Raw genomic sequence first — 288,358 nt, forward strand, 5'->3', positions numbered from 1 at the left:
CTTTTCCATCACCTGAAAGCCAGCAAAGTAGCTTGGGCTCCCGATAAGGTTCAGTTAGCATAAATTCTGAGAAAAGGAGATTTAAAGACAGAGCGGGAGAAAAAGTGGCTGCTTTTCTTTTCCTTGGGCCCCAGCCTCAGACCTGCTTTACTGTGTCAGGTTCTTCCCGAAGGGGGTCCCTTGAAAGCTTTAAAAGCTGCCAGCACGCCCTGGGAGCGTCTTATGCTTCTGAAAGAGGGACATCCGAGTACTTCCCTCCCCTGAGCTGTGGCTGGGACCCAAGTCCACCGGTCTGTCCGGAGCTTGAGCCGATTTTCAGTTCCTGGGAGAAGCGGACGGTGACCACAGGGCTGAGAGCGGTGGGCACCCTGTTGGAGCCGTGCTGGGTGCCGGGCTCTGGGCCACGACCCCCTGACACACGGCGACCCCACGTTACCCACCAGGAAGCCAGGGAGGCTCTGGCCAGTGCGGCTGCCCCAGTGAAGGAGCCAGCGGACAGGTCTCGGTGCTGTGCCCGGTGACCAGCTAAGAACCACACTTGTTGGGCGGGCACAGCTGCCCGCTGGGTACCTTCACCATCACTGTTCATCCCACAGAAGTGACCTAAGGAGGGAGGAGAGTGGGGCAGGGGCAGTGCTCTGGGTGAATCCCAAAGTGGCTGATGGACGGCGCTCCCTCCCCGGCCCGGGCCTGGGCACCCAAGAGAGAGCTTCTCGGGGACGTGGACATTGGGAGGGCGCCGTTGTGACTGGCTCCTGCCTCCTCAGAGAGGCAGTGCTGCAGGCCTGATGGCCGCGCCCGAAGGGGGAGCGCAGGCCCCAAGGGGGGGGTCACTTCAGCTTCCTTTTCACGGTGGTGAGGGAAGTCTGTAACGGCACCCGCCGCACTCACCTGTTATAAAGATCCGACGTGGTCAGGGCCCTGCGTGCGGTAAGTTCGGTAAGAGGCCCCCACTCCCCAGGAGGCGGTGTCCTCACTGTGCCCTGTGCCCTGTGCCCTGCGCCCAGGCCGGGCAGGGGCCCCACCTGGACCAGCTGTCCTCCCGGTCCACGGGGAGGGCCACGGCTGGAGGAGGGAGAACGGGAGTGGCTGTCCCAGGAGGGTGGCTCCTGGCATACCTCCCGTCTGCTCAGCGTAAATGACTTCGTGATCGGTCTTGGGCCAGCTTCCCGGCCTCCCTGCGGCTCGGCCTTCTCATCTGTAAAGTGGCGCAGTAATACCTCCCTGGCTGGTGTGCCTGTGACAACCAGGGGCCCTGTCTTGTAACGAGCCCTCCACAAACCGTGGTCCTCCGCGCTCAGCCCCCCTCCGCGCCCCCGCAGACTTGAAAGGAGCCTTTACTAGAACAACAGAGCACTTCCCCTCGTGGGCCACGCCCACGGCTAGTGAACCTTAGCTGCCTTCCTCCCGCCCATCCTGGGCCTGCTGTCCCAGGCACGCCACCGGGTCACCGCCCAACCCTCTCAACAGGATCTTCCCCTTGCTTCCTGTTTTCAGGCGTGGGAATCGCAATAAAGTTGTCGCTGTTAAGACGGTTTTGGGGGCGCCTGGGTGGCGCAGTCGGTTAAGCGTCCGACTTCAGCCGGGTCACGATCTCGCTGTCCGTGAGTTCGAGCCCCGCGTCGGGCTCTGGGCTGATGGCTCAGAGCCTGGAGCCTGTTTCCGATTCTGTGTCTCCCTCTCTCTCTGCCCCTGCCCCGTTCATGCTCTGTCTCTCTCTGTCCCAAAAATAAACGTTGAAAAAAAAAAAAAAATTAAAAAAAAAAAAAAAAAAAAAAAAGACAGTTTGGTTCTCCCGCGTCAGAGAGGAGTACAGCCAGCACACGCTTCGAGGGCGATCACTCGTGCTCACGCCGTGTCCCCGCACACACGTCGTCTCCACCTTTCCCTTCCTGGGACGGGGGCTTGCTCCTTTCCAGACTGGGCGCTGGGGAGAGCAGTCCGGATGTCAGGGCGGGCTGTGCAAGCTGGACGTGCCGGGCCACCCCTGCCCCGAGGCTTGGGCGGAGGGCTGCGGCCACCCTGGGCGCTGGACGAGGCCCCCGCGGCGTTCCCTGGATTGCGTTCCCGCTGTCCCTGTGGCCGGGAGCCGTGCAGGGTGACAGGCCACGAGGCAGAGCCTCCCGGGTCTCCCCCACGTGGCCAAGTCCTATCTGCTCCCGTTAAGCTCCTGGGTGCCCAGGAGTGTCTTCGTGTGCTGAACTTGACCCCTCGGACGCCACGTGATGCCCGCACGTTCCTCCTTCCCAGCTGGCCGAGTGCTAGGCTTGTGCGAGCTGGTCGATACATTTTGTCGGGAGTTTGCTAATCTGCCGTCCGTGCACGGCCCTTACTAAAACTGCTTATGTGAGCTTACAACTAAATAAATTATATTCAAAACAAAGGTGACGTATAGTCACAACTCCCCACCTCCTGATTATTTCAGTACGTTTTCCTGTTACCTGTGCTCCTGAGGGCGCGACTGTGGTGCCCACACGGAAATGTTACTCGGCAGGGACAGGACGCCTCACCCTATTCAGGGCCGCTGGTGCCTCGCGACGGGCCGTGGCAGGAGCGTTTGCGACACAGACATTGGCAAGGCTGCGGATCACGTCCCCTCCTCCCCCCCTACACCCCTCGCGCTCGCCCTCAGACGTTTACTAGCACGGGGCCCACGTCTGCCCACAGACGGTAAGTCCGGCTCCAGGACACCCGACGGGGACGCGGGGGCCCTGAGCACCGGAACCCAGTGTCCAAGACCCTCAGGGCCGGACCTGCACCCTCCCCAGCATTGGCACCAGTGGCCGTCACTCCATGTGCTTTGTGTCCCCGAGAGATGACAGGAAAGGAGGCTTTTCACTGGCGTGTCACGAGGGCCTGGGCTTGGGCGTGACATAAGTGGAATCCTCTGCTGAGCGCAAACATGGTTTTGTGCTTGGACCCTGACCCCACACCCTTGAGTTCCCTTGGGGACCGCTGTCCTGTGAGGGGGGCGTCCCTTCCCAGGGGCTCCCACGTCCTCCCACAGCTGGACCCACGCATCTTAGGTGGGTGCTGGGGTGAGGACCGACCGTACTCGGCCACATTATCCACCCCGCGGGCGGTCTCACGAGGGGCCCCAGGTGTCTCGGGGGCTCGGCTGAGCTTTGCACACAGAATCGGCTCGGTGAGCACAGCTCCTTCCTTGCCGGGCAATGCAGCCTGTGGAGCGCGGGCGTCCTGCCGTTCCGGCACGCACCTGTCCCCCGGGAAAGCCAGGCTCCTCCCTGGACCTGGCACCCCAGGGGCAAACACACAGCTTTTGGTTTAGAGATGCACCAGCACCAGGAGGCTGTTTGGCTCCTAGAGGGTGACTTACATACCACCACGGCATTTCCGTCCCAGACGCCGTGATGGGGCTCTGAGCGGCAAACCCTGTCTCTTTCAGAGACACCTGGTACCTCAGAGAAACAGCACCACCTTCCCCGTAGGAATATATTCCTCACTTGAGGGCAGGGGAGGTAGGGAAAATGAGAGCTGGATAAACACCAGTCCCCGTGTGAAGTTATGGTGAGACACCTCCATCAGGCCCCAGGGCTGCAATGGAGACCGCAGGGGCGGAGCTAGAAGCTTCCAGGGAAGGGTGGCCGGTTAATGGCATCAGAGCACAGGTCCTGTGAGGCTGTTCTGATTTTCCCACAGCTCCACGGAGAGTAAGCTTGCTTTGGGGTGGCCTTCTGGGCTCCGCGGGCTGCAGAAAGCCCTGTCCACAGAGGGGACCAGGGCTCCGCGTCATGCCCAGACCCCAGGGACGGCCTGCACCCTGCACCCTGGGCAACTGGTCTTCAAAACCAGCAACTCTTTGTGTTGAAGGAACATTTCACGATTGGATGAAGACAATTTAGCGCTTGCCTCCCAGGGGAAGCAGAAAGGACACAGCCGCATGTCCAGCAGCGGCCACGTCTGAAACGAGAAAATGAGACACGTGTCACTTAGGGCTGCATTACTGGGAGACGCCCGTCCTGGGTCTGGGGAAGCTCGCAGTTGGGGAGCCCAACCCATGCCAGGCCCAGGGGGTCAGAGCAGTGGGATGACGGGACTTCCTAGGGAGACGCAGGGGCCCCATGAGCGCTGGTTCCTCGGGCAGCGGCATCCTGGACACTGGAAGGTCGTCCGGATGGGGCGTGAGGGCCTGGCACTGAGCCCTGTCCCGTCAATGGTTAGTATCATCCGTGACTCTCACGTGAAGGCCACCGATCCATCCCAGGAGGACACAAAGCCGAACAGGATTCCATCAGGACAGGCTCAGAATAGGAGATGAGGCTCCGAAAAAGCAGGAAAATCCAGGCGGGGCGAGGAGCCCAGGGCGTCTGGTGGGCAGTGGGTCCTGGCGCTGAGCTGAGGTAGGGTCAGCTTGTGAGGCCCCTTTGTGGAAAGCGAGGGTGGGTCCCCAGCGTCCTCGGCCGCCGCCAGCAATCCCGAGGGGCACTGTTCAGCTTGCGGCCGCGTGTTTTACGAGGGATACCGGGAAATCGCATGTGCCCGGAGCAGGGCGTCCAGAGTCCCTTTTATAGGCTGGGCAGAGAAGCTTCAAGAAGACTGTCTACAAAGAATCCAAGGTGCCACAAGGGCGGAGGGCAGGGCCGGGGTGGAAACACCCTGCCCCTCCTTCCAGGGCGGTTCTGGAGATGCCGTAGGTGGAATTGGAGCTCTGTGCTCGCACACCTGTGGGAAGGGCAGGGCCACGCGCCCTGCAGACTGTCCCCAACCTACCTGTGCAGGGAACTCTGGTCACGGCGCCACAGGGGGAAGGCTTGCAGGGCACCGGCTGTGAACTGCAGCCGTGGGGAGGAGTGGGGCAGAGCCGCGGGGTCGAGGGTGGCCTGACAGACGAGCACGTCGGAGGGGGTGGGATGGGTCCACGAGGGGAACTAAGGATCGGAATTAGTGTGAGAAAGTGGGCTTGCCCCAAATTGGACAACAGCATAATGATTAATCCACAGAATTCAAATGCAGATAAAGGCAGGAAGGGCTCGATTCAGGATCCCATGGATTATAAACTCTCTCTTTTTTTTAAGTTTATTTATTTTGAGAAAGAGTGTGGGAGCAGCAGAGAGAGAGAGAGGGAGAGAGAGAATCCCAGGCAGACTCCGCGCTGGCAGCACGGAGCCCGACGCAGGCTCAGTCCCACGAACCGTGAGATCATGACCTGAGCGGAAACCAAGGGTCAGATGCTTACCCGACGGAGCCCCCAGGCGCCCCGTAAGCTCTTGGAGGACAGGTTTGCATTAGGAAGCTCCGGACCTGGGCTTAGCTCGTATTAGGACGCAGCAAGTAGATGCCGAATGGAACGCGGATCACTTGTGGAATCAGCGGGAAGCAGAGAGAGCTGCTCGGGGTGTTAGGAGCCCGTGTCCTGGGAGGAAGGCGGGGGAATGACTTTAACCCCAACTACTTCCGCAACATCACCCATGGTGCGGGCCCAGCTTTGGGGCCGGTGGGCCTGGTCCCAGGGAGACCGGGGCAGTGGGCAGGGTGCAGCCGGGCCCTCGGGGTCTTGTGGCTCCGGCCGTGGGGTCACCATGAGCCCGACTCCGACTTCCATGCATTTGCCCACATCTGGGCCCGCGGATGAGACAGCCTGTGTGCTCCCCCCCCCCCCCCGATGCCGGTGGGGAGTTCCAGCCACACACAAGCCGGCCTGTGCGACGGACCCCTTGCGGAGCCCCACCCCTGATCACAATAGAAGCCGGGGCCGCCCCCTCGTCACTCTCACACCCTCCTGTTGGGGGCCTGCCCCACTCCCCCGAGAGACCCATCCTGTCAGTGATTAGACTCCTCCTTCCTCTTGGAGTGCACGCACCATCAGGCCCAACATCCGAGTCGCGTTTTGAGTGGGGGTTGGTGCAGCCCCCACCCCAGGGCGAGCAAGACCCGTGGTGACAGGTAGACCCTGGATGCAACGGAGGCTGGTCAGCGGCCCGCGTCACGGTCCCCGGGAGACGCTGCTGGCAGGGGGCCTTCCGTGAGCCGCTTGGAGGCTGGGCCCTTCCATCCCCAGGCCCCACCCGTTCAAGGCCCCTGGGCTCGACCGTGCTGTGCACAGACCGGCGGGGGCAGGGACAGTCGCACCACAGGCCTGTGAGGGGGCAGGTGCGAGCCGTGCACACTGTCCTCGCTGTCCGTGGCCCGGGGCTCACCGGCCGCACGGAAGGCGCCGTGCAGCCCGTGGTTCGGTGAGCGACACCATCGGTGGGTCATGGAGGGAGGGGTTAGAGGAGAGAAAGCTCTGGGCTAGTGCCGCACGTTTGTAATTAACCTTCTGGACAAAGAGAGGGGAAGGCGGTACTTTTCTCCGTAATATCCTTCCTGGCTGATTTTCATCCTTGAGGACTGCCTTCCAGAGCCTCGCCGGTGGCAGCGGGCTGTTGTCGGGGGGCAGGAAGATATGGGGTCCCGTCCCCTTTGAATTGGACGCCGCAGTTTGTCCACACACCCACACCCATGCACACTCACGTGTGCTCACTCACACACACACACTCCACAACTCACATGTGCTCACACACTCGTACATGTACACACATGTGCTCACACTCACACACGCTCTCACACATTCACCCCGCACACACTCACATGTGCTCACACACACACACGCGCATACATGTGCTTACTCACATACACATGCACACACTCACACACTCACCCACATACCTACATGTGCTCACACACACTCATATACACACTCACATGTGCTCACACATACTCGTGCACGCTCTCACACATTCACCCCCACACCCACATGTGCTCACACACATACATGTGCATACATGTGCTTACAGTCACTCATACACGTGCACACGTGCTCACACTCTCACCCACATACCCACATGTGCTCACACACACATACACACACATGTGCTCGCACACACTCATGCGTGTGCCCACATGTGCTTGCGCTCACTCATACACGTGCACACGTGCTCACACTCATGCACGCTCTCACACATTCACTCCACACACCCACATGTGCTCACACTCACGTGCACACACCCACACACTCGTGTGTGCACGCTCACACACGTGCATGCCCACATGCACACTCATGCACACTCTCACACATTCACCCCACACACCTACATGCACTCACATCCATACACTCTCACTTCAGGTACCACACTTACACACGGGCATACACTCACATCACACACCGCCTACCCACACACACTCACATGCACACACACCCTCATACACCCCCTCACAGTCTTCTGCGTTCACCCGCACTTACACATACCACACACATATGCGGTCACATTCACACATATGCTCACACACATACACATGCACACACATGCAAATGCTCTTACATCACACACCACACCCACACACACCCCCACTCACACACGCACACACATTCACACGCTCTCACGTCGCACGCCCACACACATCACACAAACACTCATGGCATATGCCACACTCACACAGCCCTACACACTCACGCATGTGTACACACGCTCGCACACACGGACACCCACACCACACACACACGTTTACACTCTCACGCATGTACACACAGACGTGCTCTTACGTCACATACACATTCTGACGTATTCACCCACACCTTTACACACTCACACATATACTCACACACTCTCACAGCACATACCACACTCTTACACACACACCTCATGTACACACCTTCACCCACACACCATACACATACACACACACACACCCATACTCTCACATGTGCACTCACACATACACACTCACATATGTGCATGCACACACTCACACACGCTTTTTCTCAAGATCAGTCCCTCGGGTCTCCTGTCCTTCTAAGCCTCTGGTGAGAAGGAAAGGGAAGAGGCAGGAGACCAGGAGGGGAGGGAGGGCTGAGGGCAGAGGGGAGAGGACGTCAGTCGGCTGTTTTAAGGACATGAAAGTCCTCTCCTAAGTCGTTACGGTCGTGCCGGTTCATTTCTTTCAAATGGAGTTAAAAGGTAATCTGATAGGTTTCATTATCTTCACAAATAATTCATAAATTCAGATGAACTCGGAACCACGACATAGCGTGTGGGAAGATTTCAAGGTCTGACAAGGTGATAATTATGGGGCCACGCTGGAGCTGACAGCCGGCGTTGCAGTGATCTCCTTTCATTGAAATTCTCTGTGTGATTAGAAAAAAGGCAACGAACGGAGTTCAGTGGGCACTCCTGCCCCAGCGCAGCACCCAAGAGGTGTGTGGTGTGTGTGCGCGGGTGGCTTCGTGGGCAGAGGACTCTCATGCGTAGCCAATGACAAGAGCAGCACAGATGTCTGCAGAAGAAGGGCGTGTTCAGCTGCAGAAGCCTGAGAGAGTCAGAACTCTGTTATCAGCACAAGCCAGCTCATGTGCGAGAGCTACTGCTCTGCTCAGTCTGGACACGCATCTCTGAGGTGAAGACAGAGCACACGTGTTTGTCTGGTGGACCAGAAGGAAAGGCAATGACTTCTGGAAGGAATAAGGCATTGCTTTGTGCTGAGTGTGCTTAAGTTGGCAGAGTATCTTCTACAACCTTGACATACACGTAAGCTCATGAAATAAACTCTTGAGTTTCAGGATAACCACAAAGTGAGTGCCATCCATCCATCATACATCCTCCATCACCCCCATCCTCCATCACTCCATCCCTCCATCCCTCCGCACACCTATCCATCCACCCATCCCTCCACCCACCTATCCATCCACCCATTCACCCACTCACCCATCCATCCCTCCATCCCTCCATCCACCTACCTATCCATCGATCCACTCATCCATCCATCCACCTATCCATCCACCCATCCATCCATTCATCCATCCATCCAGCCAGCCAGCGCAGCCACCCACCGCAGCCAGCCGCAGCCAGCCACCCACCCAGCCACCCAGAAACGCACCCACCGAGCCACCCAGCCAGCGAGCCAGCACGCAGCCAGCCAGCCACCGAGCCAGCCACCCAGCCACCCAGGCAGCCAGCCAGAGCCAGCCACCCACGGAGCCAGCCACAGCCAGCCACGCGCACCCAGGCCAGCCACCATCCAGCAAGCCAGCGAGCGACCACCCAGCCAGCCCCCCCAGACAGCCAGCCAGCAGCCAGCCAGCCACACACCAGCACCATCACGAGCCATCCACGCAGCAGCCACGCAGCCACCCATCCAGCGACCAGCAGCAATCGAGCGAGCAGCCAGAGCAGATCCAGCAGCCAGACAGAGCCAGCCACCCAGCCAGCCAGTGCACCCACCGAGCACCCAGCCAGCGAGCCAGCCACGCAGGAAGCCAGCCACCATCCAGCCAACCCACGATCCATCCACCATCCATCAATCCACACATCAAGCCAACCATCAGCACCATCTATCTACCCACCCATCCATCCACCCCCATCCATCCATCCATCCATCCATCCATCCACCCACCTATCCACCCATCCATCTATCCATCCACTCATCCATCCACTCATCCACCCACCCATCTACCCATCCATCAATCCATCTATCTATCCATCCATGCATCTATCCATCCATCCACTCACCTATCCATCCACCCATCCATCCATTCACCCACCTACCCACCCATCCATCTATCCATCCATCCATCCATCCAGCCACCTATCCATCCACCCATCCACCCATTCATCCATCCACCTATCCATCCACCCACTTATCCATCCACCCATCCATCCACCCATCCACCCATCCATCCACCCATCCATCAATCCATCTATCTACCCATCCATCCATCCATCCATCCATCCACCCACCTATCCACCCATCCATCTATCCATCCACTCATCCATCCACTCATCCACCCACCCATCTACCCATCCATCAATCCATCTATCTATCCATCCATGCATCTATCCATCCATCCACTCACCTATCCATCCACCCATCCATCCATTCACCCACCTATCCACCCATCCATCTATCCATCCACTCATTCATCCATCCACCTATCCATCCACCCACTTATCCATCCACCCATCCATCCACTCATCCACCCATCCATCCACCCATCCATCAATCCATCTATCTACCCACCCATCCATCCACCCCCATCCATCCATCCATCCATCCATCCAAAGTGCTCATTGGATCCTCATCCTCAGCAGATGTCAGAGATTCCACTGTGTTTCAGCCACCCAATATTATAGCTCTGTGAAACTCTGAAAGCCCTCCCATAGTTCCTCTGTGTTCCTGTCTGCCGCCACGCTTGAACCGTCCATACTCCAATGCATTGGTGTGAACGCAGAGATTTGCCCCATCATGGCTTTTGCCTCTCCAACTAATGTGGCTCAATTATTTTTTGAGTTTAGTCATCTTACATAAGGTGAAGGGGAGCGAGGGGAAGAGCCACTATGGAGGCTTCCCCCTTCACCCCTTCCTCTTGCTCTTCCTGTGTTTCCTCTAAAGGTACACAAGTGAACCCGACTTGCAACCCTCCCCACCCCACCGCGCACACACACACACACACACACACACACCCTCTAGTCTCGTATTGAATAAATCGTGCCCTGAAGACTCAACTTTTACCCTGAGTTAGTTAGTCAAAAACTGTTTTCTGAAGAAACCTTTCCAAAAGGAAATCTAGAAAGAAAAAAAATTCTTTCCCCCTCTACTATGTATTATTTATCTACGTAGATTCTATCTTAAAACTCCAGCGGAATGTCACTGGTCACTGAGGTCAGGTTTCCTCATGTGGCCGTGAAGACAGATGTCCCAGCACAGGGGCCGTGGGAACAGCATCCTAACCTAGAGGGGAAATGATGCACAGCCAGGCAAACTGATGGGCACGTCTGCTCGAGCAATCACTCTGTCAAGCTGAAGACCTCGCCTCAGTCGCCTCCCTCAGCAAACAGAAGTCCGCGTGTGCAGATGGCAACTGATAGTGTCGGAGGTCCCACGAAAGATTTTCTCTGGGACACCGGTGTTTAAATGTGTGTAACCATTCCTCCTGTTGAATTTTCCCGTCTCGTTTGCCTTTCAGCGACAGAGGAAGCAGGGGGTTTTTGGAAGGTGACGGGGCACAGGTCCAGCGGGTGCCTTCCAAACACACCCCCAGCTGCTTTTGCCAATGCAGGAGAGGCTAGGAGCCAGAACCCCCCTGTAGAATGTACAGAAATCACTTGCCTACCGAGCACGTCATCCCACACTACTATATTTTTTGTCTCATTCCATTTTTTTACGTTGTTTTTCTGTTTCTGGTGAATTCTTTTTCACCAAGCCAGCCAACAGGGAGAGTGGAGAGATGGGATCCATTTCTGAGCCAAAGGGGTGTTCACTCATTCATTCAGCAGTCACCCGGTGAGCTTTGGCATGTGAGGTGTCCTACAGGGTGGTGGCCTATTCCGAACTCATTCACCATCCTCTGACTGTATTTACCAAGTGCTTTTCAGCTCCCTGGCACCCTGGTAGATGCTGTGAAGTTGTTTTTGTTTTTTAAAGAAAAAAAATGCAGAAAGCAAGTAAGAGAAGCAAGCTTCTCGTTCCTAAAAGATCTTGAAATGCCCCCGGAAAACTAAAATTAACATGAAACGATCAAGAAACATAACAAGACGGTCATTTCCCCCCAAACAATGGGACTTTATGTTTATGGATCCTTCTGTGTTCTACACATTCATAGAAACTTCTCTCGTGACAAAATGTAGAAATGATCCCTGAAGGGTCGTCTGAAGACAGTGACGAAGTGCAAATTTCTGCGGGAGCACCAAATGTGCATACGGGGGCCGGCCAACAGGAGCCAGTGAAAGTCGGGGAGGCTTCTCAGGGGAGGTGTTGGGGGCAGATCTCTGCCAGCAGCAGTGGGCTTGCGGGGGGCTGCTTCCAAGAGCCCGGGACAGCGGAGTAAGAAGGGGGTGCTCTGGACCAAGTCCCACCTCCGTGACCTGGTTTCATCCCGAGCCACACATTGTTCCACGTTGCACCTCACCCCTCCCCCGCACCACCGAGAAAGTCCAGAGCTGAGGCGGATTCTGTGATGAGCACTCAGGTTCAGACTGGATCCTGACTCCTCAGCCCACACCCCCGACCCCCCGCCCGCGCCCCTGACCCCCCATCCACAACCCGGACCCCCAGCCCGCACCCCCAACCCCCAGCCCACGCCCCCTTCAAGGACCCGACTCCCGGGGTCCAAACCCCGGGTCGAGGCCATCGTGGGGATGACCTGGGGCCAGGGCGTGAGCCCCCAGCCTGGGGGACTGGTATTAATCACCCCATCTGGAGAAAACTGAAGGAAGAAATAAACACTATCCTTAAGTACCTCGAAGCTGGTGACTGACGCAAAGAGAACTAAAGGGCAGTGACCACACAGTTGGGAGGTTTGGGGTCAGTGCCCTGGGCTGCTGCGCGCCCTGACGTGGCCAACATCTCTGCATAGGAACCGCCCGTGAGGGGCCCTGGGGTTCTCCGAGGGTGGCCCCGGGGAAACCAGGGACAAGAGTCCCTTCTCTGGGTCACCCTGGTCCAGCCCTGCCCGTGGGGGCCGTGACCCCCAAGATGACCCAGTGGCCCTCAGTCCCAGGGGTGAGGTGGGCAGAGAGGGAATCTGGCCGAGACCCCCGGCCCGGGTCAGAGAGGCCAGTCGTGGCTGAGACCACCCAGCGAGGCCCCAGCTTGCGGGCACAGCGGGAGCACATTGGGCGAGGCCTGGGCACAGGACGAAGATGCGTGGCCCTGATGCCCGGTCATTCGGGGAGCAGCCCCGCCCCAAGCGGGGAGCCACCACCTCCCCCTCCTCCCTCGGGCTCCACACGAGGAAACTCATTCACCATCTCGTGGCTCCTGCGGGACGCGTCAGGCGCAGTTCCTGACAGTTAACGAGACTGACTTTCTGAGCTTTTTAAAGGGCCTATTGTCTCTGGAGTAATTTTAATTTGATCTCAAACGGGAATTCTTTTAAAAATGGAGTGGTTTGGGGATGCCTGCGTGGCTCAGTCAGTTAAGCTACCGGTTTCAAATTTTTTATTCATTTTTTGAGAGAGAGAGAGAGACAGAGCACAAGTGGGGGAGGGGCAGAGAGGGAGACACAGGATCCAAGGCAGGTTCCAGGCTCCGAGCTGTCAGCACAGAGCCCCACACAGGGCTCGAACCCACGAACCACGAGATCATGACCTGAGCCGAAGTCGGACGCTTAACCGACTGAGCTGCCCACACGTGGTGCCGGTGACAGGCCGGTTCTAGGCTCCGCTTCAGCCCCCGGCCTCCTCGACTCCGCACGGCGGCCCCTCCCGGGAAAGCCCAGCAGTCTAGCTTTGCGCCACTCCGGGCCTTTGCACGCACGCAAGGACATAAAACAAGTAAGACACGGTCCCGGCTCTCAAGACCCGCACAAATCCTCCCTCGGTGGAGAAAAGCAGATGCGTGGAAAGGGAAAGAATGTGCCCGTGAGCAGGAAGTGGCCTGGGAATGGGGGTGGAGTCAGGGAGGGCTCTCTGGAGGAAGGGGCACTTGCTAGAGCTACACGGAGTGAAGCAGGGGTAGGTGCTTGGGCTCTGCGGTTGCCTGGAGCCGGGGTGAGTCTTCTACCGCTCGGACGGGTGTCTGTCCTGTCCACGCCTGTAACCTGTGGTGGCGTTAGGACCGCTGTCCTGCACGGCTGTGCTGGGGCCCGTGGGCTGCCTGTACTGTGTAGACTGGGCGTGGGGGCAACGAGGCCAGAGAGGGTCAGCCTCGTGCTCATAGGAGGGTCAGGTTGCCAGAGCCTGTCCCCTTCCCTCTGAGGTGGGGACACCCTCCCCCCCCCCCCAGGTGAAGCCGTCCCTTGTGCAGCTGGTGAGCCTGACCAGTAAGCCATCCAGAAGGAGGGGGTTTCAGAGAAGAAAATTCCCTTCGGCTTTGTTCCTCAGAGCAGTTCCTCCGGCGGGAGGTGGGGAAGCTGCCAGGGAGAGAGGCCACTTGGGGGACAGAGAACCCTCTCCTGCCTCCCGGATTTGTGCGGGTGTCCCTGTGCTTGAGCATGCCTGAGAGGAAGACCGGCTGGGACCGCTCACTGCCTGGCTTGTCTCTCAAGGTGCCCGTCGGGTCTGGTCCTCAGTCCCGCAGACTCACCAGAGAGCCAGCTCGGGGACCCTGGGGTCCAGGCTCCTCAGGGGGCCCCCCCGCTTGTCCCATCCCTCCCCTCACCTGGGGCCAACCCCCCAGTGTTTCCAGAGCTGGAGTCCAGGGCCTGGGGGACCCCGGGGTCAGCCGGCCGGCTGAAGCCTGGCCGCGGTGTGGGACTTTCCCGATGGAGCCTTGAACAGGACACTGGCTTGTCCGCTCCCTTTGACACACGTGTGCGGCCTTTCCTCCGCCCGGGGCGAAGCGTTTCCCTGAGTGACCGACCCTGGGTTCCCGCAGCGAACTCTGGGGTGGGGGCTCAAAACCCACACCCGCCAAGGAGACTTCATTTCTGGGATGGGGCTGTCCCAGCAGAGGCTCCCATCCCCGGCGATCCCAGCGTCCCCTCTGGGCTCCCGACTGCACACGTCCTCTCTCTTGGCGCTGACCGCCTCGTGTCCCCGGGGGGCAAGCGGCCTGACGCAACTCACCCTTTGCAGGAGAGCATCACTCTCCCAGAAGGGCTGGCCTGCGGCAAGACAGCGGCGTCTATGAGGCAGAAGCGCTGGGTAGAGATAAGCCACGCTCGTCAGGCGGTTCCCTGCCCCGCACGGCTGCCCCAAACGTCCCTCCTGTTCTGCCCAGGTGGAAACAGTGTCCCTGTTTAGAGACGGCACGGTGGGAGGTAAATGAATCGGCCAGGAGGGGCTGATCACAGCTCATCGCACCGAGAAGCTTAAAAACCCTTGATGTGAAAACGCTAACGCCCGTCAGGTGGGGCCCGTGCTGGAGGCCTGACGTCCTTTATCTCCAGTAACCCCGGCCCCGCGAGCCTCCCCTTCTTCCAGCTGACGAACGTCGGCCCGGGGAAAGCGAAGGAAGCAGCTGGTTGGGGCTCACGCGGGTAGCGCCGGGGAGACCGTGCGTCACACGGTCGTGTGATTTTCACCAGACCCCGCTGCTGGCGACGCACCAGAGCGCCGAGGCGATCGGGACCGCGTTAAACCCGCTTCCCTCGCGAGCGTCGGGCGATTCTTGGCCTGATGTTGGCCGAAGGACGGTCTGCGGCGAGGCTGCTCGGGGCGGATGAAGCCCGAGGTTCACCTCCCGCTGCTGTGGCTGAGACCCCCCACCCCCAGGCTGCCCGGGCCCCAGGCTCTCGGCCGGGCTCCCATCTGTGATGCCCTCGGTGCCCTGCCTGCCGGTGTGCGCCGGCCTTTCCCGGGCGGCTAAGGACAACGGCCCTTGGGATCGTGAAGGAGTCCCCCAAACCCCATCCCGATTCCGAATCGGAGACAAGGGGAAGGGTCGGGTAGAGGACGCCCCGCAACCCCCCTGCCGCGGACAAGGCTACGTCGGAGGACACCGCGAACCCCGAGATCGGGGGGCTTCTGCCGCACGAAGCAAGTCTGAGGTGGGCAAGAGGTTGCGGGAGGCGGCCTGGGAGCCGCGGTGTCGGGGACGGTGGGACGGAAGCGGGGCGGGCGGTGGGAGAGGGGTGCCGTCCCCCCTAAGGCTCGGCCGGACCCTGGGTGCTGGCGGGTCTTTCTGTCCCAGCCATTGGGTTCAGGCTGCCGTGGAGACCTTGGGGGTGACTTTGGGGCTGGCAGCAGAGGGGAGGAGTCCTTCAGCCCCCAGAGTGGGTCCTGGCGCCACAGGGGAGCGCCAGCAGGGGATGACCCGCCCGCTGGATTCGTGGCGCCTGTTGTCCACGGCAGCCCGTCCTCCTGCGGGTCGGGGGCCGTTCCCCCGACGGGACGGTGACCCCACTTCTTGCCAGGTCTCCCGGCACGGCCGGTAACTCAGGCCCGGTGGTCCTTCCACTGTGTCCCGGTGGGAATGGTCCCCATGCTCACCCTGGACCTCCAACCCTACACGGCCCATATCCCAGGCGTGCGTAGCTCAAAATCCCCAGCGTGTCACCGGCAGTGGCGGTACAAAGGCCACATCGCCACGGCTTCCTCCCGCTGAACCCCAAATTTGGGATTAGCGGTCCGGTGGGCCAGGGCTCTCCCTCCACGCCACTCCTACGCAACACCCCAGCCCGTCCCCCAAGGAAGGCACTGGGTCGAGGTGGCCATCGTGCTCTTCCCAGACTGAGGGACAGGGGTCACCCAGGGCGAGGGGGCAGGCACACCGGTGTTTTATGGTTGGGCCCTCCCCCGATGTGGAGGGACTCAGAGAGGGGTGCGAAGAGCGCCGCCTTCAGAAGCTACTGTTTGTGGAGAGCTCGTAGCACCGGCCCTGCCGAGCTTCTCCTCGCTCTTCCTCACGGGCAACCATGCTGGAGCCCTTCTCCTCAGTTTCCCCCGAAACCGGTCCCGCTGAGCCCTTCTCAGGTTCCCCCGTAGCCACCGCGCTGAGCCCTCCCCCTCAGCCTCCCTCAGAGCCGGGTTGCCGAGCCCTTCTTCCGTTTCCTCACAGCCCTCCATGCTGAGCCCTCCTCCACAGTTTCCCCCCCCCGTAGTCCCCCATGCTGACCTTTCCTGCTCAGGTTCCCTCTCAGCTGCCCCGCTGAGCCCTTCTCCTCAGTTTCCACCACAGCCGCCATGCTGAGTCATTCTCCTAAGTTAGCCTCAGTCTCCCTCACATCCGCCCGGCCGGCCGAGCCTTTATCCTCTTTATCTCCCTCACAGCAGGCCCGTGACTGACGTTTGTTAGGGACGAAGTGGAGCCAAGAGGGGGCACCAGGGTTGCTCCGTGGGTGGAGCCGCAGACTTGTTCTTGGCTCAGTTTGGGATCCAGGGTCCTGGGCTTGAGAGCTGAGTGGGGCTCCGTGCTGCGTCGGGAGCTGGCTTGGGACTCTCTCTCTCCTTTCTCTCCGTCCCTCGCCTGCTCGGGCTCGAGCTCCCTCAAATAAATGAAGAATTAAAAAAGAAAGAAGCCAGGAATCAAGCTGAGTCGACCCTGAGGGTGTTTGTGAAGCAAATTCCTCTGCTTTGTCTACGTCATGGGGCCACTGGACGTGATGCGCCAGGCCTGGGGCGGGCCCGGTGAGCTGGCGGCCGGATGGGGCCCACAGCCCGGGTTGGGATGCGGTCAGGATGGCTCCGTGCATCCTCTGAGCTGGTGGTTTTCCACCGCTGGGTTTGCCCGAGGAGTTTTGAAAAGAGAGACGGGGGCGCCCGGGTGTCTCAGTCGGTTAAGCATCCGACCTCGGCTCAGGTCGTGATCTCCTGGTCCGTGGGTTCGAGCCCCGCATGGGGCTCTGTGCTCACAGCTCAGAGCCCGGAGCCTGCTTCGGATTCTGTGTCTCCCTCTCTCTGCCCCTCCCCTGCTCGTGTTCGTGCACTCTCCCCCTCTCTCTCTCTTTCAAAAGAAAATAAACATTAAAAAAAAAGAGCGAGACGGCCCGTCCACGTCCCTTGAATAGTTTGCCTCGCTGACCTTTGACCTAGGGAGGGCTGCCCAGGTTCTCTACAGGTAGGGCTGAAGTGGAGAAAGGCTGGCTCACCGCTCGCCTCCCTGCAGAGGCTGGGGGTCTCCTTTAGTTTCTTATCAGCAGGCCTGGGGGTTCCTGAGGATTTGCATCTCTACATGTTCCTGGTGCTGCTGGCCCTCAGGCCCCCACTTGCAGAACCGCTGTCCTACCATCCCGTTCGTGGTCTCTGACCCGTCAGCATCCTGGTGGCAACACGGCAGTGACCAGAGGTGGACGGTGGCTGTCCCGGCTCGCTGTGCACAGCCTCCCAGGGTCCTCCTTGATTTGCCGCAAACCGCCTTCCACTCTTGAGCGAGCTCTGCCCGGGCCCCTGGGCCACAGCGTCTGCAGGGGGCCCCGCCTTTGCCCCCGGTTCCCCAGCCCGGACCCTTGGTTCCTCCTCAGTCTTGCCCTGAGCCTTCCTGCTCCCGACCGCCGACCGCGGACGCCCCCCCGGGGACCACATCCAGCGCTGGCTCGTGGGCAGGCGTCCCGAGGGCTCCAGGAGGAAGGCGGCCGGTGACGGTGTCAGCGGTGAAGATATGAACGCGCTTCTCAGCGTGGCTCCCGTGCTGGGACGACAGCCTGGCATCATCAGGAGCCACCGTGGTAGTGCCGTGGCTCGCGCGTCTCGAGGGCATACGCCGTGCCGGGCAGCTGGTGCGCCCAGCGTCCGCGTGGCTCCCCTGTTGGTTTCTCGTTTCTCCGACTCGACCGCGCCTGCCCAGGGCCTGGGTCACGTCCCGCACCGGTGCTCACCACCGCACCACTGCAGGTTTCAAGTGGTGGAGCTGACGGTCTCGCGTGGTGCGTGGTTTGTGGTTCGCTCCCCCGCCCCCGGTCCCGCTTTCTAGTAGGCAGCGCGCCTGTGAGAAGTTAAAAGAGAGGGGAGATGGTGAGGCCCGTAGCAGGGCTGTCTTACGTCGCTGGTGAGTGCTGTGACCTGGGAAGCTGCACGGCGCCCTCAGCGGCGGGGAGCACCGAGGGGGACCCTCCGTCCCGCTGCGGTGCCGAGGGCATTCTCCCCCTCCCCCTCCCCCTCTGCAGCAGGTGCTGGGGGGACGCCCGGACAACACGTATGACTAATCCTGTCTTCATCCTGGGTCATCGGAAGCACAAGGAAAGCCCAGGACCGACGGCGGGGATGGCGGGGATGGCAGGATGCGGCTGATCTGCAAAGATCCGCAGATCATTTGATAGCCAAGGGTTCCGGAATTGCTCCCGTCCACGCTTCAGGGCGGCAAAGGCTCCCGCTAAGACGTGCGGTGAAATTCTAATCTCTGTTCTAGGATCACGTTTACATACCTGACTTAAGACTGTCTTGCGGTGGATTCAGGCTCTTTCCGAAGGCAGATTTCCAAGGGCCGCCTTACAGAGGTAGTTTGTAAATATTGGCTGAGGTGATGTTAGGGAGAATGACATCCACGGATTGGAGAGCTCTCATCAGAACCCAGCCCTGCTGGCTCCTGGGTCTTGGATTCCCCACCTCCAGACATGTGAGGAATAAATGCTCGAGCCCCCAGTCGGCGGTATTTGGTTATAGAGCCTAAGACACCGTCCCAATGTGTGGGGGACCATGGCCGAGTCTACCTCCCCTCCATTCTGGCCCGTCAGAGGCCGTGCGTGAGGGTGCTGGGCTGGGAAGGACTGGCCGCCTGTCTCCTGCCTAATCCAGAGCCCGGAAAGTGACCCAGGCCTTCAGTTAGCGCGAGGTGTGCCCGGGGTGCAGGGCCCCGTGAGCGGATCGGCATCCGGCGGACAGTGTGGGACGGTGGGAGCCCCTCCCCTTCTCAAGCAGTGTCCACAGGATTTGCTGATAAAATGCACTTTACAGGATTTGAGAGGATGAGAAAGCGAGCGATTCTCAGTTGAGAGAAGGGCTCTGAATTTTCGGGGAGGCATGGATAATTTGGTCGGGTCCCCTGGAGACTGGCCTCTCCCCTGGCCCCTCTCCGAGCACATCCAGACGTCACAGCCACAGAGCAAGGGACCTGGTCTAAAACATGGCAATTGGGCTTGGGGGACTGTGTTCTAGACCTACACCCTGGTCTTGGCCCTTCAGGTGTCGCCGCATTGATGAGAAGAGTCCTAAGGAAGAAATTAAATTCTGGAGTGACAGTGTCTCCTCGACCCCCCGGGTGTGGAGGAGAGAGAACCCGTGAGTCTCCTTCCAAGGGAGCGTCTGAATGTGTCGGCTCAGCGCTTGGGCTGGAACAAGCCCATCAGAGAGGAAGACGCTATCCAGTAAGAGAGAGAAACAGATTCCGGGACGAGGGGCAGGGGCCCCAGGAGTCAAGAGTCACTTGGGTGGGTTCCAGGGAGGATGTTCTTTGGGAACACCAGTGAACATTGGAATTGCTGTCACCAGCACAGATGAGACCATCCTGTGCCCTGTAATCACTGTTAACTCTCCTATGCCCTCCTCCTTCCGGCCATGTACTTTCTGAGCCTCCCCCCACCCCCCACCCATGGTCTCGTTCCGGGAGCTAGAATTTGGAAGAGCCTCGTTGAGCCTTGGACCTGTGCACCTTTCCAACAGCCTCAGGCACGTAAGAAGCTCTCCATTTTCTTGAATCGATTCTGCGCCCTGGGACAACGCTTGCAGGCAGGAAAGGAGGCTTGTGAGAAGGTGCTGCTGCCGGTGTGACAGAGGAATCGGTTGCCCTGGGGACGGGAGCATGTTTACTTTGGAAGGCAGCTGTGTTCACGACCGGGGGATGTTTACTCTGATGGCTGTGCTTCCCGAAGGTGCGGAGGTTGGGGCGTCTTCTCCCACACACCTGAAGATGATCGCCGACCCGTGAACGGGTACAAAAAGGAATAAAACCGAAGACTTGGCTGGGTGTATTTTGAACTAATGTCTGGACAGCTGGGTCCCCTTCTTCACTAACAAAACACTTTGGTCTGTCAAACTGTGTTTCCTGGAGGTTTATGTTGGGCAGGGCTGGCCCATGGGGTCCGCTGATGAACTCCCAGCAACAAGAGCCCTCAGGCAGCCCTAAAAGACGGCCGATCTGACCCGTCCTCTGGGGCCCCTTCGGGAGGTAAAGAAGTCATCCCAGTGGTATATTCTCACTACCCTCAAGCCTCAGCCTCACTCGAAAGGCACACAGGAGAGGAGAGCTTTCGGGGCGCCCCAAAAGCCATCTGAAGAGGGCCGGGTTGTCAGGAAACAGCCCCATCCGGTCCTGTTTACAAGCTCTCCTGGGTTCTTCCTCTGGCGAGTGGCCCCTCTCCTTGGAACCCTCTTTGTTCCGGACCCATTTCAGGAAGAGTAAAATTGGAAGAGCCGAAGCCTGTGACGCCCCCAGAGGTTAGAGAGTGTAGTTAACTCCTGGTCGTAGCTGCTTTATTCTTCTGCTAACGACCTGGCCCAGTGTTGTCCCCATTGAGGACGTCAGTGAAATACCAGCAAGGTTTTCGCGGCACCTCCACGAAGGTAGTCCTCTGACCTCCTCGTGGCCACCATCCCTCTCGTTCTCGTTGTAGGTGTGCTGTGTGTGTTAACCACACCTTTTCCTTTTCTGTATTTTCTTATGTTTTCACATTCCGGGGCCCCGCTGATCCTGGAGAGACCACTCCTCCCAGCATTAACTAGTTCCTGGAGTCGTAAAGGTCGTGAAGGTCATGCCAATCAACTAATCCGGAGCCCACACGCCCGACCGTCTGGGCTGTCACAGGGTGCTTACACTGTGAGTCTCTATCCACCTGCCCTAGTCCCCCGGGGCGGCCCCTACCCACCTGACACCACAGCAACCGCATCAAAGCTCTGTGCCCACCGCCCCCCCTCCCGGCCTGCGGACCGGCCCCATGTGGTCCTGCGTGGCCCGCACGCTCCCCGCTCCTGGGGACCACAGGGAGCAGACTTTCTCAGTGACCGTCACCCCCTGATCCGCTGTCCTCACGGTGAAACCTACACTTTAAAACACTCTAGCACAGTGTGGGGGGCACGTTCATGACACTTGGTATATACTGTTGAAGGGACGCCAGCGGGATGGACTGCTTTGCCCGTCAGAAGGTGCCTCCACGGAGCAGGAAGTTCCTGCACGTGAGGCCCACTCCCGGTCGACTGAATGCCGGGCCAAAGGTCACGGCCAAGGTTAAGTTCATGTTTCTATCATATCTGCCACATCCTTCAACCAAACTTCCCAGAGCCCAGACCACGGGAAGGTCCCAGAACAATGCCACGTAGCAGGAAGAGGGCGGGCCCCAAATCCGCTGCGTCCCCGTGACACTGGAGCGTTCAATGTCCCCTCCATAGCCAGAGCGATTCGCTGTCCCCGGAGAAACGAATGCTCCCTGAAATTGCAAACGTTACAGCGGTCCTCGCTCGGAGGTCTGCTGGGGGCCAGGGTCTCTCCTGCCGGAGCTTGGGGCGTCTTGCCCCTGAATCCACGGGCTGTCTCCGCGCTTCCAAGCTGGGCTGACTCAGGACCACCCCCCTTTCCAAAGCTGCCACGCACTTAAACCTGCAGCGTCTCCAGAAGAAACCCCCAGATGTGACCATCGCAGCAGCTAATCATCTGGGGAAACGATGAGCTCACACGAGCAGCCATCAGCGGGAAGCATCCTACGAGATCGCAGAAGAAACGAAATTCAACACCTGTTCCTAATAAATGCTCTTTTAAAAATTAGGAATAGATGGAAACTTTCCTCACCGATTATAAAAGTATCCCATGAAACAGTGAAACGGGCTGCCCGGCTGGCTCAGTCAGCACAGCATGTGACTCTTGGTCTCGGGGCCGGGAGTTCGAGCCCTGTGTCGGGCATGGAGCCTCCTTAAAAAATTTTTTTTAAAGTTTCACACAGTGAAATTATGACAAACCAGGCACAAAGTGAGGAGGCCCATAATCACCATTATTATTTATTTTTCTGGATGTTCTGGCAAATTTGATAAAAAGAATAGAGGGGAACCTGGGTGGCTCAGTCGATTGAGTGTCCTACTCTTGATTTCAGCCGAGGTCATGATCTCAGGGTCATGGGGTCAAGCTCCAGCATGGAGCCTGCTTGAAACACTCTCTCTCTCTCTCTCTCTCTCTCTCTCTCTCCCTCCCCTCCCCACCCCTCCCCCACTCACGCATGTGTGCGAACACACGCTTTCTCTTTAAAAAAAAAAAAAAGGAAAACAAAGTCCTAAATATTGTGAAGAGAGAACAAGACTATTGTTGGCAGATGGGAATGCATCCGTAAAAATTGAAACAAGTAAAACTGGGGGAAAAAATGAGAAGCAATGAGTAGCTGAGATGCATAATAGAGTGCATTCAGAGTAGCTGAATGCATAATAAAAAAATTAATAGCTTGATTTTATAACCTAAAAGCCAGATAGAAAATATAATAAAAACTGGAATCCTGATTACAGTAGCAGTGAAAATACAAAATGCTTACAAACAAGCTGAACAAGGAAATTGAACAATGTTCTTGGAAAAAAAACTATAAAACTACAACACGTTCTTGAGAATTAGAAAGGCAAACGGGAAGGGAACGGTCTTGGGATATAATGATGTCAATTCTTTACGATGTAGTCATTCTATTTAATGTTACCTAATTTGATTGTACGATGTGATAGTCTCATTAGTGGGAAAAAAAAATCATTCCTCCTCTCATCTGGCCGAATTAGCAGACCAAAGTATGAGTTAATGACTAGGTATTAAAATTCAGAAAACTTCAGTAGCTAGAAGGTTGGTGTTTGTACGGGAACAAGTCGGGGGCTCTTGCCATGAGCCGTCATGGCACACGCTCTCTGTTCTCCTTGGCTGCCAGACGCACCAGAACACGTGATGGTTGGTTTGATCATCTGAGCTGTCTTCTACCCCCGGGCCCCCGAGGCCTGGCCATGTCTGGCACACGGCGGGCACTGAACCGATACTTGCTGAGCGAGTGCATGGAAACAGAAGAACGAGTGAAGAAACATTCTATGGCGGACCAGGAACCCGCTGTCTCTCATAGGAAAGAGACTGTCTTCGACGAATGGAACTAGGTTAAGTGGTTGGGAATTTGAGAGAGAAATCAGTTGAGCCTCACCCTACATAGTAAATTCCACACCTGATCCCACATACTGAGCTAAATGCTTGAAGGAATGAGGAAAATGTAAAAGCATTAAACCACGGAAGAAACAGAAAAGAGAAAGTGGTAGGTATTTCCCAACCTTCCACGCTTAGAAGCGGGAAAGACTAGCATTTGGCAATATAGACTTAAAACGATTTTTTTTTTGTTTTATTTATTTTTGAGAGAGAGAGACAGAGCACAAGTGGGGAAGGGACAGAGAGAGAGAGAGAGAGAGAGGGAGACACAGAATCCATAGCAGGCTCCAGGCTCTGAGCTGTCAGCACAGAGCCCGACGCGGGGCTCGAACCCACGAACCGTGAGATTTGAGCCAAATCTGAGCTGAAGTTGGACACCTAACTGACTGATCCATAGACTTTAAAGCCTGCTGTAGGTCCCGTAATCAATCATGAACTCAGATGTAAACAGATCGCTAAAATTAAAGTTTCCCGTACTGAGGGAGAAATGACAGAATAAACAGGACACCTGTGTCCTCTGAGAGAATGGCGTACCGATATGTGTGCAGGAAAGGAAGGGCTCAGACGTCAGTAGCGGTCTCGGTGCAGCCCTGGCTGGGCTTTGTATCGAGGCCAACGAATGTCTGAGTCTCAGTTCCTCCATCTACGATTTGGTGACGTTAGCGTCGACCTCGAGAAGTCATTGATAGGAGTAATGCAGGTAAAGTCCCCGGAGAGTGTCAGCGCTCAATAAGGGATCCTGATTATTGGCCGTTATAACTATTTCATATCTAAAAAATCTATTTCAGATCACAGCTAACTATGAAGTTAGCTTTATGCACAAAGGTGTTGACCTGGGTTCCGTCCAGTCAGAAATGCCCTAACTGACCTCCCAAGGGAGCAGCTACATAAACGAAGCTTCCTCTGCTGGCTGGGGTACCTTGTGGCCATTAAGATGTTTACGAAGTTTACAGAATACGTGGAAAAGCGCTCACAGCAAGAGGCTGGGCGAGAAACTGCTTTTGTGGTGTGTTGACAGCCTTGTAAGGGAACGATGGGACCACGGTTCAACAAGAGACCACGGGAGACACTGAAATCGAGACACTTGTTATAGGTCCTGGAGGGAGTGCTGGGCATGTGTCCAGGGGCTGCGTGGGCGGGTTGAAGCAGGAGCAGGCAGGGAGAGGTAGGACCCAGGGCCCATGGGCGGAGGGACTTGGGGTTCCCAGGCTAGGGCCAGATGAGTCTACTCAAACCCAAATAGTGGGGTTTGGGGGCGCCCCACGGGGGTCCCATCTAAGGGGTGCACACGGCACAGGGGTCTGGGAGGCGGGGTAGACGCTGATCACAGGCTGGTGGGGAAGTGCTACCAGGAGCTTGAACCTGCTCTTGACTCTGTGGGCTGCTGTCCGGGGCCGGCGCTGGTGTGGGCTGCCGTGGCGGCTGGCTTCATGTCCCCGCAGGCTGTTAGGCGGAACAAAACAGATGCTGACGCACCAACCACGGAGTCACTGAGCTAACCTGTCGACAGTGTGTCCTGTTGAGACGAACTTCGTCCACCACGAGACCTTGGGGAAATCGCTTCTCGTGTCTGAGGCTCAGTTTCCAAACCCATGAAGTGACTTGCTTACAGGGTCGCTATAAAGCAGAAATACACAGTGGCCGGCACACAGCAGCATTGCCCCCGACGAAAGTTAATTTTCCTTCCAGAGAGAGAAGCCTCCAAATCACATAATACTGTTTACTTAATTAGCCGCTATAGACCGCTCTTTGCAAACTTTTAATCTACAACTTCCACTTAGAATAAAAGCTCTTTTTTTTAAGCAAAAACAAGTTCTTTAAAAATTCTTATTAAAAGCAATTGTAGATGTTTTCATGGCAATATTAAAATACTTTCATACAACAATTGCAAATATGTAAAATTGTACAGAAATATACAAACTAGCTGAAGGTACAGAGAGGAAACTTATTTTTCCCAACTCCCCAGAGGGAACAGGAAAGGGGACATTTATGAAACAATAGTCTGCAGCCACGTGACGTGCATTGTCTTACTTATTTAAAGCTTTCGGCCATTTTCTTCTTCGTTGTTTAGCAAATGAGAAAACTTCGGCTCAGAGATAGCAAGTAACTTGCCTAAGATCACACAGCAGTGGAACCTCATTGAACCCTGAGGCTATTTGACTTCAACGCATGGACTCTTTCCTCTGCCAGTTTCGGGAACCAGCCCGTAGAAAGCGTGTCGTTAGGGCCTCGCCCCGATTTCCTGCCCCTTCTTCTCCTTCTCCTGGGCCTCTAGCTGTGTGCGCCCTCAGAATGGCAGGGTTTCCAAGGCAAAGCTGAAGCTGGAACTTAACATCCTCTGGTGCGTGGGGTTCCGCGCGCTCCCTAGGACCGAACTGTGTGATTTAATGCACTTGGGAGTTTATGTGTTTGCTTGCTCGTTTTTGGCCAGCGGAGGAGGGAGGATCCAGGGACAGAGATGGGCGGGAGAGCTGGGGAGGAGGACTACGTGGCTCCCTGGTGGGCCCTTGCCATCTGTATTTGTTCGTTTTTGGATCCCAACGTTGGAGCCCTCTTGGCGTATTCGGGACTTCCATGGCGTGAGTTGAGAATGCAGGCAATTGTTGTCCGCGCCTTCTTGCGGCCCAGGTGCAGCGTGTGACCGGGGCCCGGCCTTCAGAACAACCCAGCAAGGACTCGGAGTTGGGGGCTGGTGGGCAGGGGGAGGCTTGTTCCAGAAGCTGAAAGGTCAATGTCCTTGATGGACCTTGTCAATATCCGGGAACTGTTGGCATCTCTTTGGGGCCAAGAAGCAGCACGACCCAGTTGGAGAGGGGGCCGTCCTTCCTCCCTGTTCCCAGGACCCGGGGAGCAAGGCCCGGCTGGTACCCTGAGAAGTCTGGCTTCGGAGAGAAAGTCTTGGTCTCAGCATCGTCCTGGAGGGCGCTGGCCTCGGAAGGGCCAGGAGCAGACGGCACCTGTGAGATGCCCCCCTGGGGCGTCCATAGAGACCGGGGTTGGGGGGGGTACCTCACAAGGCCGGCCTCTGAATACACGGTGGGGGAAGGGCCGTGGTGCTTTGGGACAGACGGGGCTGTGATACGCGGGTGACCCACGCGGTCCCGAGGTCTCGACGTCTCCACCAAAGAGTGTGGGCTCAAAGCAGTAAAGACCCAGTTCACATCCACCTCTAGCACAAGCCAGGCGCGTCAGTGACATGGCACAGGAGTGGGGCCTCAGTGTCTGCACCTGTGAAATCAAACCTTACCTGCTGTTTGCAGAGGTAGCATGAATAAGTGAGTCTCTAAGAGCAGCACACTCTCGGCGGGGGAGCTGGGGATTCAGAACTGGTTCTATCTGTACCGTGGAGAACACTGCCTTAGTCAGTGCCAGGAAGGTGAGAGGCATCCACGGCAGAGTTTTGATTTCCTTATAATTGCCTCTTACACGTTAAAAACATTTTTTTAACGTTTATTTTTGAGAGAGAGAGAGAGAGAGAGACCAAGCGTGGATGGGGGAGGGGCAGAGAGAGAGGGAGGCACAGAATCCGAAGCAGGCTCCGGGCTCCGAGCCGTCGGCACAGAGCCCGAGGTGGGGCTCCAACCCACAAACTCTGAGATCGTGACCTGAGCCGAAGTCGGACGCTTAACCGACTGAGCCACCCAGGCGCCCCTAAAAGCGACCCTTTTCGGGTGTACAGTTCAAGAGTTTTTAGTTTATTTACAAAGTTGTACAACCATCTCATGTTTTTTAATCGATTACCCGGGGCGTCACTCTCTCTGGGGTCCAGCGTGGGACAGACGCATGGGGTCACAGGCCTCTGGTGCCGCACGGGAAGGCAGACCGCGTGTGCCTGCCCACCGGCCCTGCTGGCCCATCGCGTCTGCCTTTGGAAACCACCTTTCCAGCTTGTTCTTTGTAGGCCCAGCGGGTCCCCCTCCTGGACGTTGCAGAGTTCGCTTCTGTTGCTCTGCGTAAAGCATATCTCAACAGAGAGCTTTGTCATTTACGTAATGGAGACAAACTGTCACTGGGAGCAGTTTTTGATTTTAAAGGGGAGGGTGGTCCCGAGATGATGGCGGTAGGTTCTGAGAGGTGCCCTCCTGTGGCAGGGGCTGGGGGGGGGGGGATGCGAGGAAGAGCCGGGTGGTGCATCTCTCAGCAGAGCCACGGCGCGTGGGGCGTGGACACGGGCTGAGGGGAGGGCTGAACCGCTCCGCTAGCAAAGTGGGGGAAGTTTCCAGAAGATAAGTAAGCCAAACAAGACGGTAGGAGGCTCCCATTGAAGAGAAAGCGGCCAAAGGAATTCTGAGAATAAGGGTGACGTCCTCCGTACGACTGAGCGTGAACGAACGTGTGTGTGTGTGTGTGTGACTCCGTGTGACTGGACATGCACATACGTGTGTGCGTGTGAGTCAAGGCAAGACGCGGGGATCCCTGTCTGGCAGGACGTGGTGTGGAACGGGGTGGGAGACCCAGGAAAGCAAGAAGATTCCTAAACTAAACCCTTTCAGCCAAACAGGGTGGGCTCACCGGCCCCGGAGAGCCTGGACGGTACACGGCCCTCCCCTGCGTGCGTTTTCCCGTCAACCTCGGCGAGCACAGTGCTTCAGCTGACATTGGGTCGTAGGATGTGGACTCACGTGTGCGTTTTGATGGCCCAGAGAAGAGCGTGGGAGACAAGCAGGAAGGAGCCTGTTCCTCCTGCCAAACCGCAGGGGCACCTGTCCACACAGCCTGATGCCTGGGGCCGCTTGCACCCGATTCGGGCACAGCTGACCCGCCCCACAGGCTGTGTGGACGGCAAAGCCTGACAAACTTCCTCGGCAGCCCTTCGAGGGAGAGTTGGCCTGTTTCCGCCTCAGAGGCCAAACAGCCTCGTGGGAATACGTCAGCCTTTGGGTCAAGGTTTAAAGAAAAACGTCTTACTATGTGGCCCCATAACCCCGAGGTGAGGTTACACTGTTCATCTCCAGAGAAAACAGCAAATCCAAAGTAAGTACAAGAATGCCTTAAAAAAAAGCTTTGGTCAGAGACTTTCTTTTCTTTTTTGTTTTTTGTTTTTAGTTTATTTTGAGGGAGATAGAGAGTGATCGGCGGAGGAGCAGAGAGAGAGAGAGAGAGACACTCCCAAGCAGGTTCTGCACTGTCAGCGCAGAGCCTGATGTGAGGCTTGAGCTCACGAACCGTGATTATCACGACCTGAGCCAAAAACAGAGTCGGACGCTTAACCGGCTGAGGCCCCCCCGGTGCCCCTGGTGTCAGACAATTTCTTAATCCTGTTCTTTCTACTGCCAGAAGCAGCCGGGTGGAGGCAAAGGGCGCGGGTGTGGGGCCGGTCGAGGGTCGCAGGCCTGCGCCCTGGCTCTTTAACACACCGGTTTCGTGACCTCGAGCGACGTGCTCGACGGAGACAAGTGCCTCGTGGTTTGTCAGCCGGCGACTGAGGCCCACGTCACGGGGCAGGTGTAAAGGCCGGAGGGTGTGACGATGCTCCTGGAAACTGGTCGGTGTCCCCCCCCCCCACAACGTATTGCTGTATTTGGGGCATTTGCACCGGCAAGCATCCTGAGGTCTCTCTTCACTGCTCCACGGTCGGTAACTGCGTGGACGGGCCCAGCCAGGAGACGAGGGCCGGCCGAGGGAACACGCTTGGGTCCACTCAGAGTCTCCACGTTAGTCTAGTGGGGAGGGGATTGGACCCGCCTGTCTCCCTAGGATCCCCCACCTTCTGAGCCCCAAGTCCCGTGTCAGGGCCTCAGTGTGTGTGTGCGGAGAGGAGGCCGAGGCGGTCAGGGGCTTTAGGCCAGACCTCGCGGGGGGGGTGGGGGGTGGGCAGTGCCCCAGACACCTGCAGATGCGAGGCCACCAAGCCGCAGGCCACAAATGTCAGCCAGCCGTGTGGCCTGAGTGGCTCGCGGGGTGTCCGCCCTACAGAGTGAGTGTCCCTCCTCCCAGCTGCCGGAGATGTGCCACAGAAGGCCCGCATGTCCATGGCAAAGACAGGGACAAAGAATTTAGAAAAGCCCTTAATTTACAGCAAAACTGACAAGAAGTCTTTTGCGTTGAGACATTTCAAGGATTAAAACAAAATCATAAAGCATTTCTCTCCAGGCAGAAAGCCTTTCAGAAACAGAATCGAAAAGAAAAAGGCAGGGACCCAAGGGAGACTTTGTCTAGTGTTCTGAACGGGCGTGCAAAAAAAGAGGGGGAAAAAAAACACATAAAGACCAGAAAAGAAAAAGAAAAAAGAATAAACAAAAACAATAGCAAAATAATTTAAAAACAGAACAAACTTTTCTGATTGTCTAGGATGAGAATCCTTTGGTCCTATTACCACCCAGAGAGTCTTTTCTGCTGGTGCGTGACGGCCAGAAGAATCCTTTCTCAGAAGTATCTGTTCGGATCAGGTCCAAATGTGCAGAACGGAAATCAACAGATAAGCGAAAGTGGCTTCCACAAGATAGTTCTCTCCATCATAAGAGAAGTCAGAGGGAGGTTGTCCGGAGCTAAAGTGGCCATTCAGAGTCTTGAAGACCTAGGCTCCAGGCTCCCTCTTCCCACCTGCCCTTCCTTCGGCATTTGTTTTCTGCCCCAAGAAGGTCGCTCAGCCTCCGGCCATCACGCCCACAGTCTAGTCTGCAAGAGTGAGAGAGAAGGTGGCAAAGTGTGAAGTCGTGTGTCCCACTTCGGATCGCGTCTCACTGACCAGCACTTACCCCGTGGCCGCCGTTAACTGCAAAGGGACAGAGGAAACTGGTCTTTGGCACGAGTGCCCGACTAAAAACAAGGGATTCTACGTCTGAGGCAGGAGGGGCCCACGGGGAGTCGAGTGGCACACGGTGGTTCTCACCACGAGACGTGACGCCCTAGCCACAAGGAAGTGGCCTCTCGCTCTGGGTTAGGCAACCAACGGGATGTGGAATAAGCCTTTCCTTTCATGCTGTGCCCCCTCCCCTAAAGCGGGGAGCCCTCTCTTGACCCCCTCAACCGTTCCACCCCCACAAAGCTCCAAGCAGGCGCCCCAGGAAAGCTCTTGCCGCTCTGGGAGGTTGCCCATGCCGCCAAGTCTCACCTGCATCTCGCGACTGACCGTGACCGCCGTGGGGGCGGCGGGCTTCGCTTTGCCGTGTCACTCGGAAGCGGGCCGGGGAGAGCTTCCGTGCAGAGCCCATGTGGGCCCAGATCCCCAAATAAGACTCTGCCCACGTAAGCCTGCAAGCGGCCCCTTTCTCCCCCCGCTTCACCCCTCCTGCCCAGCTCTGCCGCGTCTGTGCAGCTGTCAGTCTGCTAGCAAGCGGGCAGGGCATGTACGGAAAGGGATAATTTATTCCCCTTCCCCAGCAGCTGCGGGGGTCACCTCCCCGGGGACAGACGCTCGCTTCCTGTACAGACAGAAAGAGGCAAAATCTGGCATCCTAACGAGCGGCCAGCTGGGGCTTCACGCCTGACGCTCTCAGGGAGGAGGAAGGGGGAGGCTCTCGTCCTGATGCGTGCACGCCGCGGGGGGATGCTGGCTGGCTGCTGGGACCCGTGAGAGCCGGTGCCGCAGGCCCCGATGCTTCTGGAGACCATCAGAGAGGGACTAGGCTTCGAAGACGAGAAGATTAGAAGGTTCGCTTTGGGGGGTGTCTGGGGGACTCGGTTAAGCGTCCGACTTCAGCTCAGGTCATGATCTCACGGTCTGTGGGTTCAAGCCCCACGTCGGGCTCTGTGCTGACAGCTCAGAGCCCGGAGCCTGCTTCGGATTCTGTGTCCTCCCTCTCTCTGCCCCTCCCCTGCTTGCACTGTCTCTCTCTCTCTCAAAAATAAATAAAACAGTAAAAAAGAAGAAAAAGGAGAAGGAGGAGGAGGAGGAGGAGGGGGAGGAGGAGGAGGAGGAGGAGGAGGAGGAGGAGAAGGAGAAAGTTTGCTTTGGTTGTTGTTTAGTCTCAGTTTTTTTTTTTTTTTTTTTTTAATTTTTTTTTTCAATGTTTATTTATTTTTGGGACAGAGAGAGACAGAGCATGAACGGGGGAGGGGCAGAGAGAGAGGGAGACACAGAATCGGAAACAGGCTCCAGGCTCCGAGCCATCAGCCCAGAGCCTGACGCGGGGCTCGAACTCCCGGACCGCGAGATCGTGACCTGGCTGAAGTCGGACGCTTAACCGACTGCGCCACCCAGGCGCCCCTCAGTTTTTATTTTTCTAATAAAGTTCGCCTATTTGGTTTCTGTAGCCATTTTCCCCATTGCCCATGGCCAGCCAATACTACAACCCTGTGGTGGTTCTATCAGATTCAGACCCGTGGGCAGACGTCATGAGAACAACTTCCTCGTGACAAGTCTCACCCAGACCAATTCTACACGGCTCATAGTGGCCAGAAGGAAAAAATGAATTAATTGCTCACAAGATCATCTAACTCCTTCTGGAACTGAGACCTTAAAGGAGTTTCTGCCAGGGTTCTTCGTAAGGCGGCCTTTGTGCCACAGCGAATAAGGTTAATAGGATATTCTCCCGATTAGGATTGCCATTTCTAGCAAATACAAATACAGAAGACCAGTTAAATTTAAACTTCACATAAGCAGTGAATAATTTTTAAAAAAATTTTTTTAATGTTTATTTTTGAGAGGGAGAGAGAGAGCGTGCAAGCAGGGGAGGGGCAGAGAGAGAGGGAGACACAGAATCCGAAGCAGGCTCCAGGCTCCGAGCTGTCAGCACGGAGCCTGATGGGGCTCAAACCCACGAAGCATGGGATCATGACCTGGGCCAAAGAAGGACGCTTAACTGACTGAGCCTCCCCAGGTGTCCCCCAAAATTAAAATTTTAGAACGTTGATGTTCATCTGAGATTCAGACTGAACTGGGATTTGCATATTTTATCTGGCAGCCTGACTTAGGACAAATTCAGCATCGAGGCTCGTAACGCTGCTTTCATTCTGTTCCTGTGCCGTCTGATTTCCAGCCAGGCTACGTGCGCAGTCAGGAAATCAGACTGTTCCACCCGGCTTGCGACACTGTTCCCTGTAGTCGCTTCTCACAGCTCAGAAACAACCCTCTTCAGCTCCTCTGAACTCTCTGGCGAGGAGGTCTGGCTCCGTCTCTCAGGTGCTAGGCTTGGATTGCTGTGTACAAGATGAGAACACGAGGCTTCACCGCCCTGCTCAGGCAAGCTTCCTTTCTCCGCAGCCTCCCGAGAGTGTTTCAGGGTCAGTTCTGACCCCATCCACAGTCAGGGTTTACGTCACTATGACCAGGCCAATCCTGTTCACCAGCCGAGCCAGTCACATTTCCTTTGTGGCAGAACTTTTTGGGAGTTTTCTGGGGGGGGATGTTAGTAATGGTCTTTTTCACTTAGTTTTTAAGGTGTTTATCACTAACTCGTCCCAATTGTGTAAATCCTTCGATACACTCGGCCACACCGGGCCTTCCATCAACTTCATCTTCCGGATGACGCCCTTCCCCCCTCCCACCTGCTCCCATGTGAAGTGGTTCATCTACTGTCCAGCCTCACCTGGGGTGGCCCTCGCCGGCCGCCGGGGACCGTCCCTCCCCTCTCGTGCTGCATCACCTGCTCCCTGGAGGCAGCGACTCCTAGTTCTCGGGTTCGCTCCCTCGTGTTGATGGAGCAGACCCCTCCCAGCCCTCCATACCTGCTGGTTGGACGGGCCACGAGAACCACGTGTGGGATGAAGACCAGAGCCTTGGAGGGTGGCCGTGCCCTGGACTCGGCTTCGCGTGTGTTGTGGTTCCTGAGACAAGGTCTGGACCCCGTCTCCCTGCCCCCACCCGCAGCCCCTCACCCTCCATGTGAGCTGTCGGGGTGAACAGCACCGGTGAGCTACCTGACGAGCGGCCCCGGTTTGCGGGTCCCCTGCGTCCTGTGGGCTGGGTGCGGCCCAGGGACACCCGGGTGCTGTGCTGTAGGACCCACCAGCGAGAGTGACGGGTGGGGGAGCGCGTGGCATGCTTGCTTTGTGCTTTCTTCTTCACTAGCGATTAATTAAAGACAGTGCCATCTACTAACTGCAAAGGGACGGTTCTCAAAGGGGGTAGATTCATTTTCTGTCTCCAGAGTGTTCGGTTTCTGTTTTCTGATTCACACGGTCATTCTTCTCCGTCATTCACTGCTCCACCCGACAGAATAAACATCGTGCAGGATGAGCTCTCATGGACGTCCGTCTCGTGCACGCTGGAGACAAGTGCTAGGCGCCCTGGTCTGATTGGAGGTCATGGCAGGACCACAATCGTGATGCTTTGTGGCCCAAGCTATCCATGTGGATCAAAGTCCATTTGTTCGAGGGCAGAAGGGGCTTCCCTCCCCGCGATGACACATGGGTCGTGAAAGACCAAGGAATCCAAACGCCTCTCTTATCCTGGACTCTCGTGGTAAGAGCGAGGAGTGCCCACCTCCGATCCCACTGTTCGGCGATTACTTGGTCACGACTTTGCTCCCTGCTAGAAAGCGTGCACCTCTGAGACCATCTTATTAATTTCCACAGCCTGAGAAAGTGCCAGGATGCTGGAAAGACAGTCCATATCTAGAAAGTTGTTTCTAAACAACAAAATCCGTTGTTGGCCGATTTCATAGGTAACTGTTTGTTATTTAATGACAATGATAGCTTGCTTTGGAATTGTACTTTATAATTTTCAAAGTAGGTTCCCATACATGATCTGATTTGCTTCTCGGAGCTGACTGTGCAGGAGGCAGGGCAAGTGTTAAACAGAGCTTATCCAGAAAATTCCATCACTTCCTCCTCCACTTTGGAGAGATGATAGAGCCTGAGTAATGCTGGTTATTGTGTGACGAGAAACCACGGGGAGCAGTGTGTGCTTCATCAGAATCCTTTTGTGGGATTCTAGAAAAATAAATTCTAGGTGGCCTCGGAATTCCTCCTAATCATCTGTAGCTGTGAACAGATGGCCTTGTTCCCCGAGTCAGGATGGCAAAACTCAGGCACACATGTGCAAAATTACTCTTGAGGCTATAAACTCAGCAGCAAGGACAGAAGGTTGGAGAACAAATCTATGTTATCTTTCAGGGTGTGAGCCACGACAGCTCGGGCTTCTGCTGCGTCACTGGTCCCTCTGCTTTGGGGTCCACCATCTGGACCCTAGGAAGGATGGCACTGGAGTGGAGAGAACCCCAGGGTAGCCGCTGAGCTTGGAGGAAGCTGTCTTTATCCCGGTGTGTGGAGAGAAGCTATAAAACTATGATGCTGGGGGCGTCTGGGGGCTCAGTCAGTTAAGCATCTGACTTCGACTCGGGTCATGATCTCACCGCTGGTGAGTTCGAGCCCCATGTCCGCTCTGTGCTGACAGCTCAGGGCCTGGAGCTTCTGTGTCTCCCTCTCTGGCCCTCCCCTGCTCGGGCGCGCGCTCTCTCTCTCTCCCAAATCAAAATAAATAAACGTTAAAAAATTAAAACAACACTATGGTTCTGGGAACGGGGGAGCAAACAGCAAAGGTAGTCCGGGAACAGGCCTTTGTGCGTCTTTTCTGCGCGCTGCGCCCCCGTTCTTCCGACACCTCTGACTCCTTTGAAGAAACCCTTTCGCTCGGGGAGGTTGTGGCCAGGAAAATCCGCTGGCAGCTGGGGGACCACGTCCAGGGCAAGCAGGGGACCCGACGTGGCCGGCGAGGGTCTCCCACCTCCCTCTCGGCAGAGACTGGCTCGTGGGAGCACAGGTGATTCGAGTCTCTGCGGACTCAGCTGAGGCCCTCGGGAGAGGCGGTTAGAAGGAGACTAGGAGCGCGGGGCTGGGGGCGCTCACCGCGGCCTGTCCGGGGTGAGGCCCACCAGGAGGAAAGCAGAAGAGAGAGGAGACACGGGCTCGGTGTGCTTGACCTCCTTCCGTCCCCGGGGCACGGCTGCACCTGCTCTCAGCGCTACTGACTTTGGCCTTTGCAGTGACGTCGGCTGATCCGTACGTAGTGAGCGGAGAGCTCCTCCTTGGGTTCGCGTGTCTGCGCGGGCGTGGGGAGGACAACGTGGGCGTGTACGTGCACGGGGAGGGCGACGTGCGTGGGGACGACGACGTGCGTGGGGACGACAACGTGAGGGCGCACGGGCCTGGGGAGGATGGTGTGGGCGTGCACGAGCATGGGGAAGGCCACCGGGGAGTGTTACTCGCTGGGGCGGCAGGTGCGGGCCAGACCGAAGGAGAAAGATCGGCGGGCGCGGGTGGGTTGTCAGGAGGTGTGGCCGGGAAAGCAGAGGTAAGACCTGGCCGCAGTCGCCGTGTTTGGGTCCAGGGAGCACTCTGTTATCAGGCCCTGAGAAGCACCTCGGGACCGTGTACGTTGACTTGCTACAAGTTATATGGTTGACGCACTTCCTTCAGGGTAGAAGAGGTGAAGAGGAGGGGACTTGACTCCCTGCCTGGGGTCCCCGGCTCACCGATAGGCCTCAGAGGATCCGTGAGCCTCCAGGGCTATGTGCAAACACTGCGTGTACGCTCGTTTTTCTGAGCAGAGGGTCCTATGCTCCAGCAGGAAGATGCGCAGAGGGGAGGTGGTCGGACCTGAGCGGACACCCGTCCCACCCCTTCCGCCCTCCGCGCCCCTGGAATCGGGGGTGAGCCAGGGCCTGCCTGTCTGAGAGACGGGCGCCGTGGTGGGGCTGCCCTAACTCGGGGAGGCAGACGGCCTCCGAGAGCAGGGACGGGAAGGTGGGCCCACGGCCCGGAGAATGAGGCGTGAAGCAGGTGGCCCCGCAGACGGGCCGCGATCTGTGCTCTGGGTCACGGGGGCTCGCTGGTTCCCGGGTCAGGTACCCCCAGCGCCCGAAGCCTGGTTCCGCCTCTGCCTCGCCACCTGTGACCCGCTCCGAGCTCTCTGCATTTCCCTCCTCTCTCTTTTCTTAAAAAGGGACCAAGTGAGGGCTTCCGTGGTTATTTCCTTTCTTCTGCTAAGGTTGGACATAGCTGGTGTTTTTTTCTGGCTCCTTGAGATGCAAAGTTAGGTTGTTACTTGAGGTCTTTGTTCCTGTTTCATGTGGGCATTTGTCCCAGTAAACCTCCCTCTTAGGGTTGCCAGTTGCCGCATCAGTGGTTTTCTTTTCTTTTGTGTCCAGGTATCTTCTGTTTCCCCTTTTTGTTTCTTCTTTGATCCCACCATCGCTCAAGAGCGTGCTGTTTAATTTCCACCTATTTGTAATTCCCATCCTTCCCTACGCTGTTGACTTCTAGTTTAGTCCCTTGTGGTCAGGAGATTGGTGGGGTCTCAATCCTCCTCCGTGTCAGAGATTATTTTTTTTTAATGTTTATTTATTTTTGAGAGAGACAGAGTGTGAGCAGGGCAGGGGCAGAGAGAGAGAATGAGACGCAGAATCCAAAGCAGGCTCCAGGCTCCGAACTGTCAGCACAGAGCCCAACACGGGGCTCGAACCCACAAACTGTGAGGTCATGACCTGCGCTGAAGTCGGATGCTTAACCGACTAAGCCACCCTGGCGACCCTCTCGTGACAATTTTTGACGTAAAGTCGATTTTCTCTGACGTAAGTATTACCACCCTGCTTTCTTGATTTCCATTTGTGTGAAGTATCTTTTCCGTCCCTTTGCTTCTGGCCTTTACACGCCCTTGAATCAACATAAAGTGAACTTCGAGCACATGGTTGGGTTGTGTGATCTTAACTCATCTTGGTAACCCTGTAAGTAACGCGAATCCTTCTCATTTCCGTTGGAGAGGGAGGCCCCGGTGCTCACAGACTGCATGACCTGCTCAGCCCCAGTCTCCCCGTTGGCAAAGCAGGGCTGTTTCCGCAGATCCCCCGCCTCTCTCCCTCCCGCCCTTTTCCTCCAGACACAAGAGGACCTGCTCAGAGGTGGGGCGCAGCCGCCAGGCGAGGAGTCTGGTCTCAGGCGGAAGGGCCCCAGAAAACCTTGGAAACTGTAGTCTTTGTGGTCACAGGCTGACATGCTTGAGGGTCCCGTGGTTGGTACGTGATCGTGGTTCTGGCGCTCAACGGTATCAGGTGGTATTATCTGTCCCTTTCTCCCTATCGTTTGCTACCATTTTACCATTAAGTGATATCACAAGTTAGGTGATCTCCATCCACTATTGGCGGTTGTCATGGGGCCTCACCGTGTGTCTCTGCGGGCTGCTACGGCCGCGGGAGACAGCAGTTCCGCGTGGGGGAGCTGCCCACAGACGTTCCTGTGGCTCAGAGCTCCTCCGCCAGCACTGGGGGGGGGGGGGGCAGGGAGCGTGGGGGCGCGTCCACACGGCTTCAGCCTGGCCGCACCTTCCCACGTGCACTCCGGGCCGGGAAGGCTCCAGAACGTTTCCAGGAGGCTTGGAATACTTTTGGAAGGTTTCTTTCTCTGCAGAGGCAGCATAGAAAGTAGAAGGAATGGTTGGGATTTGGACGAGCCAGTGGCTTTCACACAGTTTCGGAACACGATCCACAATACGAAACGTGTGTGTGTGTGTGTATGTTCACACAAATGCATGTGTGTAACAAGTATTAAACACATAACACTTAACACACGCTGTGACCTCCTCAGTGCTCCGATGATTCCCTCTAGTCAGATAATTCGTTCCGGTTAGAATAAATGTTAGTTCGGACCCACTAAATACAGTTACCACCGTGAATCCACCCCAGGTCGCGAGTGTGGGTCTCTGCTCCCCTCCACTTCCCCGTCACGACGGGGCAGGTGGGTGTGATGGGGACGTGCCGTCCGTGCTCACCGGGCGCGCAGGAACTTTCCCAGCGCAAGCGCAGGGCCTGGCCCAGAGTTGCTGGTTGTTCTTACTCTTCTGCACCCCATCCTGCCCGGTGCTGCGGGAGGCGAGTGAGGTGTGGCCCTGTCACGCAGGCCTTCACAGGGAGAACGATCTCGGGGCCTCTGTGTCCACCGTCAGCCAAACCCGCGTCTGTAAATAATTAAGGGTAAAGACCCAGGAACAGCACTGGACTGGACCCGAAAGAAACTTTCTTGGTTTGTTTTGGAGCCCCACTTCCTAGGAGTTCGCCCGGTGGAAGAAATAACTCAAAAACAGTGGCGAGGAAGGCGAGGGACGGAGCGTAAGCCTACACTGCACGTGCATAGCGGGTCAGAACGGCTGCAGGGCCAGCCTCTTGTCGTGGATGCATTTCAGTGCGTGCGGGGGAGGCTCAGGACAAGCTGTGAGGACTTCATCATGACCTGGAAGTGACGGCATGCCGTCGGTCTCCACGGCACGTGTGCGTGTTTTGTACTCGGTCCACACGGTGGATCTGAGGCTCCTGACGGCGCCGGGGGGACCTGGAACCCTTAGTATTGAGAAAAAGGCCTTTGCGGTAAAACAGGGTTCGTCCAAGCCCTGCCACCTTCCAGCCCCCATGGCCTTCGGCCAGTGGCTTAATCTTGCAAAACGGGGCCGGTGACCGCACCCGCATCACAGCATCTTTGGGAAGTGGATTCAAATACTCAGAACCCCGCACGGCTTCTAGCGACGACTGGATGCTTCAGAGCTGCGTAGACTCTCCCGTGTTCACTGCCCTGTGCGCTCGGGCCCGAACCTTGGAGAGCCAGAGAGAGGAGGGGTCACCGCCATGGATGCGGCTTCCCCTCACACGTTGTTCAGGCTTCCTGGAGGGGGTCGTTTTCATGGTGGGGGAGGCTGGCGGTTTCCCAAGCCTCAGAGAAGGTGGAAACAGCCGAACCCCCCGAAGGAGAACACGCCTGGGTCTCAGCCACACCCGCTCTGCGAGCTCTGCCATCCCCGGCACAGGCGGGGTCACCGTGTCTCATCCCGCTTCTCTGAGGTTGACAGAGAGAAACAGACACGAGGCAGGTTCAGGAGCAACTATTTTTGGTGACACAAAGTGGCTGCAATCAGCCTGTCCTTTTTCCTGGAATAATGCTCTGCACGGAACACAGCCCATGGGTCCTGCTCTGGACTTGGCGGTGTCCTCCCACCTGGCGTTGCCCTGCCCCCACCCCTCCTCCTAACACACCTGCCCCGCCCTTGGGGGAAGGGCTCTTCCTGCCCCAGGGGCGGCAGGTTCTGTCCCCAGCCAGACATTTGGCGTCACCGGGGCCCTGCTGACATCCCGCCAGCACCACACATATTGGAGCCCAAATACTTCAAGCTCCTTCCACGTCCGAAACTGCCACCCTGTCCTCCAGTCTGACCCTGCTCCTCCTGTGGGGGGACAGACGTGATGATGAGGGGCCCTCAGGGGACAGCCACACGCGGCCAGCCTGTTGGGTGTGGAGGGGCCTGGCTCCAAGGCCGCACCTAGAGGTCAGGGTCTTCAGATCCGGCCGCTGTGTCCCAGGTGGACGGTTCTCGATCAGCGACCTGTCCTGGGGAGGTGACTGTCGCCCCGTGACCAGCGGGTGCCGCGTGCTCCCTGGAGATGCGCGAATCAGACCTGTGACCCCGCTGCTTACACCCCACCGGGTGGATGCGGCGCTGTGGCAGGTGAAATGCGGCGCCCCCGCGCCTGGGCCGGCCGTGTGACTCGTCTTCACCTGCAGAGCGCGTCAGGCACGCCGCGTGACCGCCACGCCTGGGCCTCAGCACGCTTGCTGTCCCTGCTCCTGTTCTCCAGGAACGTTGCTCAGGGAGATGGCATTAAAGATGCCACGGCCACCCCAGTGACCGAGCGCGGGGGCCCGAGTCGGCCCCGGCAGGACCCGCAGAAGCACCCGCTCAAGCAGGACCCGGAGGAACGGTGAGGGGTCTGAGCCCCCAAGTCTGGAGCTGGTCTGTTCCACGGCACCTGCAGGTTAGCAGAGAGAAAGTTGAGATTCGGGGCCGCGTGGGAACGGGCCCCAGGGGGTGGGGGGTCAACGGGCAGGACCGGTTCCCAAATGTCCGTAGTGGTAATGAGGCCGTGTTCACCTGTAGGGCCTTCTGGTTTGCGGGGGTCTTCCGCAGACCTTGGCGCCATCGATTCTCATAGCGTTCCTTCTGGTTACGGGCTCCCCAGAGACAAGGAGCGGGTGGTCCAGTGTGGGAGGGGCTTCCAGGAAAGCACAGGGAGGGAGAAGGCACCGGCCAGGGCTACGGCATCTCAGGCCAAGCTTCTTTAGGTCCTTCCCGGGGACAAGGAAGCCAGACTTCATTCTCTGTGCCTCTTGGTCACTGGTGCAGGACTGCCGGTGTGAGGGGCACAGAGAAGGGAGAGCCAATTTCCAGACGTTTCTCGCCTCCTTCCCTGGGGACAGAACTTTGGAAGGGAGCTGTAGGCCCTGTTTGTTGGGAATATACCAGAAGCAGGCAAAGCCGGGAGTGTGGGGAGCCCCTCTGCGCTGGGGCCTGGCGCCCGGGCACAAGTCCCCGCAGGGCACCTGGCGCCCTGTGTGCCTCCGCGGGGGAGTGGGGAGCCAGTGGTAGGCGCTGAAGGGGCCTGGGAGGATGTCCAGAGGCGGGGCTCATGGTCCTGATGAGACTGGAGGCTTTCTGTCTCGTCCCACCCGGGACTCCGTCACTAGGAGACAACGTGACCGTAGGCCCGTGGGCCGGGGGCTACGGGATGTCCCCACTAGTACGTGGCCCTGGGATGGTCGAGGCAGAGGAGGTCCCCCCCAGCCCCGCATGGTCACTCTGTAGATCAAAGGCACGAGGGGGCCTCTGCTGCTCCAAGAACTTGTTCTTGGACCGTACGTCCAGAATATGAGAAATGTTTGTGATACAGCCTCTCAGCAAAAGGCGTCCCACCCATGATTCTTTGCTTCTTTCTTATTCAGTTTATTTCTTTATCTTGAGAGCGAGAGCGAGCAGGGGAAGGGACAGAGAGAGGGAGACAGAGAATCCCAAGCAGGCTTTGAGTGGTCGGCGCACAGCCGGATGCAGGGCTCCAACTCACGAGCCGTGACATCGTGGCCTGAGCCGAAAGCAAGACGCAGACGCTCAGCCGACTGAGCCACCAGGCGCCCCTATGATTCTTTGCTTCTCGGGAGAAACGTCCCGTGATTTATCGTTATCGAACTTAAAAACAAAGCGATGGCAAGTGTCCCAGAAAAACCACCTTCACGTGTCAGTTTTAGAACCGTGTTATGTGCTGTTTGTCAGATTAGAAGCTACGTTATGATCAATTTGAATTGAGCTGTTTCAAAAGGGTGACTTTGGTTAACACGAGCAGCCAGTGTTCGTCCTCGATTTAACTATTTTGAAATCATTTCAGACCTGGAAAAGACATAGTACAAAGCATTCCCGTGTAGATTTTACTTAGGTTCCCCACGTGTTAACATTTCACCACACCTGCTTTATCATTTCTTCTCTGCCTACACACGTGCACAGACACGCACACGCACACACACGTACGTATACACACCCACTCACAGACACGGTTATTTTTCTGAAATGTTTGAAAGTACCGACCGCTCTATATTTTAGCGTGTTTCCTAAACACGGGCGCCTTCTCTTACCTGAGCACGGTGCAGTCGGAAAAGTAATGCATCGACATCCCTACGATTTTAACGGAGGACCTGATGCAGTTGGCCGGGCGTACTACCCGTGTTTTGTTCTAGTCCACGATCACGTGCTGAGCTTAAATTTTATTTTAACATTTTTCTTTATTTTTGAGAGATCCAGACAGAGCGGGGGAGGGGCAGAGAGCGAGGGAGACCCAGAATCCGAAGGAGGCTCCAGGCTCTGAGCTGTCAGCACAGAGCCCGACATGGGGCTTGAACCTACGAACCGTGAGATCGTGACCTGAGCTGAAGTTGGACACTTCATGGACTGAGCCACCCAGGCGCCCCTCTCACACGCTGAGTTTATGCCTGTTTTTATTACAAGTGAGGTTCGCTCTGATCCTGTGTTCACGGTATCATGTGCCAGATTTGCCCATTGTCAAGTTAATGTGGTTGTCTTTTCTAATAAGTATTTGTGGGCAAACACTTTGGAACTGTAAATATCCTGCTTCTCGTGCTTTCTCTCACGGCATTCATCTCTTGTGAATGGTTCTGGCCTGAAACGATTCTGCTGTGCTCCTTTCCAAGTGGGGCTTTCCTATTGTCCGTGATACTTTTATGAGTTGGAAAAGCTTCTCCTTCCCCCCACCTATTTATTTGTGTCGGTGTGGATTCATGGGTTCTTTTGTTTTACTGGATATAATCCGTGGTGGTTTTGTGGTTCAGATCGTCCCGTATTTGGCCAGCAGAGCGGCCCCAAGCTGCCTCCTCTGTCCTTAGCCCGCCCTCATCTCTGTGGAGCATGTGCTTGGTTTCTGGCTCGCGAGATGCTCTCGGCTTCTCCTGTGTACTCAGTGCCCCAGCCCTGGAGCAAACCATTTCTCAGGAGACGTGCCTTGTGATTGGAAAATGAATTTGGAAATCAAGGTCTAGGCACTGGGTATGCTCGCTGGGTTTCCCTTCTCTGGGGTCAACGTGAGCCTCCTCGGTGAGCAGACCTAGGACGTGTGTCTTATGGAAGTTTCTACAACGTGAATATGCTCCTCCACACCCATACCCGTATCTGCGTGTGCGTGCACGTGGCCGTGAGTTCAAGTCCACGCTGACACCTCCAGATCCCCTGCAGCACCACACAGGGTTCATTCTACCACCCCCCCTTTTCTAATTTATGAGTTTCTTCTCCAACAGTGAGAAACCCCTCTCACTGTCTGCAATGAACAGTAAAACCTTGGTTTGCAAGCATCATTCGTTCCAGAAACATGCTTGTAATCCAAAGCACTCGTATATCAAGGCGGATTTTAAGAACCATCGGCTCAGTGGTGATCATGTGACGTTCAGCGTCACGTACAACTCGTATCGCAAGACATCGCTCGTTTATCAAGTTAAAGTTTGTTAGAAATGTTTGCTCGTCTTGCGGAACACTCACAGAACAGCAATCCAAGGTTTTACGGAATTAACTCATTTGCTCGGTGCTAGAATAGAGCTAAAGTTGCATTGGAGTTGGTGACCCCATGAGCCCCAGTGAAAACAAATCCGCTAATTGGAGCACAACATCCATTTACCTACAGTAAGTCACTCCAGTAACGTAACTTCTGTTCCCTGCGCCCCTTACCCCCTCCAAGTGGTCATTTTGCTCGTTGAAATACAGTTCGGGTCACTGTACAGACACTAACGTGATTTTGTTTTTTAACGTTTATTCTTTTTGAGAGAGAGAGCATGGGCAGGGGAGGTGTAGAGAGAGAGGGCGACACAAAACCGGAAGCAGGCTCCAGGTCCTGAGCTGGCAGCACGGAGCCCGACGTGGGGCTCGAACCCATGGACTGTGAGGTGGTGACCTGAGCCAAAGTCGGAGCTTAACCAACTGAGCCACCCAGGAGCCCCTAATTTTTAATACGTTTTAATGGAGGAGGGGGTTCACAAATGCAAAAGCACGTAGGGCCCACGCGAGCCACACCGTGGCCCGTGGTGATGCAGCTGGGGCTGCGAGGTTTTCCACTCCGCACGCTGTGTGCTTTTGGCCCAGGCCAGGTGGGGGTCTGGACTGCGTGCACCTCGAAAAGCTGGAATGTGAGGGGTGTCTGTAGGAGCCACGCAGGAAGCTGTGTCTTGGGGACCAGGAGAGCCAACGAGACGGGACCCCCTTGTGGCTCTTTCCTGTCCCCAGGAGTCCGAGGGATCTGGTCAGGAGCGCCCGTGGGAAATGAGGATTGGTGCCCAGGAAGCAGTGTGTTAGGGAGCGTTTTTATTTATTTATTTTTTTTAATTTTTTTTTCAATGTTTTTTTATTTATTTTTGGGACAGAGAGAGACAGAGCATGAACGGGGGAGGGGCAGAGAGAGAGGGAGACACAGAATCGGAAGCAGGGGGAGGGGCAGAGAGAGAGGGAGACACAGAATCGGAAACAGGCTCCAGGCTCCGAGCCATCAGCCCAGAGCCCGACGCGGGGCTCGAACTCACGGACCCTGAGATCGTGACCTGAGCTGAAGTCGGACGCTCAACCGACTGCGCCACCCAGGCGCCCCTAGGGAACGTTTTTAAATCCACATTACTGTCTGTGCAGCATACAGAGGATTTTGATGTGGCGGTAACATCCCCCTCAGCAATTGTTCACATCAGCAGATCGCACGCGGCCAGTGTAACTTTGCCCTTTTCTCCACTCCTGGGTGCTGGCCGCAGTGGCCCCGGGGTCTGCGTCTCTCCATCTCTGCTGATACGCTACACCCATAACAGGTGGAATTTAACAACATTCCAGTGGATTCATTTGAGATTGTAAATAGAATTACCGATTTTTTTCCAAGTCACCTGTATTTTTGCCAGTTTATGAAACGTGCGGTTCTAAACACCACGGACGCGACAGTGTGGGGTGCAGCCCGAAGAATAAGCAATTATTTGCTGCAGAGAACCCAAAATAACCCCGTCAGGTGGTGCCCAGGGGCTTCCGTCAGGGGTGGGGAACGAGCCGTTTTCAGTGTCACTGCACCGTGGCTCGGTGTCACTGCTCTCCGTGTCCTTTGTTCAAGCACGGGCTCCTCGACTTCGGTGCCTGTATGACATGGTGAGCCTGCAGGGAGACGCGGAAGGGGGGCCATTTGCCTGCCCCCCAGCAGGCAGGACTCGGTGACAGGTGCTCAGGCCCTCCGCCCTCTGTCCGCCCCCCCCCCCAGGTGAGCCCAAAGGTCACAGCGGCCTTGTTTCTGTGACTTCATATGCGAGTGGCTGTTGTGACATGTGCCCTTACAGGAGGGGGACACCGTCCTGTTGAGAGACACAGACCCCAGCGTGCCACACGCAGCTCCTCTCCTACCCCCATTACCCCCGAAGGAGAGCAAGGAGCAGACAGGGGAGCCCGAGCCGGGGCCGGGGCCTCGGGGCAGGTGATGGGCGCCTTCCTCTCTGGGTGCTGCGTCCCAAGAGGGGGCCGGGGACACCCCCGGGATCGGTGAGCTTCGTTCTCAGTCCCAACTTAGCTTTGAAATTACAGGAAGAGCTTTCCACCCGTGAAGTGAGAGTTTTGTCAGATTAACCCAGAAAGAGAAAGTAAACCCCGGGTCAGGGGCCCATCTCTGCCACCCCCCACCCCCACCCCCACCAAGGCTGCTCTTGGAACTGTCCTCTTACCAGAAATGCAGCTGGGCTCCTTTAATGGTGCAAAAAAGCCCCTCCGTCAAGCACTGGCTTGGCTCTTTCAGTCCGCTGACGACTCGAGGGCCCAGCGAGAGAGTCACAGGGCGCAGCCACCTGCTGGGTCTGCCTCCCGCCCCCTCCCCGCTGCTGCACCTCGGAGGAGACACAGCTGCTCCTTGGGCTCCGGGCTCCGACCCCAGGGCCGCCGCTCTCTGGGGACCTCGGCTCCGGCTCTGAGCCCACTCCCCTGGGGGCGCCAGCCACGTGTCAGGACGTCCCGTTGGGGTTTTCTTGTAAAGGGGGCGGAGAGCTGGGCATCATCTGTTTCAGTGTTGCTGGTTTCCCCCGGTTTACGGTTTGCGGTAGCCAACTAGGGGCAAGGGCAGCATTTAAGGAACGAAATGGAACAGGGGTGCCCGGGGTCTCGGTCAGTTGAGCGCCCACTCTGGATCTCAGCTCAGGTCATGATCTCATGGTTTGTGAGTTCAAGCCCCGCGTCGGGCTCTGTGCTGACAGCTCGGAGCCTCCTTGGGATTCTCTCTCTCCCTCTCTCTGTCCCTCCTCGCCTTGCTCTCTCACTCAAAATAATTAAAAAAGAAAAGAAATGGAGTAAAAACAGCACAAAATAGATGAGGGCCCGGCACAGGATGAGCCCCAGGAAGCTTCTGTTGTGTTTGTACGAGTGTGAAGGTCTTGTATGTGGGACCATAACACTGGTTTCTTACGAGATCGTCCTCACGGAAGTTTGAAAACCGCGGGTTCTATTTTACCACGTCTCCAACTCTGTCTGCTGGATCACTTGCCTCAGAATTACCTGGAGGACGGCCTGGTAGTTAACACGCAGGGTCCAGATGCCCACAGGGCACGTCTGAGGGCAGGGGTGGGGAACCTGCACTTTTGTCCCCTGGTCTGGTCTTGTGTCCATGTGCCCCACATGTTTGGAGCTGCTTGCCCTGCAGACCAGTTCTCTGTGCTCCTCTACATCAGGACCTGGTCCATGCAGGGGTGCGGGGGAGTGGGTTGTGTGGCGCTCAGTGCCCCCACCTCCCTGCCTGGTGACTCAAGCGCTCAAGTTGGTGGTCCTGTCATTTTAACAAGGTTTCACGGAGCAGAGACCCAGAGAATCTCATGTAGCGACTGCTCAGATCACATGTTTTTTTTTTTTGTTTGTTTGTTTTGAGACAGAGAAAGACAGTGTGAGCAGGGGAGGGGCAGAGAGAGGGAGACACAGCAGCCGAAGCAGGCTCCAGGCTCCGAGCTGTCGGCACAGAGCCCGACGCGGGGCTCGAACCCACAAACTGCGAGATCGTGACCTGAGCCCAAGTCAGATGCTCAACCGACTGAGCCCCCCAGGCGCCCCATGCAATGTGTTCAAAACTCTAAACTGCATTGTCCTCCCTCAGCACGTGCGATGTCTGCGTCTTTGAACCCATGTGAAGATGTGGATGCGATGGCATGTCTCCCTGTGTCACCTGCGAACTCTCCCGTTGGAGCCCCTGGAACCGCCGCCTCTATCTGGTCCCCTCCCCTGCTGGCTTGTGCTGCCTACAGGGGCCACCGGTAAGTCTCGGTCAACCGAACATCACAGAACATCACGTCGAGGGACGATGGGGGGGCTGGTCCTCCGGAGAAGGGGCCGAGGGCCTTCCCGCACTCAGCCCCCTCCCACACTGGGGGAGCCCGGACAGCCCTGTGTTTCCTTTCCTGCTCCTGTCTCGTCAGGGGGACATCGTGTGGCTCCTGGCTGTTCCCCGACACCCCTGCCTTTCCCTGGGATGACATTTCCTGACCTGTGTCACCAGTCGCACAAGGAGAGACCCCAGCCTTATTTAAGACCCCCCCCCCCAGCTGTTCCTGGAGTTTCTGGGGAGGCTCTCATGAAAACCCACAGAAGCCATCTCATGTCTCCCCAATTGCCCGTGAAGCTTGTCTGGGCTCTGATGCAGGCAGGACCCCACCTGTGTGGGGGGAGGCCCACCCAGCTGCCTGCCCTCATGAGATGGGTGTAGACTTCACTGAGTTGGGGCCACCCGGCCCCAAGCAGGAAGGAGGACAGGGCCCCTGCTCTGGTCAGTGTGTGTGTTCCTGGGTCACATAGAAGCCCCTAGAACCTCCACCCTCCCTGCAGCACCTCTCAGGGTGTGGATCCCTGAGCCCCAGTCTCCCAGAAGCCCCCGTCCCCTCCTGGCAGCCCCCATAATCCCAGCCTGTGGGCTCTCCCCCGCCCCGTCCAGGTCCCCTGGGCGAAGAGATGCCCCCAGGTGCCCTACCGCACAGCCCGCAGATAAGACGGCTCTGAATCCAGGTATGGACCCAGCGGGCGCGAGCCGGGACCTTGTGGTCCGGGTGTTTCCCTCGTGTCTGTGCCGGCCCTGGGAGGAGCCGACGCACACAGTGAGGGCCTTGCCCCTCCGGGCACCCAGCTCAGAGCAGCAGAGTGCTGACCATCAGATGTCGGCACCACTGGCTGTGACCGGTGAGCCAGAAAGCCTTTCTCCCGGGAAATGAGCCGTGACAGGTGGCCCTGCTGGGTGTCCCTGCGGAGCTCAGCATGTGGACCCAAGTGCCCTTCTGGCCTGCTGGGCTCTCCTGCCCTTGGGACCTTGTGGAAGGCGTGGGACGCAGTGAGAAGCGGACCTTCCAGCATGTTCCCTGAATTCCCATCCACCCTCCGCAAAGCCCTGCTCCCCACCGGGACCAGAGAGACCTCTTCAAGGGCACAGTTCTGGCTACGTCCCTCCGGGGCCTGAAGCCTTCAGATTAAGGCCCAAATCCTTCCTGTGACCCTGAACTGTTGATGGGGTTTTGGGGTGATGGGGGTTCGCAGCTGATGGTCAAGAAAGAATTCTCGAGACATCGTTGGTGCAAAAGAAGGTGATTTTATTGAAGCACGGGGACATACCTGTGGGCGGGAAGAGCCGCGCTGGGGTCGTGAGGAGTGACTCCTTCTCTACTGTAGAGGTGGGGAGGTAAAGGCAAAACGGAGGTTTCTAGAAGGACTTGATACGCTAAAGAGGACCCAGTGGGCGCCAGGGGCCTCGCTGCTGTCAAAGTTGTTTCCCTCTACTAAGGCCTTACCACCAGGAGGGGCGGGGCTCCTGGACAAATGCTCTGCTCTGTATTTGCCTCGAGCATTTGTCCGCGGGCTGCAGGTCACGAGGATGTTCGGTTTCAGCCGCCGTTTCCTTCTGGCCTGTGTTCCCCCATCCCTGTGGAGGGGAGGGTGATGTGGGGGCTCCGGGAAACTGAGTCTACAGGTTTGTAGGGATGAAGCCGTCGATAAGACCGCCTTTGCCTTGTAATTTACTAACAACATATGTGTAACCTGATGGAGACTCATGTCCTGTATGACCGTGATCTCTCTCAACCATTTGTTTTTCCCTTTTCTTTTGTCCTTGGGCAGCCTGGAGTGCCTGAGGAGTGTCACCCATATCCCACCTGGGGTCTGGGGATGCTAGCTCGTGCCGGGCCTCGGCCTGCCTTGTGGTCCCTCATCACCGTCACAGCGTCAGTTAGTGTGTGAGGTAGTGGCGGGCTCTTGGTCCACGTGCAGGCACGGGGCTGGGACCACAGGGCTCCTCGGTGGGTCCCTCCCCGGTCCTTGACGGTAGCTGGACCTTCTCACCTGCCCCTGGGCTGCAGGCTCCCAGGAAGGACCAGCAGGTTCTGCAGGGGCCGTTTCTGAGCAAGTGTCGGGGTGACCGTGCCACGGCTGCCCTCTGTCGGGGCGATTGCTAGTTCCACCCAGACTCGGGGAGGCCGGGACCTGCCTCTCGATGTGCTGTCCACGAACTCACAAACCTGCGTCCTCCCGAGTTGTGGCGGGACGCGGAACAGCCAGATAACGGGGTCCACCTGCCCTGACGCCCCATTTACGTTTCTGGGCTCGACACCAAAGCACAGAGTTGCGATTTTAACAGCCTCGTGCACCGGCCCTGGGGTGACTCCTAGCGGGAAGTACTCAGCGTCTTCATGAGATTCAGGGTGAGAGGTGGGGCATCCACTGCTCCCCTGGGGGCAGCGGGTGCATCTCCTGAGTCAGGAAGGAGACCCTCACCTCCCCTCTGAGCACTGAGCAGCAGTGTCACGTTAAGTGGCTTATTTTCGCTGCTTTTCTCCTCGAATGAGGGGGCCCCAGAGCGGTCATGACTCCTACGCGAGCGGGCGCCTGCAGACCAAGGCTGGAGGGAGCCTTGGAGCAGGTGTGGCTATGCCGAGGGAAGACCACAGAGGATGGGTTGGCATCGGACGCAGAGGCTGGCGGGTGGTGGAGGCCGTGAAGGCGCAAGGCCAGGAGACGTTGGCACAGTTCTCCCTGGCGGATGGGCAGCGGGTACCTGTGCCGGCGGGGGTCCGTGTTGAGGTGGAGGTGGGAAGGGCCCGCAGCCGAGCTCTGATGGACACGATTGAGCCCTGGGGTGCCCATTACGTGGGAGACCCTGTCACTCTGTCACAGGCGAGCTGTGTGCTGTGAGCAGAGCCTGACCCATTGAGATTCCCCCAAGGTGACCGTCGGGGTCACAGGTTTGTTAAAACACTGCGCAGGGGGGCGCAGGGGGGCGGTAGGAACAGCAGGAGCGCGGCCCTGCCCTCCCGGAACTTCGACTTACCTTGGGGAGACAGATCATAAAATGCTAAATGTACCCATAAGCACAGTATTTCAATAGTCACGTCATGCTGTCGCGAGAGTGACCGGGTGGTGGGAAGGTGGGGCACAGGGGTGTTGGGAAGTACTTTCCGGAAAGGCTTCTTGGGGGCTGAGTCCTCCGAGGTGAGACTTGCAGAATTCAAGGGGCGGAAGGACCTTCTGGCCGGAGGAGAGAACAGACACGGAGGCCCCGAGTCGGGAGGGAGGCAGGGAGGCCTGTGGGCTGGGAGGGGAGGCCAGGGGCTCGCCATCCAGCTGGATTTTGTGAGGAGTCTGGATTTTACTCTAAGGGGAAAGGGAGGGGTCAGACCTGTGGGGCTCATGGGGGTGTCCAGTGCTCAGAGGAGGCCACGGGGGGGACTGGGTGCCCGTTCTCAGGAAGGTGCTCTGGGTCACGCTGGCCTTCCTGTGGTCCCGTCTCTCCAGGTGGGCAGCCGGTAGAGCTCTCAGCTGAGTGCCCTCTGCCTTGATGCTCCCATTCACGTCAGGAAAATTCTGCGTTCCTCAAGAGGACAGAGTGGCAGTAAGAGGCTGTGATGGGCGCCACGCAGGAGGGAGGCCATCGCGAAGCTGTCCTGGAAGGGTGCCGGCTGCTTTGGGAGAAGAGCCCCGGGGCCTGCAGCACGGACGCTGGGTCTGGGGCCCCCTTCACGTCACCCCTGTAGGGCGGTGTGAAAGCCATCACGGTCCCCCTTCAATTCCGGATGCCTCTTCTGGGCTTCCCCGTCGGGCACGGGGCCCTAGCCTGGCAGACTGGGGTTACCTGTGGGCTTTGGTGGCAGTCACGGTGGCGTTCTGCTGCCGCTGTCTCTTCGCCTGACCTCGAGGGACCCGGCTCCGCCTGCCTCTGGGTCACGTTGCTCATCTGGCTACCCTTGGCACCCGAGTCGGTACGAGAGTCAGGGGTGTTGAACGAACATGCCAAAAGGCGGGCAGTTTACTCCCTTCTGGAGATCGCGATGGACACTGTCTCCTCCTCCACCAGGTCACAGACCCTGGTTCACCCACGTCCACCCTTCGCCATGTGACTAGGATGCTGGAACGCGGCGAGCGGCGTCAGATCCCGTGAACGGGGGCTGAGAGGCCCTGGGGCGGAGCATGGGCGGGAAATCTGTCGAGAGGATCAAGTTCGGGGCAAGGGCACAGGCCCAAGAAAGACGCCCATTTGAAGCCCAGAGAGCTGCTCTGACACAGACGAGTGGGGAGTGTGGTCAGACGTGGCCACGTGGGTGAGGGGGCTTCTCTGACGCCGACCTCATACGCAGCTGCTCACCCTGCAGCCCTTGCTGCGTTTCCAGGGATAAAACCCTAGATTGTAGCTTACCGCTTGAGTGATGGTGGTGACCTCTTTATTCCTCCTCCAGGGCCCCAGGGCTTGCTTTTAGGGGCCACATGATGTGGTCAGAACGCTTTCCCTGTCCCCCTTCGTCAGCGCTTCCCGCTCCAGGCCACCGACGCGCCTCCTGGAATGGTCGGTGGCATTGATGGCACAATTTTCTTGCCTCCCACAACATTAAGTCCGAGTTTTTCTTTATTTTTTTCTTTTTAATGTTTATTTATTCTTGAGAGAGAGACAGAGTGTGAGCCGGGGAGGGGCGGAGAGAGGGAGGGAGACACAGAATCAGAAGCAGGCTCCAGGTTCCGAGCCGTCAGCACAGAGCCCGATGCGGGGCTCGAATCCATTAATTGCAAGATCTTGACCCGAGCCGAAGTCAGTCGCTCAGCGGACTGAGTCACCCAGGCGGCCCCGTGTTTTTCTAAAGGAATATTTCCTGTCTCCACTGAGGCTATGATGATTTGCGGCACTGAAAAGAAACTGGTAACTAAACATTCTGCTTTCAGTTTTCTTCTAGAAGTCTCTCCAGGTGAGCCACATAAGTATAGGAGGAGGTGGGGCGGGGAGGGGTCCAAAGTGCTCTTCTGTGTTCTGAGGTGCAGTAGCGAGTTGAAATAGACCCATTAGATCTTGGGGAAGAGGTCAATATTCTGAGGACACCTACTGAAAGCGGTCTCGGGAGCGCTCAGAGGGAAGGGCTGATTAAGTTCATTTAAACAAATGCCATCTGTTTTTGAGCCTGCGTGTGCCCGCCGGGTCCTGCGGGAGCCACCCAGGACTAAATGGCCCTGCCTACCGGGCACATATAGATTTCCCAGGGAGATGTCCCTCCATGTTGGAGTGGCTCCGCGCTGGGCTCTGGGCGGTCACCGGGCAGGGGCGCTCACCAGGGGAGCCCTTTGATCCTCTGTCCTAGGAAAAGTTTTACAGCGTTTTGTTCTGAGTTAACCTTAGGCCAGGAAATTAACACTGACGCGGTACAGTTAATCAGCCACAGATCTTACTCAGAGTTTGCAAATTAACCCACAGATGTCCTTTTTCTGGTCCAGGATCCTGCATTTAACTCTCATGCCCCCTTAGTTTCCTCCAGTCTGCATCTCGAGGAAGTTTTAGCTCGTAGGTTTGGGGGATTCCCTTTCTCAACAGCTTTACAAATGCAGGTCCCCCTTCGGGGACCTCTGCTCCGGAATATAATACCGATACTGATAATAATACTGTTTCTAATAATTCCTAGTAATGGTGAACGTCTCTTAGGTGCTTCGTGTACCAGACGCCGTTCATCATGTTACGTTTCGCGTCATGTGAACCTCACAACGAGCCTGTGAGTTGGGTTCCGTTACCGTCCGAAGCTTTCAGCAGAGGAAGCGGGCACAGAGAACTTAGGCGACAGAGCAGCTAAGCAGCGGAGCCGGGATTCAAACCCACGCAGGCGGGCTCCGGAAGGCCCGCGGGTCTGGAACCGCCGTGGTCATACTTCCTCCGGGGGCCGATGGTGGTTCTGTGATTGCAGACTGCGGGGCGCTCCGACACGGCGGACGAGATCCGGGACACAGGTAGTCAAAGCAGGGCTGTTACAGAGTTCTGTCCACAGAGGAGGAAGTCCTGTCCCCGGCTAGAGAAACTTCCCGGAGCAGGTGGCAAGTCAGCTCATCCAATACTCACAACCCCAGGTGATGTCTGCCGGGAAGTGGGGACCTCCCAGGAGAGAGCTTCCTTGTTCCCCACAGGCTGAGTGCAGACGAGGCTGTGAGGCCAGAAGGGCAGGCCTGAGCAGGGCATGCGAGGGGCCTCGAGTGCCGAGCCAAGGATCGAGGTCTGCTCCCTGCGGGGAGGGGGAGATCTGAGGCAGGGGATTTCGCAAAGATGTAAGTCGGCAGAGTGGAGGATAGATCTGGGCGGCGGGTCCCAGATTACATGCCCAAATGTGAGCTGGAGGTCACGGTCAGAGCAGGCCAGGGAAGGAAAAGCACCTGCAGAGAGGAGGGGGTGGGTCGTCTTTGTTACACAGAAAGCCTGACCGGGAAATACGATAGCTTCTCATGGGCAGGTCTTTGTCGACACGTGGTGTCCTAGTTTGGGCCCCTCAGAAGGGGACCAGAGATGAGGGCTCTGAGGCGCAAAGCCGACCTGAGGAGCAGGAGGCCAGGGTTTAGTGAGGAGATGGGGGAGCAAAGCAGCCTCCTTTGTGAGCGTCCGGAGCTAATCCCTGGCGAAGCTCAGATGATAATGTAAAACGGGCTCCTTAGAAAAGACCCCCGACGGGGAGGGGTCTGAAGTGCTTGTACACGGACTCCTGTCTGTGACCGTTGAGGGCAGCTCCAGGGGGGTGTTAATTCCAACCCCTGCCCGGCCCTTGAAGCAGAGAGAGACGTGCCCCCCAGGGGTCAGGGCCCCAGAGCAATGGGTGGGGCCACGGGGCGTCTGCTAACAGGGCTTGGCGGATCCAGGAGAGCGAGCGAAGCAAGACAGATCTTTCAAAATGGCGTAAAGTGACATGTTTTCATCAAAGCCACAGAAGTTTCACCTGTCAGCTTTCGATGGCGGAGGACACGTACACAACGCTGACACCAGAAGTGTCGCGAGGGTGGGAGGGCCTCGGGGAGGACCTGGGATTTAGCCCAGGGCGAAGGACCGGCGCGTTCCAAGAGGCACAGTGGCGTCCCTGCGGAAGGGTCTGTTTGGTGGGAGCAGTGCTGTGCGCGTGGAAAGGGATGGCGTCATGCCTGGAACAGAGGTGTCGGGAGGAGGGAGGCAGATGCTCTGATGACGTCTTCAGGGAGTCCCGCAGGGTCCTCTGTCCACAGGGAGCTCCGGGCTGAAGAGTGAAACGACGTGTTTCTGAGCGGTGGGCACACGAGGTAGAGAGGGTAAGTGTGAGGGCCCAGAGTCAGGACCGTCCCCTCCGGCCATGGGGATCGGGGCAGGCTGCCCGGGAGCACTTGCGTTAGATCCCGAGAAGCAATTAGGTCCCCACCAATCCCGGTGGGGTTGGGACAGGTGAAGAAAAGAGACTCGGAGCCAGATACAGGGACAGATTTTCTCCCCTGTGCTTGAAGGAGTGTAGACTTTAATTGATAGCCACGGAAGCCTGTTGAACTGGGACCGGCAGTGTCAGAGGACAGGTCGGCCAGGGGACTGCGGGGGGCAGGAGCTGGAAACCGTGAAATTGAGAACAGGACGTATGATCCGGGGAGATGAACCAGCCGGATCGTGCGTGACGCCAGGCGAGCGGCTCACGTCCAAGCTCGTGCCCTTTTGTGGCTCAGAGCGAGGTCCAGGCTTTACCGGTGAGGCAAATTCGGTGGGGCTGGCCAACCTCGAACATGTCTCACGGGTTAATTAGTTTAGGCTTTCCTGCTCTTCCAAGATTTCGCTCTCGCGGCCGTAGCTGCCTCGCTGCCAGCGGGAAGCCGTAGGCAGATCCAAGACGGCCGGTGGGTGAAGTGCATCGAAATGCATCCGTCCAAAAATTCTACGAGTCTGTTACCAAGTGACAGTGTTTACTGCCGTGCAACAAAAAGTTTGTTTCAAATGACCTTGAAGGAAGTTGGACCGCCTCCCGTGTCAGCCACGAACAGATGGAAATGTGTGCGCAGACGGCAAGAGAAGAATTTATTTTGAAAGCTCTTGAAAAATCAGTGTCAGAACACGTATCAGTGTAAGAAGACACTCTTCTGGCATAAACAGTGAGAATCTCATTTTACTCCCGACAAACAATATTTGTTATGAAACCATATGAATGTGTGCTCTGTTTTCTCCATAAAATGATGGAGAATTTTTGTTTTAATTTTAAACGTAGCAGTCAAAGAACAAGAAAACGGAGGTTTGCAATTTGAGGTAGCCCTAACTACTCCCATCGTGATTAGAAATGGAAAGGAATGGAGTCTCCTGACGGGGAGAGCCCACAACATCACCGTCGCGAGATCTCTGTGGCCGCATGCATTTTCCCCCAAAGGCACGGGGATATCTCTGCTTCTACGCATGCTCCCAGAGCATCACCACCGCCCCCCCCCCTCCCCAACCCAGAGGTGGAGTCTGTTTTCCCTCCGCTTGAAATTGGGCTGGGGGTCAGGGCTGGGTGGAATTTGCACCTGCCTCAATTTTAGACTATGGTGGGAGAGGGACTCCAAGGTCATGGAAGGTGGGATGACTCCTATCCGGCTCACTCTGTCTCTCAAGACCCTTGCCTTTGGGGCTCAGCCACATGGGGAGGCCACGTGTCGCTGCTGTAGTATTAGACTCGCTGACAGCCCAGCATTAACCACCAAACACGTACATGCACCCTCAGAGGATTCCAGTCGCCAGCTCCAGACCATCCTCACTGAAGCCGAGTAGAGCAGAGACCAGCTTCCTCCACCCGGCCTTGCCCGACTGCAGAGTAAAATAAATGTTGTTTTAGGACCCTGAGTTTTGGGGTAGTTTCTTAGGCAGCGATAACTGGAAAAGTCCCCTAAAGCTGAAGCCTGGGGCAGAAGAGCGTGCAAACAGGATGGCCGTGACTTCCAGGTGCCCGTTTGGAGCTCTTGACCACGAAGAGGCCGGGCAGCGCGTAAGAAACTCAGAAGAATTGCAAGGCTTTGTAGCAGTCCGGCCCACGAGGAACCTACGTGTGTCAGCAAGGTCAGGTTCAGTGCTGCAGGGGGATCACTTTCGCAGAAGCACAGGCGTGAGCCCAGATGAGCACGCGCACAAGCAAGGCTCACAGTGTTACAGACGGGATCGAAGAGGCTACTGACAAATAGTGATTCGTAAGGAAGCCCGAGCCACGGCTCCTGGACCACGGGGGCAAAACCACCACCGAGCGTCTACCTCCCCTTCCCGGTGAGGACCACTCAGCCCAGCTCTTTCGCCAGTTTGCCCATCGGTACAGAACTTCAGACACATATCACCAAAATAGGTACGTATCTTTATTGATAGATTATGTCCGTATACAGCTGTGCCGGTGCAATGCATACATCTAAAAATTATGCAAAATACAAAACATTAGTAGAGTTTTCATATTTAAACCCTGTCCTCTCGAACACTGGGTTCTCTTGGGCTCCACTTTGCAGACCAGTGGTTTGGAGTTTGGATCTTAGAAAAAGCCATGCCCAAATCACTGCATTGCTGTGCCGTCTTGAGTCTGTTACTTAACCGTTTTAAGGTGCATCTCATTGTGAGAGTTTGGATGGGCAACAGCTGACAAAGAGACCCAGTTGTATAATGGCTATAACACAATAGCCTTTCTTTTTTTACCTTTTGATCCCCCCCCACCCCCCCAACCCCTGCCCCACCGTTGTCTGCCTCTGGCGACCTCCAGTCTGTTCTCTTCTGTTCTCTGTATCTCTGAGCTGGTCTTTTTCTTTCCTTTTTTTTTTTTTTTTTTTTTTTTAGACTCCACATATAAGAGAGATCATACAGTATGTGTCTTTCTCTAGCTGACCTCTTTTGCTTAGTGTAATGCCCTCAAGGTCCATCTATGATGTTGCAGGTGGTAAGTTTTATTCTGTTTATGGCTGAATAATATTCCATTGCATACATATATACCTCTATTCCTGGGTCCATTCATCCGTTGATGGACACAGGTTGTTTCTGTCTCTCTGCTCTTATAATTAGCACTGCAGTGAACATGGAGGTGGAGATACCTTTTCGAGTTAGTGTTGATATTTTCTTTGGATAAATACCTGGAAGTTGAATTGCTGGATCATAAGGAAGTCTTATTTTCATTTTTAAAAAATGTTTATTTATTTTTGAGAGAGAGAGACAGACAGACAGACAGGCACCGGGAGACACAGAATGCAAAGCAGGCTCCAGTCTCTGAGCTGTCAGCACAGAGCCCGACACAGGGCTCAAACTCATGGACCATGAGATCATGACCTGAGCCGAATCAGGACGCTTAACCAACTGAGCCATCCTGGCGCCCCTGAGTTTTTAAGGAACCCCCATACTGTTTTCTACAGTGGCTGCAACAATTTACATTCCCACCAACAGTGCATAAGGGTTCCTTTTTCTCCGCATCCTCACCAACATCTGTTGTTGCCTGTGTTGTTAATTTTAGCCATCCTGACAGATGTGAGGTGACATCTTGCTGTGGTTTGATTTGCATTTCCTTGATGATGAGTGATGTTGAGCATCTTGTCACAGATGTATCTGTTGGCCACCTGGATGTCTTCTTTGGAAAAATGCCTATTCCAATCTTCTGATCATTTTTAAAAAGTGGATTGTTTTCTTGCTATTGAGTTGTGTGAGTTCTTTATATATTTTGGATACTAACCCCTCATCATAGATGATTTGCAAATATTTTCTCCCATTCCATAGGTTGTCTTTTCATTTTATTGATGGTTTCCTTTGCTGTGTAGAAGATTTTTAGTATGATGTCGTCTCAATAGTTTATTTTTACTTTTGTTGCTTTTGGTGTTGGATTAAAAAAATCATCACCAAGGAGTTTATCCCCTATGATTTTTTTTCTTACAAGAATTTTATGGTTTCAGGTATTATGGTCAGATCTTTAATCCATTTTTTTTAAAGTTTATCCATTTTTTGAATATGAAATTTATTGTCAAATTGGTTTCCATGCAACACTCAGTGCTCATCCCAACAGGTGCCCTCCTCAATGCCTATCACCCACCCTCCCCTCCCTCCCACCCCCCATCAACCCTCAGTTTATTCTCAGTTTTTAACAGTCTCTTATGGTTTGGCTCTCTCCCTCTCTAACTTTTTTTTTCCATTTTGAGAGAGAGAGAGAGAAAGAGTGTGCAAGCAAGGGAGGGGCAGAGAGAGAGAGAGAGAGAGAGAGAGAGAGAGAGAGAGAGAGAGAATCCCAAGCAGGCTCCACACTGTCAGCACAGAGCCCAATGCGGGGCTCAAACCCATGAATGGTGAGATCATGAATTGAGCCAAAATCAAGAGTCGGATGCCTAACTGACTGAGCCATCCAGGTGTCCCTACTCTTTAATCCATTTTGAGTTAATTTTTGTATATAACGTAAGATAATGACCTGGTTTCATTCTTTTGCATATGGCTGTCCAGTTTTCCTAACATCACTTATTGAAGAGACTGTCCTTTCCTCATTCAATATTCTTGGCTCCTTTGTTGTAAATTAATTGACTACAAATTTTTAGGTTTATTTCTGGGCTCTCTATTCTGTCCCATTCATCTACATATCTGCTTCTATGCCAATACCATATTTTTTCATTACTACAACTTGATAATATGGTTGGAAATCAGGGAGCAGGAAATCAGGTTTATTCTTTTTTCTCAAGATCTCTTTGGCTGTTTGGATTTTTTGTGGTTCCATACAAATTTTAGGATTATTTTTTCTGTTTCTTTGAAAAATACCATTGGGAGGGGCGCCTGGGTGGCTCAGTCGGTTAAGCGGCCAACTTCGGCTCAGGTCATGATCTCGCGGTCCGTGAATTCGAGCCCCACGTCGGACTCTGTGCTGACAGCTTAGAGCCTGGAGCCTGTTTCAGATTCTGTGTCTCCCTCTCTCTGACCCTCCCCCGTTCATGCTGTGTCTCTCTCTGTCTCAAAAATAAATAAACGTTAAAAAAAAAAAAAGAAAAGAAAAGAAAAAAAAAGAAAAATGCCATTGGGGTTTGATAAAGATTGCACTGAGTCTGTAGATTGCTTTGGGTTGTGTGGACATTTCAACAAGACTGATTCTTCCAACCCATGAGCACAGAATATCTTTTCATTTATTGGTGTCTTTTGCAATTTATTTCATTAATGTCTTGTAGTTTTCAATATAAAGGTCTTTGTCTCCTTGGTTAAATTGACTTCTAGGTATTTTATTCTTTTTGATGCAGTTGAAATTGGATTGTTTTCTTAGTTTCTCTTTCTGATGGTTTATTAGCATATACAAATGCAATCGATTTTTGTATGTTGGCTTTGTGTCCTGACACTTTACTGAGTTTTTTTTATTAGCTCTGACAGGTTTTTGGTGGAGTCTTTAGAGTTTTATAAATAGAGTATAATGTCATCTGTACATAATGACAGTTTTACTTCTTCCTTTCTGGTTTGGATGCCCTTTATTTCTTTTTCTTGCCTAATTGCTGTGGCTAAGACTCCTAATACTATGTTGAATGAAAGTAGGAAGTGAGGTCATCCTTATCTTGTTCCTGCTATTACAGAAAAAGTTTTCAGTTTTTCTCTATTGAGTATGATACTAGCTGTGAGCTTGGCATAGGTGGTCTTTACTATGTTGAAGTACATTCCCTTCATATCCATGTTGTTGAGTGTTTTTATCATAAATGGATGATGAATTTTGTCAGATGATTCTTCTGCATCTCTTGAGAGGATCCTATGATTTTTATCCTTTATTTTGTTAATGTGGCATGTCACGTGATTTGTGGATGTTGAACCATCTTTGCATCCCTGGAATAAATCCCATTTGATCATGGTGTGTGATCCTTTTAATGTGTTGTTAGACTCAGGTTGCTAATATTTTGTTGAGGATTTGCACATCTATGTTTATCAGGGATACTGACCTGTAATTTTCTTTTCTTGTGGCATCCTTGTCTGGCTCTGGTATCAGGGTAATGCTGACCTCATAAAATGAGTTTGGAAGAGTTCCCTCCTCTTTTACTTCTTTGAAGAGTTTGAGAAGGATTGGTATTAACTGTTCTTTTAATATTTGGTAGAATTCATCAGTGAAGCCAACTGGTTCCTGGACTTTTGTTTATTGGGAAGTATCTTTTTAAAAAATTTTTTTAATGTTTGTTTTTTAGAGAGAGAGAGACAGAGTGTGAGCAGGGGAGGGGCAGAGAGAGAGGGACACACAGAATCCAAAGCAGGCTCCAGGCTCTGAGCTGTCAGCACAGAGCCTGACGCAGGGCTCGAACTCATGAACCACGAGATCATGACCTGAGCTGCAATTGGATGCTTACCCAAGTCACCGAGGTGCCCCTGTTGGGAAGTTTTTAATTACTGATTCAATCTCCTTACTAGTAATCAGTTTGTTGAGATTTTCTATTTCATCATGATTCAGTCGGATTGGTAGGTCATACGTTCCTAGGAATTTATCCATTTCTTCTAGGTTGTCCAATTTGTTGGCGTGTAACTATCCACAGTGTCTCTTATGATCCTTTGTATTTCTGTGGTATGAGTTGTAGCATCTCTTTCATATCTGATTTTTTAAAGTTTACTTATTTATTCTTGGGGGGGGGGGACAGAGGGAGAGGGAGAGAGAGAGAATCCCAAGCAGGCTCCATGCTGTCAGTGAAGAGCCCGATGTGGCTCTCTCATGAACCATGAGATCATGACCTGAGCTAAAATCAAGAGTTGGATACTTATCTGACTGAGCCCCTCTGATTTGATTTATTTGAGTCTTCTCTCTTTATTTCTTGGTGTGTCTAGCCAAGGGCTCATCCATTTTGTTTATCCTTTCAAGGAACCAGCTCTTAGTTTCATTGATCTTTTCTAGTTTCTCTTTAGTCTCTATTTCATGTATTTCTGCTCTGCTGTTTGTTATTTCCTTCTTTCTACTAACTTTGGGCTTTGTTCTTTTCCTCGTTCCTTGAGGTATAATTTAGGTTGTTTGTTTGAGACTTTTCCTGTGCTATTGAGTTAGGCGTTTATTGCCATGAATGTCTCTTTTAGGACTGCTTTTGCTGTGTGCCACGAATTTCGGTATGCTGTATTTCCATCTTGGTTTGTCTCAAGACATTTTTTGTTTTCTTTTTTGATGTCTTCTTTGCGCCCTTGGTTATTCAGTCGCATGTTGTTTAACTTCCACATATTTATGAATTTTTCCGTTTTCTTCAGGTAATTAATTTCTCGTTTCATACCATGTGGTCATAGGAGATATCCATGTGCACACTTAGCACAGGGCTGGCACATTAAAGGTGCCAAATAACCAGCAGCCTTTCTGGGGAGAGAGAAGCAGGAAAGGAAGGGGGGGAGGTGAGGGGGTGGGAGGCTTGGATCCTTGGTGTGACCCTGCCACCAGCTGAATGACCTTGGACAAGTCACTGACTCACCCTCTGGGCCTGTTTTCCCACATAGAAAATGAGCAAAGCAGACTCATCATTTGCGGGGCTGCATATGTTTGCGCACTTTAACTTACGTTACTTTTGGCTTACGTTTTCGGTCCTTATTAGACTGACCTCCTTGAGGACAGAGTCTGTATCTCTTGCCCCTGGCTTTCTACGGAGCCCTTCTGTTCCCTCAGTTCATTCCACTCCTCTCCTAGCTCTCAGGCCCCCAATGCTGTCCAAGGTCATCCACCCCCTGGCACTAGAAAAGCTTCTGGATACCTACATGCTCATCCGTCTAAATGTTAGAAAAGCTCATCCCATCTTGGTTCCGTTTGAGTGAAAAGGTCTGATGGGGAGGGGGACTTTGGTTCTTAGAGATTGCAGGGTCTCTTAGAGCTGAGAGGCCTTCCCAGAGCCCTTACCCCATTGCAGAGTGTCCCCGCAGTCTCATCAGCCTTCCAAGGGAGAAGAGGCTAATTTCTTTTTTTCTGTCTTCCAATTTATCTTTCCATAAAAAAAAATGTTTATGGATATTCTGGAGGCCCAGGGGCCCTGCTTCGTCCTCCTGTGTTCCACACCGCCCACCGAACTCATACCCTCTCACTGTAGAGCAATCAAGCCACGACCGTTGTGGGGACAGATCTGTGTTTCCGGACGGCTCACCTACATGGGCATGTGGACCTTCCACATGGCCCAGAAGCCACAAGCAGAAAAGAGAAATTAACAGAAGGACAGAGCACAAACATTTATATTATTAGCTGGCACGTTATTTCTGGAAGACTTGTTTTCCCCAGGGAAATAGCTTGTCACAAGCTTAATTCGTTGGCAGAGAGCAGGACTGAACCGTTTAGAGAGCACACGTTCATACTGATCGTCTTATTTATTTGGGACTCATCGGTGAAGACACAGAGGCCCAGAGAGGCTGTGACTTGCTCAGGGTCAAACAGCTAAGAGGTGGCAGAGACTAGACTGGCACGCAGGTCTTTGGGCTCCCGATCGAGTGCTCTTTCCTGGGCTGAAAGCTACTTTAAAATGCAGAGCTTTTCGGGGCGCCTGGGTGGTTCGGTCGGTTAAGCATCCAGCTTCAGCTAAGAGTCACGATCTTGTGGTCTGTCTGTGAGTTCGAGCCCCACATCAGGCTCTGTGCTGACAGCTCAGAGCCTGGAGCCTGATTCTGATTCTGTGTCTCCCTCTCTCTCTCTCTGCCCCTCCCCTGCTCATGCTCTCTCTCTCTCTCTCTCTCTCTCTCTCTCTCTCTCTCTCTCAAAAATAGACATTAAAATTTTTTTTAAATGCAAAGCTTTTCAAATCAAACATTAACCTCTTCAGACAAAGAACCGATCAATGATGTAGAAGGATTATTTGGGCTTGTTGGCAGAACTCTTCTCGTAAATTCTCATCATCACTACACTGTTTAGAGAGAGACTCAATGGCGGGGCTGACGGCGTTTACTGCACATTGGGTCCCCACCTGCCTCCTAATTGCAGTGATGCCGTTGTCACATTCCAGTCCCTGACTGATGTCCTGCCCTAGCTGCTCCCCCCGCCCCCCATACTCCCCGCCTTTATTTCAAGCAGGAAACAGGAAGCACGGCCACGGGTACAGCCACGAGACAGGAATGCAACATTTGCTACTACATCCTTCATTAGACTCCAAAGTTAAAATAATTCATGCAGATGGCAAGGTCATCAGCGCTCTGCCGGTTTATCTTAGAAGTGTTATTTTCCACAATTCAGATGCGGGCTGGATGCCAACTCTAAGAAGGTAGAAAATTCTTACAGCGGAAAACCGAGTGTGTGTGTTGCTGACAAACTCTGAGGACCCACAGTGCGTTGCCTCATATAGAGATTGTTTTTGTTTCCTGGATCATGAATAGGCTCGATGCCAATCTCAAAGGCAAATGTATGTGGAGATGTAAAGAAATGGGCGAGTGGGGAGGGGGGCAATTTAAAACACGACAGGGTCTCTCTCAGCAAAATGAATAATAAAATTTTGGATTTGTTGTCCAACAAAAGTGGTAATGCGGGCAGACGCCGATGGAAGTGTGACCGTGGTGTTAATGACCATGGAATGAATGAAACCTTGCGCTGTTCTCTTGTTGTGTGAAGTTGGGGGTGAGGGAGGGAAATGCATTTACGGACAGAGCGTCCCACGGAAATGAAGGCAGTTCTGCCGTTTGGTGATCTTGCCACGGAGTTCGTTTGTCCTGACGCAGAGTTTTATTCTCTTTCATTCTATTTTCTCTCTCACTCTTCCTTTCTCTCCCTTTCTGTTCTTTCTTTCCATCGATCCGGCCCTGGTTAAACACCTTGATCTGTTCCTTGATGCTGAAAAATTAATAGGTTAGGAAGAAGGCCTTTCGTACTACCGTCCACGTTCACAGCTGATACACGGGCCACAGCAGTAGTGTTCACGGTAATCGTAGACAGGAAGCTACCAGCCAGGAGCATGGGTCAGACGTAGCGTCCCCACCCAGCAGAACGGAGATGACCTATAACTTCCTGCTACAATGTGGGTGAACATCACCTACACGACGTTCAGCCAGAGGAGCTGGGCAAGAGAGAATACGCCATAGGAATCAATTTACAGACATAGAGCGTAAAACCGGGCAAAACCCAACCCGTCCTGTTAAAAGCAAAGGCTGGGCTCATCTTTACAGCTTTTAGTGACAAGGCAGGGAGGGGACCCCTTGGGTTCCTGTAATCTTGCTTCTGGATTTGGGTGTTGGATCCACAGGTAGAGTCTGTTCGGTTTGTGAAAAACCTTTGAGCTTAGCGATCCTTTTTTGCACGTAGCTTTTATTTTATTGTTTATTTTAAAGACAGCATGGGCAGGGGAGAGGGGCAGAGAGAGAGAGATTGAGAATCCCAAGCAGGCTCCGTGCTCAACGCAGAGCTTATGTGAGGCTCGATCCCATGACTCTGAGATCATGACCTGAGCTGAAATCAAGAGTTGGACACAACCAGCGGAGCTACTCGGGCGCCCCATGAATGTATATTTTAATAAAAGATCCCCAGACTTCACTCAATAAGAGATTTGTTTTTTTTTTTTTAATGTTTACTTTTTGAAAGAGAGTGTGAGCAGGGGAGGGGCAGAGAGAGAGGGAGACACAGAATCCGAAGCAGGCTCCAGGTTCTGAGCCGTCAGCACAGAGCCCGATGCGGGGCTCGAACTCACCAACCGTGAGATCATGACCTGAGCCAAAGTCGCATGCTCAACTGACTTCAGCCACTCAGGTGCCCCAGTAATAGTTTTTACAAAGGGACTTAACAAATTATCGTGTGTATGCACCCGGGACCCCAGCTGGATGGGTGTTGGTGCAGACGGAGGAAGGAGGTTGACAAGCAGAAGTCATCACACAGCCGTGTCCTTCCTTCCCTGTGCTCTGCTCCCTCCCGGCTCAGCCTGGCGTTCTGGGTTGTCCCCCTACTCTCTCCAGCTTTTCCAGTCTTGCCCATTTCACTTCATTCTGGGGAGTGACACCTGCTGGAGGCCACCCTGGGGTTAGGAGCCACACAGGCTGAACAAGTCACGCCATGCTGGTGGTGAGGAAACAGTTTGCGCCTTATTTGATACAAAGAGAAGAATGAGTGTGCCTGTGACCCCTGGGTGAATAAGACAGCCCCCAGGGCCCCAAGCATTTGCAGGGTCAGGGAGGTGGGACGGAAAGGAAGGACAAAGCACGGCACTGGGAGCACAACCCCAGAGGGAGCACCCTGGACCAGCGCTCGCCCAGGCCGGAGAATCGCGCTGGAATTGCGTCCCCTGTGTCTGATCTGTCACACGCTCATCGTCCACGATGGGACGACGCAACCCAGGCAGAGATCTGACTCTCCCTCCAGCTGTCCAAGATGCCAAAAGATAAAACATCCAGCTCCAAAGGGACTCCCCCGCTTTGTCATCCGGCCCCGCTACGGCCGGCGGCTGCAGTCGAGTCTGAAAGCGTCTCCCGCGGTTAAGGACCGGGCCTTGGGCCGCCAAACGACTACTCACCTGCGGCAGGTGGCCCCCCCACACAGACCAGAGACAAAGCAGAAGACGCAGAGGCAGTGGGCCCGGATGCCCCCCTGAGAAGCCCCCTGACCCTCGAGCAGGGGTGAAGCCCGTCACCACCCTGGGGGAGGGAAAAAGCTTCCCCTGGCACTGGCAGCACATGACGGGGGCCCCCTCGAGCGCGCTGTCTTCCTGTGGCTCGTGTCTGCAGAGCCCTGTATGGTCCAGGGGAAGGCGGGCCGGGCGGCCCGTCCGCAGGCAGGCCCGCACCCCTGCCGCGGTCTCACAGGTCAGCCCGGAGACAGCGGCGCTTGGGCTGGGCTGCTGGAGGCCATCAGGACCAGCTGTGGCGGGAGACGGGACGGGATCCGCCACCACTGCGTGTCCGCGTCCTGTGTCCCGAGCCGCCGGCTCACGGGCTGAGCTGGAAAAGGCAGAGGATAAAACACTGGCCACTGAACCGGGCTGAGTGGACGCGTTGAGCTTTCTGTACGCAAAAGTAATAAAAGTTCAGCCAGTGTCAAAAACGCAACCCCCCCCCCCCCCCGCCCCGAAATCCGACCAGGCCTCTCCCAGCCAGGTGGCCTGTGCCCTGGGCCTGTGTCACGCGCCGGGAACAGCCCAAGTCTGCCCGCCACATGATCGTCTGCCCGCCTTCCCGGCTCACCTTGTGTCCTCCTCCTCCTCCACCTCGAAGCCCATTCCTCTTCTGACCCGTGGGTCCTTCCTTCCGGAACACCCCCTACACGTCCACACCATTACCTTGCGAGTGGCAGCGTCCGTGCGACCTCTGGCCACCGTCCCGTCAGTTCTGGGACTGGCTTGTCACTGAATAGAGACCATTTCGGTTCCTTCCCCGACGCGTGCGTTCCCTGCCACAGCCGGTCGGCCCAGAAGTGAACACCTGGCCAAAGCGAGTGACGTAGTGACTTACGGTTTTCCTGTGGGACATTTTGGAACTAGAACAGAGAAGGAGAAATCAGTCTTTTGCAGGAGTTGGCTGTCATATTTAAGAGCCATATCAGCCATGTTCCCTGAAACTGGGACACAGAGAAGCCCTTGGGAGAAGGAGGGAAATAAAAATGAGGGAGGGACAGAGAGATGTCATGAGAAGGCAGAGCTGAATGCCGGAAAGTTCTGACAGTGTTCAGGTTCTTGGTTACATCCTTTCCCGAAGGCCTGCGGCTTCCTCGGAGCCACAAGGTAGCCCACTATCCGTAGTATAGACTTCTGTTCCCTTCTTTTTCTTTAAGTTTATTTATTTTGAGAGAGAGAGAGCAGGGGAAGGACAGAGAGGGTGAGAGAATTCCAAGCAGGCTCCGTGCTATCAGTGCAGAGCCCGACGTGAGGCTTGATCTCACGAGCCATGAGATCATGACCTGAACCAAAATTAAGTCAGACACTCAACGGACCGAGCCACCCAGGAGCCTCAGCTTCTGTTCCTTTTAGCCAAGACCCTCGGTGGTTCTAAAATTGACCAGTATCTTTGGTTCCTCACACACACAGTCTGATGGCGTGCTGGTCAACTTGCTCCCCATAAGCAAAAAAAAAAAAAGTCCTTATTTGTAGCATTTGCAATTTCCATGACATAAATACTCCCACCGAGGCCAGTTTCGAGGAACCAGAGTTTTAACAGGCGGAAACCGATGAGCGTCCACACTCGGAGAAGCCGGCCCCGTGTGCCCCTGCCACGGTTTCTCAGGTCCCCGTGCGTTCCTGGTGTTGCCTTGTGACACCTCCCAGCAGCTCTCTCCCGTGGCCTGGTTACTTCCTCGGGGCCCATCTCCTGCACCACCTCCTCCCCAGAACCTTCTGGAACCCCCTCGCCACTCCCTCGGTTCCCTTTGTTTGCTCCTGTGGTGCTCACGACCCAGAGCTGAGGTTCACATGTAGACTGTGTCCCCCCCCCACCCCATCGACAACAGCCATGTCTCAGTCATGTCTGTGGCCCCGTGCCCATGTGCCTGCTGCATATGACTGGGCAGGAAGGGGCTGGGACGCCCTGCGAGCCATCTGGCAGGTGGTCCCTGGCTAGGACCCTGCAGCGGGGACCCTGTGGGGACGGGCGGCCGTGTGCTGGCCCCTCGGCCTTGGCCCTGAGACGCTTCAGGTCAGGGCGGCCCACTGCTGATGGGGACAGCAGAATCAGGGGAGAAATGATCACCGGCCGGAGCGTGACTCTCGTCCTGGGAAAATGGCTGTGGCTGAAACAGAAGCAGCACCAGACTTTCCGGGGAGAATCCAAATCCATTGGAGTTAAGAAATACCAGTCTTTGTGGCTAAATGCATCAGATGAAAGAAAAGTGCTCAGCTCCCAAACGTTTCCACCTTCAAGGCCGTCTGCCGCCCCCTCCCCTGTGCCAGGTGTCTGACTCACAGCAGCTCTGTTTTCTGAAGTCTTAGCACTCTTTTTCTTTTTCTTTTTTTCTTTTTTTAATGTTTATTTCTTTTTGAGAGAGAGACAGACCATGAGCAGGGGAGAGGGAGAGAGAGGGAGACACAGAATCTGAAGCAGGCTCCAGGCTCTGAGCTGTCAGCACCGGGCCCCACGTGGGGCTCGAACCCACAAACCGTGAGATCATGACCCGAGCTGAGATCAAGAGTCACTTAACCAACTGAGCCACCCAGGTGCCCCCCACAGAAGTCTTAGGACTCTGATCTACAGCATTCAGTTGCCAATTAATCATGAATTGATTATTAATGTTTAGATAACTTACATTTTTATAAAATTCAATTTTGTGGCACCTATGCATATCAGTGCCAAGTTTGAAAGCCAGGAGCCGTGATTGTGCCTTTCTGCATGAGGTATTCCCTGGTGTCTTCGATCGTGCCTGGGAATTGGGTTTCTCCTTGGATGCTCACCTGGAACAAAGCCAGAGAGCCTCCTCTCTGTGTGGGGGACGGCTCAGGGCCTGGCAGCCAGCAGCTGGGGACGGTGCCCAGCACTCAGGTTCACGATGCTTCTCTGTGAAACGCGAGCTGGGTCTTCCTCCCCGTCTGAGGGTCACGGCTCGGACAGAAAGGCTGGTGCTGCAAGAAGGTGGGACCCCCATGGGGCGCCTGGGTAGCTCAGTCGGTTAAGTGTCCGGCTTCGGCTCGGGTCGTGATCTCGCAGTTTGTGAGTTCGAGCCCCGCATCCGGCTCTGTGCTGACAGCTCGGAGCCCGGAGCCTGCTTCGGATTCTGTGTCTCCCTCTCTCTCTCTGCCCCTCCCCCATTTGTGCGCGTGAGCACACGCACACACGCTCTCTCAAAAATAAATAAATGTAAAAATAAAAAAAAATTTTAAAAAGAAGGTGGGGCCCTGCAGGGGCCCCCTGATCACAATGTCACTCTGGGATGTCGCAGCCCAAACTTGCCGTTCTGGTTCATGAAGCGAGCCGCTCCCGATCCTGCTAATTACGAGACATTATCTGAACACTTTCACGTGAGGTGAGGCCTTTTCTCAAAACCTACCTGTCCCACCCATGGAGTCTCTAATGTTTGTTTATTTTTGAGAGAGAGAGAGACAGGGCGCGAGTGGGGAAGGGGCAGAGAGCGAGGGAGACACAGAACCTGAAGCAGGCTCCGGGCTCGAGCTGTGAGCACAGAGGTGCCCCACGCACCCGACCCCCTCACCCCATCCCACCTCAGCCCACTTCTGCCGAGCGTACTGAACTGAACGTCCCGAAGCCCGGGGTTTAATAGTGGGCGTGATCACAAGGCTCCGGCTTCAGGAATGTTCTTATGGCCCATGGAGCCTACAGAAGCCTGAGGAACGCCAGCTCCGGCCAGAGCGCAGGGCCCTCTGCTGGGGGCGGACACCTGCCACGGGGGAAGGGCAGGTCACTGGCTGGGAACAAAAGCAGGGGAGTGGCAGAGGCTGGTGAGGGTGGTTTCGGCTCCGCTCCTCAGCCTGCTGCATCCCACCCCGTTCCCGTGACAAACACGGAGTCTGGAAAGTTCGGAGGCTCCTCGCGCTGTCCCGTGTGTCTGTGTCAGGGAAGGTCCGGCCTAGGTGCCGAGCTGAAGAGCCCAGTTCAGGGGCGATGCGCTGACCAGAGCCCCTCCCTGCTCGACGGGGAACCACCCGGGACCCTGACCGGACGCCCTCCCGCTCCACGGGGAACCCGGGGCCCCTGCGGGACCCTCACCCCCTCCCAGCGTCCTCCCGGACGGCGGGCCGGGAGCGGCAGAACACGGCCTGGGACCCCACGCGCCAGCTCACACTGCAGGCCTTAGGAGAGGCAGGCCGGCCCCCTGCACTTACGTGTTTCACCTACTCACCTCTGCACGCGCACGCTTAGGACCGCCTCACCACTGCCTGTCGGGCTTCCGCCTCTGTTTCTTGGTTCCTCTTGGGAAACTGAGTCAGCATTTCGTCTCAGCATCGCAAGGCCCCCATCTAGCGGCCATGAGAGCCAACTGCAGCTGTGACCGTCCCCTCTGCCCCCTGGGAAGCCCCCGTCCTTAGGAAAACCAGGAAAAGCCAGGGTGATGTTTGATGTGTGAGTCAGAACTGGTGTCTAATGCGGATTGCCGACGCAGAATGGGGTGACCGTTTTAGGGGGGGGCGCGTGGCACTCACGGAAGGGAGTTTGCCAGGACGGCACTTGTGCAGGGTGGGTGGGGGTGGGAGGGTCCCCGGAGCTGGCTGGTGGCCTCACTGCAGGACCCGGGACGGTGGGTGGAGGAGCTTGGCCCTGGCGGGAAACTGTCCCGAGACACCACGGGATCAGCCTCGAAAGCCACCCCCGGCCAGGGCGTGGCTCCCAGGGAGGGGTCGGCTGCGGGGGACCGGGGTCAAGTGCGTGGGTTTGGATCAGACGCGCCAGCCGTGCTCCCGCTGAAGGCATTGACCTCGGCGCCCCCTCTGGAAGTTTCGGGAGGATGCACCTGCGGCGGGGTCACACCTGGGCCCCGAGGGGGTGCTGTGAGGGTTACGAAGGGTGGAGCGCGTGCGGGGCATAAGCTAAGTGCCCCCCCACCCCGCCCACGGCGTCGCTGTTAATGCCTCCCTTTCCCTCGTGGATCACTTTACTCCCCCACCCCCACCTCCGCAGCTTTGACTTGCTTTATTCTTACCCAGGTGTCTTGTGTGTCCTACTTGGGTAAGAGGACAGCAGACACACCCGTTGCTATGGTAACGGGAGCAACACAGCCAGGGCAGTGGCCCCTCCACGCCCACACCTGCAGGTGCAGAGAAGAAGAGGCCGAGAGGCCACAGGACGCCTCGAGGGGCCGGGGGGAGCGGTCAGCGTGCAGGGGCCGAGGACCCGGGGCCTTTCCCTTCGCCAAGAGCCAGAGAGGAAGGCGCCACCCCACGGGGTGCCGTGGGCTCTCCAGGCCTGAGGAGTGGCCGTGAGTAACCTGCACGGACCTCCACTGGGGAGTGTTCTGCGCGGGGGAGGCACCTGCCCCGGGAGGGGCTGCGGCCGTTTTGCTGGAGGCAGAACCTGCGTTGGGGTGGGCAGGGAGCTTGTGAGGGGCCGGGGGACCGACCGCACCAGGGCGGTGGTCCCCGGAGCAGGGTTCGAGAGGAACCGTGAAGCGTGTCGCTCGGGTCCTGTCCAACCCCCAACCCACGTGGAGAGGCCCCAACTCCAGCTCCCGAATGGGGCGGAGGAGACGGAGACAGAGAGGGCCCGCTCTCGAGGGGCCCCACCTCCGTGAGTGCCCTGTAACCCCGTGGAACGGTCTGTAGCCCCGTGGAAAAGTACATAACCCCATGGAACCGTCTGTAACCCCTGGCGCAGGGCCTGTCTCTTACAGTCCCTAAGTGTGACTACTGCCCTGGATAGGTCACCGCTGCGATCCTGCACGTGGCCCAATAACGCACGGTCTGTGTGCTCCAGGAGCTTCTGTCCCGGGAAGGGGGGAGCCGCGGTGCGTGGGTAACCCGGGCAGTGAGTTTTTGGTGAGGGCTACACGTTTTTACCGACTTCTTTTTGGAGGCGACAGATGCTTCGGGTAGGACGTCAGTATTCTTAGGCGAGTTTGTAGCTGAACCGAAGACCAAATCCAGAGTCCTTAATTAATAGGTGCAGTGCGGGCGGCAGCATGGGGCAGAAATGACCCAGGGGACTCCCTCCAGGTTGTCTGCACAAGCAGCCAGCTCGGCTTCGGGGCACCTGTTCCCCTGTGGCACGTGGGAAGTGCCCGCGGCGTCCCATGGCCCCGGGTCCCTGCTGGTCCCCCTGCTGGAAAGCAGCTTGCTTTCCCAAGAAGGCCCGGGAGCAGCCGTCCCCCAGACCCGGGCGTCCGGGGAGGTGGTTCTCCAGCCCCTCCCCTGGCCCCCAAGGTCACACGGAGAGGGCCGCTGTAAGGCCCTGGCCCGCCCCCTCCCCTGAAGACCTTGTGAGAAAGGACGACCCCACTCTTCCCTGCTCTTGCGGACCGTCATTTTTTTTCTTTTTCTTTTTTTTTTTTAACGTTTTATTTATTTTTGAGACAGAGAGAGACAGAGCATGAACAGGGGAGGGGCAGAGAGAGAGGGAGACACAGAATCGGAAGCAGGCTCCAGGCTCTGAGCCATCAGCCCAGAGCCCGACGCGGGGCTCGAACTCACGGACCGCGAGATCGTGACCCGAGCTGAAGTCGGACGCTTAACCGACTGAGCCACCCAGGCACCCCTCAGACCGTCATTTTGTAAGCTTTCCCCTTTTCCTGGTGGGGCTGTTCCCTGCCCAACCTGCCTTACGCCATGAAATGCCCCCAGTCCTGGCACATGACTTTGTACCCCCACGTGACAAAGATCTTCCAGATGGTTCGGATTCTGTGTCTCCCTCTCTCTGCCCCTCCCCAGTTTGCACGTGCGCACTCTCTGCCTCTCTCTCTCTCTCAAAAATAAACATTAAACAACATTAAAAAAAAAAAAAAAAGGAAATACCTGGATGGCGGCATCAAAATTCCGAAAGGTCTTAACACGTTGAAGTTTGGGGCCCACACGCTAGAGAGGAGCCACAAGGCCAAAAGAAATTTGCCACAAAGTGGGAGCACTTGTCTGCATAGGGGGTCATGTGAAAAATACCTGGGGCTTTTGCAGAACGCAGCTCCTTCCACGCCCCCAGTACCGTGCGGTTGACAAAGAAGCCAGTTCAGCCTCAGGTGATGGCAGGAGCAGGGACAGCATTCATTCCGGCAAGGTCCCCCCTCCCCGCCCCCCCTTGGCTGGCTCAGATCCGGAACGTTCCGCACAGCCCGGGAGCCTGTGACAAGCTGCAGGGCAAGAACAGTGTCGGGAACGGAAGAGACGGAGCTCGAAGAACACAGCCTTCCATTTACCAGAGAGTGGCTTTCTTTAAGAATGTGACCCTTGTCCCACCAGTGACACGTGTCCCACCGCTCCATAAAGCACTCACTGTCACACTGAAGGGAAGCGTGGATGTGTCCGGTGTGGTCTCATGAAGCGGAGCTAGTACAACTTGGCAAAAGTCACAGGGAAAGGATTGTCCCAGCACAAAGCAAACAAAAGAAAAAACAGAGACCCTCAGACATTTATTGTTCCAAAACCGTGGCAGGCCGCGTCACAGAGAGGTGCCCTGCTGCGTGCTGAGGTCGTGGAGGCAGAGCCCTGGGGCCGGGCCTCGCGAGGAGTTTGGGGGGGGATCCTGGAAGGAGGGTCCCGTGGCAGACCCTGCCAGGTGCCTCTCCAGTGCACACTCTCCCCTCCTTTTAAAATATAAAGCCCTGATTTTAATTAAAAAAAAAAATTTTTTTTAAATCAGACCTGATTTTTAAAAAATGTTTTGAGAGAGAGGGAATGTGAGTGGGGGAGGGGCAGAGACTTCCCTCTGCATTTTCTTCCAAGCTCTGTAGTTAAAATTTTCTTCTAATTTTTTTTTTAATGTTTACTTATTTTTGAGAGAGAGAGAAAGAGAGACAGAGTGTGAGCAGGGGAGGGGCAGAGAGAGAGGGAGACACAGAATCCGAAGCAGGCTCCAGGCTCCGAGCTGTCAGCACAGAGCCCGACGCGGGGCTTGAACCCACTAGCCGTGAGATCATGGCCTGAGCCGAAGTCGGACGCCTAACCGACTGGGCCACCCAGGCGCCCCAACAGCCGTGTTTCTTCTGCAAAAACAATGCCCAGGAACGTACCCAGAGGAACAGAGAGGAAGAGAAGCAAGAAAAGGCAGCGTTTTAGAAGCGGGGTGGGGAATGAACGCGGACGAGAGGATTTGGAGAGTGGCCGTCCTTGACCTTCAAGAGGACAAAGCTGGTAATGAGCTCCCAGCTCCCTTAAATTCTCTAAACCTGAGTCTCTTTCCTCTCTGGAGCAGGTTTACAGAATCTTTCCTTTTTATGCCTATTATTGTGATGTATGTTAAAAATAGATTTCAGCGACTGTTGGGGAGCATAATTATTCCTGACACCAGAAGTACATCCAGTACCGATTTCTTTTGTTGTCAGTCTCCCGAGTGCCACCCAGGATCGCACACTGTGCGGTGGCGGCAGCTGGTTTGCAGCCGTTGACGCGTCGAACTGAGAGGCTTTTCACGAGCGGCTTCACGACGGCTCGTCTGCGGGCCTGAAGGGTGTCTGTGTGCCGTATGCCTCTCTCTCTCAGAGTAATAAATCACACCGCCGACGTCACGACCAGGAAGCACACGTCCTCCTTCTATCTTGAGGGGCGTGCAGGTTATGTTTCTAAAAATGCTCCTTCTGTGAAAGTGCCCTTTTTAAAAAATTTTCCATGTTTATTTATTTATTTATTTATTATTTTTTTTTTAATTTTTTTTCAACGTTTTTATTTATTTTTGGGACAGAGAGAGACAGAGCATGAACGGGGGAGGGGCAGAGAGAGAGGGAGACACAGAATCGGAAACAGGCTCCAGGCTCTGAGCCATCAGCCCAGAGCCTGACGCGGGGCTCGAACTCCCGGACGGCGAGATCGTGACCTGGCTGAAGTCGGACGCTTAACCGACTGCGCCACCCAGGCGCCCCAATGTTTATTTATTTTTGAGAGAGAGAGAGAGAGAGAGAGCGCGAGTGAGGGAGGGGTCGAGAGAGAGGGAGACGCAGAATCCGAAGCAGGCCCCGGGCTCCGAGCTGTCAGCACAGAGCCCGACGCGGGGCTCGAACCCACGAACCGTGACATCATGACCTGAGCTGAAGTCGGATGCTTAACCGACTGAGCCGCCCAGGCTCCCCCTGCCACCGTGAAAGTGCCCTCTTGATTGTCAGGCGGGCCGTGGGCGGTTGTAAACATCCCCAGGCATTTCTGAAAATGGTCTGTGTTTGAGCGGGAGGCAGGCAGGTGGTGGAGTGGCCTGTGTGCAGCGCTCCCAAGCCCCGCCACCTTCTCCCTCTGTCGCTCCATCGTCCTGGCCTCTGTATGCTCACCTCCTCCAATGTTATTGTCTTTTAGTGTTGTTTTATTTATTTATTTTGAGAGAGAGGGTGCACAAGAGGGGGAGGGGCAGAGAGAGAGGGAGAGAGAGAATCCCAAGCAGACTCTGTGCTGACAGTGCAGAGCCCGATTGCAGGGGTTGAACCCGTGACCTGTGAGATCGTGACCTGAGCCGCAATCAAGAATCAGACGCTCAACCGACTGAGCCCCCCAGCCCCCCACCCCGCCCAGCATCCGATGATAACAGCACGTTTCTCTCCGTGCTTAACATGGAAAATGCAGGGCCTTCACCGTTGTAACAGGTGCTGTGAAGTTATTTCCCGGAGGACGAACACGGCCACGATTCGGGGGTTGCCGGGTGGGGAGCAGGGCAGAGGAAGGGGCCCCCGTCCGGCTGTCAGGGGACTTCTCGGCAGAGCCTTGCGGGCCAGGAGGGAGGGCGTATGCCGTACTCCAAGTGCTGGAAGGAAAAAATTGCCTAGCTATCTCTCCGGTTCTGTTTTGTTTGTTCAAACTTGTGCAGAGACAGTCGGTTGGACTTCGGGTCTGGCTTCCGTCCCTGACTTTACGCATTTCAGGTCTGCCCGTGCTGATGCGTGTGCAACGATAGTTCAGCCTTCCTTATTTGGGGTATTATTTTGTGTAAGTGTCCCCTGGTTGATTCACTTGTCTAAGAGCACGTGGGTCCCTTCCCGTTTTCAGCAGTTGCAAATAAAGCCTCTATAAACATGTGCACGCTGGTTTTTGAGTGAAGTGACATTTTCCTTTCCCTTGGGCAAATATCTAGGAGTAAGGTCGCTGGGTCATGTGGTCAGCGTATGGCTGACTTTGTAGGGCGCCGTCGGGCTGTTTCCAAAGTGCTCGTGTGTTTTCTGTTCCCGCCAGCAGCATGAGAGCTCTGGGGGTCCACGTTCCTGCCAGCCTGCCCCCCGCCCCCCGTAGGTGGGCCAGCGGATGAACGGATAGTGGCATCTCCCTAGTGGCCACTTATGTGGAACATCCCACGTGTGCTTCTTGTCAACCAGATGGTTTCTTTGGTGAAGTGTCTGTTCAAATCTTCTGCCCATTTAAGAAACAGTGTCGTTTGTTTCTTTAATTAGTGAGTTTTGGGAGTTCTTTGTATATGCTGGTTACAAGTCCGATGGTGCAAACGTATAGATGTATTCTCCCAGCTGATGGCTTATCTTTTCATTCTGTTAGCAATGTTTCTTAAGTTTTTTTTTTTTTTTTTTTTTTTGAGAGAGAGAGAGAGAGAGAGTGGAGGAGAGGAGCAGAGGGAGGGAGAGGGAGAATCTTGAGCAGGCTCCGCACTGGGCACAGCCCTGCGATCATGACCTGAGCTGAAATCAAGAGTCAGATGCTCAGCCACCCGAGCCCCCCAGGCGCCCCATTGTTTCTTGCTTTTAATAAAGTCACACTGGTCTGTTTGAAAGCACGGTTTAAGGAGAAGAACACGGAATTCAGACATCCTGAGATTTGCAAGATGGAAAGACGCGGGTGCTGTGGACCCAAGCTGGTGACATGTATGTGTGTACGTGTGTGGGCTGGGGCCTGTGTGGTATGCACGCGTGCCCGTGTGCATGCAGGTGCACGTGTGTGCCTTACGGGCGTGCGGTGGTGTGGCCGCGCGTCGTACGTCTATGAGCGTGTGCACGGTGCCCGGGTGTGTGTTTGGGGCGGAATTAAGAAGCAGCTCGTCGTAAACTTGCCCGGATACGTTTATGCCCCAGTTAGGGAGACTCAGTACAGAAGCAGCTGGAAAGGAGCACAGACGTAATAGGCCACACCTCCCATTGGAGGTTCTCTGCGAAGTGTGTCGTGTTTATGAGGCTCTCACATACCTCAAGCATCACCCACGTAAGCGGCCGTAAAATACGGTCTGTGTTTTCTTCATCCGTAGAAGTGAAGGGTGGAAGTGAATACGTCACGGCCTCCTTTCTGTCCAAAGTACTGTGTTTCAAACACACATTTTCTGGAGGTACAACCATCATTTTTTAATTTTAATTTCATTTTTTATTAAAAACTTTCTTTTAATGTTTATTTTTGAGAGAGAGAGAGCGAGAGCAAGCGAGCATGAGCATGGGAGGTGCAGAGAGAGAGACACACAGAATCCGGATTAGGCTCTAGGCGCTAAGCAGGCAGCACAGAGCCCGACGCGGGGCTCGAACCCACGAACCACGAGATTATGACCTGAGCCGAAGTCGGACGCTTAACCGACTGACCCGCGCAGGCGCCCCGAACCATAATTGTTTTTAAAAGTCCTCAAGGAAAACAGCAACCACGAGAAAGCCGCCGTGTGGAACAGTCTGGCTGTCCCCTGTCCCCTGTGCCTGCAGCCGTCAGCAGGGCCCCAGGGCGAGGCAGGGCGGCCCCGCGCCCCTTCTCCAGAGAAGCCGCCTTCAGAAGACCACAAAGGCGGGAGGCAGGAGGAGGGAGGGACTCGGCCAGCTGTGGCCCCTGCCCTGGTGCACGGTCAGCGGGCTCGCTGGTCGCCTGTGCTCACTGACCTGCTCGTCCCTTTCTGTCCCTTCCCCTCGCTCGGAAGTGATGCTCGGGGGGCCCCACCTTTTCGGTAGGGCGCTCGAGCCTCCTCTGGTCTCTTCCCACCTCCAGATTACCCCATCCTCCCTGGTCTCTTGCCACATATTCACAGACGCCTCTTTCCCGAGTGAGGAAGCCAGTCCGGAAAGGGGCTCGGTGGCTCCCCCAGCTTGTGGCGCACTCACCAGCCCTGAACAGAGCTTAAGATCACCGCATTCTAGGCTAAGTGACACCTTAAGTCTCCCCACAGTCGCTCGCCAGCGAACACTGACGCGGACTTCCACGTTTCTGCTTGTCACCACGGAGAGAGCCGGTGAGCACGGTCCAGACCCGGCCCGGTTTCTGAGCCGCCACCAGGGATGGGAGCCCGGGAACGAGGCTGGCTCCAGGCCCGATGCCGTGAACTGATCCCGACCACGGAAACCCGCCTGGCATCCACCGGCAGGACTTCTGGGTCTCTTCGCCTCGCTCTCGAGAAGGCCGGTGTAGGGTCACCTTTAAAGACTACACTCGCGTTTGGAGGACGTCAGGTGCTGATCTCGTAACGTAAAGACTGATTCTTAAATGCGTGGGAACAACAGCTCTCGGCGTGCGGTTCCTTTCAGAAACCGGACTAGATACTAGAGGTTGCACTTGGCGGGGCTCGGACGGTTAAGCATCCGCCTCCTAGCTCAGCTCGGGTCTTGATCTCAGGGTCGTGAGTTCAAGCCCCACGCTGGGCTCGGCGCTGGGTGTGGAGCCTGCTTAAAAAAAAAAAAAAAAAAAAAAAAAAGAATTACTAGAATAATTAGAATAATGACCAAAGGAATCATATGTTGCTCTCGGCGTATACATTTACACACGTGTATAAACAGGAATATGAAACAGAGCTATTAAATAGAAATATCGAATCAGGTTGACAGCTCGTAACTTTTTGTGGTTGTTTTTCTTTTGGCATAAACGCCCAAATGTTTCCTGCCCAAGCCGAACAAATCGTGAGGCCTCTCTTGTTGCCGCCAGGCTGGACAGTTGAACCCCACACCAAAGTGACATCTACGAAAAGATGATGAGCCTGTGCCTGGAGAAGGCTGTGTTAGTCGTAAGGCACCCGTTCACGCTTGGGAAGGGAACAGCCTTTCGCTAAAAATGCTTGATCTCTTCCGGAAAGAAGCCAGCTTTCTGCGTAAGTCGGTCTGGCTCCTAGGGTGACTTAGGAGAATGGTCCTGACCGGTCCATAACGAGCACAGAGATTCAGGCAGGTCAGAAAAGAGCAGAAACCTAGCACCGCAGCCATTTAGAAAGGAATGGGCTGTGAGCATTTGTTCTAAGGCTATAAAAAGGGTAATTACCTTGGCAAGTAGTTCATTTTCTGCCCCATAAAGGCAGCTGTAGATGGGTTATAAATAAATGATGGCTCATAATTCATTAACAACAAGAAGATGGGCAAAGTTTTAAGGAAGCGTGAGTTTTAAGGAGAACCTTGAAAATTCAGGAAAGGGCACAGAGTTCTGGAAGAGCCTGAGGCCCACTGCAGACTTGGCATCGAGATAACCCAAAGGGGCTTCTTCCCTTACGGGGGCTGCACCTGCCCAGCGCCACCTGCCGCAGGCGCGTCCCTGGGGCCACCCTCCCTCCGCAGGAGCAGGCAGGACACAGGACTCGGAGTCAGAAGGATCCAGTTGACTCCCTGTCTTCTCGGCGAATCGCTTATGTCCTGCAGCCTCAGTTTCCTCAACTGCAGAATGGGTAAGAGAGCACCTGCCTCACAGAGCGGTTGTGGGTGTGGCTTATTCACTCGGCAGACACCCAATCAGGGACTGAGGTCCTGCCTTGTGCCGGGCCCTGGGGGGGGACAGCGCCGAGGATGTAACGCCAGGCCCGGCGCCCCGAGAATCCGAGCACCGCTGTGCCGGGCTTCCCCGAGGCCAGCTGTGTCCCAACGTCTGCGAGGGGCCCCGAAGGCCGGTGCCTTTACAAGATCGCCAGGCGAGCTCAGGGCTAACTTTACCTCCACGGCCAACGCCGCTGCTGGAGGTAAAACGCTAGGTAAATAGCACGCGGGGGTTTCACAGGTGGTCTGGACAAAGGCACGGCAGGTTCGGCCTTGACCTTTGGACTCTAGGAAGCCCAGGACGCATTGGCTCATGCCCGGGAGCTGAGTTCGAGGTGCAAGGGAAGGTGTGCCCACGGAGGGACAGGGTGCTGTACTATCGTGAAGGCAGTGGGGAAGACTGGTGCTTTTCATGTGCACGTGGACGGGGCCCAGGACGCGCTACCCCCCAAACGCGGGGCATTAAATAATCCCGAGCTGAAGAAATAGCAGAGGCAGGAAGGTCACCCTGACCGCCCCAGCCCCGGCCCCTCCTCCCTGGAACAGGCCATGACACCCCATGTGGAAGTGCCCTCCCTGTACCAGGAGGACAGGAGACAGTCTCGTCACCAGAGACCCAGAAACGGGGAACTGGGGGCCAGGAAACCTGTGCCGACAAACCTTGTTGAAGCAACCTCACCTTCCTAGTTACTTCTCCACCACTCACCGCCCGCCCCCCTTCATCTTGAGGGTGCTTCACCATCTATCCCTTTCTTGCCCAGAAGCTGCAAAAGCCTCTTGTTCCGTTTCAGACCCAATCAGGCACCCCGAGAGGGTCAAGGGAAAATTTTTGACAAAAAAGGAGAGCATTTGACAAAAATCACCACCCATTCACGATAAAGCACTGGAGGGAATGTACGTCAGCATCGCGAAGGCCACAGCTGACGTCGTAAACAGTGAAAAGTGAGAGCTTTTCCTGTAAGATTGGAAACAAGACAGGATGCCCATTCTTGCCACTTAGTCAACAAAGAGCTCAAGTCCTGGCCACAACAGTTAGGCACAAAATAGAAAGAGAGAGAGAGGTAGAAAGAGAGAGGGAGGGAAGGAGGGAGGGAGGAAGGAAGGAAGGAAGGAAGGAGGGAGGGAGGGAGGGAGGAAGGAAGGAAGGAAGGAGGGAGGGAGGGAAGGAAGGAAGGATGGGTAGAAAAAAGGAGCGGGAGGGAGGGGAGGAGGGAGGAGATCCAGATCAGAACAGAAGACCCAAAACTGTCTCTATTTGCAGACGATATGATACTATATATAGAAAACGCTAATGACTCCCCAAGAAACTCTTAGAATGAATAAATGAATTCAGTAATAATTCATGATTCAGGGCATTCTGCTAAGTGAAATAGTCCAGACAGAGAAAGACAAACACAGGAGAACATCACTTACGTGTGGAATCCAACCCTCCCCCCGCCCCCGAACTCATAGCTGCAGAGAACAGACTGGTAGTTGCCAGAGGTGGGGGTGGGGAGTGGGCCAGATGGGTGAAAGGGGTCTGGGGGTGCCCACTTCCAATCCCAGAAGAGTAAGCCCTGGGGAGGCGAGGCACAGCACGGTGACCGTGCATGGTGACTAATACCGCATTGCGTATCTGAAAGTTGCTAAGAGTAAATCCTGGGGGTTCTCATCACGAGAAACATAAACTGTGCTCTGTGTGGCGACGGATGATTTCACGATGTGTACGTAAGTCATATATTGTACGCCTGAAATTAATACGGCAGAAACACTTTGTTCAGGCCCGGCCAGGGGACCTCAGCAGAGCAGGAAAACATCTTCCTCCCCTGCAGTGTGTTAGGAAGACGAGTCAGACGCCAGGAAGGGGATACTCCCGCTCTTAGAGAGGACGCATGGGGGGTAAGGACACACATTTGGGAACCAGACCGCGTGGGCTCTGTTCCTGAGGGGGTCACTTACTCGCTGTGCTGATGTTGGGCAAGTGAGTGCCTTAACCTCTCTGTGCCTCACTTTTGCCAACCACAAGTGTGATTAAAACCAATTTCCAGGGGTGCCTGGTGGCTCAGTCGGTTAAGCATCCGACTCTTGCTTTCAACTCAGGTCATGATCTCACGGTTCATGGGATCAGGCCCTGAGTTGGGCTGTGAGCTGCTGGTGCAGAGCCTGCTTGACATTCTCTCTCTCTCTCTCTCTCTCTCTCTCTCTCTCTCTGCCCCTCCCTGCTTGCACTTTCTGTTTCTCTCTCCAAATAAGTAAATAAACATTAAAAAAAATTTTTCCATCTCCTGGCTCTGTGGTTCGGATAAAGTGACCTCCTTGTCGTGAAGCAGTCAGAGCAAAGCCAACACTCAGCGACACTGCTTGTTACCGTCATTTTTCTTTTCTTTTTTTTAAATTTTCTTTAACGTTTATTCATTTTTGAGAGAGAGAGAGAGAGACAGAGACAGAGTGTGAGCGGGGGAGGGGCAGAGAGAGCGAGGGAGACACAGAATCCGAAGCAGGCTCCAGGCTCCGAGCCGTCAGCCCAGAGCCCGACGCGGGGCTCGAACCCACGGACCGCGAGATCGTGACCCGAGCCGAAGTCGGACGCCCAACCGACTGAGCCACCCAGGCGCCCCTTCTTTTCTTTTCTTTTTTCTTTAACTTTTAAAATTTTATTTATGTATTTACTTATTTATTTATGTATTTATTTTAACTACTATCATTTTTCAAGTGCCTGCTCCAAAGCCCCTTCCTCTGTGAGCCCCATCACGCCTGGTAAACGCCTCTGTTTTCTCCCTGCCATTTGTATGGTGGTTATTTATCTATATGCTTCTCTCCGGAGGCTGTGAGCCGCCCAGGGGCAGGGCTGGTCTTACTCATTAACCTGGCGTAGGTCTGGGGCAGGGACTCTCTGCTCATTTATGGTATATGATGAAGTTTTGATTAACTTAAGAAAATAAAAACTACTAAAGCAAAGATGTTTGAACCACCAAAAAACAACCTTTTATTGTGTTTTAAAAGACCGAAATCAGATTTTTTCATGTGTTGAGAAAGGGCATCAGAGGCAAAGACATTTCAGTACCTTGGTTTTTTTTGCTGTTAAGACTTTGGCCTTCTTGTGGCATTTTGGATTGCTGCAAATCCAATAAAATATTTAGTTTCCTAAGCACACTGGACTTTAATCCTTGTAAGGAACCCTCCGTCTGGAAACATCTGGCATAATTTATTAACTCCTTTTTCTCGCACACTGATGGTTATACTTCTGCATTTCTCATTGGGAGCTGAGTTGCAAATACAGTGGAGATACATTCTCTTTTTTTTTTTTTTTCAACGTTTATTTATTTTTGGGACAGAGAGAGACAGAGCATGAACGGGGGAGGGGCAGAGAGAGAGGGAGACACAGCATCGGAAACAGGCTCCAGGCTCCGAGCCATCAGCCCAGAGCCTGACGCGGGGCTCGAACTCACGGACCGCGAGATCGTGACCTGAGCTGAAGTCGGACGCTTAACCGACTGCGCCACCCAGGCGCCCCTGGAGATACATCTTCAAGGCACAGTTAAGGAAGCGTTTCAGGATGATTTTGCAACTCTAGTGAATGCCTTGTGCGGCCCGATTCATGGGATGGTTTCAGCTCTCGGGGGCTCTGGCTGGCCCCTCTGCCCAAATGCCTCCCCCCGCAGGTATCCCAGAAGCTGATGCCCTCACCCCTTTCAAGCTGAAGGGGAGTAGAATACGTTACCCCAAATGCGCCTCTTTGGCATAGGATTATCTTGAGTTGGTTATTTTTATTATTTATTTCTTTAGTTTTGCATGTTTGTTTATTTTGAGGGGGAGGGGAGAGCAGAGAGAGAGGGAGGGAGAGAATCCCAAGCAGGCTTCATGCTGTCAGCACAGACCCCGAAGCGGGACTCGGTCTCATGAACCGTGAGATCATGACCTGAGCCGAAATCGAGAGTCGGACGCTTCACTGACAGAGCCCCCTGGGCATCCCAAGCTGGTTATTTTTAAAACACAGCGGCCATAAGAGAAGCTCTGGGAGGGGCGCCTGGGTGGTTCAGTCGGTTAAGTGTCCGACTTCGGCTCGGGTCATGATCTCACGGTTTGTGAGTTCGAGCCCCACGTCAGGCTCTGTGCTGACAGCTCAGAGCCTGGAGCCCGCTTCGGATTCTGTCTTTTTCTCTGCCCCTCCCCCACTCATGCACTGTCTTTCTCTCTCTTTCTAATACAAATAAACATTAAAAAAATTTTTTTTAAAAAGAGAAGTTCTGAGAGCTGACTAGAAGTGACCCTTTCGTAAGACACCTTTACGTTTATAAGGGAAATCTCCATCTGTACAGTGTCTCCCTCTCTGCACCAGGAAGGGGGAGGATGACCAAAACTCCAGAAACTCTTATCGGCGAAGAAGGCAATGTCCTAAAAGTGCCCAACACCCCTATCCTTTATGCTTTGTCTGAACTCACATGACCGGTTCCCCAGCTGCCCACCCCTACTTCCCCACCCCCAGCCCTACTCCCGCAGTCTCCTTTTGTCTTTAGCTGGAGACAGTATTTGAGGTGACGATCTGGGCCATTTCAGAGAGTTACTCTGGGGTCTCTCCCGTGGATGTAGGAGGTACACGTATCATTAGACTTCCGGGGGTTTCTCCCGTTACCGTCTGTTATGACGAGAGATCTCAGGCGAGAACCTAGAAGGGTGGATGGAAAATTGCTTTTCCTCCCCTGCAAGGTGCCTCCTCAAATCTCACACTCTCTCCTCCTGCAACCCACCTCCCCCTCCTTAGGCATCCCTGGCCCCCCTTTACCGAACCGCTCTGTCTCCTTCACCTTCCTGGGCTGGCTGTACCCTCACCCCAGCGGAACATGAGTTCTGAGGGCTGGGCACTCTGTTTTGTGCCCCGATGGAGCCCAAGTGCCCAGGTCAGTCCCCTGCATACAGTTGGTACTCAACAAACATTGGTTGTATCGAGAACCAGTTCCCCAAGATCACCAACATCAACCACTGATAAGACAGAGCTGGAGGGGAGAACACCACCTTGACCTCAGGGTCTCCCAGAGGGAAGGGCCGGTTGGAGTTTACTGACGGTTTGAAGTTGGGTTTAAGGCAAATCTCACAAAGGGAGGGGGCATCCTAGTAAGTTTTTAACGCCTTTAGAAATACCTTTAGTATCTTCAAAGCTTTAACATTACGTTTTATATATTTTTATTTGTTTATATTATCCTGAAACCAGGAGGTCTCTGGATCCAAGCAGATGATTATTTACTTAATAGCAATAGCTTTAGAGTTCCCCCACAGGCCAGTTCTTGCCTCTTTTGGGGCGATGTGAGAGCCAGATGTGCGTACGGGGGGCTCCCTGCACCACAAGACAGGAACCCCGAAATTGTCAATCTGTTTACATAGGGCTTCATGTGCCGTACCCCGGATCCCCATAAACACGGTCTCCTTGGGAAGAGGCAGATCCCCCTGGAATGTAACTAAATGTCTCTGGGGGATACATAAGACAAGCCTCTCAGGACTTCCTCACAACCCTGGAGTGTCTCTATGTGCATCGCCAGAGAGGTGATCCTTTCTGGTGTTCTATTGTATCTACACGCCCTTCGACGTCTGAGGCTTGTCCTTTGACCAGATCCCAGTAAAGCTTGCTCAGAGAGCCCTATGAAAACGTTTACTTCCCAACATAGCGTTAATTGGGACTGGGGGTGGACCGCGACACAGCGGTCGTGGGACCAAAGGAAGACCATCCACACGAGAAGAGGCAAAGATTGTTAATCAGAGCAAAGACGTCAGCCATCATCGCCTGCGGTCAGCACAGAGAGGAAGGCAGGGGAGTGGGAAAAAGGGAAGTCACGTGTGTCCCGATCGGGGCCATCGGCACCGGGAAGGTACGGGCAGGCTGGCCAGACGCACGGCATCCGACGCGACTGGTCAGGGGCACGTGTCTGGCTTTCTCCTTCCGTCGGTCCGAGTGGGAAGTAGGCCCAGAAACCAGGCAAGTATTGATCGAGTCCTGGCTGCTTGAGGCGAGTTACAGGTGTCACTGCTTGGCCTCCTGGACCGTTTGTGAGAGACGGTGGGCTTTCTCGGAAGTCCTATCTGCAGGTGGTGGGTTGGCTTCCTGGGCTGGTTTCTGTTGACGGTGAGTCCGTTCCTGGGCTGGCCGCCGCAGACTGTAGGTCAGAGCTCCGTACGTGCGGTCTGGGCACTGCTCGTTTGAGGATTGTGTCTCCCGTGATTTAGAATGGGTGGGAAACGGGCGCCCGGGACGCTCAGTCGGCTAAGCCTCCGACTTCAACTCAGGTCATGATCCCGTACCTCATGGGTTCGAGCCCCACGTTGAGCTCTGTGCTGACAGCTCAGAGCCTGGAGCCTGCTTCGGATTCTGTGTCTCCCTCCCTCTCTCTGCCCCTCCCCTGCTGGCGCTCTGTCTCCCAAAAATAAATCAACATTAAAAAAAATTTTTTTTGAATGGGTGGGAAACAGCAAGGCAAAGATTTTGAAGCAGAGAAACCTTAGGCTGCGGCCCCTCCGTTGATGGTTCCTAGGCAGAGCTGGTGAATCTTTGGGACGTTCTTCTAACGAACAAGCGGGTTATTTGCTTGGAATAGTAAGGTTACGAGGGCGGACGGGTAGTTAGGGTTTCCCGGTGAATGGACTGAAAAGAAGGGAAGGGAAGAATTGAGATTTGTCTGGTGTCACAGACGTCCTCCATTTTAGCCCCCTCCGCACCCCCTCAGCTACGTGTGGCGCTGGGATAAAAACGAGATGGTTCTATTTCACAGGAAACCGAGATTCAGAGTTTCAATAGGCCGTCCGGGGTCACGCTTAAATTCACACCCGAAGCCAGCTGTGCAGGACCTGTCATCCGTAAATACAACAGAGTCACGATTTCACTGGCAACATGAGTCTATCTGGGAAGAGCGGAGGAATTGCAATTCGGGACGAGCAGACATAGCAAAGCAGGGGCAGGTCTGAGGGGACAGAGGGCAGGTCAGATTCCGTTAGGTTTCAGGAGGAAGTGGGGAGGGGTGTTGTGAGCAAGCGTTCGTGGAGGAAGAACAGGACGTTGTGCGGGTGTCTCCACGGCCTGCTGCAGGGAGGGATTTCCCTTTTCCCTAGGAGTCAGAGTCCCGCGTGGAAGGTGTCCTCCCTCCCCCTGCTGGGGGCCCTCGCGCCTTCGCGACTCTGGTTTTGGTGAGGTTTCCCTTCTCGTGCGCCCCCTCCGAAGCCCCGTGCTCTCTCTAGAACCGGGTGCTGCCTCCCTGAAGTGTTAGTATCGCCCAGATCACCTGACTGCCGTTGCCATGAGTTCGCGCAACAGGTATAAACGCATGGATGTTTTGGGGGAGACAGAAGGTGGGGTAGACCTCGGACGGAGGGAGGACGTTTCGAGTGTACATGTTTTTCCTGGCTGTTTTTAGGGCTGAAGCCAGAAGTGAAGTTCATGTCTGCCCTTCGTTTCAAATATTCTCTGGACTGAGAGAAGGCCCTCTGAGCTGCTGAGTTACAGTAACACGTTTCTCCTTAATTCCTCGTACTCCCCCCCCACCCCCACCCTTACCAGTAACTGGCAAAGCAGCTGGCGTTGGCGTCGAGTCGTTCGATGGACGTGATTCCCGGGAACCGGTTCAGATTTTGCCGGCGCTGTGCCGCTTCCAAGAAACACGGGGACGAAACCTCGGGCTGTTCCCAGATCCACAGCCTTCGCGGTGTGCCTTCTGTGCCGCTGGCACTTTTTTTTTTTTTTTTTCAACGTTTATTTATTTTTGGGACAGAGAGAGACAGAGCATGAACGGGCGAGGGGCAGAGAGAGAGGGAGACACAGAATCGGAAACAGGCTCCAGGCTCTGAGCCGTCAGCCCAGAGCCCGACGCGGGGCTCGAACTCACGGACCGCGAGATCGTGACCCGGCTGAAGTTGGACAGCTTAACCGACTGCGCCACCCAGGCGGCCCTACCGCTGGCACTTTTACCACGCCGACAGGCTCTCTGGAGAGCATCATTTTATCTGTTAGAAACCATTACAACAATAATTAGTATTGTTATTACCTTCCTCGCCGCCGCAGGGGCGTGCAGAGATCGGCCTCCGGCTCACGAACGCGAAATGCTGGCAGCGACGTCGGGGGGCGGGGGGGGGGGGGGTGCTCCGTGTGGCCTTCGTCCGAGCCGAGGCCCTGAGCCATGGGTAGGAAAGCGGCGGGGAGGGCTGGGCAGTTGCCACGAGCCCCTGTGTGTGTGGCTGTGTTCCTCTCTTCTGCCCCGGTGCAGGGGGGGTGGTCAGCGACTATCCCACTTGCTGCGTGTTGGAATCAGCAGGGAAGCTTTGCCCGCAACCCACCCCCGGGCCGGACCCCAGACCCGTCAGTCAAAGCAGAAGTGGCCGGGCGTTAGTTTCTCCCACGCTGCGCAGAGGACTCCCAGTTCGAGGTCAAGTTGGAGAATGAGTGGACGAGAGCCCAGTGCAGGTGGGTTTCCCAAACGCCCTGGGAATCTCCGAGGGCGGTTCCCGAGAGTGTGGAGGAAGGGGGCGGACGCTGGAAGCGACGACGGTGGCCCTGGGCCATGGTGTGTCAGGCGCTGGTGGCAGCTGGGACTCCGCCCGCGGGATGGCTGCCTGGGGCCGGAGGTGGGGGTGCGTGTGCGTGCCGGACAGGCTGACGGCTGGAGTCCTAGACAGACACTCTGGACGCCTGTCCGGGGGGGCCCAGGGGCAGGTGGGGATCAGCTTCCCCAGAGGGACTGCTTCTTAGTAGCTGGCGGAGCATAGACCCGCCTGGGCGGTGCTGTGCGGGAGCGGGCACTACGGTCTTGTCCACGACACCCACTGCCCAACCGGCCCTGAGCACCGTCACCGGCCCCCGGTGCTTCTGAGCGGCCCTGGCAGGCTCCACGGTGACAGCCTTCGCGGCTGTGTTCAGGGACGGAAAGGAGCCAGCTCAGGGCTGAGGCTCACGTCTGTCTACTCGGAGGCTGGAACGATGACCACGCGGCTCAGAAAGCCGCCTTTCTTCGGGGGATGGGCGTCTCCTCGGCAGGCGCACGTCCGGGTGAGGCCGAGTCCTGCTGGCCTCCGTTGGTGACTCGGGGGCACGAGGCACCCCGGGCACGTAAGTGGGGGGTGGCTGTCGGCATAGCCTGGACTTCTAGATTTCCTCTGTTACCGCGGTTGATGAGGAAGGTCAAGTATCCACAGAGTTTCCGCAGAGGCCAAGAAACCAAACAAGGGGTACAGAGATCCCATATCCTGAGAGCTCGTCTACCTGCACAATTTCTGGAGAAGGACGGTCCGATCCGTGACGGAAGGATGCCTTTGTGAAATGCAGTCACCCTCTCGCGTGTTGTGGCAATGTCAGATCGCCAAAACGTTTCCACGCGCTCCGCCCCCGTATTTACGCCTTCGCGGCCTAGAGCAGATGCGCGTCGCCCTCCTCTGATCCACAGGCCATGGGACTCAGGCCGGGGGGAAGAGAAATCCCCTCCAGAGCTCAGCCACGTCCCCGGAGTAAGCAGGGACTTCGATGTGATTCACACTAGAAAGGAACAAAACGAGAGGCTACAGAGAAAAGGGGGGAGCTGTGCGTGGGAGGTGTCCCCGTCCCCGGGGAGGGGCAGGGACAGAGGTTCTCGGGGACCAGGACGCGGGCTGCTCGCCCTCCGTAAGAGCCTGGCCCAGGCAGCCTCCTGCCGTGTGGGGACACCTTGATGGAACGAGGCTAGAGCCACACCAAAGGGAACGGAGACTGGAGGGAGGGGACAGCACTGAGTGGCCGTGGGAGGCGTGCGCTGAAGCGGGGGCAGGGACGAGGAAACCTCACAGGGCAGGGAGCCTGGGGGGGGGGCGTGCCTGCCTCACGGAAGGCCTGGCCCCAGGTTACAGCACCAGCCAGAAAACACTGCACCTGTCCCCCACCTGGTCCCCTCCAGACCCGCTGTGGCCTCTGTAGCCTGAGGCCAGGCCAAGCTGGGGAAGGGAGACTGGATGGGGTCCGGGCTCTTGACACTGTACTGGCCTTGATGTATTATTGTTTTGTTTTGTTCTTTTAATTTTTTTTTTAATGAATTAATTTATTTTTGAGAGAGGGAACCAGTTGGGGGAAGGGCAGGGGTGGGGGCGGGGATGGACATAGGATCCGAAGTGGGACCCGTGCTCACAGCCGCAAACCTGACATGGGGCTCGAACCCATGAACCGTGAGATCATGACCTGAGCTGAAATCAAGAGCCGGACTCTCCACCTACGGCCCCCCCCCCCCCAGGCGCCCCTGGCCTCGATGTTTCAATACCTGGAAGAATAATAGACTGTTTGTTACCTGAGAGTAACCCGGTAACCACTCCGCGGGCCCCTCGTGTGAGAGGTGCCCTCCCCGTACCTCTCCAAGGAACATTTGTCTCCAAGTCGAGGGACGATGGGAAGACTCTGGACGAACAGACGTTGCTAAGTTTCCCGTTTGCTACGGTTAGCTCGTACTCTGCTTGCTTTATGTCCCCGTGACCTCCACTCTCCAGCAAACCCAGCATCGAGGCGCTCGGCTTTCACGGTTTCCCTGAGTCTTCATTTCCTTACGGAGCCTCTCGTGTTATGTAAAATTTATATTAAATACATTTATATGTTTTTCTCCTGTTCATCTGTTTGGGTCAGCTTAATTTCCAGATCCAGCCGGGGACCCTAAGACAGTTGAGGAAAACGGTCTCTTCCTCTCCTATACTAGCGTTGTTTTCCTGGACCCGAGGGTCCGTGCCTCGGTTTCTCATCTGTGAAATGGGGAAAATAGAGTTGCTGTGAGGATGAATGCATGAATGAATATAAAGCATTCGAAACAATGTAGGAACATTGATTATTAATCGTGTAGGAGTCCCCTGGCAGCTTGTTAGAAGTACCAGGGGTACCCATGCATTAAGTCTGGGGTGGGGGACCAGAAAACTGCATCTTCAACAGATACTCCCAGATTTTTGATGAGGGCGGATTGGAGACTATTCTGTGAAATACTTGGTTTAGGGGAATACAGTGTCCCGTGTGTAAGACATTTGTTCTGGTTAAATGGGAATGAGGTTAGAGGGTTGGGAGAGGCAAATATTAGAAACTAGTTAACATATTCTGTGGTCAAGATGGGGCGCCTGGGTGGCTCGGCCGGTGAAGCATACAGCTCTTGGTTTTGGCTCAGGTCATGATCTCACAGTTTCATGGGTTCGAGCCCCGCGTCGGGCTCTGTGCCGACAGCTCAGAGCCCGGAGCCTGCTTCGGATTCTGTGCCTCCCTCTCTCTCTGCCCCTCCCCAGCTCATGCTCTGGCTCTCTCTGCCTCAAAAATAAATAAACATTAAAAAAATAATAAAAGTGCTAGCTATTATTTAAGAAATAAAAATAAACATAAATAAGAATACCTACATCCCATAAAGAACTATCACAGCAGGTGCTGTATTCAGTGGGCGTATGTATGTGAAACACGTAGATAAAAATAATGATGAGTGGGTTGTCCTCATTTTTAAATAAATTAAAAATAATGAAAAGTTGTTTCACTGGGGGAAAAAAGTCCTATCTGAAAGAAACTTCATCTGCAACCAAGAGATCACCGATTATCTGGAAAAACTCATCTCCTTTATTTTTTAAAAAAATGTTTAAACATTTTTTTTTTTTTCCGAGAGACAGAGAGAGACAGAGCATGAGCAGGGGAGGGGCAGAGAGAGAGGGAGACACAGAATCCGAAGCAGGCTCCGGGCTCCGAGCTGTCAGCACAGAGCCCGATGTGGGGCCCGACGTGGGGCTCGAACCCACGAGCTGTGAGATCATGTTCTGAGCCAAAGTCAGATGCTCCGCTGACTGGGCCACCCAGGCTCCCGTCACTGCATCATTTCATAGCCATTTGCACAAAGGGCTTCAGCACTAGCAGATTTGGTGAAAGCAAATTATGTGAAGGAGATTTACATGAAATAAGAATTGATTGAACTAGGTGCCTGTTTCCTGTAAGTTTCTAGTGGATATGTCTTCTTTTTATTCACTAAGTTAGAATGTTTGGGCCATGTATTTTCTATCAAACACCGTTTTATTTATTTTTTTTATTTTTAATTTTTTTTTCAATATATGAAATTTATTGTCAAATTGGTTTCCATACAACACCCAGTGCTCATCCCAACAGGTGCCCTGCTCAATACCCATCACCCACCCTCCCCTCCCTCCCACCCCCCATCAACTCTCAGTTTGTTCTCAGTTTTTAACAGTCTCTTATGCTTTGGCTCTCTCCCACTCTAACCTCTTTTTTTTTTTTTTTTTTTCCTTCCCCCCATGGGTTTCTGTTAAGTTTCTCAGGATCCACATAAGAGTGAAACCATATGGTATCTGACTTTCTCAGTATGGCTTATTTCACTTAGCATCACACTCTCCAGTTCCATCCATGTTGCTAAAAGGGGCCATATTTCATTCTTTCTCATTGCCACGTAGTACTCCATTGTGTATATGAACCACAATTTCTTTATCCATTCATCAGTTGATGGACATTTAGGCTCTTCCCATAATTTGGCTATTGTTGAAAGCGCTGCTATAAACATTGGGGTACAAGTGCCCCTATGCATCAGCACTCCTGTATCCCTTGGGTAGATTCCTAGCAGTGCTATTGCTGGGCCATAGGGTAGGTCTATTTTTAATTTTTTGAGGAACCTCCACACTGTTTTCCAGAGTGGCTGCACCAATTTGCATTCCCACCAACAGTGCAAGAGGGTTCCCGTTTCTCCACATCCTCTCCAGCATCTATAGTCTCCTGATTTGTTCATTTTGGCCACTCTGACTGGCGTGAGGTGATATCTGAGTGTGGTTTTGACTTGTATTTCCCTGATGAGGAGTGACGTTGAGCATCTTTTCATGGGCCTGTTGGCCATCTGGATGTTTTCTTTAGAGAAGTGTCTATTCATGTTTTCTGCCCATTTCTTCACTGGGTTATTTGTTTTCCGGGTGTGGAGTTTGGTGAGCTCTTTATAGATTTTGGATACTAACCCTTTGTCCAATAGGTCATTTGCAAATATCTCTTCCCATTCCATTGGTTGCCTTTTAGTTTTGTTGATTGTGTCCTTTGCTATGCAGAAGCTTTTTATCTTCATGAGGTCCCAATAGTTCATTTTTGCTTTTAATTCCCTTGCCTTTGGGGATGTGTCAAGTAAGAAATTGCTGCGGCTGAGGTCAGAGAGGTCTTTTCCAGCTTTCTCCTCTAGGGTTTTGATGGTTTCCTGTCTCACATTCAGGTCCTTTATCCATTTTGAGTTTATTTTTGTGAATGGTGTGAGAAAGTGGTCTAGTTTCAACCTTCTGCATATTGCTGTCCAGTTCTCCCAGCACCATTTGTTAAAGAGACTGTTTTTTCCATTGGATATTCTTTCCCGCTTTGTCAAAGATCAGTTGGCCATACTTTTGTGGGTCTAGTTCTGGGGTTTCAATTCTATTCCATTGGTCTGTGTGTCTGTTTTTGTGCCAATACCATGCTGTCTTGATGATGACAGCTTTGTAGTAGAGGCTAAAGTCTGGGATTGTGATGCCTCCTGCTTTGGTCTTCTTCTTCAAAATTACTTTGGCTCTTCGGGGCCTTTTGTGGTTCCATATGAATTTTAGGATTGCTTGTTCTAGCTTCGAGAAGAATGCTGGTGCAATTTTGATTGGGATTGCATTGAATGTGTAGATAGCTTCGGGTAGTATTGACATTTTGACAGTATTTATTCTTCCAACCCATGAGCATGGAACGTTTTTCCATTTCTTTGTATCTTCTTCAATTTCCTTCATAAGCTTTCTGCAGTTTTCAGCATACAGATCTTTTACATCTTTGGTTAGGTTTATCCCTAGGTATTTTATGCTTCTTGGTGCAATTATGAATGGGATCAGTTTCTTCATTTGTCTTTCTGTTGCTTCATTATTAGTATATAAGAATGCAGTGATTTCTGTACATTGATTTTGTATCCTGCGACTTTGCTGAATTCATGTTATCAGTTCTAGCAGACTTTTGGTGGAGTCTATCGGATTTTCCATGTCATCTGCAAAAAGTGAAAGCTTAACTTCATCTTTGCCAATTTTGACGCCTTTGATGTCCTTTTGTTGTCTGATTGCTGATGCTAGCCTTCCAACACTATGTGAAACAACAGCGGTGAGAGTGGACATCCCTGTGGTGTTCCCGATCTCAGGGGGCAAGCTCTCAGTTTTTCCCCATTGAGGGTGATGTTAGCTGTGGGCTTTTCATAAATGGCTTTTAGGATGTATCAAACACCATTTTAGGTGCTGAGGAATCAACTGATAAGTGAATATATATCCAGCCGCTAGGAATAGAGATAAATATAATACCTACCTCTGTAAATATCCATACATGTAAATGTGAAGTCCTAGAGAGCATAGTCAGTGCCGTGGGGCGTCTCAAAGCTGCCAGTTCAGGAAGCAAAAACATACGCGACCCCACTGGTTAACTAATAGGATTGTTTGGGGGCAAGTTACAGAAATCGGCTTGAGACACTTGAAGCAGAGGGTTTTCCTAAGGGCAGGGGTGCAGCTGCGCCTCGGGGAGGAATGGGACGGAAACCAGGAGATTCTGGCTCGTGTTTTGGTTCCTCTCTGCCGGCCTCTTCTCTTCCTCTGTCGTCTTCTGCGAATTGATCACTAGCACAAGTGTGGGGCTGAGTTTAGAGACCCAGCTATGCAGACAGTTAGTCTGTTTTCTTTTTAGCATCCTTCTCCCCCCCCCTTCCATTTCGATTCCCCGCATAACCGAAAGCACCCCAAGCTGCAGGGAGCAGAACACCCAGCCCAGGGTAGCCTGGACCCTCACACTGCAGGTGTGGTTTACGGACCAGCATCGTCACTGTCACCTAGGGAAACACAATCTTGGGCGCCACCCAGGCCTGGTAACTCATGGCCGTACTTCCCGAGACCTCAGGAGGGTGGACGCATGTTAGTTTAAGAAGCGGCTGAAACGATAAGGCCGATCCATCCCCTCCTGTAACAACAGGGCCCAGGACACGGTCCCAGGGCTGGGGGTTGGGGGGCTCAGCAGTCACCAGCGTCCCCCTCCTGCTCCGTTCTCCTCCTCTCGGCCTCAGCACGTGCCGTCTTCCCAGGATCCCCACCCTCGTGCAGTAACACCCTACGGCTGGAAGACAGGACGCTCATCTTTCTAAGAGAGGAAAGACATTTCCAATCTCCCCTGTGCAGACTTCCCTGCCTGCTGCTGGCCGATCGTGCGGCGTACCTATTCCTAGATCTGTCACAGGCACGGGGATGGCCTTGCCCTCAGAGCCAGACTAGCCAGTCCACCCGGATCTGGGGCGGCCCTACCTTGACCAGAAGCAGAGGGACTCCCACTCTCTGGACCAGAGTTTGGCTCTGAGATCAACGACCCTGGGACGAGCGGGGCACCCGCCCTGCCTGCACGGCAGCAAACAGCCAGGTGGCCAGAGCACATGCACGTGTGAGTCTCATTCCTTAGTGCCACCTGTTAGTGGGGGAGGAGCTGGTGCTCAGACAGAGACACACGAGTTCTCTGGTCATTTCACATCAGTTCCCCGGCAACCCCCATGTTCACAGACCTGCACCAGCAACCTTCACCTCTTTGTCAGAAAGCACTTTCTCCAGAGAGACCACCAGGACGAAATGAATGCTCTTGCATTTGGAGAGCCGGGAGAGCAGTGGTGAGATGGCCATGACGCTTTCTGGCATGACGTAAGTCACCACGAGAGGCAGAAAGTTTTCCTTTTCGTTTTAGTTATTCCATATGATCTGAGTCAACAACCCAAACTCTGGACTGATATATCAACTAGTAACTGGAGTTTATTGTCAGGCACTGTTCTCACATGCTCTCCACGAATTAGGCAATACAATCGTCGCCTCAACCCTGTAAAGTATATACTATTATTACCTCCAATTGACAGAAGAAAAACCAAAGCGGAGAAAGGGAAGATAACTTGCCGAGGTAACACTGTAAGGGACAGACGTGGGTCTAATGCCAGGGCTCGTGTTCAGAAGCTTTGCAGCAAAGGAGCGTCCCCTGGCTTTTATGCACGTCACCGTCTGCAACTGGAAAAATCACTGGTTAAAATGATCTCAGGCAACATCCTGAGGATCTGGGATTACCAGAGGAAGGAAATACATAAATGATGTCCTTCTTTGGGGCCAATATTAACCCACACAGAAATTCATTTCTGAGTTATAAACCCCTAGGAGCGCTCTGCCCTTTGATTTTTCTTCATCCGTCTAGTGGTTTTATCATTTATAAATAAACTCAAGGGAAAGAAATGAGCTCATTATGTAATAATGCTACTCGCTGGTTTAAACACTTGGTGATCGCCTCTATATCCTCACGTGTATATGTCCCAATTACTGGCTAATAGTGTGGGACAGAAAGTATTATAACTAAGATAGTCACAGGTTAGTATCTCCAGCTTTCTATCAGCTACTGGTTTTTAGTATCTACCTTAGGATGTGATTTAGTGGTATATGAAACTAATTTAGTCTACACTCCAAAAGGTAGTTATGGTTTCATTATTCTTGGGTTGTTTTTGAAAGAAAAAATTTAGTTATCTTTTTATGGTTATTCAGGAAGGACTCTAGCAGCCTTACTATATCGTCTCAATAAATTCTTTTGTTTTAAGTGCTTGGAGTTAAGTAATAGTATGTAATTCCTGGATCTCATTTTTTTCTAAATCAGTTCATTCTGTTGTCACCATGAGTCCTTACCTCCGCAGTGGATTCAAATGGGCAGATAGAAGGTGAGTTGTAAAATTTATGGATTTTTAAAATACTAGAGGATTTATAGGCTCACACGAGAGAATTGTTAAGGTATTAATTCATCAGTTACCACAGAACTAATCGGAAGAAAATGTTATCATCCTCAGATTTTAACAAACAAACAAACAAAAAAACCCTAAAACACACATGGAGTATTCTATACTTGAGTTTTCCATTAAGTAATGTTAACACTGGTCTACCAATGGAAGAACATTTGTTAGAATTGCATATGAAAATTATCTCATTTAAACTGAGGGCTGGAAGGTGGTGGCAGAGGAGGAGGACCCTAGGCTCACCTTGTCCCATTAACACAACTAGATAACTATCAAATCATCCTAAATATTCGGGAAATCGACCTGAAGGCTGGCAGAACAAACTCCGCAACTGAAGGTAGAGAAGAGGCCACGTCGAAGAAGGTAGGAAGTGTGGAGACATGGTTTGGGAGAGAAGTGGATCATGGCTACTGTCATGGGGAGGGAACCATGGTTGCAAGAAGGGTGAGAGACAGACTGGCACAGGGGAGCTCACGAGGAAGACGAACCCCCAGAGCAATTGACTTGGAAAGCAAGAGGGACTGCATCTCCTGAGTTCTTGTAACTAGTGGGGCTTTAAGCCTGGAGCTCTAAAGGTCAGCAGGCTTGGCTGGCATAGAGCCTGGAGGGCTTTGCACTGCTCTTGGGTAGCAGGCAGGTAAACAACGCACAGACACGCAGCATGGAAACAGTGCTCTGGAGAGCGCCTGGGGCACACAGTGGGGAGGTCATTCGCTCTTCTCCAAGCACGACCCTGAGAGACAGAATTCACAGAGAAACCTCTCTGGGAAGCACAGGGCCACCTTTGGGAACTAGCACAGAGCCTACGCTGCTACCTAACTTGCTTACACCAAGCCCCACCCCTCCTTCCAGGGGATCGTCTCTTCTCAGTCATGCTTGCCTCAGTCCCAGCACGGTGGGCCCCCTCCCCTAGAAGACTGGCCCAAACCCCTGCTCGCAGTATGTCTCTGGACACAAGAGTTTTGTAGAGCCTCAGTTCCAGTGGTGGTGGTGACAGGCCTCATTCTGCACCACATTCAGGCCAGGTACCAAACACTGCCCATAGCAGAGAAAGAGAGACTCTATAGATGACTGGCCTTAAGGATATAGCAGCCAGGACAAAGCAGCAGAGCACAAAGAGCACACATTAGAGACATTCCTGGATGCACCAGGCCCTGGAAACAGGGGACACTACACAACAGGGCACTACAGGACCTCTTCCTCATAAGGCCATTACCCTCAAGACCAGGAGATGTTGCCAACTTTCTTAACACGTAGAAATAGGCACAGAGAGTTAAACAAAGTGAGAAAACACAGGATTTGTCCAAAATGAAAGAATAGAACAAGGCTACATCCAAAGATCTAAGTGAAATGGATATAAGTAACATGCCTGATAGAGAATTTAAAACAACGATCATGAGGGTACTCACTGGATTTGAGAAAAGAGTGGAAGACATGAGTGAGATCCTCTACAGACAGATCAGAAATGACGTAGCAGAGACAAAGTGCTCAATAAATGAAATGAGAAACACACTTGATGGAATAAACAGCAGACTAGAAGAAGCAGAAGAGTGAATTAATGACGTAGAAAACAGACTAATGGAAAGTAATTAAGCTGAACAAAAGAGAGAGAGAGAAGAATTATGTAAAATGAGAATAGACTTAGGGAACTCAGTGACTCCATCAAACGTAACATTAGTATTATAGGAGTCCCAGAAAGAGAAGAGAGAGAAAAGGCGGCAGAAATTTTATTTGAAGAAATAATAGCTGAACACTTCCCTAATCTGGGGAAGGAAACAGATATCCGGATAGAGAACCCCCAACAAAATCAACAAAAGCAAATCCACACCAAGACACAATGTAAGTAAATTGGCAAAATAGTGTGACAAAGAAAAAATTTTAAGGCAGCAATACAAAAGAAGTCAGTAATTTACGAGAGAAAACTCATAAGGCTAGCAGGAAATTTTTCAACAGAAACTTGGCAAGCCAGAAGGAAGTGGCATGATGTATTTAACATGCTGAATGGGAAAAATCTGCAGCCAAGAATACCCTATCCAGCAAGGCTATCATTCAGAGTGGAAGGAGAGATAGAGAACATCCCAGAAAAACAAAAATTAAAGGAGCTCATGACCACTAAACCAGCCCTGCAAGAACTATTAAAGGGTACAGTTTGAGTGGAAAGGAAATACCGAAAGTGACAGATTGAGGTGGAAACAAAAGCAGTAAAAAGGAATATTTCTGTAAAAAAGCAGTCAAGGAACTCACAAAAAAGCATATAAAATATAATAACATATGTCTAAAATGTGAGAAGAGGAGAAAAGAATGGGTTCAAACTTAAATGACCATCAGCTTAAGATAGACTGCTATTTGCAGAAGAGGCTATATACAAATCTAATGGTAACCATATATCAAAACTACTAATAAATATGCAAAGAATAAAGAGAAACAAATCCAAATACATGTCTAAGGAAAATCAACAAACCACAAAAGAAAGAAAGACAAGAAAGGATCAGGTAGGATCTTCAGAAATAACCACAAAACAAATAACAAAATGACGATCGTTACATACTTATCAGCAATTACTTTCAGTATAAATGGACTAAATGCTCAAACAAAAAAAAAAAATACAGGGTGACAAAATGGGTAAAAAAACAAGGCCCATCTATATGCTGCCTACAAGAGACTCATTTTAGGCTAAAGACACCTGCAGATTGAAAGCGAGGGGATGGAGAACCATCTATCGTGCAAATGGACATCAAAAGAAAGCTGGACAAAAAGTAGACATTAAAACAAAGACAAAGAAGGGCACTAAATAATAACAAAGAAGACGATCCAACAAGAAGATATAACAATTGTACGGGGCGCCTGGGTGGCGCAGTCGGTTAAGCGTCCGACTTCAGCCAGGTCACGATCTCGCGGTCCGTGAGTTCGAGCCCCGCGTCGGGCTCCGGGCTGATGGCTCAGAGCCTGGAGCCTGTTTCCGATTCTGTGTCTCCCTCTCTCTCTGCCCCTCCCCCGTTCATGCTCTGTCTCTCTCTGTCCCAAAAATAAATAAAAAAACGTTGAAAAAAAAAAAAAAGATACCTAGGAATAAACCTAACCAAAGAGGTAAAAGACCTGTACTCTGAAAACTATAAAACATGGATGAAAGAAATTGAAGACACACAGAAACGGAAAGACTTTCCATGCTCGTGAATTGGAAGAACAAATATTGTGAAAATGTCTATACTCCCCAAAGCAATCTACACATTTAATGCAATCCCTATCAAAATACCAACAGCATTTTTCGCACAGCTAGAACAAACAATCCTACAATTTGTATGGAAGAGCAAAAGACCCTGAATAGCCAAAGCAATCTTGAGAAAGAAAAGCAAGGCTGAAAATATCACAATTCCAGATTCAAGTTCTATTACAAAGTCGTAGTAATCAAGACAGTATGGTACTGGCACAAAAAACAGGCACATGGATCAATGGAACAGAATAGAGGACCCAGAAATAAACCCACATTTATTTGGTCCATTAATCTTTGACAAAGGAGGAAAGACTATCCAATGCGGAAAAGACAGTCTCGTCAACAAATGGTGTTGGGAAAACTGGACGGCAACATACAGAAGAATGGAACCGGACCACTTTCTTACGCCATGCACAAAAATAAACTCAAAATGCATTAAAGGCATAAATGTGAGTCCTGAAACCATAAAAATTCCAGAAGAGAACACAGGCAATAATGTCTCTGACATGGACCGTAGCGACATTTTTCTAGATGTCTCCTGAGGCGAGGGAAACAAAGGCAAAAGTAAATTACCAGGACTTCATCAAAATAGAAAATTTCTGCCCAGTGAAGGAAATAATCAACAAAACTAAAAGGCAACCTACAGAAGGGGAGGAGATATTTGCCAATGACATATCTGATGAAGGACTAGTATGCAAAATCTATAAAGAACTGATACAACTCAATACCCAAAGGACAAATAATCCAATTACAAATGGGCAGAAGACATGAGTAGACACTTTTCCAAAGAAGACGTCCAGATGACCAACAGACACATGAAAAGATGCTCAATATCACTCATTATCAGGGAAATAACAAAGCAAAACCACAATGAGATGCCACCTCACACCTGTCGGAATGGCTAAAACCAACACAAGAAACAACAGGTGTTGGCCAGATGCTTTATCAAACTTTATCAATGAGCTCTCTCTCCTCCCCCCAATTTACTCAGTGCACTAGCTTTATTCTTGCTGAGCGTGGACGCGGATGTCAGCCTGGAGTTCGTGGGCGGTCTCCACGTGGCTTGTGTTTCCCCGGGTCCTGCCAGCCGCGCTTCAGACCGGGTCTGAGAATCCTTGTCCAGGTGTGACGGGGACACCGCTTCCAGCCTGTCGTGCAGGCACAGAGCCTGAAACGGCCAGCCTTTCCCGCCCCTCGCGGGCTTGCCCGGGGGCTGAGCCAGGCCTGTGTGAGCCATGGTGGCAGAAGATGCCTCTTTGGCAGCAGGGTTATTTTGAGCGGATTACTTTGGGAAACAGCAAACACAGGAAGGAGAAGCTTTGGAAATAGAATGGACGTTAGCCTTTTCTAAGGGACTGGACAATGACAGAGGGGATCTATCCCCCCTCCTGTGGCAGGGAGAGAAGGATGGCCACGTCTCAGGACACGCTCACCAACAGAGAAGACACGACTCAGATCTGCATGACGAACCTCAGTCCCGTTTACCTTTCCTGGTCACCTGCCCAGAACTGACCTCGGCCACAGCTTTGCTCTCTTCGATTTAGCTGAAGCTGTACTGAAGCCTGAGTTCCAAGCCACCTCTTTGAGATGTACTTGCTTCTCCCCCGGCGTGTCCCATGTACACATGAGGTCTGTGTATTAATAAACTACTGTTTGGAGCGCCTGGGTGGCTCAGCTGGTTGAGTGTCCGGCTTCGGCTCAGATCACGATTCTGTGGTTCACAAGTTCAGGCCCCGCGTCGGGCTCTGTGCTGACAGCTCGGAGCCTGGAGCCTGCTTCCGATTCTGTGTCTCCCTCTCTCTCTGCCCCTCCCCGACTTGCAATCTGTCTCTCTCATAAGTAAACATTAAAAAAACTAAAAAGAGGGGCGCCTGGGTGGCGCAGTCGGTTAAGCGTCCGACTTCAGCCAGGTCACCATCTCGCGGTCCGTGAGTTCGAGCCCCGCGTCGGGCTCCGGGCTGACGGCTCGGAGCCTGGAGCCTGTTTCCGATTCTGTGTCTCCCTCTCTCTCTGCCCCTCCCCCGTTCATGCTCTGTCTCTCTCTGTCCCAAAAATAAATAAAAAACGTTGAAAAAAAAATTTAAAAAAAAAAAAAAAAAAAAAAAACTAAAAAGAAAAAACTTTTTTGTTTCTTTCTTGTTAATCTGTCTTTCGTGGCAGGACCTACAGCAGAGAACTTAGAAGGGCGAAAGGAAAATGGTGTTCCCTCTCCCACACCAGAATCCCCATCTGTGTCCACCTCGCCCTTTCTCTCGCTGGGCTGCCAGAGCTCAGACTGCCCACTTTCCAGTGTATTCGCGCATCCCGTTTACAAATTTTCTGGCTTCTGGTTCATTTATTCTCTCATTGCTGATCCATAACATTGTCCCATATTCCGTGACAACGGCCATGAGTCCTTTCCGCTGCCCTGTGTAAAAACAAGTTCCTCCCACCTGTATAATATTCCGTTCCATGTGGCATTTGTGCTCTTCCTGTCTCCGTAGTGAAGACCTTGAAAACAGGCAGCTGGTCTCACTCACCGTCGTTTGGTTCAAGGCCCCCAGGAACTGTAGAGAATTCTCAGCACATGGTGACTCCCCAAACTCCCCGTGCTAAGAGACATGAGCAAACGTGAACACGGTTTCTGTCAGGCTGAGGCCAGCGTCCCTGGGACAACCCAGCCCTGCTTTGACCCGTCTGGAAAAGCTCAGAGCTGTGGAAAGAATTTACTGTTTGTTCTAGCCAACACCTGCCAATCGGCCTCTGACCTCCGTCTCTCAGAGCATTCGCTGTAAAGGGCATACAGTTGTGAACGTCTCTGTCCCTCCGAGGTGTATATGAATCTCCTGTAACTCCGGGTGTCTCTCTCCGGGACATGACAGCCATCAGGAAAGACAGGGCCTCTGCCTCCCGATCCGGTGGGATGATGGTCTCGACTCTGACACTTGCCAGCTAGCGGACATAGGTGCCTAATGACGTTTACACTTGCCTGTGCTTTGTCCTTTTTCACTTCTGTGATGACTTGTGTCCCCCCACCCAACTTCTCCCTCTAAAGTCCCCAGCCACGTCTGCACAAATCGGAACAGAGCTCCGCTCTTCCCTTGCCATCAGCAGTTGGCGAATGCCGTTTCCATCACCTTGACTGACGCCCGGCCTTGCTGCTGTCCGCACCCTAGCACGGGCCGTGTGCGACAATGTTTGGCAACGCCGGGAAAAGCCTGCAAGGCCGGTTTCGACTATGGGAGTGTGGGGGGCTGTGCAGCGCGATGAACGCATGCATTCGTTCACTTCTGCGTTTGTGAATCGCACCGCGGGCGCTGCGGCATGCCACGTGACCCACAGAGGCCGCACAAAGGCAGGACCTCGGGCTCCCAGAAACCAGCGCCCGCCACCATAGCACTTTGTGCAGACCCCGCGGCGTGTGGAGGGCGGATGGAAATTGGGCAGGCTGGCAGATTTAATCACAAGGGTGTTGTGGCATTAGGAAATGTAGTGTACTCTTTGCATTTCGACGGAGGGTTGTAAAACCTCACCGCTCACGATTTTGTGAAGTAGATATAGCAAGTGAGAAGAGATCGTTTGCACCTGCCTTCCAGATTTGCGGTTTCGCAAGGTTTTTTTCGGTTGGTTTAGCGTCTGCTGCTTGATGTCGTGTTGGTAATAGACCTCCGAGAACCCTACCTGAACGGTGCAGAATGAGTTCCAGGTGTTTTTCCTTGTTTCTTCACCCAGATACCAAGTCACGGGCTTCTCAGCCTTGTGATCATATGCCAGTACTCCGCAAGGTGCTCAACCCCTGCGTTCGATTCCCCAATTATATTGTCTCTCCCCCCTTCCTCACCTAAAGGTTACATTTACATAAAAGATATTCAAGGATGACACTTTACCATCGAAGAGGCTTGTGTCCTTACGTTACAGGCTGTGGCGATGACAGGTCGGTCTGAGAGACTTCTCGGCGATCCGGGCGCAGGCTTCGACGTCGTCACTAAATCGTCCTCATTACGGAGCTGTAGCATTCTAGTGTCTCAATTACCGCCTGTTACAAGCCTCCGTCCCACGCGTTGTCTTACCAGCCTGACTTTCGTAATGCTCTCCCATTAAAGGTAAGAAATGGAGAGATTATGCTCAGCTCTTGTGCAGTTCCCAGACTGAACCACGCATCAGAATCAGCTGGGGTTTACACACACACACACACACACACACACACACACACACCCTCACTCGCAGAGAGACAAATTCTGTAAATCAAAGGTTGGAGCGCAGGAATTTGTATTTTTTTTTAAGTTTATTTATTTTGAGAGAGAGAGTGGGGAGGGGAGAGAACGAGTGGGGGAGGGGCAGAGAGAGATGGAAAGAGAGCATCCCCAGCAGGGTCTGCGCCGTCAGCACAGGGCCCGACTCGGGCCTTGAACCCGTGAACCGTGAGATCATGACCTGAGCTGAAATCCAGAGTCAGACGCTTAAGCGACTGAGCCCCCCACGTGCCCTGGGATCTGTATTTTTAAAGCCTGCCGGGTGCCATGGACACACACCAGGACTGGAAAACAAGTACCTACAGAACAGAAATGTGCTATGCAGCCACGCCAAAGGAGGGGTGTAGTAACCACAGGCAAATAATGGCCCGGAATCCAAGCGCTCCCCAAAAGACAGAGTAGCGTTCTTTGCCGAACCCTGTCCTCTCCCCCCTGCCCCCCACCCCCCGTCACAGGGCATGTCGGAGTATAAATACCTCTCTACGCACCCCAGCATCACCAACGACGCCCCAGGAGGTGTGAGCTCACGTGACAAGCAGACACCACGTCCATGGTGAGAGGGCCAGCCAACGTTTTAGCAAGACTTTGTTTACCTTACATGTTTGTTAGTTTGCTTGTCCCTGAAATAAACTCTAAGACGAGGGCTTAGACGCAAGTGAGGGAGCGGGGAACATGAACCAGGGGAGGGAGAAAAGCCAATGAGGACGTGCCATCGTGCGGGCTCCCCCTGTAGTGACCAGGGCTCGGTCCTGCAGTGTGGATGTCCTGCAGCTCAGTATGTTCCAGCAGGGGCCCGGGAAGCAGGAGGACTTCCCCACCGGCAACGTCCCAGGCCGACTGAGGGTTGCCACTGGGGCGTTAAGTCCCGGACATCGGGGGTGGCCTTTCCCGAACAGGCAAGCTTGTGGGGTGCCTGGGGAAGCCTCCGCAGAGAAGCACAGGTGTGGGTCCCAGAGTCTAGAAGTGGCCCATGTGCACAGATGCTGTCCGCTGTCACTGCAGGGGAACTGAGAGCGGGCAGAGGGCATCCAACATCCGTGACGATATCTGAAGCCTGAATTTTGAGCCATCTCCAACTGGACGTTACCTGGGTGTAGTCTCAAAGGCCCTGATACAAAGGAGTGACCGTGCCAGACTGACCTGGGACATGGTCAGTGGGAAATAAAAGACCGGAGAGGACCAGGCCACAGACGTTTCCCTTCCCATGGCCACGAAAGGTTTCATTTCCTGCGAGGTAGCAGCTACTGGAAGGCATTCCAAGCACTGAACTACCTGCTCTCAGATCCTGCCTTCCTCTGTGCCGTGTGGCAGGGAACATCTTTTCCAGACTCGCTGGCTTCCTGGATAGGTGGACTTTGCCAAAGACAGAAGGTGGGGCAGGGGATAATTCCAGAGCATTCCATTCCACCCCCTGCTTTGAGGTTGTTCCTTCAATCGCTGCACTCCTCTGTGACTCCACCTCCCATTGGACAGCCCGTCGTCCCCAGTCCTGGAGATCAGAATTCCAAAATGAGTCTCACCGGAACAAAACCAAGGGGTGGGTCCCTTTCCTGCTTTTAAGCACTCTCTGGTCCACCCAGATAATCCAGGGTAATCTCCACATTTTGAGGTCAGCTGATTAGCAACCCTAATCCCATTTGCTACCTTAACTCCCTGTTACCAGGTAATGTAACATATTCCTAGATTCTGGGAATTAAGATGTGGACATTGTGGGGAGGCCACTGTTTGGCCAGCTACATCCTATTTCTAAAATATCAGCAACTCTGTTTCTTCTTTTTAAAAAAAAATTTTTTTAATGTTTATTCATTTTTGAGAGACAGAGAGACAGAGTGTGAGTTGGGGGAGGGGCAGAAAGGGAGGGAGACACAGAATCTGAAGCAGGATGCGAGCTTTGAGCTGTCAGCACAGAGCCCGACTCGGGGCTTGAACCCATGAACCGTGAGATCATGGCCTGAGCCGAAGTCGGACACTTAACTGACTGAACCACCCAGGTGCGCCAGCAACTCTATTTCTTTCTGCAAAACAATGCCTTTAGGTCCTGGAAGGGTGCATGGTTACATCTAAGGAAAAAGGAGAGGCATGGCGATATGTAGCAAATACGGGAAGAATGTCCATCTAGTAGGGTCATGGTGAGTCATATATTTTCCTTTCTCCTAAAAGGAAGCTGGGTTCTTCTGTCTCTTTGTCCAATATTTAGTCCACATAAACACTTACTAGGTACAAAACAGCCTCCCACAAAGGAGATAAAGGTAAATCTGGCATGGCTTTCACACTCAAGTAACTTGCAATCTACCAGGAACTTACACGTGTCCACAAATAATACAGGAAACAATGAAGGGAGTGAGCAGAGCTGAGTGAAATTCTGCACACAGTCACAGAATCGCTACATCAGCCTCGAACTTCCAAGTTCAAGCCCTAGTGGTTATCTTCCAACCTTGGGAATGTCTTAAACGTCACCCTGGGGTAGACAAGGGAGGCTCAGGCTGCAGGGAGATATGGTCACAGGACACTGAACATGTTACTCTGTCTGAATCACAACTTACATGTGGGATTTATTCTTGAATCCTTTGGGACAAACTGGGTGTGACCTCCTGTTCTTTCTACATCTCATGAGGTCATCGAGCAGACATTTACTGCCACGAACCAGGGGCGCGGACATCTCCACGGCCTTTCATTTTTTCTCCCGCTTCCAGTGACGGTCCCTGTTCCGCGCTGCTTCAGTGTTTAATCCCTTTAAGTATCCTGCATTTCAAAGGTGTCTTAACCTTAAAAACTTGCGTCTCTAGAGTGATTATTTTATACAATCACAATTGATCTGTATCGAAAAAGTTACAGGAGATCCTTGCCATGGTGGAGGTGATGTTCAGATAGAGATGACCGTGGATGGAGCAGGACTGGGGGGCTGGGCCCAAGGATTAGACTAGACTGAAGGGAAACAATCGGGGATCAGATAGGACATTTTGTCATAAGTCACGAGAACCAAGTCAAGTTTTCAGGGAAAAGCTCGGGGAGGCAACTGGAAACTAAGGGCCGTGGAGACGCAAGAAAGCTTTGTTGCTCATCTCTGCCTCTCTCTTTGGGGCTCTTCTCTTGTCCTTTACCTACACACTGGCTTCCCCGTCAAGTCAGCCAACGTTGCACCATGTGGCCCCACACAGGGATTGCCTGTCTCTCAGTCCCAGTCTACACCGGTAGGAGGAGAATCTGACTCACCAGTTTTGGTCAAGGGTTGACCCCATGTCGAGCCAACTATGGGTAGGAGGGCAAGACCATGTAGTGTGAATGAGGCCATTCTCAGAGAAAGAATGATCTCCAAGAGCTTCAAAATGACGACACAATGGCGGACCATGTCCAATTTCAAGTCCAGGAGAGGCAAAAGGCATCTGTCTGGAATTAGCCAAACTCAAGCTTAGGGGCACAGTTCTCCAGACCGTCACGTCCGTCCAAGACTTCTGACAGCAACTGCAAGTTTACAGGTTTCCCAGAACTACCCTCAGGTTCCAGATCTCACAGAACTCACTGAGGATCGTTATACTCATGGACACATTTACTACAGGGAAAGGGCACATGTTAGAATCAGCCACAGGAATAGACAGAGGACAGTCCAGGAAGCTAAAGATGTGGGTTCCATTGTATCAGGTGACTCAGATAACTTGCGCCTCCCTGGGCCCTGATGTGTGGCTATACTCATGGAGTGTTGTCAGTCCTAGAAGCTCAGCCCAGCTTTGATGTCCAGAGATCACACTGAGGCTTCGTTACCTAGGCATGATTGATTGATCAATTGCCCACGTGTTTGAACTCGGTTTCCAGCTCCCCTCCCTGGAGGTCAGGCTGGAGGCCCCGGTGCTTAATCACATGGGTGGTCTTTCTGACCTGGCTTGCCCCCACACTAGAGTACTAGGTGTGTCCCTTGAATAGTCATCTTAGTACGATAACTCTCAGGTGTGGTCTAAGGGGCCCACCATGAGTGAGAAAGACACCCCAATCGGGAAATTCCAAGGAGCTTACCACGTGGAAGCAAAGAGAGTAGCTATTCTGTTTAAATGGCCTTAATAAGCAAAACACGATAAAGTGCGCTCTAATTTTAAAGAAAGCTTCACGTTTTCTGCTCTGTGGTGACCACGACAAGCAGGGTCAGAGGCCTCGTGGTGGACTCCATCCCTAGCGAATACACCGGCCCACAGTGGAGTTTACCGCGGCCACTAGTCCTAGGTGGCCGGAGAGGATGACGGTTCCTGCAGTGCCGAAGGGCATACGGGGCCACGCTCGGTTCCAGTGAGCAGGACGGGTTCCACGTCCCGTGGATTCGGTGAAGTCGGGCTTCCAGATTCCACCCCCTTCCTTTTCTGTGTCTCTGCCCGGTGTCCGGGGCCCTCACAGCCGCCTTCCTGCAGCAGGGACCCAAACCTCAGGATCACAGCTTTTTCTTTCCCACAGCCGGCTCCATTCACACACCCCTGCCCACAGTCCAAATCACTCAGCTGCCCGGGAGGCTTGGAGTCAGGTAAACTCATGCAGACTTTCAAGTTTAGTCATGTATGTGCTTCACAAATCCTCTTCTGTTTACAGGGAAGGAGACTGGAAGTAAGAATTCAGAGTGAAATACAGTCAGGGACTAGGTTGTGAAAGTTGCCGAAAGCAAATCTGTTATTTTAAGCAATTTGATGCGAACTTGGTCAGAAACACGGGTTCAAAGAACAGGAAATCAGGCAGCACAAGTGAGTCAGGGGGAGAGCAAATTATCTCTAATTGTTGGAAATAGACTATTGCAAGGCTTTCCACAAACTAAGGTGCACAGACTCCTGCCTACTTCTTCCTAGAGGATCTAGGAAGGATCTTCTGCCTACTGATGATTTTAGCTTGAGAGCACAGATAGAGAACAGAAGCCGTCTACACCAGCAATTCTCTGAGGCAAGTTCAAGGTGACGAGTCCCGGACAAGGGACTTTCAAGCTCCACCCTGTTTCAAGTTCCCTGTTCTTCTGAATTGGAATACAAGACCTATTTGTGAACGCTCCCAATGGGACCAAACTGTGCAAGTGAATTGTGTGGAAGCAGAGAGAAAAACTCGCTCATCTAGATGGATCTGAGCCTCACGCAAGCCTTCACCACGAAACCCAGTGTGCAAACAATGCAGAAGTTGCCGGAGAACCAGCTCAGCCTCATTGGGTACGGCGAAATGCAAACTCGGGGTGGCTCCCAGGGCTGAGGTCACCAGGCTTTCTCCAGACTTAGTCTCCATGTCTGTGAGATTCATGCTTGAGCGTGTCGATGTGGGAACTGCCCATCAACTCAACTCAGAACAGAAAACGGAATCTGTCTGGTGACCCGAGAGACAGAATACCTCCACAGAGGTGATACTAATTCACACTCGGGGGACATTCTAGACTTGGGTGAATTCCCTGGGAGTGGCCTCCGTTACTGACATCAGCCACATGTTACCAGACAAGAATCTGAGAAAAGTCTTTGGATAACATTGGTTAGGAAATATTTTTTTAAGTTTATTTACTTTTGAGAGAGAGAGAGAGAAAGAGAGAGAGAGCATAAGCAGGGAGGGGCAGAGAGAGAGACACACACAGAATCCGAAGCAGGCTCCAGGCTCTGAGCTGTCAGCACAGAGCCCGATGCGGGGCTCCAACCCACGAACCGGGAGATCACGACCCAGGCGCCCAGATGACATTGGTTATTTCCATAGCAGGCCTAGGGAAGTCCTCAGGTTTGTCTCTAGATGGGTACCGATTTTTACAACTTGATTTACAATTGGGAATTTAAGGTTCTTGATTTAAGTTGACAGATTTGTGAGTCTAAATTATTGCAAATTTCTGACTATGCCAGTGCTCTTATGTGCTTAGACAGCACTGCTTTGGACGGTTATGTTAATTGCTATAATTTTCTTCTGCCATTTTGAATCAATTTCTTTTGTGTGTGTGTGAAAACAAACTGTTACAAATCACCATTCTGCACCACAGCTTAGCAATCAATTACAGTATATTGAACTAAAGTGTTTCCGTTGTAACATAGAATGGAAGAAATTATCAAAATTTACTATCCATACTGAAAAGCTTAGTGTTCATTGTCTTTTGCAAACATTAAGATTAAAACAATTAGCCAGAAGAAATGAATTTTGTTTCTGTCAACAAACACCATCAATTCTATTCATCTTTTCTGGTCTTTATGGAACCCATTGTTTCTTCTGTGACAGTTGGGCAGATTTAGATGTTAATTCTCCCAGGCTTCGTTGTAAATTAAACACACTCAGTAAGTATTTACAGGGCGCTTACAGTTGTAGGGTGCTGCTGGGGATACAAGGGGACAGACCTGATTTCTGTCCTTGAATATTTAGGCTCACATTGAGATATAAAGGTCCCGGTTCAGGGGTCATTTTCTAGGTATTTTTACATTTTTTAAGGTAGAGAAAGTACTTTCGGTAAATGTAAGGTATATTCTAAGGTAGATATAGCACTGCGACTGGGGGCTGAGGTGTGAGAACGTTCCACATGACAAGTGAAAGGACCCTCAGTGTGTTTCCAGACAGAGTCAGGTGCCCGCGTGTAAAGAAAGTGCCAGAAGGGTTTGGAGGAGGTTGTATAACAACAATTGCAGAAATCTCCCCGGGGAGTGATTTATGACTCTCCATTTCTTCTTGGAACCTCTGCTGGGTATGTTTGACCCCCTCGTTCTAGTTATTTCTTGGGGCAGATCTAAATTTTGTAGGCTTGCCTTTGTAATGGAACCAACGTGAGTTCACTCCTTGGTGAGTCAGAAACCCCACGAGGTGCATTGTCGCACGAACTTTATTTGCGGCAAATGGTTTCCAAAGTGGTGACTCCCGAGGGAGGATGAATGTGTTCCTCTCACTTAGGACGAGTATTTAGGAAGGAAAGCCTTGGGACTGCATGTAGAGGCAGGCACGAGGTCACACGTGTGCCTTTAGGGAAACATGCCTGCACATACGATGTATGTTATGTAAATGAGGCCTTTGCTCCTCCTTGGGCAGAGCTTTTCTATTACAATGAGGTAAAGGTAGCCGTCAGTCATTCTAGAGGTCACTCCATGGTCCCTCTGTGCAGGTGCTTGTCGGGTTTCACGCAAACGGGCCTGGGTGATCGGGGTCGGCTAGAGGACCCGTCAGGACCATTGCTGTTGCTGCACAGGTGGTTTGGTTTCCACGTGCCTGAGTTAAGCTGGAGAGAAGAGTCCAGGGAAAAATGTGGGATGGAGGTCAGTGAGGAGAAGCAGGTGGGTGGTCAAGGTCAGGTCTCGGGGTCCAGCTGGTGACACCTTGACTTCTCTGGCCTGCATTTTTCTTTCTTTCTTTTTTTTTTTAATGTTAGTTATTTTTGAGAGAGAGAGAGAGAGAGAGAGAGAGACAGAGCTCAGGCAGGGAAGGGCCAGAGAGAGGGAGACACAGAATCTGAAGCAGGCTCCAGGCTCTGAGCTGTCAGCACAGAGCCTGATGCAGGGCCTGAACCCCCGAACTGTGAGATCATGACCTGAGCTGAAGTTGGATGCTTAACCAACTGAGCCACCCAGGTGCCCCACACTTTCAAGGATCTTTAACAATAAAGGCTCAATTGTTGTGTGACTTACCTAATCTCCCCTAACTTCTTCATCTGAAAATAAGGTTGAAAGTAGAACTCACTTCATAGGGTTGGGATGGGAGGTGAACGAGTCAATATACTTAAAGGACCCGCGGTTTGGTCCCGTCTGGAGACAGAAACCACACAGTAGGCTCGACTCGGGAAGTTTCACATGAGAATGTATTAATCATGATGAAAGACTAAGTATACGGTAGAGGGAAACTCCGTGTGGTCCCACAGGCTGAGGGAGGCGGGCGGGACAGACCTGGAAAGAGCTCAGACCTCCATTGGAGAAGATGTGGGTCAGCCCACGAGTAGCAAAAAGTGACCTTGTTTGGCCAGGCTGGAGCTTCTGGGCGAGGAAAGCAAGCTGGCGATGAGCAGGCACGGTTGGGGCTTGCAGTGGGCGTCCGCAGGGATGGGAGCCCTTTAGGGCCCACGGCTTCCATGTTGAAAGGGCTTTGGAAAGGGTATCGCCAGGGTCACAGAGGCACCAGTTCGGGCCCGTGGCTGGCGTGGGCCCTGCTGAACGAACTCACGCCTCTACCACCGACCCCCGCTTCTGCCGGAAAGGGCAGGAGGGCCCCCTCCTCTGGCAGTGTGTTTCCAGAACTCTCTACTGAGAAAGCTGGACGCTGTGTTCACTCGAAGGGGGAAATATTCAAAGGAATTCCACTGCAGATCAGAGTTTACACTGAAGGGTGGTCGGAGCTGAGGGAGGTTATGGGGGTCACTGGTATGGAATTCAAAATGGTGCCTCGTTCTGGCTCCGTGCTGTTACTCTTGTGTTCCTTTCTCTGTTTAATAACCTTGAGTGAGGGAGACACCCGTGTAGCCTGGTGGGGACCAACAGTTGTACGGGATGTCGTCAGCTCTTCTCAGTTTTAATTTGGGAGCCAGCAGATTCTTTCTCTCGTATGAAGGGTTAAGGTTGATACAAAAAACAGCCCTTAGCCCGAGTGTCTTCAGAGGTGTTTCTCCAGTGGGGTCTTCCCCTCCCTGCCAGCTGATTGCCCTGATTATTGGGCACTGATGCAATATGGAGGGGTCTTCGTACAAAATCAAAGACCTCACTTCTTTTTTTTTTCACCTTTATTTATTTTTGAGAGAGAGAGAGACAACGTGAGCAGGGGAGGGGCAGAGAGAGGGAGAGACAGAATCCGAAGCAGGCTCCAGGCTCTGAGCCATCAGCACAGAGCCCGATGCAGGGCTCGAAATCACAAACCAGGAGATCATGACCTGAGTCGAAGTCGGGCGCTCAACCGACTGAACCACCCAGGCGCCCCTTATTTATTTATTTTGAGGGGGCCAGGGGCGGAGAGAGGGAAAGAGAGATGATTCCAAGCAAGCTCCACACTGTCATCACGGAGCCCTGTGTGGGGCTTGAACGCACAAATGGTGAGATCATGATCTGAGCCAAACCCAAGCTGAGCCATCACGCACCCTCACCATTACTCTTCTTGAACACATCTACTCTCTTATGTTTTGGTAAAATCAGCTTTTTAGATGCAAATGTATTCTATATACACCCCTGTGAAATTGGGTCATGGTGGATTTGGTCTACTGCTCCAGTTAATTGGGGTTCTCCTGGGTCATGGCTCAGTCACCTTACGTACCCCATTCCTGTTTTACGTTGTACACACCTAAAATAGCATGCCATACACGCCCACGTCTCAGTCTCTGAAAACAACTCGTAATGAGATTTGGGCCAAGGGCAAGGCTAGAAACATGATGTTAGAAATCTTTCCCAGGGCACCTGGATGGCTCAGTTGGCTAAACGTCTGACTTCAGCTCAGGTCATGATCTCATCGTTCAAGCGTTCGAGCCCCGCGTCAGGCTCCGTGCTGACAGCTCAGAGCCTGGAACCTGCTTGGGATTCTGTGTCTCCCTCTCTCTCTGCCCCTCCCCTGCTCGTGCTCTCTCTCTCTCTCTCTCTCTCTCTCTCTCAAAAATATACATTAAAAGTAATAGAAAACATAACTAAAATGGGCACGCATACAAATAGAACCTGGTGGCGGAATTGCTGTGGATTTAACCCAAAAGGTGGGTTTTGAGGTGTGTGTTCAGATTGTGGGGGAGTGCGAATTCACAGAGAAGGGTAGGAAGAGCTTTTCAAAAATAGATGAATTTCAGTCTCTAAAATTAGAGCTAAAAAGTGGAAGAAAGATACGACTCACGTGGGAGCTGATGTTTTTGCAAAGAAAACAATGCTAATTTATTTATCAATCTTACTTCATTTGTGTGATGTTTGTGTGATATTTGTTGAGAATCTGCTGTGTGTTCACCACCGCGAGAATGGTGTTGAACGAAGCAGAGAACAGGCCCTCATGGAGCAAAGTCTAGTCGGGGTGACACGTTAAACCAGTAATTATACTGATAAACATATAATTTTAAAAGGTGATGTGATTGCCAAGGGACACAACTTAGATTGGGGCACCAGGGTAGGCTTCTTTAAGGAAGTGACGTTTCAGTTGCTCCCTGGAGGGTGAGATGAAGTTGAAGAGGTGAGGGCTTCGGGGCAGACAGCGGAGGCAGAGGCATAAGGGTCACGGTGAGTGGCCCGTGGTCCAGAGCGGAGGAGTAGAATGACAGACGGGCTGGGCTCTGGCCATCCTGGGATAGAGACCTTTACAAACAATTATTAGACAAAATTGTTTTGGAAATCACCTTTTGTGAGATGAATGAGGTACTTTTTTCCCCAAGTACTTCATATCTCTATGGGAAACATGATTTATTTCAGCTATTGATGGGATTAAACAGGGTTCAGCAATTCTGGTCCTATTTTTCATTTTTATAGATGAAAGAGGCAGCACCCACGTTCATATAACTACAACAGGTAAGAATGAAGGAGTTTTGTTGTAATTGTTTGAACCCCCAAGTTACATGTGAAAATCCAAAAAAAAATTCATCGTAAAAATTATTTTCTATAATCTATCAGTTAACAATTTTATTAGATCTTCCTTCAGTTTTTTTTTTTTTAGAAAGCAAAAATTTGGAAAAGATTGATTTATAACCCTATATGCCCTAACATTCATAGGGCTGAAAGTAAAGGAAGCCCCAAAACATATATTTAACTCTGTAAAAATATACAGTTGATTCTTGATATTTCCAGAAGCTAGGTGGTAAAAAGTTGCTGCAAGCACTGATTTAGCAAATTTTGAATCATTGCTTCGAGGGAAATACAGGGTTAGGCTCCTGAGAGCATTTACTCACAGCATTTTTATCAACTGATCAATCCATAGCCTTGTTTTATGTGTGTTTCTGTTTAAAGGTGTTTAATATGTATCATGATTCATTGACATCGAACTCAGAGCCAAGAGCACTGTAACAAAACCTTGAGCTAACTGTATCTAACACATCTACTTTCTCTCTAGGACACATCATAGCCTTCTTGCACTTAGGAACACTAGACAGCACTACATTTGGGGGCCATTTAATACAGCCAAAATACCAGCAAAAGTCATAAAAACGTGTGAAACATGGCACTGACTAGGTCTGGAAAGATCGCCTGTTCGCAGTATGAGGGCTGAAACGAGAGGTCAGGGCATCGCCTCCCTCAGCCTCAGCCAGGAACCTGCCTGTTGGGCCACTCAAAATTGTCACCGCTCTGTGCATGTCCGCACATAACCACAAAGCCCCACGAGTACTGATTTGGGGGATACACACACATCTGGGTGAGCAGGCAAATTTACAGATCTAGAACCCGTGAATGAAGACGGGCTGTTGAAATCAAATTCATACGTTGACAAATGAAATAGATTCTATGGATCTCTATCATCATCGATCTAGCTCCATATCTACATATACTTTCATAATGACATGGAAGGCTAGATTTAAATTTAGAAGTATCAGATCCCTTGGGGTTCTACGCAGGAGTAGAGCAGGAAGAGTCCACTCAGCTTGGCCGGACTGGAAGAGAAGGGCAGAGGCTTTGTGCAGACTCCCTGCTCCCCCGGGAGCCGCCCAGCAGTGGAGGAAGGTCTCAGGGTGGTACTGATTACCTATCCATTCATTCTCTCAATTTTAGGCAAGTATTATCTCCAAAATATTACCAAGATTTTTATCAAAGGATTTAATTATACTGTGGTATCTTTTTACCCTAACAGGTGCCTCATTTAAACCAATGTTTTCAGAAAGGGCTAGGAAAATAGAAGTATTTTAAACCATTTTAATACACTTTTGGTAATACAGTTTTAAAGACTCTTATTATTTTCATGTCTTTCAATAATATCTTTTTGCCAAAACCATGAGACCATCAGTCTGTGGATTTAGTTAACGGAGTTTATGGAAAACGTCTGCTGTTTATGAGCATTGCCAAATCAATTAGGTAAATCGGATGGACTTTCGATCATAAAATTTGACTTCAGTTTTTAATTCAAACAAATTGATTAATAAACATTTCCAAAGCTATTACAGAAAGTACTGTGAAAGAAATTATGGATGCATTTTTAGAAATGGATTAATAAAGCCAATCAAATCAAGGTTAAGTAATGTAGATATACTCATATTAATAAGCTATATAAATAAGAATAAATCTATATACCATTTCTAATTACCTAAATTATAATACTGCCATGTAATATATAGTTAAAAGATACATCATTCATGAATGAAGGGTTGTGATTAAAAGCATGCTACTTCTTTGGTGTTGAAAACTGATTATCAGCTTTTGTGGTAAAGCATCGTAGAGATTGCTTTGGAAATAACTCTTTATGTCATATATGTGATGAGCAAAATATCTCTACGTATTTAATGAAGGATGTGAGACTAAAAACATGAATTTTTTTGATAGTAGAAAACATTACACTTAATTTAAGAAATAAAATGAGAAGAAAATTCAATGTAATTTAACTTCATAGTTTATAAAATTAAATCTGATACTTCATGGAATGTTATACCTATAGTTGATGAGATAATTAGATAAAATGCTTTAACTTAGTGTATCACAGGATGAATTTAAAATAAACCTCATAGGGGCGCCTGGGTGGCGCAGTCGGTTAAGCGTCCGACTTCAGCCAGGTCACGATCTCACGGTCCGTGAGTTCGAGCCCCGCGTCGGGCTCTGGGCTGATGGCTCAGAGCCTGGAGCCTGTTTCCGATTCTGTGTCTCCCTCTCTCTCTGCCCCTCCCCCGTTCATGCTCTGTCTCTCTCTGTCCCAAAAATAATAAATAAACGTGGAAAAAATAAAATAAAATAAAATAAAATAAAATAAACCTCATAACATTTTAGTCCTCAGGTTTTGTCCAGTGTGTTTTTGAAGAATCTGGTGGTCTAGAAAGTATTCTAGTTACATTTAGAAGAATTAGTGTCACTAACCTGTTTGAAGGTCTTTTATTGCTAGCTAATGTATTCTGGGGAATGAGTGTTATGAACAGCTGAAAAATATTGCTTACATTTTAATACTTGAAATAAAAGCCCTATTTAGTAAGCAATATTTATTAGTGATTCTGTTTTGCACTTATTGGATTCTCCATTAAGAGCAAAGAATTATTTGACACTGGTCAGGGTATGGAAGAGATGAGTCCATTAAAAGAAAATCCTCATGAATCCATTGTCCACATTATGTACAGTAATCTGCCATCAGGACAGCCTAATGGCTGTGATGTCTAGCATCCCTCTTTGCTCTTGACAGAAATAAAGACAGAAAAATGGGAAGGCTTACAACGTGCTTATAGATGCCTTGATTAATCATTAAGAGATGTGCCTCATCCTGATTTTTTCGTTTTTCGGTTTTTTGCACTGGCTTTTTGGTGTCCTTGCAAGTTTTTGTAGTGGGATTTCAGATAGGAGAGAACTTGTCTTTCTCGTGTAAAGTGGATGAAGGGATTTTGAAAGAGGGGTTAGAAAAGGCGAATCTTCAGGCTTTGAGCAAAGGGTATATATGAAGGTCTGGATCTATAAACGGCTTCCTTTAAAATCATCACTATCCACACAGCCCTGAAAGTCTGTGATTCCTCCAGAGGCACCGTTCCCTAATTTGAAGACCATTGCTCTGCCTACGGCTGAAACAGTAAGGATGGGACAGAGTGGCAGACCAAACATAGTTTGTGGGTAAAACCTGCAGAACTTGGTAATAAATTCAACTGGGGTGGGGAATAGGAGAGGAAAATGTCAAAGAAGATTCCACTCCAGAGACAGGGAAGACTGAAGAACATGGTTTCATAATGTGTCTTTTTCACCTTGTTTTGTTTTAGACGTTGTGTTGATGGATATTTTATTGAGTTGACTCTAAACGTTTTGGCTAATTTTATCAAATATAAATGATTATTGGCATATAGTATTTCCAAAATGATTTTTCCTTTTAACGCGGTAGCTTTCCTCACCCTCAACACTCAAACCCTCTCAACAGCTTCTCAGAGGCTCAAAGGCATCAGATTTTGTCCTGACATGCGGAATGATTATATATTCAAGCTTATTAACATTAAATGTGGGAAGTGTATTCTTTTTTTAAGTTAAACACACTTTTAGATACAGTAGACCCTGTATTGTTTTTCTGTGGCCTCTACCACGAAATGTAAAGAAAGGGGCCTATGTGCCTTGTGCACCTGGCATATAGTAAGTGCTCAATAAATAGTTGGGCGAGTGAAACACAGGACATTCCGTGTTTTTGGTTTTTTTTTAATAAGACACATAAAAAGGAGTTATTTTCACACCCACTCTTCTTAGAATGTTTCTCCTAGACCCATTCTATTACATCTCCATATACAATCTTTTGCTATTAACAGGTGCCTATTCATGCCCCCAGGTTGTGAAAATCTTAATCACTCCTGTCGTAGGTCCCAGAGCCGCCTGATCTGCAGTCACCGGTTTCTCCAGCATTCAGGCCACCTTCAAGCAGGTGAGAGAGAAGTTACCCCCGGTCCTTGGCCTGCTTAGTGTACCTATCTGATCCGCCCATGACGCACGTTTCTGGGTCCCGCAAAGGCATGGCCGGTGTCACGACACCCCCCGCTCCCCTCGAGTCCATCGCCTGGATGGGAGCCTTCGCGGAGCCACCGCCCGTCTCCTCCCTCACCTGCGGACTCCATCCCCAGCCTCGGACCCCAGCATGCATTGCGCGAACCACTAGCTCCAGCCCCCAGCATGCATTGCGCAGGCCTTGAGACCCTTTCCCCGGCATGCATTGCGCAGGCCCCGAGGCCCAGCACGCAGGACACGCTGCGCAAACAGCCCCAGCCTGCACTGCGCAGGCCCCGAGGCCCAGCACGCAGGACGCGCTGCGCAAGCAGCCCCAGCATGCACTGCGCAGGCCTCGAGGCCCAGCAGGCAGGGTGCGCTGCGAGAGCCGCCCCCCGCCCTCCGGCCCCAGCCCCCAGCATGCACTGCGAGGGCCTCAGCATCCCAGCAGCCTCGAGGCCCCAGGCTGGCCGGCGGTTACGAGCTGGAAGGGTAGCGGCGCCGACCCTCCCCTCGGGGCTGTCCTCGCCCGGCTCTCTCTCCGGCGTGTGCCGGCCGGACCTTCACCTCTTGGCCCGAAAAGCGGCCGAAGCGGCCGTGCGGCCACGTCGCTGTGGGTGAGGGCGGGCGGCTGGGACCCTCGACGGCCCCCTAACTTTGAGGGGGGGGGGGGTCTGTCGAGCCGGGCTTGGGGGGAGGGGCCACGCGGGGTGGGCAGGGCTGGGGCGGGGCCAGGGGAGCCGGGCTGAGGTGTGGCGGGGGGAGGGGCCAGGAGCGGGGCGGGGTCAGGGGTGCAAGGCCAGGGCGTCGGGAGCCGGGAAGGGGCTTTATTTCTGAGAGTTTGTGCTATTACGAGGATTCTCAGTTCTTTGCGTGTTGGAGAAAGCTCGTTGGCCAGACTCCCGTGGCCTCGTGTCTTCGCGTAAAGGAGAGCCCTGTGGGTACTCTTTCTGTCCTTTCCTCATCAGCGTTTAGTTTTATTGATCTTGATTCTTGTTCGTTTTCTGTTATATTAATTTCTTTTACTTTTAGCTTGTTCATAGCCTGGCTTCTTTATTGAACACATCAGCCTTCAAAGTATTAAATGCGTTAAGGGCGCCTGGGTGGCTCGGTTGGTTGAGCCTCCGACTGGGGTTCAGGTCAGGATCTCACAGTTTGTGGGTTTGAACCCCCCCCCGTTCCCCCCCGCCCCCCCCCCCCCCCCCCCCCCCCCCCCGGCCCCCCCCCCCCCCCGCCCCCCCCCCCCCCCCCCCCCCCCCCCCCCCGCCTCGGGCTCTCTGCAGGGAGCCCACTTGCAGGCTTTTGTCCCTCTCTCCCTGCCCCTCCCCTGCTTGAGCTCTCGCTCTCAAAAATAAGTAAACATTAAAAAAAAATATTAAATGCATTCAGTACTCATAAATTTTAATTTCTAAGTCTTAAGAACTACTGTAGCTGGATCCACCAAATTTGAATATGTGATATTTTCATTGTGGAATGGTTCTAGAGGGTAATTTCCTTATTTTTAATCCATGGTTTACTTAGGAGTGCTATTTCAGGCTTCTAAATAGGGAGCACTTCTAAAAGTGCATTTTTGTTGACTTACGATTTATTTGCATTATATTGGAAAACGGGGTCTGCATAATATTGAGTCTGAGATTTGTGAAGTCTTGTTACGAAGAATATGGTCAGTTTTCATAAATGCTTTATATGATTTGAAAAGTGCATTCCTTGATTTTTATGTATAGAGTTCTTTGTTAGGTCAAGCCTATTAATTGTGAAGGTCAAATACTTCCTTTTTTTTTTTTTCTTTTTTTAAGAGACAGGAACTTTTTAAAAAATTATTTATTTATTTAATTAGAGAATCCCAAGCAGGCTCCATACGGTCAGCGCAGAGCCGAATGCAGGGCTGGAACTCATTAACTGTGAGATCACAGCCTGAGCCAAAAGGAGTTAGATGCTTAACTGACTGAGCCACCCAGGTGCCCCAAGGGTCAAATACTTTCGTTTACTTATTACTTTAGTTCACTTGATCTGTAAATCATTGAAACGGGTGTGTTAAAATAGCACACTGTCACTGTTTTTTTTTGAAATGTCAGATTTTCTGTAATTCTGTCAGGTTTTGCTTTATATGTTTTGAGGCAGTGTTAGGTATGTAAAAGTTGTAAGTTGTAGCTTCTTGATGGATTTTCCCTTCTATTATGTTGAGATGCAGTTACTCCTTACTGCTTTTCCCTTACTTTGTCTGGTAGAATATTGTTACCAATTTTTTTTTATTAAATATTTATTTTTAGTGTTTATTTATTTTTGAGAGAGAGGGAGAGACAGAGCATGAACAGGGGAGGGGCAGAGAGAGAGAGAGAGGGAGACACAGAATGAAGCAGGCTCCAGACTCCGAGATGTCAGCACAGAGCCCGATGCAGCGTCGGAACCTATGAACTGCGAGATCATGACCTGAGCTGAAGTCGGACGCTTAACCGACTGAGCTACCCAGGCACCCCACCAGTTTTCTTTTTGTTTGCATTCGCATAGTATGGTGTTTTCTATTCCTTTATTTTTTTATTGTGGTAAAATACGCACAACATAAGATTTATCACTTTGATCATTCTTAAGCGTACAGTTCAGCAGCATTAAGTACATTCACACTGTTGTGTAACCACCACCAGCATCTATCTCCAGAATGTGTCATCATCCCAAACTGAAATTCCATACCCCTTGAGCAGTAACTCCCCTATTACCCCTTTCTCCACTCCTCATAGCCGCTAGGAACCTCATACAAGTAGAATCGTACAGTATTTGTCCTTTGTGTTTCACTTATTTTACTTAGCGCGTGATGTCTTCAGTCGAGGTTTATCCATGTGGTAGCACGAGTCAGAAAATCTGTGTGTGTGTGTGTGAGACACTTGGGTTGTTTTTGACTCTTGACATTGAGAATACTGTTGCAGCGAACATGGGAGTGGAAATGTGTCTTCAAGATTCTGTTTTCACTGCCTTTGGCTGTATTTCCAGACGTGGGATTGCTGGACCATATAGTAATCTCCTTTTAATTTAATGAGGAACTCCCTACTGTTTTCATAGTAGCTATGCCAGTTACATTCCCACCAGCCGTGCACGACGGTTCCCTTTTCTCCACATCCTCGCCAACACGTGTTATTCCTTTTTGATAATGGTCATTCTTACAGGTGTGAGGTGATATTGTGGTTTTGGTTTGCATTTCCCTGACGAGCGTGTCGAACACCTTTTCACGTACCTATTGCCCTGCCGTTTGTACGTCTTTAGAAAATCTGCCCATTTGAGTTGGATTGTTTGTTTTTTTTGCAGTTGAGTTGTGTGAGTTTGTATATTTTGGATATTAACCCCTCATCAGAAGACTGGCAGGTGTTTTCTCCTGTTCCATGGGCTGCTTTTTTGTTTTGTCGATGGTTTCCTTTGCTGTGCAGAAGCATTTTCATTTGATGTGGTTCCACTTGTTTCTTTTTGTTTGTATTATTATTATTTTTTTTTTGGTGTCATTTCTTTTGGTGTTTCTTTTTGCTTTTATTATTATTATCGTTGTTGTTATTTTTGTTTTTGGTGTCATCTGAAAAAAATCACTGCCAAGACCAATGTCAGGAAGTTTATACCCTATGTTTTCTTCTAGTAGTTTTATGGTTTCAGGTCTGAAATTTAAGTCTTGAATTCATTTTGAGTTAATTTTTGTGAGATAATGTGATTCTGTACCCAATTCCAACGTGTGTGGGGGGGAGGGAGGGCGGGGGGGGGGATGTGGTTCTTACCACCAAGCAATGCCCAGACACCTGGTGATGTCCTGCAGTTCAGCTCACTTCTGACACTATCCGTCTGGAGATCCCATCCCATCTCACGGGTTAAGGGCTCAGTCCTGTAACCGTGTACTCATCCTACCCCCTCCCCACTTCAATGCCAGTCTCAGGCCCAGGTTATCACCTGTGTTTCCGACTGACCAGCTATAGATAGGAGGCTGTAATGACTCCTCTGTGGGTTCCATTACTTTGCTAGAATGGCTCACAGACCGCAGGGATAGATTTCATTTATTACCGGTTTGTTATAGATGGGTGTAACTCAGAAACAGCCAGATGGAAAAGAGGCCTGGGGACAAAGTAGGGGGAAAAGGCACGGGGCCTCTATGCCTTCAGGTGCACCACACTCCCTGAGTCTCCATGTGTTCACCTGCTCAGTAGCTCTCTGAAACCTATCCTTTTGGGTTTTTACGGAGGCTTTATTGCATAGGCATGATTGGTTAAATCATTGGCAGTTAATTCCACCTGCAGCCCCTCCCCTGTCCCCAGAGGTCAAGGTGGTGGGGCTGAAAGCTCCAACCCTCTCATCAGTCATGTGGTTGGTTCTCTTGGCAACCAGCCTCCATCTGTAGGTGAGGTCCAAAAGTCAACTCATTAATGTAGCAAAGGACACCTTTATCACTGTACTCATTTAGGATATTTTGGGAGTTTTAGGAGCTTTGTGCTGGCAATGAAGACAAAGACCAAATAGATATTTCTTATGAAGTACAGTATTCACAGAGGTGTGAGACGGTGGTCCAGTTTCGTTCTTTTGCATGTGGCTGTCCGGTTTTCCCAACCATTTGTTGAAGAGACTGTCCTTTCCCCATTGTATATTCTTGCCTCCTTTGTCATAAATTAGTTGACTGTATGTGTGGGTTTATTTCTGGGCTCTCTTTTCTGTTCTGTTGGTCTGTGTGTCTGTTTTTATGTCAGCACCACACTGTTATGATTACTGTAGCTTTTTGTATTATAGTTTGAAGTTAGCTTCTAGCTTCAGTGTTTGTTTTTTTTTTTTAATTTTTTTTCTTAACATTTATTTATTTTTGAGACAGAGAGAGACAGAGCATGAACGGGGGAGGGTCAGAGAGAGGGAGACACAGAATCTGAAACAGGCTCCAGGCTCTGAGCTGTCAGCACAGAGCCCGACGCAGGGCTCGAACTCACGGACTGCAAGATCATGACCTGAGCCGGTCGGCCGCCTAACCGACTGAGCCACCCAGGCGCCCCTCTTGTCTTTTTCTAGAAGAATTTGAGAAGGATTGGCATTAGTTCTTCTTTAAAGGTTTGATAGGATAATGTTGGCATTAATTGCTATGAACTTTCCTCTTAGAACTACTTTTGCAGCATAGCATAGTTTTTGGTATGTTGTATTTCCATTTTCATTTATTTCAAGATACCTTTGATTTTCCTTTTGATTTCTTCATGGACCCAATGGTTGTTTAGGAATGTGTTGTTTAATTTCTACTCACTTGTGAATATTTCAGGTTTCCTCCTGTTTTTGATTTCTAGTTTTATAACATTGTGTCTGGAAAAGATATGTGATATGATTTCAAGGCTTCTTTAATTTCTTAAGACTTCTTTTGTGGCCTCATATGTGATCTATCCTAGGGAATGTTCTGCATTCACCTGAGAAGTATGTATATTCTGCTGCTCTTTGATGGCGGGTTTTCCATGTATCTGTTATATCCATTTGGTCTAAAGTGTAGTTCAGATAAAAAGTTTCTTTGTTGATTTTCTGTCTGGATGAAGATTTATCTGTTCTGAAAGTGGAGTACTAAAGGCCGCTATCTATTATTACTGCATTGCTATATATTTCTACTTTCAGATCTGTTAATATTTGCCTTATATATTTATGTTCCCTAACGTTGGGTGCCTGTATGTTTACAGTTGCTATATCCTCTTGATGAATAGATTCCTGTGTCATTATATATTGGCCTTCTTTGTCTCTGGTTGTAGTTTTTGACTTAAAGTTTATTTCATCTGATATAAGCCGCCCCCCACCCCGAGTCTTTTTTGGTTACTGTTTGCATGGAATATCTTTCTCCATCTCTTTTCTTTGAGCCTGTATGTGTTCTCAAAGTTGAAGTGAGTCTTTCGTAGGCAGCATACAGTTGAGCCTTTTTAATCCAATCAGCCATTCCATCTTTTTATTGGAAAATTTAGTGCATTTACATGTAAAATAATTATTTGCAGTTAACATCTTGTTAAATGTTTTCTGGCTATTTTATAGTTCCTTTGTTACTTTCTCCCTTCTTTGCTTCTTCCTTTGTGGTTTGATGATGTGGTTTGATTGTGGTTTGGTGTGCTTTGATTCCTTTCTTTTACTTTTTATGCATTTACTATAGGGTTTTCCCTGGTGGTTACCAAGAGGCTTACATACAACCCCTTATTGTGATGATAGTCTGTTTTAAGCTGAAAACAATTTGACTTTGCATACACAAGCTCTATCCTTTTACTTCCCTCTCCCACATTTTATGGTTTTGATGTTACAATTTACATCTTTTTATATTATGTATACATTAAAAATTATTTTAGCTATAGTATTTTTAATACTTTTGTTTTTTAATCATTATACTAGAATTAAGTGATTTATATACCCCCATTATGGTGATATTCTAAATTTGTCTACATTATCTTTACCAGTAAGTTGTAAGTTTTATACTTCCATATGTTTTCATATTACAAATTAGCACCCTTCTATTTCAGCTTGAAGTGTTCCCTTTAACATTTCTTATAAGGCAGGTCTAATGGAGATGAGCTCCTTCAGATTTTGTCTGTCTGGGAAGGCCTTTATCCTTCTCATGTAAAGGACAGCTTTTCTGGGTACAGTATTTTTTGTTGGCAGATTTTTCCTTTCAGTACTTTGAATATATCATTCCACTCTCTCCTGGTCTGCAAGGTTTCTGGTGAGAAATCCCCTGATTGCCTTACGAGAGTTCCGTTTTATGAGATGAGATTGTTTTGTCCCACTATTTTCAAAATTCTCTCTTTTGAGTTTTGATAGTTTGAATACAGTGTATCTTAGTTAAGTCCCCTCTGTGTTGAATCTGTATGGGGATTTTTTTTAAGTTTTTATTTAAATTCCAGTTAGTTAACATAATAGTTTCAGGTGTAGAATTTGTTGATTCAACACTTACATAAAACACCCTGTGCTCATCACAAGTGTACTCCTTAGTCCCCATCACCTATTTGCACCCATCCCCCACCCATCACCCCTCTAGTGACCAGCAGAACGTTCTCTATAGTTAAGAATCTGTTTCTTGGTTTTCCTCTCTTTGTGCCCCACCACTATCGTTTTTTTTTTCACTTAGCGTAATATACTCTACATCCATGTCATTGCAGATGGCAAGATTTCATTCTTTTTTATGGCCGAGTATCAATATCCTGTTGTGTATTTGCACCACATTTTCTTTTTCCAATCATCAGTCACTGGATACCTGAGTGGGCTCTTATTGGCTTCGTGCACCTGGATGTCCCAGCTTTCTCCCCAGATATGGGCAATTTTTAGCCATTATTTGAAAACACGTTCACCTCCTTTCTCGCTTCTTCTGGGACTGTCATATCCTAATATTATTTTACTTGATAGTACCCCACATATATATAGGCTTTCCTTAGTCTTTTTCATTCCTGGTCCTTTTTCTCTGATCGCATAATTTCAAATGATCAAGTCTGCTGTTGATGCTGCTGCATTTTTTTTCCATTAATTGTTTTCTCCAGCTCCAGAATTTGTTTGGTTCCTTTTTATGGTTTCTCTCTCTCTGTTGGCCTTCTCAGTTTGTTCACATTTTGTTTCCCTGATTCTGTTTAGTTGTCTGTGTTCTCTCGTAGCTCACTGAGCTTCCTGAAAACAGTCGTTTTGAATTCTCTGTCCAGAAATTCATACATCTACGTTTCTTTGAGATCTGTTAGGGGAAAATTACTGTGTTCCTTGGGTGGTGTCGTGTTTCCTAAGTTTGTGGAAGCCCCGTGTTGATGTCTGCTTTTGGTGGAGCGGTCTCTCTCCCAGCTTTAGGGACCGGCTTTGATGGTTAAAGACCACGTGCCGGTGGGTGCAAGGGCACTGGCTTGGGGCAGGGGGCGGTTCTGGCTCTGGGAACAACCCTGCAGCATAATGTCCACATAGTGTCTTCAGAGAAGTCGGTGTGGGCATCGATTTGTCCCCCTGTGAGGGCTGTTATGGTTGAGGGGATCCCTCTCAACTCGGGGTCTGGCTCCCGAGTGCCCTGGTAGTGGTGGCAGCACTGGTGTCTGACGTGTGGGCGCTTTGGGAGTGACAGAAGCTTTGGGGTCTGAGTAGCTGGTTACCCACAGTGGCTGCCGGGCCTGCGACGTGGATGCCTGCAGAGTGGCCACGAATCGGCCTCTGCCTCTGCGTCGTGCACACAGCTGGAGCACTTGGGGCACCGGGACCCACGGTACGTGCGGGGTTGCCGCCCGGGGCAGCAGAGCGGCAGCCCCTTCTGGGGGGAGGGCTGCAGCAGTGTCTCCACGCGGAACGGTCCCTCGGTGGCTAAGGCCACTGCTGTCCTCTTTGGAGCAGCACGCTGGGGTCCACGCGACTCGCACTGTGGGATCCTCCCTATGAGCGCCGTGGGGGGTCTGCGGCTGTTGCGGGGGCCGCTGAGATCCGCGGTGGCGAAGGCTCCCGGGTCCTCTCTGCAGAATGTGCCACTGGAGACTGTGATGGCAGCCCCTGTGTGGCTGATGCTGACAGCCCGGCTCCTTTGTCCTCAGCAGGTGTCTCAGCGCAGCCAGTCTCCGCAGGGGTCCCTCTGTGCAGTTACTCTCTTCTCTCCTCCGCCGTGTGGCTGCCGGTTCTTAATTGGACTCTCGAGCCCCCCAGGCCTTTTTTGCACGTAGCTAGCTGTCTGTTCTTTTTGTGGGGGGACAAAGAGTGGGTTCTCCTACTCCATATCTTGCTGATGTCCAGAGGCCTGATCTCTTCTCTGTTTTTTTCTATTTTCTTTGCATTTATAAAGTTTTGCTTTTTCTAACTTCTTAATTTAGTCTTTTTTTATATGAGATCTTAAAGCTTTTCTTTACCTATAAGTACTTCTTTAGATGTATCTCACAAGTTTTAATACTTAATATCTTAGCATCTAATTGTTAATGTTTTGGATTTTCATCGTGATCCCTGAGTTACGTAGGTGTTTCTTAGTTTCTGGATTTATGAGATTTCATTTTTTATTCCTTTATTTCTAATCTGGTTGAATTGTGGGCGTGGAATTTGGATTGTATGAAGATAAATTATTTGAAATTTGTTGAGATCTGCATTATGACCAAGTAGTGGTTAATTTTGAAACTGTGCCGTGTGCACTTTAAAATACATGCATTCTCTGGGGCGCCTGGGTGGCTCAGTCGGTTGAGCGTCCGACTTCGGCTCAGGTCATGATCTCACAGTCTGTGAGTTCGAGCCCCACGTCGGGCTCTGTGCTGACCGCTCAGAGCCTGGAGCCTGTTTCGGATTCTGTGTCTCCCTCTTTCTCTGACCCTCACTTGTTCATGCTCTCTCTCTCTCTCTGTCTCAAAAATAAAATATAAAAAAATGTTAAAAAAATTTTTTTTTAAATACATGCATTCTCAGGGCGCCTGGGTAGCTCAGTCGGTTAAGCATCTGACTTCGGCTCAGGTCATGATCTCAACGGTTCGTGGGTCTGTGCTGACAGCTCAGGACCCTGGAGCCTGCTTCAGATTCTGTGTCTCCCTCTCTGTCTGCCCCTCCCCTGCTCATGTTCTGTGTCTCTCTCTCAAAAATAAACATTAAAAAATTTTACTAAAAAAATACATGCATTCTCCATTTCTTGAGTTGTACACAGTGTATTTGTTAGGTCATAGTTTTAAATTAGATTAGTAAAATCTGTATCCTTGCTAGTTTTGTTTTTGTTTTGTTTGGTGCCAGAGGGGGTTGGCCTGATTAACTGAATTTGTCACAGTGTTTCATTATCATGCTATATTTATCTGTTTCTCCCTATGATTCTGTCAGTTTTGAATTGTGTATTTTGTATTACATATTTTGAAGTCATGTTGTAGGTGGAAGTTCAGAACTGTTTCATTTTTCTGGTGAAATGAACCTTAATCATTATATAGTGAACTTCTCTAGATCTAGTGACTCTTTCTGCCTTACTGCCTATTTTTCTGATATAAATATAGCTATAATATCTTCATTTTGCTTAATAGTTGTCTGGTATATCTTTTTCCTAGCTTTTACTGCATCCTTTTGGTATCCTTTTGTTTTAGATATTTGTCTTTTAAGTAAGATCTACCTGGATTTCTCTCCACCCCCCGGTTTTTCTATCTTTGTCTTTGTAGAGAATTTAGTCTACTTGGAGTGACTATAATTATTCATATGTTTTGGGTTATTTCTGCCACCTTATGTTGTGGTTACCATAGAAATTTTAAGATGTACGCTTAACTTACCAAAGTGTCAATTTGACCAATTTTAATCTTCCTGCAGAAAATACAAGGATCTTAATTTAATTTTGATCATCCCCCTCCTGACCTGTGTGCTGTTGTTATAGAGTCTGGTTCCACCTCACTTTTAATCCCCCAAGAAATAATTACTGCTTTATGTAGTTAGTGTTCATTTAGATTTACACATATTCATTACTTCTGCTAGTGATTATTTCTTGTATCTTAGACCTGTCATCTTGGGATAGTATTCCTTCTTTTTTAAGTCCTTGTGCAGTACATTTTATTTGTCTATTGATTTTATTTGCCTGAAATGTCTTTATCTTGCCTTCATTTTTTGAAACACATTTTTGCTAGGTATAGAATTCTAAGTTGACAGCACATAGAACATGGGTGATGTTATACTGTTGTTTTAGGGGTGTGTGTGCGTGTGTGTGCACATGCATGTGTGCTATAAAGAAGTTCATACTTATTCTCATTTTAAGTAATCTGTCTCTGGCTACTGTTAGGATCTCCTTTTTGTCTTTGGTGTTCTACAGTTTTGCTGTGTTGAAGGGGTGTGTGTACATATGCATGTGTACACATATATGTGTATGTTCATATATATGAACATATGCGTTAGAATTTGTGGAACTCTGTGAAACTGTAGATCAGTGTCTGGAAAACTCTCAGTCATTATATTCCCCATTATCTCTCTTCTTCCAGACTCCTGATGAGTGTTATGTCAGATTTACCATTCTACCGTCTCTACTGTTTAACCTGTCCTCATTTTTTCCATCTCTATCCCTTGATAATTTGTTCAGATCTACCTAAATAAAAGGTGGGTACTATTTGGGAAAGGGAAGGAGGGATTGAATATTATATGGGCAGCCTACTGAAGTCAACCACAGTTATCCTTTGTTTATTTTTTTTTTTGGTGTTTTAAATCCCTGTTTTGTGTAAACACAGAGTTGTGTTTTGCTTCTGATATTTTGAAAGGTTCATGCATTATTCCAGTTCTTCTAGACTTACGACATAGAATATATTTTAACCTTTATTTTGTTGTCTATGCACTTTAGGTATCATCCGTTGACTCCATGTTGTGAAATGAAATTCGAACATAATTCATGCATTTACATTCTTAACTGGTACCTCATACTCCCAGATTTTTATTGCATGTATTATAATTTTAGTTCTTCTTGTGGGTATCTTTATACTTTTAAGTAATATAGTTAGACTTCTCTTATTTATCAACTTTAAGTAGTGTCTGTTGACCTGCGTATTTGAAAGATGAAGAACACTCATGCTTCCTATATTCCATTTACTTTCTCTTCTCCCCCTCTTGATTTTTTTCAGTACTTATACTATTTTTCCTGTACAAAAGTGTTCGGTTCTGTAATCATACGTCCAATAGTTGTTTTGACCTAATTCTATACTTGAATGAGTTTAATGTTCTTACCTTTGTTTTCTTTATTGCCATATTTTTGCCTTCATCTCTATGCAAAAATTATTGCATACATTTTACAAGAAAGGTCCGTGGACGATATCTTTACTGAATTCTGCGCGTGTGAAAATGTTAGCTTCATACTTACATGAAAACTTGGCTCTGATAAAATTCTTAAGCCACTCTTTTATCCTGAGTGAATGTTCTGGCATTTGAATGTTGCTGTGGAGAAGTGTGAGGTTGACTTGATTTTTTCACGTCTTCTAGGAAAAAAGAATAACTCATTTGATTTTTTTTACCAGCTCATTTTGATTTTGTTTAAGAGTGAGATTGAACAACTTTCCTCTTTTTTTTTTTTTTAATGTTTGGTGGTGATGGTGATAGCATGAGTATAAGCCACTCCACAGTTAAAGTAGCTGTTGGGACTGATGTCTCCTCTCTAGTAGTGGCTGGCAAATGATGGCCTATGGTTGAATCTGGCCTGCCACCTGTTTTTCTATGTCTACAAGCTGAGAATGGTTTTTATGAAGGAATAATGACAAGCAGTTTGATGATAGGTAACACTAACTTTGAGTCCCAATCACATAAAATGTTGTCCTTCTCAAAAGAATTCTATTTTCTTCATTAAAAGGTTTGTATTGGGGTGCCTGGGTGGCTCAGTTGGTTGAGCATCTGACTTGTGGTTTTGGCTTGGGTCATGATTCCAGGGTCGTGGAATGAGTTTAATGCTCTTACTTTTGTTTTCTTTATTGCCATATTTTGTACGGCGATATCCCCTCCCTTCGAGTCCCGTATTGGGCTCAGCGCTGAGCAAGGAGTCTGCTTGGGATTCTCTCTCTCTCCCTCTGCCCCTCTCCTCTGCTCGTGCTTGCTTGCTCTCTCTCAAAAAAAAAGGCTTGTATTAAAAACACTTATACTCAACTATTTTTGTACATTGAATTTCATCAATAAAACATTTGTGGAAATTTGTTTTATCTTTTGTTGTATGACGAATACATAAGTAACATCTTTGATTTTTGCCTTCTGGTCCACAAGCCTAAAATGCCCTTTGGCCTTTTAGAAAAATTTTGCCAACCTCTATTCTGTTGCAAATCCAGAATGGGTTTGATTCAGGGATGCTTTTGAATCTAGTGGGAGTCTCCCTTGGATTCGTCTCCTTGTCTCAAGTGTGTGCCCCAAATTTGTAGCCTTCAGTTCTTGGTTGCAGTAAATGATCTTTCTGTGGCCGTTCCTGGTACTCTTTGGGTCTGATTTCTACACTCTGAGTCTCATCACCAGATAGACCTGTCCCGTGTTGATACTGCTGTTGTTGGCTTCATAGCTAGTGTAGAACTCTCTATCCTTTCTATTCCAGTAAGAACTACTCTTGCCTCTGGCCTATTGCAGTCATAGTTGATTTGTCTGATGCTGAGTCACATGACAATTAAAGCTTTTTCCACCCTACATGGATTCTAGGCTAACATCTTGCCTTACCTTAGTTACAGTATACTTCCACGCCTGGGCAGAACATCATCCTTTTTTGGAAGATTTCTGGATCTTGTTAGATATCACTCAGGAATCAGAAAACGAGCCTGCCTTTTTCTTATTTCAAAACCCGCTCCCTTTTGTTCTGTCTGAAGAATGCTGGTGGTGTATGGATATGGCCTTTTAGTACTTAGTGAATGGTGAACGAGTTTAATAGCTTCGGCCACTGGTGATGTTGACTACCCTACGTTCTTTCTGATGATTCTTCCTGAGGGGAGGCTCTTAAACCTTATAATTACCTTTAGTATGGAGTTGAAGGTAAATTGGAATTATATGCACACAAACCCGTCTTTGTAAGAAGGAAAAAGCTGCCTTAGAGGAAGTTAGAGAATACCGAGACTGCCCTGAGAGGGATAGCTAGCCTCGTGAAGGGTCAGGAAATTCTGCGATTCGGAGGAAATACTTGAAGGTCATGGAGATGTTAAATTAAGCCTAGTGGGAGGATGGGAACCACATATGCAGGTTTGAAACTGGTAGTCATAGCTGTGAAAGCATCCTTTATGTTTAAAAGATAACATGAATGTGTGTTTTGCAGCCTGTTATTTCAGAGTCCTGTTTAGAAAAAAAAAATATCAAAAATATACCCATTGACGTGATGACAGATGAAGACATGAACCGGGAGAAAAGCAACACAAAAGCAAGGTAAAATAAGATATAATCAAGTTAAAATCTCAACACTGTATGCTAGCGGTAAGCCCTTCTGACAGTGAAAAATGCCACGTGTCCTGGGAGGAGTCCTGGGAGGATCGGATGATGGTGCCGACCTTTATGACGGAGTGGTCCTTAGGCGTGGTGCCGGCAGGACGGGCGGATTCACGCCGGCTCCTTGCTCCTTCCCCAGCCCAATCCTGGACGTGCCAAAAAGTGAGAGAGGAGTTGATGGAAATGAGAAAGTGACCGAAAACTGAAAAGCCCCGGGAAGGCAACAGGTGGTTCGTTGTTGGTGTCGATGGTGGATAGAAAATGACAACTCAGAGCAGAAGAGGCAGCGCAGAGAGAGTGGAGAGGAAGTTGGAAGGACCCTGTGTTTTCCTTTTTCACATTCCTCTCGGATCAGCATCCACTCGGGAAGAGAATAAGGAAACGCTGATGGGCTCAGGGTCTCCTTCCTGAAATCCCACTGAGCTGGTAGGAGGAGACTACAAAGGAACGAACCCACAAAGGACAGAGGGAGGAGACAGGAGCATGTGGGAGACACCAGAGTAGTTCTGGGAGACCAGAGACACGGTTAAGTGACTACGGATTCCGCAGAGAGGACACAGCACACCCCAGGCGGCGGCAGGCGAAGCCCGAAAGCAGCTGCTTCACCCCTGCGTCTCTCCCCACCCCTCCTCTTCCCTCCCCTCGGTGAGCGTGCTGGGGCTGAGGGGGCAGTGGCAGTGAGAGCAGGAGCTTGGGAGTTTGTAGAAGCAGCAGGTAGAAGGCAGGTGCCCTTCCCTCACCCCACTCGGCCAGGAGAGTGTTTCTTCCTTCGTTCCGATAGGAGAGTTCCGGGATGTGGGGACAGCAGACCCAGCTGAGAGTAGATTACTGTCCCCGGGTCAGAGGCGACTTTGGTATTCTTCCTCCGCTTGCCTCTGAGAACACTCACAGCCAAAGGTAAGAAAAGTGTCCTCTGGGAAACTGACCAGCCAACAGGAAAGATCTACACCTAATGCCAGCGGGGAAAACCTCCGATTATCCCGCAGTGAAATCTGCCATTTGACAGCATCCACCAGAGCATGAAGAGTGGCCCCACAGCTTGATCTCGGTGAGGATTCTTAAACACGAATGGGTGACCCGTGACCATGTGAGGGAAGTTTATAGCTTGATAGAAACTCAAATCACAGAAGCCTGTCATGGATCGTCAAGTGACCGAGGAAACAGCAAGGGGAGAATTAAAAATGAGGAACATTTGGAGGAAAAATATCTTTTGGAAATTGAATATATAATAGTAGAAGTAAAGCTGAGGAAATTCTCCAGAAAGAAGAATGAAAAGGTAGAGATAGAAAATTGGGGAGTAGGAGGGGGAGGAAGATGGCGGCGTAGGAGGATGCTGGGCCCACCGCGTCCTGCAGATCACTTAGATTCCACCTACACCTGCCTAACTAACCCAGAAAACCGCCAGAAGACTAGCAGAACGGAGAGGCCCACGGAAGAGGGTGGGAAGGGCGGAGAGGCGGTGCGCGCTCCACGGACTGGCGGGAGGGAGCCGGGGCGGAGGGGCAGCCCGCCGGCCAAGCAGAGCCCCCGAGTCTGGCGGCAAAAGCGGAGGGGCCGGATGGAGTGTGTTCCGACAGCAAGCGGGACTTAAGATCTGGAAGGTTATAAGTTAACAGCTCTGCTCGGAGAGCGGGAGGGCTGGAGGACAATGGGAGGGAGAGTTGTTGAGCCCCAGGACGACAGAGCTCAGTTTGGCGGGGGACAAAGGCGCTCGCCAGCGCCATCTCCCTCGCCCATCCCCCAGCCAAAATCCCAAAGGGAACCGGTTCCCAACAGGGAACTTGCTTGCGCCGCACAAACACCCAACACTGTGCTTCTGCGGATCCATCCCTCCGGAGGGTCTGACTCCCTCCCAGTGCCGCAGGGCCCCTCCCAAAGCAGATCACTGAAGGAAGAGCGAGCTGAGCCTGCCCCTCCCACCCTCGTGCACCTTGCCGATCCACCCCAGCTAAGACGCCAGATCCCCAGCACCACAAGCCTGGCAGTGTGCGAGTAGCACAGACGGGCCACGCCACCCCACAGTGAATCCCGCCCCTAGGAGAGGGGAAGAGAAGGCACACACCAGTCTGACTGTGGCCCCAGCGGTGGGCTGGGGGCAGACATCGGGTCTGACTGAAGCCCCGCCCACCAACACAAGTTATTCAAGACAGCACAGGGGAAGTGCCCTGCAGTCCCGCACCACTCCAGGGACTATCCAAAATACAAAACGAAAGAATTCCCCTCAAAAGAAACTCCAGGAAGTCGTGACAGCTAACGAACTGATCAAATACGATTTAAACAATATAACAGAAAGGGAATTTAAAATAATGGTCATAAAATTAATCGCTGGGCTTGAAAACAGTGTAGAGGACAGCAGAGACTCTATTGCTACAGAGATCAAGGGACTAAGGAACAGCCAGGAGGCGCTAAAAATGCTGTAAATGAGCTGCAAAATAAAATGGAGGTGACCACAGCTTGGATTGAAGAGGCAGAGGAGAGAATAGGTGAACTAGAAGATAAAATTATGGAAAAAGAGGAAGCTGAGAAAAAGAGAAAAAAATCCAGGAGTATGCGGGGAAAATTAGAGAACTAAGTGATGCACTAAAGAGAAATAATCTACACATAATTGGTATTCCAGAGGAGGAAGAGAGAGGGAAAGGTGCTGAAGGTGTACTTGAAGAAATCATAGCTGAGAACTTCCCTGATCTGGGGAAGGAAAAAGGCATTGAATTCCAAGAGGCACAGAGAACTCCCTTCAGACGTAACTTGAATCGATCTTCTGCACGACATATCATAGTGAAACTGGCAAAATACAAGGATAAAGAGAAAATTCTGAAAGCAGCTAGGGATAAACGTGCTCTAACATATAAAGGGAGACTGATAAGACTCGTGACGGATCTCTCTACTGAAACTTGGCAGGCCAGAAAGGAATGGCAGGAAATCTTCAATGTGATGAACAAAAAAAAAAAATATGCAGCCAAGAATCCTTTATCCAGCAAATCTGTCATTTAGAATAGAAGGAGAGATAAAGGTCTTCCCAAACAAACAAAAACTGAAGGAATTTGTCACCACTAAACCAGCCCTACAAGAGATCCTAAGGGGGATCCTGTGAGACAAAGTACCAGAGACATCGCTACAAACATGAAACCTACAGACATCACAATGACTCTAAACCCATATCTTTCTATAGTAACACTGAATATAAATGGACTAAATGTGCCAACCCAAAGATATAGGGTATCAGAATGGATAAAAAAACAAGACCCATCTATTTGCTGTCTACAAGAGACTCATTTTAGACATGAGGATACCTTCAGATTGAAAGTGAGGGGATGGAGAACTATTTATCATGCTACTGGAAGTCAAAAGAAAGCTGGAGTAGCCATACTTATATCAGACAAACTAGACTTTCAATTAAAGTCTGTAACAAGAGATGAAGAAGGGCATTATATAGTAATTACAGGGTCTATCCATCAAGAAGAACTAACAATTATAAATGTCTATGTACCGAATATGGGAGCCCCAAATATATAAACAATTACTCACAAACATAAGCAACCTTATTGACAAGAATGTGGTAATTGCAGGGGACTTTAATACTCCACTTACAACAATGGATAGATCATCTAGACACATGGTCAATAAAGAAACAAGGGCCCTGAATGATACATTGGATCCAATGGACTTGACAGATATATTTAGAACTCTGCATCCCAAAGCAACAGAATATACTTTCTTCTCGAGTGCACATGGAACATTCTCCAAGATAGATCACATACTGGATCACAAAACAGCCCTTTGTAAGTATACAAGAATTGAGATCATACCATGCATACTTTCAGACCACAATGCTATGAAGCTTGAAATCAACCACAGGAAAAAGTCTGGAAAACCTCCAAAAGCATGGAGGTTAAAGAACACCCTACTAAAGAATGAATGGGTCAACCAGGCAATTAGAGAAGAAATTAAAAAATATATGGAAATAAACGAAAATGAAAATACAACAATCCAAACGCTTTGGGACGCAGGGAAGGCAGTCCTGAGAGGAAAATACATTGCAATCCAGGCCTATCTCAAGAAACAAGAAAAATCCCAAATACAAAATCAAACAGCACACCTAAAGGAAATAGAAGCAGAACAGCAAAGACACGCCAAAGCCAGCAGAAGAAGAGAAATAATAAAGATCAGAGCAGAAATAAACAATAAAGAATCTAGAAAAATTGTAGAGCAGATCAGTGAAACCAAGAGCTGGCTTTTTGAAAAAATAAACAAAATTGATAAACCTCTAGCCAGGCTTCTCAAAAAGACAAGGGAGATGACCCAAATAGATAAAATCATGAATGAAAATGGAATTATTACAACCAACCCCTCAGAAATACAAGCAATTATCAGGGAATACTATGAACAATTATAGGCCAACAAACTGGACAACCTGGAAGAAATGGACAAATTCCTCAGCACCCACACACTTCCAAAACTCAATCAGGAGGAAATAGAAAGCTTGAACAGACCCATAACCAGCGAAGAAATGGAATCAGTTATCAAAAATCTCCCAACAAATAAGAGTCCAGGACCAGATGGCTTCCCAGGGGAGTTCTACCAGACGTTTAAAGCAGACATAATACCTATCCTTCTCAGGCTATTCCAAAAAATAGAAAGGGAAGGAAGACTTCCAGACTCATTCTGTGAAGCCAGTATTACTTTGATTCCTAAACCAGACAGAGACCCAGTAAAAAAAGAGAATTACAGGCCAATATCCCTGATGAATATGGATGCACAAATTCTCAATAAGATACTAGCAAATCAAATTCAACAGCATATAAAAAGAATTATTCACCACGATCAAGTGGGATTCATTCCTGGGATGCAGGGCTGGTTCAACATTTGCAAATCAATCAACGTGATACATCACGTTAATAAAAGAAAAGAACTGTATGATCCTGTCAATCGATGCAGAAAAAGCATTTGACAAAATTCAGCATCCTTTCTTAATAAAAACCCTCGAGAAAGTCAGGATAGAAGGAACATGCTTAAACATCATAAAAGCCATTTATGAAAAGCCTACAGTTAACATCATCCTCACTGGGGAAAAACTGAGAGCTTTTTCCCTGAGATCAGGAACACGACAGGGATGTCTACTCTCACCACTGTTGTTTAACATAGTGTTGGAAGTGCTAGCATCAACAATCAGACAACAAAAGGACATCAAAGGCATCAAAATTGGCAAAGATGATGTCAAGCTTTCACTTTTTGCAGATGACATGATATTATACATGGAAAATCCGATAGACTCCACCAAAAGTCTGCTAGAACTGATAACATGAATTCAGCAAAGCCGCAGGATACAAAATCAATGTACAGAAATCAGCTGCATTCTTATACACTAATAATGAAGCAACAGAAAGACAAATAAAGAAACTGATCCCATTCACAATTGCACCAAGAGGCATCAAATACCTAGGAATAAATCTAACCAAAGATGTAAAAGATCTGTATGCTGAAAACTGCAGAAACCTTATGAAGGAAATTGAAGAAGATACAAAGAAATGGAAAAACATTCCGTGCTCATGGGTTGGAAGAATAAATATTGTTAAAATGTCAATACTACCCGAAGCTATCTACACATTCAATGCAATCCCAATCAAAATTGCACCAGCATTCTTCTCGAAGCTAGAACAAGCAATCCTAAAATTCATATGGAACCACAAAAGGCCCTGAATAGCCAAAGTAATTTTTTTTAATATATGAAATTTATTGTCAAATTAGTTTCCATACAACACCCAGTGCTCATCCCAAAAGGTGCCCTCCTCAATACCCATCACCCACCCTCCCCTCCCTCCCACCCCCCATCAACCCTCAGTTTGTTCTCAGTTTTTAACAGTCTCTTATGCTTTGGCTCTCTCCCACTCTAACCTCTTTTTTTTTTTTTTCCTTCCCCTCCCCCATGGGTTTCTGTTAAGTTTCTCAGGATCCACATAAGAGTGATACCATATGGTATCTGTCTTTCTCTGTATGGCTTATTTCACTTAGCATCACACTCTCCAGTTCCATCCACGTTGCTACAAAAGGCCATATTTCATTTTTTCTCATTGCCACGTAGTATTCCATTGTGTATATAAACCACAGTTTCTTTATCCATTCATCAGTTGATGGACATTTAGGCTCTTTCCATAATTTTAGCCAAAGTAATTTTGAACAAGACCAAAGCAGGAGGCATCACAATCCCAGACTTTAGCCTCTACTACAAAGCTGTCATCATCAAGACAGCATGGTATTGGCACAAAAACAGACACATAGACCAATGGAATAGAATAGAAACCCCAGAACTAGACCCACAAAAGTATGGCCAACTGATCTTTGACAAAGTGGGAAAGAATATCCAATGGAAAAAACACAGTCTCTTTAACAAATGGTGCTGGGAGAACTGGACAGCAACATGCAGGAGAATGAAACTAGACCACTTTCTTACACCATTCACAAAAATAAACTCAAAATGGATAAAGGACCTGAATGTGAGACAGGAAACCATCAAAACCCTAGAGGAGAAAGCTGGAAAAGACCTCTCTGACCTCAGCCGCAGCAATTTCTTACTTGACACATCCCCAAAGGCAAGGGAATTAAAAGCAAAAATGAACTATTGGGACCTCATGAAGATAAAAAAGCTTCTGAACAGCAAAGGACACAATCAACAAAACTAAAAGGCAACCAACGGAATGGGAAAAGATATTTGCAAATGACCTATCAGACAAAGGGCTAGTATCCAAAATCTATAAAGAGCTCACCAAACTCCACACCCGAAAAACAAATAACCCAGTGAAGAAATGGGCAGAAAACATGAATAGACACTTCTCTAAAGAAGACATACAGATGGCCAACAGGCACATCTGGGGGTGGGGGTGGGGGGGTGGCCTAGGTGGGTACAGGAAGATCTGCAGAGAACATGAGTAACTTAACTGTTCAATGGCAGTTAGTCTGAAACACGATATCAAATTTTTAGGAAAGGTATGAACAAAACAGGCTCAGTAGGTAATAGGGAAGATGAACTTTTTATCCACTAAAATTGTCGCATTGGTAGTTACGAATCATGACTGACCACCCCCCCCCCCCCCCGACCACACATATCAGGCTCAGGCAGATTCCCAGAGTTTCTGAGTTTCTAACAGGTTTATGGGTTCTAACATAAATTCAAGAAAAAATAAGTCTAGTCTTTCACAACTTCTTCTACAGAACAGAAAAAGAGAAGATAGTCCCTAAATTGAGTTAGGACATAATCTTCCTAGTCAGTTTCATTCACAACCTGAGAAGTAAAAAACCCTAAATGCGTTATAGGTTACAGGTTACTTAACCTGTAACCTACAGGTTATAGCAGCTTGTAAAAGTGGATGATACACCAAGATCAAATTGAGTATCTCATCTCAGAAATGCAAGGTTAGTTGAACATTAGAAAATGCATCGATACCAATTACCATTAATAGATCAAAGGAAGAAAAGCATTTGATAAAATGCGTGCATTGTCTGTTAATGATAAAAACTGTTAGCAAACTACACGATTAGGGGCATTTACCAAAAATCTGAAGCAAATATTTTTAATGGTCAAGAGCTAAAAGTGTTCCTTGTAAGTTGAGAGAAGTGACAAGGATATTTGCTATTGCCACTTCTATGTGACATCCTATAAAAGGTCCTAGGGCAGTAAGACAAGAAAAAAAAAAAAAGGACAAAAGGAGATGAAAGCTGAAAGGTTTAAAAAAGGAGAAACCTAATCATTTATAAATGATGTCTAGAAAAAAGAAAAGAATTTACAAAGTTTCATAATTAATAAGTGAATTTAATTTAGCAAGACTGCTAGATTAAAATCAATTTATGTAAGTGAATTTCATTCCAGCAATAGATTGAAAATGTAAATAAATCATAACTACCATTTGTAACTGTAATGAAAAATCCAGTACCTGGAAAAAATCATTTTTGAAATTATGTGTTTGACCTTAATGGAGAAAATTACAAAATATAATTGAGAATGCAACACAATTTGTATAGAAAAGCAAAGGGCCACGAGTGTGTCAGCAGTCTTCAAGAAAAAGAAAGTTAGGAGTCTTACCCTACAGCTGTCACAACTCTAGCAATTAAAGCACTGGGATACAGAAACAAGGAGAAACCAATACAAATAAAGAAACAGGTGGATAATGGTATATACATTTTGAGTAACACGGACTTGTTACAGGTCAGGGAAGGGAAGGACGGGGGTGTTCGATAATGGTGCTGTGGCATCACAGATCCTTATGGGAGTGTGGTGGGGGAGGGCCTGCCCCACACATCGTACCCAAAACTCGGGGATTTAAGAACCAACATATGATGTATAAGACTTGTAAAAGGCAAAACTTTAAAACTGTTAGGCAATAGTACAAGAATTTTGTCAAGATGGGAGTAAGGGCAGATTTCTTAAGAATAAACACAAATCATAAAGGCAAAGATAGATAAATTAGCTTATATGAAAGTGAAGAACTTACATTTGTGAAGATTTCATCAAGGAAGTGAGAGGACCAAACCAGAAGACATCTTCAGCACATATAAAATGGCAGAAGGTGGGGCGCCTGGGTGGCGCAGTCGGTTAAGCGTCCGACTTCAGCCAGGTCACGATCTCGCGGTCCGTGAGTTCGAGCCCCGCGTCAGGCTCTGGGCTGATGGCTCAGAGCCTGGAGCCTGTTTCCCATTCTGTGTCTCCCTCTCTCTCTGCCCCTCCCCCGTTCATGCTCTGTCTCTCTCTGTCCCAAAAATAAATAAACGTTGAAAAAAAAAAAAAATTTAAAATGGCAGAAGGTTACTATCCAAAGTGCATGAAGAACTAAGCGTTGTTAAGAAAGTGGTATGCGATTCAGTATAAAAAACGAACAGAGGGTATGGACTGACATTTCAATGAAGAGGAGACTGTTCAAGGAGTTTTGAAACTAAGGGGACTCAAAACACTCAAGATTTAACACCTAAGGAAAGTATCCATGAGCAAGTATAGAGAGGTCGTGCTCCGTCTTTGCGAGGAACTTCCCCTTCTTGTTCAGGTGATTAAGTGTTTTCATTTACCCTGCTGGTAGTTACTGTTTCCCACCGAGCAGTATGTGAGGATCTACAGAACCCTGAATTTCCCCCGCCTCGTAAAAACACGGTCTGTGGTGTAAGTCAGTTGTAGGCAGTGATTGTGGATTCGGTTCTTATGAAAAGGTTTTCCAGCATTTTTTTTTTAATTTTTTTTTTTCAATGTTTATTTATTTTTGGGACAGAGAGAGACAGAGCATGAACGGGGGAGGGGCAGAGTGAGAGGGAGACACAGAATCGGAAACAGGCTCCAGGCTCCGAGCCATCAGCCCGGAGCCTGACGCGGGGCTCGAACTCACGGACCATGAGATCGTGACCTGGCTGAAGTCGGACGCTTAACCGACTGCGCCACCCAGGCGCCCCAAGGTTTTCCAGCATTTACAAACAGGCAGTTGGCTAATGTATTGTGAAAAGGTTTTGGTTTGAATCTCAATAAGTGTGGTTGTGGGTGATTGCTTTATAAAGAAGGGTACTGAATTCCAGGAAACTGTATTCTGACCTCACTCTGCCACTAATCGGGTAACAGTTCTTCATCTTTTAGGTTAGGTGAGGATTCTTAAGTCCTTTCCAGCATTAAAATTTCAACAATAATATCAGATCTCTTTTGCATTTAACTAGATAGCCTCTCCTTGTTCAGATCTACTTTTTAGAGGGTCTATCAAAAATTGTTTGAAAGGATAGATGTTATATTGTATAGTATAAAGATTTAAGCGTCAAGTCCTAGAGAACGTCGACCACGCCATCTGACTTTCTTTGTCACATCAGGCTTCAGAAATACGAGGAACAGGAGTATGGAGAAGACACATCATCAGAGACTCAACCAGCTAAAGCAGCAGCAAAGGAAACCTTAGAATATAAAACACTTGAAACATTTTCTGGAGCCTTGAAGTCAGGACAGACAGAAGAAATCTATCAAGATTACTATCCAGGCATGTCAATTTATGTTTTCTTTTACGGAGATGGGAAGAAATTTCAATAGCGTAAACTGAGAAAACAAGTAACGTACACTGAAATACTAGTTCACTTTCAAAATACGAGGTTTGGTACTTGATGGGTTTCATTAGTCTTGGCAGTTGGTAATACCTTCAGATAGAGAGCTTGCCTCTTAAAGGGGACATAATCTAAATGCTGTCATCGTAATCAAAATAACAACAGTGATCTCGCTGCCACCACCGAGAAAATCTGACGTTTATGTAACTTTGGGGGTTTTTGTGAGGCAAGGACTCTAAAGTTGGCTCAGCATTCCCTGAAGGCCCCCGTACCTCTGGTTGTGCCGTGACCTCCTTTGTCGCTCTTGTCTGTGGGGGCCCTGATTACTCCTCCACACGCCTCCGTTGGTTCAGTCTTCTTTCTGCTGGTCTCAAATTCTGCCATTAACCATATGTAAAATAAATTAAAATTTTTTTAATTTTTCAACTTTTATTTTGAGAGAGAGACAGAGACCGAGGGCAAGAGGGGGAGGAGCAGAGACAGAGGGAGACACAGAATCTGAAGCAGGTTCCCGACTCCACGCTGTCAGCACAGAGCCTGACGCAGGGCTTGAATGCACGAACGATCACGACCTGAGCCGGAGTCAGGAGTCTGACGCTTCACCGACTGACCCCCTGGGCACCCTGTCCACTGCTCTTTTATGTCCTCACCTTATGAAGGTTGCTCTTTGGTCTCCATCCATAGCCCCCTTCTCCCTCCAGCAGCCTCTGTGATACCAGTATCCTCCACCCTTCCCACTTCTCTGCTCCCGGGTTGTCCAAACTTCAGCGCTACTCAGTTTAATTGCCGGTTTTCCCTGCTTTCCCTCTCGGACTGGTAAGCCTTTTTGCAGAACGCTCTCCCACCCTTGTCATGTGCTGAGCCATGGTCCCCAGCATCCGTGGGGCACTCCGCACCACCTGGTGCCAGCTGGCCTGCTTTTAGCTTTGCCTCTCGTTGCCCACGGCGTCTGTTTACCCTGTTGCGGTTCAACCTTAAGCCTCTCTTACTTGTTTATGCTTCCTGCTTTATGAAAACTAAAAATTAAAATCGAGGTAATCACATGGAGACATCTAACTTGCAGCTCCCCGGCCCCATGTCGGTACTTGTCTCGCTCCTAGAGTGCCTGGGCCTTGTAGCTAAGTGTCCGCATGGCTGGCAAAGCTTCCGCTCCAGCAGAGTGAAAAGTAGAAGAGCTGTGACCCTTCCGTCACTTTCCTCAGTAAACGGGGGGCAGAAATACAAGGCTGGATAGGAATACAGGGGCCAGGCAAAGTAACGGCTTGTTGGCTGTGTTAAGGATTCAGGTCATTATCTTGCGAAGACAAAAGCCATGGCAAGGGTCTAAACAAAGAGCTGACATCAGATTTCTACTTTGAAAAGATCACTCTGGCTGCAGATTGAAGAATAGACTGGAAGGGAGTAAGAATTGGTACAGGGAGCCTTTGGATATTCTTTTTTTTTTTTTTCTCCTTTTTTTTTTTTATTTTTAGAGAGAGAGAGCACACAAGCAGGGGGAGGGGCAGAGGGAGAGAGAATGAGAGAGAGAGAATATCTTAAGCAGGCTCTATGCTCAGGACAGGACCTGACACGGGGCTCGATCCCACAACCCTGGCATCATGACCTGAGCTGAAGTCAAGAGTCGCATGCTCAAGCGACTGAGCCACCCGGGGGGCCCCGAGGCTTTGGCTGTTCTGAAGGTAGGATTATCAGTCAGGGTGGTGGGTTGGTGAGAGAGAGGTGGTGTCAAAGGTGAGAGCTAGGTTTCTGGCTTGTCTGATAGAACGAATAGTGGTGCTGTTCTCTGAGGGAGCCCTGAAGAAGGGTCGGTCTGTGGGGGCTGGGAGCAGATTGTGATTTCAATTTGGGACACGTGGAATTTGAAGTACCTTTGGTACACTCCGGGAGATGTCAAGCAAGCAACCGAATATATGTGTCTGGGGCTCAGAGAAGCCAGGGCAGAGACGATGTACTTGGAGTAGTTATGTGGGTGGCAACTTAAGCCGTGGATGCGGTGAGATTCCCGAAGGAGAGAGTACAAAGTGAGACGGAAGCGGGACGGAAGAACTGTAGCAGCGATGACCCGGGTAAAGGAGGGTGGCTGTAGTGGACACGTGGGGATGGTCAGAGCCAGGCTAGATAGAATGATGAGCGAGAGGATGAGTACGTGGTGTCACAGAAGCCAGAGGAAAAAACTACCAGGAACGAAGGAGTGGGTCCCGGTTCAAGACAGCTGATGTAGAAGGATCCTGAACTCCCCTCTTCCTGCACGCATACCAAGTATACAGCTACGTCTGTGACTGTTTCCACCGGAAAACACCCCAAAACTAGCTCATCAACTCCTGCACATTGGGGAATGAAGGGAAAAGCCCCATCAAAATGGGTAGGAGAGACTGAGGCACAGTCTCACCGTAATCCCCGCCCACGGCCCCGTAGCCCACATCCAGGAGGGGACTCACAGTCCTGAGCCTCTCCCTGAGCCACACTGGGCACCCCAACTTTTAAGGCCTGTCCCTGAGAGATGAGCCCCGCAGACAGCTAGCTTTGGAGTCCAGGGCTTTGATCCAGGACACCTACAAGGCTACAGGGAACTGAGAAACAGTTCTTAAAGGACTTAGCGGTCACCCTCCCCAGGGCCTAGCGCACAGGCAGGCGAGTGAATGACTAAAACGTTCCCAGCCTTTCAGTGAACGAGGCCTATCAGATTATCCTAAAGCTCAGCTCTGAGAGTCAGGCTTCTGACATCCAGGGCCCTATTGAAATGCTCTCCAAAAAGGGAGACTGGCAGGTGCCGTCCTGACCCTCTCCCTGTGCCTTGCTCCAGGGCCCCAGCATCTCCACGAAAGGAGCACATATGCTCACCTGGCGACCTGAGTTTCGTGGCTGCTGCCCTGGGGGAACCTCTAGATGGCCTGACCGGTGGCCAGAGGGGCTTACACTGGAGGTCCCATAGAACTGTTACAAGGGTGGAGTTCTTACCTGGCTCCACCCAGGGCCCAGCACAGACTTAGCAGACTGGAAGAGACCCCCCAGTCCTTCTGAGAAAGGGGTCTGTTGTCTTGTCCTGAAGCTTCAGCCTACAGGGCAGGCTTCTTTGGTGAACATATAAGGGCCCACTGAGATACCCTCGGGGGACAGAGCCCAGTGGGCACATCTGGTGGGGGTGCTCTCCTCTATCCCACTCTGGGTCACTGGACTGTCCTAGGGCAGGGAGCTTGCGTGCTAGTCTGGCACCCTGAGTTTTGTGTCTGCCACCCAGGAGACCCCTTTTGACCTCCTGGGCCCAGTGACCATGGGGCTCGCACATGTGAGTCCTGCTGAACTGTTACAAATGGAGAAATAGCTCTTACGGGCCACCTGTCCCACAGATCAGAGAGCGTAGTGAGGTGCATCCACAGTCTGTCAGAATAATCTAGTGTAAAGGGGGGTGGGTTAATCACTTACATGCTAGTATGAAGGTTAAGAGATTAAAGTAGCAAAAAGAACTATGACCACAAAATGTTGTTAATGAATACACAGGATAAAAAGTAAATTGTGAACATCAAAGACATAAAAATGTGGGATGGAGGAGAAAAGTGTAGAATTTTAGAATGCATTCAAACCTAAGTTGCCATCAACTTAAATAGATCGTTATAAGTTGTTTTATGTAAGCCTCATCGTAAGCACAAGGCAAAAAAACCTATGGTAGATACACAAAAGATAGACAGGAATGTAAGAATACACTATAGAAAACCATGAGATCACAAAGGAAGAGGGCAAGAGAAGAAGGAACAAAGGAATTGCAGAACAACCAGAAAACAGTTAACAAAATGGCATCAAGTCCATTCCTATCGTTAATTACTTCAACTACAAATGCACTAATTCTCCAAACAACAAATACAGAGTGGCCAAATGGATAAGAAACAAGACCCGTCTATATGCTGCCTACAGGAGACTCACTTCAGTTGCACAAACACACACAGACTGAAATGAAAGGATAGAAAAAGATACTCCATGTGAATGGAAACCAGAAGAAAGCAAGCTGGGGTAGTAATGGACTGTAATAAGAGACAGAGACGTCAATATATGATGACAAAGGGTTCAATACAGCAAGAGAATACAACGTTTGTAAATATGGACCCAACATAGGGGCACCTGAATAGAAATAGATGGCGAAACAGTAATAGCAGGGGACTTTAACATCCTACTTACATCAGTGGTTAGATCATCCAGACAAAACAAACAAACAAAAACAAAACCCGCACTCCAAAACAATAAGGAAACCTTGGTCTTAACGTGTGAGACCAGATGGATTTAACAGATGTAGTAGTACATTTCATCTAAAAGCAACAGACTACACGTGTGTACATGGGACATGTGTGTACATGGGACAGACATTCTTCAGGATAGATCATACAGCAGGCCACAAAACAAGTCTCAATGACTATAAGAAGATTGAAATCATATCAAGCATCTTACCTGTCACAATGGTAAAAAACAAAAAACTAGAAATAATTTACAGAAAGAAAACTGGAAAATACAGAAACATGTGGAGATTAAGCAGTGTGCTACTGAACAACTAAGGACCAAAGAAAAAATGAAGGAAAGAAATACCTTGAGACAAATGAAAATCTAAATACAGCATACCAAAGTTACAGGATACAGCAAAGTAGTTAGAAGAGGGAAGTTCATAGCAGTACAGGCCTACTTCAATTAAGTGAGAAAAATCTCAATCTAACTTTACACTTGAAGTAGAAAAGAAAAAAAGTCAGTAGAAGGAAGGAAATAATGAAGATCAGAGCAGAAATAAATGAAATGGAGACTAAAAAGACAATAGGAAAGATTAATGACACCAAGAGATGTTTCTTTGAAAGGATAAACAGTTGAAAGACCTTTAGGACGAATCGCGCGCATGCGCGCACACACACACACACACACACACGAAGACTCAAGTGAAATGGGTGAAGGTGGTCAGACGTACAGACTCCAGTTATAAACAAGTTGTGGGGATGTGATGTTCAGCATGGTGACTGTTAATGATACTGTCTTGCAAATTTTAAAGTTGCTAAGAGAGTAAATCTTCGAGGTTCTCATCACAAGAAAAGAAAATTGTAACTGCGTGGTGATGAATGTTAGCTAGACTCTTTGTGGTGATCATCTTGCAATATGTACAAGTATCAAATCATCGTGTTGGGCACCCGAAGCCAACCTGATGTTATTTGTCAATTATAGCTTAAAAAGGAAGGAGAGGTTGAAAGTAATGATACTGGTGAGTAAAACGAGGGCTGAAAGTGTGCATTGAAGTAGTAACCCCAAAGGGTCAGTCGCAGGAGTGCTGTGTGAGTGCAGGTCCAGAACCTGCCCAGAAGAGAAAAAGAAGTGGCAGAAGATGAAGAAACAGAATACTGATGACGTGCAACTCTTTCTAGAGAAGTTTGTGACGGAAGGCCAGATAGAGATGGTCAACTGGAGGGGAGTGTGGTCTAGGACGAGGTGATTCATGCTGGGAGCTGGACACACAGAGGAAGAGAAGAATCGTTAATAGTGTAGGCACGAGGGGGTGGTGTGGGCAAAAGGCGGAAAGGATTGGTTTGGATGGGAAGAGAAACACACCCCCCTTATTTAAGTCAGAAGGGACAGGAGGGAAAGACGGGCTCAGGTGTGGGTTCGTTGGCTTGTGTAGTCGTGGCACGTTGAGAGAATTCCCGCCGGATGCCTTTGTGTTCCCCGGGAAGTAGGCATGAAGAGCAGGTGAGTAGAGAGCGGAAGGTGGAGGTTCAGAGGTTTGAGGTGCATGGAGGAATTCTAGCCACTGATGAGCCAGAAGGGCAAGTCAGCCAGGCAGACCGGGATTTCAGGTTGTGATTAATAAAGGTGACCTTCGGGAGTTACCGATCCACTCGTTGTGGGCCTTTGTGTGATGGCACTGGGCTGCGGGACGGCAAGCCGAGCACGCAGAGTTGGGTTCGTCCAGGGCTGCTGCTCTGCCACGGAGATGAGATCAAAAGACGGTGAGGGTGCAGTGTGTTGGCGACATAATTTCAGCTGGATAGAGAGAAAGAGGAAAATAAACAGAGGGATGATGGATCGTCAGTGATGGGGCCATGAACTGGAGGTGCTGGTGAAGTTTAAAAACGTGATGTTGGGAGCGTTAAGTGTGCAGGAAGGAGACAGGCAGGTGACGGCAGGTGCTGGGCTGTGATCGGGCTAGAGGTGAGGATGTTCAGGGAGCGGGCCAGGGTGTTGTATCAGACGCCAGAAAGATGGCAGGTCTGATTTGGGGAAACAGGCCCTCGCTGGAGCCTGGGCCCCAGATTCATCGGTGGATGTCAGTGAGCTGTGCAAGAGTAGGACGTAGTGAGAAGGCATGAGTTTCGGGCGTAGGGTTTTGTTTAAGAGGGTGAGACGTAATGGTTCGGGAGTGGAAGTGGGAGCGGGGACGAAAACAAGCCCACTTTCCAGGCTTGAGGCACGCGGGGTGCAGGATTGTCACCGACCAGTGCTTGAGAGGGCTGCGTGTGCGTGACGTCTGGGAGATCACTGGGTTTCAGTTAAGGCACAGGAGTGTGAGAAACTCCTGGGCTCGATGTTGGGGAGAAGGGAAGGTTTCACGGCTCTTTCCACAGACGTTCTCGTGGCCCCCTGGACGGTACTTGTGTTTTCTTACCTCTCTCCTCCCCAGCCCTGTCCCCGCCGCAGTGGAAGTCCTTACCCTCCTCGACATGTGATTCCTCCGGCCGGGTGGGTGTGTGGTCTCTGACTCTACAGATGGGATGTTCTCTCTCTCTCTCTCTCTCTGTCTGTCTGTCTCCTCTGACTTGGGACTTGGGTGGAAACGGAACTTACTGGCTGTGTCGCTTGTACTCATTTTGTGTTGTGTGTAATTATCGTACCTTATTCCCTACTTAACTGGAGGCTCACCACAGTACATACATTTTCATCATATCAAGGAGAAAATGTATAATTTGTTTGCTTTTGAAAAGTGCATTTTCAGGGGCGCCTGGGTGGCGCAGTCGGTTAAGCGTCTGACTTCAGCCAGGTCACGATCTCGTGGTCCGTGAGTTCGAGCCCCGTGTCAGGCTCTGGGCTGATGGCTCAGAGCCTGGAGCCTGTTTCCGATTCTGTGTCTCCCTCTCTCTCTGCCCCTCCCCCGTTCATGCTCTGTCTTTCTCTGTCCCAAAAAAATAAATAAACATTGAAAAAAAAAAATTAAAAAAAAAAAAAAAGAAAAGTGCATTTTCAGTAATTTCTGCCTTCTTCATGCTGAGATCCCACCGGTCAGGTGAGTCATAGAAGGAATCTGGAAAATTGGCCAAATGTGACTTTTCTGCATTTGTATCTGTTTCTGGCCTTGTTACTAAACCGCAGTTAATAAAAAAAAGCTTTTGTTGTAGATTTCACAGGAGCATTCGCATTTTAAAGGTTTATTGTAACAATAAAGTTAATACTGGTCTTTGTAAGCACTTACCATGCGCTTTAAACGTAGGAACGGCTTCAGCCTCTAACGCCCTCCGAGGTTCTCCCTGGAACAGTCCTCGTTTCCCAGGTGAGGAAAGGGAGGGAGATGGTTCCTCACAGAGTAAATCGCAGGACTGGGCAGGGAAGCTCGGAACGGCGCGTGGAGCTCGGGCCGTCTGACCCGGAGCCCGTGCTCTTAGAGACTGAAATTGCACTGTGATCTCCTGCGTGGCCTGGCACGTAGCGGGCCCTGCCATCGTGTATGGCGCGTGCTGGTTACTCAGTTAATGATGCTTTTGTTTTCAGAGTACCTTCAAGAAAGTAGAACTCTGCAGGAGCTTTCAAAGCCAGTTCCTCATAAGAAGAAAGAGGTATCAAAGGAAAAAAAGGGCCCAACTAACGCTTGTCCAAAAGTTAAGAAGAAAAGGCTTGCGTCGTATGATAGGACAGGTACGTAGCATCGCAGACCCGGCTTGTTTAGAAGACACTACGTTCTTTCAGATTATTTTGTGGTTTTATGTGCTTAAGTAGGACACTGATTTTAGAAGAAACAGTCTTACTGAATTCGGGTTGCTTAGAATTGTTGGGTTTTTTTAAATCCTTGAAAACCTAAAATATCAATAGATCAAAAAATTGACAGATGGTTCACTGACTATGTTCTTAATTAGGAGCAATCCCTGAAGGTTATGGTTAGAGAAGTGTGAAGAAAATGAAGTTGTGTGGTTTTGTTTTCTCCTTTCAGTAAAATTTTATAGTATCGTTATATTTAATAATTTTGTGTCTTCGTCTGACACAGAGGTTAAGTCCCCAAATAAGTAATTCATTGAAACTGAATTTCTTACTGACATTCTCCAGTTTGTACTTTCTCTATGCCTCCAATTCTGATTTGTATTAATATTTTCAGTTTGACAGGAAAAGGAAACTTTTCTATATTTTACTGACATACCACGGTCCAGGGCAGATTAATCGTAAAGCTATTGAAGCTTAAATTTCTGGGCCTGACATAGACAGGCTTCATTCTTTTATTTTTTTTTTATTATTTATTTTTTAATGTTTATTTATTTTTGAGAGACAGAGACACAGAGCATGAGCAGGGGAGGAGCAGAGAGGGGGGAGACACAGAATCCGAAGCAGGCTCCAGGCTCTGAGCTGTCAGCACAGAGCCCGACAAGGGGCTCGAACCCATGAACTGCAAGATCGACTGTGACCTGAGCTGAAGTCAGACACTTAACCGACTGAGCCACCCAGGCGCCCACTGTATGGGTGTGGGGGTTCGTGCTTCCGCAGTCCCCTCCCTGCGAGTGCAGGCAGGACCCCAGCGGGATGGAGCCTTGCTCCCAGAAGTAGGTCATTCTGTGTGGCATTTCTGAGATGTAGTTAAGGCCCTTTTTCCTGGGCAAGCCCTCCCTATAAAAGAGACCTGGCCTGTAAAAGAGACCAGAGGCAGTAGTAGATGCCACACTGCCGTCACCGAAGGGGCAAACTGCCATGTTGTGGGCGGGGCCCCATCGCAAGTAGCTCACGAGAGTACCCCGCCAAGAGTCAGCAGGAAAATGGGGACCTCGGTCCTGCAGCCACAAGGAAACGAGTTCTGCCAACACCCGAGGGGAGCTTAGAGGCGGATCGCTTCCTAGCGTGTCTCGAGATGCGGGCCTGGTCAGCCGACATCTCTGTTTCAGCCCTGCAGACGCTGAGCCGAGATCCCTGACCCGGGAAACCGTGGGGCTCTGAAGGTGTGTCGTCTTAGACCCGGTTTGTGGTAACTTGTTACGCAGCAGTAGAAAGCACGTACAGGGGTGACATGGTGCAGGTGTAGCGAAAGGCACTCCCCTTTTCTGCTGCCTGTTCTCTGGCCCCAGTTACAGTTCACGCCAGCAAGCAGTTATTCTGAAATCGGTGACTCGTTTCCATTTACGGTTTTATGCATTTTCTCCATTTATATTCATCCATCATGGTGGTTTAAAAATTTGTCCACATCTGTTCTGACACCCCTTCCTTCAAAAGGTGGAGCCTTGCTCTTCTCCCTCTAAGTGAAGGCCAGACTCACAGCCTCCGTTCTAGCAAAGTGGTATGGTGGAGGCGACAGTTGGCAGTTCGACAAAGTACGGTGTGGTGGAAGGGACAGTGTGTGACCAGGCGTGGCGGTGCCTTCTGCTTTGTCGCTCTGCTCACTCTCTGGGGGACGCCAGTGTCATGTGGGACACTGCAGCCCTGCGGGGAGGTCCACGCAGTGAAAGAGCCGAGGCACCCGAGTGTGCTGTCCCGGAAAGTGATCCTCCCGCCCCAGAGCCTTCAGGTGACTGTCACCCTTGCCGACATTTTGATTGTGCCCTCGTGGGAATCTGGGCTGGAACCACCTAGCTAAGCTCCTTCTGAATTCCTGACCCATAGAAATTGAGAGATGATCAACATTTCTTGTTTTAAACCTCTAAGTTTTAGGACAGTTACTTACACATCGGTGGATAACGAATACATCCATTAAACACATGCATTATTTTGTGCGTGGGAAGGTCACACAGAGAAGGATACATGCGGTACGATTCGGTTATATGAATAAACGCTAGGAAAAACTGATCTCTAATCTTAGAAATCAGCGAGCGGTACTTCTGTGGGAATGGGTCGAAGCGGGAATGGTAATAGGGCAGGGCTTCAGGGGGGACGTTAGGACCGCTGATGTCACTTTCTTCCTGACTGCTGTGCACGAAGTCCTCTACCTACTCGTGCCGTGTGTGCTTCTCCGTGGATGTCACGCTTCAGTGGAAGTGTTAAAGTCTATGCCTACGTGACATTTTATTGTAACCTTTCGTAACCTGTCTTTTTGAGATGATTCTTGCTGACGTGTGCCTTTGGAATTTACTCTTTCGCTCTTTTTTTTGTGTGTAGAATGCCCTCTTTTCTCTTTTTGCCCGTCTCGAGCCTTAGGTTAACATGCATTCTGTGAGTCTCTTAGAGCTCTCAGCGAGGCCCCTAGAGTGCAGCGGCGTCCCGCCTCGGAGCTCACGTGGCACTCAGTGGCAGTATGGCTGCTTGACGGCTTTTCATTATGACGACACGTTCACATGGCGAGATAGTATCATCACTTACATCTTCGACTCTAAGGCAGCAGTTCCGTTTTATACTTTTCAAAAGAAAAGTTTTATTTTCATTCTGAAGATAATGTAATTTTCCCCTTAAGATGCCAGAACTTTTCTTCGCCACTGTCTTCACTGTCGCTGCTGTCGAGGATTCTGTCCTGTGGTAGTGCCTCTTCAAGGCTGTGAGCTGAGAAGGCGAGGGAACTAGAAGCTCAGCCTCCATGCTCGCTGGTGAGGTTCTATTGTGTCTAGAACAGAAGATGCTGTGCTGTGTCTACATAGCGCAGTTAATGTAGTCTTTATGCTGCTCTCTCCCTCTCTCTCTTTCTTGTTTCATGGTTTTTCTCTGGAAGGCTTTCTCTTGAAAGTTACAATTTCCTGACCTGACTTCTGGTACCCGTATTCTTTTTGTTTTGTTTTGTTTTGTTTTTTTTTGAGTTCCGTGATTATTTGTTTTGAGAGAAATGGAGAGAAGGCACGCACGCGCGTGAGCAGGGAAGGGGCAGAAAGAGAGGGGGAGAGACAGAATCCCAAGCAGGCTCCGTGCTGTCAGGGCAGAGCCCAACGTGAGGCTCAATCTCACGAACTGTGAGATCATGACCTGAGCTGAAGTCAAGAGTCCGTCGCTCAACCGACTGAGCCGCCCAGGCGCCCCTGGTCCCCGGATTCGTGACTCACTGCGAAAGTGGGATGCAGGCTCATCTATTTCTGATGTAAAGAATTGCTGTCTGGGATCGTACCGTGCACCCAGCATGCTAGGGCGGGGCCTCACACTCCGGTGTTAAGGTGTGTAACTACTGTCCGGTTTTAGTAAATATCTGTGATTTTCTGAATTAATCTGGCGTTCGACAGAAATTTCCCCCCGGCTTTTTTGGAGGATGTATGTTTTCCTTAAATTTACTATTTATTGTGAAAGTCATTTTTTTTAAATTTGCCCTAAATCGCTTCCATTCCCCAACGGCCTCCATCAGTTCATTCAATCTGCCAGGTAGCCACCAAGAACAGACGTGTGCTTTTACAATATTGCGTAAGAGGAATACGCTGGAAAAAAAAAAAAAAGGAATACGCTGGTCAGCAGTTGATATTTTCTAATTTAATATTTTGCACGTCTGATGGGTGAGAATGATTTTTCATTATGATTTTAAATTGTGATTTCCTGAATACTAACTGGGTTAAACATTTTTTAGTATGTTTACTGGCTGTTTGTCTTTTCCTATAAATTGTTCACCTTTGTATTAGAATGTTTATTTCTTACTGAAATATTTTATACGTTAATTAAGCTTATTATTTAAAATACGCTTTAAAATATTTTATACGTTAATCCTTAGCTTCTTACATAGGTTATAAACATTTTCTTCTCACCTGTTAATTATGCTTTAACTTTATTGATGGTGGCTTTTTTGCACATAAGTTGCTAAATTTGAAGAAGTCCAATTTATTATTTTTTTTTAACATTCTTTTTCAGGAACATATTCTATATTTTCTTCTAATACTTCTGTCATTTTTTTTCCCACATTTACTTCTGTAATCCATGTGTAATTTACACTTGCATATAACTGCATAGTTTTCCAAGTGGCTAACCACTTTGCCATTGTGATTTGTGAACAGGTAATGATTCCTCTATTGATTTGAAATATCTTTTTCACTTACTAGATTCTCTTTTGTAAACGGTCCTATCTCTGGACTCTAATAGGTTCTCTGATCTATTTTCCTAGGTCATAACCATATCCTTTGATTTTGGTAGGTAGGTGTTTCTGTACCCTCATCTGTATTCCTTACGTCTTGGTCCCTTGTGCCGGTCTCTGTTTGTACTAATATTAACTAGCTGTCTTGTCAGTTAAGAATTTTAAGTTTCTTTCTGTGTTTCAGCAACGGATAGGGCCCAGACGAGGCTGAGGCCAAGGGCACAAGGTTTAAAGAGGAACCGACTCTTGGGGTTTTGCAGTACCTTACCCTCATTCTGTCCTGATGCTGTTTTACATAACAGTTCAAGTCTCCCTTAATCCTTAGCAGAGACCCTGTTTCGATCAGCTGGTGTTTGTTGTTTCTACATGACCAGAAATCTTTTTTTAAATATTTTTTTAAATGCTTAAATGTTTTGAGAGAGAGAGAGCACAAGCTGGGGAAGGACAGAGAGAGAGAGGGAGACACAGAATCCAAAGCAGGCTCCAGGCTCTGAGCTGTCAGCACAGAGCCTGATGTGGGGCCCGAACCCACGAAGTGTGAGATCATGACCCGAGTCGAAGTTGGCTGCTTAACCAACTGAGCCACCCAGGCGTCCCTAGAGGACCAGAAATCTTTAAAAAAAAAATTTTTTTTTTAATGTTTATTTCTTTACTTTTGAGAGAGAGAGACAGAGCAAGAGCAGGTGAAGGACATAGAGAGGGAGACACAGAATCTGAAGCAGCTCCAGGTTCTGAGCTGTCAGCACAGAGCCCGACGTGGGGCTTGAACTCACAAACCACGAGATCATGACCTGAGCTGAAGTCGGACGCTTACCCAACTGAGCCACCCAGGGGCTGCAAGAGGACCAGAAATCTTGAACAACTTCATAGCATTGCCGGTTTTGCCAGCATGGTGTTGGGATTGCTTCCCTTCCCGTGATGTATCAAGAAAAGCTTAAGGGCTAAGAGGGACAACCTGTAGGCATGGCAGATACAAACCAAGCAACAGGAACGTTTCCAGAAGGAGAGAATCTTTAGCCGCTAAGAGATCAAGAAAAAAAAGGTCTCAAAGGTGTCTGTGGGATGAGTATCTTTAGGAAGCATATTCCCACCGTGGGTGGTCATCACTTCTTTCCCACCCCAGCATAGGCTTCTGTTAAGAAAACCTTCTAACTGGCGCCTGTTCCGGTGCCTTCTCATGCCACCAACCATGTGATTGCGGAATTAGGGCTTCTGCGATACCTTTCTTAGGTGGAAAAAATATTATTCCTTCTTTCCAGCTTATGTTAAAAGTAAATTTTAAGCTGTTTTTTCTCTTCCAATTATAGAGCCTTTGTGTAAACTTTTAAGTTCCCATTAAAATGTTTTCTCCGTGTAGAAATATTTGGAGTAGTATACATTATCCTTAAGTGATGCCCGTATTCACACTTCTATTAGATCTTTTTTTTTAATGTTGTAAACCAGAACCGGAGGATGATGATGTGACAAGACATATTATAAGGCTACGAGAAAAGTTTGGCTGGCAAACAATGTTACCGCAGCGCTGTTTGGAGTACAAAAGTTCCAAACTTGCAGTTCAGAAGATTATTCTAAAGGTATTACTCTGTTTTATTCAGTTTTGTGCTATAAAAGTTGTTATTTGAAAGTGTATCTTAATCTTTATTTCATTCACTGCATATATTACATCAAAATTAAATATCCCATTAATATCAAATTAACAATCATGATTTCATAGTACATGCTTATAAAAGTGTTGGATGTCAAAAAAAAAAAAAACCCCAAAACAATCAAAAACTGAAAATATGGGGCATCATTTCATTTCACTTATTCCAAGAACGGAGAAACAGATACGACATATGTCCGAAATTTGAATCTATTCTTATGTTCCTGTTTATCAGTTATTTTGCGATTTAAGAAGAAATCCTAACGTGTGTTTGTAGCATGTATCTGCACCCTTACTGCTCGTGCCCCATTTTCTGTCTCATTATCTGCGTATGTCCTTATCCCTTCCTGTTCGGGGAAGTTCTAGCATGCCCGGGGTCACGTGACCGGGGAGTCCAGGCAGCGACAAGCACTGGTAACTCCGCCTCCTGTGACCTCCTTCATTACAGAAGATGAAAGACTGGGCAGGACCCTCTCGTCCTACTCCGGAGACCCAGGGCGCTCAAATGGCAGGCCCAGGCCAGCAGCATCAGTGTCCCCTGGAGCTTTTTAGCAATCCGAAGTCCCCTCTCTGCCCCCGACTTGTGAGTCAGAGACTCTGGAGGTGGAGCCCAGCGATCCGTGTTTTATGAAGCTGCCCCAGGCGATTCTGACGCACAATTGAGAACGGTGTTTCTAGACCAGGGGCCGACTTCCCTTTTTCCGAAAAGCGCCACATGGTAAATATTTTAGGCTGTGCGGGCCCCCTGACCTCTGTCGTAACCACTCAGGTCTGTCATCGTGGTGCGGGAGCAAGAAGTGTGTGTGGCTGTGTTCCAGGGGGTCTTCATTTACTGAAACAGGCGCGTGGGCCCGGCCGTGGTTTGCTGGCCCTGCTCTAGGCTGTCACCAGGAGGATAAGTGCTCTTTTGGTCGTTGTCGGAGGCAGCGTTAACGTAAAGGCAAGCACCACGCATGATGGAATCGGAGTCTCCCGGGTGTGAGGCTCTATCTGCACGCTCCCGGCGTTATTTTGGGCAAGTTCCTGGCCTCTCTGAGCGTCAGCTTCTTTGATGTTGAAGCAGAAATAATAGTACTTAACGTTAGGGAGCTGTGGCCAGGAAATGAGGCAATGCGCGTGGCGTGTGCCTGGCAGATGGTGGGCGCCGTGGTTTCACAAAGCTGCCCGTGAGCTGGATGCCCCTGGACTCACTGGCAAGGTGTGTTTCGCGTGTATGTGAAGAGAGGATTGAGAATGTGAAACAAATACTTGTTTTTAATCGAAAGACAATATTTAATTGGAACATACTGTGCTTCTCGTACGTGGATGATTTAATTACATACACGACCCATTGGGAGAGTCGTGTCTGCGTTAAGGTTCTAACATCCTTAACTTTCTGAACGATAATTAGAACAGAAATGCCTCGAGTGGCCCAGTAACTGGAACACAGCCGCCACCGTGCACGTGGCCACCCAGAGCTGAGTTATTAACGTTGACTCGCGGTTTGTAGACTTGTTTCTTAAGGTTTCCAGGGATGCCTTGTGTCCGGTCAGAACAAGAAAGGGGAACGGTTGAGACACTGAGAAGGAACACGAAGCGTCTTAAGGGAAGACGGTTTTTTAAGAAGTAAAACTGGATCCAGAATTTTAAATTCCAGTAATTAGAAACTGTTTACTCAGTTCAATAGCTTCTAAAGGCATCACTGAATTAAAATTTTTTAATAATAAAATTTAATTATCCAGGAATGACTGACTTGAACTTTCTTGTAGAGGGTTCATAGTGAAAGTTAAAAATGTTCAAAGCTAGAAGAAAGAAATTTCACTTAGAATTTTTTCTTAATGTGGAATGGCTGATTTCTCAATAATGCCAGGTAAAAAAGAAGCAGGCATTAGGGTAAATTGCAGTGTGTCGGAGTGTGGGTTTGGTCAGACACATGCTCACATCTTAGCCTGCCCCTGCCTGTCTTTGTGACTCTTCTCAAATGACCTAATTTCTCAAACTAGTAATTTCTGCATCTATTTAACGATCATCGTCTGTGGTTAATTTAAAAAATTAAAGCAATTAAATTTTCGTGGTTATTAATATAACATATATGAAAGTTATTACTTATTAAATATTTATTATTTACCTAACAAATTATTTACCTAACAAATATTAGCTACTGTTACTCTAATACTAAGCCACCGTCATCAACAAAATAAATGACTAATGTGCTCAAAAGGCTTCCGGTGTTGGAAGATTTACTGAAGGTGGAGCGTGTTGTAAAACGTATGTTGCCAAGTTCTTTGTGTGAATAAGCACGCGTGAGTGAGCACATAGATCAGTTTTCGTGAATGTTTTTTCACCACGCTGTAAGAATGAAAAGTATATATTTTAAATCTTTCATAAGATTGATCTTGTTGAACTTTGGTTGGACACAATTTGATGTTAACTTTCCTCAGGGATATTATTCTTAATTTTCATCTAAAATCGTTTCAGTTCATTGAGTAACCTGTTCAGCCATTTTACTACTTAATTTGATCAAGTTAATTAAAATTTTTTTAACCTCAGGAACCTTTAAAAGATGATGGAGAATTTGTATATTGCCTTTCTCGGAAAAATCGTAAAGGTGTCTGTAATCCGTATGACCTCCAGGTGGTCTCTGCTCACAGAGCTAGACATGGCAAAGAATTCTGGATTATTACAGCATCATCTGTCTCCAAGGTAACAGAGGGCGGGTGTGCTCAGCTTGGAGAGTCATAATGGAAAAATATTATTCAATTTAGAATATCTTTGTGTGTTTCAGACAAACCTGGCCATTTGAGAAGTAGCTTATGTTTCAGATCCTCTTTGGGAGAAAGCTTTTTAATGGCGAGGTTCCTTTTCTTTTTTATAGAGATTTAGGTTTGGGGATTCAATTTTATCTCAAATACCTTAAGTGTGTGTGTGTGTGTGTGTGTGTGTGTGTGTGTGTGTTTAAAGAAAACTAGACTACAGGGATTTGCTGACATCATAGGAATTATAATAATAAAAGAAAAAAACTGTTTTCTCAGGTTGGTCAGAAAGCTCATTGCCAGAGGTAGAAACCTCACTCCCCCAATACACTCAAATAGCGCTTTGATACTGATCACAAGTTGTGATCGTACAACTTGTTACTTGTTTGGGCCGTTTGTTTAGTGTCTGTGGCGCCAGCCTCCCGGCTACACTGTAAGCACGTGTGGGCGGGGCCACATCCAAAGGAAACAAATCTGTAGGTGCACGTGTGGGGGTGCCCCATGTGTATTATCAACTGAAAATGGAAAGAACGACTTCTATATAAACAAAAGTATGCACGTAAATACGTATGTGGTGATATAGGCATACTTTTATTTCTAGAAGACATTTAAGAAAGGCTACCATTCACATGGGGGAGAGGGGTTCTTGGAAGAGAATTCCTTGAGGAAAGAATGTCCTGTGGTTCTTGAATGTCAAAATGGGGTATCTTGGCAATGGGATTATTAGCCCCTCTGGAACCACTCTACCCCTGTAGTTAAAATTGAGCTCATAAATACTACCTGTATAGAAAATGTGAGAATTTTGAGACTGAAAAGAACAGGCATCTGTGAAAAGTATGTCAAGGTGAGGAAGTTTCTCGTATTCTTTCTCTATCGGAGCACAAGAAATAGCATTAGACTCAGACGTAGCAATCTCTTACTCGACACATCCCCAAAGGCAAGGGAATTAAAGCAAAAGTGAATTACTGGGACCTTATGAAGATAAAAAGCTTCTGCACAGCAAAGGAAACAACCAACAAAACTAAAAGGCAACCAACGGAATGGGAAAAGATATTTGCAAATGACATATCGGACAAAGGGCTAGTATCTAAAATCTATAAAGAGCTCACCAAACTCCACACCCGAAAAACAAATAACCCAGTGAAGAAATGGGCAGAAAACATGAATAGACACTTCTCTAAAGAAGACATCCAGATGGCCAACAGGCACATGAAAAGATGTTCAGCGTCGCTCCTTATCAGGGAAATACAAATCAAAACCACACTCAGGTATCACCTCACGCCAGTCAGAGTGGCCAAATGAACAAATCAGGAGACTATAGATGCTGGAGAGGATGTGGAGAACGGGAACCCTCTTGCACTGTTGGTGGGAATGCAAGTTGGTGCAGCCGCTCTGGAAAGCAGTGTGGAGGTTCCTCAGAAAATTAAAAATAGACCTACCCTATGACCCAGCAATAGCACTGCTAGGAATTATCCAAGGGATACAGGAGTACTGATGCATAGGGGCACTTGTACCCCAATGTTCATAGCAGCACTCTCAACAATAGTCAAATTATGGAAAGAGCCTAAATGTCCATCAACGGATGAATGGATAAAGAAATTGTGGTATATATATACAATGGAATACTATGTGGCAATGAGAAAAAATGAAATATGGCCTTTTTGTAGCAACGTGGATGGAACTGGAGAGTGTAATGCTAAGTGAAATAAGCCATACAGAGAAAGACAGATACCATATGGTTTAACTCTTATGTGGATCCTGAGAAACTTAACAGGAACCCATGGGGGAGGGGAAGGAAAAAAAAAGAGGTTAGAGTGGGAGAGAGCCAAAGCATAAGAGACTGTTAAAACTGAGAACAAACTGAGGGTTGATGGGGGGTGGGAGGGAGGGGAGGGTGGGTGATGGGTATTGAGGAGGGCACCTTTTGGGATGAGCACTGGGTGTTGTATGGAAACCAATTTGTCAATAAATTTCATATATATAAAAAAAATAATAATAATAAATAAATAAATAAATAAATAAATAAAAGAAATAGCATTAGAAAAATGGCAAGAATGGAAGCCGTGTGGGACGGGAAACCAAGTTTGGGTAGAGACGAAGTGGTGGAGGTCGTATACAGAACAGGCCTCATTATCAAGGCAAGTAGTTATGAGGCAAACCCAGGGTTGCCTAAGTCCTTGAAAATTGTGCATATTTGTTTTAAGGAAATAAAGTCATGCTTTTGTGCTCTGTGTTTACAGGTTACTGACGTAGGTGGCGTAGAAGAAGTAGAATCTGTACCGACTGTGGAATGGCTTTTAGAAAGAACGTGTTACCATTTATTGCAGCAGTTCAGGATCTTTTCCAAGTTTCGGTGAGATGAAAGAAAACGCAGCCAATTATTTGCAGTACGGTCCTGTTGAAACAGAAACCGCTCGGCTGACACGTGGGTTCTGCCGCCCGGTGCCATCTTTGTGGGGAGTTACAGAGGAAACGGGGGTACTCCATAGGGGTGTTTTAGGCTAGATGCAGGTGCAGGAAGATCCTGAACTTACTACCTCCCACAGACACAACACACCTACATGTGGAATAATTTCCTCTGGAAAAGTCCTGGAAACAGAGGACAGAGGCCGCATGGAGACGGGTAGTAGAGACAGAGACATGCTCTCACCAAACAGCCTATCCCCAGTGCGGCAGCCACAATCAGGAGAGATCTCAAAAATGTGGGGACTCTCCCTGAGGAGTAGGGGATGTTTCACACATCGGGCACCTCAATTGTTGGGTCTGCACCGGAGAGATGAGCTGCCAAAACGGTAAAACGATGGGGATTGTGTCCAGGAAAACCAGAACACTGGGGAACAGAGGACCTGCCCGTAAAGGGTTTGCACGCACACTCACCCTGGGACCCAGAGCAAAAGCTGCGCTTTGAGAAGCATCTAGGCCATACCGAAAGGGGACTGACCCCCTTGTTCCTGAAGTGAATGCCAGGGAAGCAGGATGTTCCCGGGACGGGTGTCACTTTGCAGTCCTGTCGTACTTTGCTGATGCCGGTGTTGGCGTTAGCCATTTGGCAATCTTCCCGTAACCTGGGCGTGCCCCATCACTCCATGCCACAGCCGCAGCACAGCCAGCGGGGCGGGCATCCTGTCCTCCCCTGGCCACAACTGCACCCGCCTTGCCAGATGAGCGCCATGCCTCTCAGTGCCACAGCCCCGGCCTCCCCACAGCCAGCAGGTGCGAGTAGCCCACACTCGGGACTACCCTGGAGTACCTGGCACTGGTGGCCAGATGGGATTGTGCTTCTCGGCCTCAGGGGTCATCTACACAAGGCCACTTCTTCAAGACTGGGAGAGGTAGCTGTTTTGCCTCATGTATAGAAAAAAAAACCACACATAAAATCAGGCAGGATGAGACAGAGGAATTCTCTTCCAAATGAAAGAACAGACAAAACCTCAGAAAAGACCTTAATGAAATGGCAACGTCAGTAAATTACCTGATGGAGAGTTCAAAGCAGTGGTCATAGAGATGCCTCCCGAGCTTGGGAGAAGAATGATGAGCGCAGTGAGAACTGCAACAGAGAGATGGAAAACATAAGAGACTACCAAATGGAAGTCGGCGAGCTGAAGCAGAACAGATAACTGAAGTATACACTCAAGGGGTTCGCCAGCAGACTGGGTGAATCAGAAGAGGTCAGAGAGTGAACCAGAGGACAAAGCAATGGGACTCACCCGGACAGAGCAGCAAAAACGAGAGAGATTTTTGAAAAAATGAAGACAACTTAGGACAATTTCAAGCAAGGTAACAGTCACATTGTAGGAGCCGCAGAAGGAGAGGAAAGGGGGCAGAAAACTTATCTGAAGAAATAATGGCTGAAGATTTCCTTAATCTGGCAGAGGAAACAGACCTCCACATCCAGGAATCCCAGAGAGTGCCAAATAAGAATCCAAAGGGTTTCACCCCAAGATATAATTAAATGTCAAAAGTTAAAGGTAGAGAATCTTAAAAGCAGCAAGAGAGAAACAGCTTGTTTACACACAAGGTAAACCCAGGAGGCTATCAGCAGGTTTCTTAGCAGAAACTTTGCAAGGCAGAGGGAGCGGCAGGACATATTCAAAGTACAAAAAATTGCAACCGATAATACTGTACCCGGCCACTCAGAATGAAGGAGAGAGAGAATTTTCATATAACAAAAGCTAAAGGACATCATTACCACTCAACCAGCCTTGCAAGAAGTTCTAAAGGGACTTCTTTAAGCTAAGAAGAAATGGCACTAATTAATGACAAGAAAACATACGAAACTGAAAATCTCTGTGGAAAAAGGTAAGTATATAGTGAAGGTAGTAAATCATTTATAAAACTAATATGAAATTCAAAAGACCAACATAGTAAAATTAACTAAACTACAATAATTAGTTAAGGAATACATAAAAAGTTGTAAAATGTGACAAAAAAACGTAAAACATTAACAGGGGGGTGAAAATGTAGAATTTTGGAATGTATTCACATTTAAGTTGCCATGAACTTAAAACACATCATTATATACCTACGATGTTGTATCTGAACCTCATGATAACCACAAAACTTTCAATGAATACACAAAATGAGAAAGGAATCTCAAGACTAAGAAAGTTATCAGACATCAGGGGAAGAGAGAAGGGAAGAATAAAAGAACAGAAACTATAAAAACAGCTAGAAAACAATAACAAAGGGCAGTAAGTACATACCTATTAAAATTAAATGTAAATGAACTAAATTCTCCAATCAAAGGATTGTAGAGTGACTGAATGGGCTTCTAAAAAAAAAAAAGTCTCCTCCGTATGCTGCTGACAAGAGACTCACTCAAAAGTAACGGCACACAGACTGAAAGTGAAGGTATGAAAAATAATATTTTATGCAAAGGGAAATAAAAGAAGGCTATGGTAGCTTATATTCACACAAAATAGACTTAAAGACTTATAGAAAATAAAGTAGGGCATTAAATAGATAATGATAAAGGGGTCAATCCAGCAAGAGGATATAATATTTATAAATGTATATGAACTCAACATAAGTTTAATGAACCCACCAAAATGTTTAAAGGAAATATCAACAGACATAAAGGAGAAAGAGACAGCGATCCAATAATAGGAGAGGACTTTAACATCCCACTTTTGTTAATAATTACATCATTCATACAGAAAGTCTGTAAGGAAACATTGGCCTCAAATGACACATTAGACCAGATGGACTTAATAGATCTATATAGAACATTACATTCAAAAGCAGCATAATATGTTTCATCTTGAGTGCACATGGCACACTCTTCAGGGTAAATAACATGCTAGGCCACAAAAACATCTCAGTAAATTTAGCGAGATTGAATCATCAAACATCTTTTCAACCATGATGGTGTATAACTGGAAATCAGCTACGAGAAGAAAATTGGAAAAAACCACAAAAATGTGGAGATTAAACAACATGCTACTGAAATGAAGGGGACCTTTGAAGGAAAAAAAGGAGAAATTAAAAAAAAATACCTAGAGACAAATGAAAACATAAATAGGACATATCAAAAATCTACAGGATGCAGCGGAAAGCAGTTACGAGAGAGAAGTTCATAACAATACAGGCCTACATTAAGAAGAAAAATCCCAAACAGCCTAACTTTAAACCTAAAGAATTGGAAAGAAGAGCAAATGAAACCCAAAGTAGTATAAGGAAGGAAATAATGAAGATCAGAGTGGAAATAAGTAAAATAGAGACTAAAAAGACAAAAGATCAATGAAACCAAGAGCTCGTTCCACAAAAAGATGAAATTGGTGACTAACTGAAGAAAAAGAGAACTCAAAATCAGAATAAAAGAAGTTATAAACGACACCATTAGAAATATGAAGAATCATAACAGAGACAACAGTCACACACAGGCAAACCGGACAACCTACAAGAAATGGATAAATTCCTAGAAACATATAACCTAGCAAGGCCGAATCATTGAAAAGGTAGAAAATTTAAATAGACCCAATTACTAGTAAGGAGATTAAATAATAATCCAAAACTTCCCAACAAAGTCCAGGATCAGAATTCACTGGTGAATTGTATAAACATTCAAAGAATATTTAATACCTATTATTCTTAAACTCTTCCAAAAAAAAAAATATGGAAGAGGAATGACAGCTTCCAAAGTCATTTTATGAGGCCATCAGTTACCCTGATATCAAACCAGAGCATACCACAAAAATAAAATTATGGGCCAATATTCCTTATGAACATACATGCAAAAATCCTCAACAAAATATTGACAAATCAAATTAGAAAATACGTTAGAAGGATCATACATCATGGTCAAGTGGCATTGATTTCAGGAATGGAAAGGTTCAACATCTGCAAAACAATGTTGGACATACTGTGATACACCACATTAAAAAAAAATGAAAGATTAAAAGTCGTATCATCTCAATAGATGCAGAAAAAGCATTTGACATAAGTCAACATTCATTATGATAAGAACTCTCAACAAAGTGCATATGGAGGGAATGTACCTGAACACAATACAAGCCGTATATGACAAACCCACAGCTAAAATAATATTCCAACTTTGAAAAGCTAAAAGCTTTTTACTCTAAGGTCAGGATCAAGACAAGGGTGACTACATTTCTAGCATAGAATTGGAAGTCAGCCACGGCAGTTAGGCAAGAAAAAAATAAAAGGCATCCAAATTGGAAAGGAAGAATTAAACTGTTATTATTTACACATGACATTATACTATGTATGGAAGAATAAAGCTGTAGATATTGCAATCTCAGATTTCAAGATCCACTACAAAGCTGTAGTGATCAAACAGTATGGTACTGGCACAAAAATAAACATGTAGATCAAAGGAACAGAATAGCGAGCCTAGGAGTAAACCCACGATTATATGGCCAATTAATCTTCCACAAAGGAGGCAAGAATATGCCACGGGAAAAAGTCTGTTTAACAAATGGTGTTGGGAAAATTGGACCACTTGCTACACCACACACAAAAGTAAACTCAAAATGGGTTAAAGACTTGAAAGTAAGAAACTGAATGCATGAAACACCCAACAGAAAGTAGGTGGTAAACTCCTTGATGTCATTCTTGGAGATGTTTTCTTAGATCTGACTTAAAGGTAAAGGCAGCAGAAGGGAAAGTAAACAAATGGGATGGCATCTAACGGAAAAGCTTTGTGAGCAGTGAAGGAAGCCATCAATAGAATGGAAAGGCCAACTACGACTGGGATAAGATGTTTGTAAATCATATATAATGAGGAGTGAATATCCAAAAAAAGCAAAAAAGGAATTCATACAACTCGGTAACAAAATAATCCAATTCATAAATGGGCAGAGGATATGAAGAGGCATTTTTCCAGGGCCTGCATACAGGTGGCCAACAGACACATGAAAGATGCTTAACATCATTAATCAGGGAAATGCAGGTCAAAACCACAATAGGATATTACCTGCTACATGTCAGGATGACTATTATTAAAAAAAGAAATCACAAGAATTGATGGGGATGTGGAGAAAAGGGGCCCTCACTCACTGCTTGTGGGAATGTAAACTGGTGCGGCCACTATGGAAAACAGGATGGAGATTCCTGAAAAAATTAAAATTAGGACTACCGAACAATCGAGCAATTCCACTTCTGGGTATCCTAAGAAAATGAAAAGACTACTTTGAAAAGATAACGCACTCCTTTGTTTCTGGTGGCTCTATTTGTAATAGCTAAGACATAGAAACAACCAAAGGGCTCACTGATAGAGATGAATGGATAAAGAAAAGGTGGTACCTATATACAACAGAACAGTACTCAGCCAGAAAAAAAAAAAAAAAAAATGAAATCTTGCCATTTGCATCAACACGGATGGGACCCTAAAGTATTCTGCTAAGGGAAGTAAGACCGAGAAAGAACTATACCACATCATTTCACGTATATGTGGAACCTAAAAACCGAAACAAAACCAAGACTCATAGATACAGAGCGCAGAGTTGTGTCTTGCCAGAGGGGAGAGGTGCTGGGTGGGGGATGAAACGAGTGAAGAGAAGTTACAGACTTCCCGTTATGAAATAAGTCACAGTGATGGAATGTACAGCCTATGGAATACAGTCGCGAGTGCTGTATTAACCATACGGTCACAGATGATAACTACATTTATTGTAGGCATCAGTTCACAGGGTTATACAGTGTCAAATTACTGTGTTGCACACCTGAAACTAATATAATACTGTGTGTCAATTATACTGCGATACAGTTTTTTTTAGATAAAGGAAGCTTACCCATCTAGGTATGAAAATGCCCATCTTTTGGATAAATATTGTAAGAAAAGATTTTTTTATTGGTAAGGATTTAAGTTAACTATAATGACCGTGTATAATGTGTATAATGTGTATAATGACCGCTGCAGAAACCGTGTATTTTCAGCATTGATTCATTAAATGAGTATTTATTGAGAATTTGCAAGAACCACGCATTGTTCTGGATGCTGGAGAGACTCTGTTGAACAAAACAATTGTCTTGCTCTCAAATGTCTTGTAGTGGGTAGAGGTAGAAACATAAATACGTGGAATACCAGGGGCAGAAGGAATGTTATAGAGGAAAATAGATCAGAATTAGGGGGCTGGGGCGGCTTGGTTCGAGGTCATCACTTAATAACTCATCCAGTTCTGAGTGACATGGCGGGACAAGGACACCAGGGTTTCTGCGAGTCGATCCTTCACACAGCGGGTCCCAGATTTGTTCTCCTAGTGTTTGTACCTGGTTTTTTTCTTTCCTTTTGTTCGTGCGTAGTCGACACCTGATGTCACATTAGTTTCAGGCGTCCGTACATTGTGCTGTGCACCACGCCGCACCCTTCCCCGAACAGAACCGTGCTGTTACCATAATTTTTTTGTTTCTAATGTGTGTATTCCTTGTGGTCTGCTGCTACCTGGTGGAGACTAGGAGAAGAGATGTCAATCTTAAATGGTACATTTGATATCAAATAGTTGGAATAACTAAGAACCTGAGGAAGTTTACTTTTATAAGAGAAGTGAGTGAATTTTGTAGCAGAGAAGTTACTCACAAGTATTTATTGTGTACTTTTGCTCCACCGTTCTGGGCACTGGAGGTATCGTGTAAAAAACGTACAACGTCTGTGTTCCTGTAGAACTTCATTCTCATGGAGGGAGATAGATAACAAGTAAATAATAAGATTATTTCAGCTGGTGATAGGGGCAGAAAGATAATAAAGCAGAGATGTGTGGTTGCTACTTTAAGTAGGACGGCCAGAGAGGTGCTGTTTAAGCGGAGGCCTCATTGATGAGAAGGACACGTCCACAGGTGGGTCTTGAGGATATAGTTTAGACAGAGCACATAGCAGGTCAGAAGTGGGAGGCAGGATCAAGGTCGGTGTGTACCCAGAGGTAGAGATGGTACCGCTGACGCCAAAGTGTCGGAGAGGTTGGTCGGCAAGGACACGGGCTCTGGCTGTCTGTCCGAACCTGAGTCACATGCCGTGTAGGTGACTGAGAGACAGTTCTGAGAAGTTGTCTGGCAAGATAATAGATGATCATCGCATCCCTGTAAATTAGGTGCCAGTGTAAAACTGTCATCGTTGGGCTTTTCCACCGTCATCCTTGCCTTGTAACACATCCTTGGGTTCGCTCCATTCTAAGTAATTTCAATTGATTAAGCTTTTGAAGCGTAGTTGGAACTGGGATGAGTCATCTTATAGGACATTTAGCATCAGTAAGTCCGTGGTCAAAATGATTCATTTTTTTAAAATTCATGTTAAGCAAGGTATAAGTTAAAGTTTACACAGATTAAAACCTATAAATTCATTTGATTTAAAAATTTTATTTTTAACATTTTGTAAAGTTTTTTTTTTATGACATATAATTGTAACAACATGTCAAGCAGGAAAAAGGTGAATCTGAAGGGTTAGTGGCTCACAGAGGCGATGTGCTGTGTCCGGTGCAGGGGGGGTTAGCGGCTTATGGAGGCGACGTGGTGTGTCCAGTGTAGGGGCTTAGCGGCTTACGGAGGTGATGTGTGTCTTGTGCAGGGGTGACTTGAGCTGCAGTGCCCGCCTTTTACCTTGTGGGCCGTCCCGGAGGACTTGTGCCGTGGCCCGGTGTGGACACTCATCACACTGTCGTTGGGGTGATTCGTCTGGTGTCCAGGGTTCTGGAGTCCTGAGGTTCTGTGACCGGATGGAAGTGAGACAGGAACTCAACTGGAATGCCTGTTGGGAGCCTGATTTAGGTCACGTTACCAGATCTGAGGTGTTTCTAAGGCCTTGGGTGTGCCTGTTTGTGTGACATCATGGGACGCTTTCTGAACTGCTTGCTTGTCCCTGGGGCTCCTTCAGTCTTCTGTGGTTCAGAATCAGCCAGGAAGATGGGCTGGTTCCGATTGGCCGCTCAGGCGGTCCTCTCCCAGTTGGCTCTTGCCTGCCGCGTAAGGAATCTCGCTTTGGCAAACAAGTGTCACCTTGAAAGTGTCACCAAGTGTCACCGTTACCATCCTTCTCAGACGGGTTCCTTGAGGTTTTAAAATTACAAATGCATCCTTTCAAAAACATAAATATTAAATATCAATATGATATACACTATCTTAATTTTTTATTTACCAGTATACAGTGATTTCTTACCAACGTTACTTTTCTTATCACTGAAAATTGAATCTTGACTCTTCTCGAAATAGAATCTCTTTTAAAACCAGTAAGCTGGGGCGCCTGGGTGGCGCAGTCGGTTGAGCGTCCGACTTCAGCCAGGTCACGATCTCGCGGTCCGGGAGTTCGAGCCCCGCGTCGGGCTCTGGGCTGATGGCTCAGAGCCTGGAGCCTGTTTCCGATTCTGTGTCTCCCTCTCTCTCTGCCCCTCCCCCCGTTCATGCTCTGTCTCTCTCTGTCTCAAAAATAAATAAACGCTGAAAAAAAAAAATTAAAAAAAAAACAAAAAAAAAAACAGTAAGCTAATAAAGGTATAAGGGAAAAGAATATATTTTTATAGATTTATATTAATTGGGATGTGGTAACTGTTAGGGTCAGGCGTAGGCTAGGGTAAAGGTAAGAGTCAAAAACTAAAAGTTTTAGCAGTCAAAGGCTTTATTGGGAACTAAGGTCTCGGGCGAGGTTCCGTGAGAGAGAGAGAGAGAGAGGAGTTAGGGAGGTCGCGCCCGGGTGTGGTGGGGTAGGGCTTTTAAGCTGCAGCGGTTCCCGGGTGGGCCTTTTTCGCGCCAGGTCGTGCTGTCGCTCGGTGATTGGTTGACCTCCAATTCGTTCTGGCAGCTACTAGGGGCTTTTCATTGGGTTGCATTGGCAAGATGGCCGTCCCCTCCACTGTGGTTCCAGGGACATCCTAACAGTAACTAAACTAATTATGTGTCTATGAGAATTATAATGAGTTTTGATGACATTTACTTTTCTCTGTTCTGTTGATAGTTTGGGAGAGAAGTGATGTGGTCTGGTATTTGCTTTAAGTAAAGTTTATGATGAATGCGACCTGTTCTAGGAAATCTAGGATTTCTAAGACGTTACTAAATGTATTCCAAACCATGAGAGACTCTTACAAACTGAGAATAGACTGAGGGTTGATGGGGGGGGTGGGGGGATGGGTATCGAGGAGGGCACCTGTTGGGAGGAGCACTGGGTGTTGTGCGGAAACCAATTTGACACTAAATCTCATATTAAAAAAAATAAAATAAATGTATTCCATATAAATACATGACTTACAAATATAGAATGTAAGAAATATCTTTCCTTTCAGAATTAATAAAGCATTTGTTACTTGGAAATTGAATGTTAGAAGAATTAAGACAGAGAAGAGCAGGTAAGCTTAAAGAGGCAAATGCATTTTTAACTATGTTAAGGGGAAACCTTACTTTAAATATGTAGTATGGAAGCAGGTATAAATCACTTTTTACTCAGTGATTGGAAAGTCACATCACGGTTATGAGTAGGTTTAGTCAATCTTACTTTCAAACACCATTTTTGTATATCACACGTGATGATAAACACTGATGACATTTCCCAGTATGTCAGCCTGCGGCATGAGGAGATGATAGTTCTGTGAACAGCTTATGATGACTTCCCCTCGTCACTTGATTGACCTTTCTGCTTCCAGAAAGGGGAGTGACTACGTCATAGGAGTCAAATGGCTGTTAATCCTGTTTTACGGGGTCTCTGGCAGCCCTGTGTTGTTGTTGTTGTTGTTGAACTTTGTACTTCGAGGTAACTGTGATTGAATGCAGTTGTAAGAGATGATGCCGAGAGACCTCCTGTTTCCCCCAGAGGTAGAACCCCCAAACTTACGTACAACATGGCAGCCAGGACAGTGGCACTGACGTCATCAAGATACAGAAGATTGGTCACCACAGGGTCCCTCGTGTTGCCCTTGTACAGCCATACTCGCTTCCCTCCCAGTCCCACCCTCTTCTTAGCCTGTGGCAAGCACGACGCGGGTCCCCATTTCTGTGAGTTTGTCTTTTCGAGAATGTTGTATAAATGCAGTCGTGCAGTATACGACCTTTGGGTTGGGGTTGGCTCTTCCCTGAGCGCAACTCTGGACTTCCATCCAGGCTGCCGCATTTATCCGGCGTTCCTCGATTGCTGGGGAGCGGCGCGTGCTGGGAGTGGGAAGTACACGTGCTGTTCTCCAGCTTTTGTTTATTATAGATAAAGCCCTCTAAACCTTCGTATGTAGGTTTTTATGGGAACACAAGTTTTCATTTCTCTGGGGTAAATGCCCAGGAGTGCAATCCTGGGTCATATGGCGATTGCACGTTTAGTTTTGTTTTGTTTTTTCCATCCCCGACAGCAATGTAGGAGTGATTCAGCTTCTCTACCTCCCTGCCGCCATTTGGTATTGTCACTGTTCTTTTGTTTTAGATAGTCAGCAGTTTTCTGGCAGTATCATGTTGTGGTTTCAGTTTGCATCTCCCTAATGATGTTGAGCATCTTTTCCATGTGCTTATGGGCCATCTGTGAATTCTTCTTGGTGCGATGTCTCTCCATGTCTCTCTGGTGAGATGTCTCTCCATGTCTCTACACGTTTTCTGGTGGGATTGTTCTATCTTTATACTGTTGAGTTTTTTAAGGGTTTCTTTGATAGTCTCGACACGAGTCCCTTGTGCATGTTTATAAACATTTTCTCCAGATTGGCTTGTCTTTTTTTTTTTTTTTTTAATTCAAGAATATTATTTAGCATCTCTTAGTGCCAGGCATGAGGCTAGAGTTAGCCCTGCTTGTGAATGGGTAACGTAACTCTCTAGCCTCACGCTTATGGCCTGGGTGGCTTGATGCGGAGAGCGAACTCCTCCTCTGATCAAGGGACACCCTTTGCTACAGGGGTGGTTGGAGGGAGGGGTGTGGGTGGAGGGGTTGGAGGAAGGGGGGGTTGTTGATGGCCATTCATTTCTAGGAGACGCATATGGTTTGATCATGTTTCAGATCCATCTGCCAATCTCGGTCTTTAATTGCTGTGTTTAGACCCTTGACGTTCAGATCTAATTATTTATTGTTAGGCTTAAGTTTGCCATTTTATTTTTTTTGGTTTCTGTTTCTTCCCTCTGCTTTTTGTATGTTTCTTCTTCTGTGGATTATTTGAATATTTCAACTAAGCAGTATTTTCTTGGAATTCTATTGGGATTTTTCTATACTATTGTTTAATGTATTTCTGTGTAGCGTGTTGGTGGTTGCTGTTGCGTAACATCATACATATGTAGCATGCAATTTACTAGCGTTGCATTTTATTAGTTTGAGTGAACTGTAGAAACCTGTTGCATTTATTAGTTTGATTGAACTGTAGAAACCTTACCTCTGTGTCCCTCTGCCCTCCCCCATTTACAGTATGACGGTCTTAAATGTTTCCTCCACTTGTGCTCGGCACTGTTACAGTTTTTTGCTTCCACCATCAAATATACATTGTAAAACTCGAGAACGAGAACGACAGTCTATGTGTTTTTAAATGTATTCAGTTTGGTTGTTTATCATGCTCTTGCTTCCTTCAATGTAGCAGGGCTCCTTGGGCTGTTTTGTTGTGTATTTCTGTTGCGAGAACTTACGGTAGCCATTCTGTTAGGGCAGGTCCTGCGGGCAGCAAAGTCTCCTGCTTCTCCCATGTCCGAAAGCGTCTTCTTTGTTTTCTCTGTCATCGAAGAAGATTCTGCTGAATATGGGATTTGAGTGGACAGTTCTTTCCTCTGAGCCCATCTCCTGGCCTCCGTGGTCATTCGAATTGCTTTTCTTCTGTAGATGGTTTTTCTCTTGCGCTTTTGACACTTTTTCTTTTGGCTGTAGTTTTCGGAAGTTTGACTTTGATGTGTGGTGGGTTGGACTTCTGTCTTCATCCTGTTGTAGTCACCTGGCTTCTAAACCTCTGGCTCGTGCATCCGTTGACAAACTTGTTGCATTTTCGTCCATATTTCTTCAAGTGTTTTTAGTCCTGCCCTCTCCTTCCTCTGCTTCTAGGACTGGGGAGGCAAATGCTAGATCTTTTTTATGGTCCTGCTGGTCCCTGAGGGTCCGTTTATTTTTTTCAGTCAGTCTTTACTCTGTTGTTCAGATTGAATGCTTTCTGTTGTTCTTCTTTCGGTTCACCGATTTCTCTGTCCACTCCGTTCTGCTGTTGAGCCAACATACTGAGTTTTTCATTTCAGTCATTATATTTTTTAACTTATAAAATTATACGTCTTCTGTTTCTCTGCTCACCACCACCCAGGGAGGATGACCTTCCCTATTCCCTGCTCAGCTTTCCGTGAAAACCCCCAGAGGACCGCTAGGGAAGCTCACTACCAGTTGCCCGGCGCACGATGCCAGGCTCTCCACGTGGCCTTTCCCGCCTTTGGTATCTCGCTGGGATAGAATGGTGGTTGTTGAAAAGTTTTCTGTCTTGCTCGGCTGCCCCTTTCTGGCCCTCGAGCCAGACAGCAGGCGTTTCTGTCCGCACCTGTTGGCAATTTCCAAGCCTGGGCTGTAGAAGGCAGAAGAAGACGTGCCTGAGCACCCTGTCACTCCTGGCCGGGTCTGTCTTCTCTACCTCTCAGTGTCTTCTCATGTTCACTTCACATGTAACGTTCAGAGTTTTTAGTTGTACCTAGAGGAAGAGTAGTGAAAAATACACTTACCCCATTTTTATAGGAGCCAGGACCTGAGTTTTAATAGATTTCTGTGATATATGTTCTAATGCCAAGCAGTTCAATCTTGTGAGTCAAGTTTGCGAGAATGTATTTAGCTCTCTAGTACAATACGGTGGAAATTTGTTGGCGAGTTCCTGGTAACACCTTTGCCTGAATAGTCATCAGATGATGCATTATTTTCTCTTGTCAGATCTCACCATCACAGTTCTAAATGTTTTCATGCTTTCCCCACCTATAATTGTTTTCACAGTGAACCCTCCCTAGTTTCCTCATATCTGTGTTAAAATACACACATAAAGTCAATTATATTTTTTTAAATTTTTTTTTTCAACGTTTATTTATTTTTGGGACAGAGAGAGACAGAGCATGAACGGGGGAGGGGCAGAGAGAGAGGGAGACACAGACTCGGAAGCAGGCTCCAGGCTCTGAGCCATCAGCCCAGAGCCTGACGCGGGGCTCGAACTCACGGACCGCGAGGATCGTGACCTGGCTGAAGTCGGACGCTTAACCGACTGCGCCACCCAGGCGCCCCAATTATATTTTTTTAAAGGAAAGAAGAAAGCTTTAAACAATGCTGGGTAATGTGGATTCGTTTACTATGTGAATCTTCATCATCATTCTCTTATGAATAAATCCCAAGATGGGGTTTGATTTTTTTTGTGGCGGTTCACTTTCTGGAATGTGCCATTTGTCTTTAGTATGATTTCTTTTCTTCCCTGTACTAGATACCCAGGGGAGTGTCCGTGAACAAATTCCACCTCTGTGAGTAGCTCCAGGTTATGCGAGGCCTGTGTCATTTGAGGAGGCCTTTATGACAAAGACCACAAGGCCTTGGGGAGGGGGAGGGCAGTGAGAATAAAGGGCCCAGGGAGCTTCTTCATGGTGCATAAAGCTTTCGTCAATAAAATGGAAAGACAGGAAAAGGCTAATTCTGATGATTATATTTTTATATAAAATATACCAAAATCAGCTATAAAGTTAGCCACCCCACAAGGGATCGGTGAAGGGCAGAAGCCCCCCCCCCCCGCCCCCTTCTTTGATACACCGTTGCACAGGGAGGTTCGCTTTTCTTGATCCAGTTTTTAAGGAGCCTGATCTCTTTCACTTTGCTCTTTTCTCCTTCAGTTCTGTCTTGTGTTGTTAGAAGTGATAGTACTCACCTTTGTGACCACGATCGGGCCGGCAGAAAGGGGCAGGGGAAAGAGCAAGGCCCATCTTTTCTATTCTGGGATATAGGTGGTTGGAGAACTTCAGAAACATTCTCCAAATGGTTCCCACGTCTAGCTAATTTTTCTTCCTGTAATTGGGGAAAACATAAATTGAGGAAAAGTATTTAAATTTAATAGGGGAAGTATAACTTATGTTGTACATCGCTGCCTACTGTTTCAAAGTTGTTAGAACTCAGTGGCGTAAAATTATATCGTCACTTGTTTGCCCTCGTATTTTTTTACTCAACACACCCAATACCAGAACCTTGCTTTCAACATTATCAGCCAAACAAACCCCACTATGCTTACTAATGTTTGTTAATGTCATTTAAAATACAGTAGATATAACGCGTATGGATACAAAACAAATTACACGGTTCCCTCTCAGTGAATTGTATTCATTTTGAACAGGAGCCGGATAAGTCTGGAGAGTTTTTACCTTTCAGGTCATTTTTGTGCCGCCGTCTTTTTGGGGCTGATGAGTTATTTCAAGGCTGTCTGCTCTACGTAAAGGGACTTTGTGAAGATGCAGTTGATTGCAGACATGGAAAAGAATACGAAGAAACTCCATCTGCCATTTGCCTCATCAAGGTGAGGAGGAGCATACTACTGTTAGTCTCCATTTGCAGGCAGAAACCCGGAGGAACAAAAGGAGTTTTGAGTCAAAGCAATACCTGTCTCTAGATCCAGAAGAAACCGTCACTGCGGATGACTAACGTTCCAAAATAGTCACAAAGAACATCATTTCCATGGATAGTCATTTTTAATAATTAATAACATCCCTTATTTAAAAAAATTCTTTTAAGTATATTTACTTGAGAGAGAGTGAGCAAGCAGGGTAGGGGCAGAGAGAGAGAGAGACAGACAGAGAGAGAGAATCCCAGGCAGGCTCCGCACTGTCAGTACAGAGCCCGGTGAGGGGCTTGAACTCACAAAACGTGAGATCATGAACTGAGCTGAAATCACGAGTTGGACGCTTAACTGACTGTGCCGCCCAGACGCCCCTAACGACACTCTTTATACATAGTTTCATCCCTCAATTCAACCTAAGTCTGTTATGAGGCCCTTTCTTTATTTTCAAAACTCTAAATGTGCAATATCATTTATAAATAGTAATTTCTAATATATAATTGTTAGCTACCTGCTATGTTCTTCTCTCTTAAGATTACGTGGCAAGAAATTGTCATAAGTTGCCACTTGGAGGTTTTGCTTCAATTTATGGGTTTTTCTGTTCCACAATTCTAAGAAAGGGTGACCTTCTTTTTAAAAAAATTTTTTTAATGTTTTTATTTTTGAGGTAGAGACAGAGCACGAGCAGGGGAGGGGCAGAGAGAGAGGGAGACACAGAACCTGAAGCAGGCTCCAGGCTCTGAACTGTCAGCACAGAGCCTGACGCAGGGCTCGAACTCACAGACTGAGATCGTGACCTGAGCTGAAGTCGGATGCTTAACTGAGCCACCCAGGCACCCCAGAAAGGGTGAGCTTCTTAATGAATGTTTTAGTTTATATAGTTCTTTCTTTTTTTTTTTTTAATGTTTTATTTATTTTTGAGAGAGTGACAGAGTGAGGGTAGGGAGCAGAGAGAAAGAAGGGAACAGAGGATCCGAGCGGGCTCTGTGCTGAGAGCAGGGACCCTGATGCAGGACTCGAACTTATGAGCAAAACCATGAGATCGTGACCTGAGCCAAAGCCAGACACTTAACTGACTGAGCCATCCAGGCGTCCCTAGAATAGTTCTTTCAGAGAGGTTAAAGTATACAGAACTATATGTCTTAAGTGTTTAGTATACAATTGAACAGGATTCCAGCAGCTTTGCTTCATTTACCCACTGTGTGAAGGAGGTACTAAAAAGTAAAATTGATAGTCATCTAGACTTAAAAATAGTGAAAGGATTTGATAAATCAACTCAAATTGGATAATCGTGTTGACTATATATGTGTAATATGGTTAATACCTATAAATCAGCATATTTTTAGGATTGATTATATATAGTGGCTGATACGTAGATGCTTAATAAGTAGTCTTCGAGTGAATAAAAGAATTAATGAAAAAATGAATTATTACAGATGAAGTGTATTTTTTATAACTGTATTGAGATTAATGTTTCAAAAGGATTAAATTCAAGTTAAGTATGAGACATTTCATTGAAGAGTACTTTTATATGGTTTTATTCTAGAAGGAAATTGGTTGGACAGCTATATTAGATTGTTTTATGAGTGACCGAGTCACAGAATTTACCAGTTAATGGTGGGCGTCAAGGCAAAGGAAACTTTAGTATATTCGTGAAGGCTGTGCCTCATGGATGGTAATGCTCACAGAGTGACAGAGAAGGGATGATAGGACTCTTCCCTGGAGACCTTAGACCCTGTAAATATTTGTCAATTACCTATTTTACGCAGAGGAGATGGGTAAAACTAAAAATGAGGTATTGTTAATTTTCCTTTGCTTACGGTTTATTGGAAGAGATGATTCTTTACATAGAAAAATGACTGCTAATTCTAGAGGTAGTCCCTCAACTTTGCTAATCATTCTAGCCAACCAGGTAGCAAAATAGAAGGCAAGGAGGATTTATCGGCAAACGATGCTTGTGAAATACTCACGCCCCAGAGATTCAGGGGAAGCGGAGACCAGCCTTTGCAGTGGAAGGCTAGGCGTGTTGCGGGAAAGGAGGACGTGATGAGCTGGGCCGCGCTGGATGTGAGGAGCTGGGGAGCTGGGTCGGGTAGGGGGGGTGTATGTGAATGTGAGGGAAGCGCTCAGTTTATGTTAGATTCGAAAGTTAGGTTGGGTCTGAATGTTGGGCCAAGAATAGCAGACTGAGGGAGAGCTAGGAGCTGAACCTGCTGTGAGCGGGGGCGCTCCTGGTGGGGGTCGTGAGGAAAGTTCGCAGGGACAGGAGTTCCTGAGACCCACTGGAGAAACCAGGCCCAGAAGGAGGGACAGCAGGGATTCGTAGCCTGGAGAACCGAGTCGGGGGTCAGGAGTCAGAAGGTGGACTGCTGGGGACGCAGGTACCAAGGAGGGGTCCCCGAGGCAGGTGTGCGCGTGCTTTGTGGACGAATGTGCGCCACAGGGCCCGGAGCGAGTGTGCGCGTGCTGTGTGGACCAGCGTGCGCCGCAGGGCCCCGGAGCGGGTGTGTGCGTGGTATGGTGGGCAAGTGTGCACGTGCTGTGTGGATGACTGTGCGCTGCGGGGCCCTGGAGCTGGTGTGCGCGTGCTGTGTGGATGAGTGTGCGCCACAGAGCCCCGGAGTGAGTGTGTGTGTGTCTTGTGGACGAATGTACACTGAAGGGCCCTGGGATGGGTGTGCACGTGCTGTGGCGAGCGGGTGTGTGCTTCAAGGCCCTGGAGCAGGTGTGCGCGTGCTGTGTGGATGAATGTGCGCCACAGGGCCCAGAGCGATTGTGCGCGTGCTGTGTGGACGAGTGAGCGCCGCAGGGCCCCGGAGCATCCACAACAGATGGGAAAGGGCCTGCGTTCTCATTTCGTCCAGACCTAGGGAGACCGGTTTATCCAAGGCCATACATAGAACCAGCTGGAGAGTTGGGATTTGCGTTCAAGAATAACTGTGTCTTGGGGGCTCAGTACTTTGCCCCGTGAAAATGTGAGTGTTTGTGTCCCACCCCCTGTTGGGGGAGAGTGCAGTGGGCGGTGCTAGTCATCTACACGTTTCACAGGCTCCCCGCGCGGTTCTTCTGCAGAGTAAACTCTGAGAATTATTCTTAACAGTGATTGAAAGTTTCTGAACATGTCATTTTAGGAAAATTAATGTGATGTCACTTTGTGGGGGAAATGGAAGGCAGGGAGAGGCAAAGAGATGGTTAGAGCACTAGAATAATGCAGGTGTGAGCAAGAGTGACTTCAGTTAGCGGTTGGCAGTGAGCTCAGAAAGGGAGCGACATTTTGAGACACCCTTTCCTGGAAAGATCAGGGCCTGGTAACCAGAAAAAGGACGAGGAGAGGGAGAACACAGAGTTAATGCAGAATTTTAAGGTTAGGGGAGCACTTTTCAATCTTTTTTTTTTTTTTTTTTTTTTTTTTTTGCAAGCCTACACTTACCAAGTATTAGAGTACCACTAGGGATAAAGGTGCATGTTTGTTGATGAAAATGCGTTTTGGTGAGAGAATTAACACATGGTGGGAAAAACAGGAAAACACCGCAAGGAGGAAAGACACTGGGCTACCGTAAGTGGGTGAAATGTCTGTGTGCTGTGGGGCCCAGTAGCACAGCCGATGGGATTTCCCCCGTGCTGCATTCCGAGTGAGCTCATGCACACTTCACGTCATTTGGATTATTTAATTTTAGCCTCTTTATCCGACATTTAGTGCTCACATCTGTAATTTTGCACGCAATTGAGATTTCAAGGGTAAAAGCAATTCCTGGGTTTGGTGGCTCCCCGGGGCTCAGATATTTCAAAACACCTCAACTCCTGAGTTCTTCTGCGTAGGCTTAATCTTCGTTACAGTTAAAATAATAACGTATTTTTCTGTGTTTTATTAAGATGTAGTTTAACTGTGAGTGTGTGGATTTGAAGAACACGGAAAGCATTTGGTGTATAAAGCATAATGTATATGAAAGAGAGTTTAAAATGTGCTCTTTGTGACATGAAAGGATGACCAGAATATTTCGTGTCTTTTTTTTTTTTTTTTTTTTGTAACAAACTTTGACTTTCCAACATTCAACATCTATCGGGTGAGTAGCTGGATAGGTCCCGAACGTATTCTCTGGATGGATTTTGTGAAGAACAGGCACGGCAGGCTACCCAGGCAGTGAAACAGCTTGAGGATATCAGAGAGAAGGCTGTTTGCGAAATGAAACGTACATTTTTAAAGGTAATTCTTTCATTCTCTCCTCTCTCTCTGTCAGCCTGTACGTACTGACTTACTGACGGAAGCAGCGTCTCCCGGTTGCATGCCTGGAGGCGGAGTTAGAAATGGGCAGGCGCCGAGGGACAGAGGTGGTTCCTTAGGCCAAGCAGCTAATGCCATGTGGTCGCCCGGCATGGGACACTTTGCAGGGGCCGTGTGGGGTGCAGGTGTACGCGCGTGCAGGTATATCCCCCCCCCAACCTTGTGAAAGTTCGTTTACGCCACTTTGCTTTACAGCAGATGTATATGCATAGCTGGTTTGTTAGCTGAAATCCAGAGAGGATGTTGCTTTTACAAAAAAAGGCCAGAAGCACAGAGAGCCCGTCGCCTCTGTTACGGCCGCGGTTACGGGGCAGCGAGGGCGCCGGCCCAGCTCCTTCCCCAGGCCCCATGCAGCCTCCCTTAGGCGGGGCTGCCAGTGGAGGTGTCTCTGAGCATCAGTTAGTTTTGTGCAGCTGTCAGCAAAGCCTTTTGGGGTGTGGGAAGGCTCAAAAAATTTCCGTATAAATTAATGGTAATGGCTTCTTGGCTTTATGCTGCTGCGGCTTTTGGAAGGTTTCGTAGCAACTCTACCTTTGGAGAGTGGGGGAAGCCTGCATAAGAGTGTGTGTGTGTGTGTGTGTGTGTGTGTGTGTGTGTGTGCGCGCGCGCGCGCGCATGCATGCATGTGTGCGTAAATGCACGCGTATGGATGTTTACGTATATACCTTCAAGATACTTAAAATCTGACCCGACCTGGCATATATAGGGAAATACGATTTGTTACAAAGTTCAGTGTTTATAAGACAAAAACTCCTTGCTCAAGAGAAACATAACCAGATGAGACAAAACTTGCCTGAGGATTTTATGAAAAGGACTCAATAATTCAATGAGCAGGGTCCTCAGAACATTGTTCTCTGAGATGCTGTGACTCACTTGACAGGATTATTTTACGGAGTTTCCCCGGTCGGGGAATGACAGTGCGTGGAAGCGTCATATTCACAGACGCCCTTGGATGAGGGACTGATGCCGTGTCGTCTGGTTACAGGCTGGTGGCCTCTCTCCGCTGCTTTGGCCGAGTCCAGGCGCACAGCGGAGGCTCTCGGGGGGAGAGGCGGACCGGGTCCCCCTCGGTTTTCAGACAGAGTTTCTCTGAATTAACTTCTGGCGGAGACTGGGTAGCAGTGAGTTCAAGCCTTCGCCTGTTGACAAGAAGATGCAATGCGGCTGTTTTTCATCAATGGAACAAGGACTCTCCTTCCTCATCTGGTTCCTCAGTCACCCTAACCTCCTGAAGCCCAGTCGTGTCCCAGGCAGACTCCGGGACACTGGCCAAGGGATTAACGGCATCTGTCTTGGGACCCTGGTTATGGATTACTCACAGTCTGGTTTCTCCCATTCAGCTTCATCAGGGTCTCATCATAAATATTTGTTAAGAGGTTTCCATTTAAGTTGTGATAGGCAACAAGTCCTCCCTCCCTACAGAAACTAGTTTGATTTGGTTTATATGACTTATAACTGAAATGTTAGACTTTTTTTCAAGTTTTATTTAATTCTCGTTCGTTAACATATATGGTAAAAATTGGTTTCAGGTGTAGAATTTGGTTATTCATCTCTTACATACAACACCCAGTGCTCATCACAGCAAGTGCCCTCCTTAATGCCCATCGCCCCCACCTCCCTCCATCAACCCTCAGATTGTTCTCTATAGTTTAAGGCTCTTATGGTTTCTCTCTCTCTCTCTCCCTCCCTCCCTCCCTCCCTCCCTCCCTTCTTCACTCCCTTTATTTTTCCTTCCCCTATGTCCACCTGTTTACTTTTTTAAAATGTTTTTAATGTTATTATTTATTTTTGAGAGACAGACAGAATGTGAGTGGGGGAGGGGCAGAGAGCGAGGGAGACACAGAATCCGAAGCAGGCTCCAGGCTCCGAGCTGTCAGCACAGAGCCCGATGTGGGGCTCGAACCCACGAACCACAAGATCATGACCTGAACCAAAGTCGGATGCTTAACTGAGCCACCCAGGTGCCCCCCCCCATCTGTTTTGTTTCTTAAATTCCACAAATGAGTGAAATCATATGGTATTTGTCTTTCTCTGACTCACTTACTTTGCTTACACTCTAGCTCTATGCACATCATTGCAAATGGAAGATTTCATTCTCTCTCTTCCCCCTTCCCCCTCCCTCCTTCCCTCCCTTTCCCCTCCCTCTTCCTCTCCTTCCCCCCTTCCCCTCCCTCTGCCCACTCCTGCATGCTCACTCTCTGTCTCTCTCTCTCAAAAAAAAAAAGTTGCTACAGCTGAGGTCAGAAAGGTTGCTGCCTGTGTTCTCTAGGATTTTGATGGTTTCCTGCCTTACATTTAGGTTTTTCATCCATTTTGAATTCATTTTTGTGTATGGTGTAAGAAAGTGCTCCAGTTTCATTCTTACGTGGTCACTATCCAGTTTTCCCAACACCATTTGTTGAAGAGACTGTCCTTTTTCCACTGCATATACTTTCCTGCTTTGTCAAAGATTAGTTGGCCATACGTTTGTGGTCTATTTCTGGGTTCTGTCTTCTGTTCCATTAATCTGTGTCTGTTTTTGTGTTAGTACCATATTGTCTTATTGATTACAGCTTTGTAACACAGCTTGAAGTCCAGGATCGTGATGCCTCCTGCTTTGGTTTTCTTTTTCAGTATTACTTTGGCTATTTGGAGTCTTTTCTGGTTCCATAAAAATTTTCAGATTGTTCTAGCTCTGTGAACAATGCTAGTGGCATTGTGATGGTGATTGCATTAAAGACATAGATTGGTTTGGGTAGTACAGACATTTTAACGATGTCCGTTCTTCCAATCTGTGAACATGGAATGTTTCTCCTTTTTTTGCGGCGTCTTCAGTTTCTTTCATAAGTGTTCTGTAGTTTTCAGGGTGCAAATCTTTTATCTCTTCAGTTAAGTTTATTCCTAGGTATTTTGTGGGGTTTGGTGCCATTGTAAATGGGACTGTTTTCTGAATTTCTCTGTCTGCTGTTTCATTATTGTATAGAAGTGAAACAGATTTCTGAACATTGAGTTTGTATCCTGCGACTTTGCTGAATTCATGTGTTCTAGCAATTTTTTGGTTGAGTCTTTCAAGTTTTCTACAGAGTATCATGTTGTCTGCAAATAGTCAACGTTTGACTTCTTCCTTGATGATTTGGTAGTCTTTTATTTCTTTTTGTTGTCTGATTTCTGAGGCTAAGATTTCTAGTACTATGTTAGATAGTATTGGTGAGAGTGGACATCTGTGTCTTATTCCTGACTGTAGAGGAAAAGCTCTCTGTTTTCCCCCATTGAGGATGATATTAGCTGTGGGTCTTCCATATATGACCTTTATGATGTTGAGGTATGTTCCATCTATACTTTGTTGAGAGTTTTTATCATGAAAGGATGCTGTATTTTGTCAAATGCTTTTTCTGCATCTATTGAGAGGATCATATGGTTCTTATCCTTTCTTTTATTAACATGGTATATCAGGTTAATTGATACACGATTGGTGAACCAACCCTGTAGCCCAGGAATGAATCCCGCTTGATCATGAGGAATAATTCTTTTAATGCACTGTTGGATTCGATTTGCTAGTATCTTGTAGAGAATTTTTGCATCTGTGTTTATCACCTGTTCATTCTCCTTTTTCGTGGGGTCTTTGCTTTTGGAATCAAGGCAATGCTGGCCTTGTAGAATGAGTTTGGAAGTTTTCCTTCCATTTATATTTTTTTGGAACAGCTTGAGAAGAATAGGTACTAACTCCTTTAAATATCTGGTAGAATTACCCTGAGAAGCCATCTGGCCTCGCACTCTTGTTTGTTGGGAGAGTTTTGATTACCGATTTGATTTCTTTGCTGGTTATGGGTCTGTTTAAATTTTCTATTTCTTCCTGTTTCAGTTTTGGTAGTTTGTATGTTTCTAGGAATTTGTCCATTTCTTCCAGATCGCCCAGTTTGTTGGCATGTATATATTTTTTTTAATTTTTTAAAGTTTATTTATTTTGAGAGAGAGAAAGCTCACAAGCGGGGTAGGGACAGAGAGAGGCAGAAAGAGAGTTCCAAGCAGACCCTGTGCTGTCAGCACAAAGCCCTGTCTGGGGCTTGAACTCACAAACCGTGCGATCATGACCTGAGCTGAGCTTAAAGTCTAATGCTTAACCAACTGAGCCACCCAGGCACCCCTTGGCATGTAATTTTTAATAATAGTCTCTTATAATTGTTTATATTTCTGTGGTGTTGGTTGTGATCTATCCTCCTTCATTTGTGATATTATTTGGGTCCTTTCTCTTTACTTTTTGCTGAGTATGGCTAGAGGTTTATCAATTTTATTAATTCTTTTGAAGAACCAGCTCTTAGTTTTGTTGATCTGTTTTTTTTGTTTGTGTCTACATCATTTATTTCTGCTCTAGTCTTTATTATTTCCTTTCTTCTCCTGGCCTTAGGCTTTATTTGCTATTCTTTTCTAGCTCCTTTGAGGTGTAAGGTTAGGTTATATATTTGGGACCTTTCTTCCTTCTTTTGTTAAAATTTTTTTTAATGTTTACTTTTTGAGAGCAAGAGAGAGAAAGCGAGCGCAAGCAAGCAGGGGAGGGGCAGAGAGAGAGAGAGAGAGAGCGAGACAGAAGATCCAAAGCGTGCTCTGTGCTATTAGCACAGAGCCTGACAAGGGGCCCGAACCCACGAACCGTGAGATCATGACCTGAGTTGACATCAGACGCCTAACTGACTGAGCCACCCAGGTGCCCCCTTTCTTCCTTCTTGAGGTAGGCCTGTATTGCAGTATACTTCCCTCTTAGGACTGCCTTTGCTGCATCCCACAGGTTTTAGACTGTTGTGTTTTCATATCCGTTTGCTTCCATGTACTTTAGTTCTTTAATTTCTTGGTTAACCAGTTCATTCTTTAGTAGGATGTTCTTTAATCTCCATGTGTTTGTGGTTATCCGAATTTTTTCTTGGGGTTGACTTCAAGTTTCATAGTGTTGTGGTGTGAAAATATGCATGGTATGATCTCAATCTTTTTGTACTGTTGAGGCCTAATATTTGATCTGTTCTGAAGAATGTTCCATGTGCATTCAAAAAGAATGTGTATTCTGCTGTTTTAAGATGAAATATTCTGAATATATCCATTAAGTCCATCCGGTCCAGTGTGTCATTCAAAACCACTGTTGCCTTGTTGATTTTCTGCTTAGATGTCGTGTCCATTGCTGTTAGTCGGCTGTTAAAGTCCCCTACTATTATTGTATTATTATCAGTGAATTCCTTTATGTTTGTGATGAATTGATTTATATATTTGAGTGTCCCCAAGTTTGGGAATAAAAGTTTGTAATTGTTAGATCTTGATGCATAGACCTCTTAATTATGATATAACGGCCTTCTTCATCTCTTTTTACAGTCTTTGGTTTAAAACTCTAGTTTGTCTGATACAAGTATGGCTACTCCAGCTTTCTTTTGACTTCCGTTAGCATGATAGATGGTTCTCCATTTCCTCACTTTCAATCTACAGGTGTCTTTAGATCTAAAATGAGTCTCCTGTGGGCAGCATATAGATGGGTCTTGTTTTTTTTTTTATCCATTCTGATGCCCTATATCATTTGATTGGAACATTTAGGCCATTTACATTCAGAGTGATTATTGATAGATATGAATTTGGTGCTATTGTGTTATCTGTAAAGTTGGTGTTTCTGGTGATATTCTCTGTTCCTTTCTAGTCTTTGTCACTTTTGGTCTTTTTTCCCCCACTCCTAAGAGTCCCCCTTTAATATTTCTTGCAGGGCTGGTTTAGTGGTCACAGACTCCTTTAGTTTTTGCTTGTCTGGGAGACTCTTTCTGTCTCCTTCTGTTCTGAGTGACAGCCTTGCTGGATATAGTATTCTTGGCTGCATATTTTCCCCCTTGAGTACGTTGAATGTATCCTGCCACTCCCTTCTGGCCTGCCAAGTTTCTGTGGACAGATCTGCTGCGAACTTGATCTGTCCTCCCTTGTAGGTTAAGGACTTTTTTCCCTTGCTGCTTTCAGAATTCTTGCCTTGTCTGTGTGTTCCGTGAATCTGACTATGATATCTTGGCAGTGGCTGGCTTTTGTTGAATTTGGTGGGAGTTTTCTGTGCTTCTTGGACTTCAGTGGATGTTTCATTCCCCGGATTGAGCAAGTTCTCAGCTATAGTTTGCTCAAATAAACCCTCTGCCTCTTTTTCTCTCTCTTCTTTTGGGACTCCTATGATACAAGTGTTACTGTGCTTTTTCCCTAAGTCTGTATTTGTGATCCAGTGCCTTTCTTTCCCTCTTCTTTTCTGAGTCATTAGTTTCCATAGTTGTCCCTTCCATGTCACCAGTTCATCCCTGTGCTGTGTCCGTCCTCACTGGCATTGCGTTCAGTTGGGCTTGCAACTCAGTTACAGCATTTTTAATTTCGGCCTGACTGGGTTTTAGTTCTTTTATCTCTGCAGTAAGGGATTCTCTGGTGTCTTCTGTGCATTTTTCAAGCCCAGCTAGTATCCTTATAATTGTTTAATTCTAGTTCAGACATCTTAATTATGCCTGTGTTAATGAAAACCCTATCTGTTACTTCTTCCTGTTCTTCCTTTTGGGGTAAATTCCTCCGTCTGGTCATTTTGTCTGCATCACTGTTTTTTGGTGTGTGATTGTTAGGAAAGCCTGAGAGTGATGGCTATATTAGGAAGAGGTCCGGAAAAGAAGGGGTGAGGCAGCCCCTCTGCACTCTGCTGTCGTGTTCTGGCTGTTCCTGCCCTCAGGCCAGTGCTTTGCAGGGTTTCTCCTTGCCTGCACGGGGCGGGGGGGGGGGGGGGTGTTTGGACCTTGTCCTCTCACCGTGTGGCAAGTTTTAACTAGATGTGTTTTGGTCTGCTCGTTAATAGAAGCTAGATCAAAAGAAAAAGAAAAAAGAAGCTAGATCCTGTTTGCCCTAGAGACGAAATTTGCAGCCTCTTTGATGAGTAGACTTGATGCGTGGGGGAGGTCTGTGCTGGTCTTGTCCGTGAGGGGCCTGCAGCGCTGACTCTCAGGCAGACTTGCCCGAGCGAAGATGCACCTGCAGGGCGCAGGGGCGCGGGCGGGGTAGGCGGCTCCTGTCTCCACTGGGGGGTGCTGTGTTCACTGAAGTTCATCAGTGCGGGGGGGCTGGAGCTGTGGCAGTGGCAAAATGGTGTCCCCCCCACTCTTGTCCCCAGAGTGGCGAGTTCGCACCTGTCACTTTTCAGGAAAAGCAAACAATCACCCCTCTTGTGTCCCCAGCTTCCGTCAGATCCCTGCCTTCGCCCTGTCTGCGTCCGAGCTGTGTGCCAGGCGGCACAGTACTCCTGTGTGTTATCTGAGGCACGTGGCTGGGTGTCATAACTCCACATTTTAAGGTCCCACGTGGCACAGACCCCCGCTGATCCTCTGGAGGAGGGTCTCACTGTGCTTTTGCCATTTGCCGTTTGCCAAGGAACCTTTTATTTAGATTTGACTCTCCCCCGTTGGCAGCTCTTAGTGTCCTTGAGGAGGGTCCCTCTATGCAGGAACACTTAGGTAATCATCAGTATGTACTTCCCGTTGGACTTCCATAAACTCGTCTGCTTGTAAGGGACACCCTGAACTTCATAGGCCTCTTTTGGTCTGCTCTTCAAATACAGTGCAAACATAAAGTTTTTTGGAAGTTGTCCTAATAACGTTGAGTAGCAATGTTATTTAGACTAATGAAAATACTATACATTAGAAATCATGCTGTATTAACATAGAAAGTTGTCACTTGTTTCTCCGTTGTTTATTGAATTGTAGGTGGCAGAAAAGAAAGAAATTAAAGAATATTTTGAGTCAAACCTCTCTGAAGACTACACAACACATTTCAAGCTGCCTGAATATCGACGTTTATTAGAAACAATTTTGAGGTTTCTGATGCTGGTTGACTACATATTTCAGGAACTCATCCGTCAACTGATGAACACTGCCGTCACACTGCTTTTGGAATTATTTAATAATTCTGCTAGAGTGCCATTTTCAAGGGAAAGAAAGAATGAAAATCTCATCAAGTAAATCGCACTTTTTTGGCTTGTAAAAAGAATTTATGATCATAATGTAATATGTTGCCACTTACGGAGGAGATATCCAATAACTTAAGCTAGAATTTGAAAATTCTCCTTGTAAATTATATGTACTCAGTTTTTGCAATTTTCTGAACTTCTTATCTGGTAATATCTTCCTTAATACTGCCCACGAAATTTAAGAAAATTTCCCTTTTCCCCTTTCCACCCCCAAATTCTGCATAGGTTAGGTTGCCCTTTGAGATGCATGATGTCCAGTGAAATTTGAAATTCAGATTAACAATGAATAATATTTTAGTACAGTATGTCCCAATATTACCTAAATTATTGTTTATCTTGGGGTTCAAATTTAATTTGGTGTTCTTTATTTTTAATTTCTTAAACCTGGCAATCCTATGCATAGGTATACTGTATCTTCAAAGTTCAGAACTAGCCTTTAAAGATGTGTGAGGATGATTCTGGAAGTAGCCACAAGGTTCATTTGGAATTTGGGTCAATTCCAACTGTCTATTGAAAACAAAATGTTTTCAGCTTCTATTTAAATACTACTGTTAAAACATTTTCCTTATTTTCTGCAACTGGATCTACCACTGTGCCTTGTGAGCCATGGAATATGAACTGAGACTGTAGATACTTTATGTTCAAACTGTCAAAATGTAGCAATATTATTTTAAGTCAAATCAGAGTTTTAGTATCATAACTGGAGAGTGAAAAATATATCAATTCATAAAATTTTGAAGAATTTTAAATACGTTATTTCTCTAATTTATTATTGGATCCAGCAGAGCTTAAGTCATTGATCTAAGGCCTCATAAGTGATTTGAGTCAGTGCCGGGACTTTAACCTATATAAGAGCACTATTTAGTAATAGCACATTATAACTTTATTTCTCCTAAAACCACAAGTATGTGTGTATGTGTGTGTTTGTGTGTTTAGGAGAAGTTTTTAATTTGGAACTTCCTTCCTTCCTTCCTTCCTTCCTTCCTTCCTTCCTTCCTTCCTTCCTTCCTTATTTATATTTTAGTGTTTATTTTTGAGAGAGAGAGAGCACAAGCAGGGGAGAGGGGGACAGAGGATCCAAAGAGAGCTCTGTGCTGACAGCAGACAGCCCAATGTGGGGCTCGAACTCATGAGTCACGAGATCATGACCTGAGCCAAAGTCAGACACTTAACCGACTGAGCCACCCAGGCGCCCGAACATAATTTTTTAAAATATATATTTATTATTATATTAAATTGGTCATATACTAGAAAATATTGAAAACAAAAATTACCCTAATTCCATCGCTTAAAGACAATGTCTTATTGTTTTGGTACAGTTTCTTCTAAACTTTTCCTATGTGTTTTTCCATGGTACTATTTCATAGCTTATTTTAAAAATACAACATGCCTTGTATACTTTTTTTTTAATGTGACAGGAGAAATACTTGTGTATTTCAAGTATATGTATTTTTAGAATCATACCACCTGGGTTAATCCCTGTTTCATCTCTGACATGTTGTGTGACTTAGGTTAGCTAGTAAACTAACAGAGGTTATATAAATTCTTTAAACCTCAGTTTCCTCATCTATAAACTGGAGATAACAATAATACCTATATCATTAGGTTCTTTGAGAATAAACAGATTAAATGCCTGCTAAGTAGGTGCTACCATTACTGAATCTGTTCCCACTGACCTCCTTAACAGTATTGGCTTGTATTTCCGTAATGACTAATGATATTGAGCATCCTTTGATATTATTGGCTATCTGTATATCTTCTCAGACAAAATGTCTGTTCAAGTCCTTTGTCCATTTTTTTTTATTTATGTTTTAATGTTTATTTTTGAGAGAGTGCAAGCAGAGGCAGGGCAGAGAGAGAAGGGAACAGAGGACCCAAGTGGGCTCTGTGCCCACTTGTGGAGAGCTTGATGTGGGGCTTGAACTCGTAAACTGCGAGATCATGACCTGAGCTGAAATCAAGAGTCAGACACTTAACTGACTGAGCCACCCAGGTGCCCCCGTCCATTTTTAAATTGTGTTGTCTTGGGGGACCCTGAATAGCTCAGTCGGTTAAGCATCCGACTTCGGCTCAGGCCATGATCTCACAGTTTACAGATTCGAGCCCTGCATCGGGCTCTGCTGACAGCTCGGAGCCTGGAGCCTGCTTCCGATTCTGTGTCTCCCTCTCTCTCTGCCCCTCCCCCATTCGTGCTCTATGTCTCTCTGTCTCAAAAATAAATAAACATTAAGAAAAACTGTATTGTCTTTATTGTTAAGTTATAAAGAATTTTAAAAATATATTTTGGGTACAAGAGCCTTATTATCATCAAATAATTACTTGCAAAAATTTTCTTTCATTCTATACATCATCTTTTCACTTTCTTGATAGTATCCTTTCGAACACAAACGTATTTAATTTTGAAAAAGGCCAATTCTGGGGCTCCTGGGTGGCGCAGTCGGTTAAGCGTCCGACTTCAGCTCAGGTCACGATCTCGCGGTCCGTGAGTTCGAGCCCCGCGTCAGGCTCTGGGCTGATGGCTCAGAGCCTGGAGCCTGTTTCCGATTCTGTGTCTCCCTCTCTCTCTGCCCCTCCCCCGCTCATGCTCTGTCTCTCTCTGTCCCAAAAATAAACGTTAAAAAGAAAAAAAAAAAAAGGCCAATTTATTTTTTCTTTGATTGTTCTATTTTTTAAAAATTTGTTAACGTTTATTTATTTTTGAGAGAGTGACAGAGCACGAGTCGGGGAGGGACAGAGAGAGGAGAGGGAGACACAGAATCCAAAGCAGGCTCCAGGCTCTGAGCTGTCAGCACAGACCCCAACGCAAGGCCCAAACCCACGAACTGTGAGATTATGACCTGAGCTGAAGTTGGACACTTAACCGACTGAGCCACCCAGGCGCCCCTCCTTGATTGTACTCTAACTGTTATATAAAAGAAATCATTTCCCAATCCAAGATCATGAAGATTTATACCTTTATATTCTCTTTATATTCTCTAAGATTTTTAATTTTAGCTGCTGCATTTAGATCTTTGATCCATTTTGTTTTAATTTTTGTATACAGTCTGAGATAAGGGAATAAATTCATTCTTTCCCGTATGGATATCCAACTGTCCCAGCACTGTTTCTCAGAAAGACTGTTCTTTCTCCATTGAATTGTGTTGGCATCCTGTTGACAATCAGTTGACGATAGATGTATGGATTTATATATGGACTGTAAATTTTGTTCAGGTGATCTCTATGTCTGTCAGTACCACAGTCTTGATTACTGTAGCTTTGTAGTAAGTTTTGAAATTGGAAAGTGTGAATTTTATAACACTGTTCCTTTTCAACATTGTTTGGACTATTCTGGGTCCCTTGCATTTACTGTGAACTGTAGAGTAAGATTGCCAATTTCTATCTAAAACAAAAACAACAACTGGAATTTATGTAAGGATTGCACTGAATCTTTAGATAAATATGGGGAGCATTTTTATTTTAACAGTATAAAGTTTTCCAGTCCATGGATGTGAGATTGTCTTTGTATTTATATGGGTAGTCTAATTTCTTTCAGTAGTCTTTTACGGTTTTCAGTGTATGTGTCACACTTCTTTTGTTATGTTTATTTTGAAGTATTTCATTCTTTTTGATGCTATTGTAGACACCATTTTTTAACTTTTATTTTGGATTCTTAATTGCTAACGTATTGAAATACAGCTGATTTTTGTATATTGATCTTGTATCCAGCAACCTTGCTCAACTTGTTTATTAGTACTAATGGTGTGTATGTGTGTGTTAACTCCTTAAGATTTTCTATACAGGATTATGACACCTGTAAATAGAGATCGTTTTACTTTTTTTTTCCCAGTCTGATATCTTTTATTACTTTTTGTTGCCTGATTGCCCTGGCTAGAATCTTCAATACAACGTTATTAGAAGTGGCAACAGTGAACATTCCTGTTTTATTCCTTGTCTCAAGAGGGAAACTTTAAGTCTTTTATCATTAAGTATGATGTTAACTGTGGGGTTTTTGCAAGTGTTTCTTATCAGGTCGAGGACGTTCCCCTCTATTGTTAGTTTGTTTAATGTTTTTGCATGAAATGTTGGATTTTGTTAAATGCTATTTTTCTGTGTCAGTTGATCATGTGTTTTTTACTTTATGCTGCCAATATGGTATACTACATTATGTTACATGTATATATTTTTTGTATGTTGAACCAACCTTGCATTTTTGGGATAGTTTCCACTCAATTATGATATATAATCCTTTGTATAGGCAGCTAGATTGAGTTTGCTAATATTTTGTTAAGGATTTGTGTGTCTCTGTTCATAAAGGTATTAGTCTGTAGTTTTCTTATGATGTCTGTGTCTGGTTTTGGTTCCAGGAAAATTCTGGGCTCATAGAATGAACTGGTATAATTTCTTTCTTAAATATTTGACAGACTTCACAAGGAAGCCTGTCTGGGCCCAGGGCGTTCTATTTTGAAAGCTTACAAATTATTTGTTCAGTTTCTTTAATAGATGTCCTATTCAGATTATCTATTTCTCTGATTTTTATGAGGGGATGTGGAAAGATTTTTTAAAAAGTTCTGTGCCATTCTCTTGCTGCCAGAAGCTCCTAATAGTTTTATTTTCTGCCCTTTTCACCTTAAATTGAGATGCCTATCTTATTATGGTTTGATATTGCTTTTTAACTTAATCCGATAGTTTCTTTTAATTAGGAAATTAAACCTATTTAGATTTAGTAACTGGTATGCTTTGCTTTTGCTCCTCCCATTTCATTTATGCTTATTATTTATTTTACTTTGGTTTTTTTCTCTTTCCTTTTCTGTTTTCTTATTTTTCTTGATTCACTCAAATGGCTCTTAATTCCCTATGCCTCCTTCTTAACCTCCTTGTTTTAGTGTTTCTTATGCTTTGCAGTGTGTTTACGTATTCTCCATCTTCCTAATAATTATTATTTAAATTCTATTTTTGTTAGCTTATATTTGTAAATCTTTACTTTTCCATAAAAATGCTTCACTTATTAAAGCTTATTTTTAGACAGAGAGAGAAGGAGCACATGCACGTACATGCACACGAGCAGGGGAAGGGCAGAGAGGGAGGGACAAGAATCCCAAGCAGTTTCCTTGCTTTCAGCACAGAGAGACTTTCTGTCTATGGATTTACCTATTCTAGGTACCTCATTTGGTGGAGTTATACGATATTTGTTCATTGTTTCTGGCTTATTTCTCTTAGCATAATGTTTTCAAGGTTCATCCATGTTGTGACACGTATGAGAATTTCCTTTTCAAGGCTAGATAATCATTGTATGTGTATACTGGATTTTATTTATCTGTTCATCTGTTGATAGACATTTGGGTCATTTTCACCTTTTGGCTATGGTGAATGATGTTGCTATAAACATTGACGTGTAAATATCTGTTTGAATCACTGTTTTCAATTCTTTCGTTTATATGCCCTGAGGTGGCGTTGCTGGATCACCTGGTAATTCAACAGGTAACTTTCTGAGGAATTTCCCTGGTATTTTCCACAGTAACCGCCCTATTTTAATTCCCACCAGGAAGCACCAGGATTCTAATGTTCACCAACACTACTTTCCTCTTTTAGAGAATAGAGGCCGTCCTGTTTGGTGTAAAGTTACATCTCATTGTGGTCTTGATTTGTATTTCCCTAATGATGAGTGATGCTAAACATGTTTTCATGTACTAATTGACCATCTGTATATCTTCTTTGGGGGAATGTCTAATTATTTATGTGTTCTGGATATTAGTAAGATATCAAAGTTTAGAAAGACTTTTTTTTCTTATTTCTTAATCTAGAATGTACAAGAATATCTTTACTTTCCCTGGAAAGACAACAAATGATGGTGAAGAATTTGTTGGTAATTCAAATTTACGTGCCACTTCTGTTTTAAAGTCAGAAGTGAAAATGGAAGCAGATATTAATGAGGTAAGTGGTCTTTGAAAAATATAAGCACAGATTTTTAATGTAAAATGAATAAGTTTTGTAATTAAAAATGTGATTGATGATTATTCACAATTGTTTGCGCACCACACACACATACACGTCCCTCCCACTGTAGAAAGCTGTAATGACACTTATCTCAGTTGGTTCATCTGTTCATGCATTATTGAGTACTTATTATACACCGGTCACTGGGCTCGGCTCTGAAATTCACCAGCGGGTGGAACGAATTCCCTGATCTCTTGGAGCTTATGTTCTGCACCGGGAGAGACAGGGACTGAAGTGATGAGAGCAGTGAGGAGACACAAAGGTAGATAAGGGAACGCGGAGTGCTGCCGTATGCTGCTTTCACACGGGACTGGTGCGGGAGGGCCACCCTATCTAAAGTAGCAGTTACCCCCTCCGCCCCCACTATTGTCTACCTTTGACTCTTTACCATTCTACAGAAAACAGCAAATAACGAAAAAATTTTTTGTTATTAACTCAAAAATGACACAAGCCAAATATGAAAACTCTTAACAGAATCCTAGAAACACTTACACTAGGAAATCTTTTTTTTTTTTAATGTTTATTTATTTTGAGAGGGAGAGAGAGTGCATGTCAGTGGGGGAGGGGCAGAGAGAGAAGGAGAGCAAGAATCCTAAGCAGGATCCATGCTGTTGGCACAGAGCCTGATGCAGGGCTCGATCTTACGAACCATGAAATCATGACCTGAGCCCAAATCAAGAGTTAGATGCCTGCCTGACTGAACCACCCAGGTGCCCTGGGAAATCTTTTCTTGACATGAGGAATTGTATCCTGCCCCCGATAATATTTTCTCAGGATTAAACTTTATACAGTAGATACTTTTCCTGCTTTGCAAAAGCAGCATTTTTATGAGATAGCACTGTATAATATGTATGTTTTACATATTTTTAAATATTTTAGGTAGATTTGGTAACAAGGGAAAATGCTCACATTTTAAATTTCAGTTTGTATTTCTCTTATTAGTAGCTTAATTCTGTATTTTTAAAAATATGTTATTGGAGGGGCGGCTGAGTGGCTCTGTCGGTTGGGCATTCGACTTCGGCCCAGGTCATGATCTCACGGTTCGTGAGCTCAAGCCCCGGGTCGGGCTCTGTGCTGACAGCTCGGAGCCTGGAGCCTGCTTCGGATTCTGTGTCTCCCTCTGTCTGTCCCTCCGCTGCTTGCACTCTGTCACATTGTCTCAAAAAGAAATAAACGTTAAAAAAAAATTTTTTTTAAACATGTTATTGTAGACTCATATTTTGTCTTCTATGTTTTTTGTCCATTTATCTGCCGAATAGATTTTTCTATTATTTTGTAGGAATTCTTCATATTTATATTGCAATGATCTTTTCTGCTAGATGGCTTGCTACTTTTATTCCCTCGTGGTAATTTTTATCAATAATTCTTCATTTCAGTGTAGTGGAATTTATCAATCCTTTTATTTGTGTTAGTGTCTGAGATTAGATTTACCATCCTGAGTCATAAATATATTTTCCTTTATGTTCTCATAGAAGCTTTAGAGTCTGGCCTTCACATGTGTCTTTAATGTGTCTGTGTGTAGTGTAGGCTGGGGCCCATTTTCAGGTATTTCTGTGTGAGTAGCCATTGCCCAGACGTAGTTTCTTTACATCCTTTCCCTGCTGATCTGCACTGGCAGCTCTTTCTTTATCATTTCCCATCTGATTCCCGTATGTGGGTCTTCTGTTCCCCAGCTGTTACTCTGTCCTGTTGATCTGTTTGCCTCTCACTGTGCCGATCCCACACTGGATTAATGGTATATAGCTTTGAGATAAGTCTTCTTTTATTCTCAGCCATTTGCTCTTCTGTATACAGTTTAGATTCAAACCGTATTTGGATTTTGGTTGAAATTGCCTAGAAGATGGGGAGAGTTAATATTTTATGATATTGAATCTTCCCGACATGATTGTGCTATTTAAGTCTTCTTGAATTTTTTCAATGTCTTTTATAATTTCTCCACAAAAATCTTAGATATTTTTTTGTTAGATTTAACCTGTGAGCCTTGTAGCCCCAGCCTGTACTGGGGGTTGTTATTTTATTTATTTATTTATTTTAATTTTTAATGTTTATTTATTTTTGAGAGAGAAACAGAGCATGAGCAGGAGACAGGCAGAGAGAGGTAGACACAGAAGCTGAAGCAGGTTCCAGGCTCTGAGCTGTCAACACAGAGCCCGACGCGGGGCTCGAACTCACAAACCGTGAGATCATGACCTGAGCCGAAGTCGGACGCTCAACCGACGGAGCCACCCAGGCGCCCCGGGAGTTGTTATTTTAGATGCTTCTACTAGTTCTTTATGAACACTTTAGAATAGAAATATTTTTAGATAAAAACACATGCACGGTTTTTTTTTAATTTTTTTAATGTTTTTTTTTTCAACGTTTATTTATTTTTGGGACAGAGAGAGACAGAGCATGAACGGGGGAGGGGCAGAGAGAGAGGGAGACACAGAATCGGAAGCAGGCTCCAGGCTCCGAGCCATCAGCCCAGAGCCTGACGCGGGGCTCGAACTCACGGACCGCGAGATCGTGACCTGGCTGAAGTCGGACGCTTAACCGACTGCGCCACCCAGGCGCCCCTTTTTAATGTTTTTAAATTTATTTTTGAGAGAGAGAGACAGAGTGTGAGTGGGGAGGGGCAGAGAGAGAGGGAAACACAGAATCTGAAGCAAGCTCCAGGCTCTGAGCTGTCAGCACAGAGCCCAATGTGGGGCTCGAACCCATGAGGTACGGGATCATGACCTGAGTTGAAGTCGGAGGCTTAACCGACTGAGCCACCCAGGTGCCCCCGCACTGTTTTAATTTTTTCCTTAGGATTAATACTCAATCAGCACAATAGGCCTTTTTACGGTCTTCCATTTGCAGAGTACCTCTTTAGACAAAGTTATACTAATTTCTATTAAAGAGTGCCTTTTATATGTATCCTATTTTATACTGACTGTTGCTTATTGATAACTGAAATCTCAGATTAACTGATCTTTTTACTTATTACTTGTAGTGGGTGTTTTTCTTATACTTATTAGCTATTTGTATTTCTCATTTTTATGACCTTTTGATGTTCTTTCCCATTTTTCTGATGGCGTTTTCTCTTCCTTTTTCTTACTGAATTACAAAACTATTTATAAAGTACAGACCATAACCATTTGTTATATCATGAAAATATAAATCTTAATGCATTGTTTTTCATTTTGTTACTAGTGTTTCTAGTATGAGGAAGACTTTTTTTGAGTAATTAAAAACCTGTCCCACCTGGGTTCACTGGTAAATTCTACCAAACATTTAAGACAGAAATTATACCAATTTTCTACAGTCTTTTTCAGAGGAATGCAGAAGATAGAATACTTTCTAACTTATTCTGTGAGACCAATGTTACTTTAATACCAAAACCAGACAGACAGTACAAGAAAGCTACAGACAGATATCTCTCATGAACACAGATGTAAAATTCTTCAAATCATAATCCAACATAGAATTGTACACCAAGTGGGATTTATCCTAGGTATGTAAGCTAGTTCAACTCTTGAAAGCTAATGCAATCCATCACATCAGTAGGCTAAAAAAAAAATCACATGCTCATATAATAGATGCAGGAAAAGTATATGAGAAAATATAACACCCATTCATGATAAAAGTTCTCAGTAAACTAGAAAGAGAAGGTAACTTCTTCAACTTGATAGAGAATCTTTACCAAAAAACCTGTAGCTCACCTTATATTTAGTGGTGACAAGCTTGAAGCTTTTCTATTAAGATCAGGAGCAAAGCAAAAATGTTCCCTCTGACTAATGCTTTTCAACATTGTCCTGGAAATACTAGCTTATGCAACAAGACAAGAAAAGGAAACAAAAAGTATACGGTTTGGGAAGGAAGAACTAAAACTTCCTTTGCAGATGACATGCTCATCTATGTAGAAAATCCAAAAGAATCAACGAAAAACCTGGAACTAATAAGTGATTATAGTGAGGTTGCAGGCTACAGGGTTAACTTTAAAAGGTCAGGCACTTTCCTACATGCCTGCAGTGAACAAGTGAAATTTGAAGTTGAAAACAATACTATTTACGTTAGCACCTTCCCAAATGAAATACTTGGGTATAAATCTTACAAAACACATACAGGGTATATATGAGGAAAACTACAAAACTCTAATGAAAGAGATCAAAAGAGAACTAAAAGAATGAAGTGATAGTCCATGTTCATGGATGGGAAGACTCCGTATTATCAACATGTCAGCTTTTCCCAACTTGATCTATAATTTCAATGCGATGCCAATCAAAATCCCAGGGCCTATTTTGTGGATCATGACAAACTAATTCCAAAGTTTATATGGAAAGACAAAAGACCCAGAATAGCCAATACCGTACTGAAGGAGAACAAAGTTGGAGGACTGACACTGTCTGACGTTATGATTTACTTTAAGGGTATGGTAATCAAGACAGTTTGGTATTAATGAAGGAACAGTCAAATAGACCACTGGAACAGAATAGAGAGGCCAGAAATGGATTCCCATAAATACAGTGAAACCTTGGTTTGCGAGCATAATTCATTCCAGAAACATGCTTGTAATCCAGAGCACTTGTATATCAAAGCAAATTTCAAGAACCATCGGTTTAGTGGTGATCATGTGATGTTTGGTGTCACACACTACTCGTATTGCAAGACATCGCTCGTTTGTCAAGTTAAACTTTATTAGAAACATTTGCTCATCTTGTGGAGCATTTGCAGAACAAGTTACTCACAATGCAAGATCTTACTGTATAGTCAACTGATGTTTGACAAAGGAACAGGAGCAATACAGCGGAGCAGAGATGGTGCTCAGTAAATGTGCCGGAACAACTGGACGTCCTTGCGCCAAAAATAAAGAATATAGACTCAGACTTCACATCTTTCACAGAATTAACTCAAAATGGACCATAGACCTGTTTGTCAAATGCAAAATTAAAGAAACTCTTAAAAGTAATATAAGAAAAAACCTAGATGACCTTAAGTGTGGCAGTGACTTTTTAGACACAACACCAAAGGCACGATCCATGAAAGAACTGATAAGCTGGACTTCATTGAAATAGAAGACTTTTTGGGTCTCCTGGGTGGCTTAGTCGGTCAAGCATCATCTACCTCTTGGTTTAGCCTCGGATCACGATCTCCTGGTTCGTGAGTTCGAGCCCCACATCGGGCTCTGTGCTGACAGCACGGGTCCTGCTTGGGACTCTCACTCCTTGTCTTGTTCTAAATTGTCCTTGTTCTAAATTGCATTTCTCTGATGGCAAATAATGTGGACCACCTTTTCATATGCTTGTTTGTCACCTGTATACTTTCTTTGTTGATGTGTCAGTTAAGGTCTTTGACTCATTTTTAATTGGGTTATGTGTTTTCTAACTGTTGAGTTGGAAGGGTTCTTTGCATATTTTAGAGAACAGACCTTTAGCAGCTATGTCTCTTGCAAATATTTTCTCCCATCCTGACTTGACTTCACGTCTTATGGCTTGACTTCACTCTCATAACTTTGGCTTGACTTCACTCTCATACCTTTGTATTTTGCCAAGAAGCTTTCTATTTTCTATTTATTTATTTATTTTGCAAGAGAGAGAGAACGGGCAAGGGAGGGGCAGACCCATGACTTCCGCCTTACCACATGCTGGCAATATAGCCTTTAACAAATTAATACCAGCTTTTTTATATATAATAAGAGTAATCATTTCTGTCCAGGATGCTGTGAAGATGAGGTGAGGGCAACTTGTTTACTCTAGCGCCTAGGACATGATAAGCACTCACCCAAGAGTAACTGTGTCCAATAATACAGTGTGCTAGGAGTATACTGTATCAGGTGTACTCAAGTAGTGGACACAGATACAAGTATGCCGTATCGAATAGTAGTTGTACTACGTGCATTTCAGGAATGATTCTACGCCAACTATTTGTAATACTGTAACATGAGAAAGTGTGTAGGGTTCAAGGTCCGGTCGTTACCAGGATTAGAGGTTATTTTCCAGAAGAAGCTATACAACGCATTATGTTTGTTTGTAATTGTCCGTGAACTTCTTGATTGTAATAAAACATACATAACATCCACTTGCCCATTTCGAGCATATTTTACACGTGAAATTCAGTGGCGTTACCACACGCACAGTGCTGTGTGCAGTCACCATTACCCACTCTGCAGCAGTGTGTCACCCCCCCGAAACTCCCGCGTTTATTTGTGTACGACCTCTAAAGATTGCGTGTCCCCTTCAGCATCTGCTCAGGCTCTTCCTTAGTGGCTTCACAGGGTGCTGACGATGTTTGTTTACAGTGTCAACTGCCTTTATTCGTTATGGAGTAGTTGAGGTTCTGGCAGGTGAGTGAGACAACCACTCTGAGAAACCCTGGATGCCTCCAGAACAGCGGGCTGTGTGTGGGTAAGAGAGATGGATACATTAGTTGAGAACACCTGCCTAGACAGAGCCTACGAGCAAATACATTGTCTAAGAAAGGTATTTATCCGTGAAATCGTCTGGCTGTTTCTCAGTAGGGACGCGTACCTGTACTGGGATGTGCATATTCTCAGTACATATTCTCTGTACCAGGATGTGTACACTCCAGTAGGGACGGGTACCTGTACCTGGATGTGTATATTCCAGTGAAGAAGTCAGACCTGCAGCAGTGGTTTTGAAGGAGATTCCCGATTTCTAATTCTCAACCGTGACTACACAGTAGACTCACTTGCACAGCTTTTAAATGATTCATATTCTTGGTATAAAAATGTTCAATCAATGTATTGTACACCTGAAACTAATATAACATTGTATGTTAATTATACTTTAATTACAGAAAGATTCTTGGGCCCTGCCGCAGACCTTTTAACTCAATCTCTGGGGATAGGGCCCAAGAATTTGTATTTTTAATTTTTTTTTTTTTTTTTACATTTATTTTTTGAGAGACATAAGAGAGAGCACAAGTTGGGGAGGGTCAGAGAGAGAGGGAGACACAGAATCTGAAGCAGGCTCCAGGCTCGGAGCTATCAGCACAGAGCCCAACACGGGGCTCGAACTCACAAACTGTGAGATCATGACCTGAGCCAAAGTCGGACGCTTAACCGACTGAGCCACCCAGGCACTCCCAAGAATTTGTATTTTTTTTAAATTTTTTTTTCATGTTTATTTATTTTTGAGGCAGAGAGAGACAGAGCATGAACCGGGGAGGGTCAGAGAGAGAGGGAGACACAGAATCGGAAGCAGGCTCCAGGCTCTGAGCTGTCAGCACAGAGCCCGACGCGGGGCTCGAACTCACGGACCGTGAGATCATGACCTGAGCCGAAGTCGGACACTTAACCGACTGAGCCACGCAGGCGCCCCCAAGAATTTGTATCTTTAACAAGCTCCCAAATGATCAATATGTAACCACCCTGGTGTTAATTTACACAGTCTTTTGGGGGAACTCCTGCATTACAATGCATCGTGTATTTTACATTACCTTATTTTAACATGCAAGTATTCATTACACCAAAGTTATTGTTTATCATTTAAAGTTTAGGTCTATATTATCCTGAATTGAAAGGAATATTCTTTTGGTTGTATATTGTCACTGTCACTCTAATATCTATTAATTAGATTTTGAATCATATCAAAGTGGAGAGCAATTTGAGAAAAGTATATGCACCAGTATTTGAAGTGACTCTACGCTTGAGGTCTCCTGAAGAGAGTGACTCTTCAGAAACTTCCACAGAGAACGTTCATGAGTCTGACAATGGCTCTGAAGAACCTGGGGTGTGTGAACAAGAGGAGGCACCAAAAAATGAAGTCAGTTGTGTCATAAAACAGTCGAGTGAAGAAATGCCAATAATGAAGAAACCAAAAAAAGTTTGTTACAACCTTGAAGAAATACCTTCAGGTAAGATGAGTGAGACTATTAAGAATGAAAGGAGATATGCTAACAGCCGGAAAAGAGCAAATGACAGAAAATTTTAGTAGTTTATCTATTATCGCTGACCGGCGATAATAAATATTAAGAAATAATATCATTTCTCAGCAGTATAAATGTTAAGAAAGCTCTAAGCACAAGTTCAGGGGCGCCTGGGTGGCGCAGTCGGTTAAGCGTCCGACTTCAGCCAGGTCACGATCTCGCGGTCCGTGAGTTCGAGCCCCGCGTCGGGCTCTGGGCTGATGGCTCGGAGCCTGGAGCCTGTTTCCGATTCTGTGTCTCCCTCTCTCTCTGCCCCTCCCCCGTTCATGCTCTGTCTCTCTCTGTCCCAAAAATAAATAAACGTTGAAAAAAAAAATTTAAGCACAAGCTCAGATCATCTGTGGTGCATGTAAGCGATAACACCGTTACTCATTCTGGTCTCCTACACACACCATTCTCAGTCCTGGGGCCTGATGACCCCCTTCCTGGTAGTGAACACCCCTGCGTGCTTGTCAGAAACCCAGGCCCTCAGACCGCAGCTCGGCCCTCATTATCACAGTCCGGGGTGTGGTGGAGTGCTAGAATGCTACCTCTTAGGTGACCTTCCCGCGTATTCTCGGATGTCTGCAAAGCACTGCCACGTAGCAAGTGGTCACCTAGCTGGTTTAAATACCAATCAGTGTTTCATTCTCTCTTTTTTTAATGGACTCTTGTAGACATAGAAATCATGACCGAGTTCGAGAATAAATACATGTGTGATGAGTAAGTAGCAGACCTTTTTGACATTACAAGTAATTGTAGTCTCTGGTGGTTACTGCATTTTTCTGAAATATGCTTTTTTTTTTTTCAGGTTTTCAGAATTTGCTACAAATCTCTTCATAGTTCCCAACAGATTAGATTTTTCAAGAAAAATTCAAAATATGGTGACTGACATTGAAAAACGTATAAGTAAGTGTTTTTGAAGCGTAGCTAGATACACTGTCTCCTTCGGGAATATTCTCTCAGGCTCAGGCATCTGATGTTCACACCCAGTGGTGGAGCACACACCACCGTCCATTGGGATCGGGAATGTGCAGTCTTTGGGATCAGTCAATGTGAATTTGGGATTATTTGAGGATGTGTGACTTCTACACATAACTGTAGAATGCATAAAAGACGGGAATTAGGAAAACAGTGTAAGGTTTGGGTTTTTTTATATACCACAGAATTTTATAAGACTTAACTAAGTTTTATCTTACTAGCATAACAGATACTGTTTCCATCTGAAACCGATTTTGATCAGTCCTTTTCTAGTTCTGTGTATCCAGTCTGACACTACACAGCTATTACTAGCCTGGCCACCGAACGTGTCCCTTCCTCTCGGTCTGAGTCTTAAAACATCTTAAAACAGCAGGACCCGTGGCAGCTCTTAGAAGGTGTATATTTCCTCTTGTTATTAGTCAGTTTGGGGAAGGGTATTTTAAGATTGTCAAATATCTTTTTGTTTCTTTTGAAAATTTTACCCCCTAATTTTAGCCTTTATTAGCGGATCTTATCACCTTAGCATATCCATTTCTTCAGTTATTTATGTAAATGTGGACTCACTGATCTACATTCACATTTGTATATGTTTGCATACATACGTGCATTTGTGTGCATGTGAACTTACTGGAGAAAAAAGTAAAAAATGTAAACCACCCCATCATTTCAGCTGCCTGCATATAACAACTATGTGTTTTCACATAGTTTTTGCATTTTTACCTTCATAAGCATACAAGAGTGAAACTTACATTTAAAATGGTTTGTTATCAGGGTGCTTGGGTGGCTCAGTCAGTTAAACATCTGACTCTTGATCTCAGCTCAGGTCATGATCTTGTGGTTTTGTGAGTTCGAGCCCCGCACGGGGCCGTGCGCTGATGGCTCAGAGCCTGCTTGGGATTCTCTCTCTCTCTCTGCCCCTCCCCTGCTCACACTGTCTCTCTTTCTCAAAAATCAGTATTAAAAAAAAAAAAAAAACTTTAACAAAACATTTTATTATCGTTATATTGGAGGCATTTTCCTCATTGCTGCATTTGCTCTCATAATTGTCACTTAGATGGCTAGATAATACTCCCTTACACTAACGTGCCATAATATGTTTAACCATGCATGCAAAATTAAACGTGCTCATTCCTATACCCAGTCATGAAGTTAACGTCTGGCACACGGCTTGTGGCTTCCATGGGGTCCTTCTCAGACTGAGTCCACAGGAGCGGCACTGACGGGGCAGAAGTCTTTCTCGTGCTGCTTGGTAGTCCTTCTGGGTTAAGAAAATTAACCCTAAATCTTTAATATGAGTTTTAAGAAAGATAGGTCATTTGCCTTGATTTTATGGTGATATTTTTTCCTAAGCAGAACATTATTTTTAAAGTAAAACATTTGTAGAGCCTTTGGAAAAAGGCTTCAGGGCATGGTATCATAGAGACGCTTGCCCATATTATGATCACATATGATAAACAGCATTCTCCTACTTGTCTTCTAATTATTATTTCATTTTTATGTTTAAGCTTTCGATTGCTTTAAAATTTATTTGCATACGCTGACTTACATCTTTTCCCAAAGCACTAATGGTGTGTCTGTCCCAGTATCATTCGTTGAATAATCCATTCCTCACCCTCGCTGACTTGAAACGCCACTGTGATCATTTATTGTATTTTAGTATTTTATTTGATTTTTGGACTGTGTCTATAACTCATGTGCCAGTACTGTGCTGTTTTAATTATGTCACATTTTGCCCCCAGGAATTTCCTAGGTTCAGGGATATTTGTGTTAGTTTGGGGAGTATAAAGAGAATATTACTGTTACTTAATTTGTTGCTCAGGTTGCCCTTGTTTTCAGAGAACGGCTCTTTCCGAATGGGCCCTGTGCCCTTTTGTGGAGAGCACTGTAGCTTCTGTGGGCACAGGAGGCTCACACCCGTCTTGTGTTTCCTCGGGGACAGCCGCGGGACGGGCTCATTGCGGGAGTGGGGCTGCTCAGAGGCCCATCAGTGAAGAGACCTAGAAAGTAACGTGGAAAGTAACAGTGTAGTTACTGATTTGTTATGCCAGTAAAATAATGTCAGAATGGCTACTCTGCACCTGTTTGAGATGCGAATGTATCAACCAGAGTGTTTGTGGACGGTTTTTTCCCCCTCTGTCCTTAGAGTTTTCAGTCAAAACACTGCTCTCCAGAGTCTCCTTTGTTACCCCTCCTCTTGAGTCACTAGTAACACAGCAGGCTACTTTGTCACCATCCGTATTCGTGTTGGGTTCTCCCAGCATCCTGCTTGGCGTTTTAAGACCTACTACGTCACTCTGTGCGCCATGCAGTTTGTGGGTTTTGACAATTACGTATCCGCCATCCAGGTTCCATACAAAACCACTCCGTCACGCCCAGGTTCCCTGGTGCTGCCCCTTCGTGGTTGGACCCTCCACACCTCTTACCCCTGGCAACCTCGGATCTGTTTCCTGTCTTTATAGTTGTGCCTTTTCCAGAAGGTCATACAAGTGGATGCGTAGGTAGCCTTTTGGGTCTGGCTTTTTTCACTTAGAAAGATGCATTTCAGATTCATCCATCTTGCTGCGGGGGACAGCAGCCTTACTCCTCTTCATTGCTGAGTCGTAGTCTACTATCTGGATATACCAAAGTGTCTTTCTGCAGTCACATCTGGGTCGTTTCCAGTTTGGGGCGATTGTGAATAGAATTGCCGTAAACATTCACATACAGGTTTTTGGACAACGTAAGATTCCTTTTTTCTTGAGTTGATAACCAGGGGTGGGTTTGCTGGGTCATATGGTAGGTGTATGTTTAATTGTATGAGAATTGTAACGTGGTTCTATCATTTTGCATTCCTGCCAACAATGTATAAAGCTCCAGTCACTCTGTATCCTTGTCACCTCTTGGTATTGTCAGATTAAAAAAAAAAAAAAAAGTAGCCATTCTGGTAGGTTGTAGTGGGTCTCATTGTGGTTGTATTTTGTTTCCCTGTTCATCTCTTCGTGAGCTTATATGCATATGCTTGGATACATTTTTTGTGGTCAGATCTTTACATCTTTTGCTTATTTTCATTAGGATGTTTGTTTCCTTATTGTTGAGTCGTGAGAAGTCTTTATATGTATCGTCGATACAAGTCTTTCATGAGATACAAGATTTGCACACATTTTCTCCCAGTCTGTGCCTCATCTTTTCATTCTTTGTCACAGAGTGAACCTTCTGAACTCTGATGAAGTACGGCTCACCACTTTTTTTCTATTACGGGTTATGTTTTGTTACCTACAATCTCTTTGTCTAACTCACAGCCAATACAGATTTTTCCTGTATTTCCTCTTGGAATATTAATAAAGTTGTGCTTTATATTTAGGTATATGGCTTATCTTAATTTTTGCATAGTGTGTGAAGTGTAGGTTAAAGTTTTGTGTTTGTTGGTTGGTTGGTTTTTGCCCATGGACACCCGGTTTTTCAGCTTGTCTGTGAACGCACTGGCGGTGAAGCTTTGTCTCCCGTTCATCCCCTCACTGTGCTGGTCTAATGCTCTCCACGTGGCATCACATAGCATGGGCATTCCAACTATTTCTTAAAGACTTTTCTTAGCTTCTATTTAATTATGCCTCGCCCCAACACCACCCAGTATCTGTGAGTGGTTCTGTTGTTTCCATAATATTAAATCCAGACTTTTACACTGTCTTAAATTCTGTTTATCGGTATAGAATACTGTTTAGCCCTCATAATAAATTAGCCTCAGTCCAGTAGTTTTAGATGTCATGGATAATTTTAAGGTGTTGTTTTCAGTGGGACATTAGAAAATACTAACTTTTGAATTATGTATTTTAGCCAAGATTATTCCTCTTTGCCAAGATCCCCGCCTGTCTGTCTTTACTGAATCGGTTTTAATTGTGAATTTACCTAATAAGACTGAAAGTGGCATTGCCTGTAAGAAGACAACCAGATGGCCAGATTGTCAGGTTCTTTTTGAAATGGATCCTACCTACCAAAACAAAGTGAGTTTAAGAACGATTTGTCTTAGGGAATACTGGGCTGATCCTTAGATTAAAGGGATTTATTGAAAAATTTGAGTATCCTAACTTAGGACAATTGAAATGCCATTTCCATCTTCTCCCCCGTCTGTCCCACTCGTGTGCTTTCAGCTCAGTTCTTCTCCTTTGTTCTTTTCCAACTTCCCCTCTGAAAATGAGCTTTCTGTTTTATGGTTCCTGCATGATATTGACTTCCAGTCGTTGACCTGCATTGGCCCCTACATTCCCGTTGCCATCTGGCTGGGTATTTTTGTTCAGATTTACAGGAGAATCTAATTGTCTTCACTTGGGTCAGATGATTCCTCGTCCAATAGCTGTGTCTTGGGGGAGTTCACATGGTACATAGAAGTGCCCTGGTGCAGGGCTGTGCACAGTGTCTATTCTGAAGTGGGATGTCAAGCGAGGGAATGAGGGATTGGTGTTTCTAGGCCACGGCTCAAGACAACACGCTGACGATAAAGATAAATGGCTTGGTAGGCCTTTTCAGAAACACCACATATTTAAAAGGCTACTTAATTTCTTAAAGTCTTATGTTTCCAACATAGTTCTTTAGTGTAGGTTCCCAACAAAATGAACTCCACAAAAAAACTATGGTTTTAAATATTTTAATAGAACTATTAGCCCCTTAGAGCACAAGTTTTTTACTCTTAAAATTCTGACTTTTTGACATTTTTATTTACAGATTGCCAGTCTCCTGACTATTATTGGTAACTCAATGGGCCTGGTTAGTGCTTACAGCTGCCAGTTTAGAAAGTACTGTACCATCGTACAGAGTGCCAAAGTCATGAGTATGAAAATGTCCTCTATGGAAGAATTAACTCCAACACAGTTTAAAACTATACTAGCTAAATTCAGAAAGTATCTGAAACACATTGTCAACATGGTCATTGAGAAACGCATTGGTATTTTCAATGTTACAAGTCTCGATTATCAGTCAGAATGCTTACCATATGTTGAGAATATCATACGTCTGAGTCACGACCTCCTGCGATCTGTAATTGAAGACAAGAGCACAAATCTATTAGAAGTAAGTATTTTTGGAAATGCCTCTTGCGTGAGAGTCTTTACGATTATTAGGTTATAATTTTAAAAGACGTACTTCGGAAACATACTTGATGAGTGTTATCCTCAGAAATGTGATACGTATTACATTTGTTTGGGTCTTTGATCAGACGTCATTTCCTCAAAGAAACCTCCTCCACCATCTCTAAAATTGCACCCCACGTCTTCCCTTTTTTCCCTGCTGGGAATCGTTGCAAGATTATAAATGTGAAAACGACATGATACCACTTTCATTTCTGCAGGGACCACTCTGGCTGCAGCGTAAAGAATGGATTCAGGTAGGATGAGACGGGAGGAGAGTGGTTTCTGGACCCTAGGGGAGAGGTGATGAGCGCTCGGACAAGGGCAGTAGCAGCGTGGAGTCTGGGGAGCAGAGGGAGTTGAGATCTATTTCAGAGAGAGAATCGACAGGTTTAGTGATTGGCAGAATGTGGGAATAGGAGAAAGTCAGGAATTAATGACACTTGCAGCGTGTTGGTTAGGCAGCGGGGTGGGCCGTGGGGCGCAGGAGAGGGAGCACCGTGCTTGCTTCACGGTGCCGTCCTCAGGTAGAGATGTGCACGTGTGCATGTCCGGCCAGCAGGAGGGAGTCGGTACGGGAGCGCACATTTAACGACCGGCATCCAAGTGGTCCTAGAGGTCGTCAGAGTGAATGGGAATGCCCCGGTTATGTGTGTGGTGACGATGGAAAAGAGCCTCCAGAACATCAATATTTAGGAGGTTGTTAGAGGAAGGGGAGCCTGCAGGGTGACCGGAGACATGGGGAAGCGAGGGAGTGTCCGCAGAAGGAGGGAGCGTTTAGTAGTTGTTAAATCCGTGAAGAGTGAAGAGGATCGCAAGTGTCCGTTAGACCAGAGGCACTGTGTGCTGTGTACGTTGGGGTTCCCGTCATCTTTCCAACCACAGCAACCCTGAGACACATAGGAAGTCACTGATGGCTCACTCGGGACCGAATTCCCCCAACAAGGATCCGAAAGCCCCCAAAAGGCTATTAAACGACGGGTTTCTCTGTCTCGTGCGAGAAGTCTGGGTGCCGGTCGCCCAGGCCGGTCCGATGGCCGCACGTGGCCAGGAGCCCGGCGTCTTGGCTCTTTCCGCTCGGCTCCCGTGGTGGGGATTGCTCCACTCGCGCCGCGCCCTCTCTTAGGCAGAAATTCGGGGAAGCGGCAGCGTGGTGCATGTGACTGCACGTCCCCGTGCCGCGTCCGCCTCCGGCTGCAGAGGGACCTGGCCCAGTGGGCGCACCTCAAGCTCCTCTTCCGTGGCGGCGGAGGGAGGCAGGCCAGAGAGGGGCGGCTTGAGCGTCAGGTCTGCCAGTTCACGGCGTCTGCGCACTCGACGCCTTGGCTGTCCGCACCCTTCTTCCCGTGTATCGAGGTTTACGGGGCACAATAAATATTCCCACTCTGGGAATAAACATACCCGGCTGGGTACTGAGCCAGCTGAGAAGTAAGACAAGGTAAGGCAAAGGGAGATGAAAATAGTTCCTTTGTTGTTGACTGATAAGGTGGACCTTGGGGAAGATGGCTTCTATTTATTTAAAATTAGCCCTCCCCAAACTGAAGGTCGGAATGAGGGAGAGACTCAGCCCTCTCGGCACCGGCTGCCCTGGAAACTTTGGCCAGCCCCTGGCCTTGTCCAGCAGTGAGCAGAGGGGAGCACACGGCCTTTGTGGGGCAGGCTGGCTGGCTGAGAGGAGGTACCTGCGCTGAGCCTGGCGCTCCCTGCCCCCACACTCCGCGTCGCGGGAGTCACTCGGCTTCCCCGGGACGTGGGTGCGAAGCGGTGGGACACCAGGGGGCTAGGCGAGCGGGGCTCCCTCCTCGTGGACACCTGAGAGGTAGGGGTGACTGTGGGCCCCATGCCACGTCCGGCCCTCCTTATCGAGTGCAACCTGGCCGCTTAGTGTTCTGGTGATCCGTAAATAAAGACCAGGCTGCAGCCCCCCTGGCCCGGTGTAAGATGGTGAAGGGACAGGGTAACTGTAATTAAAACTTCCCTCCTATAAAAAAAGAAAATGGAGAAGTAGCTATCTTAAGTGGTCTGCAGCTAATATCAAATCTTGGTGGACAGAAGGGACAAGAATTTGCTTCTCGGTAGACTAATTTCTGTGCTTCGTCAGTCTGGCAGCCTTCCTCTCAGATCTCGGGGGAAATCTCCGTCTCTTGTCCCCTGCGGCCCCGCTTGTGCCCGTAGGATGACTCTCCGGGTGTATCATTCTGCATGACCCGCCCCATCCGAGCCGGGCATTGGTGAGGTTGTGCTTGCTGGGCACTGAACAACTACGGCAAGGGCATGAGTTTGGACACCTGGGTGGGCCTTAGGAAGCATCACTGATGACTATTTGGCTTGGACTTTCTTTTTTTTTTTTTTTTTAAATGTTTATTTTTGAGACAGAGAGAGACAGAGTGCAAGTGGGGGAGGGGCAGAGAGAGGGAGACACAGAATCTGAAACAGGCTCCAGGTTCTGAGCCATCAGCACAGAGCCCGACACGGGGCTCGAACTCATGAACCATGAGATCATGACCTGAGCCGAACTCGGATGCTCAACCGACTAAGCCACCCAGGCGCCCCAGGACTTTCTTCTCTAAATACTTTTTCCCTATCTGCTTCTGGTTAATTGCATACAAGTCCAGGTGTGATTTTTAAGCCTGAGACCTTTTTATATTCAGCTGCTGTCTGTGCTGCACACTTCCCCATCCCCCCTAAAGGTTCGGTTCTGTGTGTGGCGCTGTTTGGAACATGGACTTGGGGGAAAGTTACACCCTTACTAGTCCGCCGGCGAGCTTTCTGCCAGTCCTGTCGTCCCACCTTCGGCGAGGGTGCTCGGTTAAGGCAGGGCTCTAGTCACCTCTCCTGCTAAGGCCACCACTGAAGCCGCCTCTTTGATTGAGAGCTCAGAAGCGGTTAGCTGTCTCAACTTCTGCGGCCTTTGACTTCAAGAATCCTCAAGTCGACTCTGTGCAGAAGGCAGAGGAAGATTTTCTTACCAGAGCTGCGGTTCCCTCAGTCTCTGCCCAGCTTCGTGTGGCGTGAGGTCGTCTCCCGGGGTTTCACTGAAAGTAACAGAAGAGACAGCACGCGATACCAAGCTTTCCTACTGTTCGCCCGAAGCTGTGGCTTTGGTTAGCGCACGGGATCAGCCCCAAGAAAGAGCAGGCACCATCGTGACCACTATTTTGCCACCGCCGGTAACAAACGCGGCTTCCCAAAAGAAGACAGTCACCCGATTCAAGTGTTCCCAGCGTCGCCGTCCTCAGGGAAGTCAAATCCACAGGGAGGTCCCACCGCGCTCCCGTTTCAACGGCTACAATTGAAAAGGCCGACGATAGCACGTTCTGAGGAGGACGTGGAGGGACCAGAGCTTCCAGCCGTTGTTGGGGAGAACGAAGCAGGGGCAGTCACTTCGGAAAACTGGCCCTTTCTTATAAGGGGACGTGTTCACCGACCACTGGACCCGGCAGTCCCACGGCACGTCGTTTACCGAACAGGCATAAAAACAGGTCCACACAAAGACTTTGACTCAAATACTCGCAGAAGCCTCGCCCACAAGTACCACGCCACAGCCTGTAGTGATCCAGATTTCCTGCAAGACGTGAGCAGAGAAAAGGCGGCACGTTCGTGCGTGGGCATAGCGCTCACCGGGGAAAAGGAGCTTAACTCCCCCGACGTGCGATTTGGATGAATCTCAAAAATACGTTGACCGAAAGAAGCCAGACACGAAGGAGTGCCTGCTGGACGGCTCCGTGTGTATGTCACGTGACAAGTCCGAGTGTACCCGTGGTCACGGCAACCAGAGGTGGCTGTCTGAGGCCAGGGGCAGGAGAAGATTGGGATGGGGCCCAAGGGGTCTCAGGGCAGTGAAAGCTTTCTATGTTTTGATTATGGAGGTAACTACACAGGTGCATAACTGTGTTAAAACTCACCCTAACGTTCAGTTAGCGTCTTTTATATGTAAATTTTGCTTCACCTGATTTTTTAAAAAAAATCTTGGCCTTTCCATTTCCTATGTGGAAGACCTTAGTTAATATCCTTATTCTCACCCTACCTCAGTTTCTTTATCTGTAAGTTGGGGATAATATCAGCCACTCACCTGGAGAGGTTGTAGGAGTGAAATCAGGTACCGATCATAAAGCTCTCAAACGCTTCCGGAACACAACCCTAAGACACATGTGAGCCTCCGCAAACCGCATCTCTGCGGCTGGAAGAATCAGGGCTTTTTGTTCCAGAAAACTCTCTGAGTTGTAATTGGTTTAGGAACCTGTTCTGAAAGTTCTCTCTGTTCATCCTCGCTCTGGCTCCTGCATGCTCCCTGGTGTGTTTTTATTTATTATTTATTTCCTGAGGCTTCGGGTAGCTTCCTTTTTAAATTTTTTTTTTCAATGTTTATTTATTTTTGGGACAGAGAGAGACAGCATGAACGAGGGAGGGTCAGGGAGAGAGGGAGACACAGAATCGGAAACAGGCTCCAGGCTCTGAGCCATCAGCCCAGAGCCCGACGCGGGGCTCGAACTCACGGACCGCGAGATCGTGACCTGGCTGAAGTCGGACGCTTAACCGACTGCGCCACCCAGGCGCCCCTCGGGTAGCTTCCTTTGATGTGGTTAAAGCAGTTCCCCTATCTGGATGAGAGTTACTAATCTGACACGAGTAATTTTTATCAGAAATGAATTTTATCCAATGCTTATTCTGCATCTATTGACATAATCATGCAGGGTTTTTTCTTTAAGCCTTTAATGTGGTTGTTACATTAATTGACTTTCTTAGGTCGCTCTTGCCTCCAGACTGCCTTAGCGGCCAGCGTGCACGTGCACATACACGAACTTTATATTTTTTTTAAATTTTTTTAATGTTTATTTACTTTTGAAGGAGAGGGAGACCGAGCGCGAGTGGGGCAGGGGCAGAGAGAGAGGGAGACAGAGAATCTGAAGCAGGCTCCAGGCTGCAGCCCAACGTGGGGCTTGAACTCACAAACTGTGAGATCATGACCTGAGCTGAAGTTGGACACTCAACTGACTGAGCCACCCAGGCTCCCCTACAGGCATTGTTTTTAGGACTTTTGCATCTATTCCCGTAAGTGAAATTTGTCTGTGACTTTCTTTTACCATCCTTATCGGTCTTTGATATCCGTGTCCTACTAGTGACATAAAGGAAGTTTAGGTATATGTCACCTTTTCCTGCCCTCTCTTGCGCAAAATTGGAATTATCTGTTTTCTTTGTGATACAAATCTGCATTTTAAAATGTTTCTTTTCTCTGGCCTTTAAATGGGATTTGTGGGTAAAGTCAAGATAGCTGTGTTTACTCGGTCTTTTGTTTTGAACATTTTCAATCAAATGTGGAAGCTTTATCCTCAAAACTATAGATGAAGACTCCAAGTTTATTAAGGTAAAGCTACTTGCTCAGGGTCACACAGTTAGGAAGTGCTGGAGCTGGGATTCAGACACGAGCCTCTCTGTAAAGCCTGTTCATGTGAACTGCTGGTGGGTTAACAGCGGTGACCTCTGAGTGATGGCGTAATAGGGATTTTCTCTTTTAAAAGCTTTTTTGTATTGCGTGTTTTGTACGAACATCTATTTGACGATCAAAGAGAATATAGTGCTTGAAAAATTAGACACATACAATTAATTCAAGCCTGTGAAATTGAAAATGGAAATGACATTGCTTCCAAAATCACGCATGAGTATTCATTAAGAGCCTGGAAGTAGGAGACAAAAATAAAAACTGTAATGTGAGTATAGAAATGCAATTATTTTGAAAGTTTCATAGAATGATATAAATACACTTAGGAGAAGTATTGATGTTATGCATATAATTATAATGAATACTTATAATGGATAAAAATAGGATTTGGAATCATGTTTGGTGAATCATGTAACTCACTACATCTTTGCCTGTAGTGAGGTCAAAATTGAATCCCTCTGAGACTCATTTCCTCCTGCATAAACTGGAGAAGATAACACCGAATGAACCAACACGCGATCAGAGCAAAGCGGGATCACATATATATAGAGCTGGAATGTACACGCTCCAAACGTGGTAGCAATTCCGCGTTATCCGCGTGGTGGCCACACCCTTCCCATCGTTGTTGCGTTCATTTCTTAGGGACAGAATTATTCACAATATTACTTCCTTTATATCTTAGCGTTTATTTTATATGCAGGTACCCTCACGTTCCCTCTATTAACAATAGAAAGGATTTGAGCGTGTTCATGCTCCAGTGTTTAAACACTATCTAGAGTAATGTCTGGATGATGTCTTCATTTTCTTGTGAAATTATAATTCTGTAAGGTAGTGACAGATGCTAAAAGAGTAATCCGTCTTCTAAAACCGTGAACAATCATTCTGTAATGACAATTGATGTGTTAATGATCCAGGTTGTGGAGACCTCACTGAGGAGGATGGAGTGCGATCCCACTGAAATTGAAGAATTTGTGGAACATTTTGCTTTTTTGGAGGGGATTTCCTCAAAATTGTCTGTGTTAGAGAAAGAACACTCCGTCGTTGCTCAGCTGCATTCTGTTGTAAGGTGTTACCAGGTCCAGATTTCAGGAGAGCAAATTGCCATCTATAAAATTCTTCTCGTCAAGTTTGGGCAACTAAAAACCTCCATGAAGTTAAGGGAGATGAATAAAGACACCGCTATTGCTAAATTCAGAGACAATCTGGAAGCTCACATCACGGGTCTGCGAGTTGACGTCAGCAACTTGAAGGCCAAGGTCAGTGTGTGTTTTTCATCAAAAATCAGCTGGTTCTTAGTTTCCCGTAGGCCTAATAAGCATAGCAGCACTTGCTGCCTGCAGAATCTTAGGTAAATAATTTAATCCAAGTATTCCTCACCTAGACTCCGCAGACAGCACGTTGGTGACTTGTGAACCTCAATGGGAGGAAAAATTGCATGTCTGTTTTCACGAACCTGTAACTGACATTTAGCATTGTCTTCGGTGATGAACGCATGCGGACCACGAACAACAGCACAGTGGTGACTTTTTCCGTAGGATTCATCGTTCTGCCACAGGAGGCCCCTGGCCCAAAGGGCTAGACCCGTGAAGTCTCTCTGGGCCTTATTCCAGGCCGGCGGTAACGAGCGCTACAACTTGAGTCACTTCAGAGGAGCAAAGCGTACGATAAACACCCTCCCCGAGTGTCAGAGATGCTGTGTGCCGCGTGCTTTACGCCTGTACCTGCCTGCAAATAACAGTGAGATTTAAGGAGGTCTAGTAACCTGCTGAAGGTCACACAGCAAGTCAGAGCCAGGCTCCAGAGACCGTGCTTGTGTGCACCCCTCTGCCCTCAGCACTACCCCAAGTTGTGAGTCCCATACTGCCTGTGCCTCAGGCACAGTGTCATTCAGTGAGATTATGCCTGTTCAGTTTCTCCACCGACACGGGCGATCTGTACTGTTTCACACAGACACAGGAAGGTGAAACACATTCCTCACGAAGGTGCTTGGTGCGCACATCCCACCTGCGGTCTTTCAGATATGACTGAGGAGCTCTTGGGGGCTCAGGTGGGCGACTGACTTTAACTTTGGCTCAGGTCCTGATCTCCGGGCTCGTGAGTTGGAGCCCCGCATCGGGCTGTGGGCTGACAGTGTGGAGCCCGCTTGCGATTCTCTCTCTCCTTCTCTGTCCCTTCCCCTGTGCACTTATTTTAAATAAACAGTACTCGAAAGTTACAGGCCCTTACACAAGTGTCCGGTTTACACAATTCACATTTGTTAAAGTGTGCAAGGTGGGACACCCGACCGAGACCGGGGCCTGTGTTGCAGGTCGTGTGCACCAGTGAGCAGAGCTGAGCTGAGCAGGTACCGACCTGTCTCCACCAGACACACGGGGTGGGGCCTCCTTACCGCCTTCTGACTTGAACTGTAACGTTTCACATGATTTACGTACCTGAGGGCTGAGGTCCTTCTGTGAAGATCTCAGTTGGAAAAGGCAGCAGACGGGGCTGCGGAAACCGACCGCCTGTGGGCCAGGAAGACCCTTTCTACAGCTGCCTCTCCCAGGGGTTCCTCATTGACAAACACAGATGAATGTTCACAAATGGAAAAGCATGGGAGACGCCTAAGGAAAACTTTATTATATACGCATGACATGGGCATCCCTCTTACAGAGTACATATTAAGCTCTATCCATTATCACCAATACCGTTTAGTAGTTTTATACAGCGTATTACGTTATGATTGTTCTCAACGTTTACTGGGTGACCACACTGCATATAACACAACGTCACACGCAATTCCATTCTACATTTTCTGTACAAGGTTCCATGAGGTGTTCAGAAATAAGTGGATGAAACTGTCCTTCATCTTGAGAAGCTGATAATTTAATAAGTAATAAATCAGGGAAGACCTTTACTTCTATCTTTGTTTGGAGGTCAGTGTTGCAAATGCCCACAATTTCATTTGCAGTAGTCAAACCCAAATACAAGGCAGCGTGTGACAAGTGCCCTAAAAATAGTACAAAGTTACAGAGTTACGGGGTGCCTGGCCATCTCAGTTGGGTCGTGAGTTCAGGCCCCGCATTGGGTGTAGAGATTATTTAAAAAAAAATAAAATCTTTTTAAATTTTGTGTAATGTGTATTTTTGAGAGAGAGCGGAGAGGGATAGAGAGAGAGAGGGGGACACAGAATCCGAAGCAGGCTCTAAGCTCTGAGCTGTCAGCGCAGAGCCCAATGAGGGGCTCAAACTCACGAACTGTGAGATCATGACCTGAGCCAAAGTTGGATCCCCAACTGACTGAGCCACCCGGGTGCCCCTAAAAAAATAACATCTTAAAACAAAAAATTGTACAAAGTTAAACAGAATCAGAAAAAGGAAATGACTTCAGGAGCCAGCCCTACCCTGAAACTGCCACTTACCATTTGATGATGGGACAATTATTGATAACTAGAAGTTCCCTGAAAAATTGCGAAAAATATTAACTCCTCTCAGGATTGTTGTCCAGATTTAGTAAGTGAGGTAATGTGTTACTTAAAGTTCCACGGTGCCCGAGAGAGGGAAGAAACACGACAAATTATTGCTACGATGGTAATAATAATTAAAAGTCCTCCTGATAGACACAAACAATTATAAATTAAGGACAGTCCTTGCAGATGCTGACTGTTTATTAAAGCTTAGGTCACATGCTAACCTGCTGTCAGTAAAACATGTTGGGGTCCTGAAGGGTATGATCTCTTAGAATGTCTTCCTGCCGTGTTTCAGATCAGAACTCCTGTTCTGCTCTGTGCCGAGACTGGTGTGGCCAGCGCCATGGAGATGATGCAGACACTCACGGAGGAAGCCGCAGGTCTGGCTCACAAAGCTAGAACCTACTCCAAATTCCAGCACTGCTTTGACGACGCCGAGTCCCACATGCACTCCCTGAACGTGGAGGACGTCGCGCAGATCGTCCGTGCGGAGATCGCCGACATCGAGTATGACCTGACCTTGAGGAAGACGCTGTGGGCTGCACAGGAGGAATGGAGAACGCTCCTTAGGGAGTGGAGGAACAGACCTCTCCACAGTGTCGACACAGAATCCATGCAGAGAAACGTTTCAAGATGGATGCATGTGATCTCCATGCTAGAGAAAGGTAACGGCATCTATTTCAAGCTTTCCCACCTAGAATTACGCACACCGCATGGCCTCTGGGTCGGGAAGATCACTGTTCTTGACCTTAACCGCTTTGCCTATTCCCAAGGCCTGGCCATTAGTGGCTGGAGAGGCAGCACAGGAGCGTAGGGGCCGGAATCATTTCCTGAAGAAGAGAAAGATTAAAATTTGGTGGGAAAAATTTTTTTTTTGAGTAATAGCAATTTTGTGTATTCTTTAGAAGCCATTTCCCTAGGCCAGACCGCAGACGCTTCACCACGATCGCGGCTTTGATGACAGAGGCCCACCCGTACGCGGAGGGTTCACCCAGATGCTCACTGTTTTCGCCCACAGCTTCCCTTGGCCAGTGGGAGAAATAGCTAAAAAGTCCCTTTGAGAGGTTTCCCTTCTGCGAATCCTCAAATTTGAAATCTTGCCGACACTGATGTTCCTGTTCCAGCGATTCTGTGAGACCTGTCCTCTCCGCAAGGCGAGTGTCTCACCCGCCTGGCAAGGGAGCACCTTCGCTCTTGATGCTCCTCCCTTACCCTCAGGACGCTGCAGACTGCAACCTCCTCGCCAGAAAAATACTTGACCTTGCTCGGGTTTGAATTCTACGAGAAATAATAACAACATCACGAAACATTTAGAAAAGAGGAAAGCCGGGGACAGATCATCCGTAGTGTCACTGCTGGGACGTGACGCTCATTCTGCGAATTCTCTCCCGGCGCCTTGTCCCGTCTCTGCCCCAGCGAATGGTGTAGCAAATAGACACTGCTTCTCTTATCCACATTTTCCCAGAAAAATCTTGCTCTTTTCCCAAATGTAGCCTTAGAGAAGCCAAAGCTATTCTCTTTTCCTTTAGGTCTCTAGAAACATTTTATCATTCAGCATGGCTTTATGAAAGAAGCCCCATCTGGACAGATTGGATATTCAAGCATATAGGTGTAGTTTTTGGGTTTTCTGAGTCCCCGTCTTTGGCTAGGCCTCTGTCTCCTGTCTTTTTCTTTTAGGAAGTTTGAACCTTCAGCGGCAGAGGTTTTGAGTCCCGTCTGGCAAGGTTTGCCAGGGCCAGAGGACAGACTGGCCCTGGTCTGTGGCAGAACTTTGACCTACATGCCTGTGTTGCAGTGTTAAATATGTTCTTTATGAAACGCTAGTGAGGGACCCCCGCCCTTTGATGGTCCTCCTTACTGAGCAGAATGTAAAAGCCCCAAACCTGTAACAGTCTTTTGAACGTGTATATGTGTACTAGTCCGTATATCTAGTCAGTAAAAATCTGGGAAACTTTGTGGTAGCTGGCTAGCCCTGGCGTCAGATTTGCCAAGAAAACTTGGCTTTGCTGGTCTCGGGTTTTAATCATCAGTTCTGATAACCGTTCCTCTTTGTTTTTTCTTTTAATTTTTTTTAATGTTTATTCATTCTTGAGAGAGACAGAGCGTGACTGGGGGAGGGGCAGAGAGAGAGGGAGACACGGAATCCGAAGCGGGCTCCAGGCTCTGAGCCGTCAGCACAGAGCCCGACGCGGGCCTCGAACTCACGAACCGTGAGATCATGACCAGAGCCGAAGTTGATGCTTAACCGACTGAGCCACCCAGGCCGCCCCTGTTGCTCTTTGTTTTAATCCACAGTTGATTCCTCTGGGAGGGTGATGTTAATAAAACTCACTATTTTAGTACAGCCTAATAACTGCAAAACTAGAATTATGTTACATAGCCAACTTGTTTTCTGGTTTAAAAAGAATGATTGGTTGTTATTTGCAGGTTTACCTAAAAACGACCTGGTGACCCATCTTAAGCAATCAGTGACAGAATTTAAACAAGGGCTGCCTACTATCATAGCTCTGGGAAACCCCTGTCTGAAGCCAAGGCACTGGGATGCTCTCCAGATTATCGGAAAGTCAGTTTCTCTTGATAAGAACTGCACAGTAGAGAATCTTCTAGCTCTCAAGGTAAACAAAAATTATTTGAAAACAAAAATAGGTTGAGATGCCAGAGGGGCCAGTTTTTTAAGCAAGTGAGTAAATCTGCAAGGAATAGGAATTAGAAAAGGGAGACGTTGGTCGACCGTCCGTGCAAATGGGAGTAAGGCTGGCAGGGGACAGGTGGTCAGAAACTACGTGTAGCTGCAGGTGCGGGGTACGCCGTTCCGTGGCACCGTGATCCCGGTGATTCGGGAGCAGCGGCAGTGGTTTGCCTGTGTGACAAATGAGATTAGTGTTTTATTTTGTAGCGGGGCTACTTCTCACGGAGAGCACACCTTCTAGGAACAGAAACATCAAGCTGCTGTATTCCGCTTCACGTAAAATGAAGAGCATGTTGGGATGGCTCTGCCGGTAACTTGATATGATACTTAAAATACACAATTAGGAGCCATTTGCTTTGCCATCTAGGTTTTTTTTTTTGTTTTTTGTTTTTTTTGTTTTGTTTTTTTTTGGGACAGAGAGAGACAGAGCATGAACGGGGGAGGGGCAGAGAGAGAGGGAGACACAGAATCGGAAACAGGCTCCAGGCTCTGAGCCGTCAGCCCGGAGCCCGACGCGGGGCTCGAACTCACGGACCGCGAGATCGTGACCTGGCTGAAGTCGGACGCTTAACCGACTGCGCCACCCAGGCGCCCCATGCCATCTAGGTTTTGTTATAAAAATAGAATCCGTGATTTATATGGTTACAGTTTTTTCTATTTTCATAACTAGTTTACAGTAAGCTTCATTTTTATTTCAGGCTTCGTGATTAACAGCGTCTGTTGTCATTTAAAATAGTATTTTATAATTTTCTACTAAATGATCTGTTGAAATGAGGAAATGGCGGGGGGATAGTTTAAGGAATCTAAAAAGAAGAAGTTTAAAAGACACCTTTAGGTGATCTTTAAAATTAGATTACTGCATCTGTCTTGCCCTCACCTTGGTTTTCCCCCTGAACTCACATATTTAGTAGGTGCACTTAATGGGCCTCAGAGACCTCCCAGGTAGCATTCTCCGTCTCCCAGACCCCACTCTTCCTTCCCTTCCCCGTCTCAGCACATGGCGCCTCCATTGTTTTCCAGTGGCTTGGGCTGAAAGTGATGAACTAACCTTTCAGTCTTCTTTTGCTCTCTCCATCCTCATCCCGTCTAAATCTCTTACCCTGTCCTGGGTCATCATCAGGCCTCCTAACTGATCTGTGTGCCAGCGGTGAATTCAGCAAAATGTCTAGATAATTTAAGAACATATATGTCAACGTCATCGGCTAGGTGTATCCAAAACAGCATTCCAGAAACATAGCACAACTGCAGTGACATTTTCCTTTACAAAAGTCTTGGGCTATGGGAGTCATCATCCCCGGGCAAGTCACGTAAAGGGTGACATGTGGCAGTCTAGCAGCAAGCACTAAAAGTGAGGGCAGACGGGCCTCGAGGGGATCAGCTGGTGGGCTGGTGGCTCCAGAACCTGAAAGGGTTCCAGCACGCTATCCCTGTATTTCTAATGTGAATAGATAGTTTAAAAAGGGATTCTCATGCAGTTTTCGAAGGATCCAAATTAAGACAGTTAATGCAACATCTGAACAAAAGTGAACAAGGTCTTCAGCCTCTGCAACGCTGAGTCAGAGGAATCCTCTCTTCCCGAGGTTGATCATTGCAGTGGTCAGAGGGGAGAGCAGGCCACCAGCTGCTCATCTTAACTGAACTCCAAGAGTTCCTGGAAGATTTGGATCATCGTGTTTCTGTTCACCAACTTACGTAGTAGAGCATGGGTACCCAGATGGACAGGATTGGGCCTAGGGACCCAGCCTTCATTTCCTACAGGATGCGTATCACGTGGTTGACCCAGAGACGGACGGCGGTCATGCTGCAAGACTGCTCAGGACAGCCCGTGACAGGAGCCCACTTGTGGTCCTACCAGGTGGATAAACGATGACGTTATATGACAGCAGTTTCTGTCCAACATGTTACGTAGTCTCTGGAAAAACCTGTGACGTGTCACAACGTAAATTCAGAGGAAGAGCTCGATAGTTTCCATAAAACGAACACAGTCACTTCGTGGTTGATCTTTTTCACTTTAGAAACCGTGTGCTTTATCACAGAGGCAGATAATCAACGATAGGCCTAAGACTCATCTGAAGCCTCCAGGATATTACCAAGTTACTTGGGAGATCCGACCATTGGTCAGTCAGGTCCCAGACTCAGACCATAAGGCGTTGAAAGGGCTATACGTACACTTCGTTGAAATTTTGCCCTACACGTTCTCAGTGTCTGGAGTTGGTTATTAGCAATTTCAGAATGTCAGCGTGACGCACAAGGTTCTTTGTTCAGCACAGAAGCCTGACGGTCCTATGGTTGCCTATCTGCCTTTGGCTGAATAATCTGCATCCAGAGGCACGCGTCCTTTTCAAACTGTCTGTTTAGGCCATAAGCATTCAGCTGATTTCATCACCGTGATGACCGTCTCTGGTAGGTGATGAACACTGGTCGTGTTTTACCAAAACGCAGGTTCAGGCATCACTCTTCAACCCCGTGGAAATGACATGTGGGACCAGCGGGAGATCCTTTGAGGGATAAGAGCAGTTAGCCCGTGAGTTAATTCTCCGATGTGGAAGTACAAAGCTCTCCCAGTATCTCTGTGGCAGTGATTGTGAGATCTTGTCTGTGGGGACTGGAAAGAAGGCCTACGCGTATGCTCCATCCACCAATGTATGTTTGAGCCACTTATCCTCATGGAGATAAGGAAGGGAAGGGAAGCCAGGGAAAGCTGGGTCTTTCGGATTACGTTCTCTCAGATCGTCGTATCACGAGAATCACTGTCAGAAGTAAGAGTGTGTCGCGGAGGGGTGAGGCTGTCGGCGTTAGTGCAGAGAAGGGAGAGCCGAAGGGGGTAGGACCATCTGCACGGGTACCGAAGGTGGTGTCCACTGACCTTCTCGCGGGCTGCAATTAGAGGAAGTACACGATGACTAGAAACTTCACTGAGAGCTCAGAGTGGGAAATGGGAAATGGTTAGGAAGGGCTTTGTCCTGAGGGTCAGGCCGGGAGGGGCACACTCACAGAAGTCCCGCATCGTAAGCGATCAGGAATCCTTCATCCGCTGAATATTAAAGAATGATGTTTCATTTCAGATGTTTCAGCACCAACACGAAATAAACGAAATCTCAATCTCCGCCACTAAGGAGGCTATTCTTGAGAAAACACTGTTTAAGATTATTGACCTGTGGAACACGACCCCGTTACACTTGGTTGTGCATCACTCCGAGACGTACTCCGTCCTGATCATTTCGTCCATAGACGACATACTCACTCAGCTGGAAGAGTCTCAGGTCACACTGGCAACAGTTAAAGGGTCTTCCTCTCTCGGGCCCTTTAAGGTAAATATTACAGCAAAGGGAAAATACTGTCATTGTTTGTAGTTTTATTTGTCACTTTAATTTTGTGCATTTCACAACCTTTTGAATTGTGTAAATCATGTATGTACCCATATAGAAATGAGATTAGTATTTTGAATCCTAGAAATAACTTTTTTGGGAAACATTAACTGTTCATGAAGAGTTGTCATAAACTTCAGTTTGGGCAAATAAAATAAGTTTAAATCATACAAAAATAGGACCCCGTAAGCCAGGACTCACCGGCAGTGCCACTGCTACTGGAAACATCCGTGGTTCTGGCGGGGCCCACGCCAATTCCACTGCCTGCAGACTCTGCTTGCTGATGCAGTCGCTTCATTTCTGTTTCCTGTGCGGTTGCTCTTAAGATGAGTCCTGTGTGTCCACACCTGTGTGTGTCCCTGCAGTTTGCTAGAACGCATCGTGATTAGGAATTGAAACATAGGGTCAGCTCAGGTTCAGTGGTGCTGATAGTCCCTCTCTGCACAGCCCCACATCCGCTAACGTGGCCAAGAATCACTTAAAGAATTAAGGAAACTCAACAAGGCATGTAATAATATGGACGTCCTTAATAGTAAAGGTACCATAATTGACTATAGGTAGTGTGACAGAGAGAAATGTGTACCCATCAAATGGAGTTCATATTATTTGCAAACACACTAGCATTTAGGGAAGATGTCAGTTAATTGAACTTTAGAGGGGGAAAAAAAACGCAATAAATTGCAAAAAAGGGATAAACCATATAGACCATATTCTCCAACCACAGACATTAAAATAAAAAATGAACAACAGAGAAACAACAAAAAATAGACAACAACAGCAGCAAACTATCACAAAAAAACGAATTTAAAAGCATCCATAAGGGGCGCCTGGGTGGCGCAGTCGGTTAAGCGTCCGACTTCAGCCAGGTCACGATCTCGCGGTCTGTGAGTTCGAGCCCCGCGTCGGGCTCTGGGCTGATGGCTCGGAGCCTGGAGCCTGTTTCCGATTCTGTGTCTCCCTCTCTCTCTGCCCCTCCCCCGTTCATTCTCTGTCTCTCTCTGTCCCAAAAATAAATAAAAACGTTGAAGAAAAAAAAAAAAAAATTAAAAAAAAAAAAAAGCATCCATAAGAATATATAGGAAATGTACTAAAATATTTTAAAATTAGAAAAAGCAGAAAGAATTCTAAATCAAACCTTGTCACAATTGGCTTAGAGCCCCGTGAAAAGGAGTATTTAGAGCACCCGGTGCTCTCATTAAAAAGTAAAATGAAGGGGTGCCTGGGTGGCTCAGCTGGTTAGGCGTCCAACTTCAGCTCAGGTCATGATCTCACGGTTTGTGAGTTCGAGCCCCGTGTTGGGCTCTTTGCTGACAGCTCAGAGCCTGGACCCTGCTTCGGATTCTGTTCTGTGTCTCCCTCTCTCTCTGCCCTTCCCCTGCTCACACTCTGCCTCTCTCTCTCTCTCAAAAATAAATGAACATAATAATTAAAAAAAAATAAATAAAAAGTAAAATGAACGTAGTGAATGATACATGGGGCGTACTCAAGCTGAACAACAGCACGCCTGTGTGCACACACACCCGCACGCACACACACCTGCACATGCACATACATGTACACCTGCGTGCACGCACATGCGTGCACACTGACTTCCGCTTCCAGGTGAGGGACCAGATTCACCTTCCGCCTGAAGTACCCACAGCAGAACAGAAGAAAAGAGACGGACTGTGCTTCCAGGGCGCGACATCAGGCATCGAACGACAGGACCCCACAGCGAAGGGAAACAAACGAGAAGAGCCGAGGTGGCCCCCACCTGAGTTTGCAGGCCTTGCGTGGGGGTGAGCAGGGTGACCCGGCCAGAGCCTGGAAAGAGGAGGTGCTGCTGAAAGTCGGCCGGAGCCTGCAGGCTGCAGGACCAGGGGGGCACAGCTCCAAGGGCCCGTGGAAGTACTGATGCTGGCACGTGAACTCCAGGAAACTCCTGGGCACCCGGGAAAAGACCACGTGTCAGGGTGAGGGGACCACTCACACTGGGCTGGGAGCAGTGCCCGTGTCCACCAGCCGCATTCCGTGAGCGGTCGATGGAGCGCTTGAAGGGCACAGCAGTTAGCCTTATGTTAAACGCCGCTCTAACACACCTTAACAGCAAAACCCGTGATGATGAAACCGGTTCTAAGCAATTTAACAGCACTCGGAACAAAGCTCAGGAATATTCGTAGGAAAATATTTATAGGAATATTTATAGGAAAAGTATCCAGTACCCACATGATAAAATCACCGTGTCTCGAATCCAACCAAAGACTATCAGACATTTTAAAAAGTAAGAAAATAGAATTCATAATGAAAAAGATTTACTGATGGAAATGGATCCTGAACTGATGCAGCAGTCTGAATTGGAGACGAGGACGGCGAAACAAGTAGATTGTGGAAGACCATATGCACCACATACAAACGTGGAGACCAAAGTCACACTTGTGCGGATAAAAACTATAATACCTTAGGTGAAATACACACCCTGGGGGGGGGGGAGAGGGAGGGAATTGACTGCAGGTCAGAAGGTGAAATGCACACTGGGGGGGATTGACCGCAGATCAGACTTTACAAGAAAGAAGATGAGTGACTTTAAAGTTTTAAAAAGAAGAACAAAGTTAGACCATCAACACTACCTGATATTAAGACTTCTTGTAAAGCTAATCAAAACAGTTCTTTGTATTGGCATAAAGATAGACAAATAGAACAGAATAGGGATTACAGGAGCACCGGGGTGGTGGTGGTGGGGCTCAGTCGGTTAAGAATCCAACACTTGATTTCAGCCCGGGTCATGATCTCACCGTTTGTGGGTTCAAGACCCACTCAGGCTCTGCACTGACAGTGCGGAGCCCGCTTGGGATTCTCTTTCTCCCTCTCTCTCTCTGCCTGTCTCAGTCTCTCTCCCTCTCTCTCTGTCCATCCTCTGCTTGCACTCTGTGTCACTATCAAATAAACCTAAAAAAAAGAATAGAGATTACAAAAAAATTATGCGTGCATACACACACACAGGCACCTGATTTTCAACAAAAGTGTAAAGACATTTCCAGAAAGAAGTCTTTTTAGAAATGGTGCTGACAAAGCCAACAGTTACATGCAAAACAAATTTTTAACATCCCCTCAAGCCATATCTTGTAGCACATGTAAACTTTAACTCAGAAGCAGATCATAAACCTAAAAGATCAGAAGAAATTTTTGAAACCTTGAGAAGAAAACAGAAAATTTTTGTGACCTCAGGCTAGGCACTTTTCTTCAGCGTGACACCCAAAGACTGATCAATAGAAGGAAAAATCTATCAACTGGATTTCATCAAAATTAAAAATTTGTGCTCCTCAAAAGACACTGTTAGGGCAAAAATATATATAAGCCAGGACTGGAATGAAATATTTGCAAAGCCTATGTTTGGTAGAGGACTTCTTTCAAGAATATATAAAGAACTCTCAAAAAAAAAAAAAAAAAAAACAGAAATGGGCAAAAGATTTAAGTGGATACTTCACCAAAGAAAATATTTGGAGGGAAAATAAACATGTGAAAAGATGTTAACTTCACTACTCATTGGGGAAAAGTTGGATTCCCAGTGAGGCACCACTGCACGTCTTATGGAATGACTAAAACAAAAAAGACTGATCACCCCAAGTGTTGGTGGGAACTCTCGTACACTGCCGTGTAACAGGTAAAATGTTATAATCACTTGAAAGGTTTCTTTAAAAGTTAAGAAATAGACCCACCACGTGATGCAGCCATTCCACTCCTAGGTATTTACCCAAAAGGAAGGAAGTTTTGTGTCCATACAAAGACTTACACCTGAATATTCACGGCAGCTTTATTTGTATTAGTGAAAAACAGACACAACCTGGGTGGACGCTTGGTGGATGATACACACATTGTCGTATATCTATACCACGGAATACTACTCAGCAGTGAAAAAGAAATGCAGTACTGATCTATGCAACAACATGAGCGAATCTCAAAATAATTATGCTGAGTGAAAGAAGTCAGACCAGAAAGAATACCTATCATATGGTTTCATTTATATAAAATTCTAGAAAACATAAACTAGGGTGTAGTTTCAGAAAGTCAATCTGAGCTTGTTTAGGGATGGGAATAGGCAGGTGTAGGGGAAGGAATCACAGCAGGGCACAGGAAACCTTTCCAAGGTCAGGGTATGTTCCTTATCGTGAGGTGACTGCTTCACAGTTAGAAACACATGTCACCGCTGCAACTTCTTACTCAACATGTCTCCGGAGGCAAGGGAGCCAAAAGCAAAAGTGAACTACTGGGACCTCGTCAAAATAAAATCTTCTTTTTTTTTTTTTTTAAATTTTTTTTTTTTCAACGTTTATTTATTTTTTGGGACAGAGAGACAGAGCATGAATGGGGGAGGGGCAGAGAGAGAGAGACACACACAGAATCGGAAACAGGCTCCAGGCTCTGAGCTATCAGCCCAGAGCCTGACGCGGGGCTCGAACTCACGGACCGCGAGATCGTGACCTGGCTGAAGTCGGTTGCTTAACCGACTGCGCCACCCAGGCGCCCCAAAATAAAATCTTCTGCACGGCGAAAGAAACAACCAGCAAAACTAAAAGGCAACTGACAGAATGGGAGAAGATATTTGCAAATGACATATCAGATAAAGGGTTAGTACCCAAAATCTAAAAAGTACTTACCAAACTCAACCCCCAAAAACCAAATGATCCGGTGAAGAAATGGGCAAAAACATGAATAGACACTTCTCCAAAGAAGACGTCCAGATGGCCAACCGACACATGAAAAAATGCACAACAGCACTCATCATCAGAGAAATACAAATCAAAACCACAACGAGGTACCACCTCACACCTGTCAGAATGGCTAACGTGAACAACTCAGGCAACAACAGATGTTGGTGAGGATGCGGAGAAAGAGGATCTCTTCTGCATTGGTGGGAATGCAAGCTGGTGCAGCCACTCTGGAAAACAGTATGGAGGTTCCTCAAAAAACTAAAAAGAGAACTACCCTATGACCCAGCAATTGCACTACTAGGCATTTATCCAAGGGATACAGGTGTGCTGTTTCGAAGGGACACATGCACCCCCATGTTTATAGCAGCACTGTCAACAATAATAGCCAAAGTGTGGAAAGAGCCCAGATGGCCATCGATGGATGAATGGATAAAGATGTGGTGTATACACACACACACACACACACACACACACACACACACACACACACACACACACAATGGAGTATTACTCAGCAGTCAAAAAGAATGAAATCTTGCCATTTGCAACTACGTGGATGGAACTGGAGGGTATTATGCTAAGCGAAATTAAAGAAAGACAAAAATCATATGGCTTCCTTTATATGAGGATTTTAAGAGACAAAACAGGTGAATGTAAGGGAATGTAACAAAAATAATAAAAACAGGGAGGGGGACAAAACAGAAGAGACTCATAAATATGGAGAACAAACTGAGGGTTATGGGAGAGGTTGGGGGAGGGGCGATGGGCTAAATGGGGGAGTGGCACTAAGGAATCTACTCCTGAAATCGTTGCACGATAGGCTAACTAACTTGGATATAAATTTAAAAAAATAAAAAAAATTAAAAAAAAAAGAATGATTTAGATATATGCACAGGCACGTATATTAACATATTTAAATGTAACTATAATATCAAAAATACAATTGTAGAATAATACATATAGTACAATTCAGTATATGTTTTAAAAAAAATCTTAAGTTATCTGTCTTTTGTCTATATTTGTTTGAGTGTAGAGGAAAGCACCAAATGATTGATAGCAAACTACTAATAATGGTTACCTCAGCAATGTGTGAAAGAGAAGATTATAAGCTTTTTCTTAATATACCTTAGTACTATTTCCATCATATGAAGATGACGTGCTACTTTTACAATTTTTAAAAATATAATAAACTAAAGAAAAATGGGAGGAAATATCAGGAGCTGTCTCTGGGTGTTAGGATTCTGAAATTTTTTAAATTATGTTTTCTTTCTTTTTGTGTCTCAGTTTTGCAATGACCATAAATGAATTAAATGAATTTAGTTTTAAATAAATTTTAAAAATCAGAAGTCAACTATAAAAGAACTTTGAAATGTAAACAAGAAGCCATTGTACTCAGTGGAGCTTCACTCGCCAACCTGACTGTAATGTTTGCTCACAGTAACATTTAAAATGTGAAACTCATCAGATGCTTTCCATCAGAAGAATGCAGAGTGTTTCTAGTCTATGAAATTTTTGATATTTAAAAAAAACACACATGTCAAAACATTAAATTGTGCGATTTAAAAATGCACCATTTACTGAAGTCAGTTATACCTTAATAAAGGTATATATATATTTTATTGAGATATAAAATGGATTTAGAAGGAAACATGGAGATACACAGCAAAAGTAAATGACTTATGCGTGGGTCCCTCTTACGAGTCCACATTAGGGGGTGGGCCAGTCTCCTGGTTTGTAAGCATTTTAGTACTAATTGGTTTTTAACCATTTTTCTCTTACTTTAATAAATATACTAGCTGGAGAAAGATGTAATATCCACACGATGCTTATTATATTTAATTAAAAGAATGCGGGGTGCCAGGGTGGCTCAGTCGGTTAAGCCCCCGACTCTTGATTTCGGCTCGGGTCATGATCTCACGGTTTGTGAGTTCGAGCCCCGCGTCAGGCTCTGCACTGACAGCTCAGAGCCTGCTTGGGATTCTCACTTTCTCCCTCTCTCTCTGCCCCTCCTCTGCTCATGCGCTCTCTCTGTTTCTCTCAAAGTAAATAAACATTAAAAAAATGTTTTTAAATAAAAAGAAAAAAAAGAAAACTGTGAGTACTGATGTAAAGCATCTCTAAAAGACACTGCTAGGTAAAAAAGCCAAAAAAACAAAAACAAAACACAAAAAAGTTAGAAAGCAATGTGTATAATATGGCTGCATTTATGTAACATTAATGTAATATGTACTATTTATGGTTACATAAATGCAGCCATATTATACACCTTGTTTTGTGACCATGCATGTGTTTATCTTACAGGATCTTGTAGAAAAGTGGGATCAGAACTTGTCTCTCTTCTCTTCTACTCTTGAGGAATCGATGAATTGTCAAAGAAATTGGCTTTATCTGGAACCAATCTTTCATTCTGTGGAAATACAAAGGTAAAAAAAAAAAAAGCTATATAGAGGTTAAAAAAACATATGGTGGGTATTTATTGCCTGTAATCCCTGAGAAGTCATTTGTTCAATGAACATTCGAAAATAATCTGCCACAGGCACAGGAGTAAATTGTGCTGAATTATTATTTTTTCTTTCATGAAAGTTTGCAAGCATCAGCTCTTTAAAAAAGTCCTGTTTCTCAATTTTAGATATAAAACTGTTAAGGATTGGGTAAGAAATGTCAGGTCATTGTAATCGCTAAACCACAATACCATGTGTCTACTTAGTTCTAGAACATTAGTGGGGTGTTGATATGAGCAATACACATGTTTTTAATAGTCTACATACATGAATGGTAGTTTGTTTCTTTGGACCAGGTGAAAGAATGGAGGTCCTAGACAGTTGGGGGAAATTCTCCCTTTTCTTTTTATTCACGGCATTCAGATTACTTGGTCTCTCTTTAAAGTCACTGGTCTTGGGGCGCCTGGGTGGCGCAGTCGGTTAAGCGTCCGACTTCAGCCAGGTCACGATCTCGCGGTCCGTGAGTTCGAGCCCCGCGTCGGGCTCTGGGCTGATGGCTCGGAGCCTGGAGCCTGTTTCCGATTCTGTGTCTCCCTCTCTCTCTGCCCCTCCCCCGTTCATGCTCTGTCTCTCTCTGTCCCAAAAATAAATAAAAACGTTGAAAAAAAAAATTTAAAAAAAATAAAAAATAAAAAAATAAAGTCACTGGTCTTAAGAGTGCGTAACTTGTGACATCTGTGTTGTCTAGACAGAATTTAAAGTGTTGACCATAAATCACACAAGCTAGCTTAGGAGCCGTTCTGAAATAAGTAGGCATCACAGAGCGCGTGTTTGTAAGGTGTTAGAGCAGATGAAGGGAGACCTTGGATATCAGGTTAAGTATTGCGAAGTTTATTTTAGGGGCAGAGAGAGCTTCAAGCGGCTCACGAAAGAAAACTGTGTAGGTTTGAGTACTGCGTTGCAGAGAACAATATCCATTTTTGTAATACGTGTATATTTCTTGTCGGAGGACGGCTTTCTAAAGGGCTTGGGTCAAGCTCTAGTTATTGTGTAGTTCTCACGGGAAACCACATACCTGGGGAATGTGTCCTTTGTGGTTACAACTTAGCGCCTTAAATTCAAACTTCAGTAGTCCTCTTTACTAAAGACTTCTTAACCGATGGAGAGATACGACTTCTGGTTCAGAGTGTCACCATGTCGTTCTTCCCAGGTTTTGCTATGAGAGAAAAGGGGGCATGTAATTAAGGGGTGCTGAAGACTCCTGCACCCCAGTGCTAAAGGAAAGGAAACACACGTCTGCCATGGCCCTGCCTTTGAGAAGTGGAGAAGGATGGTGGGCCCTGATTCCGGGGGGGGGGGGGGGGGAGTGTGAAAGAGAGGAAGGGGAAGGGAGGTTCATTAGCAGGGAGAATTCCTTACAGAGACTGTGTGAGGGACAAGGATGCAGTCCATTCCCCTCTCTCCAAACTCCCCGTGAGGTCCCCCCAGAGCCTCCTGTTGCAGTCGGGAGGGTGCCCGACAGAGGGGAGGGTGAAGGCCCCTCCTTGATAGGATTTTTGCTGAGCTGAAGAAGTTTCTAGGCCCATCGCCCCAAATGGGGAATGGGATAGTGGTGGGGGGCTCGTGGAAGAGCTTGACAGGTATTGCCCTGGGGTTGGTGGCATCGGAAATGAGGACCTGCGTCTTCTCTGGACAGAAGCACGAGAGCACCTAGCTGCTGAGGGCCACCGGTTCTCAACCGCAGGCGATGTTGCCCTCTTGGGGACATTGGGAGAAGCTAGTGCCAAAAATAGCTGCTTGGAGAAGCAGCTCTCTAGGATCCCATTTCCTCTAGAATTGCAGTAGCCTTTGTTTTCCTACATCCTAGGACACAAATCACTTTTACTCACGTTATGTGGAACTGTGTTTATCTGTCTCGGAACTCGCACCAAGTATAATCCCGTTAAATGACGGATGGATGTCTGGTTTGTCACAGATTTCCTACGTGTGCGTCGCTGTATATAATAAACGCTATAAAATATCTGTAGTTAATGATCAGCAAAAAATAAAACATGTCACGACATTTTTAAACAGATGATGTTCTCTCTTGTTCCCTTCCTAAAGGCAACTCCCTGTGGAAGCAAAACTCTTCTCTCAAGTGATCTCCATGTGGAGAGAAATCATGTCAAAAATACAGAACAAGCTGGATGCTTTGCGAATAACCATTTCTGCAGGGGTCCTTGAAACTCTGCAGAATTGCAATCTGCATCTTGAACATATAATGAAAAGTCTTGAGGTAACACCGGCAGTCCGAAAGTGGGGAATGATTGTATCTTCGAAGTGTAATGTAGGGCATGACGGAAGCGAATCCCAACGTGGATTTTCTGTACTGTAGCTGCCCACGATATGTCCAGCTCTCGCCAACTACAGGGTTAATGAAAATACTATCAAGTCAAACAAAAAAGTGGATAGACCGATCTAAATGGCCTGAGACAAAACCAATTTTTCAGTGCCTAGGTTTCCTTCTCTTCACATTGGGAATAATGGCGGTGCCTACCTTGAGGGGCTTTGTGTGAAATAAGATAATGCGTTTACAGCACAAGAGCTGGCACAGAGAAAGTATTTCATGAGTGCCACTTATTTATATTGGCACTACTGTTACCAAATTGACAAAATCATCAAGAGTTGAAATTGAAAATAGTTCGATGGTTTTATTTTTTTTAATTTTTAAAATATTTTTTAAAGTTTATTTTCAGGAGAGAGATCGAGAGAGAGCTCAAGCAGGGGAGGGCCAGAGAGGGAGGAAGAGAGAGAATCCCAAGCAGACTCTGAGCCATCGGCACAGAGGCCGACTTGGGACTCAGACTCACAAACCATGAGATCATGACCTGAGCTGAAATCAAGAGTCAGATGCTCAATCTGCTGAACCACCCAGGCACCCCTTTAATTTGATCTTAAATCCCGTACAGTCAACATGGAGCATAATACTGGTTTCAGGTGTACGATATAGTGATTCAGGACTCCTGTATCCTACGGTGCTCATCGTGATAGGCGTACTTTAATCCCCTTCACGGATTTCACCCATCCCCCCCCCCCCCACCTACCCTCTGGTAACTACCTGTTTGTTCTCTAGAGTTAAGTGTCTGTTTCTTTGTTTTCCCTTTGTTTATTTGTTGTTTCTTAAATTACACATGTGAGTAAAATCATATGGTATTTGTTTTTCTCTGACTGACTGACTTCACGTAGCCTTTTACCCTCTACCAGTAATCCATGTCATTGCATATGGCAAGATTTCATTCCTTTTTATGGCTGAGTAATATTCCGTTGTGTATATACACCACATCTTCTTTATCCATTCATCATTCAGTGGACACTTGGGTTGCTTCCATAATTTGGCTATTGGCGATAGTGCTGTTATAAACATTGGGGTGTATGTATCCTTTTGAATTAGTGTTTTCATATTCTTTGGCTAAATACCCAGTAGTGGAATTACAGGATCATATGATAGTTCTATTTTTAATCTTTTGAGGAGCCCCCATACTGTTTTCCGTGATGGCTGTGCCAGTTTACATTCCCACCAACAGTGCCCGAGGATCCCTTTTTCTCCACATCCTCACCACATTTGTTGTTCCTTGTGTTTTGGATTTTAGCCACTCTGACAGGCATGAGGTGATATCTCATGGTGGTTTTGATTTGCATTTCCCTGATGGTGAGTGGTGTTGAGCACCTTTTCATGTGTCTGGTAGCCATCTGTATATCTTCTTTGGAGAAATGTCTGTTCATGTCTTCTGCCCATTTTTTATTTGGATTATTTGGGGGTTTTTTGGTATCAGGATATATAAATTCTTTATATATTCCAGATACTAGCCCTTTATCAAATATGTCATTTGGAAATACCTTCTCCAATTCTGTAGGTTGCCTTTTAGTTTTGTTGATTGTTTCCTTTACTGTGCAGAAGCTTTGTATTTTGGTGTGGTCTCGCTTGTTTATTTTTGCTTTTGTTTCCCTTGCCTCAAAAGACATACACAGAAGGAAGTTACTGTGGCTAGTGGCAAAGAGGTCTGTGTTCTTCTCTAGGATTTTAATGTTTTCATGTCTCACATTTAAGTCTTTAATCCATTTTGAATTTATTTTTGTGTATGGTGTGAGAAAGTGGTCCAGTTTCATTCTTTTGCATGTAGCTGTCCAGTTTTCCCAGCACCGTTTGTTCAAGAGACCATTTTTTTCCCACTGGATATTCTTTCTTGCTTTATCAAAGATTAATTGACCATATAATTATGGGTTTATTTCTGGGTTTTCTGTTGTATTTCATGGATCGATGTGTCTATTTTTACGTCAGTACCATGAAATCTGGGATTGTGATGCCTGCAGCTTTGTTCTTTTTCAAGATCGCTTTGTCTACTCAGGGTCTTTGGTGGTTCCATACAAATTTTAGGAATGTTTGTTCTCATTCTGTGTAATGAGAACATCCTGGGAATAAATTCCACTTGATCATGATGAATGAATTTTAATGTATTGTTGGGTTCGGTTTGCTAGTATTTTGTTGAGGATTTGTACATCTATGTTCATCAGAGGTTTGGCCAGTATTTCTCTTGTTTTTTCTAGTGACTTTCTGTGGTTTTGGTGTCAGGGTAATGCTGGCCTCATAGAATGAATCTGGAAGCTTTCTTTCCTTGTCTATTTTTTGGAATAGTTTGAGAAGAATACGTATTAACTTTTAAAAAAACGTTTGGTAGAATTTACCTGTGAAACTTCTGGTCCTGGACTTTTGGTTTTTTGGGAGGCTTTTAATTACTGATTCAATATCATTGCTGATAATCAGTCTGTTCAAAGTTTATGTTTCTTTCTGATTCAGTTTTGGGAGGTTATATGTTTCTAGGAATTTATCCATTTCTTCTAGGTTGTCCAATTTGTTGGTATATAATTTTTCATAATATTCCCTTATAATCTTATAATCCTCTGTATTTCTGTCTTGTCATTTGTTATTTCTTTTTCATTTCTGATTTTATTTGAGTCTTCTTTTTTTGGTGGGGGGGATGAATCTGGCTAAAGATCTATCAATTTTGTTGATCTTTTCAAAGAACCAGGTCTTGTTTTCATTGATCTATTCTATTGTGGTTTTTTAGTTTCTGTTTTATTTCTGCTCAATCCTTATTATTTCCTTCCTTCTACTGATTTTGAGTTCTGTTCTTCTTTTTGTAGCTCCGTTAGGTGTAAGGTTAGGTATTTGAGATTTTTCTTCTTCATTGAGGTAGGCCTGTATTGCTATAAACTTCCCTCTTAGAACCACTTTTGCTGCATCCCAAAGGTTTTGGACCATTGTGTTTTCCTTTCATTTATCTCAATGTATTTTTTAATTGCCTCTTTGATTTCTTGATTGACCCACTCATTGTTTAGTAGCATGTGTTTAACCTCCACGTATTTGTGTTCTTTCAAATCTTTTCTTGTGGTTGATTTCTAGTTTTGTAGCATTGCAGTCAGAAAAGCATGGCATGACCTTGATTTTGTTAATTTGTTGAGACTTGTTTTGTGGTCTAACATGTGATCTGTTCTGGAGAATGTTCCCTGTGCAGTTGACAAGAATGTGTATTCTGCTGTTCAGGGATGGAACGTTCTTAATATATGTTAGATTCATGTGGTCTAATGTGTCATTCAAAGCCACTGTTTCCTTATTGATTTTCTGTTTGGATGATCTATCCATTGATGTAAGCGGAGTGGTAGAGTCCCCTACTATCATTGTATTACTGTTGATTATTTCCTTAATGTTTGTTATTAGCTGATTTATGTGTTTGAGTGCTCTCGTATTGGGTACATAAATATTTACAATCGTTCTATCTTCTTGTTGAAATATTCCCCTTATGATTATATAGTGTCTTTCTTTGTCTCTTGTTACAGTCTTCAATCTAATGTCTACTTTGTCCAATATAAGTATTGCTACCCTGACTTTCTTTTCACTTACTTTCTTGATATATGCTTTTCTATCCCTTCACTTTCAATCTGTAGGTATCTTTAGGTCTGAAATGAGTCTCTTGCAGGCAAGATGGGTCTTGCTTTTTTATCCATTCTGTCACCCTGTGTCTTTTAATTGGAGTGTTTAGTCTGTTTCCATTCAGAGTAATTATTGACAGGTATGTACTTATTGCCATTCTGTTACTCATTTTGTGGTTGTTTTTGTAGTTCTTCTCTGTTCCTTTCTTCTCTTGCTGTTTTCTCTCATGGTTTGCTGACTTTGTTTAGTGATATACTTAGATTCTTCTCTCTTTATTTTTTGCATATCTATTACTGGTTTGGGATTTGTGGTTCCCATTGGGTGTGTATATAACATCTTATGCATATAGAAATCTATACTAAGTTGATGGTCGCTTAAGTCTGAGCCCATTGAAAAAGTACTAAATTTTTACTCCTCTCCACATTTTATGTATATGGTGTCATACTTTACATACTTTACTTTTATTTTGTGAATCCCTTGACAGATTTTTACATATGTACTTATTTTCACTGCTTTTGTGATTCCTGCTTTTCTTACTCCTGTTTATGGTCTTTCCTTTCCACTCAGAGTCCCCTTTATCATTTCTTGTAGGGCTGGTTTAGTGGTCATGAACTCCTTTAACTTTTTTGTGTGTAGGAAGCTCTTTATCTCTCCTTCTGTTCCGAATGATAGCCTTGCTGGATAGAGTATTCTTGGCTACAGGTGTTTTCCTTTAAGTACTTTGATTATATCATGCCCCTCCCTTCTGGCCCGCAAAGTTTCTGCTGAAAAATCAGCTAATAGCCTTTTGGGGTTTCCCTTGTATGTTACTGTTTTCTTTTCTCTTGCTGCTTTTATAAATGTTTACTTATTTCTGAGAGAGTGACAGAGGCAGAGAGAGAAGGAGATAGAGGATCTGAAGCAAGTTCTGTGCTGACAGCCCAAAGCCCATCGTAGGGCTTGAACTCACAAATGGCAAGATCATGACCTGAGCTGAAGTTGGACACTTAATTGACTGAGCCACCCATGTGTTCTCTCTTGCTGCTTTTAAAATTCTCTCTTGATCACTACTTTTTGCCTTTTTAATTACTAAGTGTCTTGGTGTTGACCTCTTTCGGTTGGTTTGTTAAGGGTTTTCTGTGCCTCCTGGATCTGAATTTCTGTTTCCTTCCCCAAATTTGGGAAATTTTCAGCTATTATTTCTTCAAATAAATTTTCTGCCCCCCTTCTCTCCCTTCCCTTTCTGGGATCCCTATAATGTGAATGTTACCATGCTTCCTGGTGTTTCTGAGTTCCCTTAACCTGTTCTCAGTTTTTATTATTCTTTTTTCTCTTTTCTGTTCAGCTTGATTGCTCTCCATTACTCTGCTCTCTAGGTAGCTGATCCGTTCTTCTGCTTCCTCTAGTCTACTATGTATTCCCTCTCATGTATTTTTAACTTCAGTTGTCTTCTTCGTCTCTGATTTCTATCCTTGTTGAGTGTCTCACTGAGATGCCCCACTGTCTTTTCAAGTCCAGTCATTTATGATGGTTACTTTAAATTCTGTCAGGCACATTACTTATCTTTCTTTCATGTAGCTCTCTTGATGTGATTTTGTTCTGTTCTTTCATTTGGAACCTATTCCTCCGTCTCCTCATTTTGTCTACTGTTGTGTCTGTGTCTCTGTTAGCAAAGTCAGCTGTGTCTCCCGCACTTAAAGCAGTGGCTTTAGGAAGACGAGGTCCTGTAGCGCCCCATGGTGCAGTGTCCCCTGTTCACCGGAAAATGGTGCTTCAAGGGTGTCCCCTCTGTGCGTTGCTACAGGGGTGTCCTACTGTCGTGGCCAAACTGTGTTCACCTTCCGTCCAGTCGTCTGCAGTGGCTCTGCCTGTTGTGGGCAGGGTCCGGCCCCTGTGCGGTTAGTGGGTCGGTCTGGGGCGCGGCAGATCGGACCAGGAGTTTGCTAGAGATGCGGTAGCTCCAAACTGCAGGGCACTTCCCCTTTGTGGTCCAGAGAAACTTGTATTGGTGGGTGAGGCCGCAGTCAGACCCGATGTCTGCCCCCAGCCCACCCCTGGGGCTACGGTCAGACTGGCAGATATGTTATCTTCCCCTTTCCCAAGGGCAGGACTCACTGTGGAGTGGTGTGGCCCCTGTCTGGGCTGCTCGCACACTGCCAGGCTTGTGGTGCTGCTTCGATGGGATCTGGTCACGAGCGTATTAGACAGGCTGGATCCGCAACATGCACATGGATGGGAGCACTGTGCTACCGTGGTCTGTGCAGGTGTGCTGTGGGAGGGGACCTAGAGCTGAGGTCTGGCTGGACGGGGACTGTACACACCCGAATAAGGGGAGTTGCTGTTAGCAAGTTAGTTCCGGGAGGTGTCAGGATATCTAGGCTGGGGGGAAGGGCAGGAAATGGTACCTGCGGCGACTTCGTTCCTGGAGAACTCCCGCACCGATCTCTGTCCCTCCAGCACAGCTACTGATTTTTAAAATTCTAGATTTTTTAGTCCTGTTGGTTGTAAGAACTTGTAAAATTTGACCCGTCTCATTTCCAAGCAGATGTTATGGGGATTTGTTTTTCTCATGCTGGCTCCCCATGAGAGGCTCTGTTTCTCTCCCTTCTCTGCACCCACTCTCTCCTGCAGACAGACTCCTAGGTCCATTTAGGTCCTCAGCACCTCTCTGCCCTTCCTCTCTTCCCCACTGTGACCTCTTCTCTACATTTAGTTGGGGGGGGGGGGATTGTTCTGCCAGTCTTTGTGTCATTTTCTGAGTTATATATGCTGACGTGGGTGTTATCTAGGTGTACCTGGGTAGTGGGGCAAGCCCGGGTCCTCCTACTCTGCCATCATCCCTAGAAGTCCTAGTTTGATAATTTTATAAAGTAAGTTATTGATTCCATATATTTAAATTGCCAGGGCACCTAGGTTAAGTGGCTTAGTCGATTAAGCATCTGAATCTTGGTTTTGGCTCAGGTCGTGATCTCACAATTTGTGAGGTCGAGCCCCAGTGCGGAATATGCTCAGTGCGGAATATGCTGAAGATTCTTTCTCTCTCCCCCTGCCCCCTCCCTGGCATGTGTTCTCTCTCCATCTCTCTCTCTCTCTCTCTATCTCAAATAACAAAACAAAAAACACCTTTGCCAGAACATTAAATTGTCAGCTAAACATACATATTTTTTAAATATCGGGTTTTAATATTTGAGATTTGGGGTGAATATATTCACTTTATAAACCAAGATCTCTTTCCAGTTTTTTATCTCTTTTTCCTTGTTGAACACAATTCACAGTGGTTGGAATGACCTCTCCAGAATACCTACATATGGCAGTTTCAGCCTATAGAAAGTTCTCTGCCCAGGAAGACCTTCTGCTATATGAATCCAGGATCTGAGGCCCCTCCCAGAGGGATCTGGTTAATAATAGCAAGTTTACTGAGTAGGGACTGAAATAAGTCTTCTCATTATTTCTAGCGCATCTTTGAACTATTACTAAGCATCATTACCAACCAGGGATTTTCCATTTATTCATGTATTGAGCACCTGCTTCATACCAGGCACTGCAGCTGCATACTGGGACTCCCCACATCCTCCCCTCCTATTACAGAACTCGAGATCTATTACAGGAACCAGAGTAGAGAGATGCTAGCATGTGATGTATGCTGTGATGGGTTGAATGGTATGGTCACATGAAAGGAGAGAGATTCACCCCTTGCCCCGGGAGAAGTGAGACTCACCTGGGTTTGGGAAGAAGTGTGTGAGTTAGCCAGGCGAAAGAGTCCGGGAGGGGGTGGCTGGGAGGAGCACCCTAGGCCAGGGGGAAGAACACGAGCAAGTGTGGCACGTTCGGGAGTTGTAAATGGGTTGGTACAGAGGATGCCTTGGTCGCAAAGGGGCAAGAGGGGAAAGGGGAGATTCTCCGGGAAGCAGGACCAGATGACGAAGGGCTTGAATGTCATTGGATTTTGACTGGGGGGAGTAAAATGACTTGATTGAGAAATGTGTCCGTAGAAGGGAGCACAGAGTATGTCTAGATCGGGGGCAGTGGGAATACATATACAGAAACCAGTTAAAAGGCTAGAAGTCCTGGGGGGACTGAGGGAGGACGATGGTCAGGATGAAAGAAGGTGGACCGGGAGCTTCAGGTGGGTGTGTGGAGGAGAGAGGACAGAGGCCCAGGGTCATGGCCACGGGAGGGGAAAGTGATTACACCGCAGGGATAGGAAGTAGGGGGAGGAGGCTTGCGTGGAAACAAGTGAATTCTGTACATGTTGGAAATCTAATTCTTACGGCGCAGTCAAATGAACATCTTCGATCAGCATTTGGACGCGTAGGTGTGGGACACAGGGAAGTGACAGGAGCCACGGAGCAGGTGCCCAGCCGGGCAGGAAGTACAGTGGCAAGTGGGAGGAGAGAGGATCTGGGGAGCGTGGGCTCCACAGCAGTCCTGGAAGCAAATGGTCATGAGTGGCGGAGGGATGAAGAAAACAGGAGAGTGGCATCCCTGTCCATTAGCAGGGTGGCCACCGGCAGAGGGACCTTGTCCTCAACGGGACCACAGGGTCAGGCAACATCAGAAAGGTGGGGCCTGGGGACCCACAGCTCTTTGTGAGTGGTGTCTGTGCGCGTGTGTTCACCTGCGGGACTTTTGCTTTTATTTTCATTTGTTTCAGTTTTGTTTATTAAGAATTGTTTTTAGCAATTTAAGCATAGATCGAGCACGGTAGTAGTACTTACTGGTAGTCTGCACACTGCAATTTAAATACTGTGGGTTTTGCGTGTAAACAGAGGCCCGAATGGGGAAGTGAGTCCTAGCATAATTAATCATAGATTATGAACTCTCATTTCTTTTGGTTCCGGACAGGACTACCTTGAAACTAAAAGAATGATTTTCCCCAGATTTTACTTTCTCAGCAACACTGAACTTCTCGACATCATAGCGAATAGCAGAAATCCAGAGTCTCTACAGGTAATGTCATCATTCCACGCTCAGCGATGCTATTTCCCAACCAGGTCAGAATTTCTCAGCGGTGCTGACATTCGTTTCTGGTCCATAGCCTCATCTTGCGAAATGTTTTGAAAATATAAAACGGTTACTGCTGTGGAAGCAAGAAATTGGGCCCCCTGCCGTCATAATGCTCATATCCGCTGAAGGAGAGTGCCTTCTGCTGCCCAAGTACGGTTTGTAGGTTACAGACTCAGCATTCCCCGTCTGTAAAACTTCTTTATTGAATAATCTGCTTGGACATTTCTGATATTTCACGGAAGTTTGCTGAGCCAATGATTTCTTCAAAGCTAACGTACCTATGCAGAATTTTACCTTTCCATTTCTGTATTTGTTGCTATCGTCCTGAATGCCACCACGAGGTTTTATTCTAGGAACTTAGGAAGGAGATTGGCAATTCGCTTGGGGTTGTTAATGCTGCTTCCCCTGCTTCCTCCCCGACCCCAGGCCCCGTTGTGAATGTCCCCAAGTTAGCCAGGTCCTGCTGCCACACTGGTCCAGTTTGCCAGCCAGCCTTTGGCGTGTGCTTCCTGATGTGAGCTGACTAAAAAGGCTACACCCCTGTGCTCCCATCACCAGCCTCCCTAACCCAGCCCTGCCCCAGGCCGGCTGTTGAAAAGAACCAGGGAGGAACACAAAAACGCTTTGTAATGTAATTTATCTACTTTGTCAGTTCACATCTTACTGGAAACTCTTAACTTTGTAAACCCCTGGTTTCGACGTCAGGATTTCCTCAAGTTAGGTGGAATGTTTTCCGTGTAGATTTCCAAATTAAGATCTAGAATAAACAAAATTACAGATTTATGATCTTTTGGCCTGGGAATGTTATAAGTGTAGAAGACTTAGTCTACAGTCTTATCAGAGGAACGAGACATGAATAAAAAGAATTCTTTGCAAATTATTTTTGAAAAAAATATAGGAAAATTCGAGTAAGAAGTGCCGTGGAACAGTGGCTGGTAAATGTTGAGAAAAGCATGTTTGATGTGCTGAAAAAGTGAGTACGATTTTTAAATCCTAAGATTACATTATATATATTTTAAACTCGGTTAATTATTTATTAATCTAAGTGGGAAGTATCCGCAGAAATGTATGGAGTAAAGTCTTTGAAATGGGCTTGGCTAGAACACGATGGCGTATGGCTGAATGGAAAAGCACCATTTTTACAGTGTGAATGTCCCTTTGAGAGCATCATCACAGACCGCACTCGGGCGGTTTTTGTGTGCTTTGAGACTCGCAACTATCTTCAAACTGGCCCGGACCTGAACTTGGGGTGGGCATCGCCAGCTGCTTCCAAAAGACCCAGCTCACCCGGCTTCTGCTTCCTCACACTGTTTGCTCGCTTCAGTCTTCATAACGTTCTCCTCCTTACATTTCAGTCTGTCGTTGGCTGCTGTTCCTGAAGGAAGAGCCTCAGAGTGGGAACTTGTAAAACTAATTTGACTAGAGCAGTCTTGTACATTTCTAATTATTTATGGTCGATTCTAGAAAGGCTACTTACTGGTTGGGGGGTGCCTGCGTGGCTCGGTCGGTTAGGCATCCGACTCTTGATTTCAGCTCAGGTCATGATCTCATAGTTCATGAGTTTGAGCCCCACGTCGGGCTCTGTGCTGACAGTGTGGAGCCTGTGGATTCTCTCGCTCCTCCTCTCTCTCTGCCCCTCTCTGGCTTGCTCTCTGTCTCTCTCTCAAATTAAATAAAAATAAACTTAAAAAAAAAAAAAGAAAAGCTACTTATTGGTCTTGAGGTTTTAATATCTGTATTTATTAATATGATCCTGAATGCCCACACAAGGCTTCTAGAGTAGAGTAGATTATTATTTACTTACATAAATAACCACAGTGGCTTTCCCTGGCTCTGGTTTTCCCCTGGGGTGATGTGATAAGGGCCAGATGTCCTCTTATGTGTGAGGGCAGGAACTCCTGTGGGCAAGGACGCCCCCCCCCCCCCCGCCCCGCAAAAGGCATCTGGGCATTTGAGAGACCAACAGATTTCCACTTGTTACTCTGGGAGTTTTCTGGTTAGAGAGTCTTGTCATTTGCTAATAATGCTAATAATGCTAATACTGCTACTAAGGTCTCTTTACAGTCCTTTGAAAAGTGTCACTTCCTTTTCATGTTGTTTAGGATGACAGATGTACAGTGTTGAAAAGCAGAGGTGACAGTGAGCATCCTTCTCTTGTTCCTGACTTTACTGGGAACATCTCTAGTATTTCCCCATTTGTAACGATGCTTAGATTTCTGGAATATACCCCTCATCAAAGTAAAGAGTTTTGTTCTATTCCTTGTTTGCAGAGTTTTTAATAATTAAAAGATGTTTACTAAGATCAGAGGGTTTTTTTAATGAAACTATCAAGAATCCCAAATACTCTTTCAACTTTGATTTGTGGTTGTCATGAATTACAATAACAGATTTCCTTATGTTGAATTTTCCTTGTTTTCTTGTTCATTGTTTGGTCCACTTACTTTATTTTTTAGAAAACTGTGTTAAACATTTCTTCCTTTTCTGTGGATTTTTATCCTTTTCGTATTTCTAGCATTTCTTTCTTTCTTTTAGAAAATTTTTAAAAAATATTTGTTTATTCTTTGAGAGAGAGAGAGAGTGAGCATGAGTGAGAGAGGGACAGAGAGAGAGGGAGACAGAATCCAAAGCAGGCTCCAGGCTCTGAGCTGTCAGCACAGAGCCCCACGTGGGGCTCGAACTCACGGACCGTGAGATCATGACCTGAGCCAAAGGTGGACTGAGCCGTCCAGGCCCCCTCTTTCTTTTTTTTTTTTTTTTTTAAGTTTATTTATTTATTTTGAGAGAGCACGCATGCATGTGCGAGCTGGGGAGGAGCAGAGAGGGGAGAGAGAGGATCCTAAGCAGGATCCACGATGTCAGTGCAGAGCCAATTCAGGACTCGAACTCACAAACCGTGAGATCGTGACATGAGCCCGAGTCAAGAGTTGGATGCTTGACTGAGCCACCTGGATGCCCAGCACTATTTCTAATAAATAAATGCTTCACCACCCCTGTTGCCTCCCTTAACCTTGCTGCACGTCTGCAGAGTCCCTTCCGTAAACTCCCCGAGCACCCTCGTGTGTGCTCCTTCCCGCGGTTTCCTGTTGTATGTCTTCTCGTGACTGGGCTCTTGGTTTTGGCGGGGGGAGTTCACTTACTGGTGTTATATTGAGTTTCCTCATCTCTTTTGGGGTAGACATGCCAAAGTCAGAGACACTTTTTCCTGGTGAATACTCTTAACATGTTAATGCAGTCAAAGCGTGTGGTAAAATCCGATTTGTCCCCAGTGTGCATGGTCACTCCAGAATGCCCTCCCGTCACCTCCGTAATCATGTGGGATTTTATTCCAAATTGAACTCCCTGTGTATGCATCTGTAATTCTCTAGTGTTGGTAATTTTTTGGTCTGGTTTTTGTTCATGATGGATTCATACGTCTCACACTGTAGAGTTTAGTTTCATTCTGCTATATATTTCCAAGTAATTTTTTCAGAAAGCATCTGTGAGTGGCAAATATTTTTATTTTGCTCTCTTACTTGCATGCTAATCTGAGTGGAATTAATTTCTAAGTTCAAATCCAACGTGTTGAATGCTAGCTCCCCCAAAATATCACCAAAGCGACGCGTTGGTGAGGAAGAGCTGAGTGGATCGGGTCAGGGAGAAACACCGCGAGACCCTCGGAGCACCAGGCGGGCAGGACAGAGCTGGAACGTCTTCTGGGATGCCGCAGTGTGGCCTCAGGCGGGCCTCTCGGTGGGGGGCTTGATGACACCTGGGTCAAGAGCAGGAGACAACAGCGCAGGGGTGGTGGACGTGCAGGGTCTGCCCTTTTCTGCCGGGTTTTGGGAGAGGCATCGATTTTGTTCTGAAACGTGACCATTCTGCAGGTCAGCCCAAACTGAGGTCTTCTCTCACCTTTGGAGAAGTTACTTTTATTTTATCGAGTGTTGTAGGACTTGGCAGTGTCCTGTCTCTCCAGGTGAGGTTCGTATTCAGAAGTGACGCTCCCCTCTGGCTGAGCGATCGTCAGCCGCCGCCCACCCGTGACATGCATCGGGTCCCGGGGCCTCGGATGTGTGCTCGCTTTGGGAACGGAGCTGCGCGAGGCTGCGTGGGCTCCGTTCACACCGCGCCCCTGGGCAGACTGGGTTATTCACACCGCTCACACCGGCGAGTCCCTATCCCCCGGCGAGCAAACAACAGTGCGTAATCGCAGCGGGCCGCCCGCCACGGCTGTGGTTGGCAGGACGGACGCGGGGCCCAGTCCGTGGTGGCTCATCTCTCAGCGTCTGCAGATTCCTTCTGTCTCTCCCGGAGCCTGCACACCCCCTCTGTCACCTCCCGGGTCACCTCGCTGGTCCCGGAGTTCCAGCCCCGCTTCAGATCTTCCTCCTCTTAGGGGAAAATGCCAGGGTCCCCTTCCCTTGTTTGCTCTCCCTCCCTCTCTCCCCACCCCCACCCTCCGTTCCTCTTTATCTTCCCCATCGTGGTTCAGGGTGTGTGCTGTGATTTCGGGCACTGCTCTGCTGCTCCCTCCAGCGTTCACCCTAGGACGCTCCCAACGCCCCCACCCCCGCCCGGAAGTCAGCACAGGGCAGGTGGTGGAGACACAGGCAGAGGTCACGGCTCTCGTGACCATCCGAAGATGCTCCCCGGGTGCTGTTGTGTTTGTCGCACCCGACAGTGGTGTTCTTTGGTTTCTCTGCTCTTCTTTCTGTAATTCAATCCCAGTTGGCTGTCTGTCTGCGAGAGACTTTCCTCGTCGTCAGTGTCCCAGAGCACACTTTGTTGTTGTCCAGTGTGGTGTGCATGTGTGTGCGTGTGTATGTATAAAATATGTAATATGTGTATTATATATAATATTCGTGTCTCATCTGTCATTTGAAAGAATATGGTTCAGGATGAAGACAGGATTATTAAGTCAAAAATCTTGATCCACTCACACTATAGACTATAAAAAATCAGAATAAATATTTCCCAAACCCTGGGGGAAACAAAATAAAGAAAATACAGTGTGCAGTGGGTGGGGGGAGAGGGTCAAAATAGGAATACGATCCTAATTAAAAGATCTTGTCAAAAGATAAATGGAACTATATCCTGTTACGGAGATACAGCCATGCTACAAAAAGTTATGAATAAAAGCAAAAAGGCCAGTTCATGGAATAGCAAACCAAAAGAAAACAAACACTAAATGAAATAAAAGACCAATTTAATTGATTAAACATACATTTGCCACTGATGTTGTCTTGAAATGTATAAAAAGTCACTATAAACCTATGTGCCCTCAGTGGCAATGATAAAGAAGAAAATAATAAAAACAGACACCATTTGCAATTACAGCAAAAATTAGAATCAATATTCATTTTAAAAATCAGGTAAATTCTAGGGGCACCTGGGGGGCTCAGACGGTTAAGTGTCTGACTCTTGGTTTCAACTCAGGTCATGATCTCACGGTTGGTTCTCTCTCTCTCTCTCTCTCTCTCAAAATAAATACACATTTTTTTAATTAAAAAAATAAAAATCAAAGTCTAAATAAAGATTGATAAATGAAGTATTAGAAGAAAACAGATTTAGTGTTGAGAATTTCTAATTTCAGTGAGAAAATGTGTGAGAATTTCAGTGAGAAAATGCGAAGAGTCATCAATTTGACTATATAGAAACTTAAAACTGTGAGTGAAAAAAACCCGCCGTAACAATATGAAGACATATACTGATGGCACCCATGAACTTAGTCTTAAAGAAAAATTTCTACATATTTTTCATAAATCCTGTTTTCTTCATTATGACTCATTTTTAAAGTTAAATGCAAGGCTTTACTGCTAAAGTTCATTTGGTGGTTTCAGCCCAGTACTCCATCTTGTACAAATTAGTATTATTTTTTAAACATTTTATTCATTTTTGAGACAGAGAGACAGAGCATGAGCATGGGAGGGGCAGAGAGATGGGGAGGGAGACACAGAACCCAAAGCAGGCTCCAGGCTCTGAGCTGTCAGCACAGAGCCCGACGCGGGGCCTAAACTCACGAACTGTGAATCGTGACCTGGGCCGAAGTCCGACGCTTAACCGACTGAGCCACCCAGGCACCCTTGTACAAATTATTTTAAATGCTGACTTTGGCACTGATAGTATGAAATTCAAACCTCAATATGTGTCGTCTCCCCCTTCTAGCTTTACCATCCCCAAAACTTGGTGGCCCCTCACTGGACACGTACAGGTGGTATTAAAGAGAAGTTTAAGGAATATTCATTATGCATGAATTAAGGCTCTGTTATCTCTAGCATTTGATCCCATACATATACCTAAAGTTAAAAAATTAGAGATCCTAAGGGAAAATCTTGTCACGCTTGATCATTAAGGGGCCACAATGATCACATGTAATAATGGAAATAAAACGTTTTGTTTATAGATTTGTAAGTCAAGGGGTCGAAGACTGGAGCTACCAGACTTTTTCCGTGTGGGTGGTGTCTCATCCGGGACAAGTGGTCCTCACAGTGGTAAGTTCATTTGAACTAGACTGCCAAGAAAGCAAAGATGTAGAAATAGACCATCACGAACGGTACTTATATGTGCCACTTACTTTGAAATGCATCAAAACATAAGATGGATGAACGGACGGATGCATGGACAGATGTGCAAGAAGGCAAATGTAGCAAAAAAATTAGCACATAGGTGGTGGGTATATGGGTATTCGTTTTATAATTCCACCTTTTCATGTTTTTAAATGTTTTCATAAGAAAACGTTGAATGAAGTCGCACACTATTTTCTTAGGGATGTCGCTCTGTTGCATTGTGCTTGCTTTCTACCATCGCCATTAGAGAGTTACCACAAACTTAGCACACGTTCGTTACATCGCGGCTCTGCCGGTTCCAGGCCCCGCTGGGCTCGCTGGCTAAAATCACGGCGTCAGCCGGGCCACGTTCCTTCCTGGAGGCTCTGGGGAAGCCTCCCTTTCCTCATCTTTTCCAGCTTCTAGAGACCACTGACACCCCTTGGCTCGTGGCCCCTCCTTCATTTTCAAAGCCAGCGTGGTTTGTGTCTCTCTGGCCGGTCTCCTTCGTCTGACCTCCCTCTGTTCGCAGGCAGAAAAAGTTCTCCCATGTGATCATGTCGGGACCACTCAGATAATCCAGAGCAATCTCTCCACCTCAAGGTCTTGATGTAATTAAGTGAGGTGCCAGAAGCACCTGGGGATTAGCACCTGGATATCTTTGCAGGGAGCCATTACTCTGGGCCTCGAGGGAGAAGAGGAAGAGACGCAAGGCACGTGTGGTACCAAGAAAGCCAAGGCGGGCAGCTCCTGTGAGCAGAGCCAGTGAGGTAATGGCTGAAGCTGAGAGAGTGTATAGAACCTGCAGAAAAAGACAAGGAAGAGGAAAGACCCCAGTGGACACCCACCTGTAACAGACAGATGAAGGAGGGGGCTGTGCAAGGATGGAATCGAGGGCCCAGGAGGGGGTCCTGGAAGCTAAGGCAGGAGAGAGGGAATCTGATGGACTTTTCTCTAGAAAAAGTGCATGGCCATCATTTTAAAATGCTCTAGAGAGGCCTGAAGAGTCCTCTGTGTCCGTTGGCGATGAGGGTCTGCAGGAACCATGGAGACGGTAGCTTTCCCGCAGTGGTGAAGGCGGAAGTCTCGTCATCAGGAGTTACTGTTGTCGAGTGGCTTTATTAAGTCCTCTGTTAAATGTAAAACCAACGTCACCTCGCTTTACTCTGCCTTGTGCCACCACAACGGCCGAGTCTCTGTTAAGAGAACCTGGGATTATGGACCCGAATTCCGGTATCGAATCCCCTTGGTCCCGTTTGTCGTCCCCTTGACTGAATATCGATCAGATCCTCTGAGATCCTGGGCCGAGGACTCGCTGAAGCTGTTGTCTGCAGAGGCGGCGAAATTGTAATGAATCCATCTGGATGTTTCTGTGGTCTACCAGGCATTCGAATGATCGAATCTGCTCTACGAAGGAAAGATCTTCCCCGGATCCCTGGTCCTCCAAGAATGTTAACAGTGAGAAGCAGGCTGGGTCATTTCCGGAAATGCTTTATTAGAGGCTTGAGCTTAAACCACCGAACGGACTTGGCCCCGTTTTCCCCCAGGCTGTCTACTGCTCATCCCTCCTCCCCGTACAGCTGACAGCCTCCCTTTCCCCTGCGCACGGGACGTGACTGGGAACCTTCTCCCGGCGGACGCCTGTGGGCGGGCAGGGGTGAGATGTGTGCACGCTCCGGCCACCGACAGAATTCCAGAATCCCAGCGTGGGTTTATCCAAGCCGCAGCGAGTGAGGACTCCCTTCCATCCATCTACGTAAATAAATGAAGATCTGGTTCCCGGTCCACCTCACTGGGACCAAATCGTCCTCCGTCCCCACTGCTGCGGCCCGGGGAGGGCACTCGGCCCGTCGGATGCTCTCCCCCGAGGCCGGGAATCTCGAATAGATGCCTCAAACCCAGCAGTGGGGTGGCTTCTGGCTCTGGTAAGTGCTGTGGCCTCGGTGACGGTCCCTGCTGCCTGGCCCAGACTCGCTCCCGCCTACTTCCTGGGCCTCCGTGTCCAGCCTCCTGTTGATCCACTGCTGTGGGTTACCACATCCTTGAAGAAAGTCGGCCAGCAGCACCGACGGGTGCATCAGGTGTCCCATCCTCGACCCTCTGACCTTGCTCTGGGCAAAAGCTCCCCCCCCACCCCAGCCACTATACAGATTACCTCCGTGTTAATTATTCCGGTATTTATTTCTTCACAGCCTTACTTATGTGTTTCTTAGGCACTTCAGATTCATAAAATCCCAAAACGAATTCACCGTCCCCTCTCACCCACAGCACACTTCCCCCTCAGTAGGACTATCCTAGTGACCGAAATCACGATTTATCTCATTATGGGGCAGAAGCCTACAAGCCTCCTGACGTGTCCCCTCCACCGACTTCCAGGTCAATGTGACGTTAATCCAGTAGCCTTCTTAAAACAGCTCCGGCGTTTATGGGAAGAGTGAGTGTCCGAAGATGGATCAAGTAACAAGTTATTCCGAGTTGCTGAAAATTATGATGGCAGACACCATATCCTAAGACTAGTATTTCTGGGTTCAACTGAGGAAACGGTGCTGACTTCCTGTTGGGGTTTTCTACCATTATTACTGTCCCTGGATTACTACTCAGGCTAGTGATGGTGGTTAAGAATACAAGATTTCAGGGCACCTGGGTGGCTCGGTCGGTTCAGCTCAGGTCATGATCTCACGGTTCATGAGTTCAAGCTCCACATCGGGCTCTATGCTGACAGTGTAGAGCCTGCTTGGGTTTCTGTGTCTCCCTCACTCTCTGCACCTTCTCCACTCAATGCTTTCTCTCTCTCTCAAAAGAAATAAACTTAAAAAAAAAAAAGAATACAAGATTTCAAAAGTATAAATATTGGTGGTAAATACATTTCGGCTTCTTAAAAAACAAGGGCCCCACAGGCGTTAACGCGAGTTCAGTGTCTCACTCTCAGATACGTACGAGCGGGTAAACTGCGCGCACTCACGTGGTATGAAAACGTCTGGTTTAATTCATCAAGTTTATTCTTCACTCGTCATCTTGACCTCTTTTTCAGAGCCAGATCATGTTTTCTAATGATTGCATCAGAAGTTTTGCGAGTTCTCGTTCAAGAGAGGAGCTGGAGAAAGTCCGTGCTGGTCTGACGGGTCAGCTGGAGGAGATTTCGGAGCTTGTGGCGCTGGGTTGCGGTAACGCGCGCACGAAAGCCGTCCTGGGGGCGCTGCTCACGCTGTACGTTCACTGCAGAGACGTAGTGGGGCACCTGCTGCTGAAAGGGGTCTTCAGTGCAGATGATTTTGAGTGGACAAGGTGAGTAGGTGAGACGACAACACCACCTAAAATAACTCGTCCCTCGTCCAGCGCTCCCTCTCGGTAAATTAATTCTCTGCCTCAGATTTTGTCGAGCCCAAGTTCTACTTTTCCAGGACGTGTGGAAATTCTGAGCAAACCGTGTCGGTTTGGATACCGCGTGCCTCTGCTGCTTCCTCCTTTCCACTGTCCTTCCGCTTGGTTCGAACCTCTTTCTGCTCCATCTTCCTGGACTGGCTTCCTTCTTCCTGTGGTTGCGTTTTCCCTCGCCTTTCAGCCAGAGGGCAGCTCTCAGCGGGCAGTGTCAGCAGCTCTCCCTCGGGCCTCCACTTCCCCCCGTGCGCGCTCCATTCTGGGACACAAGTCAGGTGTCAGAACCCCTTTCTCCCAGCAGGAGCCTGGGAGCGCGTACTCACACTTACGTGGTGTTTCGTGTGCAAACACGACACTGTAGGAAACAGAACCACCGGCTTTGGGGAGAAAAGATCAAGCAGAAGAGTCCTGTGATAAATGTGCAGTTTCAAACTTCCGAGCTAATTTTTCTCTACGGTTTCCTCCGTTCATGGAAAAACAACTGTCCTGCCTGCGTAAGGTCTTTGGCTCTTAAGAAAAGCTCACTGTTAAGAAATTCTGCGTTACTATAAATCTCCTTATTTTTGATGTGACAATTTCCTTAAACTCTAGGGAAAATGGAGCAGAGAGGCCGAAATATTTGACTAACACCACTTGCGTATATCTTACCTGAGTACTTTCTATTTGACACGTACTCACACGTTCGTCTTCTGGCAGAAGTATAACAGTCTACATTTTTAATTGCCAAGGAAATACGCCATCTTTTTGAACCATCACCCCAGAGTTTAGTGTGTCATTGCTACTTTGCTAGTGACTCTCGGGGAGTGAAAACCAAGGGTGGAAGAGCATATGTAGAAAAGCAAAGTGGAAAAGACGTGATTCCAATAAACCCTGAGAGCACCTGTGATTCTAGGGCTACGGTTCCCAAATTACGGGCCAGCATGACCCAAGGCACCACAGGGAACTCACAGGACACCAGTGAGCAAAAAATGTTAAACTTTTGAAGGACTCGGAGGGACACAGAACACCTGTCAGACACCAGGCAAACTAGTAGCTCCGAGTAACTGACAGGTTTAACGTGAGACCACGCGATAAACGGTCAGTGATTTCTTATCCTTGCAAAGCTAGGTTTTGGACAGTTTCCCTGATTAATAAAAAAGGCAAGCACTAAATGAACATTAACGTGAAACAAGATTGGCAGTATACTATCTGATTCTAAGGTTTGAGAAATTATGTAGTGCACAACATATACACACATCCCATTAGTAAATAACTGTGATTATTTAACAATGACAAAAAAATGATTTTCTCTTGGGGCACCTGGGTGGCTCAGTCAGTTAAGCATCTGACTCTTAATTTTGGCCGAGGTCATGATCCCGGGGTCATGGGATCAAGTGGAAAGATAACCCATGATCAAGGATTGAAAAAAATTAATATTGTTAAAATGTCCATACGACCCAAAGTGATCTATGGATTCCATGCAAACCTTCTCAAAATTCCAATGGCAATTTTCACAGAAATAGAAAAAAAAAAAAATCCTAAAATTTCTGTGGAACCACAAAAGACCTCTCAAATATCCAAAACAGTCTTGAGAAAGAAGAACAAAGAAGGAGGTATCACACTTCCTGATTTCAGGCTATATTACAGAGCTATAATAATCAAAACACTATGGTATTAGCATAAAAATTGACACATAGACCAATGGAACAGAATAGAAAGCCAGGAGATAGATATACATATATATCTATATGTATGTGTGTGTGTGTGTGTGTGTGTGTGTGTGTGTGTGTGTGTGTGTGTATATATACATGTATAGACATGCATATAGACGTATATACGTGTATGTATATGTTGACGTATATGTAGTCAATCTGTGACCAAAGAGCCAAGAATAGGCAATGGGGAAAGGATAGTCTCTTCAATAAATAGTGTTTGGAAAACTGGACAGCTGCATGCAAAGAATGAAATTGGACCCCTACCTGATGCCACTCACAGAAACCAACTGAAATGGATTAAAGACTTGAACATAAGACTTAAAACCATAAAACTTCTACACAAAAACATGGACAGTAAATTCCTTGTTATCGGTCTTGGCAATAATTTTCGGATTTGACACCAAAAGTAAAGGAAAAAAAAGCAAAAATAAACAAATGGGTCTACATCAAACCAAAAGCTCTGCACAAGAAAGGAAACCATCAATAAATTTCAAAGGCAGCCTATGGGGGTGCCTGGGTGGCTCAGTCAGTTGAGTGTCCGACTTCGGCTCAGGTCAGGATCTCTCAGTTCGTGAGTTCAAGCCCCACGTCGGGCTCTGTGCTGCCAGCTCAGAGCCCGGAGCCTGCTTCGGATTCTGTGTCTCCCTCTCTCTCTGCCCCTTCCCCACTCACACTCTGCCTCTCCCTGTCTCTCAAAAATGAATAAATGTTTAAAAAAATTTTTTTAAATAAAATAAAGGCAGCCTATGCAATGAGAGAAAATATTTGCAAACCATTAATCTAATAAGGGGTTAAGATCTAAAATATATAAAGAACTACAGCTCAGCAAAATAAATGTTTTTGATTAAAAAAATGGGCAGAGGAACTGACTAGACATGCAGTCGAAGGAAGAAATGCAGATGGCCAACAGGTATGTGAAAAGCTGTTCGGCACGACTAATCACCAGGGAAATGCAAATCACAACCACAATGAGATATCACCTCACATGTGTCACAATGCCTATTACCAGAAAGACCAGAAGTAACAAATTTTGTTGTGGCTGTGGAGAAAACACATTTATACACTGTTGGTGGAGATGTAAATTGGTGTACGTACTCTGGAAATGGATGGTGGTCTCTCATAAAATTAAAAATATAACTACCATGTGATCCAGCCATTCCACTTCTGGGTATTTTCCCTAATGAAATGAAATCACTATCTCAAAAATATATCTGTACCCCCATGTTCATCGTACCATTATTTATAATAGCCAAGACATTCATTAACTGATGAAGGGATAAAGAAAATGTAGGGGCACCAGGGTGGCTTAATCAGTCGAGCGTCCGACTTCAGCTCAGGTCATGATCTCATTGTCTGTGAGTTTGAGCCCCGTGTTGGGCTCTGCTGACAGCTCAGAGCCTGGAGGCTGCTTCGGATTCTGTGTGTCTCTCTCTCTCTCACTCTGCCCCTCCTCCCCTCCTTCCCTCTCTCCCTCTCTCTTTCTCTCTCTCTCTCAAGAATAGGTAAACATTAAAAAATATTAAAAAAGAAAATGTAGTACATGGATAGAATGGGATATCACGCAGCCATAAAAAATGAAGGAAATCCTACAACATGGATGGACCTTGATGGCATTATGCTAAATGAAATAAGTCAGATAATCTATGACCCCACTTATATGGGAAACCCCAAAACACTGAGTTCATAGAAACAGAGAAGAGATTGGGGGGTTGCCAGAGGCCGGGGATGGAACTGGGGTGGAGGGTGGATGAAGGACGTCACAGTACCAACTTCCAGTTAGAAATAAGTTCTGGGGATGGAATGTATAGCATGGCGCCTGTAGTTAACAATTCTTTATTGGAACGATGCCAAGACAGTAGATCTTAAATGATGTCCTCACAAGAAAATGAAGTTCATAACTGTGTGAATGAGGGATGTTACCTAAATTTGTTGTGATTCTTTCACAATATGTACATGTATCAAATCGTTATGTTGTGTGTTCACCTTTAACACAAAGGTATATGTCGATATCTCGATAAAAATGGGGGGGAGGGAAGAACACATACTGTAAAGCTACAGATTGGTCACAAGTTTTACCCAGAGCCTCTTATAGAAGAGAAGATTTACAGTTAGCACACAGTTGACGGGGTCATAAGATAAATACAATGGTTTTGTTCGATACTAAGAACAAAGAGCATTTCCCTCAGTTACCCTCATAGGAGGGGTCCTGGTTATAATGAGCAATGTCATAAGCCACGTTTTTTAATATATATTTTCAACGTTTATTTATTTTTGGGACAGAGAGAGACAGAGCATGAACGGGGGAGGGGCAGAGAGAGAGGGAGACACAGAATCGGAAACAGGCTCCAGGCTCTGAGCCATCAGCCCAGAGCCTGATGCGGGGCTCGAACTCCCGGACCGCGAGATCGTGACCTGGCTGAAGTCGGATGCTTAACCGACTGCGCCACCCAGGCGCCCCCATAAGCCACGTTTTTATTGAAAACCGTAATAAACTTCATAGGGATGATTCTTGTATAAATCCTCCGTTAGTGCTGCCCACACCACACCAAAGCAGCGGCAAGATTCAGCAAGGCCATTTTCCTCGCCGGGAAAAGTGCTCGTAAGCTTGTAGAGTTCTGAGTCCTAATATTTCGTGTCTGATGTAGTCGTTGAATGACCTGTAACTCCTGTCATTTTTATTTTAATGTTTGTACTTGTTTTTTAGTCAACATCCCGTTTTTAGTTTTTATTGTGTTTCTACATGTGCAAAAAAAACTAAAAATAGTTTTGTCCAAATAACATGAGCATTGAAAATACCGTTCTCAGACATTTGCAGTATCAGTGGAACGAAAAACAACAGCTGTGCTACGTGTCCCAAGGCGATGCCAGCTTTACTTATGGCTACGAGTACCTGGGCTGTACCCCCAGACTGGTCCTCACGCCCCTCACCAACAGGTGCCAGCTCACGCTCACGGGGGCTCTGCTCTTGAATCTCGGAGGCTGCCCCTCTGGGCCCACCGGGACGGGCAAAACAGAGAGTGTCAAAGATCTATAATAATAAAATTATACTGGCCACACACCTGAAGCCCTCCCTTACCCATTACTCTGAATTAATAGACTTGTATTGAAAAAATCCTGTAAAAATACTATTTGTATGTTCTGATTACTAATGTTTACTAATCCAAGCAAAAATGTCTTTCTCGTCAGATAAATTCAGGAGTTTACATGATTTACTTTATGGGTGTAATTGGACTTGTGGGTTTAAAATGTCTATTACAATCTTTAAAAAAAAAAAAAAAGTGTGGGGGGGGTGTCCCCGGGCTTTGTTGCCAGTGTTTTTCCTTTCCTGCTTCGACCACCCTCACCGGTATTAGACGTCCATAAAATCACTGGAGGATTTGTCTCCATGGTCCCTCTGTCTGGTGCTGACAGCAGGGCGCTAATGTCCATGCCAAGGGTTCTCCTTCCCAGCGTTCCCAAAATTAGTCGGGGAGCTGAGGGCGGGCTGTGCCCCGTGCTAATGCAGGAACTCTGCGCCATGATCACTCTTTGCTCCACGCTGTCACCAAGGGAGAACCCTGTGTCCGAGGGTCTCCTAGGGTTCTTTTCCCGTTCAGTCAGTTCATTCAGGTGGGTGCCTTCCCGCCTCAGGCCCCACAGAACTCCGCAGACACAATCAAATAAACCTGAACCCCAGCAGGGCTCGCAACGTGGGCTCGAGATCAGCCTCTTCTTTCCCTCTTACAGTCATTTTTCCCCAGTCCGTGCGGTTTGGATTTAAATGTAAAACAGCCTTAGGAAAGTTCCCAAGCTCACTTACAGTTTGAACATCCTTTGGCTTAGAGAAAACAGTCCTCTGAGTAATGAATCATATTGTACAGGGGAAGAAAATTTTTCCTTTACCCTTTTAGGCTCTTTTGGCCGACGTAAGATAAATTAACAGGAGAAAACTTTAATTCCATACAAAGGGGAGCCTCACACACACGTGAGACGTTCAAAGACAGGCAGACGGTTGAGGTCTGTGTGCCATCCTGAGCTAAGGAGAAGGGGGAAGGAGTCTGGGGCTTCGAGGGAAGGAAGAGAACTCACAGGAGATGGGAAGAGCACGCGTTTGGTGAACAGACAGTTGTGGTGTCCTGCAAAGACCATGGGACACAGGAATTGGGATGAGCAGGCTGTGCTGAGCTCCCCACAGCTTGCCACACGCGGCCCAAACCTGCCGTAGTCGTCTCTGGTGACCTCTCTCTTTCTGGACCGGGCCCTCCGTCTGAATTCTTAGAAGCAGTTCAGGGGGAGGTAGAAGGTTCTTTCTGGGTTTTTCGGGCCTTCGTTTTCAGGGAAAAATAATCCACCTGCCAGAGTGGCACAGGGGGGTGGGGGCTCATTCTGAACCCCTTTCCAATGTCTTCTAGGTTTGTACTGGAAGGAAAAGACATTCGTATCAATATGTCTTGTGCGGTATTTGTCACCACGAATCCTGAGTAAGTATCGGTTAACCTGTGCTGGCGGTTGGAGACAGGTCAAAATCTTTTCTTAAATCTTAGCCATGACACAGTTGTCTGACACTGTAATCTGCCATCCCCTCACCAACGCCCGAATCTCTCTACCCCCACGTGTCTTAAACAGCCGTGGCTCCGGAATTATCCACGTGGACGTTTCTGACTGAGGGATTTTTCACTTCATGAATAGCCAGGGAGAAAGGCAAAGGTCAGCAGTTTGTCACAAGGAAGACAGAAAACAAACAAACAGAGAGTAGCAGAGGGAGTAGAATATGGTGGTTACAAGGAACGGAGGCTGGGAGGGCTCGAGGGAATAGAGGGAATATGGATGGTCCCATCTGATGAGGGGATGGGGGGCCCTGTGGGAGGAGGCACGGGAAGAAAGGACAGTGAAGGAGGAAGCTCTTGAGATGAAAACTACAATAGAAACTGTCTTGCAAACTTGTTTTCAGGTAAAGGTCACACAGGGCGCCTGGGTGGCTCAGTTGGTTAAGTGTCCCACTTCAGCTCAGGTCATGATCTCACGGTTCTTGAGTTCGAGCCCCGTGTCGGGCTCTGTGCTGACAGCTCAGAGCCTTGGAGCCTGCTTTGGATTCTGTGTTTCCGTCTCTCTCTGCCCCTCCTTCCCTGCCTCCCCCTCACCTCTCTCTCTCAAAAATAAACTTAATGTGACAAACTAGTAGAAAGCTAACTGGATTATTTGGGGGGAAACTATATTGTGTGGTTCCTCATTAGAAAAACTGAAAAATGGTCTGGTTTTTTTTGTTTCTTTGTTTTTCTTACCCGCTTAAGGTACAAAGGTCGAGTAGAACTCCCAGATAACTTAAAATCTCTGTTTCGCCCGGTGGCGATGATGGCTCCCCATTATCAAATGATTACTGAAATAATGCTGTTTTCATCCGGTTTCAAATCTGCAAAATCCCTCTCTGGAAAGCTGGTTAGCATTTACGAATTAGCTAACAAACAACTCTCACAACAGGTAACAAACTGCTTTTCTCAAAATAGAAGTGATTCTGTGAAACTTCAAATGAGACTCTTGGGGCATCGGACCAGGGATGGCCTGGGGAAATAATGGAGCTGGAATCCTGTTAGCAGCGCATCGGGTTCATGAGCCAGTGCGGATGTGAGGTGATGTGTAAAGTCAGGCAGGGCTCTAAGCCTTTCCTCTGGGCCCTGGAGACAGTCACAAAGCATCTGTTCTTTTACATGATGGGCTGCTCTCTCCATACCAGGAAGCTGACAGATGTAGCGGTGACTGTCACACCTCATTGTGCTTCGAAACACTTGGGAGGACTGGTTAAAACACCAGTTACTGGACTTCTCCCACCAGCTTTCCGCTTGTCTGGGGTGGTGCTTGAGACTTTGTGTTTCTGACAAGTTCCTAAGAGCGCCTGATGCTGCCCCTCTGAGCGCCATGTTTTGAGAATGATTGTCCTGGGATATGCCAGCGTGAAGAGTACTTGTCTGTAACCCAACATGGTTGGGACAGGGACAGCCAACTTTCTTTTTAGAAGCAGGCTTCGAGGGTCCTCCTGGGGGGCTCAGTCGGTCGAAGCGTCCAGCTCTCGATTTCAGCTCAGGTCACGATCTCACAATTCGTGAGGTCGAGCCCGACACCGGGCTCTGCACCGAGCCTGAGTGGGACTCTCTGTCTCCCTCTTTCTCTGCCCCTCCCCCTGCTCATGCGCACTCGCGCGCGCACACTCTCTCAAATAAATAAACTTTAAAAAAAAAAAAAAAAAAAGGAGGCTTGGGGCACCAGTTTGGGAGGGAAGCGAGGGGATTGGACGCAAAATGGAGGCTTTCTTGAGTTGCATCGTGGTCTGTCTCCACGGTGTACGTGAAGAGGGAGTTGACTGTGTCGGAGACCCATTTATTTCCAAGTTCCGTTTTTCCCTGAGACACTTTAATAACTCAAATATTTTAATGCTTTATAGGATCATTATGATTTTGGCTTGAGGTCTCTAAAGACAGTTTTAATAGCAGCTGGAAAGAAGAAATGGGAGTTTAAACGGTGAGTTGAATTTTGATTGAGTGTTAGGTCAAAGAGAGTTACATGACACGGGTAAAATAATTTGTAAAAATCTAAGTCATGATGTCAAGATAAAACAGGGAGCTCTCAGGATGTTTAAGTAGAGATAAAAATATGGTAGAGGTGAAGAATGTTTAAGAATGTGAAAGAAGAAGAAAATGCACAAAATCCCTGGGTATTTTTCCACAAAAGGACCTATTCTTTAAAAAAAAAAAAAAACAAAACAACTGTATCTTAGCTTTATATAATAAAAGATACACCGGGGCGCCTGGGTGGCTCAGTCAGCTAAGTGCCCGGCTTCAGCTCAGGTTATGATCTTGTGGTTCGTGGGTTCAAGCCCCACATCAGGCTCCGTGCTAATGGTTCAGAGCCTGCTTGGGATCTTCTGTTCTCCTCTCTCTCTGCCCCTCCCCACTTGTGCACATGCTCACACACGCTCTCTGTCTCAAAATAAATAAACCTAAAAGATACAGGGGAATAAAAGGCCTCATTTAAAATGAGAAATGTAAAAAACCTATATGAATATGCCTATATGAAAAATGTGTACAACCCACACGAAGAAAACATTCGTAAAGGACACAAATGAAAATGTGAATAAATGAAATCATATACCAGGTACGCAATATTATAACATCTTAAAGGGCTTAGCATCATAAAGATTTAAAGACTCTAAATGTTCATTTATAGATAGAAACACAGCCCAGTGAATATACCTAAAGGTATTATTTGTTTTTAGGTGGGCTGATTCTAAAGTTCACGTAGACCAACAATAAAGACTAGCTAGAAAAATGAGTTTAAAAGTGAGAGCAGTGAAGGAGAAACATCCCCGGAAGTATTGAGACGTATTATGGAGTCTCACTGGTCCCGGCACCGTGGTGCTGGCTTACGGACAGAGAGGCGAGCCATCGGGTCAGGAGAGCAAGCCCAGAGGTGGGACCTCACGACTGGGCATGTATTCTGTCATCAGTTGTGAGGCAAGAACAGACCTCCAGTGAGTGCTGATGGGGAACTAGACTGCCACGTGCATAAGACCGAGTTGGAGCCGCAGCCAACGTCATTTTCCCGGATAAAAGGACCAAAACACTAAAAACATACAAGTATTTGAAGAAACAAAATGCCCTTTATATCCTGCAACTAGAGAAGACCTTTAAAACTAAGACTCAAAATCCAGAAGCCATAAAGGTGAAGAATGATTGATGATGGTCGAAAAACACGGTAAGGTCAGAAGACAGATGATAAACTGGAAGAAAGGTGTTCGCATTTCCTGTCACGGTGGGATAGGTCATCCCCATGACGCGTGAGGACTGCCTAGAAAATGCAGGGAAGACATTGTAGGGCCAAGGACAGTTCTCAGAAAAAGAAACATAAAAATCTTGAAGCGGCGCCTGGGTGGCTCAGTCGGTTAAGTGTCGGACTTTGGCTCAGCTTATGATCTCGAGGTCCGTGAGTATGATCTTGAGGTACAGAGCCCTGTATCAGGCTCTGTGCTGACAGCTTGGAGCCTGGAGCCTGCTTCAGATTCTGTGTCTCCCTCTCTGTCTGCCCCTGCCCCACTTGCAGTCTCTCAAAACTAAAGTTTAAAAAAAAAAAAAGTGCCCAGTAAAAAGTACCTAATAAATGTTAGCTATTACCTATCTTTACTAAGGATCGAAGACTTAAAAATTACCACCATCCTGATGAAGAATTTCTGGACCAGCCGTCGACAGGAGAGGAGAAGGACACTTTTGCACAGAAAACTTTTCTTCCTTTGCCTCTCTACAATTGTATCCCACCACACGCAGTTATTTCTTTCGGTTGCCGGTTTAATATATAAGAATATGTGGTAAAGGGATAAATGTGTAAAATGTTGTTATGGGACAACATATTATGTGACAGCTTTTACATCTGGAGCCCTTTGTGGTAAATAACAGAAAACTGAAGCTGGCTTAAACGGTAGGAGGAATTTACTGTTTCAATCAGAAAATGCAGAGGAGGGCGGGGTCTGATGACTTGGATGCAGGTTTCGGCTTTATTTCTCTGTGATGTTGTCAGCACTGCAGCCCTGCGCGTCCTGGCTTGGTCGGCTTCCTTTCTGGTGGTTTGGAAGGATCCCCGGAGCCATCCGCCCCACTGAACCGAGTCCCGAACCGCTCTGAACGCACAGGGCATTGGAATCACTGTGTCCTCGTGACTGCCACTGACCAGAGCTGGGATCACATTCCTTTAAGGAACATTTGTTAGGCCCCGTTCTTGTCTTTCTTTTTTTCTTCTTAAATTTTTTTTTTAAAGTTTATTTATTTTTGAGACAGAGAGAGAGCATGAACGGGGGAGGGGCAGAGAGAGAGGGAGACACAGAATCGGAAACAGGCTCCAGGCTCCGAGCCGCCAGCACAGAGCCCGACGCGGGGCTTGAACTCACGGACCGTGAGATCACGACCTGAGCCGAAGTCGGACGCTCAACCGACTGAGCCACCCAGGCACCCCCATTCTTGCCTTTCAAAACTCCCTTATAATCATGACTTAAACATACAGCCTGGGCAAACCAGAGACAGTTAAACTACAGTCTGCACCTGAAGCTAGTGGGAAAAGAAATTGGATCTGCACAGAGGGCGTTCAGGCAAGGGTGACAGCCAGTGGCCAGGAGCAGCGGGTGCAGCCAGCAGTCCTGGTCACAGCATGAGTGGCGTTTACACGCAGGGCCTCTGGACCTGTTACGTTAGCTGTCAGGTGTTCACAGAACCGGTTCTGTAGCATAGTCTTGGCCACTGTTCCCAGCTATATAGCCTGCGAGCCGACTTCTCTGGCCCACCTAGAGATTTTTAATAAATCATCATGTTACTTTCCATTTCATATCAGCCCACATGAATTTCTGTTGTTGGCAGCTGAAACACCTTACTGATACAATGCCCGTCCCTGAATCAGTGACTGGGGAGTGGCATTATCCTGATTGTTCGAGACCAGCCACGGTCCGTCTCTGGATCTGGGGGACCAGATTAGCCTCACCCGCACCACGTGGCTGCTCTGCAGTGAAGGAGAGGGGGAAAGGATGTGGGATGGCCACCTCTGAAAAAGACTAAGGATGGCCTTTAATGTCAGCAGAGCGTACTTGCTGACTTGTTCTTCGTATGTCTTTTCTTCCCCCCACCCCCCGAAGTAACACCAATAGCGAGCTTTCTGAAACGGATGAAAGTCTGATCCTTACCGAGGCTGTAAGAGAAGCTAGTTTACCAAAATTTCTCCCTGGAGATGTCCCACTTTTTGAAAAGATCATGGCAGACATTTGTCCTGGAGCTGCAGTTTCGACAGAAAATCAAGTTGCCTTGGAGGTAGTAAGACTTTTGGAAATCGTCACAAGTGGTTTAGATGTGGAATATTGATTAGGACAAAAAGCGTAAAGTAAGTTAAAAATATTATGGTTCTTCCTGAAATAGTCTATTCTTGTTATAATTGGGGGGATAAAAATACTTGCGCGTATGTTTTCCCTCTGGGAGAGACACGGCCTCGACGAAGCTTCACGCGAAGAAGGTGCTCTCTATTTGGTTTCCCGTTTTCCCATCTTTCCAATGGGAGTGATAATGTTTTCTCTTCCTCCTGTAAAGGGGTGCTTTCAGAATCAAATTAGGTCAGAACTATGAAAAAAGACTTTAACATGCAAACAGTTTGTGATCGTGAAAGATTGGGTGTTAATGATTGTAGAGCCCTCTGTTTTCCCTCTTACACCTGCGGCCTTAGGGTCATTGCCTTCGTGTGGGTGGGACCTCGACAGCTCTCGTACTGGGAGCCAGCCTCCCGCTACCCCCTGGCCTCACCTGGGACCGGTGGCCGCCAGCAGTGCTTTCCAGAAACATATGTTTGATCACATCAACAAAGCCACTGTTGGACGAAACCCAAAATCAGTTACCCTGACGTATATTCTCACGATGCCTCCACGGTCTGGCCAAACCGGGCCACCTTTCCAGGATCTCCCATCCTTTGTCCTTCTGCCGTTCTTTCTGTCCTGGATTTCTCCCAGTTCTCTGGCTTTTCCCGGGCTTTTATCAGGTGTCAGGCCATCAAACCCACAGATTCCTTTCCCTGGGACCCTGCCCAGTTTTCAAAAAGACTGTGTAAAGTTTATTTTAAAATACATGGGCACCTGTTGGGATGAGCACTGGGTGTTGTATGGAAACCAATTGACAATAAATTTCATATTAAAAAAAAAATACGTGGTTTCAGTAGCTTATAGTTGAAACACCTTCATAATGATCTGTTCTTTAAATACAGGCATAAGCTATATATGTAACTTCATTCCCAACAGGCGCAGAATACGTATTATTTGTAGGCCACATGAAGCACTTCGCAAAAAAGCTCATTCATTAGGTTATGTATTTGGGAGCATGTTCCTTGAAAACCATGTGGACCAGGAGTTTTATGACAGGATAGTTCTTTCATGGTTCTGGTCTAGTTAGATTTCATGTCCCTCCTGGGTCAGTTTCGTTAAACTAGATAACATTCTCATTTCGTTCAAGTGTTAGAACGCCCCATGTGGATTTGAGCAAACCCCTACCTTGATATCCTTTCAGTTTCCAATTTCAGACGTCATTTGCCTGGTCATTTCTTGTTTTCTTAACTTGGGTTTTCTCCATTACATAGATTGCCTAGAAGTTTATCTAATTGCTTTCTTCAAAAAAACCAGCTTTTTATTTATTTAATACCTCTTTTTGATTTCCAGTCTTTCAATACCCATATTAATATTTTTTAAGTATCTTCCTTTATTCCTCTGGGTTTTGTGTTGTTTTTCTCTGTCCAGCTGCTTGAGGAAGATGTCTAATCCATGCAGTTTATTTTTTTACTAAGGTAAGTTCATAAAACTATATAACTTCATCCAAGCACTGCTTTAGTTACATATGCTTACGTTCAGGTAGGTAGGGTTTTCCCAAGCATTTTTTCTCTAGAAATTCGATAGCTAACTCTTCCTTTTTTCCCCTAAGTATTCCTTTTTTTTATATATAATTTTTTTAATGTTTATTTATTTTTGAGAGAGAGAGACAGAGACAGATGTGAGCAGGGGGAGGGGCAGAGACAGAAGGAGACACAGAATCGGAAGCAGGCTCCAGGCTCTGAGCTGTCAGCACAGAGCCCAATATGGGGCTCGAATTCACGAATCGTGAGATCATGACCTGAGCCGAAGCCGGATGCTCAGCCGACTGAGCCACCCAGGTGCCCCCTCCTAAGTGTTCTTTTAAAACAGAGTTTTTTCATGCTTTTAATTTCCAGGTAAAGAATCTTTTTATTTTCTGATTCTGTTGCCAGCTACTTACTGAATTACTTACTGAATTATGTTCAGGGAATATTGTCTTTGTTATTTTTCCTTAAGAATTTAATTTAGACTTTTTAATGGCCTAATATATAGGTAATTTTTATGAATATTCCCTATGCACATGGAAAACGATATATTCTCTTATCGGCTGCAAATACAGACAGAGTTCAGTTTATCTCCGTTTGTTACGACTCTTAAATTAGCGTTTGTTAAGTGGAGCGCAGGATGTGGGAGGGTGAGCCACGGTCAGCAAGAGACCACGAGAGACACTGAAATCAAGATGCTTATTACGGGAAGTACTCTGTACAGGCCTCCAGGGCCCCTCAGGGCAGGGTGCAGGCAGAGAGCAGCCAGGCCCCCGGCACGTGCCTTCATCAGGGTCCGTGGGTGGCGTGCTTTGGGGGCTCCAGGCTAAGCCGGGGTTGGTCAGTTCACACCACGCACAGCAGGGTCTTGGAAAGTTCCACGTGGGTCCTACCTAAGCTGTGCATGGGGAGAAGGCCCTGGGTGGTGGGAAAGACCTACCAGGAGCTCGCACCTGCTCCCGACTCCCACTCCGTGGGCTCCTGTCCCTGGGGGCGCTGGTGTGGTGGCTTCCTGTCCCCGCAGGCTGTCGGGCAGAACAAAAGTACCTTCTCTGAACCCTCAACCCCATTTTCTCTTCTTGATTTCTGTCTTCTCGATTATGTTCTGTGTCCTTATAGCCAGACGTGTACCTGTGTACTTGTTTTCCTTGGGCCCAGAGAAGTGAGGGGATGTCTCCTGCTAGCACATGAATGTTTACTCCTAGGATCTCTGCCTTCTCCTAGTTGTTAGTATGTTGTTTGATATACAAACATCAATACCGAGTCATTGTGTGAGTTGTGCCCTTTAATAATATACAGTGCTTTTGCATTTCTTGGCCACTGCTTTTTGGCTTGAATTCCACTTTGGTAAGACTGTTACTCCATTTTTTGTTTGCCTGGTATACTTTTGGACTGTTTTTCTTTTAAACTATAATTTCCACCGAGTGAAGTGGTTTTTTAACTTTTGTTTTATTCTGCTGATGTTCCTGCAGGTTAATATTTTACTCTAAGGGTAACTTTGTACATTTTTAAAGTAATACCCATAATTTCCTACTTACTTGGGTATTGTCTGTTAGTTCCCTGATATGAACAATGAGGAAAATCAGTTCGTGTCTCTTCTCCCCTTTCTGTTGTCTCTTTGCCCAAATTTACACAACAGTATTACCTGCCTTTTTTTTTTTTTTTTTTTTGAATCTTTGTAAATTAGAAGTGATGTCTGTGACTCTGCGGGAAAGGCACCCGTGAACTTCCTGTGCTCCCCAGGCCCCTGGCCTCATCCCTCCCACTCTTCTCAGCTGTGTCACTGCGGCACGGCCTAGTGACACTCAGCTGCTTCCCGATGTCGTAGAGCTTTTGGTGAAAGTGGTGTCATATTTTTATGATACTCCTAGAGGTTTATTACAGGTGTATCGAAATGCCTTTGATTCGAAGCTCCTCTCGAATATGGCCACGTTGCTGAATTCTCTTATTCGTCCAAAATTAGCTCTGATTTTGTGTGTCCTCTTGGGGGTTCCCATCATACAGACAGTGGGACCTCCTCCCTCCAGTCCTTGGGTCTCCTGTTCTTCTTATGATACTTTTCCGGTGTGAAATCACTCCCACATTCCTGGGATACTCCATGCTTTATCGCCATGTGATTTTTAACACACCAAGAGGAAGTTAGTTAATGTCTTATTTAGGATTTTCACATGTACACTTACACGTGAACTATCCTTAATCTGTTTTTAGAACCAAGATTATTACTAGCTCCTCAAAATAGGCTGAACGACAGATGTTCTTTTGTTTTCTGAAAAAAACTTGCATGAGATTGAGATGAACTATTGCATAGATTTTTGGTCAAACTCACTATGGAAGTATTTGGATCTGGGTTTCGTAGGGGTGGGAAGGAGCAGCTTTGACTACTATTTTAACTTTTTGTTACTTAGCGATCACATTCCCTATTTTGTATATAACATTTCTGTGTTTCTAAATGTATTAACTTATTTCTCCCACTCTCATCAGTTTTCAGTCTCTGCTACAGTTATTTCTTTTTCTCATTACTGATCATTCTTTCTTGAGGTCTGCCAATAGTTAGTTTTCCAAAGAGCTAACTTTTGGTTTTGATTATTTTCCCTTTTTTTTTTTTTTTTTTTTTTTTGTCTATTTGGTTGATTTCTTTCCTTCACTATTTACATATTCCTTTATTTCATTGGACTTGTTCTCCTTTTTCCTAGTTTCTTGAGTTTAATGCTTAGTTTATTTACCTGTGTTTCCTCCTCAAGTATTTAAAGATCTGAGTTTTCCTCTATATATTCTTTTGGCTGTCTCCCACAAGTTTTCACATGTAGTGTTTTAATTAGCATTTCTCTAGAAAGGTTTCTTAATTGCCTTTATGACTTTTTGTCGCCCAGGAGTTTGTTTGTTTGTTTGTTTGTTTTTCCAAATTCGGAGAATCTAAACTACCCTTTTATTATTAATCTCCATTCATGGTTAGTTTTGACTGGGGACAATATGCTGTCCCGTATGTATTTATCCCTTTGAGATAACCTTCTTTGAGCTTTTCGACCTCCCCTAATGGTATTGTTTTATAAGTGATTCATGTGTGCTTAAAACAATATGTATTCTGTGCCCATTGGATGTAATGTTATATATGTACACTATTCTGTCCCTTTGATATCTCTGTTTCATTTTTATCGATCCATCAGTTTCTGGAAGGGGTCTATTAAGATCTTAACTACAATTGTTGATACATGTTTTTTTCCCGGCCTTTCCATCAATTGCTGGTCTTACGTAGTTTGAAGATATAAGTGGTATATGTATTGATGTCTTCTTAAATTCCACAGATGAGTGAAATCATATGGTATTTGTCTTTCCTTGACTGACTTATTTTGCTTAGCATAATACCCTCTAGTCCCATCCCTATTGTTGCAAATGGCAAGATTTCATTCTTTTTATGGCTGAATAATATTCCATTGCGTATTATACCACATCCTCTTTATCCGTTTATTTACCAGTGACACTTGGGCTCCTTCCATATCTTGGCTATTGTAAATAATGCTGCAGTAAACATGGGGGTACATACATCTTTTCAAATTACTGTTTTCATATTGTTTAGGTAAATACTGTGGAATTATTGGATCATATGATAATTTTATTTATTTACTTATTTATTTTGAGGAACCTCCATACCGTTTCCCACAGTGGCTGCACCAATTTGCATTCCCACCAACAGTGCACAAAGATTCCTTTTTCTCCACATCCTCGCCCACACTTATTGTTTCTTGTAGGGTTTTTTGTTTTTTGTTTAATTTCTTTATTTTTAAAATTTTAATTCTGATGTAGTTAACATACAGTGTTGTATTAATTTTAGGGGTAAGTATAGGAACTCCATAATTCCATATATTGAATGCATTCTTTTTTTAAATTTTTTTTAATGTTTATTTATTTTTGAGAGACAGAGAGAGACAGCATGAGTGAGGAAGGGGCCGAGAGAGAGAGGGAGACCCAGAATCCAAAGCAAGCTCCAGGCTCTAAGCTGTCAGCACAGAGCCCAACGCGGGGCTCGAACTCACGAGCCGCGAGATCGTGACCTGAGCCAAAGTCGGACGCTCAATTGACTGAGCCACCCACGTGCCCCTTGAGTGCATTCTTAAATCCCCCTCTCCCCCCCACATTTTAGATATATGGTGTCATACTGTATATACTTTTATTTTGTGAATCCCTTGACTGATTTTTATGGATACATGTAGTTTTACCTCTTTTATGCTTCCTGCTATTCTTTCCTCTGCTTATGATCTTTCCTTTTCACTCAAAGAATCTCCTGTATCATTTCTTATAGGACTGTTTGGTGGTCATGAATTCCTTGAAATTTGTCTGGGAAACTCTGTCTCTCCTTCTGTTCTGAAGGACAGCCTTGCTGAATAGAGTGTTCTTGGCTGTAGGTGTTTTCCTTTAAGCACCTTGAATATACCATTCTGCTCCCTCTGGCCTGCCAAGTTTCTGCTGCACAATCAGCTGATACCATATGGGGTTTCTCTTGTATGTAACTGTTTTCTTTTCTCTTGCTGCTTTTAAAATTCTCTCTTTATCACCACTTTTTGCCATTTTAATTACTATGTGTCTTTTTGTGGACCTCCTTGGGTTGATTTTTGGGGGGTTCTCTGTGCCTCCTAGATCTGAATTTCTGTTTCTTTCCCCAGATTTGGGAAGTTTTTGGCATTATTTCTTCAAATAAATGTTCTGCCCCCTTTTTTCTCTCTTCTCCTTTTCGGATCCCTATAATGCGAATGTTGAACACTTGAAGGTGTTGCTGAATTCTCTTAACCTGTTCTCAGTCTTTATTATTCCCTTTTTTCTCTCCGTTCAGCTCGATTGCTTTCCATTACTCTGTCCTCCAAGTTGCTGATCCATTCTTCTGCTTCCTCTAGTCTGCTGTTGATTCCCTCTTGTGTATTTTAAATGTCAGTTATTGAGTTCTTCATCTCTGATGGGTTCTTTTTTTGTTTTCTCTCTGTGATGGTCTCACTGAGGTCCTCCACCCTCTTCTCAAGTCCAGTGAGTATCTAATGACTGTTACTTTAGATCCTCCATCAGGCATATGACTTATCTTTGTTTTGTTTAGATCTCTTGATGTGAATTTTTTCCTGTCCCTTCAGTTAGAACATATGCCCCTGTCTCATTTTGTCTCTCTGTGTCCGTTTTTATGTGTTAGGAAAGTCATCTACATCTCTTGCTCTTTTTTTTTTTTTTTTTTTTTAATTTTTTTTTTCAACGTTTATTTATTTTGGGGACAGAGAGAGACAGAGCATGAACGGGGGAGGGGCAGAGAGAGAGGGAGACACAGAATCGGAAACAGGCTCCAGGCTCTGAGCCATCAGCCCAGAGCCCGACGCGGGGCTCGAACTCCCGGACCACGAGATCGTGACCTGGCTGAAGTCGGACGCTTAACCGACTGCGCCACCCAGGCGCCCCTACATCTCTTGCTCTTGAAAGCAGTGGTCTTACAAAGAAGTCCTATGGTGCCCTCTGTTCTGTTCACTAGAACTTGGCACTTCAGGGGCATCTCTTTTGTGTGATGCGTGTGTCCTACTGTTGTGGCTCAGCCGCCTTTGCCTTCAGTCCAGTCGTCTGCAGTGTCTCCCTTTGCCTCTTGTGGGCAAGGTCCTTGTGTTGTTAGTGGGCCAGTCTGGAGCTCCCTGGGCTCAAGTCGGGCCAGGCCTGGCATTTGCCAGAGCTTTGGTGGCGTCAGACTACAGGACATATTCCCTGTGTTGGGTGGGGCCAGAGTCAAACTCATACGTGTGGTTATCCTACCCTTTCCCTGGGGCAGGAGTCACTTCAGAGTGGTGCTGGTCGCTGTTGGAACAGTTTGTACCCTGCCATGCTTGTGGTCCCACATTGGATAGGCTTCTGCCGAGGGTGTGTTGGAGGGGGCAGGTCTGCAGGAGAAGGTGCAGGGGCGGGGTGGGAGGCATTAGCAAGGTTTGCGTGGGTGCGTGTGGGACCCAGAGCTGAGGCCTGGCCAGGGGTGGCGTGTCTGCAGGAGAACACGGGGTGGAGCACACTGTTAGCAGGCCGGCTGGAGAGTGCCCCCCTGCACTGGTTCCTGCAGGTGTCTGTGTACCTAGGCCAGGGGATGAGGGAGGGAAATGGTGCCCACCAGCTCCTTTGTTGTTGGACAAGTCTCCGAAGATCCCCGCTCCTCTAGCACACGTTCCGAGATGAGCAAGTAAGCCTCTTCCTGTGTACCCCACGTGTTTTTCAAACTGCTGCTTTTTTTTTTTGCTGTGTCTCAGAGGGGCCGTTTGTTGTGCTGTGTCTTTAAGGGCAAGGACTCAACTTCCTGTCCGAGCTGCTGATATTTAAAGTTCCAGGTGTTAAGCCCCACTGATAGTAAGAACTCTTGAAGTTAGGCCCCTCTGGTTTTCAAAGCCAAATGTTACGGGGATTTGTCTTCCCCATGCAGCACCCCTATGTCTGGGGTGCCCGGGGTGGGGTCTGCTCCTCTTCTGTCTCCATGTCCACAGGTCCCTCCCTCCCACGGACAGTGTCACAGGTCAGTTCGGTTCCCAACTCCATCTCTGCCCTTCCTGCGCTCTTCATTGTGGCCTCTGGTCTATGTTTAGCCGTGGGGAGTCTGTCCTGCCGGTCTTCGGGTCATTTTCTGGGTCATTTACGCGGATGTTAGCACTGTCTCCTTGTAGCCATTGTATCCGCGGGATGAGGTGAGCCCAGGGTCCTCCTACTCTGCCAACTTCCCTGGAAGTCTCTCTGGGAGTTTTTAAAACTTTCATTTTGTCTTTGATATTCTAAACCTCACTTTAAATTCTCTAGTTAGGAAGTTTCATATTCTGTTAACGCTTTTAATATGTAATCATTTATTTTTAGTTCTCTAAGTTGATAGCAAGGAGACTTACCCTGTCAGATTCTCTCTTCCACATGATTAAACGAGTTGGACTTTTCCAGACTACCAAATTGTAGGTTCAAACTCTAAGCTAAGTAAGCTGAATAAGCTTACCTATTCTCACAGCACTCACATGAGTTTTAGATCTTGTACGTATTTTTTTGTGTTCTTATTTTAATAAAAATGCAGTTTGATATCAATTCTATGTATATCTCTCTGTGGTGCTCTGCATGGTTTCCAGGGGAAGCACAGTGGATATTTGCACCTAAGCTATTACCTGTATTTTGAATATCTACATTTACATTTTGAGAATTTTCACTTTGCTAGAACAAAGGAAGGAAGATGTTAGTTGACAAGTCTTGCTTTGTCTGTCTTATATAAGCATTTTTCATCCCAACCCGACAGGACCCACAGATTCCTTCCTCTCCTTCCTCCAGTTATGTGTTACCCTTAACATTTCTCAAGTCACAGCTAAAACACATAGCGTGGCCATCATAGTAGCATTTCTACATGCACATCGATGATGTGACTTTTTAACTTCATTATATATTCACGTTTTCATCAGTTTTACAGTTTTTTGCAGCCTGAGCTTATAGAAAAGTTTTCTGTAAAACCTATCAGTGTATTCTGCTACTTTCCCCTTCATACAATTTTTATATTGCTAAATATGCAGGCTCTCAACTGTTAAATAAATAAATAAATAAATAACTGTTAAATAAAATGTTACCAAATAGCAATATATGGCTCAAGAAATAGCACAAAGATCACGATTTAAAGCTATCATTTTAATATTAAATTTCGAATAATCCAGTCTTTTATTTAATGGTGTATTTTGGATGGTTTACACAATGATCGGTCATATAGCGTATCCACAACAGGAATATATGTTACTAAATAAATATTCTGTAGGCGTGCTGTTTATACTTCCTGTTCACTTGAGATACAAGAATCCGAATTGCATGCGATGGGCGATTGGAATATATCCAACTTGTTCACATTTCTGTCGCTGACAGTATCTAACAGCGTGGGTGGGGGAGGGTCATTAACTCAGAGCAACGAAGGGATTAACAGAGAATTACTGAAACCATATCCTGCAATAACCTATATATAGTTTGTCATCCGGTTGACTCTACGGAACATCGTTTACAGCCATAAATACTTGACAGTACGATTATGATTTTATGTTAAAACCTTCTGTGAAAACCTTTAGCCAACTAGGATTACCTGTCCAAATATCTCTTCTTTGACTGTCCCATCTCTGCTGATCTTCTGTGCTAGCCATGCTATCCCTAGTCCACTCCTGCGGGCCTGTTTGCTTACATCCAGGGAGATGTCTAGGTTTGTATTATCCATGGCAGAGGACTCCTAGCCCCTGCATCTAAAATTGCTCCAAGTACACGCCTTAAGTGGGTGTCTCATCAACTCCATTTAAAAGAGATTGCTCTCAGCTGATTTCCTACCCCCAGGGGCCTTGCCATAGGAACTACTTTTTCTCTATTTGTACAGCCCCTGCTGAGTGTTCTGGGTCTCGTTCAGCTGCTCCCTTGTCCCACTGTGGGAATGCAAGGAATGGGAAATGGACTGGGAGAGGTCGGTGAGAAAAAGGATAAATCCCGCTTTTTTCTGTCGACAATTACCAATAGTATTGACCCCACTTTGGAAGGAAACCTGGCTGCCCTCATAATTCCTGTGTTATAATATTAAGCATCTTTCCAAGCTGCAGCCACTTCTGGATGTTTTAATATATAACCACATCAAGTCTTCAATCTTAACAAATTGTACTTACTATCCTAGAATATTCTGAACATGGAAACATTAAAATACTTGTTACAGAGCTGAAAATCTACCTTAATGGTGATTGGAATTACACAAAGATAGAGACTCTTAAATTTTCTTTTAGTGTAGGATAATTAGACAATCGTACTATGGTAACAGGTAGTTCTTAAATACATCCTAAAGAATAAATTCCTAAGTTGAGGGAAGGTCTATGAATCTGCTACCAGGGATCTGTCAACATAAAATTTTGTGTGTATCGTAGTTTGGGGGGAAAGTAATAATCAGGTTGAGGAACTAAGAAATTAAGAACTACTATCTTAAAGTGCAGTATTCAGTACCTGGTTAAGAGAGATTTTATAGGATTATGTATTAAGGGTTCAATTTGCAATGCATTTTAAACGTATTTATTTCCTTTTAGAAAGTAGTATCTATTGCAACACAACAGTTGGGTTTCCATCAGTGGCCAGCTCAGAACGAGAAAACCATACAGTTTTATAATCAACTTCAGGTAAGTGTAGAATGGCATGTTGGCACTTCTTTGCTCCTGAATTATAATAGGTCTGATCAAGGAGAAAACCAGGATAACGATAAAAGAGAACTAGTCTAATGTTCTTCAGAGTAAAGTGGCTTACTCATTTATTTACCCACATGTGGTTATTCAGCCCTCACTTTAACTTTGAACAGATTCATTTTCTTCACCTTCATCCCCTTAATACATAATTGTAAAAAACCCCACAAATGTGGTATAAATGTGGCCTTTCATAACTACACCTTCTTTGAATTTCCTATCCCTGTGAATGAACCATTTGGAAACGGTGATGCATTTCATTGATGACTGGTAAAACTGTATGCCTTTGTCTATATTTACTTGCCATTTGAGTGTCCTGTGAATTGCCAGATTATGTAATATACTCATTTCTCAGTTGAATTTTTTGTCTTTTTCTTACCAAACGTGTAGGCTTTTCATTATGCATTTTATATCCTATTTCTTAATTGTTTATATGTGTTGCAAATAAATTCTCCAAGTCTTGGGTTTTCAGAAATGTTCCTAGAGTTCAGTTGTGCAGGAGACGTTGTTGTTAATGCAGTAAAGTCTATTGATTTGTTGTTATGGTTTGTGTTTTTCTGAATTTTTAGAAATCTTTTCTATCCTATTTCATAAAGATATTTTCTATAATTTTTTCTAAAAGTTTCTGATATTTGCACTTTCCATTTTTAAGTTGTCTGGTATTTATTTTCCTCCATGAGGATAAAGAGATTGGAATGGAAGGGAAAAAATGTTTTAGCTTCATCCGTATTTGAATTTTAATGTATGTGTGTGATGCGTTATTAAAAATAATCCTTCCTTGGGGCGCCTGGGTGGCGCAGTTGGTTAAGCATCCGACTTCAGCCAGGTCATGATCTCGCGGTCCGGGAGTTCGAGCCCCGCGTCGGGCTCTGGGCTGATGGCTCAGAGCCTGGAGCCTGTTTCCGATTCTGTGTCTCCCTCTCTCTCTGCCCCTCCCCCGTTCATGCTCTGTCTCTCTCTGTCCCAAAAATAAATAAATGTTGAAAAAAAAATTAAAAAAAATAATAATAATAATCCTTCCTTTACTACTATTACAGTAGTCTAGAAGAGGGCGAGCTTCACCATCTGACCCTTTCCCCCTTGGCTTAGTCCATCTGGGAGGATATGACAAAATACCATAGACCGGGCGGTTTAAGCCACATTTATTTCTCACAGTTCTAGAGGCTGGAAAGTTTAAGATAGAAGTGTTAGCAGGCTTGGTTTCTGCTGAGAGCCCTCTTCTGGCTTGCAGGTGGCCACCTTCTCACTGCGTCCTCACATAGTGGAGAGATCCGGAACTGGTCTCTCTGCTTCTCTTTCTAAGGACACTAATCCCATCACAGACCCACCCTCGTGACCTCATCTAAACCTAATTACCTACCAGAGGCCCCACTTCCAACATTATCGCATTGGATGTGGGCTTCAACATTTGAATTTGAGGGAGACACAGACATTCACAGACTTTCACTCCATAACAGCAATTGTGATCGGGTTGGAGAAGAAGATGGAATCAAGCAGGTTTTATAAGAGCTGAGGGACTTTGGACAATGTATAGCTAGTGATTTTATTTACTAGATCAGGAATTAAGAGAAGTGACAAGTGTGAAAAGAAGGTGTAGAGTAGATTATGTTGACTCTGAAAATCTTGTGAGATATCCAGATGGAAATATACAGTAAACTACCAAAATTTCACTCAGGCACACAGAACCAGAGACTGGAAGAAATGCGTACGTTAGGAAGTCATTAGAACTCAGGTGGTAGTTAGAGATATTCAAGTTGATGAGACAGGATAAGGCCAATGTAGGAGAGAGAGATATATAGAGAGAGAGAAGGATGAATTAGGGAAGACTAACACGGAAATGGCATTCAAAACTCAAAAGAGAAAAAATTCAGAAGAGGAAAGCTGAGAGAAAACATATTACAGAAACCAATCTTCGAGAAAGGTACAGAAATAAAGGAGAATAGGAAAGTGAGACAAAGTGTCAAAAATAAGAATTGACAGTTATGCTTTGAATTTGAAAATTAGATCTCTGTACATTTTGACATTAACCTAGTCAATGAAAACAGAACACAGATTACAAGAGATTGAACAATAATTTGAAGGAAGGGTTTGTGGATATCAAGATGTATTTGTAAATAAGAACCTTCAGATTTCAATTTAGCTGAACCATCAGTAAACCAAAATTAAATCATAAATTTGCAATTTTGTTTTAGACTCGTGTTGGTGTGATGTTGGTAGGCCCAACAGGTGGAGGAAAGACAACAGTCAGAAGAATTTTAGAAAGAGCATTAACACTATTACCAATTGAAGACTTCCTATCAACTAAAGAAAGCGAATCTATCTCACAGGTAAATTGTGTACTAACCAAATGTTTCTCTATTTCTTCAGATCTTTATACTTCAGTAACATTTTATATCCTATTTATATAAGTATATTCTTATTAAATTTATTGCTGGGAATCTTGTAATCAGGAATCATTGTAGTAAATGGGACTTATTTTTTTCATTTGAATCTCAAACTAGTAATTACTAGTGTAAAATAAATGTAGCGAATTGTACATTTATTTTGTATTTAGTCACCTTAATGGACTGGTAATGGTAAGTTGTAATTGTTTTTATAGATGATCAATTGAATCATCTTCAGTGAATATAATTTTGTCTCTTTTGTATTATTTATATAATTTATACTCTTATTGCATTGATTAATCCTCCAAAACAACGTTAACCGTAATAATATCTTACTCCTTACTTTATCTGAAATGCAGTTAATATTTCTACATTTAATATGGTATTTGCTCTTGGTGTATGATAGATACTCTTTCATACTTTGGAAATTTTCTTCCATTCTCATTATACTTTGGTTTTTGACTTTTTGGGGTTTATGAAGTAATTTTTTAGAATCTATTTTTTTATGTTTTAATTGGTTAATGTAATAAGTTATGTTGATAGATTTGCTAATGTTAAATTGTCCTTGAATTCCTAGAATAACTCCCACTTTTTCATGATATATGTATTTTTTTTTTAACTTAAATGGTAGTTCCAACGTACAGTGCAACATTGGTTTCAGGAGTAGAATTCAGTGATTCATCACTTACATACAATACCCCAGTGCTCATCACAACACGTGTCCTCCTTAATACCCATCCCCCATCAGGGCGCCTGGGTGGCTCAGTCAGTTGGGCACCTGACTTTGGCTCAGGTGAAGATCCCACGGTTTGTGGGTTTGAGCCCCAAGTCGGGCTCTGTGCTGTCGGAGCCTGGAGCCTGCAGCCTGCTTTGGATTCTCTGTCTCTCTCTCTGCCCCTCCCCCACTCACACTCTGTCTCTCTCTGTCTCTCAAAAAACGAATAAACGTTAAAAAAAAAAATTTAAAAAGAAATACCCATCTCCCATCTAGCCCACCCCCACCCACCTCCCTCCATCAACTCTCAGTTTGTTTTCTTTCATTAAGAGTCTCTTGTCGTTTGTTTCCCTCTCTTCTCTTCCCCCCCCCCTTCCCATATGTTCATCTGTTTTGTTTCTTAAATTCCACATATGAGTGAAATCCCATGGTGTTTGTCTTTCTCTGATTGACTCATTTCGCTTAGCAGAATACATTCTGGCTCCATCCACGTCATTGCAAATGGCAAGGTTTCGTTCTTTTTGATGGCCAAGTGATATTTTATTTAATATAAAGTTAGATTCCAATAAATAACGTGTACTTCGGTTCTCTTATTTAAAGACCCGTTGGCAGTATATTCCAAAAGTTTTAGAAAGTCAAGTTCTCAGTTTTGTGGATTTTTTTTTTCAGTTAGTGTGCAATTCCCTGCTTCAAAATCGTGCCTGTGGCGGTTCATAGCCTTTGTTCTGTTCTCTTTCTACCTCCCTGTCAACAAGTCTAAATTAGTTCTTAACCAATTATTGTCATTAGTAAGAGGTGAGCTATGACAGTAGTAATAATATTTATGGAATACTAAGTATGAGTCAGATACTGGCTAAAGCACTTTTAGTTGAATTGTCTCATTCGTCCTCACAATAGCCCTGTGGGCAGGAATTTGTTTTATTAAAAACATTTTTTAAATTACATAAGAAGTATGTACAATTGTGAGAAACTTGGGGAAAATGCAAAAACATAAAGAATTAATAACCACCTAGAGAGAATGACTACAAACATTGCTGTATTCCCTTTGATTATTTTTCCTACACAAAATATATTTTGAAATAATTGACATAGTACTGTGCATAAATTACCGAAATTTTATTAATGTTGGCATTTTCACCTAATACTGTATACTGAGAATTAACCCCATGTCATTCAAATTTTCTTACAGTGTGATTTCAGTGACTGTATTCTGTATACATGATTATACTATCATTTATGTATAATTCTCTCATGCGTAACATTTTTAAATTTGGTGTTTTTAAAAATGTAATGACAATAAAATATTTAGGTTGGTGGCAGGGCCTTAGGTAATGGAATTGTTTTTGATCTTCCTCCTTAGTTCATGGCTTTTTGCTCATTAGTCTCTTCAAGACCTTCTCTTTAGTTTCTTTTAGTGCAGTTTCGTTTCCTTTATTTCCTAACCTTACCCTCTCTTCCCTCTTCATCATGGGAACCCTGTAATGTGTTTACTGTGGGTCCTTGTATAGGTGTATCCCTTGAAAATGTCTCTCTAGGAATGGGATTGGTTTGCAGTAAGGTATAATTTCGCTACCTACTGTGAGGTGAGATTGAAGGTGAAACTCACATATCATGTAATTAGCCACTTCAAGGTGTGCGGTTCAGTGACATTTCGTGCACTCACAGTGTTGTGCAGTCACCACCTCTCTCTGCTTTCAAAACTCTTTCACCACTGCAGGAGAATACCCCGTATGCATTAAGGAATCTCTCCCCATTACCTTCTCTCTCTATTCTCTGGAAACCGCTGGGCGGCTTCCTGTCTCTATGGATTTGTTTGTTCAGAATGTTTTGTGTAAAAGGAATCACAGCATGTGACCTCTTGTCTCTGGCTGCTTTCAGTTAGCATATGTTTTTCGGGTTCGTTCACGGTATAGCATGTGTCGCTGCTTAATTCCATTTCATGGCCGAATAATGGTCCATTTTGTGGAATCTTCGTCGATCCAGTCATCACAATGTATCTGTTCCTCCTTTGATGCATATTTGAGTTGTTTCCGCCTTTTAGCTGTTATGAATAATGTCACTACAACATTTGTGTACAAGCTTTTATGTGGGTATATGTTTTCATTTTACGTGGACATCTGTGCCTAGGAGTGGACTTGCTGGGTCATACGCCAGTTCTGTTTACATTTCTGGGGAAGCGCCAGACTCTTCTCCACAGCAGCCGAACCATTTTAAATTACCACCAGCACTGTAACGAAGCTTCCCGCTTTCTCCAGATCCTCACCTACACTTGTCTTTGTTTTTTTCCATTTTACTGGATGTGAAGTGGTATCTTGTAGCAGTTTTATCTGCATTTTCTTAATTACTGATAGATGTCGAACACCCTTTTACGTGCTTACAGGCCATTTGTGGATCTTCTTTGGAGAAACATCTATTCACATCTTTTGTCCATTTTATAATTGGATTGTCTTTTTGTTGTTGAGTTGGAAGAATTCTTTATATATTGTGCTTATGAAGCCCTTATCAAATACACGATTTGCAAATATCTTTTCCTGTTCTGTGAGTTGCCTTTTTGCTTTCTCGATAATGTCCTCGGATGCACTAAGGCCGTTGATTTTTATCGGGTCCAATTTATTTTTTCTTTTATTGCTTGTGCTTTTGGCATCCAATCCAAGAATCCGTTTACAAATTCAAAGCCGTGAAGATTTACCCCTGTGTTTTCTTGTACTAATTGTGTACTTTTAGTTCTTAAACTGAAGGAACCCATCTATTTTGAGTTAATTTTTTGTATATGGAGTGAAGTAGGGGTCCAACTTCATTCTTTTGCATGTGGATATCCAGTTTCCGTTCGTTAATGAAATTATTATTCTTTTCCATATAGAATGGTGTTGGCATTCTTGTCAGAAATCAGTTGGCCATGGGGATGCCTGGATAGCTCAGCTGAGCATCTGACTCTTGATCTCAGCTCAGGTCCTGATTTCAGGGTTGTGGGATAGAGCCCTGCATTGGGCTCTGTGCTGAGTGTGGAGCCTGCTTAAGATTATCTCTCTCTGCCCCCCTCCCCTGCTCCTGGTCTCTCTTTCTCTTTAAAATAATTTATAAAAAATCAGTTGGCCATAGATTTTTGCATTTGTTTCTGGACTCCCAGTTTTATTCCATTGTCCTGTGTGTGTCCTTGTCCCAGGATATACATAATTTGATTATTGTAGTTTTCTAGTAAGTTTTGAAGTTGGGAAGTATGAGTCCTCTTTGATTTTTTTTTTTGGTTTGTTTTTGTTTTTTAATATTATTTTGGATATTTGAGGCCCCCTTGGATTCCGTATGAATTGCCTATCCCATTCTTTTTTCTGCAAAACAGGCCATAGGAACATTCATAGGGATTACAGAGTATCTGTAGATTACATTAGAGAATATTACCATGTTAACAATATTAGGTTTTCTAGTTTACAAACATAAGATGTCTTTCCATTTTTAGGTCCATTGTTAGTAAGTAAGAAAATTTTTTTCTTTTTTGTAGTTTTCAGTAGGTAAGTCTCCTCCTTGATTAAATTTATTTCAAAGCATCTTTTTCTTTGGATGCTACTATAAATGGAATTGCTTTCTTAATTATTTTTTTGTTGTGTTGAAGTGGGTTCGTTGGTGCTATATATAAATGCAGCTGGCTTTTGTATGTTGATCCTGTACCCTATAAATATGCTGGTTCATTTATTAGCTCTCGTAGTTGTTTTGTAGATTCATTGGGATTTTCTGTATATGGAATCATGTCATATTTCAATAGAGATACCTTTACTTCTTTCTTTCCAATTTGGATGCTTATTACTTTTTTTTCTCACCTAATTACCAGGCTAGGACTTACAGTACAGTGTTTCATAGCTGTGGTGAAAATGGGAAGTCTTGCCTTGTGCCTGACTTGAGGGAGAAAGTTTTCAGTCTTTCACCACTGAGTGTGATGTCAGCTGTGGGTTCTTCACAAATACCCCTTATCACAGTAAGGAAGTGTCTTTCTATTTCTAGTTTGAGTGTTTTTCTCCTGAAAGGGTCTGGAATTTTATAAAATGCTTTTTTGCCTCTCTTCATATGATTATGTGGTTTGTTTCTTTTGTTATATTAACATGATATATTACATTGATTGTCTTATGTTGAACCTGCCCCTCCATTCTTGAAATAAATCTCATTTGGTCTGAGTGAATAATCCCTTAATGTGTTGTTGTGTTCTGTTTGCTAGCACTTTCTGGAGAATTTTGCATCTGTATTCATAAGGGATGTCTGTCTGTAGTTTTCTTATGGTGTCTTTGTGGGGGTTTAATATCAGGGTAATTCTGGCCTCATAGAATGTGTTAAGAAGCATTCCCTCCTTTTCTATTTTTTGCAAGAGTTTGAGTAGCATTGGTGTTAATCATTTTTCAAGTGTTTCGTAGAATTCATCTGCCATCTGATTTTGGACTTCCTTAAAGATTTGGGTTACTAATTCAATCTCTGTTTGTTACAAATCTGTTGAGATTTTCTACTTGTTCTTGAGTCACTTTTGGTAATTTTTGTTATTTCTAGGAATCTGTAGCCCGTGGATTATGTAATTTGCTCCTGGTGTTCTCTTATAATCCTTTTAATTTCCTTAAGGCGCTAGTAATGTCCATACTTTTATTTCTGATATTATTTATTTGTGTCTTTTTTGTTTAATAATCATTTCCTTTTAATTGAGGTATTATTGACATACAATATCATATTGCTTCAGGTGTACAACCTAGTGATTTGACTTCTATGTACACTGTGAAATGATCACCACTAGTCTAGTTACCATCTGTCGCACACAATTAATGCAGGATTGCTGACAATACTCCCATGCTGTGCATTGCAGCCCCATCACTTACTTATTTTATAGCTGGAATTTTTACTTCTTAATTCCTTTCACCTATTTTGGCCCCTCTACCAATACTCTTCCCCTCTGGCAACCACCAGTATAGTCTCTGCATCTGTGAGTCTCAGGTTTGTTTTGTCTTTTAGGTTCCACATATAAGTGAAATCATGTGGTGTTTGTCTTTCCCTCTCTGACTTATTTCCTGAGCATAACCCCACGATCTATCCATGCTGTTACAAATGGAGAGATTTCTTTCTTTTTTAATGACTGAGTAGGATTCCATCATGTGCGTGCATGTGTGTGTACACATCACATCTTTATCCACTCGTCCATCAGTGGATGTTTAGCTAGCTTCTGTATCTTGGTCATTGTAAACAATGTTGAGATTAACATGGAGGTGCATATAGCAAATTAGTGTTTTTGTTTTCTTTCAAATAGATACCAAGGAGTGGAATTGCTAGATCGTATGGTAGTTCTATTTTTAGGTTTGTTTGGTTTTTTTTTTAGGAAACTCCATACTGTTTTCCGTAGTGGCTGCACCAATTTACATGCCCACCAAGAGTGCAAAAGGGTTCCCTTTCTACACGTTCTTGCCAACACTTGTTTGTGGGGTTTGGGTTTTGTGTGTGTGTGTGTGTGTCTTTTTGATAATAGTTGACAGATGGTATCTCACTGTGGTTTTAATTTGTATTTTCTTGATGATGAGTGATAGTGGGCATCTTTTCCTGTGTCTGTTGGCCGTCTGTAGGTCTTTTTTTGAAAATTGTCCATTCAGGTCTTCTGCCCATTTTTTAATCGGATTGTGTGGGTTGTTTTGGTGTTGAGATGTATACGTTCTTTATATATTTTGAATAGTAACCTTTTATTGGGTATATCATTTGCAAATATCTTCTCCCACTGAGGAAATATTATAATTAAAACATAAAGTTGCCCTTTTGTTTTGTTGTTGATTTCCTTCACTGTGCACAAAGCTTTTCATTTGGATGTAATCCCAATAGTTTATTTTTGCTTTTGTTTCCTTTGCCTTAGGAGACACATCTATAAAAATGTTGATATGGCCAGTGTCCGAGAGATTCCTGTCTGTGGTTCTCTTCTGGTTTTTTTATGGTTCCAGGTCTCACATTTAGGTCTTTAATCCATTTGGAGTTTATTTTTGTTCATGGTGATGGAAAGTGGTCCAGTTTCATTCTTTTACATGTAGCTCTCCAATTTTTCCAGCACATTGAATGAAGAGACTGTCTTTTCCCCATTATATATTCTTGTCTCCTTTGTCATAGATTAATTGACCATATAATGTGGATTAATTTCTGGCTCCCTGTTCTGTTTTATTTATGTGTCTATTTTTGTGCCAGTACCATACTGTTTCGATTACTGCAGCTTTAGAATACAGCTTGTCGTGTGGAATTGTGATACCTCTAGCTTTGTTGTTCTTTCTCAAGATTACTTTGCCTATTCAGGGTCATTGTGGTTCCATATAAATTTTAAGATTGTTTGTCCTAGGTTTGTGAAAAAATTGTATTGGTATTTTGATAAGGATCACATCGAATCTTTAGATTGCTTTGGGTAGTATCAACATTTTAACAATATTTGTTCTTCCAATTCGTGACTATGGAATATCTTTCCATTTATGTGTCATCTTCAATTTCTTTCATCATTGTTTTATAGTTTTCAGAGTATGGGTCTTTTACCTCCTCGGTTAAGTTTAATCCCTAGGCATTTTATTCTTTTTGGTGCAGTTACAAATGGTAGTTTGTTTTTTTTTTTTTATTCCTCTTTCGCTACTTCATTATTAGTGTATAGAAACACTATTTCTTGGTATTAATTTTGTATCCTGCAACTTGACTGAATTCATGTATTATTTCTGATAAGTTTTGGTGGAATCTAGGATTTTTTATGTATAACGTCATGTCTTTTACAATAGTGCCTTCCTTTCTACCAGTATGGATGCCTCTTACTTCTTTTTCTTGTCTGATTGCTGTGGCTGGGACTTCCAGTACTGGGCTGAATAAAAGTGGTGAGAGTGGCTGGCCATCCTTGTCTTGTTCTTGATTTTAGGGAGAAAGCTCAACTGAGAGTTATTTTATGGCTTCTTTTCAGACTAACCTTCATCCAGGATGGTTTCTGTCAATTTATTGTCTTTTTAATGGGCCAAGTTTTTATGTTTCTTTACATGCCTTGTGATATTTGTTGAAAATGGGGCATTTATAAAAACAGCCACCTTTCCCAGTCTTTACAAAGCTGCTCTGTCGCGGGGTTGTTCCTCACTGGTTAGCGGGGTCTCCTCTCTGAGATGAAAGTTTAACGTCTTCTCACGTTTTTTCTGGGCAATGCATCTTGACTGGGCTTTCACAGTTTGACTTTCACCATTCCACTGGCTACACAGCTTAACTTGAGTGTCTTAGTTTCCTAAAAATTCCTCCTACCCTAGTGTCTCCCTCAGGCTATATAAGGTCTGTTGCTTGAATTCATCCATAAGGTCTGGTTTTAGGCTTTTGTGGGTCTGTAGTCTCCCTGAAGCCTTCACAAGAAGTGCCTGACTCTTTTCCCACCTGAGATCTGAGTTTGGTGGAACGGACACCAGTCCTGCAGGCAGCCCCCAGGCAGGCTAGAAGGTAGCAGACAAGGTCTTCTTGGGTGCCAGCTCTGACCTGAAGCTAAAAACTGTCTTCTGCTCTCCCGCATCCATATGTCTAGCCCTGACTCCAGACACACCACATCCCAGTTCATATGTTGTGTTCCTGGATGAGGACCAGTGGGATTTTTTTCCCCCATTTCTTCCAGAGATATCATTATAGTATTTAGAATTTTTAAAGTAGTGATTTGAATATTATGGCTAATTTTAAAAAGTCAATTGTTACTGTCCTTTTTAAATTGCTGTCCTTTTTAAAATTTAAGTTACTGTCTTTATCGGGTATCTTTCTTTGGAGTGAAAAACCTCTCCTAAAACCCTTTGGTGTTAATAGCGCAAAAATGTAAATAATTATACTCTGGCTGATGCTTTTAAGAAACCACACTGGATTTTGTTCAGGTTCCAGGAAGAAAAGGAAAGGTAGATATTTGTGTTTTAAATCCAAAGTGTATCACTCTTAGTGAACTATATGGACAACTGGACCCTAACACTATGGAATGGACTGATGGATTATTATCAAGCACAGTTCGAAATTATGTATATTCTAATACTGCAAGGTACTCAAAAAAAGACAGCGATCTTGGACTGAAATCAAGAATCTCGGATGCATCTAATGTAAGTTAATATGGAAGGATTATTATTATCTGACTCTGTGGATTACTTCATTGATTAAAAATTGGTATTTAAGCATTATTAGATACTTACCAGTATAAAAGTAAATTTAAAAGTTATTATAATCAGTTTTTAAAAAGAAAAATTATAAGCTATGAAAAACAACAGAAAATATGTCATTGCGTTTTAAAATGGTTGGTAAACAATAAAATGAAAGATACTTGCTTTTAAAGGAACACAGGGGATTAGATGTTAGTGGGGGTTGCTGTAGTGAATCTAGCACCACCAGGACACCTTACAAATTAATGAGCTACGAAAACACTTCAGTGGAAAAGCGAATAAAGCTTTTGATACAAAGTTCATCGTAGAATAAACATAAATAGCAAAAAACTTTTGAAGACTTGTGTTCTCATTAGTTATAGAGCTTACTAGTAAATTTCATTAGCCAAACTATATTAACAGAAGAATGACATTTAGAACCAAACAGATAAGCAGAGGTTTTTTTTTTTTTTAAGTTTTTACTTAAATTGTAGTTAACATTGTATAATATTAGCTTCAGGTTACAATATTGTGATTCAGCACTTCCATACGTCACCTGATGTTCATGCTCACAGGTGCACTCCTTAATCCCCGTCACCTGTTTCACCCACTGTCCTACCCACCTCCCCTCTGGTGACCAGCAGTGTGTTTTCTTTAGTCAAGAGTCTGTTTCTTGGTTTGTCTCTCCCTCCCTCTTTTTTCCCCCTTTGCTCATTTGTTTTGTTTCTTAAATACTACATATGAGTAATGTATAGATTGTTGAATCACTATGTTATAGACTGAAACTAATGTAACACTGTATGTTAACGACACTGGAATTAAAATAAAAAAAGAACAATATTGAGTCTTCTAATCCATAAAAGTATTTATATCATGGACACACACACACACACACACACACACACACACACACACCTGTATATTCTCGATACAAGTCCCTTATCAGGGACTATGATTTGCAAACACTTTCTTTCATTTTGTGGGTTGTCTTTACTTTCTTGAAGGTATCTTGTGAAACACCAAAGTTTTCAACCCTGATGAAGTTCAGTCTACTTTTTACCTTGTCACTTGTTTTTTTTTTTTGATATCATAGTTTTAAAAAGCTTTGTATAATTCAAGGTCACAAAGACTTTCTTTTAAGTTTTATTCTAAGAGTTTTATAGTTTTAAGTTTTACATTTAGGTCTTTAGTCTATTTTGAGTTGATTTTTTGTGGACAGTACAAGGCAGGGATCCCAGTTCAGTTGTTCCGGAATTATTTGTTGAAAAGACTATTCTTAAAAAAAAAAAAGAAAAAAAAAAAAAAAAAGACTATTCTTTCCCCCATTGCTTGTATTGTCTTGTCACCCATGTCAAAATCAGCTGATCATAAATGTAGGGATTTATTTCTGGACTGATAGTTCTGTTCCATTCATCTTCATATCTGTCCTTACGCTAACGCCACACTTGAAAACTAGAGCTTTGCCCTGAGTTTTGAAATAGAAAATTAAAGTTGATTTTAAGACCTTGGCAAACTGATTCTGTAATGTATATAGAAGAACCAAGGGCCATGACATTCCCAAATTTAAAAAAAGGGAAGAATTTGGAGGATGAGATCTGCCAGATGTCAAGAATTATTATAAAATTAGGGGAAAACAGTGTGCTCTTGGTGCAGAAAAAGATGGCAGTTCTGGGCTATTATGTGCCTGTGACATAATGTAAATATGTACGTCAGTTTCATAGGGAAATTGACAAATGCAAAGCTAGTGTGAGATTTTATTACATCTTCCTCAGTAATTGACAGAGAAGGAACATGATACAATTCACTAATTATACCAGTTAGAAATGGAAATAGGAAAAATTCTAACAGTGATGCCACTATGAAAACTATATTGGAAAAATGTACAAGAAAGGAACTTGTCATAGCAGGATGGCAGGGACGGGGGCAGGGGAGGGGGGCAGGGATGCCTGTGCAGTTGGCAAAAATTGAATAAATGGAAGATATACTCTATTCCTGTATAAAAGGACTTCCATCCTAAAAATGCCAGCCTATACCAAATTAATATATGTATATAGTGTCTTTCCAAGCAAAATCCCAATTAAAAAAATTGAATTAAATGATTGTAAAGTTCATTTGGAAGCACAAATGTTCCAAGAGTTTTAAGAAATCTGGGAAGAAAACCATAGTACTTTATATTTCTAAAATGTTATTACATTTTAGAAACATTTAACATTTTAGTGTGTTACCCCAAAATTTTAAAACTGTGAAGGAGGGTCTAGGAAAAATATATACTGAAATATCAACAGTTTCTTTATAGATGGTGGGAATTCAGAGAACATTTGCTTTCTTTATGGCATTATTTTAATGCTGTACAACAAACATGTACTAACTGGAAAAAAAAAACTGAAAGAATTTTCTAGAAGAAAATGGCCTGTACTCACAACTCAGCTAAGCCACCCTGTGCTGGTTACAGGGAGGTCTTTCAGCCACAGAATGTGTGCCTTTTCTATTTTAGTACTGAGCATATTGACATGATTGAGTTGGAAAGTGTGATGAAGTAAACATTATTGATTACCTGTTTTAGGTTTTCAAACTTGATTCCTCTGATATAGCAGATATTGGCGATAATATTTCTAAGAAGGAGATGGAGAAAGATGTTAAAATCCCAGAAAGTCAGAGTAAGTGTTACTATTAAATTCAGTAAAGATGATTCATTAACGGGGAAGAAACTGAACAAATGAGCTGAATCTGTATCTTTAAAAACGTTGATTTTTGTTCCTATACTGTTTACTTTTCCCTCACTTAAAATTTATGTACGTGCGTATTTACCGCATGTTATAGCATCCTACCTACATACATAATTATGGCGCTGAAGCGGTAGGTTGTGCACGGCCCTTTCAGCTTATAAACGGACATTAATATCTCACAAGAAGCAAGCAGATGTTCAAGCAGAGAGAAGCCCAAATAACACAGCCCATACACACGCGTCTAAACAGAACTACGCATCCATCGTGTGCTGCTTCGTGGCGTGGGTGTGTGGTGCGGGGTGCGAGGAGGCGGGGCACAGAGAGCTGTGGTAAGGCACCTGCTCCGGAGGAGGTAAGGGTCCCAGCCGGAGCCCCATCAGCTCACTGCTCCGGGCTGAGCCTCGAGCACCACAGGCACCAGCCGGACGCTTATGTTCCAGGCCCGGAAAGAGACTTCTGCTCTTGCTTGTCCTGATTTAGAATTCCTGAATGTCTGTGTGTCCCTCTCCCGCATTCAGGTTGGGGAGTGTGGTCTGCGGGCAGAGCAGGTGCCTTCCGGGGGTTCTAAGACAGGCCCGGAGGCAAGTATGGCCGCCGCTGACTTAGCATCCCGGCCTCTTGGTCCTGGCCCTGGGATCCTTTTATGTCCTTCAGGCGGCTGACTATTTTCCGTCTGCACGGTGACCCACACGCTCCTCCCCTGTCTTGACCGACAGATTTCCTAGAACTGAGGGGCAGGTTGGTGCGTGTAGAACATGGAAAGAGGAGCCAGTAGGGCCACAGCGCAAACAACTCTATTCGTCTGCTTCCCTTTTCTGTCCCCCAGAGGCAGCACGTCCAGAAAGTATCCTGGGTGGAAGGGGAGCTCACCAAGCACATGATTATGGGAAAGACAGATCCAGGGTCTTGCTCTTCTCCAAACGTAAGGGCCGACTACACAAGCAGCAGAGACTGTGGGCCGGTTTGAAGAGTGGTTAAGCCTGTGGTCCGAGTAGTTATTTCTACCTAACGTGTTAGAGACTACACATGAACACATTCGCTCTGCTGTTCTGTAGGGTGTCATCTTTCACCTCGTTAGAAAGTATTTTCCAAACAAAATAGGGAATTTGTAAAATTGTAACCCAAGAAGACTGAGATGCTCTGTTACATTAAAAATATTTCTCTCTCCAGACCACGATTGGCAGTGGATTGTTTTGGATGGTCCAGTGGACACGTTTTGGGTAGAAAACCTAAACTCCATGCTGGATGATACTAGAACGCTGTGTCTGGCAAACAGTGAGCGAATAGCCTTAACTAGTGACATACGAGTGGTTTTTGAGACGGACAGTCTCTCTCAGGCCAGTCCTGCAACCGTCAGCCGGTGTGCAGTGGTCTACATGGTAAGTTCCCAAAAACAGACGTCTCAAGGAAAACGTGTTGTTTAGGGTAATAAGGGTAATAACTAGTCATTACCTACAGCGTTCCTGAGGATTGTTTTATGATTACCTCTGGATCTGGCAGGGTTTTGTGTCCCCTCAAGTCTCCGAACCCAAGAGTGAAAGGAGCGTAGTCTCTCCTGTTTAAATGAGGACGACCCGGTAATTGGGGTGGCAGGTGTCCCACAACTGTGAGCGGTGCTTTCGATGCACAGCACAGGCTGCCGGTGACTTGTCCTTTCCCACGGAGGAGAGACACCTTTCCTCACCTGCCTGTGACCCTGAGGGCCCGTGAAGTATATTTTGCCAAGACAGTGGTGGGGGATGGAAGGCACACAGAGATTAAGTGTCTTCTCTCCATGAAATTAATCATTAGCCATGGTTGGCCCTGTGTTCTGATCCGCTGAACTCGCTGTAACGAAGCTAAGAACAGCGCTGCTTTTCTGGCTGAGCCGCTCCCCTTGCCGGGTACGCGTAACCTGCCCCCCAACCCCTCCCTACACACAGTCCCCCACCATGTGTTGTCTTGTAAGACCAGGGTTAACACCATAAGTCGTCTCAGAGACAGGTC

General features: G+C 47.1%; 2 protein-coding genes and 1 long non-coding RNA gene across 3 annotated transcripts; all 3 read left to right on the forward strand.

Annotated features, from left to right (window-relative positions):
- Window positions 1-34,841: 34,841 nt before the first annotated feature.
- On the forward strand, window positions 34,842-187,285 carry LOC115505512. Its single transcript, XM_032591865.1, has 16 exons — window positions 34,842-35,019; window positions 35,319-35,552; window positions 39,675-39,820; window positions 39,877-40,073; window positions 117,544-117,605; window positions 117,899-118,281; window positions 131,331-131,437; window positions 141,326-141,463; window positions 149,271-149,416; window positions 155,169-155,299; window positions 157,897-158,049; window positions 160,340-160,452; window positions 169,823-169,885; window positions 174,847-174,991; window positions 179,103-179,234; window positions 187,031-187,285. Exons 1-16 carry the CDS (start codon window positions 34,842-34,844, stop codon window positions 187,283-187,285), a joined length of 2,583 nt encoding a protein of 860 aa, XP_032447756.1.
- A 50,188-nt stretch (window positions 187,286-237,473) lies between these two features.
- On the forward strand, window positions 237,474-254,888 carry LOC116737860 (dynein heavy chain 14, axonemal-like). The gene is made up of 7 exons (XM_032591866.1): window positions 237,474-237,515; window positions 240,097-240,201; window positions 240,290-240,413; window positions 240,685-240,772; window positions 246,641-246,728; window positions 249,814-250,067; window positions 254,660-254,888. Exons 1-7 carry the CDS (start codon window positions 237,474-237,476, stop codon window positions 254,886-254,888), a joined length of 930 nt encoding a protein of 309 aa, XP_032447757.1.
- Window positions 254,889-261,481: 6,593 nt separating this feature from the next.
- LOC116737841 lies at window positions 261,482-274,732 on the forward strand. Its single transcript, XR_004343097.1, has 3 exons — window positions 261,482-261,669; window positions 272,284-272,373; window positions 274,626-274,732. It is a non-coding gene; the product is annotated as an uncharacterized LOC116737841 (long non-coding RNA).
- Window positions 274,733-288,358: the final 13,626 nt, after the last annotated feature.

The sequence above is a fragment of the Lynx canadensis genome, chromosome F1 (genome assembly GCF_007474595.2).
Source record: "Lynx canadensis isolate LIC74 chromosome F1, mLynCan4.pri.v2, whole genome shotgun sequence".
Taxonomy (NCBI): Eukaryota; Metazoa; Chordata; class Mammalia; order Carnivora; family Felidae; genus Lynx; species Lynx canadensis.

Bases quoted from the DNA above. Each gene is read 5' to 3' on its own strand.
- LOC115505512 (XM_032591865.1), top strand. From the start codon at position 34,842: ATGGTTCTGGGAACGGGGGAGCAAACAGCAAAGGTAGTCCGGGAACAG. The intron at 117,606-117,898 runs GTGAGAGAGAAG...TGCATTGCGCAG, and splicing joins TTCAGGCCACCTTCAAGCAG to GCCCCGAGGCCCAGCACGCA. The intron at 118,282-131,330 runs GTGAGGGCGGGC...TGTGTTTTGCAG, and splicing joins GTGCGGCCACGTCGCTGTGG to CCTGTTATTTCAGAGTCCTG.
- LOC116737860 (XM_032591866.1), top strand. From the start codon at position 237,474: ATGCACATGGATGGGAGCACTGTGCTACCGTGGTCTGTGCAG. The intron at 237,516-240,096 runs GTGTGCTGTGGG...GGTTCCGGACAG, and splicing joins TGCTACCGTGGTCTGTGCAG to GACTACCTTGAAACTAAAAG. The intron at 240,773-246,640 runs GTGAGCTGACTA...TTTTGTTTATAG, and splicing joins TTTGGCGTGTGCTTCCTGAT to ATTTGTAAGTCAAGGGGTCG.